The sequence below is a fragment of the Mixophyes fleayi genome, chromosome 4 (assembly GCF_038048845.1).
Source record: "Mixophyes fleayi isolate aMixFle1 chromosome 4, aMixFle1.hap1, whole genome shotgun sequence".
In the NCBI taxonomy this organism is placed as follows: Eukaryota; Metazoa; Chordata; class Amphibia; order Anura; family Limnodynastidae; genus Mixophyes; species Mixophyes fleayi.
Window position 1 is genome coordinate 111,131,531 of NC_134405.1, and position 288,358 is coordinate 111,419,888.

Below are 288,358 nucleotides of genomic sequence, written 5' to 3' on the forward strand. Positions count from 1 at the left end.
TAATTTTAGGGATGTGCACGGGCGACTTTTGAGGTCTCGTGTTTTGTGTTTTGGATCCTGATTTTCTCGATGTTTTGGGTTCGGATTTGTTTCGCAAAACACCTGCCGAAAGGTTTTGGTTCGGATTTAAGGTTTTGGATTCGGATTTTTTTTGAAAAAAGCATAAAAAGTTAAAAAATCAATTTTTTGGGCTTATTTTCACTCCTACGCTATTATTGACCTCAATAACATTCAATAACAAGCATTTCCACTAATTTACCGTGTATTCTGAACACCTCACAATATAGTTCTTAGTCCAAAACGTTGCAACGAGGTATCTTTCTGGACTGCGTAGTGGAGTGGTCCCCACAATATAATAAGAAAACCATCAACTGGTCTTAATCGCACCAAAACATGTACCTGGACTGCGTAGAGGAGTGGGTCACCACGATTTAAATTAAAAACCCTGAACTTGTATGATTCGCACCAATAATGTACCTGGACTGCGTAGAGGAGTGGGTCACCACAATATATATAATAAGAAAACCATCAACTGGTATGAATCGCACCAATAATGTACCTGGACTGCGTAGAGGAGTGGGTCACCACAATATATATAATAAGAAAACCATCAACTTGTATGATTCGCACCAATAATGTACCTGGACTGCGTAGAGGAGTGGGTCACCACAATATAAATTAAAAACCCTGAACTTGTATGATTCGCACCAATAATGTACCTGGACTGCGTAGAGGAGTGGGTCACCACAATATAAATTAAAAACCCTGAACTTGTATGATTCGCACCAATAATGTACCTGGACTGCATAGAGGAGTGGGTCACCACAATATATATAATAAGAAAACCATCAACTTGTATGATTCGCACCAATAATGTACCTGGACTGCGTAGAGGAGTGGGTCCCCACAATATAAATTAAAAACCCTGAACTTGTATGATTCGCACCAATAATGTACCTGGACTGCGTAGAGGAGTGGGCCACCACAATATAAATTAAAAACCCTGAACTTGTATGATTCGCTCCAATAATGTACCTGGACTGCATAGAGGAGTGGGTCACCACAATATATATAATAAGAAAACCATCAACTTGTATGATTCGCACCAATAATGTACCTGGACTGCATAGAGGATTGGGTCACCACAATATATATAATAAGAAAACCATCAACTTGTATGATTCGCACCAATAATGTACCTGGACTGCGTAGAGGAGTGGGTCACCACAATATAAATTAAAAACCCTGAACTTGTATGATTCGCACCAATAATGTACCTGGACTGCATAGAGGAGTGGGTCACCACAATATAAATTAAAAACCCTGAACTTGTATGATTCGCACCAATAATGTACCTGGACTGCGTAGAGGAGTGGGTCACCACAATATATATAATAAGAAAACCATCAACTTGTATGATTCGCACCAATAATGTACCTGGACTGCGTAGAGGAGTGGGTCACCACAATATATATAATAAGAAAACCATCAACTTGTATGATTCGCACCAATAATGTACCTGGACTGCGTAGAGGAGTGGGTCACCACAATATAAATTAAAAACCCTGAACTTGTATGATTCACACCAATAATGTACCTGGACTGTGTAGAGGAGTGGGTCACCACAATATATATATAATAAGAAAACCATCAACTTGTATGATTCGCACCAATAATGTACCTGGACTGCGTAGAGGAGTGGGTCACCACAATATATATAATAAGAAAACCATCAACTTGTATGATTCGCACCAATAATGTACCTGGACTGCGTAGAGGAGTGGGTCACCACAATATAAATTAAAAACCCTGAACTTGTATGATTCGCACCAATAATGTACCTGGACTGCGTAGAGGAGTGGGTCACCACAATATAAATTAAAAACCCTGAACTTGTATGATTCGCACCAATAATGTACCTGGACTGCATAGAGGAGTGGGTCACCACAATATATATAATAAGAAAACCATCAACTTGTATGATTCGCACCAATAATGTACCTGGACTGCGTAGAGGAGTGGGTCCCCACAATATAAATTAAAAACCCTGAACTTGTATGATTCGCACCAATAATGTACCTGGACTGCGTAGAGGAGTGGGCCACCACAATATAAATTAAAAACCCTGAACTTGTATGATTCGCACCAATAATGTACCTGGACTGCATAGAGGAGTGGGTCACCACAATATAAATTAAAAACCCTGAACTTGTATGATTCGCACCAATAATGTACCTGGACTGCGTAGAGGAGTGGGTCACCACAATATATATAATAAGAAAACCATCAACTTGTATGATTCGCACCAATAATGTACCTGGACTGCGTAGAGGAGTGGGTCACCACAATATATATAATAAGAAAACCATCAACTTGTATGATTCGCACCAATAATGTACCTGGACTGCGTAGAGGAGTGGGTCACCACAATATAAATTAAAAACCCTGAACTTGTATGATTCACACCAATAATGTACCTGGACTGCGTAGAGGAGTGGGTCACCACAATATATATATAATAAGAAAACCATCAACTTGTATGATTCGCACCAATAATGTACCTGGACTGCGTAGAGGAGTGGGTCACCACAATATATATAATAAGAAAACCATCAACTTGTATGATTCGCACCAATAATGTACCTGGACTGCGTAGAGGAGTGGGTCACCACAATATAAATTAAAAACCCTGAACTTGTATGATTCGCACCAATAATGTACCTGGACTGCGTAGAGGAGTGGGTCACCACAATATAAAGTAAAAACCCTGAACTTGTATGATTCGCACCAATAATGTACCTGGACTGCGTAGAGGAGTGGGTCACCACAATATAAATTAAAAACCCTGAACTTGTATGATTCGCACCAATAATGTACCTGGACTGCGTAGAGGAGTGGGTCACCACAATATATATAATAAGAAAACCATCAACTTGTATGATTCGCACCAATAATGTACCTGGACTGCGTAGAGGAGTGGGTCACCACAATATATATAATAAGAAAACCATCAACTTGTATGATTCGCACCAATAATGTACCTGGACTGCGTAGAGGAGTGGGTCACCACAATATAAATTAAAAACCCTGAACTTGTATGATTCACACCAATAATGTACCTGGACTGCGTAGAGGAGTGGGTCACCACAATATATATATAGTAAGAAAACCATCAACTTGTATGATTCGCACCAATAATGTACCTGGACTGCGTAGAGGAGTGGGTCACCACAATATATATAATAAGAAAACCATCAACTTGTATGATTCGCACCAATAATGTACCTGGACTGCGTAGAGGAGTGGGTCACCACAATATAAATTAAAAACCCTGAACTTGTATGATTCGCACCAATAATGTACCTGGACTGCGTAGAGGAGTGGGTCACCACAATATAAAGTAAAAACCCTGAACTTGTATGTTTCGCACCAATAATGTACCTGGACTGCGTAGAGGAGTGGGTCACCACAATATAAATTAAAAACCCTGAACTTGTATGATTCGCACCAATAATGTACCTGGACTGCGTAGAGGAGTGGGTCACCACAATATAAATTAAAAACCCTGAACTTGTATGATTCGCACCAATAATGTACCTGGACTGCGTAGAGGAGTGGGTCACCACAATATAAATTAAAAACCCTGAACTTGTATGATTCGCACCAATAATGTACCTGGACTGCGTAGAGGAGTGGGTCACCACAATATTATTAAAAAACCCTACACAGGTCTGAATTCCACCCAAAAAGTTTATGGACTGCGTAGTGTAGTGTTCCCCACAATATTATTTAAAATTTTTGCAGCAACAGTCAACGTTGTTTAATATCTGATACACCTCTATCTGGACTGCGTAGAGGAGTGGGTCACCACAATATATATAATAAGAAAACCATCAACTTGTATGATTCGCACCAATAATGTACCTGGACTGCGTAGAGGAGTGGGTCACCACAATATAAATTAAAAACCCTGAACTTGTATGATTCGCACCAATAATGTACCTGGACTGCGTAGAGGAGTGGGTCACCACAATATAAATTAAAAACCCTGAACTTGTATGATTCGCACCAATAATGTACCTGGACTGCGTAGAGGAGTGGGTCACCACAATATAAATTAAAAACCCTGAACTTGTATGATTCGCACCAATAATGTACCTGGACTGCGTAGAGGAGTGGGTCACCACAATATTATTAAAAAACCCTACACAGGTCTGAATTCCACCCAAAAAGTTTATGGACTGCGTAGTGTAGTGTTCCCCATAATATTATTTAAAATTTTTGCAGCAACAGTCAACGTTGTTTAATATCTGATACACCTCTATCTGGACTGCGTAGAGGAGTGGGTCACCACAATATATATAATAAGAAAACCATCAACTTGTATGATTCGCACCAATAATGTACCTGGACTGCGTAGAGGAGTGGGTCACCACAATATAAATTAAAAACCCTGAACTTGTATGATTCGCACCAATAATGTACCTGGACTGCGTAGAGGAGTGGGTCACCACAATATAAATTAAAAACCCTGAACTTGTATGATTCGCACCAATAATGTACCTGGACTGCGTAGAGGAGTGGGTCACCACAATATAAATTAAAAACCCTGAACTTGTATGATTCGCACCAATAATGTACCTGGACTGCGTAGAGGAGTGGGTCACCACAATATAAATTAAAAACCCTGAACTTGTATGATTCGCACCAATAATGTACCTGGACTGCGTAGAGGAGTGGGTCACCACAATATATATAATAAGAAAACCATCAACTTGTATGATTCGCACCAATAATGTACCTGGACTGCGTAGAGGAGTGGGTCACCACAATATAAATTAAAAACCCTGAACTTGTATGATTCGCACCAATAATGTACCTGGACTGCGTAGAGGAGTGGGTCACCACAATATAAAGTAAAAACCCTGAACTTGTATGATTCGCACCAATAATGTACCTGGACTGCGTAGAGGAGTGGGTCACCACAATATAAATTAAAAACCCTGAACTTGTATGATTCGCACCAATAATGTACCTGGACTGCGTAGAGGAGTGGGTCACCACAATATATATAATAAGAAAACCATCAACTTGTATGATTCGCACCAATAATGTACCTGGACTGCGTAGAGGAGTGGGTCACCACAATATATATAATAAGAAAACCATCAACTTGTATGATTCGCACCAATAATGTACCTGGACTGCGTAGAGGAGTGGGTCACCACAATATAAATTAAAAACCCTGAACTTGTATGATTCGCACCAATAATGTACCTGGACTGCGTAGAGGAGTGGGTCACCACAATATAAATTAAAAACCCTGAACTTGTATGATTCGCACCAATAATGTACCTGGACTGCGTAGAGGAGTGGGTCACCACAATATAAATTAAAAACCCTGAACTTGTATGATTCGCACCAATAATGTACCTGGACTGCGTAGAGGAGTGGGTCACCACAATATTATTAAAAAACCCTACACAGGTCTGAATTCCACCCAAAAAGTTTATGGACTGCGTAGTGTAGTGTTCCCCACAATATTATTTAAAATTTTTGCAGCAACAGTCAACGTTGTTTAATATCTGATACACCTCTATCTAGACTGCGTAGAGGAGTGGGTCACCACAATATATATAATAAGAAAACCATCAACTTGTATGATTCGCACCAATAATGTACCTGGACTGCGTAGAGGAGTGGGTCACCACAATATAAATTAAAAACCCTGAACTTGTATGATTCGCACCAATAATGTACCTGGACTGCGTAGAGGAGTGGGTCACCACAATATAAATTAAAAACCCTGAACTTGTATGATTCGCACCAATAATGTACCTGGACTGCGTAGAGGAGTGGGTCACCACAATATAAATTAAAAACCCTGAACTTGTATGATTCGCACCAATAATGTACCTGGACTGCGTAGAGGAGTGGGTCACCACAATATTATTAAAAAACCCTACACAGGTCTGAATTCCACCCAAAAAGTTTATGGACTGCGTAGTGTAGTGTTCCCCACAATATTATTTAAAATTTTTGCAGCAACAGTCAACGTTGTTTAATATCTGATACACCTCTATCTGGACTGCGTAGAGGAGTGGGTCACCACAATATATATAATAAGAAAACCATCAACTTGTATGATTCGCACCAATAATGTACCTGGACTGCGTAGAGGAGTGGGTCACCACAATATAAATTAAAAACCCTGAACTTGTATGATTCGCACCAATAATGTACCTGGACTGCGTAGAGGAGTGGGTCACCACAATATAAATTAAAAACCCTGAACTTGTATGATTCGCTCCAATAATGTACCTGGACTGCGTAGAGGAGTGGGTCACCACAATATAAATTAAAAACCCTGAACTTGTATGATTCGCACCAATAATGTACCTGGACTGCGTAGAGGAGTGGGTCACCACAATATATATAATAAGAAAACCATCAACTTGTATGATTCGCACCAATAATGTACCTGGACTGCGTAGAGGAGTGGGTCACCACAATATAAATTAAAAACCCTGAACTTGTATGATTCGCACCAATAATGTACCTGGACTGCGTAGAGGAGTGGGTCACCACAATATATATAATAAGAAAACCATCAACTTGTATGATTCGCACCAATAATGTACCTGGACTGCGTAGAGGAGTGGGTCACCACAATATAAATTAAAAACCCTGAACTTGTATGATTCGCACCAATAATGTACCTGGACTGCGTAGAGGAGTGGGTCACCACAATATAAATTAAAAACCCTGAACTTGTATGATTCGCTCCAATAATGTACCTGGACTGCGTAGAGGAGTGGGTCACCACAATATAAATTAAAAACCCTGAACTTGTATGATTCGCACCAATAATGTACCTGGACTGCGTAGAGGAGTGGGTCACCACAATATATATAATAAGAAAACCATCAACTTGTATGATTCGCACCAATAATGTACCTGGACTGCGTAGAGGAGTGGGTCACCACAATATAAATTAAAAACCCTGAACTTGTATGATTCGCACCAATAATGTACCTGGACTGCGTAGAGGAGTGGGTCACCACAATATATATAATAAGAAAACCATCAACTCGTATGATTTGCACCAATAATGTACCTGGACTGCGTAGAGGAGTGGGTCACCACAATATAAATTAAAAACCCTGAACTTGTATGATTCGCACCAATAATGTACCTGGACTGCGTAGAGGAGTGGGTCACCCCAATATATATAATAAGAAAACCATCAATTTGTATGATTCGCACCAATAATGTACCTGGACTGCGTAGAGGAGTGGGTCACCACAATATAAATTAAAAACCCTGAACTTGTATGATTCGCACCAATAATGTACCTGGACTGCATAGAGGAGTGGGTCACCACAATATATATAATAAGAAAACCATCAACTTGTATGATTCGCACCAATAATGTACCTGGACTGCATAGAGGATTGGGTCACCACAATATATATAATAAGAAAACCATCAACTTGTATGATTCGCACCAATAATGTACCTGGACTGCGTAGAGGAGTGGGTCACCACAATATAAATTAAAAACCCTGAACTTGTATGATTCGCACCAATAATGTACCTGGACTGCATAGAGGAGTGGGTCACCACAATATAAATTAAAAACCCTGAACTTGTATGATTCGCACCAATAATGTACCTGGACTGCGTAGAGGAGTGGGTCACCACAATATATATAATAAGAAAACCATCAACTTGTATGATTCGCACCAATAATGTACCTGGACTGCGTAGAGGAGTGGGTCACCACAATATATATAATAAGAAAACCATCAACTTGTATGATTCGCACCAATAATGTACCTGGACTGCGTAGAGGAGTGGGTCACCACAATATAAATTAAAAACCCTGAACTTGTATGATTCGCACCAATAATGTACCTGGACTGCGTAGAGGAGTGGGTCACCACAATATATATATAATAAGAAAACCATCAACTTGTATGATTCGCACCAATAATGTACCTGGACTGCGTAGAGGAGTGGGTCACCACAATATAAATTAAAAACCCTGAACTTGTATGATTCGCACCAATAATGTACCTGGACTGCGTAGAGGAGTGGGTCACCACAATATAAAGTAAAAACCCTGAACTTGTATGATTCGCACCAATAATGTACCTGGACTGCGTAGAGGAGTGGGTCACCACAATATAAATTAAAAACCCTGAACTTGTATGATTCGCACCAATAATGTACCTGGACTGCGTAGAGGAGTGGGTCACCACAATATAAATTAAAAACCCTGAACTTGTATGATTCGCACCAATAATGTACCTGGACTGCGTAGAGGAGTGGGTCACCACAATATAAATTAAAAACCCTGAACTTGTATGATTCGCACCAATAATGTACCTGGACTGCGTAGAGGAGTGGGTCACCACAATATTATTAAAAACCCTGAACTTGTATGATTCGCACCAATAATGTACCTGGACTGCGTAGAGGAGTGGGTCACCACAATATTATTAAAAAACCCTACACAGGTCTGAATTCCACCCAAAAAGTTTATGGACTGCGTAGTGTAGTGTTCCCCACAATATTATTTAAAAATTTTTGCAGCAACAGTCAACGTTGTTTAATATCTGATACACCTCTATCTGGACTGCGTAGAGGAGTGGGTCACCACAATATATATAATAAGAAAACCATCAACTTGTATGATTCGCACCAATAATGTACCTGGACTGCGTAGAGGAGTGGGTCACCACAATATAAATTAAAAACCCTGAACTTGTATGATTCGCACCAATAATGTACCTGGACTGCGTAGAGGAGTGGGTCACCACAATATAAATTAAAAACCCTGAACTTGTATGATTCGCACCAATAATGTACCTGGACTGCGTAGAGGAGTGGGTCACCACAATATAAATTAAAAACCCTGAACTTGTATGATTCGCACCAATAATGTACCTGGACTGCGTAGAGGAGTGGGTCACCACAATATTATTAAAAAACCCTACACAGGTCTGAATTCCACCCAAAAAGTTTATGGACTGCGTAGTGTAGTGTTCCCCATAATATTATTTAAAATTTTTGCAGCAACAGTCAACGTTGTTTAATATCTGATACACCTCTATCTGGACTGCGTAGAGGAGTGGGTCACCACAATATATATAATAAGAAAACCATCAACTTGTATGATTCGCACCAATAATGTACCTGGACTGCGTAGAGGAGTGGGTCACCACAATATAAATTAAAAACCCTGAACTTGTATGATTCGCACCAATAATGTACCTGGACTGCGTAGAGGAGTGGGTCACCACAATATAAATTAAAAACCCTGAACTTGTATGATTCGCACCAATAATGTACCTGGACTGCGTAGAGGAGTGGGTCACCACAATATAAATTAAAAACCCTGAACTTGTATGATTCGCACCAATAATGTACCTGGACTGCGTAGAGGAGTGGGTCACCACAATATAAATTAAAAACCCTGAACTTGTATGATTCGCACCAATAATGTACCTGGACTGCGTAGAGGAGTGGGTCACCACAATATATATAATAAGAAAACCATCAACGTGTATGATTCGCACCAATAATGTACCTGGACTGCGTAGAGGAGTGGGTCACCACAATATAAATTAAAAACCCTGAACTTGTATGATTCGCACCAATAATGTACCTGGACTGCGTAGAGGAGTGGGTCACCACAATATAAAGTAAAAACCCTGAACTTGTATGATTCGCACCAATAATGTACCTGGACTGCGTAGAGGAGTGGGTCACCACAATATAAATTAAAAAACCTGAACTTGTATGATTCGCACCAATAATGTACCTGGACTGCGTAGAGGAGTGGGTCACCACAATATATATAATAAGAAAACCATCAACTTGTATGATTCGCACCAATAATGTACCTGGACTGCGTAGAGGAGTGGGTCACCACAATATATATAATAAGAAAACCATCAACTTGTATGATTCGCACCAATAATGTACCTGGACTGCGTAGAGGAGTGGGTCACCACAATATAAATTAAAAACCCTGAACTTGTATGATTCGCACCAATAATGTACCTGGACTGCGTAGAGGAGTGGGTCACCACAATATAAATTAAAAACCCTGAACTTGTATGATTCGCACCAATAATGTACCTGGACTGCGTAGAGGAGTGGGTCACCACAATATAAATTAAAAACCCTGAACTTGTATGATTCGCACCAATAATGTACCTGGACTGCGTAGAGGAGTGGGTCACCACAATATTATTAAAAAACCCTACACAGGTCTGAATTCCACCCAAAAAATTTATGGACTGCGTAGTGTAGTGTTCCCCACAATATTATTTAAAATTTTTGCAGCAACAGTCAACGTTGTTTAATATCTGATACACCTCTATCTGGACTGCGTAGAGGAGTGGGTCACCACAATATATATAATAAGAAAACCATCAACTTGTATGATTCGCACCAATAATGTACCTGGACTGCGTAGAGGAGTGGGTCACCACAATATAAATTAAAAACCCTGAACTTGTATGATTCGCACCAATAATGTACCTGGACTGCGTAGAGGAGTGGGTCACCACAATATAAATTAAAAACCCTGAACTTGTATGATTCGCACCAATAATGTACCTGGACTGCGTAGAGGAGTGGGTCACCACAATATAAATTAAAAACCCTGAACTTGTATGATTCGCACCAATAATGTACCTGGACTGCGTAGAGGAGTGGGTCACCACAATATTATTAAAAAACCCTACACAGGTCTGAATTCCACCCAAAAAGTTTATGGACTGCGTAGTGTAGTGTTCCCCACAATATTATTTAAAATTTTTGCAGCAACAGTCAACGTTGTTTAATATCTGATACACCTCTATCTGGACTGCATAGTGGAGTTGCCCCGGTACCCAATTTGGTACCGGGGCCACAATACCTCCTCCAAACATGGTACAGACCATTCGTCATTGAGATCCCATCAAGTATGTTAAAGACAGACAGGGTCGAAGTGTTATTGGTTGACTTTGTAAACCAAAAAACTGTCCCTGTTGCACATAGTCGTGCAATGAAGACTGACTTTTTCATTTAAAGGCACCATCTTTCAAGTGTAGTGTTTGTAAGTCATATTATACTTTTGGGAAAATTGGTTTATTTTGTTCCTCTTTATGGTAACTACTAATAGAATTAAAGTATTAAATAGAAGCGGCAGTTCCTCTTTATTGGAATTAGTAATAGAATTAAAGTATTAAATAGAATTAAAGTATTAAATAGAGTGGTATAGAGTGGTAGTGTGGTATAGAGTGGTCCCCACAATATAATAATAAAACCCTCAACTGGTCTGAATTCCACCAAACAAGTATCTGGACTGCGTAGTGGGGTGGCCCCGGTACCCAATTTGATACCGGGGCCACAATAAAATAAATACACCCTCAACTGGTCTGAATTCCACCAAACAAGTATCTGGACTGCATAGAGGACTGACCACTGGCCACCACAATATAATATATATAGAAAACCTTCAACAGGTCAGAATTACACCCAAAAATAGTATCTGGACTGCGTAGAGTAGTGGGCACTGGGCACCACAATAAAAAATATATAGAAAACCTTCAACAGGTCTGAATTAAACCCAAAAATAGTATCTGGACTGCATAGAGGACTGGCCACTGGCCACCACAATATAATATATAGAAAACCTTCAACAGGTCAGAATTACACCCAAAAATAGTATATGGACTGCGTAGAGTAGTGGGCACTGGGCACCACAATAAAATATATAAAAAAAACCTTCAACAGGTCTGCATTACACTGCACATACGACTGCTCCTCCATCCTCTCCATCATATACATGTTGGAGTTTCAGCGTGTGAAAACCTCTTGTTTTTGATAATGTCAGTGCATTTTGAATATTTTTCAATTTGCCCCACACCACTGAATGTACTTTATCTATGATACGCATCTATCTATCTTGACTGCGTAGTGTGGTGGCCCCGGTAAACAAATTTGGTACCAAGGCCACAATATAATTAAAAAACCCTCCACGGGTCAGAATTCCACCAAAAAAGGGTATGGACTGCGTAGTGTGCCCGGAACACAATTTTTTACAGCGCCAACAATATAATTAAAAAATTGGGCATCAACTGTCACCGTTGTTTAATATCTGATACACCTAAATATGGACTGCACAGTGGAGTGGCCCCGGTAGTAAATTTGGTGCCGGGGCCACAATACCTCCTCCAACTTCCAAGTGTAGTGTTTATAAAGACAGACAGCGTCGAAGTGTTATTAGTTGACTTTCTTAACCCTAAAATTGTCCCTGTTGCAAATATTCGTGTAATGACAGTTACTTTTTCATTGAAAGACTCAAGCTTTCAAGTGTAGTGTTTATAAAATATAAACAACAATACAGTAGTTTTAGAGCACGTCAATACCTCTTGTTTTAAATTATGACAGGGCATTTTACTTTTGGTTTAATTTCTTGAATTTGTTTAAATTTGGTTTTACTTTTTGAACATGGCAAATGACTGTTGATTGGTCATATAATGCAAAAAAAAAAGTTCCAAGATGGAATTGTCCTTGGGCCCTCACACCCACCCTTATGTTGTTGAAATAGGACATGCACACTTTAACAAACCAATCATTTCAGCGACAGGGCCTACCAAACAACTTTGGCTGAAATGATTGGTTTGTTTGGGCCCCCACACCAAAAAAGCTATTCATCTCTCCCTGTACAGACTAAACAGGCTCTACTGAGGCAAGATGTCGTCCTCATCCTCAACCTCTGATTCCTCTCCCCCTACAGTGTGTACTTCCTCCTCATCACACATTATCAATTCGTCCCCGCTGGACTCCACAACCACAGGTCCCTCTGTAGTATCTGGAGGGCAGTGCTGTACTTCATTGAGGAATTGATTATTCATTTTTATAAACATCATTTTTTCAACGTTATGAGGAAGCAACCTCCTTCGCCGCTCACTGACCAGGTTCCCCGCTGCACTAAAAACTCTTTCCGAGTACACACTGGAGGGGGGAGAACTCAGGTAAAATAGAGCCAGTTTGTACAGGGGCTTCCAAACTGCCTTTTTTTCCTGCCAGTAACAATATGGACTGTCTGACATGTCTATTTGGATGGTGTCAGCAAAATAATCCTCCACCATTTTTTCAATTGTGACAGCATCCAATGCAGCGACAGTAGACATGTCTGCAATGGTTGGCAGGTCCTTCAGTCCGGACCAGATGTTATCAGCATCCCCGCCAGCGCCTCTTTTGGGAAAACTGAGCTTTTTCCTCGCAGCCATAGATGTGGAAGAAAATGAGGGTGGAGCTGTTGGCATGTCACGGTCCTCTTCAGAGGACAATCTCCTGACCAGCAGGTCTTTGCACCGCTGTAGACTTGTGTCCGCCGGAAACAGAGACACAACATACGCTTTAAACCGAGGATCGAGCACGGTGGCCAGAATGTATTCCTCTGACTTTAAAAGAGTGACCACCCTCTGATCCTGGCAAAGCGTACGAAGGGCTACATCCACAAGAGCTACATGCTTGGTGTAATCGCAATGGCTTACCAGCTCCTCCCTCACTTTCTCCAGCTGCTTCTGCAACAGCCTGATCAGGGGAATGACCTGACTCAAGCTGGCAGTGTCGGAACTGACTTCTCGTGTGGCAAGTTCAAATGGCTGCAGAACCTTGCACAACATGGAAATCAGTCTCCACTGCGCTTGACTGAGGCGCATCCCCACTCCTTTGCCTATGTCGTAGGTGGCTGTGTAGGCCTGAATGGCCTTTTGCTGCTCCTCCATCCTCTGCAGCATATAGAGGGTGGAGTTCCAGCATGTCACAACCAGAGCCGTAACGAGGCCGGTGCCGGGCGCAGTCCCAAGGGGGCGCAATGGCCGCCCGCACCTGCCTCTGTGTGAGGAGTGAAAAAAAAAAAATTAAATAGACCTCAGATTCAGACTGCCGGCCGCCCGGCGCATCCAAAATGGCGGCCGGCACCCGGCTCCACCCCCTTCTGAACTCTGCCCTCTGCCTCAGCGTCTGATGTCATGACGTTGCTAGGCAGCAGAGGAGCAGAGAACCAGAGAGGAGCCAGGCAGCGACGGCTGGACAGGAAGAAAGAGGAAAAAGGTAAGTTTCAAAGCAGGGGAAAGGGGATGTGTGTTGCTATTATGGAGGGAGGGGAGGGGAGGGGATGTGAGCTGCTATTATGGAGGGAGGGGGGGGAGGGGGGGATGTGAGCTGCTATTATGGAGGGAGGGGAGGGGGGGGATGTGAGCTGCTATTATGGAGGGAGGTGGGCATGTGAGTTGATATTATGGAGGGAGGGGGGCATGTAAGCTGCTATTATGGAGGGAGGGGAGGGGAGAGGGGCATGTAAGCTGCTATTATGGAGGGAGGGGGGGTGTGCTGCTATTATGGAGGGGAGGAATGTGTGCTGCATCTTGCTATTATGGAGGGGGGATGCTGCTATGCTTTATGAGGGAAGGGGGGGTATGCTGCCATAATGTGTGAGGGAAGGGGGGGATGTATTAATGTGTGATATGAGGGTAGGGAGGTTAGGTGTCTTAGTACATGGGTGGGAGGTAGGCTATTAATTTAATGGTGACGTTTAGGTGGGGGCTAATTATTTAATGGGTACTATTTTATTTGTGGGGTGCTGGTGGGTCAATTAAATTTATTGTTGGGGCTTTTCAATTTAATGGTAGGGTCTATTAATTTCAGGTGAGGTATTTATCTGTTTTGCAGTCACAAGAATGCTCTCTGTATTGTATGGTGGTCATAGGAATGCTCTCTGTATAGTATGGCAGTCATAGGAATGCTCTCTGTATAGTATGGCGGTCATAGGAATGCTCTCTGTATAGTATGGCGGTCATAGGAATGCTCTCTGTATAGTATGGCGGTCATAGGAATGCTCTCTGTATTGTATGGCGGTCATAGGAATGCTCTGTATAGTATAGCGGTCATAGGAATGCTCTCTGTATTGTATAGCGGTCATAGGAATGCTCTCTGTATTGTATGGCGGTCATAGGAATGCTCTCTGTATAGTATGGCGGTCATAGGAATGCTCTCTGTATTGTATGGCGGTCATAGGAATGCTCTCTGTATAGTATAGCGGTCATAGGAATGCTCTCTGTATTGTATAGCGGTCATAGGAATGCTCTCTGTATTGTATGGCGGTCATAGGAATGCTCTCTGTATAGTATAGCGGTCATAGGAATGCTCTCTGTATAGTATGGCGGTCATAGGAATGCTCTCTGTATAGTATAGCGGTCATAGGAATGCTCTCTGTATAGTATGGCGGTCATAGGAATGCTCTCTGTATAGCATGGCGATCACAGGAATGCTCTCTGTATTGTATGGTGGTCACAGGAATGCTCTCTGTAAGGTATGGCGGACACTAGGAGGCTCTTTATATTGTATGTGTGTATGTCTGTGTGTATATATATATATATTATATATATATATATTCATTTCGTGCGATGCTGATAAGGGGGCACGATGGGATAAAGATGGCTCCATGGCACGGTGTGATAAAGAAGAAACTGTGATGGAGGGCACAGTGGGATGAAGGGGCAGTGTGATACAGATGGTACTGTTACATTTGTTTTAATTTGTTTCAGTGAGTTTTATTTCAATAACCAATTCATTTTTTATACAGCTAGCATGAGATAGCTGCATTTAAAGTACTTTGATCTATGGAGGCTTATTACATAAAGATCCTTACAAAGCCAGACCGAGAAGAATGGGGAGGGAGGTGGTTTCAGTGTGTTCTAGAACTTGTAAAGAGCTAGCTACGCCCCCCACAGTAGGTTGACCACGCCCACTCGACAATTGACACTCCCACTTAGATGGGGGGCGCCGCTTCCCTATCTCGCCCAGGGCACTAAAATGGCTAGTTACGGCACTGGTCACAACCTCTTGTTTGAGGTGATGGCAGGGCAGGTTCATGCTTTTTTGATGTGCCTCTAGTCTGCGGTAGGCACTGGCTGAATGCCGAAAGTGTCCAGCAATTTTGCGCGCCACTACAAGCATCTCCTGCACACCCCTATCACTCTTGAGGTAATGCTGCATCACCAAATTAATGGTGTGGGCAAAACATGGGACGTGCTGGAAATTGCCCATATTTAATGCCCGCACAATGTTACTGGCATTGTCTGACACCACAAATCCCCATGAGAGTCTAAGTGGGGTAAGCCACTGGGAGATAATTTCCCTCAGTTTCTCTAATATGATGTCAGCGTTGTGCCTCTTATTAAAGCCTGTAATACACAATGTTGCCTGCCTTTGCACGAGCAGCCATTTTGTAGATGCTGCTACTGATGCAGCTGTTGCTGTTGCTGCGGAAGGGGATGCATCTACCCAGTGGGCTGTCACAGTCATATAGTCCTTCGTTTGCCCAGAACCACTTGTCCACATGTCCATGGTTAAGTGGACAGTGGGTACAACCGCATTTTTAGAGCACTGAGGACACTTGATCGTACTTCTCTGTACATTTTTGGTATCGCCTGCCTAGTGAAGTGGAATCTCGACGGGATTTGGTACCGGGGACACAATACCTCCATCAACCCTCTAAATCCCACTCCACTGATGGCGGACACCGGGCGCACGTCTAACACCAACATTGCAGTTACAGCCGCAGTTATACGCTTTGCAATAGGGTGACTACTATCGTATTTGGTGGTCATGGCAAACGACTGTTGGACGGTCAATTGTTTTGTGAAAGACTTAGCGGTCTTACGACTTCCCCTCTGGGAAGATGACCGACTAACAGCAGCAACAGCAGCAATGGCAGTAGTAGGCGGTACCCGCTGCAGGATTCCTCGGATGAATCCCGTATTGAGGAGGACTCAGTCTGGCTGCTGACTTGGGCTGCAGGACTGAATCTGATGGAGATTGTGGAGGAAGTTGACGAGGAGGGTGTTGCTGGTGTGTATCCAACTGGACCACGGGATTTAGGTGTCCCTGTACCGATGAGGGTCCTAGCCTCAGTTCCTGAACTAACCACTGAACTATGAAGGTTATTCAGGTGACGTATAAGGGAGGATGTTCCTAGGTGGGCAAGATCCTTACCCCTGCTTATTTGAGCTTTACATAAGCTACATATGGCCATACATTGGTTGTCTGGATTTGGATAAAAATAACTCCAGACCGAAGAGGTGCATTTTTTGGTCTTCTGACCAGGCATGACGATGGGCTTTTTCATCCCATGGACATCAGCTGTTTCCCCCCCTGGTGCCTCATTTACAATAACCACATCACCATCCTCATCATCAAGTTCCTCCACAGCGCCAGCTACATCATCAATAGGCTCCTCCCGAGCCACCTCTTCCCGTACAGTGATGGGAAGGTCAGGCTTGACAACCACCAACACCCTTGGACTCGCCTTGATGATTTGTGATAATTTCTCTTTAGAAGGCAGAGTTGTTTGCTGTTTTGTTGCTGACAGCATAACTCTCTTCAATTTTTTGGAGGGGGGGGGGGAGGAGGAGGAGGGATAAGATCCGTGGGTGAAGCTGAACCACTAGTCATGAACACGGGCCAGGGCCTAAGCCATTCCTTGCCACTCCGTGTCGTAAATGGCATATTGGCAACTTTACGTTTCTCCTCAGATGATTTTAAGTTTCTCTTTTTGCTACTTTTTCTTAACTTGGGCTTTTTGGATTTTACATGCCCGGTACTACGAGATTGGGCATCGGGCTTGGAAGACGACGTTGAAGGCATTTCATCGTCTATGTCATGACTAGTGGCAGCAGCTTCAGCATTAGGAGGAAGTGGGTCTTGATCTTTCCCTACTTTATCCTCCAAATATTTGGTCTCCATTATATGTAGCACAAGATACTGCAGAATGTGTGAACTTGGTAATATTGCAGTACCAATGGACTTATACTGCTGGATTGGTTTTGCAAATTTGGTTATAATTACTTTTTTTAAAAAAAAATTTATTTTAATATTTTTTATATTTTTTTTTTTTAATTTTTAAAAACTTGGGAATAATGGGGAAATAACTATGCCCTTAGAAGCACAGAGCACAGGACACAGCACCACTGGACTGAACAGGACACAGCACAGGACCCAGCAGCACTACGGAACTCAGCAGGACAGAGCACAGGACACAGCACCACTGGACTGATACTGCAGAATGTGTGAACTTTGTAATATTGCAGTACCACTGGACTTTTACTGCTGAATGTGTGAACTTGGTAATATTGCAGTACCAATGGGCTTATACTGCTGGATTGGTTTTGTAAATTTGGTTATAATTATATATATTTTTTTTAATTTTTTTATTTTTTTTTACTTTTTTTTTATTTTTTAAAAACTTGGGAATAATGGGGAAATAACTATGCCCTTAGAAGCACAGAGCACAGGACACAGCACCACTGGACTGAACAGGACACAGCACAGGACCCAGCAGCACTACGGAACTCAGCAGGACAGAGCACAGGACACAGCACCCACTGGACTGATACTGCAGAATGTGTGAACTTTGTAATATTGCAGTACCACTGGACTTTTACTGCTGAATGTGTGAACTTGGTAATATTGCAGTACCAATGGGCTTATACTGCAGGATTGGTTGTGCAAATTTTGTGGTAATTAAAAAAAAATTAAATTAGTTTTTGGTATTTTTTTAAATAACTTTTTTTTATTTTTTTTAAACACAGGGGAATATTGGGGAAATAACTATGCCCTTAGAAGCACAGAGCACAGGACACAGCACCACTGGACTGAACAGGACACAGCACAGGACCCCAGCAGCACCACTGACCTCAGAAGGACAGAGCACAGCACACAGCACCACTGGACTGATACTGCAGAACACAACACAAACACAGCACAGCACAGCACAGCACAGCACAGCACAGCACAGCACGAGATCTACCAGGACAGAGGACCACCTAACACACCCTCCCTCTACCCTGATCAATGCCCGAGTGAAGATGGCGGCGACTAGCGGGGAATTTATAGGATCCGAGTATCGCGAGATCCGACAACGGGATTATGAGTCAGAGCCTCAGTTTCAGATTTGAATTTGGCGCCAATACCCGGATCTGTCTCGGATCCGACTCGGATCGGCAACGTTCGGGTGGGCTCGGATTTCAGAAATCCGAGTGCGCTCATCTCTAGTTAATTTAGGTAATTCACACAAATACATGCTGATAGTCTAGTGAAATATAACCTTATACTTGATGAGTAGCCACATCACTGAAAGAGTCCCTTGGTGGAATGCACAGTGGTCAGTAGAACACAACTTTATAGGAGGATCACATATAATTGATTTGTTTAGTTTCAAACGTAAACTTGTAGGGCAGCTTAAGTGAGGCCTGCGTGTTTACAAGGATTTTGAAACTTTTGCTTAAACAAATGGAGTGTAATTACACTCCCCAAAACTATGTTAAACTATAAAACTATTGTATTTATTCAAAGGCATCTTTAAACGCAAAAAATCTGTCTTTTTCTGATTGAGCTTCAATTTCCAGTTTGACAAGATATTCCAGTTTAGCACTGGCAGATATGTTTAAACAGCTTAGTCATCTTCACAAAAAAGCATATGTATAGTATAATTATATACATAGATTGAACTTTCTTTGATAAATCTACTACTTTATCTTACATCTATCTAACCCTCTACAAAGGAAAAAACCGGAGGTGTTGCCTATAGCAGACAATCAGATTGTAGCTATCATTTAGTATATTATAGCAATTATGGCTACAATCTGATTGGTTGCTATGGACAACACGTCCACTCTTCCTTATCAGAAAGGTTGTTAAATGCACCCCACAGTGTGTTATTGCATTTGTGTGTGTGTGTGTGTATATACGCTGTATAAATTATATATACATACACAAACAGCTATATCTAATTGCAATATAGATTATTCTAGGTGTAAAATTTATAAATTATATTTTATACTATACTTTACAAATTGTTTGGTGACATTACATTATTATATTACTGTTTCTTTGATTGTCACCATTCAAAAGTTACTAGTTACTGTATTTCCATATCATACAACCAAAATAATACTACATTATGATGTCTTCTCTGTTCCACATAATACCCAGTGCCAGAGCTGGATTAAGGCTCTGGGGGGGCCCGGGGCACTTTAGACAGGGGGCCCCTAAAGTGTACTATGGCTATAATTTTAGAAGAATACACATACAATGCTGTGTGCACTACTGTTAGGTGCAGGCAGCTCCCCCTTCATGAGTAGAGCAGTGTGAAGTGGGATATACCTCCCAACTGTCCCTGTAGTCGTGACAAAGTCCTGACTGAGTGGGTTAGTCCCCAAACTCAGGACTGCCCCACCAGAATCAGGACAGTTGGCAGAATGTCCTGCTCTCTCCTAACTGTTCTTCCCGCTTTCAATACTTGTTGCTGCCGCTTGGGTCCTAAGCTCAGTTGTGCTTGTCTGGATCCTGGAATGTTGGTTCCCTGTTTGGAAATAGAATTGGTACATGACATATAGAAATATCAGCAATGAGTGAACACAGTAGGCCTCCCTGCCTCTATGCAGTCCGACATTAAATGAAAACAATTCATGTTTTATTATTAGTGCCCCTTTCCTGTAACCAGCCTGACTGTAAAATAATTTTATTCATCTTTAATAAAAAGACCTATTGCCCCCAAACAACCCCAACATTAAATTAATAGTAATTACATTTATTAAATTAACCAATTTCCTACCATACATTAAATAACTTGCATTCACTTTTAAGAAATAGCAATCCTTTTTCCCAAACTCTGCCACACAATTAATAGAGCCCAAACCACCCCAACATTAATCATCCCACCCTACATTGATAAGTCTGCACTAACCCCACTATTAAATTTAATTGCCCCACCATCACCCCAGAAACAAAATAACACCCATTAATTAGCCACTACCTACCTCACACATTACATTGCCATAAGCCCCCTAGTGCCCTCACACATACTACATTACCACAAGCCCCCTGTGTCCTCACACATTATATTGCCACAAGCCCCCTGCTTCCCTCACACACATTATACTGCCACAAGCCCCCCTGCTGCCCTCACACACATTTATACTGCCACAAGCCCCCTGCTTCCCTCTCACACATTATACTGCCACAAGCCCCCTGCTTCCCTCTCACACATTATACTGCCACAAGCCCCCTGCTGCCCTCACACACATTATACTGCCACAAGCCCCCTGCTGCCCTCACACACATTATACTGCCACAAGCCCCCTGCTGCCCTCACACACATTATACTGCCACAAGCCCCCTGCTTCCCTCACACACACTACATTGCCACAAGCCCCCTGCTTCCCTCACACACACTACATTGCCACAAGCCCCCTGCTGCCCTCACACACACTACATTGCCACAAGCCCCCTGCTGCCCTCACACACACTACATTGCCACAAGCCCCCTGCTGCCCTCACACACAGACTGCCACAAGCCCCCGTGTCAAAACACACACACACACACACACTTACCTTGCCCTCTGCTGTGTATTACTCTGCGCTGCTCAGACAGGAAGTGAAATAAGCACTTCCTGTCTGAGGCCAATCAGCAACAGGCAGCCTCAGGATTGGCTACCTGTTGCTGCCACTGACCACCAATGATGTTTTTATTAACTTTCTTTTTCACCACCCCTCCCCCACTCGCGGCACACACACCACCGCGAGCGGGGTGGTGAAAAAGAAAGTTAATAAAAACATGCAGCAGCTTCTCTCCTCCCAGGCAGTGGGGGGCCCTCAGAGAGAGGGGGGCCCGGGGCACATGCCCCCTGTGCCCCCCCTTTAATCTGGCTATGCCCAGTGCACTGAAGATCATACCGAATAAAAAGCAAAAAATTATCTTAATCAAAGCATCTTAACCACAAAGATCTTACAGAAATATGATCGTCCAAGCTTGAAAATTTTGATTGCCCTGTACTTGAAAAGAATTGTATCATTATGTATTATGAGCAGACTGAATAATCATAAAAAATGATATGGGATACAGGGGTGGAATGAGTAGATTTTTAGTTTTGTTCTGCGCAGAGGGGCTCACAGGCATTTCCACTCCACCAAAGATCTGGCAGAGATAGTGTCTCGTCCTATACTTTTAATGGGGCACATATTGCTGAACTTTTGTTCTCCTCTTTCTGTCTCCCTCCCGTGAGAACCATTTATTTATATAGATGGCTGTTTTAGCTGTCCCTGGGATATACACAATAGGAGCTCCCCTGTGCTCTCTGCAGTGGAAACCATTGTACCCAGAAAGCACCATTGTGCAGTATACCAAGGCAATGTAAATAAACAATTCACCCTAATGATATAAAGAAATAACCGAAGAGCAGATAGTGTGTGTGCGATATATATATTTATATATATATATATATATATATATATATATATTTATTTACACACACAGATCAGTCATAACATTAAAACCACTGAAAAGCAGCAGGTAAGTCAGGAAAAATGGTCAAGCGTAAGGATCTGATTGACTTTGACAATTTACAATTTTACTTTATATTTCGCATTGTTAATACAATTATTGCCATATCTAATAAATTTTAACTAACTACAATAAAATTTGTAATTTTAGTATATCTATACCAACTAAACAAAAAAAAAAAGAATGAGTCTATAAACTGATATATAAGAGAGTGCCAAATTGTGATGGCTAGAGGATTGGTTCAGAACTTCTCCAAAAATGTTAGGTCTTGTGGGGTATTCCTGGTATGCAGTGGTTAGTACCTACCAAATGTAGTCCAAGTAAAGACAACTGATGACAGGGTCATGGGCGCCATAGACTCATTGATGCTCGTTGAAGGCGAAGGCTAGTCTGTCTGCTGCCACAGAAGAGCTACTGTATGTTACGGCTAACGGTTTTATCATAAACCAGTAAAAGCAGATGGAGAGGTCTTCACCTTTAGCAGCCGCCTTTCCCGTAGAGCTCGTAATGCTCACAGGTACTTGGATGCCCCCAGGTCTTATACTCAAAGTAGTACAGGTTTATGAACATACCGTAGCGCAGAGTAGCGGGGTGTAGAATCAAGCGTAGTCAGGAAACAGGCCAAGGTCATAGGTCTGAAGCAGGTAACATGGTCAGAAACAGGCAAGATGTCAGGGCTGGCAGCGATCAAGGGAGGTCCGGGTCACAAAGCAAAGGTCAGGGCAACAAGCAATCAATCAAGGTCCAGGATCCAGGTAGAGGGTCAAAAACACAGAAGTAAATCCAAAGTTCAGCAAACAGCACAGGAGCAGGCAAGCAGACAGGATTCTGAGCGCTATAACCAACAGGGAGGTTAAGCACTCCCTGCCTTAAATAGGTAGCAGGGCCAATCACAAAAGAGGAACACAGGCTTGGCAATCAGGCTCAACAATCTGCTAATTAACCCTGTAGGGGCTGGAGGTATGAGGACACAGCTACCCAACAGGCTCCTCCTATCCCATAATAGAATAAAAACCACCTAATGGAATTTGCTGAATGCAGTTCGAAAATACAAATGTATATATTATGTATTTGCGCGCGCGCCCAGCTGTAGATCACGCCAGAGAGTGGTGCTATCTGCAGGGAGCGTCCCGGCCGTTGTCCTGGCAACGTTCCCCATCTGTCCCGACCGTTGTCCTGGCAACGGTCAGGACAGATGGGGAAATTACGTGCCGGTCGTCATGGTGACAGCCAGGACGCTGCTGGCGCTAAGGCAGAGAGCCGCAGTTGGCGAGTGCACAGCCACGGCTCGTGACACTGTAGCACAAGTTGCTGAAAAAGTTAATGCTGGCTATAATAGAAAGGTGTTAGAACACACAGTGCATCACAGCTGGCTGCGTATGAGGCTACATAGCAGCAGACTGGTTAGAGTGTCCATTTTGATTCCTGTTCACTGCTGAAAGCACGTACAACGGGCATGTGAGCACTACAACTGGACCACGGAGCAGTGGAAGAAGGTGGCCTGGTCTTATGAACCACGGCGATTTTTTTTACATCATGTGGTCGACTGGGTGCGTGTGTGTTGTTTACCAGAGGAAGAGATGGCACCAGATTGCTCTATGGGAAGAAGGCAAGCTGGCAGATGCAGTGAGATGCTCTGGTCAATGTTATGCTAGAAAACCTTGAGTGCTGGCATTCATGGATGTTATGTGGACAACGACCCCAAACATACAGCCAAGAACTATCTTCAGCGTAAAGAAGAACAATGAGTCCTGGAAGTGATTATATGGCCCCCACAGAGCCCAGATCTCAACATCATTGAGTCTGTCTGGGATTACATGAAGAGACATTTGAATTTGAGCAAGCCTATATCCACAGAAGATCTGTGATTGGTTCTCCAAGATGTTTGCAACAACCTTCCTGTCGAGTTCCTTCAAAAACTGTCTGCAAGTGTACTTAGAAGAATTGATGTTGCTTTGAAGGCAAAGGATGGTCACACCAAATATTAATTTGATTCAGATTTCTCTTCTGTATATTCACTTTACATCTTGTTAATGGGCAAAAATAAACTATTAACACTTCTATTGTTGAAATAATTCTTACTTTGCAGCATTTTTTCCACACCTGCCTAAAACTTTTGCAGTATTGTGTGTATATGGGCCAGTCTGACCCTGGCTACATTGTGTAATCTAATCTAACATTGTCAAAAAATGATACAGCTCTCTACTGGAGCCCTGCCTGGTGCCCTGTCTCACCCCGAGATGCCTCCTCACGCTGCCGCTGCCCTCGACTGACTCTCTCAGCCAGTCGAGAAATGACAACACACAGCCAGTCCTCCTCGCACTCTTGCATCCTGCCTGACCCGACTCCCAGCTGCCGCATACCACCGCAGACTGCGGCCTCTGCCTTCGATCTACCCGGCCTCTACCTCCCATCCTCCACTCACCGCTTGGCCCCACTGTGCCGATGGACGCTCATCCTGGTCCTCCTGCCTGACTCCCGGCTACCTTGAGGTGCACTTCTTGGGCGCTCCTGGATCTTGCTGCCTTGTCTGCCGGCCGCCGCCATTTCCACCTACTCTAGGCCGCGGCTTGGGCCTTTCAGCTGCTTCCGGTTCCAGTTGCCTCCTGTAGCCTCCGATCGGCTGTTCCTGCGAGTCTGCGACCTGCTCCACTGCCTCCGTGGCCTGCTCTGGCGCCTTCGGTTCTGTGACCTGCTCCATCACCTACTCCGGATCCGTGACCCTCCATTACCTGCTTTCTTCTGCCTGCCATGGCCTGGTTCTTCCGCCGCCTGGTCCGCTGCCATCTCGTCTCCTGCTGCCTGCTACTTCTTCCTGTGCCAGCTGCCTGTCTACCCGCCTCGCCTCCCGCCGTTTGATCCACGCACATTGGCCTGGTTCACGCTCCCTGGTCTCTGGAATTGCTCTGGTACACAGGCCCCATCTCTGCCTCCAATTGGACCTCTGCATAGCCAGATCCTGATCGCTGCCTGGACTGCTACAGTGACTATCTGCTGTAATCGGCCCTGCACTCCACCACCCCGGTCTCTGGACTCTGATCTCTCCAACCTGGACTCTCCTACCTCACACCTGGTACCGGCTCTCTGAAGTCTTCATTTACTTCTTTTACCTTCTTTCAATTGCATTTACTGGAAGTTAATCTTTTTACCTCTTTTAATTTTATCATTTTGTACCGTATTGTACTGTACTTTATTTTAATTTATTGCACCGTACCTTTATTTGCTCTATTTCACTTCATCTGCACTTATTTTAATTTTACTGCACTGTATATTTTGCATTTCATATTGTCTCCGCCTCTGCCTTTGTTCTTTTATTGTACAATGCCGCCCCGTACCTTTCCTATACCTATCCTTTCCCCCAGCCCCCTTCTCCTGCCCAACCCTCACTGCCCTGCCTCTCACCCTCTCCCTCGCCCTACCACCCCTGATAATCTCATCCGCATCTCCCCTGCTCTCTCCCTCCCTTTCTCATGTGCCCTCTGGAACTCCAGGTCTGTCCGCAACAAACTATCCTCCATCCATGACCTCTTCATTTCCAAATCTCTTGATCTCCTTGCCATCACTGAAACCTTTCTTACTTCTTCTGACACTGCCTCTCCTTCACCCACTCCACCAGGCCGGATGAGCGTCCTGGAGGAGGTGTGGGCCTCCTCCTGTCCCCTAACTGCACTTTTCGGGTAATTCCTACCTTACTTTCCCTCTCCTTCTCCTCCTTCGAAGTTCACTCCATCCGTCTCTTCTCCCCTATCCACCTCCGTGTCTCTGTCATCTACCGTCCCCCAGGCCCCTTGTCCCTCTTCCTTGACAACTTCGCTGCCTGGCTCCCCCATCACCTCGCCTCTGACCTGCCCTCCATCATACTTGGCGACTTCAATATCCCCATTGAAAACCGTTCTGACCCCGCCACCATCAAACTTCTCTCCCTATCCTCCTCTCTAGGGCTCACCCAGTGGACCTCCACCCCCACCCACTGTCTTGGTCACTCCCTCGACCTTGTTTTCTCTAATCTCTGTGATCTCTCCGACTTCTCTAACTCTCCATTCCCACTCTCTGACCACCATCTCCTCTCCTTCACTCTGTCCTCCTCCCCTACTCCCCCTTCGCCTAAAGCCACCCTAACTAGGCGCAACCTCGATGCTATTGACCCGATCTCCTTCTCCTCCTCTCTTGAGTCTCTCCTATCTACCCTCCCCTCCCTGGCCTGTCCTGACCAGGCGTCCTCTCTCTACAACCTCTCCCTCTCCACTGCCCTGGATGCTGTCGCTCCAGCCTCCGCTATCCGCCGTCGCTGCCTCATTCCTCAACCCTGGCACTCCAAACTCACCCGCTTCCTCCAAAGGTGCTCTCGCACTGCTGAACGCCTCTGGAGGAAATCTCGTTCCCTGGCCGACTTCCTTCACTATAAATTCATCCTCTCCTCTTTCTGCTCCGCCCTCTCCCTCGCTAAACAATTATTTTTCAAATCCCTCATTTCTTCCCAGTCCTCCAACCCCCTCCGCCTCTTCGCCACTTTCAACTCCCTCCTCTCTCCCCTCCCCTCCTGTCCCGCTCTCCCTCTCTGCTACTGACTTTGCCACCTTTTTCTCTTCCAAAGTTGAGGCCATCCGACTTAAGACCTCCTCCTCCCCCTCTCCCGCCACCCACACTGCCTCACCTCCCAACAACAACCAACTTTGGAGCTCCTTTCGTCCCACAACTGGGGAAGAAGTTCGCTCCCTCATCCTCTCCTCCCTCTACCTGTCCTCTTGATCCCATCCCCTCCCACCTCCTTCGCTCTCTTTCTCCCACTGTCTGCTCCTACCGCGCTCACCTCTTCAACTTATCTCTCTCCTCCGGTGTAGTCCCCTCCTCCTTTAAACACGCCCTTATCTCTCCCATCCTTAAAAAACCTAATCTTGACCCAACCCCTCTCGCCAATTATCGCCCTATCTCACTCCTCCCCTTTGCCTCCAAACTACTTGAGCGGATTGTCTGCAGCCGCCTCGCCAGTCACCTCTCCGACTTTTCCCTCCTGGACCCCCTCCAATCCGGCTACCGTCCTCTTCACTCCACCGAAACTGCCCTGGCCAAGATTACTAACGACCTCCTATCGGCCAAATCCAAGGGTCACTTCTCCCTTCTTATCCTCCTCGACCTCCTTTGACACTGTGGACCACCCCCTCCTGCTGTAAACTCTTCTCTCTCTTGGCCTCTCCGGATCTGTCCATACCTGGTTCACCTTTTACCTCGTTAACCGCTCCTTCTCTGTATCCACTTCCGGCTCTTCCTCCTCTCCCTGTTGGTGTCCCGCAGGGCTCTGTTCTTGGCCCTCTACTTTTTTCGCTCTACACTTCCTCCCTTGGTGCTCTCATCTCCTCCTTCGCTCTTCAGTATCACCTGTATGCTGACGACATTCAACTCTACATCTCTTCTCCTAAACTTTCTTCCGCTGTCCTCTCTCGCGTGTCTGACTGCCTCACCGCCATCTCCTCCTGGATGTCCGCACGCTTTCTCAAAATCAATATCTCGAAAACGGAACTCATTGTCTTTCCTCCGTCCAGACTCCCTTCCCACCACGACCTCTCTATTGTCATCAACAACACAACCGTCTCCTCTGTCACCCAACTCCGCTGCCTGGGGGTCACCCTTGACTCCTCTCTCTCTTTCGCCCCCCACATTCACTCACTTGCCCAAGCCTGTCGCTTCCAACTACGCAACATTGCCCGCACCCGTCCCTTTCTCTCTCAGGATGCCACCAAGACCATCATACACGCACTCATCATCTCCCGCCTGGATTACTGCAACCTCCTCCTCACCGGCCTCCCCTACTCCCATCTCTCCCCCCTCCGCTCTGTACTAAACGCGGCCGCTCCTCATCTGCCTCCCCTCTCTGCCTTGCCTTACACTGGCTCCCCTTCCCCTACAGAATCCTTTTCAAACTCCTCACCACCACTTACAAGGCTCTCTCCCACTCTACTGCCCCCTATATCTCTAACCTCCTCTCCATTCACACTCCTGCTCGCTCCCTGCGCTCAGCCAATGATCGCCGACTCTCCTCCACTCTTATCACCTCTTCCCACTCCAGAATCCAAGACTTTTCCCGTGCCGCCCCCCTTCACTGGAATGACCTCCCTTGTTCCATCCGCCTCTCTCCTACTCTTTGCTCCTTCAAACGTGCACTGAAAACCCACCTCTTCCTTAAAGCCTATCAACCATCCACTTAACCCCTTCACCTTCACTCGTTCTCCCCTCTGCCTCTTCTGGCTCCCCTTGTGTCTTTCTGTTTTCCCTCCCTTAGGATGTAAGCTCAAATGAGCAGGGCCGTCTTCCCTCCTGTCTCCTCACCTGTTCTTCTGCTCCATGTTTATTGCTGAACTTGCCTGGAGTTTCTGAAGTACTGGTATTTTTGTTTATTGTTTTGTGCTGTTTCACCCTGTATAGTGTACTGTTTGTATGGTGTACGGCGCCGCGGAAACCTTGTGGCGCCTAACAAATAAAGGATAATAATAATAATAATAATAATAATATATATTAAAAATGGCAGGGGAGCATGTAAAATGCCAAATATAGTCATCTGAAGAGGGACACCTCCTCCTGCAAATGGTCTCTTTAATTAACAGAATTTTCCTAGCAGCCGCTATCCATAATTTTAGAATATCTGTCGCCTTCACAAGTTCATTAGAAAAGACCAAATATACCTAAACATGTCAGTTATGTACTTTATTTTATATTTACTGTTTTGCATGCAGGCATGAAGCTAGCCCTGTTCTGTGCAGCCAATACTTTTATTAATAAGAGTGTGTGACCCTTCCATGTACTGGCAGGATCCTGCTCACTATACTTCTGGGAACCTCTCTGTGACATCATGAACCTGCCTGTTTTCAGGATGCTGGCGGCAAATGATCACATTAAATTAGTGTTACAGGAGCCAATACCTGCACCAACAGACATTTATGACTCACATAAGAATGGGCACAGTTTTATAGCTACATTTTCTCAACCACAATTTGTGTATTGATAAATATATTGCAACTAGGCTTTTACTATTATTGTCAGGTGTTTCAAAACGGCATGCTATGTACAGTTTAAAGTTTATTTGTATTTTTTTACGATTATGAAATGATGACTCCTAATGCTATTAATAATGTAAACACATGAAACCTTTTAAGACAAAATAATATAACATACAATGTACCTTTACACTTGGAAATGTGAATGTTTCTTCTTGCTCCACCAAAACAATCTTATGTTGAGGAAACGCTAAACTCTGTATGATCATGTGCTGATATACTAAAGATCATAAAAGTATTACATGCCTGCATATACTATGCCTCCTGAAAATCATTTTCTCATATTTCCAATTATAAAACTACACAAAGTGGAGGAAGCCATTTTGCAGGCTGAACAAATAATCTAAAGAATGCAGCCTCTTCATTCCCTAGCACGCGTTATGAGTCGGTAATGATGGCAATAATTCCTCATAAAATAATTGCCCCACCAGTGATAAGCTACATGTTCAATTTTAAAAATTAACACATTTCTATATCATTTAGTTTTGATTATTTTACTACAAATGGGCTGCTAAACAGACTCCAGGGGGGTATATTTACTAAACTGTGGGTATTGAAAAAGTAGAAATGTTGCCTATAGCAACCAATCAGATTCTAGCTGTCATTTTGTAGAATGTAATAAATAAATGACAGCTAGAATCTGATTGGTCGCTATAGGCAACATCTCCACTTTTTCAAACCCGCAGTTTAGTAAATATACCACCAGCACTAGTTCAGAAATGCTAAGAAATAAATACAAAAGCACAAATCCTTTTATCATTTTATCAATTTTGTGAATAACAACAAACATTTGCAGTATAAAAAAAAAAAAAAATCAAACAAAAATCACCAACTTTTTGAGCTTTCTTTATTTTTTACAATTTGCAGTGATAGCTAATTAGTTACAGTGTTAATGATGCAAACATTTGCTAAGCACAACATTAGACAGTACACGTGTTAGCGTTTGGGCTTTACTGTAAGTACCGAGATGACATTTTATAACATTCTATTTTATTAATTAAGATAAGTCAGTAAAGAATATAATACATTGGGATGCTAATGACAAAGACATAAGTAGGTGAATGAAGCCACATTACATGCACAGTGTGCATTTATCAACATGACTATGTCTAAAACAGATCCATGCAGAGTAAGTAGTGAACTCTGTCTAAGACGTTTATAAAAAGACTGCATTATTTTTTATTACCCGCACAAAATGATAACCAAGTTCCCTCTATTTATTATTTTCCGCTGACTGAGGAAGCTATTATCATACTCCGCGATATACTCTAAGGAATTTCTAGCTGGATATAATGACTTACCGGAGAGGAAAGATGCTTCTCCGGAGTGAAGAGAATGGCAAAATCTATTCCAAATATTAACTATATAAAAAAGCTGAAAGTGCATATGCAAGTTACAAGATATGCTTTCCTATGAACTGTTAATATTTCACTATCATTTTTTAATTCCTGAATAATTACTAAAGGGGCAATTACACATCTGACAAAAATGAGCCATTGCCAAAGGCTTGTTCAGCAGTTTTATATATAATAAAACTGGGCACTTTCTTTTCATTTCTATACAGTCATTGTGTTAATCAGGCAAACCGAGGTTCAAAGGACGTATTTAGGCTAGTTTGAGTCTTATTTCTGATTTATAACATTTCCAACCATTTCTGTGCTGTGAAAAAGGCATGTTTGTGTGTAATTACTGAGCAGAAACGTGGCAAATTCTCCCCTAACTAATGGCCATAGGAGATCAAAATAGCAATACATTACCAAAAATAAACACAGAACAGTCTGTCAAAGTAGCTATCATAGGGTTCCACAAAATATTACCAGCATGTTCAGATGTAAGTAAGGAAAGTGTACATGGCAGTACAAGTGTAAGTATCACTTATCTAAAAATGTTCACCAATGACTCAAATGTAACCTCTCGCTTCAACTAAATGCTGGGGCAACAACTGCCTAAAAAAGCTGCCTTGAGAATCTAGAACAGGGTGTGGACGTCAAGTAGTATGTATCACTCTACTGGACAAACAGCAAGTACATATAAGAACATAGAGAAAGCTGACTAGTAAAGGAATCCAGCCCACAAGACTCTCCAAGTTTTACTTGGGTATGGGGTTGAAGCATATGAAAAAGTATGATAGCCTTTGAAATGCACGCACAGCAAATCTGAGACTTCCACTGCTTTACGAAAAACACAAGTTTGTTATGAATAAGACCTACAACCAAAAAGTAAATGGGGCCTGCCCTCTTCTGTGCGGAGATGTAAGCTGTGGTATCAGCAAAATTATGGTAACAATAGACCATTTTAGATGCTTGATTATGTAACGCAATATTAAGATATAGTGAGCTATGGCTTCTTCCGCAACGCTCTTTCAGCATTCAACGTACTTTTTACAGAACATTAGTTATCTACTTTGCAAATAAATGTTTGTTATAAATCGAGCTGAAATAAAAGAATAAAAATATATGATCCTAACTTTCCGTGTCTGGGCAAATATGTTGGACCTTTTGATAAATGCAATATATTAATTATGTAGAGAGATGGTTAATTTCACAATTGGAAACCTGTGAGTAGGTTCTAACAGTAGGAATCCCAGTCCTAAACTAGAGGACTAGGGTCCTTACCAGTTAGAGAAGAAAAACACCAACACGCTTACAGATCAGATATTTATGTATGTATTTATGACAGTGTTCTGTTCAAGCTAAAGGTGCGACATACAAAGCATAATCTAGTGCAATAGTGTCCTCTACATGCACTTACATCATGTTCGAAACCGTAACACAAGGAAGTCACTTTGTGTACATGCTAGTCTATAGCAGAAGTGATACAACTGCAAAATACGCCATTTGCATTTCTTTTAAGCCAGTTTAATATCCAGAATATATGTCCTTTGTATACATCAGCTTCCACAGTTCAATACTTCAGGGGTTTAAATAAATAAAACACACAACATTGAATATAGCAAAGACACACCGAAAACAAAGTAAACATCATTAAAACCATCAGCTGCAAAAAAAAAATACTGCGCTGAACTGAAAACACTCAAAAATCCAGGAAAGACTATACACAGCCTGTAACATATATTGTGAGATCCTATTTGTTCATTAAGGCTTTTTTTAAATATTTTATTATTTAGTTATTTATTTGAAAACAGCTATTTTATTAGTAATTCATATGTGCTTAAGGTGCCTTTTCCATCTTTCAAGCTAAGGAGTTCCGCCTTCTGGCTGTCTCACTCTAAGAAACAGATCACAATGTACTGTAAACATACTGTATAATAAAGAGATATTATTTTTATTATTTTATTTTGTAGTGCCTAATATGGATACTGTAACTTTAGAGGAACACAAAAACACAGCAGCACATTTAATATGCATAGTAAACTACATCGCTGATAAACATCTACATAACACAGTAAAGCAAAGTTTTTTTCCAATAGTTTTATAGAAACGTTTTTTGCTTTTCTTTTTTTTTTTTTTAAACTAACATAAATAACAACATGGTTTGGATATCGGTACGTGTGTACACAGATATGTACACACCCATTTCAGCAAGTGGACTGTTAATATCTAGTCTACCACAAAAAGCCATCATTTCCGTTCTGCTTTGAGTGTGTCACGGATATTTTCCGTTAACAAATGCATTTCCTGTCTTACGTCCTCGTTTACCTGACCAGCAAGGGAATGGTTATCATTTCTAGGAATATTTGCAGATAACCAAGGATATTTATTTGAGGACCAAGGCTATTTACCAAAACTGTAGGTTGTAAAGACAATTTTAATGAATACCACGAACCACCATCAGTCTCTTATACATGATATACAAATCACACAAAACTTGTGGCTTTTGTATCTAGGGATGCAATGATGAATTCCAAAATGCTTCCAGTGTTACTTGGAGGTCTGGGTGACTGAACATCAGGCAGCGATGCTTTAGTTACACACGTGTGATGAATCCTAGGCCAAGACTGCTAGGGATCTGAATGGTTTCTAGAGCAAGAGATGATGGGTTAAATGGGAAAGTGACAGGGAAGATGTGCTTTGCATCCATTAGCAGCTGAGGGGAGTCTTTACGGTCCCTTAGACGCATCTGAGGAGGAAGAGACAAAAGTTAGAAATAAACATTTTAAGCAGAGGCATCTCCTCATTGGGTCATGTTTATTGGAAACGCAGAGCTTGTATTATGCCCATTTTACGGTCTACATGTTATATCTGTTAAGGAATGTGTACATGTCTTGAACATCGCTTTTTAAAACATCAATTTAATTTTAAAAGTCAGTTTGCATTTAACTTTAATATTAGTGAAACATTGCTCATGAGTGTTCTTGCAAGTATAGCAATATAACTGGGGGTGAATCAGAACATGTTTAGATCATTAGGGTTCCTACTGTACCTGTATATTGCGTATAAATGACACCAGCACCCTCTCTTCAAACTCATTTACCGGAGTATAAAGATTCAAAACCTTCACAATCTGTAAAGAGACAGGAGATATTATTACGCTTTTGACCTTATTTTACATGACAATTTGTACAGCATTAATATCAGATGTGTGCCAAAATCCATTTTATATATTAGATTTTCACTCAATTTTATTATTCATTACAAATTAGTAAAAGTTAATGGTATTTGGGCAAAACTTAGGAGATTTATTCTTGGAGAAAACGAAGGGCATCTGGGACAGAATTCACATCACCCGGCCACAGGGTATGTGGATGTTCAAAGCTCAACCGTGGCACATCAAAAAGACCCGGCCACTGGATGAGATCTTCCTCAAAGGCATACTTACATTATAAATTCATCCTTTCATCTTACAACACTGCCCTTTTGCTTGTCAAGCAAACTTCACTTCTGTAATATCCAACCAGTCTTCTAACCCCTGACCTACACTTTCTTCCCCTTCCTCCCTCACAGCCCATGGATTTCTACAGCCTATTACAAAGTCAGAACAGTCAAGCTATTTGCTTATGCCACACACTTTCTCCTACGCTCCCAAATCCACTATCAGTTCATTCTCTCTGGTAACTGAGGACAAAGTCTCTGCACTTATCTTACTCTACAACTTGTCCCTTTGACCCTATTCCCTTCCAACTTTTCTGCTCCCCACCTACATGCCCACCGTAAATCTGTCGCACTCTGCAGGCACAGTTTGCACCGCTTTTAAACATGCACTTATCTCAGCAATACTAAAGAAACAAATTCTCAACCCAGCCTCTCTCACCAACTACCTACCTATTTCTTTCCTGTACTTTGCCTCCAAACTACTTGAGCAACTTGTGTACAACTACCAAACTCACTTTCCCTCCTCCCACTCCAGTCTTGACTCTCTGCAATCGGGCTTCAGCCCCCAACATTCCACTGTAACTGTGCTCACAAAGGTGATTGATGCTCTACTTACAGTAAAGTCTAAAGGTCATTTCTCCATACTCATTCTCCTGGACCTCTCTGCAGCTTTCATTAGTTTTGATCACCCTCTTCTATACATCTTTCACTGCATTTGCTTTCATTACACAGTTCTTTCCTAGTTCACTTCTGTGAGGAAATGAGTTTGATAACCCTGTGAGCATGTCTCATTTCTCACATAATGTGGATTATAGTACTTTTTATAGCCCATGCTATTTGTTCCCCAGCTCACCAGACTACAACTGCATTGTCCAATAACATGTGGCTAAGGGGACATTGTAGTTCAGTGTACATATGTATATTGTTTATTGTATATTGATAACTTGAAGTAAGGTTGCTATTCATTGTCTTTAAAGTGAAGCCAGGGGGATTATGGGTAGGGATCAGGTTGCCATGTGCCTGAGTAGGAAAACTAATTAGTGTCCATTGTTCTCACCAGGCTAGTCCAGACAGGCCATCTAACAGGGGAGGTTCTCTGAAAGGACAGCTCATCTTCACTCCCCTGTCCAACCCCCCCCAGTCCAGCACTGACCAATGGTTAAGTAGAATAGACGCAGGGGTTTGCCCAGGGAGGGGAAAGACTGTGGAAATTAGACCTGTGATATATAAGGACCAACTCCAGGGGGGAGGGGTGTTCATGCTTGGATTTCATTCAGGAAGGTGCAAGATGGAGTTTTGAATTGTCGTTTTCTAACTCGAGTCTATATATGCAGCTGAGAGGGATCCATGGGTCATGAAGTCTGGACAGCAGGTGACTATATCTCCTTAAGTTAGTGGGGAAAGGGACAGATGATGTGGTAAATCTGCCTGGCATTTATTTACTGTGTGTATATAATATTCTAGTGTTGTTTGTATAACAATAAATATACTGTTGTATTTTTATAACTGCATTTTGCCTGAGTGACCATACGAATCCTAGAAGGTACTGGGTAGCACTGGGCCAGATAAACCCGGTATCTTCACAACTTCCTACCTATTGAACGGCTCATTTAGTGTCTCTACCTCTGGCACATCATCCCCTTCACTCTGACTACCTGTTGGGATCCCAAAAACCTCTGCTTTTCTCACTGAACTTCTCTTAGGGAACCAATTGGCTCATTTGGCCTCCATTACCACCTCTATGCTGACAACAACCACATCTACCTCTCCTCCCTGCTCTCCCCCCTTCTGTATTATCTTGTGTAACCAACTGTCTCTCTGCTATCTCCAATGCTACTTAAAGCTGAACATGTCCAACACAGAGCTCATCTTTCCTCCTCCCAGAGTCACCACCTCAAGTCATATCTCCCTCAACGTAAATAACATCACTATTTCCTCTCTCAAACCCTCTGCTTTGGTGTCACAGTTGATTCTGCCCACTGCTGTATTACTCACATACAGTCCCAAGATGCTACCAAAACTCTTGTCCATTCTCTCATCATCTACTGCCTTAAATACTATAATCTACTCCTAACTGGCATTCCCCTCACCCATCTCCCCTGCAATCCATTGTATTTGTCACAGCAAGAATGATCTACCTCTCTCGCAGCTCCAATCTGCTACACCACTCTGCAAATCCCTTCACTGGTTCCCCATATCCTCCAGAATCCAACTGAAATGACTGAATCTTACTTACAAAACCCTCAACACCCCCAGCCCTTCATACATCTCAAATCTAATATCAAATTACTCCCACTCCTTCCCTCTTAGATCTATCCCTCGCCTCTGGTTACCACAATGTCTGATCAGATTCTCCCAAAGTCTTTAGATTGTTTAAACTCTCTGAAAACTCCCCTTTATTACAGCTTACCTGACTTTCACCAATACTATTCGCACAAATGCTCCCAAATACACCCTCACAACTGACCCACATTTGCGCCTCGTTTCAGCTGTGCCCTCTTCCACTTATAATGTAAGCTCTCTAATGAGCAGGGTCCTTCATATCCTTTGTTTTCATGTCTACCTTGTATGTCCTTGTGTTATGTATGCTCTGTTTTCCCCACTGTTAGACACCGCAGAGGACTTTGGTGCCTTACAAATCAACGACAATAACAACAAAATCTATGTTTATCTTATTTTAAAATTTCTTCCAATAAAAAGAGATCACACAAAAAACTGTGAAGAAAAATAAATATGAAAAACAAAGATGTCGCAACTGGAGCAGCCATTTAAAATGTGCAACTATCGCTGTCATCCTAGAAACCACCAAGGGCACATGTACCATGACTGTCGCCTACAATGTACTCATTTATGAACGCACCATTACCTCAGCAGATACCAACAATAGCTTTATATGATTTCAACTTTACTTTAGTTCTGCGACCATTTCTACAAATCACTTGAACAACCACCCCACAGGGAAATATAAATCACAATTCATCAATCAGTATATGTTTGTGTGTGTTATACTGTATAGAATACTTATACACACATATTTATATATTTAAAGTTAATACTTATTTATGACTAGGAGAGGTAGGAGGCGCCTAAGATGGGGAATGCAATAAAACGGGAGACTGCAATAAGTGTATGTGAGGAAGGTTAAGAAAAGTGATATAGAAGTAAGAGCTGATTGTGAGCAATAAAGACATAAAATGGGCCAGATACGATGTAACTGGGTCTCACAGCCCTATTTGCAAACAGCTGGATCTGTGAGCAATTCAGCTCTACATGTGAAGTGGCAAATTGCCCATATCTGAGCTGGGTTACCATATGCATCTGGTCAGACCGCACTCTACGACACTCCTCCTGGGTCAGCTGATGAACTCACAGTTGCACCAACAAGTGTCTGATTTTCCACCCTGCCGGGGGGAAGAGGTTGAATCACTGCAGAAAGCACTATATTACTTACCTGGGCAGTAGTCAGACTATTGCACATAGAGCAGATAGCCTCTGCATCCTCGTCAGTCTTCTTTTTCACCTGCAGCAACTGAGCAGCCTGAATTAAAGGCTCCAATGTCTCCTTGGCTCCGCTGTTCATCAGATTCTTGTCACGTAACAATTCTTCTAGCTGGCTCACATTGTACCTGTGGTTTTATAGAAAGCAGAACTATGTTGGTCTGATATGTATGTAGGACAAAACCTGCAATCTTTTCTTTATGGCCCAAGTCACCTGGTCTACTTTGTAACTTGGATACAGATATACACTGCAATTTCTCTCAGCTACATATGCTGGCTGTCTTGGGCCTAAAGAATTAAGAATCTGCATATATTATACTATTGATTTATTATATAATTACATTTTTTTCATTCTGTTATAAATAATAAAAAAAAATTGAAATGATTATTACGCTAAACATATTAAAAGTTAAATATCAACCATTATACTATATATATATATATATATAATCTCCAGGTCATACATTCCCTTCACCTTTAGAAAAGTAATCATTTGAGAGAGTATCAGGCATTAATGTCCAATTATCCATAACACAGGAAGATGCTTGTTAACTGAGCCATGGACTTTGACAGGAGGCTATTTAGGTGTAGGGATTTATATACATATATGGCAGAAACATGCTTAGTGTTCTACACTCTACTCATTCTGGCAGCTACCATAGTAACTGAAACTGCTGTAATTAGCAAGATAGCACGGCAGACCACACAGATCCCTGCTGCTGGGGTCATTGGTCAGCGCATCTGCACAAATCAACGTGTTGAAAATTAAATGGATTTCTAGCAAAGAGTATTAAATATTTCATTAAAGTGCAGAACAACCATCGGCTCTACAGCTGTTGCTCTGTAACATATAGAATGTGTGGACATTGAAAGACTGACTTCGAGGAGCTGTGAGTTTTCAACAATCACTAAAAAGCACACGTTGTCTAAGCCTTATGTAGTCCATCATTTATAAGGTTCCAGTCTAAGCACAGTTCCGGTCTTCACCCATGAATTCTGTAATTTAGAATTCTAATTTTCTAAGGCTTTGGTAAAAAATATGAAGCCCGATTTATTTGCCACCTGTATGAATGCTTAGAATGACCTTTTCATAGGTATTAGTTATCAAACTTTACAAAAGCATACTATGCAAATAGTCACCAGCTTTCAATTGTGCTAAAACATAGGATTATACACCGATCAGCCACAACATTAAAACCACCTGCCTAATATTGTGTAGGTCCCCCTTGTGCCGCCAAAACAGCTCTGACCCGTCAACAACAGAGTTCAGCATGTGCATTCTGACTAGTCAGTGGCTACGTAGCACAATACACAGCAAGCTGCGATGCACTGTGTGTTCTGACACCTTTCTATCATAGCCAGCATTACATTTTCAGCAATTTGTGCTACAGTAGCTCTTCTGTGGGATTGGACCAAATGGACTAGCCTTCACTAACCACACACATCAATGAGCCTTGGGTGCCCATGACCCTGTCGTCAGTTCACTGGCTGTTCTTCCTTAGACCACTTTTGGTAGGTACTAACCCCTTCATACCGGGAACACCCCACAAGACCTGCTGTTTTGGAGACGCTCTGACCCAGATTCTAACCATCACAATTTGGCCCTTGTCAAAGTCACTCAGATTCATTTTTCCTGCTTACAACACATCAACTTCAAGAACTGACTGTTCACTTTCTGCCTAATATATCCCACCCCTCGAAAGGTGCCAATGTCAATGGTTTGTTTGGCTCATCTGTGTATATATTTTATAGAGACCATTTGCAACATTATAAGAACAGCTAAATATCTTTTGTTTAAACAGCTTTAAATAAACCATTATGGGACTGAAATAACTGAAAGTCACGCTGCTTTATATAAAATGGCTATTAGTAGCATTATGTAAGTAAACCTTCCAGTAATAAAGATATATGAGATAAAGCTTTGACCATGGGGAGGTCTGTTCTTTTCCTAAGCACATTAAGGCCTAATTTAGAGTCCATTTACACCACACAAACTGTGGCTGGCATAAATATTGTGTACAATTTGTTACGCACACAACTTACGCCCTTACATTGAGTTGACCATATTTAATATTTGTACCCATTTGTGATTGGACAGGCGGGTCAGCGGAATGCACATTTCATTTCAATACAAATGAAAGTTGATGCCCCTTATGGATGTGTACATATCTCTCAGATATGCCTTTTAGGAGCCGTATGTTGGCTGGTCCCATAGACTTGCTGACAGTTTCCCAGTGGCAGATAATGCTGTATTTTTGTAGCATATATATCTCTATAGAGTTAAATTTTCACATATCTTGGGACACCTACAACTCAAAATACAGCTGCAGCACCGTCTGTGCAACAACGTATTTTTACATTCAACTCTAAAATCAGGCCTTAAATGTTGGCCCAGTAAAGCTAACGCTTATGGAAAGAATAGACTGTCAAATGAGACTGCTTCCATTTCAAAACTATGGCGTCCCTACCTATAGGTATGTCTGTAAACACTCTCTCGTTTTCACAAAGGCTGGCAATCCCCTTTATGTAAATGTATAGTTGAATGCACTTTTACATGTCGGTCATCCTCACCGTATCTGCATCCCTTTGCTCCATGAGCACATGTCCTTTCTGAGCAGCAGGTTGTTGAGTGTGACAGCCCCGATAATGTAAAACATCTGCTTCACCACCTGCTTGATAAGTTCTGGATCCGTTCCATGCTGACACATTATGGAATGGAAGGTGTTCAGCTGCCTAAGTATGGAGTCCAAGGTATATGTCCCTTCATCGGCTATGCTGGACGTTCTTTTCCGTAGACCTGTGGGCTTTACCCCCGAGACACCCTGAATGGTCTCATGCTCCAACATCCCCGAAACTGAGGACAGGAAATACAAGATTTACAACACAATAAATGGTCTGCATGAGAAAACTGGGGACCATTCATTATTCATGTGATTTTAACCTTAAACAATGAAAGGAGAACAAACCTACCCTATAAATAAATGTATCTAGAAATACTGCACATATCTTGTGTCCTACATAAGGTTACTATGTGGAACCGCCAGAAAAATACTGATGTGATTACTTTCTGTTCTGATGGTCTTAAAATGTAATTTAACAGTTTGTATTTTACTGCGACCAGAGGAAACATTAAACATACCTTACAGGAGGGCAAAACCTTACACACAAAATAAACATATGATAAAACTACCTTTGCTACTGAACCTTTACGTTCTGCTAAGTCTGTAACAGGATTCCTTCACTCATATTACAGCTTTTTCTAGAGTATCCAGAAACACAAAGAAGAAATAAAAATGTGTCTATCTGGGGCACTCTGTGACTTAATTATTGTTATAAAATCAGAATCGTTTTTGGATTATTTATTGGAATAAAGATTATAATTTTATTACAATAATAAATTCACAGAGTGCCCCAGAAAAAGACACATTTTTTCTTTCTTTCTTTGTGCTTCTGGATGCTTGTAATGTGAGGGTGCACCATCACCACCACCACCATTTATTTATATAGCGCCACTAATTACGCAGCGCTATACAGAGAACTCACTCACATCAGTCCCTGCCCTATTGGAGCTTACAGTCTAAATTCCCTAACATACACACACAGAGAGACTAGGGTCAATTTGTTAGCAGCCAATTAACCTACCAGTATGTTTTTGGAGTGTGGGAGGAAACCGGAGCACCTGGAGGAAACCCAAGCAAACACGGGGAGAACTTACAAACTCCTCACAGATAAGGCCATATTCGGGAATTGAACTCATGACCCCAGCGCTGTAAGGCAGAAGTGCTAACCACTTAGCCAACGTGCTGCCCACCACCACCCGAGACTTATGTAATTACTCAGCATTTATCTAGGAGCTACTATAGAAAGCTATATAATGATAGTATAATGGGGGTAAGTGACAACTTGGTGCGGTGGATTCCTTTATATCGGAGCTTTATCTAGAGTAGCTACAATACTTGATGTTGTACTTGGTCATAGTCCTAGCATCATTTCCATGTGCTGTAGGAAGACTACAGTGTGACAGATTATCGTCTCTCAGCAATTTATCAGATTACTTGTCCATATGACAATGGTTTCAGTCCACTAACCCTGCTATATGCTGCAGAATTTGAGCACTCAGTTCTGGTTTCCTGACAGAGGCTGATAGAGAATCGATGCTAGTGGTTGATTCTGACAGAACGCATGAATAAAGGTTTAATATACTTATTTTCATTTATCGACTGTGAGAAGCAGCCGATACAGATATTACAGTGGTTGGACAATGAACTGCTAAACTTTTGTGTAATTTTAAGGTTTGTACCTCAGGGAGATTGTACATTTGTAAAGGCACGATGAGAACGGAGCAGTGCATGGAATTTGTCGTTTATCCCCCAGATAAGAGAGTAGTTTCCCGGGATAATGATTGAATATTCATGCAAGATGGATGTCATGCCATATGGAAAAATTATACAAGAATCTAAAAAATTCCTAATTCATTGTCCAACCACTGTAGATCCAGGTGAAACAAAAAGAACAGTAGTTTACAGTCAGTTGCACTATGATTGCGAAGACACACTATTGTTCCTATAATGCTTATCTACTCCACAGGATCACAGTGATCCATGTAATATTATTGGCTCAATGGATAATGGATAGATCCCCTTAATACTACAGACTCTCCCTCTTACTCACCAATCATTGGCTGCAGGAAATTCTCCAGCACACGCACCAGCTGCTGATATATCTGGATAGCCAGGTCACTTAACACCTGTCTGTATTCAGCAAGGTCGAAGTTTGAGAGACAGTGCTCGTTCTGCCGGCTTGTGTTGTGCTTCATAAATGCCTGTGATGAGAAACGGTTTTTAGTCATCCAAAGTACTGGCTAATATTTGGGGAGCATTGCTACAGAAAAGTTACTGAAACAACTGTGTGGGGTGTACATACATTGCAGATTACTTGCGGTTATGCAACTTTATCTAAAGTTATTTAAAAAATATATTCAAAGTTAAAATGAAAATCCTTTCAGGGATATAGGTTCACTGTGTTTTTAATAACTGGAATAAAATAAGTTAGTATAGCTGTTGCTTGGCAGCCATTTGTTGGCCTGAAGAGATCTCCATGAACATGCAGCCTACAGTGTAATAGGAACTAGTCATCACTGCAAACAACAGATGATCACAAGTGGGTTGTGAAAGTCCTCATAGGGGTTTGGTTGCCCAAGTAATATAAATTGCCTAATGCATGTGATTATGTGTGTCAGTTAATTCTAGGAAGTGGTGGCTCATACAGTCATGCAAGCGTGACTGTTGTCCAGCACTACAAAAGCCTACATACAAGCGCTAGGGTAATGTTACAATCTTTACAATACTGAACACGTTTCTCAACAAAGCAATACATGTGTGAGTCACATGGCTGATTCTAGTGCCCAATGCTAAAGTAGTGAAAAACATAATACTTCAATATGTAGTTTCTATGTAAACTTTTAATACTCTACTAAAGTAGTGTCTACTGTGTCACTCTGCTCTCTGGTGTCATAGTGGATTTCTGTGGGCTCTAAAGGGAGAGTCAGAACTGAAACATTTTCTGGTTCTACTCTGTGCTGGATGATTGCCATTCATGGAGTCAGCTACTTAGTGTAGCGTAGCACATTATGTCAGATAAACACAGTATTAAAGTGCAAAATAAACGGTTACGTTCTGGTGGACAGTCAGACCATGTACACAGCTGCAGCCATATACACAAGGAGAGAATTAATGAAAACTGTTGTACAGGATAAATGTACTATAATTATAGCAGCCAATCAGATTCCATCATGTCCACAAAACCTTATATCTGATTGGTTGCTCTACTTTTTTCCTGTACACCAGTTTACGTAAATGTCTGAAATGTAAAAGCTCATGCTTTCACGACACATCACTGATTGTGGGTGGTGGAAGTATTTATTTATAACATAAGAAGCATCTAGCAGGTAAGTTATTATTCATTCCAAAGCAAACTTTCATTTGGTGGCAAGAAATGACAATATGACATGTATGAGACTCAGAGAACAGTACCTCTTCTCCACTGTACTGCTTTAGGCAATGAAGGAATCGGCAGGTGTTGGAAAGCCAGAAGGACACAGTTTCAAAATCATCGCCTCTTTTCTGTGATGGGGAAAGAGAACACATAACATGGGCTGACAATACCATAACAGCCATGTATCTTTCTGCATTCTGCAGGGTACTAGATTGAGAACATACTTAGTACTAACCCCAGGTACTCACAAATAGGATCAGACAAACAGACTGCTAGAATACTTATGTCACACAGTTCTATGGGATCTTATCTACAGTTGGTGTATTTAACACTGTGAGGGTTAAACACTAATGAGCTACCACAGACTGAGCTGTTCTGGCATGAGTGTACAGTGTAACCAAGCCCTCTGCTCAGATGCAGAACTTCTAACTCCTCCAGGAGCCTATGAGAAAGCTGGGTCTGGCTCTGAGCCAGCGCACAATACAGTCTCACTATCTCACTTCTTGTTGTCAATGGTATCATGGTGTCAGTCATGCACAGTGCTCTGCACCACTGCTTCCATCCAGACAGCTGCTGAGGACTCCTTCCAAAAATAGAACAAGTACATAGTGCTTGCTTTGATCACTGGTCACATGATCCAGCCTGCCAACATAGTAATCAGTACATGCAGGAAGAAACGTGTGTGTGTGTGTGTGTGTGCGTGCGCGCGTGTGTGTGTGTGTAACAGAATAATCACAAATATTACAGGTTTAATTTATACTGGCTAATATGGCTGTATGAGTCCCACTGTGATCTCAACAAAGTAAAATATTGGTTACTTTCCAGCAAGCATGTGCAGTAACACACAATGGACAAAACATTCCTATCCTTCTTTGTGCCTATATGCAATAAAAATATACACTCTTCTAGAATACTATTATTTTATAACAGCTTCACCTGGCAAAACATGCGACTGCTTCATCGCTCCATTTACCCTAAAATCCTTACTTATGTGACCTCCACTAACCAATAAACATATCTAAGAGTAAATCTGGATTTTAATACTTTCCAGACTAATATAAAGTGATTTCTATTACTATGTGTGAGTGTGAACATGGGCAAACCACAGTAATAGGGCACCATGGGAACGATGTTTGGCCTGGGCGCCTAACTAGCTTCTCTGTCCAATTTGCCCAGCCCCGTTTATTGGAAATCAAGGATACAAATTCAGACAATTGATGATCAGGCCAAATGTCCAGCTCTTAACATGTATGGCAACGTTTACACTGCCCCCTTCTCCTTACTAAATAGAAGACAACAAAAAGTAAACACAGCAAGGAGCACAGCAGTTAAGATGTAGACTATTATCTAAAGCTGAGTACACACTAAAGAAATTTCGACCAACTTTTTATGCCGAGCGATTTTACATGCGATCGATGTTCCGATCGCTCGGTCCATGGACTGCATACACACTAGCCTTGTTTAGGACGAGAAAGGGAAGAGCGCATGTCCCTTTAGCGACTTTTTACAGCCATGTTGTCGTGAGCAATGACTGTAATTTCGTACTCACTGTTGTGGATCGGTCAGAAGTTTATAGACACTATACAGCGGAAACGAGATTGGAACGAAAATATTAAACGGTACGACCAACCAAATGAGGCGAAAATCGTCCATTTGGGCAGACTTTCAACCATCGTGTCACTACACACACTGACCCGACTTTTAAACGAGCGGTCGTATGTCGGCTGTTTGAGACGATTATTGGACGAAAACAGTGTAGTGTGTACCCAGCTTAAGTGATGCAGACACCAATAGAGGAAAATAAAGGTTGAAGTCAATACTGGCAAAGGGAGAGCGGAGGACACATGTAACTAGCTAACTTAAACTAAGTGGCTAAATGTACTCGTAAATTATATGTTAACTAACTTGCCTAAATGCAAGTGCAAAAGCTTTTAGATAAAAATGCCTTTACTATTGGCAAATAAATAGTTTTGCAGGGTTCAGTCCTATTGTGTATTTGCCCACAGATTTCAATAGATATTTTTCCATTTGTATTACAATCATACTACAACTGTACAGGAAATTAGATTTCATATCCCCCTGTTCCTAAATGTACAGCACAGGTATTTCTCTTTGTGCTCGCCAAATATAAAGGTGTATTAAGAAAGATGGGGAAAAAACAATGGAAACCAACAAATATTTGGATCTCCTATGATATATAGGACTTAAATTATCTTTATCTTAGTCAGGCCCAATCACAGTCATTACGTACATCAATTCCATAATCCATTCCAAATGTTTCTATCGAATTGTTAAAAACAAAAATATCGAGACGTGTTGGCGACAATCTATGCGATTGATCGATCCAATCACCTTTGTGAATAATTTTCTTTCTAAAGAGATTGGATCAGATAGAAGAATAGATTTAAGTCTAAAAATCCTACAACTCCTCTATATGATGCTTGCACTGCAAACCATCTCTCAATTGTAAAGTGCTACTACGCATGCTGGCACTATGTAAGCAACATGTAAATAAAAATGATATTATCCAAAGGAAATTAAATGATCATTTTTCATCAAACTGATAAAAGGTAATCGTATTGATAAAAATGTGACTGTAACGAAAGGCATTTGTTTGTTTGGGAATGGAAAAACTGATACATGTGTGGGCGTCTGTATTCCATCCTTGTCACACTCCCATGCTATCTACCTGCAAGTTCAAACTGTCTGTAAAATCACATCAGTCACAATATCAAATCTTTAATAATTTTTTTTTATTAAAAAACAGGATCAGAGATCTGCTGCATTTATTCTTGCTGAACAGTGAACGTACCTTCAAGATCTTTTTGATACCATTAATAGTAGAAGTAAGCAGGGAACGGACTTTCTGGTCATCATTAAGGTAATCAGCATGGCGCACACACATAAACAAAATATATGCTGGCAAACCTGGGATTAGATTCACAGCAACACCTCGGGGCTTTAACTCTGTCAAAGAATTGCAGACGTGATCAGATTCATGCAGGAAAATCTAGTCCATATTAGATATAAACAAAGCATTTTTATATCCGTTTTTGACGTTTCATTATAGTTCCAACATTCACGGCGGTAAAAGATTCAGACTCTCTGTGCGGAGATTGCTCAGATCTGTACATATATTGGCAGCCTTAAGCCTCGCTGACTGGCCAAGTCAATCGTATACATGCTACCTCCACACACTCCTAATAAATATCCTGTATTTAATTTATCCACCATTCCTCAGATCAGAGGCGGGACTAGCGAGCTCTGGGCCCCGATGCAGGGAGGCGAGGAGGAGGGAACTGGGGGCCCCTGACCTTCTGCATCTGCCATGGAGCAGGCCCCATTACCTTCATGGGCCCCGATGCAGGGAGGCGAGGAGGAGGGAACCGGGAGCCCCCGACCCTCTGCATCTGCCATGGACCGGCCACATTACCTTCATGGGCCCCAGTGCACGGCACCTACTGCACCAATGGTAGTTCCGCCACTGGCTCAGATTGTTTTAAGACAACAGAGATATTTATGAATTAATACCTACCCAAAATAAGGTTCTTGATCAGCTTTAGCTCATCCTCCTTCTTATATTCAAGCATTCCTTGAAAGTCTTTCTCTTTACGTGGAATATTCAGGGGGCGAATAGGTTCATCCACTATTTGACCAGGAGACACGTTCTCCATTTGACCAACTGTAGTAAAGAGGAAATAGAAGGGATGGCCCATTTGGAAGAATGCACAGTACCAGTATTCTAGTGAATAATATCAGCTTCCTCTGGCTGTCTACATGATACATTAAGAAACATTAGTAAATCACATATGGCTAGACTATCTCTCTCTCTCTCTAAAAAATTTAAAAAGGTCACTTGATTTTTCACTGAATTTCATTATTTCAACTACTATAAACATAATAAATTTTATTTTTTTTTCAGCATGAGAGGGCAAGTGATAAAGCAACCATTAAGATCTAATATTCCTGTAGATCTAATATCTACAGGAATGCTGGGTTCTGAAGAGGGCATAGCTGGCTTCACCCAATTTAAAATATTCTGCCTCCTGGCCAATATAAAAGCCATGTGTGGCAGTTTCCACTCTGTGGAGTATTATTGTCCAGGAAGTCGGTGGTAGTATGAAAATAAATGAGCCTTTTAAGGATCATAAAGAAATGAAGACATATTTCAGAAGGATTTAAACCACAATACTTCAGTTCTAATGATAAACTAGTAAACAGGATGCTCCAAACAGCTGCAGTGTTTTCATTACCTTCAAGCTCTCCGATTTTCTTAGCAAATACTTTCAGCTGCTTTTTCAGTTTCCTGACAGTTTTATCTTGCTTCTCAAGTTGCTCCATCAGATCCTACAGGTATTAACACTCTTTTAATATTAAAGACACCCTCTATAAACAGTGTGGAGATTGTACATAGTAGAAGCTGTTAGTCGAAAAAGTGATTGAAAAGCAAAGTAACAGCGCCACCAAGTGGCTGCGATTTGTTTGTGCAGTTATACAGAAATTGGTCAAATCTGTCTAAATCTGGGCAAAATTCAGCAAGACTACTACAATAAACTAAAGAATATTTTACAAATCAGAGGAAGTAACAAGTTAATGAAGGCACGGATGGAATTAACTTGTTTTCCAGCAGCAGTGAAGTTATGCTTGACATAGGTGAATTTCTATGATGAAAACAACAAGAAAATATACAAGGAATTTTACATTGGATTAGACTGAGATGAGGTTTCGTAAAATAGATTCATTCATATAAAATTTAAAACTTTACTATGCATCAACACATTTTAAGAGTCAAGGACCTAGATAGGTCGCATACAAGATTTGTTTGGCAAATCCACTCCAAAAATTACAGCTAATATTTTTGGTAAAAATGAAAATAAATATAGCATTTCCTGAAATCCTATTCTGAAGATAGAGTCAGCTTACTGAAGTTTGCCCAGAAAACCAGAAACATTCTGTTATAGTTTAACAATATAAGGGTGCACAGAAAGCAAAGAGGGAATAAGTCTGCTGAGAAGAGGAATGCAAATCTGTCTAAACTGAAAGACGAACGATCAAGTAACGTGGACAACTGCCAACACTGCAAAGCTGGCGGAAGAAGGCCCATAGGTCTATTCACTATTTACGAATACTATAAAATATCAAACCAATGGCCTGTCTTCAACAAAATATAGGTATACAAAATGTCACATGATATGTACTGTAGTAAAGGTTATATATATATATATATATATATATATATATATATATATATATATATATATATATATATATATATATATATTTATTTATTTATTTAAGGTCAATACACTTGTCTACCAAACATTTCATACAAAGCACCATGTAGAGGACAAGGTTCACCAGTTGTGAATGGAACAAAGTTAAATTTTGTCATGAATATAGGAAAGGGTTCTTCACTGTAAGGCTGGTTAAGCCGTGGAATTTCTTACTGCATGAGGCGATGATGACTAATTCACTAATAGAATTAAAAATGGATTGGATGTCTTTCTTAAAGGAACCTGGTAGAGAACATTATGAGTGTTACTGATCCAGGGAATATCTGACAGAAGTCACAGCTGTCACACATAACAAATGGCCTTAATATATGGAATCCAGAATGTGGTGTCATATACAATGTTCTCATCAGTTTTATTTTGAACATAGCATTTGACTGGCTCACTATTACACTATCTTGCCAATAGATGCCGTTAGTAAGAAATTGTACACTTGCAGGTGTGAACAAGAAAACATAACACAATGACACAGAAAGCTGTGGGGGTAACGAATACAGCACAGACTCATGACACAAACAATTTCAGGCAGCCAAGCCAAACCACTGTTAGTTCTCTAGGACATGGCTAAGACAACAGAACAATCAGACACGTGATTTACATACAATGACCCGTCTGTAAAGTGTAATCCGGTACGACTGATACTTCATGGGATCATCTGCATATAATTCCTCAAAATACTGAAAAAACAGGCATAATGGATGTACCCTTTCACTGCAACAGGTCACTTTATAGGGTTAATCATTGAGGTTCAGAGAGCCCAATAACCAGGATAAATACAACAGACATCTCCTAATAAGTAATGAAACGCAATCCTCACAATAACCAGTGCAGAGCCAGATGGGGCATGAAACTATATTATTTATATCTATACAGGTGGAACACCTGTCTCCTAAATACAGTGTAACTGGAGCCCATATATTACTGCTAGGCCATTATATAAATAATAATAAAGGACAGGCTACCAGTAAAAGGATGACAAACAAAATGATATTTAAATGGATATCTATCGCATTATTGACCTATAACTCCAAGCATACTCTGCTATGCTCTTACTGCAAAAAAAAAAAAAGAACAAAAATAATCCTTCCCTTTTACGAGCAACTCAAACATTACATACCACAGCTCATATATATATATATGGAATATAGAGGAAACCGCTACTAATGACAATACACAAATATGATTGAATAAATGATGTCATGTGATCTAGTCAAGCTGGATCATCCATTAGGCAACCTAGGCTCCCACCTGGGCCCAGTGGGTACTGAGGGGCCCAAACTCATTTTTATGTGGTATTTTTTAACAAATAGTGGAAGCAGGATCTTGCCTAGGGCCCCATGGGGTCTTAATCAGGCTCTGTTCTCTAGTAAGACAAAACATGAGGACAGACATACAGTCAGAGTTGGTGTATTACATACCAAGTTCTCATTGGTCAGCCGGGTGATTTCATGCTGTAAGCTGGCTTCAATGCGAGCCTCAGGCGGCAGCTGCAGATTCTGGGCCAGGAGCTGTTGCTGACGATTGTTCTCTTCTTTTAGACCCTGGATCTCCCCTCTGAGAGACTCCACCTCATTTTCGTAGCTCTTTTTCTGAGTTTGCAGCTGAGACTCTAGAACCCTACAAAGCAGCGTGAAAGACTTATTCATCCTCTTCATACCTTGCAACACATATCACCGGCAGCCAAGCACCAACTCCCCTCACCAATGCATGCCATCTGTGAAGTCCATCAGCGCTAGTAGCATCACTTCTACAACTCAACTGTAGTGGCTACCATCTAGGATAGTGAATCCTAACCAGTATTGTGAGGCATTAAAAGGAGCACACTATCAGGCAGTGGGGTGTCACAAAAAGACAGATATGTTCTTCTAAGCTATTGACATTTAATATATCAATTAATAAAATATGAAACCAGTAGGTTCTTAGCAGCTTTATATATGGCTTGGTATACCCCTTTTTATGTACCTAATTCTATTTTGGCCTGGTGCCATGATGCCATTTTGTTTCTCCACTATTAATAGCCAACCATACTTCTTTGTTGGAATTGCATTTATAACCTGTTTGTGTTATTAAAACCCAATAAAAATTTATTTAAAAAATTGTCTTTAATATTAAAGGAGTGTTAAATGAAACTAGAATTTAAAAAATCAACTTAATGATCCTTCGTTTAGAATTCCTGATTATTTGTCTGACTTGGATTTATTTTTTAATTCCATATTTGACCAGATTGAAATACCTATGCTAAGTTAAGGCAGTGTTTACTCATTGCCAAGCTACACACAGGCCACAAGCAATACATTAACTTTTAGTGAACAAAATGAATCAGAATCTATAGAACCACTTTTTTTCCTAAGAAGAACCAATTTAAGATGTTATAACAACATATTCACAGGATGGATCATTTAAATAAATAAGCCAATAACGCAATGAAATATGTACCAATGACCTTCTTTGGGGCCCACAAATAAAGTTTTGGAGAACTGTACCCCTAAGGCCACTTCTTTGGTTACAGATGATAACAATGGGAGAAAACAAACATGTCAATAGTTGTTACTACAATTCTAAAAGGAATTTATTTGTTCAATACCATAGGTAAAAAAGTAGCTATTTAAAACTACATAAAAAAAACTATTCATGAAAACTCCTAAAGGAATCTCATTATTAGAAAAGTACAATAATCCACAATATTTGTATAATTGATGCTTTGATTTATGTAGGGAACGAGACACCTTTCATGAATGAGTAATACCAGAATGTAGTATAAGGTTCAGCCAGATCAATGTATAAATTATTTACAGTTAATTTCAGGGGAATAAATTATCTTTATTAAATCTGATCTAACCTCTATGGATTAAAGAAGCTCTAAGCATGAAAGAAAATACATGGCATGCAGATTAGATGGATCAAAGGGAGTTAAACTTGTCAGTGTAATATATTAGGTGCGTAACTGTATTGTATTCTATGACTTTAGGTGATTTTTGCAGTTAGATGGGATGGTAGAATGACGTGAATTAGAACACAAGTCTAAGGATAAAATCATTACACAAAGAGGAAGCAGGCTGCATGTGCCAGTATAAAGCAAATATATTAATAGCAGTCAAGCTTAGAGTAGTATATCTATTAGACACCATTACCAGCGAGCTTAGAGTGGTATATCTATTAGACACCATTACCAGCGAGCTTACAGTGGTATATCTATTAGACACCATTACCAGCGAGCTTACAGTGGTATATCTATTAGACACCATTACCAGCGAGCTTACAGTGGTATTAGACAGCAGCAATAGCAAGCAAAGCCCTGGAGCAGAGAGACACCTCTATTCACTATCTATCTAGTAAACCTGTGTATAGCTGGTACCAAACAAAAGGAAGATGCAGTCAAATAAGTGAAGAGGCAAAACACAGGTAGGATAAGATAAACATGCTGTAAAGAAGACCCACCACAAGGTTAAGCACTGCAGCAATCAAGGGTGCAACTACCATAGGTTCGGGGGGAGGTGCAGCTGCTATGGGGCCCACAGCTGCGAGGAGCCGCCTTCCCTGCCAGAGCCCCCGTCTATGTGGGTTATTCATCACTGGGACGTACATAGGGGCCCTTTACCAAACTTTTGCTAGGGGCCCACAAATGTCTAGTTACGCCCCTGGTAGCAATACACAGTTGTATACTGTTAAACCTGCACCAGTTGAGATTAAAGGGATTAAATCAGATTTTTTTTTCTTGAAAGCACAGTATAGTAGTATCGCAATAGGTTTTGGGCTATGTGCCTCTTTGATCACAATTTACTTAGATTAGCTGGTAGGAAAGAGATAACATGAACTGCCTGGGATAGACTCAATGGACTCTAGCGAGTCAGAAAACCAAAGTATTGCTTCACGCTACCAATTACAGGGCTTTCAAACGCAGAATTAGCTGACAGCCCGTAAGATCTCTTTTATGTTTACAATGAGCCAATAGGACGCTAACCAATACGTTGGTAGTCTATTTGTGCATGGTTAAAGCTCTTTGGCATTGTTAGTAATATGCAAAATGCAGATCACAAATCCCCATGGTGATAAATTTGGTAACCTGTTGGTCTGTTTTAACCCTTCATACACCAGCCAGAGTTCTCCGTCCTCGTTCAGCGCTTGGTAATCTTGCGGTAGAGTTCTTTTCAGGAACATTACAAAAAAAAAAAAAAAAGAAAAACAACAAAGACAGGTACAACAAAAAATGGATTGATGAAGGTGATGAGAAACAAAAAACGTCAACAAACAAAAATAAAATATGATACATGGAGTATGAGAATGGGCCCTGATACCTGAACCGTACACTTGACGAGAACACAAACCCTGTAGATTAATCAAGATATATTTGGAAGTTCCATTGTAGCCGTTTGTCACAGACAGGGTCTCACTACTTACTGATGTAGGAAGAACAATTATTAGAGCCTTCTGATAAAGTGTTTTGGTATTTAATCTTTACAGCGGATCAGTAACCTACACGTATCATCATACACTGTAGAATGGGTGACATGGCTCAGTACATAGGAGCTACTGTATTTGTGACCCATCTTCTCACAAATCCCACATCCAGTGGCTCGGAGAGAGCGCTCACCAGGGTCAGACCCTTAATATTCTGGCAGCTGGCTGGAGACCACATATGAAACATTGTAGAGAGAACACCTAACATATTAACCAGCCATCACTAGCTCTTATCATGAGGAACATCTCGGTGCAAGTCATTGAATGCCAAAAACTGGCAACAGCATTTTAAAGAACATGATAATAGGACTTAATTTCCAATATAAGATTGCGTACCATATTACTGAACGGTGCTTCAGTACTTTTCTTATGTTGCCTTTTAAAGGATTTATTGAGTTTAAAGAACACAAAAGCAAAGGTGAAAAACAAACAGCCCATTCACACTATTACACACTAACAACTACTGTGTATAGGTATAAAAACCATATAATGTTTAAACAAATAAAAAAAAAAGTTACATTCTGTCTCACTAACCATAAAAAGAGTTGCCAGATCTTAGAGACCCCTACTTAAACATTTCAGGTACTGTTCAAAAAATGAATGAAATGCCCGAAAAAACTAACAAAAGAAAAATGACAATCGCCAAACTCCCTAATGTCATATGTTCACAACGGCTCTACAGCTTGTCAGCAGTTTTTGTATGTCAGACAACTAATTTAAGCTGCTACAAGCACAATAAATAAACCATCCTACCTTTTCAAAACTCAAGTAGAACAAATCATCAGCACATATTAACTCAGTACAACACTAAATATACACTGCATGCAGCAGCCAACTGTGTGAGAGAGGAACGGACTCAAGGATTCGGTGTTTAACAAAAATTTTTAGTTAATGAAACAACTGTTTGAATGATCTGCAGCCAGAAGCCACATTAGGAGGAGCTCAGTAATACGGATGATAATAAAGGTGAGGTGCACAGAATAAAATGCACATGGAAATACTGGGATAAAGTATTATAGCAGGAGAGTACGTAACCTGCGCATCAATGCTACTTCTTCATCTTTTTTTTATTTATTTTTTTGCAGCCTGTCTTCCATGACCTCAGTTGCAGCTAAAGAGACCAGCAAGTATGCTACTTATTATTCAGTAAGAGAAATTAGTATTGAAAGGGGAAAGTTGAATGCAATGTATTACCCTATGCCCTCTCACTTGGGACACCAGGCCTGGACTTACTATTTGCCATCTCTTAGAAGATTAGTGAGCAGGTGTGCAAGTCTGCATTAGTCAGTTACTATGCACCATTTATAATAACATAGTCATAGGAGATTTTATATATATATACACATATCACATACACACACACTCACACATACATATACTTGGGACCCAGCACTTAGCTCCCAGAACCCCTCTGGGCTGGCCGCAGCAAACATAGTTGCAGTGGTGAGCTACCCTCTGTCTCAGATATCATTATGCAAATGCTATTTGCCTTCAGGTGCTTACAGTAATATGTACTGACAAGCATGTCTTTGCTAGGGCTGCTTATTAGGCCATTCCCTGTGGGAGACCCAGGATGTCAGTGTACATAACACTACAGCATCTCAATTTGATGATTTACCACGTATATTGAGAGTATATATACCTTATATAACCTGGATTTGACAATTCAATAAAACATAGAAAAAACGTGTGTTATAAAGGGTGATAATTGTGATTATAAAATGGGCTGACTTTATTTATCCCATGTGCAGAAATTATGTTGCTTTTAGCGCTCCAACCCAGGTGCTGTCATTAGCATTCCTAACAGAATAATAGCATGTATTGTTATAATTCATACAGCTAATGAATACGCACAATGTACCATTAGTTACCCTCTTCTGTGTGAATACAGGTGTTCCTTTACACTGAGAGTACCAGTGTTCTCCCCAGCACCTATTTCCCAGGAGCTCCTCCCAGCTATTTTTACTTGCCATCCGGCTCTTGGAGCCCAACAGAATACTATTATAATAATTTAATCCATTGTTTCTCCTATTAGACCAGGCACTATGTGAGCACTACTGCCAGAAGTGTGTGTTAGACCACTGACCACCAGTCTGACCAGTCCTGGCAGGTGTGGGCAATAACCTCCAACATTTTTCATTATTATTGCAAAATATTACATCTACCCCCACCTGGCTACTACTTAATGCCACCCGGCTGGCAACATTTTCTGGGGAGAACAGGGAGTGTGCTATATCACATAGGTAATACACACTGTCATTACAGCTTTTGTTACTACTTCTAAGTTAAGAGTTACAGAAAAATTAAAGAATCTAAAACTCCTAAAATGTAAGAATGAATAAATAATAAATGGAAATACTAATAGTGTCTGAAATATCCACCAATGATAAGGAATAATCTCCGTTACATTAGAGTACGTAAAAGATATAACACTTTCCCCACTAAGCTGGACGTGATAGACAACCCAACCGGATGCACAAATCCCTTGTAGTCTGGTATATTCAGTGCGTTCACCTACTAGCACACACAGCACTTGTACTGGTATAGAAGGTGCTCTCTACACACTATAGTAATATAAGACATACTTGTTAGTTTCCTTCATGCCTGTATAAGCCTGAGCTATTTCCCTCCGGTCTTTCATCTTTTGCACGTCCTCTGAGATAGCTATGGTGTCCGTCATAGTGTCCTAAAACAAAGGAATGCAAAGCTCGGTTTATAACGTTGACTGATTAGATCTAGTTAAACGACAATTCCACCCAAAACTGAGTTTTTATAGAATAGCATAACGAATACCCCTTCCCAAAAGGTTACTCACCTGGGATCTGGCATTCAGGCTCTGCCCGTGCCCACCGCTGCCCTAGACAACAAGCTGTCTATCTGAAAAAATACCAGGTAAAGAAACTGCGGCAGACACCGCTGGGCATTCCGCACTCTTCCAACCTGGTCTTTTATCAGACAGGCCAGGCCGTGTGTTATCCCTACAAGATGACCATCCCAGTACTTTAGTGGGTTCCCGTATCGTAGGAACCCCACAGATTTCTCTGTTCAGCAGGGTCTGTTCACTGCAGGTACTCTGCCAGGCAGCCGCAGGAAAGCTCTATGTGAGAAGAGCCCTTTCACACGTGCAGAAAACACACATTGTGCAAATATACACACTGTAAAACATTTGCATATGTGATGACAAGTAAACACTGCCACAATAGGTTTTATACTCATCTGCAAATGTAATGTAATGCAAAACATGTTTGTTTTTTAGGATGCATCCTTGTAAAGGTCGAATTTAGGAATATACCAATCCAGCGCATACTTTATGTGTGTTTATAAACCACGGATCTAGTCTTAATCCACGCTTTTATGCACGTGTAAAAGAGCCCTGTAAGCGTAAGGTTAGGGGGTGGGCAATTATAAAGGGAAGGTAACTGAAAGTGGAATCAGTTTCATTCTATGGGTCAGGGCAAAGACATGTAATCTATGGAAAGTCACCATGATCCTCTTTATGCAACATATATCTTAATGTTATTTTTTTAAATCAAGATAAGTCATGAAGTTAAGTCCCTAATTTCATGCTCATTGGGTATATCAACTATACAGACAACAATAAAAGTATTTTAAAAGAAAGTGCATTATTTAAATTTAATAAGCGGTCAGTAACCAAAATCACAGATATGGTTTGGGCCCTGGCCAAAAAAAAAAGGTTTAAGTCTCACCGGTATAAAGAATGACTTCCGCACTATGAAACAGGAAGTGGCGAATGCTCTCATATATGGCCTATCAGAGGGTTCCTAACACTGGTAGCTGCTCTAACATGGGTCTTCCAGAATGTAGAATGTATTATGTTTCATATGTTACTTCTCGAAAAAGCGGCTAATGGTTTATATTTTGTTATTTGACCAGTATACTAGCAACACTACCTAGTGGGGTTTTCATTGATTTTGTCCTACAATAGCTGTATATCAGCAAACTTAAATGTAGGTGCTCTTAAAATAGAAATGAGAATGAGCTTTCTCTTGTTTACATTTCCATACATAGGAATAGGTAAGGAATTGTTTAAACAAGGCTCATACCCTAATGGCAGATGTATAAACAGGACTGTGTCCACTTCACAAATAGCAATTACAGAGTAAATTAGATGGCACTCAGCTAGACAAGAGGCACAAGCAATGAGAGTCTGAAATTCAGGGACTCAGGGCATAATGACGGCAATCTCTGAAAATGGGTCTACAAGTAATAGGTAATGAAATTCATAGCAACCAATCAAATGAAAACTTTAATCATGCAGTTCACAACATGAAAGCAAATATCTGATTGGCTTATATGGGCTACAGTACCTTGTGACATATTGTGATCATTCTTAAGTAAGAATAAAGCTTTAAAACCAAAAAAATAAAAAAACCCTGAGCGTGTGAATTACGTTAGCATTGGCTACACACTGGGCAGGAGTAGTTTGTCAGTCGTAGTGCAGTAGTTTCACGTGACAAATGGATTACAGAAGCACAAAAAGCACTGGGCTCAGCAGCACACAAATGATCAGGGGATGCTCTATGCAGGGATATTGTGTGTTAGCAGCACTAGCAAGGTATGCAGCGAGTAGGAGTCTGATAAATCAATTTAGCCTTGCTATTCAATAATAAAAAAAGTAAATGGTTATTGCATTACATGCAGAAAGCTAAAAGAGCAACAATATCAATTGTTACCTTATCATCCTTCATTATCACAACATTGATGAGCAAACAAAAGTGAAAAATAAAACAACAAAAAAAACATAGTCAGACATGTCTGATCAGTAGATGACACCTTGTACATTACAACCCAAAACCTGCATTTGCTGATCAAGGGGGAGGGGAGGGGGGGGGGGGAAATGGGGCAGTAGAACAGGAGCGACCAGGTTTAGGAAAGCCCCTATACTTTTATTTATCCTACTTCAAATATCAAATATAGTGACTTATGGGGACACATCTATTTATCTGTTGCTGAAGGACAAATTAAGGTGGCCATACACAGTGTGACCAAAAACGTCACATATATTTCAGTAAAGAAGACAAACTACCACGTCTGACTTGGTCACACGGAACTGGTTTGTTTTTATGATTTTCACCCTCTACCAACTAAATTTTCCATCCTGCCCAGTTGCTCTTCAGTTGGTAATGATGGGCATCTGATTGGCAGTCCAGGCTACGATATCAGCCTAATTTGGTCAAAAGTGGCCAAATGGTCTATGTCATCTATACATGGCTAGCTTTATTCCTGTAGCCCAAATTATCTTCTGCTAATTCCACAAGATCCAGGCGCATGTGGCGTGTCTCACCTTGTGTGGAATAGCTTCCATCTGGCTCACCAGCTGCGATCTTAGAATTAGCACTTCCTCTTTCCGCACTTCCAGTTCCTCACTGACCGAAGTCATTTGCTCTAGCAGCACTTTATAAACTGGTCCCCCAGGTCCTGTGGTATTTGGGGAGATCTTCTCTGTGACAGCTCTTCTAAGCTCATTCAACTCATTCTTCAACTTCTTGTTCTCCGACTCCAGTTCTTGACGCTAAGAGAGAGAGAACAGTTTTACATTGCAAGAAAGCCAATTATTTCCACTGTTTGATAAGCTGACTTTCAAATGTAAATTGTGCTGGAATAATAATTCCAGTAAACAGAGGTTGCTGTGATGTTACCTTGAGAGATTCATACTCCAGTTCAGTGCTGCGGACTGGTGACTTCACATCCTCCTTAAATAAAAAAACGGATGACAATTAAACTAAATTAAGTCTGTTTGTCAAACTTATTAATGGATATTAACAGAACAAAACAGAGATCCTAAAAAGTAAGAGATTTATTACACTAAATGTCCTGGAGATCTCAAAATGGTCAAACACTCCATAAAGGCTTCTGTGAGTCCCATCTGATCAGATATCCACAAGTAAGAATGCTAAGAGATAATGATTGGTTAGGGCTCTACGTACCTGGGTTTTGGCTTTATTAATTTGTTCTTCTTTTTTATCCAAGTCATCTTGCAAAATTTGCTTTTCCTGTTCCAATTCTTTCACACGTTTCTGCAGCTTGAGGAATAGAGACATGTCCAGAGGTGCTTTCTTATCAGCTGGCTCCTATGGAATGGGGAGATAGGAAAAGAACACAAAATTCAGATGTCTATTAATAAAAAAATATTAAAAATGATGTTGGTATATGATGAAACACTGTGTTTTACACAACCTGTGGCTCTCCAGATGTGGTGAAACTACAAGTCCCAGCATGCCTTGCAAGCAATTAGCTGGCTATCTACTGGCAAAGCATGCTGGGGCTTGTAGTTTCACAACACCTGGAGCCTCAGGTTGGCCAGGCCTGGCCTATACAATATGCAAAGTATAAACAGAAATAACACAAATAGAAATCAGTCAACTATTTATAAATAAATAACCCTAAATATAAACACTTGTATTTCTCTTGCATGTGGGGGATAGTGCAAACACTGGGTATAGAGGTCCCGCAGGCTATGTGGTATACAGGGGGAGGAGCTTGAACGTTCTCAGCTCCAGTGCAGCCTCTATAATGTTTCCATAGTCCTTAGAGAAAACAATTTAATAATAAACCATGTAGACATTTAGAACCACGTCCCATTACCATTAATAGATGGTAATAAATTAATTAAAAGAAACCAAATACAGTATGCTTGAAAGTAGACCAACTGTTGCTGAATGCCCTGTGATTCTCAAAGGTGACATAATTGCAACTAATGATGCACTGGAAGGTGATGATAATGGTGGGTGTAGGTTATCAGCAGCTGGAGTTTTTACTAAGACCACTAACAATTTCAATCCCAGTACCATCCAATCACAAGTGTTGTGGCACATCTACTAATGCAGATGTCACATGATTCATTGTTTAATAGGACAACAATATTATAAATAAAAACCGAACTATTAAATATCATAGTTTGAAATCCATAGTAAATTACAGATTCTCTGTGTCATTTAAAAATATATCTCATAAATTTCCATTGCATGTTGTCTCTTACGGAGTAGAACTGTTAAACAACTTAATGAAGATCAAATTTTCAAGGGCAGTTTGAGAAAAGATGGATCATTTTTACATGTATTTTAATATACTTTAGACATGGTGCATCAAATTATGGATATACCCCTTTACTGGAAAACCTAAAGTCCCAGATTCTAGGCTAGGAACACACTACTGAAATTTCCAACCAATGTGTTATTTACAACGATTGTACCAACGACTGAAATTCCGATCAGTCGGACGATTCATGCCTACACACTATACACGTTTTAAATGATTTTTGCCAGACTTAGCGTTCGGGCAGCCATTTTTGTCTATCATAACCTTGTTTCAAAAGATTGTGACTCCGTACACACTGAACAGATATATTTCTTTACCGATACAAGTTAGTGACTAGAGCTGTTGAAAGGTCTGTCACAAAGATATGGTATTGTGCGGTGAAACACTTAATGATTGGTTACGGCATTCAACAAAACAAGAACACATAGTTCATCATGTATTTCAACTTATCACATTTTTTTCTCCTCTTCCAGTCTTTTTCCAGCAGCTCTTTCTCTTTCAGTTTACAGGGTTTTTCCAAGTTCGGTTTAACGTCAAAATGTTAATTTTAGTCTCACCTCATTCCGGTACAAAAAGTCTTCTGCTTCTGTGACCTCTGAACTGAAAGTATATTCTGATTCGTTACTGCTGTGGGTGGAGTCTCTTCTCTTATGTCCAGCTTTAGAAAGGCTCTGCAACATCAACAGTTATATCAGAGCAGCATTCCCAAACCTGCTAACTCCCCATTATCCCCAATAACACGTCCACCCACCATAGTGTTCACTTCATCCTTAAGGTCATCGTATCGCTCCTCCAAGCGGCAGTATTCATTGAGCAGATTCTGGTATCTGAACCTCTCATCATTCAGCTCGAGTTCCAGTTCTTTTGTCTCTTCCAATATTTTTTTCTCCATGTCCTCTACCGCACACAAAAAGTACACAATATACACACAACGAACATTATTTACAATATATGGAGAGGCTAGATACATTATTGAATAACATAGATAAACTTTAGTGATTTAATAGCTACGAATCTATTCAGAATAGTTTTGTGGCAGAGACTGCCCATACGTATCCTAGTAATAGTCTACCAGAACCTACCGGTCATCTGTCTGGCCTGATCCTGGATTAGGAGATTCAGCTTTTCCTTCTCGGATTTCAATAACAAGTTCTGTTCTTTGAGTTCAGACACCAACTGCAAATATCAAAAGAAAAAGCAGTTTTATATGAGCAACGCTCTGATCTCCCCCCTCCACCTTGTCTGCAACAGTCCAGTAATGTTGGATTTAGGCAATGCAGTTTCTCTGGAAATACAAAGGCAGAGATTGAATGGACTGCTGGGAACAGATAACTGATACTCCCATGGGTAGAAAAGAGCTAGAAAAAAAACTTACCAAAATCTACATCATGCAAACGGTATTACCTAACCTTCACAATGGGGGGAAATTAGATTTTTGCACCATGCAAATGAAAGTGGCAGAAGACTATAGATCAGACAGGCGCATCCTTTACATTGGCTGTTGCTGAGCTACATTACCCATGATGCTTTTTTTTAGTTAAGTAACAGCCGTAGTGGTCAAAGGCTGCACTATGGCTATGTAAGAAGTCACCCTAAAACATTATAAGTGCATTAAAGTAGACTTGGTAAGGAAAACTGAATTTAGGCAAGGATTTCAAAGAGTAGTCTATATTACAATTAGGTTAATTAAAGTAACTGGGAAATGGTATATAACAACCACATGACCTAATTAAGTACAAAAAAAAAATGGTGGAAAGGAAGAACTTAAGCACATTTCAACGTGACGTCCACACAAAAATAAGACACAAATGTGTCTATAATGATTTCCCTGTGAAATCTATTACATCATGTTTGTTTTTTTTAAGTAATACTTTATAAAATAATATTTTCATATTCGTGATTGCGAGTGTGATCCCTGGAATCTACCTGATCAGTTTCTTTCCTATATTCATTTGCCTTATCCTCAATGGTCTTCTTTTCAGTCTGTGTTTGCAGCAGCTCTTGCCTAAGCCGGGCTAACTCATCCTGTAGGCTGTTTACTTTGTTTATAGCATTTTTCGCTGCCTCCTCAAATTGTCGCAGGCGGTCCACATCGCTTCGTAGCTTGTCTTTCTCTGCATTATAGGTGATCTCTAGGTGAGTCAGCTTCTCCAGCAAGGATTTGTTGTCCTTATTCTGAACACACAGAATAATTAAATGTTGCATATTAATAATTGACCAAAGCGTATTAATCTGACGTACATATGAAGAATAGTCAGTAGCGGTAAAAAGTAAGAGAAATGTAGCACAGAGCCAACAAGAAGGAAATATTACACTGTTACAGTACCTGTTCGTCAACTTTACGCTGCAGCTGCATGATTTTGTTTTCCATGCCAATGTTGAGTTTCTTGAAGTGTTCGACAGAGCGGGCCTCTATTTTCAATTTCTTCAACTCCCGTTTGGCCATCATCCTGCGATAGCAGCACTGCAAGTAGACAATGGCTTCCATGCTCCTCTTGTAAGACACACGAGCTAGCCAGCCACGGACATGCTTCTGAATTATGGTGGCTTTGTGTATCCTGAGCATCTGAGGTGGAGACAAATATTAGTGACTGTGTAAACATAAAATTATAGTATCCATCATTATATCTACAAAAAAGTATACATAACCAATATCTCTAAAAATCCCTTACATACAATGTCTAGTGCTCTCCTATTGTCAATTTCTAACCTACCTTTAAAAGTTTTCCAGTAGTTGTCTCTGTAGATACACTAGATACTCATAGGCAAACCAAAGGCGGGTTTTCTAGTGCCTGGAAACCCCCCTCCAAGTCTGGGGCACTGCATATAGCCACGCCCCCATGCATGCTGGTCATGCCCACTGGCGGCGTGGTGTGGAAACCCCCCTCTACAAATCCTGCGTTTGCCCCTGATACTAACATATTCTCTTATCCCTGAATATCTACCCTCCCCTAAATATTCAATGTTATTAATTTCTGTTTCATTGGACTCATCCCCTGGAATCCACCATGCTACATTCAGCGAGAAAGGGCAGATGAAGGAAATCCAATACCAAACAGAAGTTAGTACATATGTTGCTTACACATATGTTTTAACAGTTTCCCTTACCTCTTGATACCTCTTCCTGGCTGCATAACCACGAAGATAGGTCTGAAGAGCAAGGGTAACTGACTGTATGCGCCGATACTTCTGCCGAACCACGTACATCCTCTGAAACTTCTGTATGATGATTGCTGCTCTGGTTTTACGCAGGAAATTAGCATAGCTGTATGGACAAAACAAAAGTATGATAAATGGACAAAAATCCATTGCTGAGGAAAGAGTGAAATTGTCAAAAAATACGTATTCAATAGAATGCACTTTCCATTTCATCCCAGTGGAACTGGCACTAGAATATCATGGAGAATTCACTCACCATCTGGCCTGGTACCCTCTGACATATCTCTGAATGCATATAGCTGCTCTCCTCATTCGCAAGTACTTCTTCCTCAAAAGCCAACCACGTATGGTCTTCTGGATTCGGATACAGGCCACTCTCAGCTTATCAGCTCTTATTTTCTCCAGATAAGCCACCTGCCCCGCTCGGAAGAAAATCTTTGTCTTGCCAAACTGGTATTTGTCTTGGTCCTAGTTTTGGTGAAAGCAGAAGATGTTATATGATCATGCATCTGTAAGACAACTGAAAGCAAAGTGCAACAGTGCAAATATTGAATTAGTGTTCATTGGTCTCTATGGAAAATAAATTGTTTGTACACACAGATGTTAGAGAGAATGTCTGCTGGTGATTGGGTGAAGAAAAATGATGCCTATTATGTCCATATTATTTATGCAGTATCTCACATGCCTTTGTACAAACCCTTCCACGTATAGCACATACATCCCCCCAAAGTGCAACGCCCCTTCCATTCACCTAGTTTTACTGGATAAATAAAACATACCAGAATGAGCTTCTCCAGTACATTTTTGCAGGTTTGCCTCCAATCACTGAGAACATCTTTTTGTTTCATTAGAACCCGGTATCGGCTGAAAAACTCTTGATACGTCCATCTGTTATAATGGAGGACAAGCCGTGTTACCTCCAATAGACACAAACTAACACGGCACACTGATTGAATAACGTAACCACCTACCGGGATGGGAATCCTGCAGCACTGATCCTTATGGTTTCCAAGACGCCACAAGCCCGAAGCTGCTGCACAGCCCGTTTGGAGTCAAACCTTATCCAAAAGTAGATTAAGAACAATCAGAGTGAAGCAAACCAATACTAACATAAAAAGGGACTTATGATATAGGCTCAAGTTAAATACTACTTCTAAATCTTCACTGGTCAATGTCAATTTTTTTCATTCAATTGGACCTATATCCACTAAGAGAAACTGATAACAGAAGTAGGTCATGTCCACATCACTTAATATCTACAGTCATGTTAGATCTTGTGAGTTGCAATTGGCCTCTATGTGAACCTAGACACTTATTAAGTGTACTGTAAACAGATGAGACACTAGTTTTAACTTTGAACTCTGTTCATGTGAAACCATCTCACAAATTAGAAACCAAAGAGAAGCATATGCATCTTCAACCTGACAGTAATAAACTATATGGATTAGTCAAAGACACCGATCATGTACACAATTTCCATCTGTATAAGGTTTATGTAGGAAAAAAATATAGATACTTCCCTCACAGCAACATTAATCGTTGTGATACTGAAGACTAGGGGGTATATTTACTAAACTGTGGGTTTGAAAAAGTGGAGATGTTGCCTATAGCAACCAATCAGATTCTAGCTGTCATTTTGTAGAATGTACTAAATAAATGATAACTAGAATCTGATTGGTTACTATAGGCGACATCTCCACTTTTTCAAAACCGCAATTTAGTAAATATACCCCAAGACAGTGGTTCCCAAACATTTGCAGTTCGCGGCACCCTTAGAGTCTCCAATTTTTTTCAAGGCACCCCTCCAAAATAATTACTGAGCAGTCCTGTTTTAGAAGTAGTTGGGTCAAAAAATTGTAAGTATTTAGGTCACGACAGAAATACTTATTTAGTTGTATGCAAAAATGCCCCTCTGCATCCATACACTCTGCCCCCTCTGCATCCATACACTCTGCCCCCTCTGCAACCAGGCACTCTGCCCCCTCTGCAACCAGGCACACTGCCCCCTCTGCAACCAGGCACACTGCCCCCTCTGCAACCAGGCACACTGCCCCCTCTGCAACCAGGCACACTGCCCCCTCTGCAACCAGGCACACTGCCCTCTCTCACGTTGCCCCTCTGTCCCCTCCTCTGCCCTCTCTCACGCTGTCACCCTCCTCTGCCCTCTCTCACGCTGTCACCCTCCTCTGCCCTCTCTCACGCTGTCACCCTCCTCTGCCCTCTCTCACGCTGGCACCCTCCTCTGCCCTCTCTCACGCTGGCACCCTCCTCTGCCCTCTGCCCTTCTCCTCTGCTCTCTGTCCCCCTCCTCTGCCATCTGTCCCCCTCCTCTGCCCTCTGCCCTCCTCCTCTGCCCTCTGTCCCCCTCCTCTGCCCTCTGTCCCCCTCCTCTGCCCTCTCTCACGCTGTCACCCTCCTTTGCCCTCTCTCACGCTGTCACCATCCTCTGCCCTCTCTCACGCTGTCACCCTCCTCTGCCCTCTCTCACGCTGTCACCCTCCTCTGCCATCTGCCCTCCTCCTCTGCCCTCTGTCCCCCTCCTCTGCTCTCTGCCCTCCTCCTCTGCTCTCTGTCCTCCTCCTCTGCCCTCTGCCCCCCTCCTCTGCCCTCTGCCCCCCTCCTCTGCCATCTGCCCCCCTCCTCTGCCCCGCGCCAGGCGCCAGCTATAGAAAAAAAGAAAGCAAACAGAAACTTACCAATCCGCGCGGCGCTAGGACCCTGCAGCCTCCTCTCTCGCGCAGCTGTCACTGACGTCGATATTCAGTGACAGCTGCGGGAGAGAGGAGGCTGCAGGGTCCTAGCGCCGCGCGGATTGGTAAGTGTTTCTATTTGCTTTCTTTTCTCTAGGGCTGGCCCGCGGCACCCCAGTGACAGCGCCGCGGCACCCCTGGGAGCCGCGGCGCACACTTTGGGAACCCCGGTCCCAAGAAGTACTTTCATTTTAAAGGAAGTCTATATACAGTCACTAATGTCCTATGTAAGTCCTATATATCAATCAAAAGTACATACAATAGGCCTCCCAGAATTCTGTTAGAAAACAGCATCCGGTTGGTAAGAATGCAAAACATACCCTCTACTTGTACTTTAAAATATAGGTAAATGATTTTTTAGGTTATTTTTATTTATTAAAAATTGTACATGCCGTACTGCAAAGTTTACTAAATGCATTGATTTTTCTCCCAATCTTCCCACTGTACTTTTTGCCATCTATATAGTGCATCACGTATTATTTCTTCTTGTTGCTGTGGGTGACATGGTGGCACAGTGGTTAGCATTGCCGCCTCACACAATAATAATAAATAGCTAAATATCACTGATGCCCATAAGGAAATTTAAATGACCACGCTGGATGTGTACATGTTATTCCTGCACCAGTTTATCAGGAGCCTCACAAATATACTTTGTGTTGCAGTTTAGCTGCTCGGATTGGCTACATACGTAAACGGGTACTTGAAATCATTTGGCTTGATGCAACGCACGTAGTGTGGGGTTGTGGCATTCAGTGTGTCCATCAGGAGATGTAACGAGTTCCTAAACTGAAACAGGACAATGCAGACATAAGAACAACTTATAAACAGGTCAAATAAAGCGAGATCTTCATAAACACACAGCATAATTGACAATTACTGCGATTCAGGAAAACGGATCCCACTGAAGTACAAGCAGATTTACAGAGTTTTAAGTGATTCTTCCAGTTTACCTGATGGCTGACGGTTTTTTTATGCTCTCTGTTTGCAAGGTCAGGTTTTGGCTTCCGTAGACCTGTGCGAGATAGGAGGGTACGTCCAGTGGGGGCGGTTGAGGTGGGGCTTAAGGCGTTCTCCTCTGCTTGGAACAGCTCTGTTAGTAGCTTAAACTAAAAAAATAAAATGTGTATTTACAACTCATGACGAATAAGTAAACAACCTAATTATAGGAAGCAGGGAGCACGTGCTTATATTTGCCAAAAGAAAAAAAAAAAAAAAAAGTTATGGTATCCTTAAAAAAAGAAGTAACTAAATAAAACCAGTTTGTGGCACAATAAAGTTTAGAACACTGTTAGAGGAATAGATAGCCCCAGAAGCATATTAACATGCAGATATAAAACAAAGCACAGACAAACAATTTGCCTGGGTTTAATGGGATTAATATACTGTAAAGTTTCAATGGTTTCTACAATGTCATTCTCTAATGTTGGAATAACTCAGGATTTTAGCGCCTATGCAGAATTTAGTGAGAAAATAGTAACAGAGTGATTAAGAACAAGAAGGTCATTTACTGAACAGACACAAAATAGTTTCACTATATGAGCTATTTGGCACCTAAAATGCACATATCTAAATTATGGGGGCTCACAATGCTACAGAACTAGTAAATCCCATTTTATCACCACCAACATTAAAGGGGTTCCCCATCATGTGTGGGACAAGTAAAAGGATTACCCCACCATAACAGTTGGATCGCAGAACTGAAGAGCTGAAAACATTTACAAAGGAGGGTAAGTAATTCTGTTTATTTTTATTTTTGTAAGAACAGCTCCAAAGATGATATTAGAAAATAAAATAATGAAAGTGTAGATCCCCTTTACTATTACCATGGGATAAAACTTGCAGTACTCATTTCAACCTGTATTTTATATTAACTTGTCAAAGTAAAAGAATAAAGTGATTTGTTCAGGGATAAGATATAGGTGTATGTGTAACTTAAACGCTCTTATGTCTCTAATCCCTGCGCATAAACACACGTTGCAATTGCATTACGAGTAAACTCCATTTGGAAAATTACCTTACTGACCCCCCTTTGGAAAAAAACGTGAAACCCCCCCCCCCCAAAAAAAAAACAAATAACAATAATTTGTGACCGTAAGTACAACAATGAATGGCCTAGAATGTCTCCACTACCACATCTTTGGTATAAGACATGTGCACATTACCTGTACTCCAGCACGTTATGTGAAACAATAGGATAGAATCAACTATTAACCTGTACTAAGCGCTCATAGTACAGTCTGATCTCATGCAAAACCACAGACATTTTCTGCATAAAAGAGGTTCAAAAGACACGTGCAGCGACATCAAACATAAAAGCATTTGCTCTGTAGTTAGTAGGTTACCCCAAAGAGACACCAAATTGAATCCCACGCTGCTCTTTTGTAACAGAGTCTCCTTGTGTCCTAGATACCTCAACTAGAATGTGACCTCAGCTAGAGAGTGAACACAGTGGTGTAACACAAACACTATATGAAAATAAAGAGGTTTCTCACTTGCCAATAACCACTGGCATGCAGTCTGCTGCACCCCCCCCCCCTTCCCCTGGCATAAGTATATGTTAGGCATCACAAAGTTGCAATAGTGTCAACTATTAGTCTGGGATGTTTGATGAACGTTTACCTTCTGATGATTGTGTGTCAAACACATGGAATAAAGGAAAAGGAGAAATACAATATAATCAGTTGTTGGCATGACAACAACACAATTACTGCAATTAAACTGCTAGTGCTCTCAATTGTGATCTAAAATTCAGTCAAAGTTGTCCAAACTGTGATCTATAAGTAGGTTCTGTCCCTCTGATCTATTGATTGACCAGATTGAAATGTTCTCAGAACGGAGGTGAAAACATGGTTAACTAAAATACTCACTAGTGGGGCACATGGAACTATATGAGGCTGAAATACAGTATGAACAACTTTGTAGAACTACAATTTCCATTCTGTCTATTCAATTGTTCTGTTTATGTGTACTTGTGTAACGAGCTCTCACAAAAAGATGATCAGGCGTGTAATATACCTCTCAGTATAAAGGATGGACTACAGTTTGATGTGCTCACAGTGGAGACAGAATTATGGCAAAATAAAATATATGTATCATATCAAATGTAATACATGTAAGTTGATTTAGTAAAAAAAGTTTCTAAAGTCACTGTTTAATTAAAACATCTTAATTTGTAATTCCCAAATGTCTAAAGCAGTTATATAAAATGTGGAATTTTTTGGGGTTCCTCACCTTTCCCACAAGGGGGCGCATATTACCGAGCAAAAGGATAACCTATCACTGGTTATTTGAGAATCTATCCATACACTAACCAGCGACATAGGCTGCATGAACTCACTGTACTCACTGTATACAAACATAAATCACTAGTAAGATGACCAAATAGTTTGTTTTTATTTTTAAGACCCCCATGTTGGAAAGGATATGTAATTTTAAAGCTGGGAGTGGCCAAGGTTAAAACCGAAACTTCCTTCCAATATTGATGAAAATTGTGTTCAATAAATCAGCCTTCCGAATGCTAACTGAATAATTTACACTAAACCGGTTTCCTGTGAAATGTGAATAGAGCACTTTCTCTTGCTCCTATCAAGTTTAGTCAATTATTTTCTGATGGTTTTAGATCCAATTTCTGGGAATAAGACCATAGTCATATATGAAAAATTGTGAGATAAGTCAGTTTTAAACATTTGCTATAAATAAGTCAGTAAAAGAACGATCAAGAGGAAATCAGTTCACACATATAGTCTGAATGTTGTATTACTTGTAACCTCTACATTCCAATGACCTTTGGGGATAATCCATTGTAAAAATAAGTCAAAACACAATTACATTTGTAGACTAATACATCTCACCTAAACAATTGCAATTTAACAACACATGGCAGTACATTTCTACACAACATTACTCTGTGTTCTAAGTGACAAAGTTTTTAATATGATCGACTAACTTACTACATATAGCAATAGATTCTAAAACATAAACATGCTATATAGTCTGAATATATTGGTCTAACTTTACCAACCTTACTCGCTTTCAGGACTTTAATTTGTTCTTCAAACACTGTATCTTTGTTCTTCTCAAGAAATCCTTCACATTGATATTCTACCTGGAAATAAAATCATCATATAAATAATATAATATAGCATTTGGCATCTAATGTGAATTAATAATCATAAGTAGAAGCAAATTATAGCAAGGTTACAACTAAATTCTATGTAGCATATTCATAACTTTAAATAGAATGTTCTCCAGAATAAGTGAGAACCTAGAGGTCCACTCTATTTTTGCTTGTTATATGTGCGAGAGAGACCCTAATATAACCTCTACTCTACGTCTAATCTTTTGCAGACACACACTGGCAGAGTGCATCTATCACAGTATTCATCTTTGAGGAGCCAGATATACGCAGTCTTCAACCTACACACTGATCCTAATGGAGCACTACATAAACATCAAATTATGTTTAATAAAATAATTATGGAATATGGAGCCCAAGTAGATCACACATCAGAAGAATAACCACAAATACTGGAGAGCACATACTACCTGTCACTTAAACTAGGGCGTCTCTCTTAGACTCTTATCGCATCCTCCCATTTTCGATTACAGGAATCTTTTTGGGCTGCACCCACTTTGTGGAATTCCCTCCCTCGCACAGTAAGACTTTCCTCTAGTCTTCAAACGTTGTCTGAAAACCTCCTCTTCAGACAAGCATATAATATTCCTCTACCACCCTCTTAATCTCCCTAGATTACCCTATTACCATCCTCTACACAGCTAACACAAGATAACAACCCTCTGACCAACATTGCTATACACACAGCCCACTCAAAACTTTTACCTTTGCATTCTAGCTGATCCAGTGTGCAATATGATGTAGCACATGCACTTGTGTTTCAAACACCCATTGTCCCATATATTGTAAGCTTGCGAGCAGGGCCCTCTTACCTCTCTGTCTGTATATATTACCCAGTATTGTTTTATTAATGTTTGTTCCCAATTGTAAAGCGCTACGGAATTTGCTGGCGCTATATAAATATATGTTGATGATGATATATTCTGCATGAGGTCATGGAGTAATGTTCACTATTTGACAGCTGCGATAAGTTCTAAGAAGGCATAATCATTTAATCTAAATTATGGGACAGCCACAACCCAGGAAGTACTCTAAATGTAACAGATCACAGAACCCAAAACATATCCTTAGAATATGAATACACAAACGAGCAAGTTGTCACAAGATTATACACGTTTTACAATGGAGCATTAATTGATAAGACAAAAAGTGATATCTAACTCATACTTGCCAACATTTTTTTTTCTTTTTCCGGGAGATGCCGGCTGGGACGTGGGCGTGCAGGGGGCGGGGCTGCGAAATCGCGTCATTTTGGCCCCGCCCCCGTGACGGAATGACGCAAATCGCGGCATTTTACAGTGGGGGCGGGGCTAAACGCCGCGATTCCGGGTGAATCGCGGCGTTTAAACTAAATTTTTCCCCCTTCCTATCAGGGAGATTGCCACACTCGTCCAGGAGACTCTCGCAAAATGCGGGAGTCTCCCGGACAATCCGGGAGAGTTGGCAAGTATGATCTAACTACTTTCTCCTGCAAGAAAAGACTGACATTAAATTCTGTCCACTAGAAGATAAATGGATATTGGTAAAATATATTTGGGCAAGAATACCAGATGCTTATTTTGTTACCTTATCTGCAAAGTGCTTGATAATGAAAGCTACGTTGGACAGACGTGGTTTTTCAAACAATACACAAGTCTTGAGGTGGGTGTTGTATAATTTCTGGGCCCAAGTGTTATCTGAGCCTTTGGGCATCTGCAAAATAAAAAAGATTTTTCTTTTTAGGCAGGATCTGTGTAAGGGAGACATAGGTATACATAATATAATAAAACATTTAGGTGTCTACTTACTATTGTGCAGTGGTAACACCACTATGTATCACTACAGGTCGCAGTGAAACATAATGCAGTACCGCTGCTATTGACTATGCCATTGCTGCTCAGGCCCAACGCTGCCGCCGAACGCAGAAAGTGAAATGCGCAAGCGCGGCTGAAGTCCACACATGCTTCAAATATTATTAACACGGCAGTCCCCATACAGTTCTATGGGGATTGTGGTAACCCATGGAAAGTAGGTTAATGCAGGAGAAATCTCTGATCTTCATAAATGGATGCGATGGCCATTCTCCAAAGAAAACAGCTGCAGCTTTATGGCTGATCGCAGTTTTGTAAACAGACCTCACAGCATTTTAATGGGCAAAAGTATTAGGATCTCCTACCTTACATTCCTCATCCAGCAGGTCCAGAACACCCATTTTGGCCTCTATGAGATTGATACAGGGTTGGTTGTCATAGAAGTCAATCAAGGTCCAGGGGATTTGTTCCTTCATGTACTCCTCTTGTTCCAGCTTAAATACATGCTGCAAACAAGACACAAGGTGTTTCACAGGAATGTGGCACAGCACAATACAAGCCCTGGGGTAGAATTCATAAAGTGTTAGGAAGAGACAGAGACTTAACGCTAAATTCCTCAACTCCACAAAATAACAATGGGACGGGAAAGTGGAAGGGGATGTACCCCATAACGTAGGATGTATATCCATTATTATTTACAAATATTCACTTTGCCATTGTCTCTCACATTGCCATTGTCTCTCATATTGCCATTGTCTTCCTTATCGCTATTGTCTCCCTGGTATTATTCTTACCTGTTATTCTCTATCTTTTTATCTCACTGTTCTGCTACTCCTTGCCCTCCCTGCTCTATTTCTGTTTTGTCTTCCTAGCCCTCCTTGCCTTATCCTTAGCTCCATCATTCTAGGCCTCTCTTACCGACCTCATCCCTTTTGCTCTTGGTCTCCCTACCTCCTCCTTCCACCCTCTTTTCTGCCCTGCTCCTTTCCGTCACCCCCCCCCCTCTCTCTCCATACTATGCCACCCCGCTCTCGCTCCATACCCATACTCTTCCCCCGCCCTACCTCTCCTGCCCCTCACCGCCCTCCCCCGCGCTCTGCCCATCTTGCTAACCTCATCCCCATCTCCCCCCTCTCCTCTCCCCCTTTCTCTTGTGCCCTCTGGAACGCTAGATCAGTTCGCAACAAGCTGACTGCTATCCACGACCTCTTTTTATCCACCTCCCTTAACCTTCTCGCCCTTACTGAAACCTGGCTCTCCGACTCTGACACCGCCTCCCCCGCTGCCCTCTCCTATGGTGGCCTCTCCTTCACCCACTCCGCCGGACCTGGTGCCCGCCCAGGTGGGGGAGTGGGCCTCCTCCTATCCTCCTCCTGCACTTTTCGTGTCATTCCCCCTGAACCCTCCCTCTCCTTCTTTGAAGCCCACTCCATCCGCCTCTTTTTCCCCATCGATCTCCGTGTCACTGTCATCTACCGACCCCCTGGCCCCACCTCCCTCTTCCTTGATAACTTCGCTGCCTGGCTTCCTCACCACCTCTCCTCTGACCTCCCCTCCATCATCCTCGGCGACTTCAATTTCCCCATGGACAATCCCTCTGACCCTGCTTCCTGCAAACTGCTCACCCTTTCTTCCTCCCTTGGCCTTACCCAATGGACCTCCTCCTCTACCCACTCCCTTGGCCACTCCATTGATCTTGTCTTCTCCTACCTATGTATTCTCTCTGACTTCTCCATCTCTCCCTTTCCTCTAAACTGATCACCATCTCCTCTCCTTCTCTCTCTCCTCCTCTCCTGCTACCCCCCCCGCCCAAACCTACTCTATCCATACGCAACATCGATGCCCTTGACCCGGCCACTCTGTGCTCCTCTCTTGATACTCTCCTTTCCTCCCTCTCCTGCCCCAACTAGGCGGTCTCCCTCTACAATCTCACCCTCACCTCTGCTCTGGATGCGGTCGCCCCTGCCCACTCAGTCCACCCCCGCTGCTCCAAACCCCAACCCTGGCACTCCAAACTTACCCGCCTCCTCCAAAAATGCTCCCGTACTGCTGAACGCCACTGGAGAAAATCCCGCTCCCTGGCTGACTTCCTCCACTTCAAATTCATCCTATCATCCTACAGTTCTGCCCTCTCACTCGCTAAACAATCTTTCTTCAAGTCCCTTATCCTCTCCCAATCCTCTAACCCCCGCCGCCTCTTCGCCACCTTCAGCACTCTCCTGGCCCCGCCCCCTCCTCCCTGACTGCCTCCGACTTCGCCTCCTTTTTCTCCTCTAAAATTGAGGCCATCCGACTTGAAATCTCCTCCTCCACTCTCTCGTCCACCCCCCCCCACTGTTCCGTCCTCCCCCCCCTAGCCACCTTCCCCTCCACTCCTTCCGCCCTACCTCGGGTGAGGAAGTCCACTCTCTCATTTCATCCTCCCCCCCCCTCTACCTGTCCCCTGGATCCCATTATTATTATTATTATTAATTTTTATTTAAAGGGCGCCACTAGGTATCCGTAGCGCCGTACAGGGACAAACAAGTACAATACAAGGTGAGACAGCACGATACAGTAAACAAAATGCACAGTAACTCCGAGATCTCAAAGCACAGCTAGAGGGGCGGGGAGAGGGGAAGGTCCCGCATACGGCGGAGCCCAAGAGGGCACGGAGGGCAGGGAAACCCCCAGAGAGGAGAGGAGGGAGCAAGAGGGAACGGGGAGGAGGAGGGCAAGGTAGCTGGAGAGCAGAGTTAAAGTGAAGACAGGAGGAGAGATGACCCTGCTCGAAGGAGCGTACATCCCCTCCCACCTTCTTCGCTCCCTTTCCCCCACTACCTGTTCCCACCTCGCTCACCTCTTTAATCTCTCCCTCTCCTCCGGCATCTTCCCCTCCTCCTTCAAACATGCTCTTGTTTCCCCCATTCTTAAAAAACCTAATCTTGACCCCACTTCTCCCTCTAACTATCGGCCCATATCTCTTCTCCCCTTTGCCTCCAAAATTCTCGAGAGGCTCGTCTGTAGCCGTCTCTCCTCCTACCTCTCTGAACACTCCCTCCTTGATCCTCTACAGTCTGGTTTCCGCCCCCTTCGCTCCACTGAAACTGCCCTGGCTAAAGTAACCAATGATCTCCTCTCGGCTAAAGCCAGGGGCCACTTCTCCCTTCTCATCCTCCTTGACCTCTCTGCAGCCTTCGACACCGTCGACCACCCCCTTCTCCTCCACACCCTCCAGTCCTTTGGCCTCTCCGGCCCAGTCCTGTCCTGATTCACCTCTTACCTTGCTGACCGTTCCTTCTCCGTCACCACCTCTGGGTCTCTCTCCCCCCCGTCCACCCTTCCAGTCGGGGTCCCTCAGGGCTCTGTTCTGGGACCCTTACTCTTCTCTCTATACACCTCTTCCCTAGGTGAACTCATCAGCTCCTTCGGCCTCAACTATCATCTCTACGCTGACGACACTCAACTTTACCTCTCCTCTCCTGATCTCTCTCCCTCCCTCCTCTCTAAGGTGTCCACCTGCCTCTCTGCCATCTCCTCCTGGATGTCCTCTCGATTCCTCAAACTTAACCTCGCCAAAACTGAACTCATAGTCTTCCCTCCCCCTCGCACCTCGCACCCTTCTGACCTCTCTATCATTGTCGACACCACCTCTATCTCCCCTGTCCCCCAACTTCGCTGCCTCGGGGTCATCCTCGACTCCTCTCTCCTTTGGCCCCCACATTCTCTCTCTTGCTAAATTCTGCAGCTTCCAGCTGCGTAACATCGCACGCATCCGGCCCTTCCTTTCCCAAGATGCCACTAAATGTCTTATTCACTCTCTGATCATCTCCCGCATTGACTACTGTAACCTCCTCCTTACTGGCCTCCCCCACTCTCACCTCGCTCCCCTTCGATCTGTACTTAACGCTGCCGCTAGACTCATCTTCCTTTCTCGCCGCTCCTCTTCTGTCTCCCCCCTCTACCAATCCCTTCACTGGCTCCCCTTACCCTACAGAATCCTGTTCAAGCTCCTCACTCTTACATACAAGGCCCTCGCCAACTCCACTGCACCCTACATCTCCTCCCTCCTCTCTATTCATGCTTCATCCCGCCCTCTCCGATCGGCCAATGACCGTCGCCTCTCTTCCCCCCTGATCACCTCCTCCCACGCGCGTATCCAATACTTCTCCCGCGCTGCCCCCCTCCACTGGAACCAGCTCCCCCGCTCCATCAGAACTTCCCCTAATCTGTCCAGCTTCATACGGTGATTAAAAACCCACTTTTTTCTTAAAACTTTCCAGTCTCCCACTTAACTTCCTACCTTTTCTTCTGACTCTTCCCCCTCATTCCCCTTCCCCTATCCTTATTCTCCGTTCCTCCTTCTCTCCCTCTCTCCCCTGTGTCTCTCTGTCAGTCTTCTTCTCCCCTTAGATTGTACGCTCCTTTGAGCAGGGTCTTCTCTCCTCCTGTCTTCACCACTTTTACTCTGCTCGCCAGCTACCTAGCCTTACTCCTTGAGGTCCCTCTTCTCCTGGGGGTCTCCCTCTAATCCGTGCCCTCCCTACTTGGTGCCGTTGTTGGCTGACCTTCCCCCGCCCCTCTAGCTGTGCCTTGAGCTCACTGAGTACTGTGATTATTGTTTACTGTTCTGTGCCATCTCTCCTCGCATTGTTATTTCGTTTGTCTCTGTACGGTGCCGCGGACACCTAGTGGCGCCTTATAAATAAAAATTAATAATAATAAAAATTAATAATAATAATAATAATACAAAATTAAGCTTAATATCGCTCTAAAGGAAATACTTCCTACGGCACCACATCTATACTGCACTTGTGCAACACTACGTCCCTGTAATAGAGACACAATATACAAAAATAACATCTGCACCAGTATAGTTTTGATTTATATTTCTGTTGTGTAATGATGTCCCTCTTATACCATTCAGGAAAAGAAGTCTTAAGTATGGCATTAAACATAGGGGTCCTTTGAGTCTATGGTTTACCCATTGGGTTTTTAGAGATACAGTAGTCTATAATAACTTAACGATGACTGTCCAGAGTAAGGAAGTCACGTGGAAGCATATTCAAGAGCTGTCTATGTGGAAGCGAATACAAAACCATAGATCCTATTTATTGAACCATAAGTACACAAACCAAACAAAAATATAAACTGGACACAACATTTGAGGCTTTTGATTTGTGTTGGTAGAATTCCATCAGCACATACGCCTTCATATACCCTAAAACTGGTGATGAAAATATAAATTGTCAACATATTGTGCAAAATGAAATACAATCAAACTTAGCCATCTGTTCCGCTAGAAAACGAACAAATGTAACTGTGAAAATATTTATACGAATCTCTATAGATAACATAATCAACAGGCGGAAAATCATAAACTAAATACAAACCCAAAACAATCAATTCTTATGGGGGTATTCAATTGTTCCTCCGGCCGCCGGAAAAACGAGCGCGTTAAAACTATTACCGTTTCAATGGTAATATTGCGCGCAAAAAACGTTAACACGGTAGCTTAGTCGCTGAATTTCATCTCGCAGCAAATTCAGCGAGTAATTACCGTATAAACGGTAATAGTTTTAGAGCGCTCGTTTTTCCGGCGGCCGGAGGAACAATTGAATACGCCCCTTAGTGTAATAAATTATAATGTACAGCTCCACTTCATTTTACAGAGCATTTTCAAAGATGTTGTCATTTAAAGTCAAATACCTATTTCTAATTTTTCAAGGGACTAGTAAAAAGTATGTCAAATACGGGAATGTACAATATGAAAGAAAGGTCTAAAACACCCCAAACTTCAAGTAAAATATGGTAAATACACCCAACTGGCCATAGAGTTTTATTGTGTTGAATAGTTTGTTCCAGCCCATAAAAGGTCTACATGTGATGGACTTTACATGAAAAATCACATCTGCACAGGAAAATGTTTAATAAAATGTAAAACAACATTAGAAACTGGAAACGGAAAAGGACTTTTTAACGAGTTGACAGAAGGCAGAGTAGCAACATACAGTGCCAGGCAGTAGCTGCAAAGGCATACAAAATCCTGGAATGCATACAAATGGGGATGAATGCATAGGATGCACACATAGCATAGTATTACCATTGTATAAGTCACTATTTAGACCAAAGTTGAAATATGTGGAGCAGTTTTGGACACTTCACTATAAATATATATAGGAGTATTCAAGAGGGTTCGAAACGAGTAACCTCATTAATAAAAGTGAAAGGAAGGGGTTAAATTAGGAGTGGTTCGAAAAAACTAGGCTTGTTTTCTTTTGAAAAAGAGGTCTCAGAGGTTACCCAATTAATATGTAAAAATATATTCAAGTTCCAAATAAAGATTTGTCAATTTAACTCTTTGCACTAAGGACACCATACGGAGGACAAAGGGACATCTACATGCAAATTAAAGAGGGATGGTTTCACCAGCATAGGAAAGATTTTTTTACTGTAAGGGGGGTTAAACTGTGACATTTTGTATCACTTGAGGTAGTATCAGAAAATTCACCAACAGAAATTAAAACCAGATTGGCATCTTTGGGGTCAGGAATAATCTGCCCTGTCCTGTAAGAGTAAATCAACACACTTAAGAGTTCATGAAAATACGAGTTTGAAAAACCTGCACCTTTATACATCTTTATTATGTATCAAGTCTCATTTTTCCTAATTTGACCAAACAAGCCCATTTTTGCAGACTGCATGTACAGCATTATGGAGCCGTGCTTAGTTTACCTGGATAGTCACTTACTATGGTCCAAAACAAATATTACCTGCACACCCCATGATATTTGACACATAGAAGGAGTAAAACTAAATGAATGTATAACTCAGAAAGAATGACCTATAGGGTAGAGAGAATGGCCAATGAGGATGCCAGTAACTCCTCACCAGGTTGAACTGCTGCTGCAGCTTCTCATTGGCGTAATTGATGCAAAACTGTTCAAAGCTGTTGATTTCAAACGTTTCAAACCTACGAGTACAGAGAGCAAATGTAAGTATATATGTGTTCCACTCCACATCCCTAACATTACTACAAGAAAATATTAACACAATTTAGAAATAACTACTGGAAGAACACACATACATTATTCTAGAATGAATGACAACATAAGATCATTGCAATTATTTAAAAAGTCACTAATATACAACATAAACCTATATGAAAAGGCATCTTTATATACAGAAGTGTTCATACCCTGAAAGAAATCAAGATGGTTAACATTGTATGCACATCTAAATTGTGTAGCTGCATGTGATACAACCTATTGGTCATTGTTATCAGCCATTACAGTATTACACACTCATATAATATATACACTCCATCCCGGGAAAAGGATACACATAGTAATATCCATTAAGTAGTGATTAAAACAACCATTGGGTGCAGCAACTTGTTCATCTGATGTGAATATATAGTATCTTTAAATAAAAATGTTACCTATAACAAGTGATGGACATTAGAAGGAGTTGACTAGACTTGTTTATCCAAATATTCAACTCTGTTTTTCTATGTAGTCTTAAAGAAGGTGGCATTGTGGGTAAATAATAGATTATGATTTATAATTAAATGCTAGCCAAACTACAATCTCCAAGAGAACTTCATCCATTGTTCTCTTGTGACAGACTTCAGAATTTCACAAAGCAATGTGAAAGTCAGTCACATTGTGCAGAGGTCTTCTGCATTTAAGTAAAATATTAAGAAGAAAATATTACATTAGAGAAACGGACAGACATGTTAAGAAAGATTTGGTTTAAAAAACATTTTCAGGTCACGTTACATTAGCTTTAACTTCTCTGGAGGAAACAAAGTTAATCTGTGGATTACAAAACTCATTCAACACTAAAAAAGTATGCAAGATTATAGGCCACGGCTTAGTATAGCCGATTTAATATATAGTAAGGACCAACAGCCGTACACTGAGTTTAGCACCAGCACATAAATACACCAATATGGACACCACTTGAAAAAATTATAATTTTCTGTTATATATAATAGCTAATATATTAGAAAATCCTCAATAAAGTAAAAGGAAGAGATATTGGGGCAGCATAGTGGCTTAGTGGTTAGCACTTCTGCCTCACAGCACTGGGGTCATGAATTCAATTCCCGACCATGTCCTTATCTGTGTGGAGTTTGTATGTTCTCCCCGTGTTTGTGTGAGTTTCCTCCAGGTGCTCTGGTTTCCTCCCACATTCCAAAAACATACCAATAGATTAATTGGCTACTATAAAATTGAACCTAGTCTCTCTGTCTGTGTGTGTGAATATTAGGGAATTTAGATTGTAAGCTCCTATCGGGCAGGGATTGATGTGAATGGGTTCTCTGTGCAGCGCTGCGGAATTAGTAATGCTATATAAATAGCTGATGATGATAATAAACGTAATTATATATTTTTTTTTAATTAAAATACTTTTAGCAAAATGAATATAGATCTGTTGTCATAAAGTAATATAGTTTATGATTAAACACCTAAAACTACCTATTGTAAGACACATTAGCTTACTTTTCAATTATTATTGGGGGTTTTTTGCAGTCATTTGATCTGTCAAAAAACAACAGTAGGTATTTATAAGAACTGTTTGACAAGTTCAGTGATATCATTTACAAGATATAATCATTTAACTCCATAGATAAATATTGATTGGAAATGGCTATTTACCCATAAATATCCAAGACTCCAATAAATGAATTTTGCTTGGCAGATGTATGAAGTGATTTGTTGACATGACACACGATCCAGTTAAAGAGGTATGCGTAGATGTGCTTGGACAGGGCGTCCCTAGCATTGGTGGCCTGTAGCCGTGAAATCGGCTTGATGTAGGTCTCGGCAGCAGTGACCAGTTTCCGATGGCAGAGCCAGTGTGACAACTCTTCGTAGTCCACTCCCATCAGATCACAAAATATAAGAAGTGGCTCATGCTTTGGCTGCATAATAAGCAAACAAACACTATAGAAGTTATATTACAAACAAATAAAATGTCATTCTGTCATCTTGTAAGAAGCAGGTTTAGAATAATATTAATTTTACGCCACAGTCAAACCATAGGTGCTAACACTTCACATTCTGGCTGTAGAAACACTTTGTTAGGAGATCTATGTATTCATTTCTGCAACTTGAATTATAATTACACTAATTTCATTCATAATTCTGCCTATAATAAATAATAAAGCAATGTTTCCTTTAACTGTTTTCAGATATCGCTATCCTGAGATGGTGATAGCAAACAGAGGTTTGCTGCAGTACATGTATCACAGCAGTCCTTGTTTAATAGGCTTTTCAAGGAAATAGCATGGCGAGGTCTATAAAAGGCTACCGCCATGCTAAGTAAGAGACTCCCGTTTTCAAAGGAGCGAGGCCTTTTCAATGTTTAATAAATAGACTGCTGGTCATCATATCTGGGAGTATGACAAAATAACAGAACAGCAGCAATAATTTATGTTATTTTTCAATCTGGATAACACGGCTATGGATAAGAGACCATATAACCTCTATTATATTTGTTAGGTCTAAGCTCTAGTAAATAATTCATATTGCGCAATATAACATGTTGGTGAATGGGGATAAATATATATAATTCTAAATTAGACTTACCGGAATAATACAACTGTCTGAATCCCGAGATTTAAATTGCACATTTCCCAGGTGAAGTATACCAGCTAATATTCTAAAAATTCCCATCTGATACAAATCTCCAATTCCTGAGAACAAAAAGTAAAGTAAAACTCCAAAGTATAGGATTAGAGTTAACTATGGCTAGGGAAACTGAACAGTATTTGTCATGTGCAAGAGTGATCCATGAAAGAGACATGACAAGTCTTACCTAGTAGAGCACAAGCTTTCCTCGTGTTTTTTAGTTCTTTTGCATCATCAACTCCCGCAATCACAGGACTTCCGCCTTGCATGGTGTAGTGGAAACTGTTGGCATTCCCTATTATAAAGAAATTATTACTACGTACAATTCTGATAAACGCAATGTGAATGTGAGGTGTTAAATTAGACTCTAATACTGTACTTCTGAATGATCAGATAATGAAGGCCTCAGTGATGTCTCATTAAAATCTTATCAATATTGGTTCTGTCAAAGATTTTTTATTTTGGATGAAGACAATTTACGAATATGAAAATATTTACATTGTTTTATCTTATTTTAGTAGATCATTAATATTTGATGTGGTATTATGTCAAATGGATCCTTGCGTGTGAGCTGATGAGAGGGACATGAACAGGAATGAAGGAGTTAATTTAAAGAACAGATGCTTCTAATTAGAGTTGATGAACAAAGACTTGCACAAACTTCTCCAAAGTCTCCATTCCATCCAGGGGAGAAAAAAGGATCAAGAGACGCCTATATACCTTCTCAGCCAACTGTAATATGACATTTGTAAATTGTAGTACAATCTACTTTTGCTGGTACTAAAAATAATTGTCTGGTGTCAAAGACCAGAGTTTTCAGAGACTGAAAATGAGAGTGATATTATCACAGCGCAAGCTTTTCTTTTGTAAATAAACAATGATATAATTTTATTCTTAAAGTTTCTTTTGCTGAAGAAATTAAATTATTACTTTAACAGTTCAGCCAACAAAAAGCCTGCCTCCGCCATGTGTATGTGACCAAAGCACTTTAATTGTCTTGGCTTAATTGTTGACTTTTGATTAAACTTTTAGAAAGGTAAAATGCATGGGTTACTGTGTCCATGACTTTGTATTGCAGGTCTATTAAAAAACAAACAAAAAAAGTTTTTATCAGTTAATTTAGGTATATTCGTATTTGACACACTATTAGGATACTATTTAGTAGAACGATATGGGTAGGTCTCTAATGTCACATTATAGACAATTACCTCTGCTAAAATAACAATTGCTATATTATGATTAAGGAACGTCTTGGCCTGGTCAGCAGTGTAATACAGCCTCCAATAACCCGCCCCCAGTTATGAGACCTTGGTTGGATCAGGATTTGTAACGTACCCAGTTTAAGCATACTGAACTCTGGTAGAGAAGCAGAGGCACACAGCTGGTAAAATATGTGATAATTTCTCTCCTCTTCTGCCTGAAAAAACAAACCCAATGTGGCATGGAGAGAAACAGATAACATCCATATTACTGCATTATTCTTGGAGAAGATACTCAGACATCATCTCAGCATGCATTAAATCATATGGAGATAAATATATGCGAGCTAAGCAGTAGAGATACTGAAGAAGCACCTGCATTAAGAACATGCACTTCCAGAAATATCTATTCATTTGGGCTTTGGAAACAATTTTATTTTTCAGCAAAACACAAAGTAGGTTAGAATTGAAGACCAATGCGTAATAACAAATAAAGCAAGCCAGCAGGAAGGTGGTGGATGAAAAGCACCATACAGCAATTCCAATCCAACCTTATGATCTGAGTGCCCCAGTGTATAACATGTGCTCAGATAACCTTAACAGCCTACACAGTGCATTCACTCAGCCCAAGCAGCATGATCACCAAGTGTTAGGCCCAATGCACCAAACTAAGATTAACCCAATGCTTTAATCTTTGCACAAATGCTCTGTTGTTATAGGACACAGTACACATATGTATATAGAAAACTAACTGTGCACCAATAGGTATGTACTAGATAGCCTGGTGCAAGCCTACTAACCAATCAGGTAACCAATCAGGATAGTGAGCACTAAATAGAGGAGAAACACACCACCCTATGTGTTAAGAAAATGGCTACAATAACCTAACAAAAACAAAAACAAATGAAGACGACACAATAGTTCAGCATGGCGGCATTCCCTCCATTTCTTTGGTGACACTGAGAATACCTACTTGAAACACCACCCGCGATTTCTCCAGTAGGTAAGTCCGCATGTGGGCACCAATAATCCGATACCTTTTATCAAACCCAATCTCTATGTATTTTCCAAAGCGACTGCTGTTATCATTCCTAGTGGTCTTTGCATTCCCTATGGACTGTGAAAACACAGAGACGATGACTGAGCTCAATAAAACAAGGAATGTGAAAATGTAACCTGAAAAGATAGATTTCAGAATTTATAGAGTTTATTATTGTTTTTTATTTTCCAGTCCATTATTGTTAAATGTGTAAAATGTTAGTAAACAACAGGTTATGATCAACAGTGTTGAGAAGATTTAGCCTCTTTGAACACAACAAGAAAACATGTTTGAATGAAGCATGACAGTAGATTTTTTATTTTACATGAACGAGCTGAAACCCCACATTTAGTTTTCAGGATTACATTAACCTGGCATCATTCAGGTGATACTTCCCAAGTCCAATTATGCAGAGACAAACTGATTGCACTCTGGAAATTACACTATACACAGTGAAAAAAGAAGGTCAGTTTGCAGGTTTGTCTATAAGTTGTGTGTTACATTTAAGAACATATAATCAAATTTATCAATGCCAATCAATGAAAGTACCAGCAAGCTAGAGATGTACAATAATAACTGACACTTTCAGAATTTAAACATTTTTGTTAACAGTATATGGGCTGTTTGTCACATTGTTAACTAAAAATGAGAAAAAAATATTCTGATGCATGAAGAACACTATTGAGTTCTTAGCTCAGAGCATCTAATCAACTTTAAAGTTAAACTCAAAATGAACTATAGTAATAATCATAATTTCTAAAGTCACTTTTAGCCAATTGTTAACCTTAGTCCAGTGTTGAGAATGTTCTGTATTTAGTTTTTGTTGGTCACCCTTAAAAGGATATCACTTTCCTTAATAAATCAGGCCTGGTGAGTTCACAGATTAGGATGCTGATTATCATGACCACTTAGAAGTAAAACATTACATTAAGAATTGATATAAATCCATTAAAAACATTTTTATACATACAAGAAATTTAGTACAAAATTATGTAAGACATGCATGAAAGTTCACTGCAATGCACAAATACTGCATGAATATCTCCTATATGTCAAACATTTACACTGCTGATCTAGAGCACTAAGCAATCCCTGCTGCCCAATGTAAGGTCAGAAAGGGGTCTTGGTTAGGTTTTTAAAAGAGAAGTTTGTCGACAATTTCAGGGAAATCGATATTGAAACTCCCATATCAGGAACATGTGCTGCTGTCAGGGATGGATTAAGGGTTCATGCTGCCCTAGGCTAATACACTGGTAGCAACCACTCACCTTCCATGCCAGGTTAATACATGGTAGGGACAAACGAACACATAATTGAAATCCGTCCTCCTTCACCCCCACCCCCCACCAATATTTATGTGTCCATGTTTTCGAAACTTATCTCAACTTAACAATCTTTGTCACTCATTTCATTTTCATTAAAATCAGGACTGCAGAGCAGAAGGGATCACAATACATTTATTCTATATACCCAGGCGCGGGCTGGGAGGTATCAGCCCGGGGGGCGCACAGGCGGCCGCATCACATGACACGCGATGCGGCCGTGTCATAATGACGCAGCCGCATCGCGTGTCATGTGATGCCGCCGCCTGTGCGCTGACGCGGCCGCATTGCGTAATATAAAACATTTTTTTCCATCCACGGCGGAGGATGGGGGGAGGCGGCCGGCCCGAACAGCCGCTAGACTGAGCGGCCCGGACCAGCCCGCCACTGTATATACCCTGCTAGTTTCAGAAAATGTAGCAACAGCACTTTAGCTCCACACTGAGAAATAAGCCAGACAAGAGATATTACAGTTTCAAAGGAGCCTCAAACACAATTTATCTCAACTTCTTCTCATGCTCAGTGCTGACTTGGGCATTAATAAGAAAGAATGTATAAGCACCATACCTATCCAGCTAATTGGTTTATGCATTGATCCATTAAACGTGACCCTTCTCACCCAAGAGAAATGACCTTAAAATTCCCTAAATTTACTGAAGGAAAACAAATTACTCTCCTTATAAATCTCAGTTGAATTGCAACAATGCTGTCACTTGCATGTTAAAATATATTTCAAGTATATATATTTACAGTATACAAACAGGCCTATTAATGTGCAATTACATTTCATGTAAATGACAAGCAAATGCAAGCTGTTTGCAGATGTATAATTGCTGGAATATATAGCGGGGGAAGCTTTGAATGCTTAATTCACTGTTAGTCCTACAACAGAGATTATCGGGGAAACACAGCACAGAAAAAGATCAGCTTGCTAAAATAACAAAATATAATAAACATATTTTGAACACTAAGGGGCAGATTCTATTTAGCCACAACTAACGCAGCGTTAAAGATAATACCGTTAATACGGTCATGCCGCGAGCAAAAACCTGGCGTTGAAATTACCGCATTATATTTACCGCATTATATTTAATTACGTGCACTATTACCATAACAGCTGTAATAGCGCGCAGGCCACTTTACTTTTTACATTAACGCGGCCAATTGAATCTGCCCCTAAGAGCCTGGTTCATGTTCAGACGTATATCCATTTGCAAAGTGCATGAAAGAGCTCTGCACGTGCTCATAAACGGCCCTTACGCCAATAAATGTAACAGCATCCAATTCATGTCTGAACGCAAATGACACTGCCTATGACTACAGAGGCAGAACAGGGGAGAGAAGGGGCTTACTGTAGCCAATGTATGGTAAGGGCACTGCAACGCAGATACGGACGATTCGAATCTTCGGTTACTCCTAAGTACACTTGGCTGCATCAGTACCATTTGCACAGACTACAGGTCAGGTGTAAGTGCCGACTGATAGTGATAACTGTGACGACAGTCTGATAAGTATGCGTGCCACCAGCTAGCACAGAACATCTGTATCCAAGTAATACAGACTATAAAAATGAACTGTGTGTACAGTACACATTGCAAATATCTGTGTTAAAAAAGAATATATCTATAAAAGATTCTAAATGTAAGAGTTGCTCTTATATTACGATCTTGTTTAATGTGTTCTGATGTGAACTTTACTGTACACATGCATGTGCGTATACTGAGGTATATGTTCTGTGTGTCTACCTACGTCAAGTACTGTTTAGCTAGAGCGTACTTACACCCAGATTCAAATAAAAATCATCTTGGATTTGAATAGGGTCAGCATTACTTCAATTCCATGCTCTTTTTTAAAACCTAGTTGCGTGCAAGACGCTTTCAGGCTTGAATCCAGCCCTGAGTGCTTTGAATATCCAAAGAAACAAGACATAAATTAATAGGGAACACTCTCCTTTATATAGACATGAGACAATATTACAACTTGCTTTTCTTATCCTGCATATAAAAACGGCTCTGAAATCCTTATTCTCCATCTCACATTTGCACTAGAGAATGTCGTGTTCTCATACTTCTGGTGGTCATGTGATAAGACCGTGTACAAATGCAGTAACCATAAAATACCACTTATCCACTCAGGAGGAGCCTTTAAATATTAAATTATCTATTCCATTCTGGGTAAACATGCAGCGAGCAAACGTTCACATAAACATCAAAAGCAATGATTTGCTGACCTCTTTATTCTACCCGGTTAACTGTGAAGGATGTTTTATCATTTAAACGCAGAGCACAAAGTTTAAAACTAGCAATTAGCTGCTGTCAAATTAGGTGGGTGAAAGTCAAAAACATGAATTAATTATTGATGCTCAGGGTAAAGCATGACACAGCACTGGTAGAAATAGAGAAACCTTAGTCTCACTGTGCTGGTCAATGTACACTATACTAAATTTAAAGACATGCCTTGCTTTAGCTTATCCGGGAAAAAAGTTGAACAGAAACGTTGCAAATATATTTGTGAAATGTTTTTCATGTGACTATATTGTCATTTGCTATGCAGCAGAGTGTAATTTATTGTATTTTAAATTCCCTTCAGTGTCTGACAAGAGGATAACTTACAAGATGCTTATTGTCTATATGAGGAGAACAACCACCCCAAATATTTCAAATATCTTTAGCTTTTTCTGAAACTTTTACATATGTGTGTGTGAATGTTAATATATGTTATAAAGGGCAAATTTAAGAAGCCTGTTCAAGTATTCCCTTCATAGAATCCTCTTTGCCTTTGACTGAAACATGCAAATGATATGTTTGTGAGCACTAATAGGCTGTGCAACAAACTGGTAGCATTTATGTTCTTGATGTTGCTGCTCTTATGTGTTTGTTCCATCGCAAGTTCGGATTGTTTTGCATGTGACCGATGAAAACATCATGTGACACTGTTCATGACGTTTACAGACTTTAACTTATCTTTACCAAATAAGTAGTGTCTACTGTATAGATTCTTCAATGGCCTAGATGTAATCTTCAAAAATTGTCAACTAAAGTTCATGAAAGAGAGAAAGCGGCAGCCACTCACTCTGCCACGTGTCAGCTGAGCAGCTCATTAGTCTGGAAAGGATTAAAAAAAAGAATTGCGATAACTTTAAACTCTCATTGATACAGCACACAAACTAGCTGCTTCCACTGTGTGCGGGTGATAGGTGCACATTTTTGTTAAACATGTAAATTTATAAGGGTCATTCACACCAATGCACTAGAAAAGTATGTAAAAATGCATGCACACTTTAGACGTGTTTTAGTGATGGGTTTTGATGCATTTTACATGAGTTTTTACCAATACAGTCTATAGTACTTGTAGGAACGCGCATATGACATAAGAGAAATAGGATGTGTCTAATGTTAAAATTTTAAATGTGTCATTAAAATTTGAATGCAATGGTGACAATGGCAGCATTGACTCGGATTTGACCTAATTTACTGCATTAAATATGAAAAAAAGTGCAAAAAGCGGATAGATGCGAGTTAACACTAAAACATAAGAAAAAGCAGGTGTCACTTATAACTCTGGATCTTGAGGCTTTTGACCATACACAACAGAATTACAACTGTCAGGAATGTCTTCATTACCTGCCCGTGTTAGGAGACAAATCTGATTTAGTAAAGTCTGTTTTCCGCATTCATTGTACTCGAGATAGATTTTGACAGATCTGCTCTGATTTTCACCATGGGAACTTGGTCATAAGACTCTGTTTTTTAGCTGCACATCATGTCAGGCACTCAGCAGAAGAACGCTTTATACACAAGAATGATTTCAATAATTTCCTCGAGACAGAGCCATTATTATCATCTAGAGTTTTTCAGAACAGAATTGTCTTCATCAATAAATGCAGGATCATGAAAATCTTCCCTCTCCCAGTATAGTATATACAGAGCGCACCCACTCTGTTCTATATCCATTCAAGGCTTTTAAAGTGTTCCCATCGCCTGCACACAGCTCATCAGCCATTTCATGAGCAAAACCAGTGTGACTTCATCAGATTTAGCTAAAGGAATGGGCTACATTCTCTTGAATATTGGTTCAGACCACAAAACGTCTACAACTGTGAGCAGGTACAGGGTACGTGTCGATGGGTAAAGCCATTACAAATGAACTTCAATTATTTACTAAATGTAGGCAAACAATTCTGTAATACTGCGCGCTTTTGCCGTAGTAACGTTAATACTGCGCAGGCCGTGTTATTCCTAGAATAACGCAACCGAATTTAATTGGCCCCAAAGAAACCTGGACTTTGCAGACTTGTTAGTGCCACTAAGCCCTCTTGCAAAGCATAAGCAACTATATGTGATGGGACCAAAATGAAGCCTATGGAATATAGCACATTACAGTGTAGTAAAAGGGCAAGAGAGCTACAGGCCGAACAAGCCGCATACAGACTGGCATCAGGGAGATAAGCTGTATGAAGTGTTTGCACAGCACTCAGACAGTATTGGAATCTCTGGCCAGTTACGTATAACTTTAAAAACAATATATTGGAGTGTCAGAGGGTTGAGGTGAAGGGAGAAATTTGAATTTGACAAGTGCACGCCTTTAAATAAAAGCAGATATACACCATTGAACACAAATTAGCCTAGTAAATTATTGGTCTGTTTTCTTTACAGTTTAGAAATAAAACAAAAAATAAATGATGCAATTAATTATTGTAGTGAACAAAAGCCATCAACGTGCAATTATATATACTGCTTAAACACAATGGAAAATTAGTCTATCTCACTGTAAGACTAACAAACAGACAGGATTGCATATAATATCACGTGTGTATGTTGTTGCCTATACCTGAAAGAAAGAAAATTACATTTTTAAAAAGAATAGAAAGATTCAGTAAATTGAGCTTAACCATAATTGTCTACTCTTCCGAAATGTCCAAGAGACTCCAAGGGGAATATTCAATTAGGTCTAAACATCACGGATACGTGTTCCCACTGACAACACACTACCGCAACATCACAGATTTCAGTGTGCACCCCGTAGGGCAGGCCTGTCCAACCTGCGGCCCTCCAGGTGTTGTGAAACTACAAGCCCCAGCATGCTTTGCCAGCAGACAACCTGTTGATAGCTGGAAGGGCATGCTGGGACTTGTAGTTTCACAACATCTGGAGGGCCGCAGGTGGACAGGCCTGCTGTAGGGTTTCAAGGGAAAATCTGCAATATTGTGGAACCGTATTGTCAACTTATGCGCGTATCCGCAATGTCTAGACTTAATTGAATGTGCCCCCAATATTATTGGAGGGAGGGTTCTCTTGGGTGGGATGTGTTGTGACAAGGCTATCTGTGCCATCATATGGCTTGCCCCGACTAGATGATGATGATGCAAATTGATTTTATCTTTATACCTGGACTCCACATCACCCGGAGTGTACATATAAAAAGTAGGCAAGTAGAGGCTTAATTGAAGCCCATGTCATTATAGAATGAGATGCACCTTGCATTCAGTTACAGATTGCTCACCATTACATGATAATATTTATACATGGGGTCTTTGCTATCACATGTAGATAACTTCTGCTACAGACTCTTCAATCACTTTGCCACACGGATAACTATCAGTGAAATCTAGGATGGAGGAATAAAACTTCCACTAAGTATATATGTAGAGAATAGGACACCTGACCAAAAAGAAGACACAGCCAATCGAATCAGGTACAGCATTTACTGCGTTCTTCATGCCCATCTCAGTTGCTTCCATGCTTTGCACTTTGGAAAGTGGATGTAACATGATTGAGCATTACTCTATGGCTGTATGAATATACTGTGGGTACACCTGTTACTAGAGGTTCACTCTTACCTCCATAATTGGATTAGAGGCCAACACCTTCTCTTCAACGTTGGCTTCACTTGCAGAACCGCTAACTGTAGCAAAGTATCTCATGGCGTATTTAGCGGAGACCGTCTTCCCTGCTCCAGATTCCCCACTCACAATGATGGACTGGTTCCTCTCATCCCTGTAGCACAGAGGAAGAACAGCAGACATAAAAGCTATTACACCTATCAGGGTTACAGGTTAGTGTCACTTTTTGTATTACTTGCCATCAAGTAATGTGCCATGAATTTCCACTAGTTGATTGAAAAACAACCAATGGCCTCTATGTTAGTCTCCACAACAGAGGCTACTGAAACCTCATTAAGCCCTCAAATAGCTTTTAATATAAAATGCCTAAATATCTGAAAGTTGGTGGCACCACTTTCCCGCTGGTTACACATTTTAAGACTAAAGTTCTACTTTTGACGTTTTAGTAGAGACATTAAAACACACTACAAAGCTGTCTGATGATCTATGAACAGTGGTCCTACAACAGCTACATATGCTCTAGTTATATGATGACATACACACTGCGTTTGTGGCACCAACCAGCAATTTTGTTGCCCAGCACTCAAGTGGAGCAGCAGGATTGGCTTGTGTGTGGGCAGCTTAACAGTTACAGTGCATGATGCCATTATGATGGATTACAGAGGGAGATACACATTTACCAAAGGTTTAATATAACACGGTTTCATTGTATTTTCTTTAAGTTCTTGCTAAATATAGTAAATTGATCCTGCAATGTTTTTGTTCTTCAGTCAAGTAATGTCACATAGCTATGGTACATATTTTAGTTACAGAGAAGTTTGGCATCATGTGAGGGCTTGCCGGTTGTGTAAATAGACATAATTTGAGGTCCATCACCCAGCAAAGCAATGCTGTCCGTGTAGAACACATTCTGAATCACTACCAGGACTGATAGAAACAGACAAGGGTTGTATCAGCACAAAGTGCACCTCAAACCAAGCCCGAGGGTGCAGCAACTGGTTAGAGCAGCTATATAATCCCTGCAGAGCAGGCTCAGTTCAGGTCTCGGTATATACAAAATCTGGGGATTGTTTGTAAGAATTTTTCTTCTCTCTTCAGTATTTATGAGGCAGTTACTGAGAGACCAGTTTTAGTGTTTAATGTACATTTACTTAATGGTAAAATAAATCCAATTTGGATCCTGACTTTATAGGAAACAAAAATATCTGAATGAAACACTAAATGGATATTTATTAATGCATAAAGAATCAGTCTGCGGTTGCCTTTAGTACAGCTCTAATCCTTCTTGGAACCCTGGTGTCAACTATTCTTTGCTAATAGGAAGATAAGACTCCAAATATGCATCTACTCCTCATCCTACAATGCAGAACTTCCCATAAAGGCTCGATGCGGTTCATATGTACGATGCCTTGAAATGTAACCAGGAAACGTATGAGGATCTTAATATACTGGAACAGCTTGCTTTAAACCACAAAAACAACTCTGTGTTTCCAACTCATCAGGCCACAAAACTAAAAATTCACAATTCATCTCTGAGACAAAGTAAAGCTGGGTACACACTACAGAATTTGCCACCAACTTTTGTATGCTGATCGATTTTACATGCGATTGATGGTCCGATCGCTCGGTCCATGGACTGCATACACACTAGCCTTGTTTTAGACGCTAAAGGGAAGAGCGGCCGTCCCGTTAGCGACTTTTTACAGCCATGTTGTCGTGAGCAATAATTTTAATTTTGTATAATGGGTCAGAAGTTTATACACACTACACAACGGAAACAAGATTGGAACGAAAATATTTAACAGTACGACCAACCAAATGAGGTGACATTCTTCCATTTGGGCAGACTTTCGACCATTGTGTCACTACACACACTGACCCGACTTTTGAACGAGCGGTCGTATGTTGGCTGGTTGAGCCGATTATTACACAAAAACCCTGTAGTGTGTACCTAGCTTAACTCTCATAACATAGTTACTGGATCATAGCAGATCCACCATCATGACTTCCAGTAAGGAACAGATAGTGTTGGGGGAGGGGGGGGCTCCCTTTTGAGATAGATATATATATATATTTATATTCAGGTTATCTTACTTTCTCCCTCTCAGAGGTGCAGGTTTTGTGCTTCACATAGAGGTTACCATAAATATCAGTTTTGTGACTCCCCAACCCTACATTTCATCTTCAGACTGGATCACAGGTGTTCGCTTTGGAGGCTGCAGTTTCATGGCTTTAAGTAAACCACTTTTTTTAATTGTTCATTTATCTTGACCGTACGCTTCAATTTGCAACAAACATTCCTCTTTCTTTCCTTGCTTGGATTATGTGATTTTACAGACTGTCCAACTCAACCACTTGAACTTCTTAGAAGTAGAGCACAGCTCGGATAACACCAAAAGGATCGTCAACTACATGTTGCAAACCACAAGGCACTCTCAGCTCTGGTAGTGGCTCATAATGCAGAAAAAGGTTTTAACAGGGCATTATACCATAACACAGCTGCCCAGAGATTTTAGTTTTTCTTCCTCCCTATTCCAGATGAGAAATGGTATGAAGCAGGGTTGTACCCCGTCTTCCTATATTTACGCCATACTTACCAACTTTCTGTTGGTGAAATCCGGGAGCCTGCAGAGGAGGTGGGCGTGACGGGGGGGCGGGGCTCCAAGTGACGTCATTTTGGACCTGCCCCCATGACGTGATGACGCAAAATGCGTCATTTGACAGCGGGGGGCGGGGCCAAACGCCGCGATTCACCGGGAATTGCAGCGTTTGGGACTTAATTCTGCCCACTTCACTAAGAAGTGGGCAGAATTATCCAGATGCGGGGGATTGCCACACTCGCCCGGGAGACTCTCGCAAAATGCGGGAGTCTCCCGGATATTTCGGGAGAGTTGGCAAGTCTGATTTACGCTAGTCATGGAACCTGCATCCTCAGAAATTCTGACATCTCAGGCATCACTTTCTTAAAGCGGCAATTTTATTAAAGAGAAAATCCGATGCCAATTTAGAAAATGACTGCACAGCGCTGAGAATCGTTTGTTCACCGGAACCGCCGTTTAGAAAATATACCCCTAGAACTAGATCACAAACAATTTAGGGGTTGGACCCGGCCTAACATCCATTTCCTCCCAGATATAACACCCTTAATATTTTCCTCAACTTTTCAGAACTCGGCTCTTGTTTTTCTCTGTCCCACAATAACTTGTAAATAAGTCATCTCTATCACTCAATGGGTAAATCTGAGCCTGCTGATCAATGCTCCACACTAGAGCTCCTCTGTTGTCATAATCCATCGCTACCTTATACCAATAATGTTAAACCACAACCAACAGCAAGAAGACCACCAGGAAATGGCATGGGAGAGGGATACAGGGGAGACAAAGCCGATTTGAAAAGTAGTAGAGCACAGCTATGTACACTAGGCCCCCAGCTAAACATACACAGCACAGGTCAATGATTTATTCTTTCAATTACATGTTCACATCAGCCAATGACTAAGCTATTTCTGCTAGAGGAGAATAACAGATACAGCATTTAAAGTGGGGCAGACAAGTAGAACTTGGCCGATATTAAAAGACACAGATCTACATTATGGGTTCATGAAACTAACCTGCCCATTTGCTTATATGCTTCTTCTGCCACCGCAAAAATATGAGGATCCATGTCCCCCATATTCTGCCCGCTGTATGCATTGATGATATCGGCTCCATAGATGGGTAACTGTTCATAAGGGTTTATCGCTACAAGGACTATGCCTGAAATAAAGAAAAGTAACAAGTGTTATCAGGACAACAAGTAAATCTGTGCAAGATATCTCTTAAAGTCTGTGTATCATAATCTGAGCAAAGCTAACTGCACAACTCATTCTGCACAGTGTAATGATGTATACTGGATAACATCATATACTTTACTAATCATGGCATAATCATGTTTTTATGAAACTACCAGGATTAGGTGTATGGTGTAAGCAGAGTACTTCATTTTTCTTCAGCTCAATTTCCATGGTCCTTAACATAAAATAATGAACACACACACATCTTAAAACAGAAAATGTGTTAAATCTATTCATACACAAAATCAATAATAAAACCGTAGATGCCGACATCAGATACGTTCTGGTTATACACACTATAATATTGCAGTAGATATGGGGGGGGGGGGGATTGGCAGACACCAATGCATGCGACACTGATCCTACATGTCGGGGATGTTCATAATTAGAAGAGCACAAATATCTGTTAAGATCATATATTGTTAAAAAAAATGTCATGTAAACATATAAAGGAGTATTACAAAAATAAATAAATAAATAAATATTCTATAGCATCAACAGTGTGATTAATCGGTGATCCATGTCAGTGACTTGGTAAGGCTTTCAAAGAAAGATGGCAACATGTATTTATTAGATCTAATGATGGTTATACCCTCCCACTCATTATGGGCAGGACCACCTGTAAACAGAGCACTTGTGCCAATATCTGCGATAGGTGTCAGTGGTATTGGTGGTGGATGTTAAGCCACAGAACGCTTTTAATTTAACCAAGTTTGTTGGTTTATTTTGAACAGTTGTAACAAATCAGAACTGCAGCTACTTACAGATGTTATTGTCAGTCAGCAATCATGTATACACTTATATACGTACAGGACACCTCAGGGGGGTATAGGGAGTGCAGCAGAATGGGGCCCCACCAGCCCTGGGCCTAAACAAATTTATTAGGGGAGGGGGACCTCAGCATTGAATTAAGGAAGGTAGTGGGTGCCATTTCTAGGCAGCAGCTGTTCCTGAGCTGCGAGAGGTGGTGTGGGGAGAGACTTCTGCGCGGAATTAAGGATGCGGCAGCAGGTCCCCTTGTAGGCAGCATGTCTGCCTCCACTACCAACATGTAAAGGCCCCACAGCTGCTACCATTTGCTGAAGCTCCCCCATGTGCTCAGCTCCCGGACAAAGACCCGCGACAAGGCAGAGAGGCTCCCTGCAGCATCACTGATGTCATGTTATTAATAAAGTTATAACGCTGTCAATACAGAGGAGCCGAAAAGAGACAGCAAGAAGATGCAGGGAGGTAAGTAAACTACTGCAGGGGTTAGATGGAACCGGGGATGAGGGGTGACTGTAGATAATGGTGGATGGGGGAGATGGGGCAAATATTAGGTAGAGAATAATTTAAAAATGAGGGTGGGGGTAGAGAAGAAAGGAGGGAGGCCCTGCCTGTTACATTTGTACTGGGCCCCACAATTTCTGGTGGTAGCCCTGTATATGTATATGCAGACAGGTTATAAACGTTATGTGGTAAACTGCATGTCTGTGCAGTTTTATTGTGGGCAGACTCTTTATAAATGGAAGAGCCTCTGGTCACTTTTATATTATGCCCCAGAGTACTTTTATAAATATAACTGTGGAGCTATTTGAAGATGCGCACTCTCTCTTCAAATGTCTCAAAAGAACGGTGGAAAGCCGAAGTTCTGGTCCGAGTATGGGCAGTAGCGAGATGTGGACGTCCTGTGGCTGCCCCACTCCTGTCCTCACTAGACCACCAGGGAATAGCAAAGGAGTCTCATCCTGACACAGAAGACCAAGCTCGCACAAAGTCTCCTTAAACCATAAAGCTTCCTTTGCCGTTCTGTTAATGCCTTGTATTCCGCATCAGTTGTGAATTGGGCAACAGTGGGTTGTGTTCTGCCTGCCCAGCTAACGGCTGGTCCTGCCAGAACAGATGGATATCCCGTGTAGGAACGATGGTCATCCTCATCTGATCCCCAATCAGCATCACAGAAAGTCTATAAAAAGTTGAATATTTAGATTTTGTAAATCCCAACTTTAAAGATCTTGTGCCCTTCAGGTGCGTCAAGATTGTTTTATCTGCAATCCAGTGTTGTCTCCCAGGATGGATGACAAACTGAATCACATGGCTCACATCATGCGTGATGTCAGGATGAGTTCCAACACTAGAATACATCAAGCTTCCAACAGCACTTTGACAGGGGACCTGTTTAATCTCCTCCATCTCCTCACTGCTTGTTGGTGTCATTTCTTTTGTAATTTTCAAGCTTTTGTCTATGGGGATATTCATTGATTTTGCATCACATACACCATATTTTGCCTCAATGGAGGTCTGTTTATCGACTGTAACAATCCCTGTTTTCAATCCTCATACCTAACACTTTATTTGCAGGGCCTAGATCTTTCAATCTGAATTTTTGCTTCAACAGATCTTTTACATTGTTGATGTGTTTCTTCACCTGCTAGCAGTAGATCATCCAAGTATACCGCAATGATGAACATTTTTTCTTCTATAGTTTTACGGTATAGACAGTGATCAGTCTATGACCTAATAAAGTCCATTTCAAGCAGTACAGTATCCAATTTTACATACCAGCATCGACCACTTTGCTCTAGGCCGTATAGGGACTTCTTTAGGAGGTAGACTTTCCTTCTTGGAACACACCATCACTGTAGTGCTCACGTGGTTCCATGTAAATATCTTCAACTAACTGCCCATTTATAAATGTTGAGTCAAAATCAAGTTGGTATAATAACAGATCATGAATTGTAGAAATGGAGATGACTAACCTTAATGTGCCGTATCTTGCAACAGGCGAGAAGATCTCTCTATAAATCAATTCCAGATTTTTGGGGTATATCCTTTAGCAACAAGACGGGCTTTATAGTGGGCAATGATTCCATCCGCATGTAAATTTTTTTGCAAAAGACCCACTTGTGTTTGATAGCATTACGGTGACTCTGCCTGTCAACTACAGTCCGTGCGTGGTTGTCATTCAGAGCTGCCAGCTCCGTATCCATTGCCGATTTCCACTCTTTCCAATTGCTACTTGATTTTGCTTTCTGGATGTTCTGCGGTTCACAGAAAGTTATATTACCAAATTCCTTGCAATATTTCCTAGGGGGAATAGTGCTGTAACTCCTCACAGAACACTTATGACGACAAGGTTGGTTCCCACCTCTGGTACATACAGAACATCTGTGATGTATGTGATGACAGTTTCACCTTTTATACTTATCTGCACTGTGATTGCCCCAACTTTGGTTGCAGAAAGGACTTTGTCTCCTACTCCTTTTATAGATAGGGGTTCACATGAGTTTATTGAAGTGCACTACTCTTGGTTGCAGTTGAAGTGTCTAGTGGCCCCTGAGTTGATATACAAGCAGTCCTTTATGTGACTGTCTGCAATGTTTAATGCTCACTCATGTAGCTTGTCATACTTTTATGCACACTATATGTACCCCTCAGCCTGCACTCTGATGCTGTGTGTCCCATTTTGTGACATATAAAGGATTTGTACTTGTGCTTTATGGACTTTCTACCTTTTGTGAGTAATACAAACCTTTTAGCATTAGTGTCAATGGGAATTCGTTGTTGGAATTGCAGCAGTTTAGCTCTTACAATTCCTGTAGTCAGCTTAGTATCATTTGACTCTAAAGCTACCAGCAGGAAAATGAATTCTGGTGTTACAATCTGCAGCATCACCACTGCAACCTCCCCATCATCCACCTCCCAATGATGCCAATTGTTGAGCTATTGACAACATTTTGTCATATATTAATTCATATTCTCACAGACACTTAATTTTGTCCCATATAATGTACGCTTCAAATTAATTCTTCCCACTTTGTCCTCATATGCTGCTTGCAGGACGGTCCACGTCTCCTGCTGACACCATTCCATTGATGATAGAATATACATACTGCTCTACAGCTAAGCCTATGGTACCCATGGCTCTATCTACATATTCTGCGTTTGGACTCTCTTCTGGGTTTATTGTGACCTTCCATAACTTCTCATGTTTAAGCTGCATTTCCAAAGTGAATTTCCATGTTGCATAATTCTCTGAGCCTGTCAGATTTGCGATCATACTGGCCCCTATACTCTGCATCTTTACTGTGTACTAAAATAAAATAAAAAAAAATTGAAAATCAGCTTCCTTTTACTTTTGTGTATTTCTGCTACTGTTCTTTATGTTTAAGTGTTTTCTCCAACGCAGGGTAACTGGGCCCATAACCTATTGGCAGAACTAACTGTAAACAGAGCACTTGGGCTGATCTCTGTGATAGGTGTCAGCGGTATTGGTGGTGGATGTTAAGCCACAAAACACTTAACCAAGTTTGTTGCTTTATTTTATAACAGATCAGAATTGCAGGTACTTACAGATGTTACTGTCAGTCAGCAATCAGATATACACTTATATGTATATGCAGACAACTTGTAAACTATTTTGTGGTAAGCTGCACATCAGTGTTATTGTGGGCAGACTCTTTATAAATGAAAGAGCCGCCTCTGGTCACTTTATATTATGACCCAGAGTACTTTTATAAATATATCTGTGGAGCTATTTGAAGATGTGTCCGCTCATTTCAACGGAAATGAGAGGACACGACAACGGAAGCCTCAGAAGAACGGCAAGAATGACGAAGTTCCGATCCCCGAAGGCTGCCCCAATTCCTGTCCTCACTAGACCACCAGGGAGTTGCAAAGGAGATGAAGCATAGCGCTTCCTATTAACACTAATATCAAATTACATTTTTCTGCCATACTTAAAACAAATACAATATAACATTTTTCATTCCAGTTTGATAACCATGTTCTTTTTATTGCTTTATTGCGCAATACATCAATGGCTCCCATATATATATATATGAAAGTCACACAATTTAGCTCAGTACACAAAAGCCACCTTCTTGTACCAACTGCTTTGTATTTTAAACTATGAAAATTGTTTCCTTGTTTGCAGAGCTGTCTGTGTGGGAAAGCAGAAATCTAACTAAATCAATAAACTGTTAAAAGGTAAAAAATGTTTTATACAGTAAGCAAATTGGAAAACAATATTACAGTAAAATGAATGGGAGGAGTATAGCTGTGCTAAACAAAATACTAAATAACAATAACCAACAACAAATAAAAATAAACAGATTTTACAATGCATTTTATTTTCTTACTTCACACAATCATAAACCATTACTGGAAGTCACTGCCAGATGAGGGAATGCAGAATGTATGTTATTGACTATAAATAAGTGTCTGACTCTATTTGTTTCCATACAGAATAATGAGGTAATAGAACAGAATGCAGAAACAGAAACAATTACAGTTATCATCTACCCCTTTGACTCCAAGGTAAAATGAGGTTTGTGTGCACTCACCACAGTATGTGTAAATTAGTTTAGAGTCTATGAAGCGGACTTTGAGATTGTGCAGGACGGCTGGTTCATGGAGATAACTCAAGGCAGTGAGGTCATTTTCGCCTACAAGAATATCTGGATTTCTCAGAGGTGGCAGTTCCTTCGTTTTGGTATCTAGACGGTATCCCAAATCCTTGAATACAAATTGTAACACATTACAGAAATTAACTTTTTGTTTCCAGGATTAAAAAACACATCATATTAGGTCTATTAAACTAGTACATTTCCAAAATAATTTTGTAACATTTCACGTTTTTTTCTTTCAGCTGCAGTTTAAACCTGGTTTACAGCATGGACTTTTAATTATCTTAGGCTAGGTACACACTGAAGAATTTTCCAACCAATGTTTTATCTACAGCGATTGTAACTGCGACTGATCGTCCGATCGATCGGGCAATTCATGCGTACACACTAGACACGTTTTAAATGATTTGCAGAAGACTATCTGGGCAGTGACTTTTGACAGCCATATTGTTGTGTTAAAAGATTTTGATTTCGTACACACTGAAACGGCATAGGGGCTCCCTGCAGCAATATGCCAAAGAAATTTAAATAAAGGGCTGAACATGTCCCGCAAAAAAAAAAACGCCCCCAAAAACTTTTAAAAGAAAACAGGTCATCGCCATTCATTCTATAACACATCTTTGCGTAGTGTGGTCGAGAGGGTGGAAAAGCTGAACGAATATTTCACAGAACTAAGGGCGAACATCAATGATGTTAAGAAAAAAATTCAAGAAACTTGAAAAAAAAAACAAATCTGGAATTGTTTCAAGTATATGACAAACTTACGTCACAGAGCAGTAGCCAGGTTAATCGTTAAACATGTCAGCGGATTTTATAAGTGCTGCAATTTTTTTTACTATATCCCTTTCTATGGATATTGTCTACTAAAAAATGTGTTGGATTAAAAAAGTGATTTCTTTGGTGCACTTGCAATAAATATATATATATATATACACACACATATATATATATATATATATATATATATATATATTTATTTCAAATGTATTATCTTGTAGACTGTATTGACAAAGGTGAATAATTAGGCAAGCAGATAAATGCTATACACATCACTTTTCCGTTAGAAGCACCTAATTGCAATTTGACCGACGTGTGGACACCGCACTACGTGTGAGAGGTAAAGACATCAGTCATTTACATACACCCCCCCCCCCTTCCCCCGAAAGGATTTGCAGTATGAGGAACTATCAACAGTTGGTCGTGATTTCATACACACTACATGATCGGAACGAGATTATTAAACAGTACGACCAACTAAATGAAACAACAATTGGCACTTTGGAACGACTGTTGTTCATCGTGTAAGTATACAGGGTCGGACTAGGCCACCGGGGGACTGGGCTATTTTCTGGTAGGCCCCGACCCTGATCGCTACCCTCTTCGTTGGAAGACAGAAGAGAAGAAAGAAGCCAATAGAAAAGGTAAGTGAAGGAATGGAAGCAAGGGGGGAGCACGGCAGAGAGTGTGAAAAGGAGGAGCACAGACAGCATGGCAGAGTGAGCAGGGGGGCCAAAACAGCATGGCAGAGTGTTATGAAGGGGGGCCAGGAGAAGGGGGGACAAAAGCAGCATGGAGGGCGCAGTGTGATCACAAGGAGGCACAGCATGGTGATGAAGGGGCACAGTAATGTGTGTGTGATGGCACAGTGGGCTTGTGGCAATGTAAATGTCTGTGTGGTAGGTGGTGGCTAAATAGTGGGTGCTATTTTGTTTGTAAAATGAAGGTGGGGGAATTTAATTTTATAGTGGGGATTATTAATTTAGATTTAATTTAATTAATTTAAGATGGGGTGATTTGGGGGCTATTAATTGAATGTGGGGCTGAGTTTGAGGAGCATGAGGCCTATTTATTAAATGTGAATATGAATTATTTAATGGCAGCGACGGTTGCCTGAAATAGGTATATTTATTATACATAAATGCGATTAATCTATTGCAGGGGCTGTCTGGAGGGATGGAAATAGGTTTATGAAATGGGAATACTATTACTTTAATGTTGGGGCTGGAGGAAGGACTAATAAGTATTAATTGTGGGTCCTATTCATTTAACGCTGGGGCTGGTTGTAATTTTCTAAATGTACCCATTATTTTTTATAAATAGGGCCCCCAACATTCCAGTTGGCTAAAAAGGGACACCTGTCACTCATGCACAATGGACACATTCATTTTATGGGCTGTTCATCAGAATATAGTCAGTCAGTTCAATAGTAAACTCTGATTTTACTTATAATTAATATTAATGAGGAAGGTGTTCCTACATAATAACCACCCTCACTGTGTATAGGTGACGGAGACAGATGTATACAAGGTTTACTACAGAAAAAAAACACACATTCACCAACATGTAAAATTCACTGCCATGTAAAACAGAGATTTTTAAAAGCTATGGGAAGGGTATAGAGAGAGAGCGAGAGAGAGATACAGAGAGGAGAGAGAGAGAGATACAGAGAGAAGAGAGATACAGAGAGGAGAGAGAGAGAGAGATACAGAGAGAGAGAGATACAGAGAGATACAGAGAGAGAGAGATACAGAGAGAGGAGAGAGAGAGAGATACAGAGAGGAGAGAGAGAGAGATACAGAGAGGAGAGAGAGAGAGAAAGAGAGAGAGAAAGAGAGAGAGAAAGAGAGAGAGAGAGAAGAGAGACAGAGAGAGAGAGAGAGAGAGAGAAGAGAGACAGAGAGAGAGAGAGAGATACAGAGAGAGAGAGAGAGATACAGAGAGAAGAGAGAGAGAGAGAGAGAGAGAGAGAGAGATACAGAGAGAAGAGAGAGACACAGAGACGGAGAGAGAATAAAGACAGGGAGATCTGGGTCCAAAACTGGAAGTGGACATACTGGGAGGCTTGTGAGATAGGTCTTTCATATGCCAAATATGCAAGTCACAGTTTGAATCTATTTCAGCAGAGACAACTCCCACAGACATAAGGCATTAACATATTCTAGACATGATGTACTAAAATCAGTCTACACATGAAAACATTGCTGGAAGGCACACCTGAGACTCCTCAGACATTGCAGCAATAGAACAGAGAATGATTTGCAGACTGTAATATATCACCTCATTATAAGCTATCATTACAAACAACTGCTGAAATGGAGCACACTCCTACCGTGCCTTCCTCAAGACGTAGCTGAAGAATGGTGTCCCCTGGTTTATAATCCTTTTGAATCTCGGCAGATTTCCAGACTTCTTCTGGATCGGGGATCCATACCCTCGCTCGCTGAAACAATAGCAAATAATATAGATTATTTTATTGTGACAAGTCTTCTCTTTAAAGGGGGGGTTACACCTAAAAATCACAAATTTATTGGCTTGTACATGCCCAGCTTTCATTTTGGGCAAACCTTTTCAGCCATGTAATTAATGAGGAGCATGCAAAAGAGAACTTCTTACATTGCGTTTTTTTAGCAAAACACTTAAAAGATACTGCAAATCATGATTCCTGTGCCAGTACACGTCGGTTATATGTAAACTGCAGGAGAGACCAAAAAGCTACATATCTGTGCATGAGCTATCTATTCTCCTTTTGGCCAATGATCCCTGTGCCCGCAGTACTATTCAAGCGCTTTTCTAACATCTTGTTACATTGCCTGAATGAGCCATAAGAACAGGTGGCGCTGTTCATTTTCAACAAGATAACAGAAAGCGCTGCTCTCTCCACTGAACACCGCTGTATCTGGGAGGTAGATTTGCGCTGTATCCATTGGCAACTCTGCCTAATATAAATGCATGGTTGAAGGGCACAGACAAGAAAGTTAAAACAAAAAAGCTTTCTTAAAAAGTAATTGTAAGTTCAATAACCACCTTTGACGCTTTTGTAAAATTCAGAACTTTATATTTTAATCCATATATCATGGTAACATTTTTACTTGTACATTTTATGGAATGATTAATATTAAAATGCAGTAGTCAATGAATGACATCTGTATTAAAACTGTCTATACCATTAAACAGCTTGTAAATGCATCTGGCCTGTTTAATTACGGAAAGCAATCATAGGACAGACAGCACTACAGATCCCCGGAGCATGTGTCATAAGACAGAACAGTCATAGCTTCACGCTACTTTGTTGTAGTCACTGTTGGGAAAGGGATATAAATCTTTTATCAGGACTGTTAGAGATGTTAGTAATGATATACAGTATTAAGTTAAAAAACTGAAGGCTGGTAACTGGCAAGCACAGCATACTTAGAGAAGAGATCCCTAACAAGGAGCCTAGTAATGACCAAGTAACGGGTAAAGCTGTGTCCTACGATGGCTAATATTCTACTAAGCTTTACAGCCAGCTTTGGCCAAATCAGTTTAAACAATCTGTAAAAAAATGGAACTTCATTTTTTATGGGTCCTAGAATTTACAAAATATTTCAGAGTATGGTTTTTATTTCTAACAGCATATAAATATTTCTGTAGACTGTAAGCGCTCACATACAGCACCCTCTCCACCCTTTGTCTCATGTCTGTACCGCCTTCGTCAACCTTGTAGGTACTTGTTCTGTTTTCATGTGCAATTGCATTTTGCATGATTTGTTGCATGACTGTCCAGCTGCAGTGTTGTGTGGCGCCTGAAGCTGGGTACACACTACAGAAATTTTCCACCAACTTTTTATGCCGAGCGATTTTACATGCGATCGATGGTCCGATGGCTCGGTCCATGGACTGCATACACACTAGCCTTGTTTAGGACGATAAAGGGAAGAGCGGACGTCCCTTTAGCGACATTTTACAGCCATGTTGTCGTGAGCAATGACTGTAATTTCGTACTCACTGTTGTGGATCGGTCGGAAGTTTATTCACACTCCACAGCGGAAACGAGATTGGAACGAAAATATTAAACGGTACGACCAACCAAATGAGGCGACATTCGCCCATTTGGTCAGACTTTCGACCATCGTGTCACTGCACACACTGACCCCACTTTTGAACAAGCGGTCGTATGTCGGCTGATTGAGCCGATTATTGGACGAAAACCGTGTAGTGTGTACCCAGCTTTACAAACAGACTATGATAACAACATCAAGTGGGGCCATTCACATACTGCCGGATCAGCCCAAGAGCCCTACATAATGAAACCTTAGTGGACCATCCACCTTATTACAGAACTGGACATGGATTTCCTCTGAGTCCATTAAGTAATTAACACAACAAGATTGTGACAAAGGAAGCATATGGAATTGTGGGTTAGACATGATGATGGGCTAAAATATGTGCCTGATACTCAAACACAAGGTTTCACTTTGCAGGATGAGGTATTTCACAGATAAGGGAACCAACACCAGCTTGGTCTGGAATAATCTGTACAGATACATATATAAAGGTTTGATGCACCATGTGAGCCCCAGTGTCTAAGCTTATTTGCTCAGTACTCAATGTACATATGAAAAGGATGCAGCACAGACAAATTAAATATTTTAAAGTTTCCCAAAGTACAAATAAAAAGCGATGTGTCACTGAGAGCAAGTTTGTGCAAGATCTATACCTCTACATTGGTTCTGAGTACTGGAAGCTTAGGGAAGGAGCTCAGGGAATGCAGACTTATTAAGGGAAGGCATTCAGCTTAAAACAGGGCAGACTGAAGGGATCTTAAGCTGGGTATACACTACAGAACATTACTGCAGATGCGATTGCTGTAATAATTTTACCAACGACTGAAAGCATACTTACCAACCTTTGGTAAGTTCCTTCCGGGAGATCCCAGGCAGGTGGGCGTGGTTGGTGGGCGGAAGGGGCGGGGCGTGGTAATTCGCGTCATTTTGGCTCACCCCGCAACAAAATGGAGCCAAAATGACGCGATTCCCCGCGAATCGCGTCATTTTGAGGAGCAGATCCCATATGCGGGATATTTGCCTGCTCTCCCGGGAGACCTACCCAAATTTCGGGAGTCTCCCGGACATTCCGGGAGAGTTGGCAAGTATGACTGAAAGTCCCGAGGAGCATGCAGATTTATGTGTACACACACCTACACGATATATCTTCAGATCTGTGCTCTTCATATGTCATAACCATCTGCTGACAGACTGTGACTCTGCAGTCATACACACTTCCACATTTGTCAGACATCGTTCCATCGTTGATAGAGATTTTTAGTCAGTTTATAAAATCAAACCATTCAATGTACTTTGATACGATAAAACATGATCTTGGGAGTCACACTAATGCAGTATCAGACCTAACAGCCGTTTAATGTGTGATTTGCACAATAGTTGGTTGAAAAACCTGTAATATGTACCCAGCTTAACTCTCTCCTAGTGTTGTGTTATGCTCTTATCAGCCTGACAGGTCACCAGAGAATACAACAATATTATCAAAACTGCATCAACATAACAGAAATAGGCTAGGCTGGTATTTTTCCCTCAGAAAAGAGGCATCTATAGTCTGTGTAAAGCATCAGATGACTTGTTCTTATGACACAGGAAGTAAAAAAAAAAATATCAGCTCATATTATCAGATCTCCTTGTACCACAAACTCCCTAAAGGCAGCAAAGTTTCGCATGGGTACAGAAACAAACAGAACAGATCTATACAGACACACGGTGCTAAATGTCATCTTACATTACAATCTGCATACCCTCAAGAACACAGAAGACTTTCCCTAACTTACGTTCAACAATTCTGAGACTATTCCAATTACCCCATCTTATATAATGAGAGGGCGAGATAACCAGGACGATTATAGATTACTTTAATAATTCTCTGCATGGTCATAATTGTGTGTAATATATATATAGAGCTACAGACAAGTAAGTAAGCGCTGTGCATTGTGAACCAAATGCTTTCTTCCCCAGTTATGTTTCTGAGTTGAATGTATACATTAAAATGTTAAACAGCAGTTTCCTAATAGATGGGTAATATTTAATGCATCCCATCATACTAGGGCTTTCATATAAACTTCTCTGTGCCGTGAACTAACTGCATTGATCTCCCTTCCGGACGTATGCAGACAACATTCACTGAATCAATGCTGACAACTAATAGGCGACCTTCTGCTTTTCTCCCAGAGGGCCTCCACATTGTTAGCAACAGACAAAATTATAATGAAGGACATCTGTGCCAGGGAGGGGGAGACACTTTACCAATTACATAGACTGTTTCAATTGCAATTGCAGTGCATTTTGTACGTAGTGTTTACATTTCACCCTTTTTGACAAAAGGTCAATACAAGATCTGTGCACTGCTCTATGTGCTGTTATTCTACACATAAAGCGATGTCACTTCATATGCAATAGATGGAGACAGGCTACATTGCTGCTTGTTCAGCCAGCGTAAAATTATAGGGGGATTTACATTTCTTTTCCCTAAGATATGACTCAAAGCCTCTAAATATAATCGAATCCCTGGGGAACAAAAATAAACATCTCTGCCTGATGATATAAACACATTCTTGAAAATCAAATTAGAAAGCTAGGAAAAAAAAGCAATGTAATTAGTAAAATAAAAGAGCCAGGTTGGCATGTAAGAATCAATAAATTAAATGTGGCCAACCCCTGTAAAGTATTCCAATGGAGCAGCACCTCTTGTAGTCAAATGTGGACACCTTTGTAAGGCAATGATGTTTGAGCAGAGCATCTCTCAGACAGGCTATCCATGTTTTATTTAAAACAAAGCTGTACAAATAATGTTTTTTAACTTTACTGACATTTTTAACAATAAACAAGGTTAAGTGGAGGAGTAGATGGGAGGGAATATGTAGTACAGTTGAGTACAAATATTGTTTTACGTGATGTCCCAACACAATAATTGTCTCTGAGGCTTTTACACATACATACATACATACATACATACATATATATATGCAACAAATCTCCCGACAATTGCATTTTTTAAGTGGAAGTATAGCTTTAAATAAAATAAATCATAGTCACAACAAAATTAATTTAATGTTACTGAAATAAAATTGCTTAATTAAAATTGTATTTAGTTCTCTAATCAGAGCTTTTGTATATTTTCTTAATCGCACTTTTGGTCTATTTTCCAAATAATTGGCTAATATATAAAAACTGCTACACGTTACAAAATTGGACCCAATCATAACATTTTCTTATAGTCCACTTCATTTGTGCTTGTAGACCTGACTTTTGTAGCTGCTCCCTTCTCAGTTGTAGTGAACAAATCTTAATGAGTGATTGATTTAAATAACATTTTCCTCAAAGTCAGGGAACCAGCAATGAAGCCCTCCTGAATGTACCGACCACTCCAATAACACCTTTCTGCATTTCTTGTTCACCTCAGTTCAGGGCCGTCTTTCCCATAGGGCACAAAGGGCAGGTGCCCGGGGGCCCTGCAGCAAAGGGGGGCCCGTCGGAGGAAGCCAAAAAAAAAAAACCTGGAAAAAGAAAAGGTAAGTATTTTCTTCTTTTCTTTTTCCAGGTTTTTTTTTTTTGGGCTTCCTCCGACGGGCCCATATATATAATCATTTTTTTTTTTTTTGTATCTATAGGGGCCCTGGTGCACTGCTGTGCCCGGGGGCCCAAGATGGTCTTAAGAGGGCCCTGCCTCAGTTAGCTGTACCACACTCGTGCATTTAATGCATCCCACATGAAAACAATACCACTTTCTGGCGCTTATTACTCACCCCATGGGAACAGCATTAACATCCTGCACTATCCTCTCCTACCAACAGAAGACCACCCCCCTTGTGTATGCGCTGCCTATCCATGGACACAATGGGAATGCAAAAATATGCACTAAAAAGGAAGAAACCACTGCAGCATAGTTAAGGATTGTATATGTTCCCCATTCTTTTTAAAAAATTGTCCACCGACTAACTTCCTTTAAAATATGGCACATTTTTTATATTCACTTTTCTAGAGACTCCTCAATTGTCTCCTGTTTTCCTTACAACAGTAAGTTTATGTATGTATATTTACATAATGGTTGAAGTGGAAATGTAGAAGTGGTGATATGGAATACGTAAGTGAATGGAATTTGATAGATGTAGGAGAAGTGGCATTTAGGCATACCTCCTTGATATAATATTACATTATACACAGTGGAATTTAGACTGTAAGCTCCAATGGGGCAGGGACTGAAGTGAGTGAGTTCTCTGTACAGCACTGTGGAATTAGTGGCGCTATATAAATAGATGATAGATTATATATATATCCATGATCTGGACCACTCACCATTGTATATTGTCGTTATTACTTTAAATTCCCAGTCTACGTCTATATCCTCTCTTTACAGTAAATCCTTGTAACTTGGGTCACCATGGAGACAGGCTTGCCAGCTGACCTAGTACAAGCATCTGACAGATGTTCAACATTTCATAATGGGCAACAAGCTGGAGTGTTAACCCAGACGATCAGATAATTATTGTGGTGTTGCTTTGACAGCTATGTTTGTACAATGGTTCCTACAGAATGGATTTGAAGCAAATTTACAATTGTATAGGGATGTTTTTGGTATTATCCCTTTATAATAGATACAAATTGGCTATTACATATAAAATAGGGACCATACACTGTCATATTGTAGGTGTCAATAAGACAATTTAATTTAATGAGGAGTAATAATCTAAAATATGTATATTTTTCATAATTATTACTTTCCACACACTTAGTGTCTTATCTATTGTTATTTTTAGGATAGAAGAAAGAAACCTGGATTAGATGATGACTTCTAACACCGAAACTGTTAAATATTTGCAAAAAATAAACATTATAATACAGTGGCCTATACATTACAATCTTTGATTTTAGGCAACCCCAAATAACATGAATACCAATAAGTGCAGGCTGTTTGAATACCCTGGCATCAAGGACAATGTGGCAGATGGTCAGTGTATTGTATATGTGTAAGAGGTGAATTATGATAAAGTAATAATATATAGTATGTCTTTAAACTGTGAGAGGAACCTAGAGCACCAAATGGAACCCCACAAATACATGGTGAAATCATGTAATCATAGAATCTAAGTCCCCAGTGCATTGAGACAACAATGCTAACAACTATACTATCACGCCGCCATAATTTTGGCCATCTAGCGGTGACATCTGACCAAGAGTGAATGTATCCCCACAAAATCTGGCAATAATTTATGAATAAAGCATCAATATATTGGAAAAGCAACACCCTTGCAAGTGTATGCCCCTGATAATGTTACAACCTTGTGTGCTGCCTAGATCAACCCTCTATATCAGTCATTCCCAACTCCAGTCCTGACGGACCCCTAACAGTGCATGTTTTCCATATCTCTTTGCTGGAGCACAGGTGTAATCATTAACGACTGATACCTTTTTTAAAGATCCACAGGTGGTATAATTATTTCACTGGTCACCTTGAAAACCTGAACTGTTAGGGCTCCCTGAGGACTGGAGTTTGGGATACACTGCTCCATATAGTTCTACCCTCCCTATAATACCATAAAGGGGAGGTACTGTCTTTTCAGTCCTACAACGACACAATGCTATTGTGACATTGCCTTCTTTCATATCATCTCCATTATCCCACTATATAATTACCCATGAACCTTTTCTGAAGAAATAAGAAACCACAGTAAGAACATAGTATACTGTAGAAGTGTAACACTTTCAATTATCTTTTTGAAAAAAATAAAACAGAAGCTTGGACCATAAAATTAAAAAAATAATAATAATGGTGGGGGGATAAGAGATACAAATGTAATATACTGTATGTCAGACTAGAGTAAGGGCTACTATATATAACTCCATTAGATTTTACCAAGGGTTGTACAAGTGTTTTTAACAATGGTACAAAGCATATTACTGGGTCTGAATATGGAGACCATTGTCTCCAATGACACCTTAACCACTTGCAGTGTTAATCTCGTTCAGAAAGTTGCGACAACCTTGCTGTTTTCTGAATGCTGCCTGCTCCATTCAATTGCATTTACCAGAACTGAGTACATTGGTTAAGTGCAGGCTGTCAAATGCCTTTGTACTAGTGTGGCAAAGCAAAAAAAAAAATGTAAAGCAAACGCTTGTCATGCAGTATTTTATGTGTCTGTACATTACTTTGGACCTTAAGAGGGAGATTAAAGTGCCGACGATGTGGCCCATGGACATCTCGCTGCACACTTTGGGCTCGAGTCATTGAGAGCAAAGCAAAAAAAGGAGTAATTTTGCACCTTGGCAAAACCATGTTGCATTGGAGGGGGAGGTAAATTTAAATGTTGGGACAGATTTATAGTTGGAATAGGACATGTCCTACTTCATCTTTACATTTGTATGCAAAATAAACTAATTTGCACCCCTTGTATTGTAAAATGGTTTGTCCAGGATCATATTTCCCCCTTGTTTTTACCTTGCTCTCCGTAATGACTCAGGCCCATTGTCTGCAATTACCATAGGCATCTCCACTAATTTTCAAAAACAAGTGGAGATTCCAGCAATAACATGGGAGACACCTCACGCTGAATTGAATCTCCACCTATGTGTGAAAACACATTTACTAGGCTTCAGGAACACATTTTTATAGCGTAAAATCTGTGTTTACAACTCCTAAGTTTACTAACATAATCTAAATGCTGTAAGAAGCAAGACAAAGCTTACTATACAGGTAATAACATGTACATGTAATATTACAAAGGGTTAACTTGGCATGGCCAAGTATGTATGGTACATTTATGAATTTAAAAACTGATATTTGTTCAGTCTTGAGTAGAGAAGCTGGAACTATTCGTGTCAGTTTGAAATTTGATCAAAGAACTAAAACTTTTAGGTTGATTAATCTCGAAAATAATTATTACCTCATACTGAATGGTGTGTATTTTAGAACTGCTAAACTCAAATTTGAAAATTGTACTTGAACATAGGGGTTAGGGCATATTCGAGCATAAATTGTTACTTTGTATAGTATTTTAAAATTGAACAGCAAACATTAGTGTGTTTGAAGCTTGAATTCAACGAACATATGGGAAAAACTTTGAAAATAGTACAAAATGTAGACATTTAGGGACGGATTCATCAAGGCAGGAAAACTGAGCCAATGTGCGTAAAGCGCCCGCAAATCAGCTCTGCGGACTCCCACATTCAACAAGAAATGGATCTGAAGATACGTGCGCTGATGAATTTGGGAGTAGGCCTGCTGTGCTCTCCTACACAAGACACTGCAGGATACGTCCAATGCCTATGTGGAATATACAGTTACAAAATAAATACATTTGTTAGGATGATCTTAATGTCTACTGAACATAAAATAAATTTTTACAGTTGCTCCCGACTGCACACACATGTTCTAGCATGTATACAAGGCTGTCATCACTAGTACCCAGGACCTTAGATTAGCATACGCTACAGAAATTTACTGCAGTCGCGATTTCTGTAATAATTTTACCAATGACAAAGTCCCGAGGAGCATGCAGATATATGTGTACAAATCTACACATTTTACCTTCAGATCTGTGCTCTTCATCTCTTATAACTATGTGTTGAATAGATTGTGACTCTGCACACTCTATAGAGATCTGCCTACATGTGTGCATACACACTTCCACATTTGCCTGACATTCCATTGTTGATCTTGAAGCTTAGGAAGTTTATCAAATCAAATACGATGGGCTTTGGAACATTAAAACATGGTTGTAGCAGCATACACACTAATGCAATATCTTACCACACGGCCGTTTATCATGTAATCAGCACGATAATTGGATGAAAAACATGTAGTCTGTACCCAGTTTTAGACTAGCCCTGTAGTTAAGGCAAGAGATACAGCGGAAAAACAAGTAACTTAGAGATGCCCAAAGCTTAATTCAGAAATGGTTGCGTGCGCTGGAGATTGACATGCCCTTACTGTACATTGACTATGGGCGAATACTTCCCCTTCCTGTTTACTCCCAGAATTCATAAACTGTAGAAAGCATCCATCGTGTATGTAGATGCATTGAACATTGTTGCGTTTAGTTGTGTATGACCCGGTTCTGGCCATGAGCAGTGACTTTGCACTTGATACACATGAAATTGGCAATTACGTGCGTTGATGAATCAGGCCCTTAGGCTTGAACCGACTCGAGCTAAAGTTCAAGAATTTATAGTAAATTTTAGAGAACCTGTTCAATGAACCAGTTCAGGAACCACTTTGAAACAATTTAGAAACTATCAGCTAAAGTTTGCAAGTTGCCAAACTGCTTTTAGAACACATTTTAAATCCATATGTCAAAAAAAAAAAAAAAAAAAAAAAAAATCGCAAACTTTCTAAATAAATAACTAAATCCTGCAAATCCAATTACATATCTCAATTTGTATCTCAACAACTATATGGAAACACAGCCAAACTGTAAAATAAAAAATAAGTGTCCAATGATGGCAACAAACTTCAGGCCCTCCTCAAAAGAGGAAGGGCCCCTCTAACCATGCCCCCCCCCCCTCCCCTCAAGACCAAAATGTCCCTTAGGGGGCAAGAGACTTCAGATCCTCCTTCGCTGCAAGTCTCCACTCCCTCCTCTAGGGTAGTACTGCACTTGATGACACCAATTTCCTTTTACAATATTAACTTCACAATTTGAAATAAATTAATATACTATATAATTCTCAACCCACATAAGCACTTCCAGGACACAGATTTTTCAAAGCAAAAGAGAGTACAAAGCATGACAAGTAACAGTGATGCAGAATACTGGGTTGTACCATACAGAAGCAGAGGAAGTGAAGATATGGTAAGGTGGTGCGAGTACTCACGGCACTGGCTTCACATAATGGATGAGCTGAAAATGTAGCTACTCTCACAGTTTGTAACGCACCTTGAACGCTCTGTGGGGCAGAGTCAGTTAGCCACGAGGTGCCGGCTAATATGATACTAAAATCTCCACTCAAATGAGCAGAGATTTCCGTAAAAATTTCGAAGTGATGCGTCGGACACACATCGCGTCCCCTTGTGCCAAACTGAATCTGCCGCTGTAAGTTCAAAGTAGAAGGTTTTGAAACTAGAGTTGCTTTTCAAGGCTTGTTGTAAAAGCACTTAACTGCATTGCAAAACACAAAGTTCACAAAACATAGCATTCAGGAATATTACCCAACAATGGTAGCAATACAGCTATTTTTTACATCAGTGTAAAATGTTTCAATAATTAATTAGGGAATACAGTGGTAATCTTTGTGTTAATTATATCTAAAATATGTGATAACCTTCTGTTGAACATATTGACCTTTAGTAAATCAGAAAAAAGCTGGTCAGAAAAAGTAATGTAAGCAGAAGTGAGTGAATATTTAATCAAGTAAATAAGGAAGACAATATTTGCAAGTAATGACCAAACAGTGAATAGAAAGTCTTTCACCAGAAGAGTCTGTGGAAATGTCATGTCAATGTTTATTCCACATGTATTCATTTTAATGACATAACATCTTACAGTAAGAAAGTATAATCTGAGAAACTCTAAGGGGTATATTTACTAAACGGCGGGTTTGAAAAAGTGGAGATGTTGCCTATAGCAACCAATCAGATTCTAGCTGTCATTTATTTAGTGCATTCTACAAAATGAAAGCTAGAATCTGATTGGTTGCTATAGGCAACATCTCCACTTCTTCAAACCCGCAGTTTAGTAAATCTAGCCCTAAAAGTCCTAGTAACCAACTCAGACAGCTCAGGAAATAAGTGGAGAGTGGTTTGAAAACCACCCTTTAAATAGACTCCTATGGTTTGAATGTGAGTTATATTTGAAGGGGTGAAGATTGAAGTGCTTTGGAGATTAGATTATAATGTAGAAGAAAAGAACTGTGTACATTATGGGTTTTATTCTTTATTACTGCATCTGAAAAGCATTGGAGTAATTCACACGTCAAGTTCACAATCCCCATCTCAGTGAGATGAAGCATAACAGTTATTTTATATTCAAACAGCTATGTCTAATTTCCATTAGCAACAGACGATGTATTCATGAGGGACAAGCAGAAAGGAAAGCAGTGTATGTATGAACTTTAGTTTCCGGCATGTCTTCCCAGCCACTGCTCAGACTGAATTCACACCTTGTATGCAAGACGACAGTCACAGACCTTCTTATTCAAACATTCAACCTTCCAGCACTGCGGTTACCGAACATGAAATTATTGTTAAAACACCTCCCTGCTAACCCACAAAAGTGTGATGCATTTTAATTTCCCTTAATGTAACAAAGAGAGGTGTGTATTTATATGCACACACAATTACCTCGTGCCTAGAAAGTTCTAAACACCAGAAAAAATAAATAAATAAATAAATAAAATATATATATATATATATATATATATATATATAGATCACACACCACTATTCCTCCGTTGGTGACCTCCACATCCTTCTTGGTATCAGCAGCTGCTATCAAGCATGGGGAACAACTGTCTTGGCTGCAGCGAGCATGACACTACAGAGACACAACAGGCTACACACAATTACTCCAAGCTGTCATATTACCACAAGATTACTTGTGCAAAACATAAGCAAAAGCCTCCGGACCAACTATTAGAGCAAGGACTCCAAAACTGGTAGGTTAATTGGCTGCTATCAAATTTGACCCTAGTCTCTCTCGGTGTGTGTGTGTCTGTGTGTTAGTTAGGGAATTTAGACTGTAAGCTCCAATGGGACAGGGACTGATGTGAGTGAGTTCTCTGTATAGCACTGCAGGATTAGTGGCTCTATATAAATAAATAAATGGAGGAGGATGATGATGATGATGGAGGACACAGAGTTATGATCAATGGTGTTATGGTTGTCAACAGCTTATTGATTTAAGATTTCTACAATGACTGGATCATATTTTGTGTCTCTGTCTTCTGCTGTTTCTCCTAATTCTAAACATACTACTTCACTGGTAACTGAGCAGAAATGTCAGTGACTTCTCCATTATTTATTATCGGAGGCGGTTCCTGGATGTTGGGCATGCTGGCGCTTGTAGTTCCATAGGTGCCAATATGCTCTGGCAGCCATGGGTGTGTAGGCGCTTGTAGTCAGTATAGTGAGGGCAGGTCCTTCCTACCCCTTGTCTCTTGTCTGTCTGTCCCTGCTATATTGCATGTTGCATTGTGTTATTTACTATGTTAGCTACATGTATTCTTGTATTTGTTTTATGATAATTTGTACCTTATCACCTTGTATTAATACTATTTGTGTATTATTACTATACGTTTTTGTTCTGTGTTGATCTGTAGCACCTTATAAATAAACAATGATGAATATATCTTCCAGGAAAGTAAAGTCTACAAGAAATAGAATGCAGAATCTTGAAAGTGTCAATATTTGAAAGCAGTGCTATACTTAGCAATGACTCTGCAAAAAAAAAGGTTTCAGGGATGCAGCAGGGACAGTCTCTACCATAGATTACATGAAGGTTCATAGATAGCTACAATGTGCAATGTGTATATAAAAGGGCAAACAATATTCCTGTATACTTCCCAGAGGATTCTGGGAAACTCTCAAACTAGGCTTCCGATGCAGATATGTCACAGAGATCTTGAAATGATAATGACTTTACTGTCCCAACAAAATCAAAGATATAAGACAAAGTTCAAGTGGATCTTCAGAATATAGCAATGAATATCTAGAGCACAGTATCACTAGTGTTCAACTTGCCAATCGGCGTGTAGTACCAGAATAAAAGTTACGCAAAATGGGCAATGACTATTATATACTATAAATTCTTGCTTACATATAGAGAACTGAGTAAAGTTGATTAGACTTGAGGAACATGGGATCAGTCTGGACACAGATGAACTATTGCTAAATTTATAATGAAGTACAGTGCTGACATAGTGGTGGTGCAAACCGCAGGTGGTAAAGTCATTGGGGCAAGTTAAACATTCATTCCTCATAGGAGACATAGAAATTGACGGCAGATAAGGACCACTTGGCCCATCTCACCTGTCCATATTTTAACCTATGGTAACCTCAAACCCTATTTGATCATTTTTGCTTTGTAAGGATAGCCTTATGTCTATCCCAAGCATGTTTAAATTGCTCTACTGTATCTGATGGAAGGCTACTCCACTTATCCAATACCATTTCTGTGAAGTAATTTTTCCTCAAATTTCCTATGAACCTAATTCCCTCCAGTTTCAGTACATGTCCTTGTGTTCTAGTACTTCTGTTCCGTTGAACAATGTTTCCCTCCTGTACCTTGTAAAAACGCTTGATATATTTGAATGTTTCTATCATGTCCCCCCCTTTGCTTTCTTTGCTCCAAACTATACATATTTAAGATATATTAGCCTTTCCGGGTAAGTTTTGTGCTGTAGGCCATGCACCATTTTAGTTGTTCTTTGTAAAGTCTGTAATGTATTTATATCCTCCTGGAAATGTGTCCTTCAGAACTTAACTCAGTATTCTACATGAGGCCGTAAAAAATGACCTATACAATGGCATTATTACTTCATTCTGCTACGGATTCCTCTCCCTATAAAACCAAGCATCTAACTTGCCTTCCTCATTGCTTTGTTGCATTGCTTACCTGCCTTTAAGTCACCTGAAATAGTGACTCCTAGATCCCTTTCCTCCTCAGTAGTATACTGGGGAGGAAAGGGATCTAGGAAAGGGAGGAGGAGGAAATACTATATTTAGCCTTTAGGTTTTTGAGACCCAAGTGCATGATTTTGCATTTCTTAGCATTAAACTGTTGTTGCCACTCTCTTGACCATTCCTCTAGTCTACCTAGACCATCAATCATTTGTTTTACCCCTCCTGGTGTGTCTATCCTGTTGCATATCTTTGTGTCATCTGCAAAAAGGCATACTTTCCCTTCAATATCATTTGCAATGTGTCCAATAAAGATATTAAAAATCACTGCTCCAACTACAGATCCTTGGGGTTCACCACTGGTAACCTTTCCCTCCTGTGAATGTACTTCATTTACTACAACTCTCTGTTTCCTATCTTGCAACCAAGATCTTATACACTCCAACATCTTAGAATCCAACCCCAAGCTTTCAAGTTGATTTAACAGTCTGCGATGTGGGACAGTGTCAAAGGCCTTACTAAAATCTAGATAAGCTATATCTGCAGAGCCACCTTGATCTGTTACTTTAGTTACCCAATCAAAAAAAAAAGTCAATAAGTTTTGTTCTCTTATTCTCCTTATTTTAGTGGACGCAACTTCCTGTTTGAAGCTTTTAATTGCAAAAACACTTCCTGTTTTAACCAAGTAAACAAAGAGTAAAGTGTTAGCCAGTATTGCAAGCATTATACAGTTATAATTTTATGCAGAAAGTGAGAGTCTTATTCGGTATACTGTATAAAATCTGAAATATTACAGACAGTAACATAACAGAAATTGGTCAAATAATCCAGCTCAGAAAGCTGACAATATAAATAGGTTAGGCCCAGCTATCACACTTTTATACATTTGTATAAGAGGTGGGAGCAATATACACGTCTAATGCAGAGGTGTGCAAACAATGGGTGAGGACCCAAGTGGAGTGTCAAGTATGCAATACATTCAATTGGGAATCAACTTTTTTTGGTCCAGAACAAAGCAATGGCAGCACACTCACTTGGTGTTCCACCTTCAAAAAAAAACAACTGAAAACAACTGGTCTAATGCATTGAAAACCATAACAAAAATGGTATTTAAATAGCTATGTAAATTCTACACAATCAGATTGTTTTTATCTCCAAAAATCTTAAATCATTTACATAGCAAAACTGTATTTACATAACATTAAAAACATATAAACGGATCAATAATTCCCATCAAATAAATACAAAAACCACCATTAAATTAATTAAATGTGTTTACTTTTTTTTTTTTTAAAGAAGGTTTGTCTGGTTCGAAAAAAAGAAACAATGTTATGTTTGATCACATAGTTCTTGGAACGCAAAACATTTATCCACGTGTTCTTTTGAGCTTGCACATTCTTTCTGTTACACACCCTGTCTGATTCACATGCCGTCCGACCCATGTGACTGGAACAAATTTTTTATATATTGTTCAGTCAAGTTATGACATCAACATACTCAATAGTTGCCCAAATGACCAAATCGCCCTAACAAAATAAGCCAATTAACTACTATCTTTATTTCAGGCGCATTGTTTTCCAATGGCAACTAGGATATGAAACTTGTATTTTGCGCTGCTTCAGACTGCCACAAGAAGTGGGCACAAGCTGTTAGAAGTGTAAGTAGGTACCAGGTAGAACAAAAATAATATCAATCAAGCAAAGATGGTGAGTTAATTAGCGAGATCAAATTATTCCAAAGCAGTGTTGTTCTTGCAACAGGGTGTATATTAAAAATATAATAATAAACTGTTCTATTGAAAAATAATGGAACATGGTATAGGAAGATAACCACTTTAACTGCACCAAACCAGCCCATTTCCATTTACATCCAGCCAGGGATTATTAGCAAATAACTACAGCCTCAAATCATTTAGAAATAAGTTGGCTGCAAAAAAAATATTTATAAACATCTTTCAGAAACTCCTGACTTATTTTACATAAGTGTGGATATGGTTTATGAGGACACATTAGACTCACATAAAAGGAATTTCATGGATATCAAGTCTCTATGTAACGTCTCTCCGAAAATGATTGAATGTTCTTTATATACTTCTCAGAGTTCATGGGATGAGGCTTATACTTTCTTATTATATAGAATTTCAATAACAAATCGGAATAATATATTCAAATTGTGAAGTTGCCCACCTACAGGCAGAACCAGCTGTTAGGCTAAAGGGCCAAACAAGAGAATCGCTGCCAATGTGGCCACACACAATGGGCAAATCTTATAAATTTGGAAGTCCAGAGAAATGACAAGATCCTACGTGGCTCAGTTAGTGTTGTTAGCAGATTACTGAACGGGAATAGTGGCAACATTAGGCAAACACAGTCTAAGTAATTTGATAGAAAACTGACAATTACTCTGTGCGTGGCCAGAACAAATCTGGCAAAGTATGTTTGCGAGTTAATTGTTGCAAAGAGTATAGGCAATGGACTACTCATCAGTGGAGGAAAGTCATAGTTAGATGAAACATCCTTTACAACTTCCTTGAAAGACAGGAAAGTGCACATGTGGCACCAACCTAAAGAACTCTTCAGCCCAGAGTGCTTGTTAATACTGTAGCACATTTTCCTGGCATGTTTTGGGTGAAGTCAATCCTTTAGGCAAGGTCATTACTTATCATGACTTAATGGCACCAAATGATCATCTTCACCCAGTGTTGCAGTATTTCTTTCCTGAGAAAAGTAGGACATTCCAGAATGAAAATGCCCCCATTTACAAAGCTCTGATGTAACTCAATTATCAAGGCCTTCTCAGTCACCAGATCTGGATCTCCTGGAACAGAACACATCACCACCTTCAGTCAGCTACCAGTTGAGTAATTTTCTTGCAGAATAAGGATACTGCATCCTTCCCATGCACATATCCGAGACATTGGATGAGTCAATGTCATGTTGCATATAGACTGTGCTCTAATGATATATATTGTGACAAAACAAGTTTGATAACACCTTAACCAGCCTGTCTCTCGTTTTTTACAAAATGTGGAGTACAACATCATGTAATTTTTATAGCTCTGTGTTTGTTCCCCAGTTCACCAGGGTACACATTCAGTGTCTAATTCCATATGGATAAGTGGATATTGTAGACATGTCTATATAAGAGACTTCTTCATTCCATGTTACCCATTATAAAAATGTGTTTGTTGTTATTGGAGTGATGCTGTTATTCATTGTTCTTAAAGTGAAGCCAGGTGGGATATGGTTAAGGATTAGGTTGCAGGATACAGGCGAGTGGGCTGTAGCTACACTCATTCTCCCCCTTTCTCTACAGGAAGTCCTGAACAGCTGAAAGTTAGGTCAGGCTGAAAAAGCTTGTGAGGGGTTAATTTCTGGAGGTGCTGACTGCAATCCTATATCGGGAGGTGCGAAAGGCCAAATAGTATCCATTGTCCTCCACAAGACTAGTCCAGACATTTTGTCTAGAATCCAGCACCCACCAATGTTGAAGAGGGAGAGAGACAGGTGTTTTGCCCAGGGAGGGAAAAGCACTGTGGAAATTTGACCTTGAATGTAAGGAACCACTCAAGTGGAGTAGGGGGTGTTCAGTCCGAGGATTGATTCTTGGAAAGTGCAAGGTGGCTGGTGTTGAGTTACCAATCTCTACCAGTGAATTACAGCTCTAGCTGAGATAAATCTATTGGTTTTGGATTCTGCAATTCAGGACAGCCAGGTGACTGTAACCTTAAGCTAGTGGGGCAAGGGACAGATAGTGTGGTAAGCTTGCCTGGCATTTATTTACTGTTTGTATACAAAATTCTAGCGATTGTTTTTGTTAAAATAAATGTATTGTTGTACTTTCTAACTGCATTTGCCTGAACGACTATAGGAGGCTTCCCTGGCACAGTAAGACACCCCCGGGTGGACAGCCTGTGTGAAGTAGGTAGAATTGGGCCAGATAAACGCGGTATCCTCCCATACAGTATATATAGATATCTATCTATCACCCCTTCTGGCCTTGTTAATCACACCTCCTGGTGTTTGAATGTTTGGCCCCAGCACTGGGGCCAAGACGAGAGATGCAAGTAGAACAGAACGCTTTGATGGGCCGATCACAACAGAACTGGTGGGAGAGTGACAGCTGGATACCCGAGACGAAGTGAAGGAGATCCCTGGATTCCACGGCAATCTGGGGACCAGGTCCATGGCCTGCTGCCATGAGGTCCAAAAGTTACAGGAGCATTTACATTCTGTAGTTGATCTTCTGGCCTGCAGTAATTGGAATTACTCAGTTTACCACCACCTGTTCGAAAACCACCACTGTAAAACAGTTGTAATGGTTTACTATAAAAGTTCTCTCAGCCCATGGTCATTTTTAAGTGACTGGGAAGGAAAATACTCAGGTGGAGCACATTTCATCTACAATCAGAGAGTCTGGGTAACAAAGCCAAGGGAATTCTGAATCTTTGATATTAACCACCATAGAACATTGATGTAAAACGCATGCAGCTCACAGAGTACATAACATTGAACATTTTGGAAGTAAAAAAAACAAACAAACAACAAAAAAAATAAAACAAACAAAAACAAAAACTATTTTGGGTTTCAATATTACTTATATGCCGTTGACACTCAAATAACTCCGCTTCTGATCACTGTCTAGAGTTTTCTGATTGGCTTCATGCTTCCTCCTCTTTTGTGTCCTCTCGCTACTTAAAACTGAAATGGTAATTTTTCTTACTTCTAAATCTCTTTGTTTGCATGAAACAACAAATCATGTGGATAAAGTTCCTACCTCTAGGCTCCGTACAGACTTGAGAGTGGTGGGATAAGGCTTTTTCCTGGATAGGATGAATTAACATAATCAAAATGAATATCCTCCCACATGTCCTTTATGTCCATCAGACGCTCCCAATGCATATGCCCAACAAATGGTTCCTTGACTTACAGAGACTATTGAGAGACCTTGTGTGGGGAAGGGTGGAGAGACCTTGCTTCAAACACGATATTCTGTATAGACGTAGACACCTAGGGGGACTCCAACTCCCACACTTCCCTTCATACCATGATGCTGTTATGTTGGGAAGGACCCTGGAGTGGTCAAACCATAACAGCGAGAAACAGTGGATTGAAATTGAGGGATGCAATCTACTCTCTTCGCCCCAGCACACCCCATGGCTAAACAAATTACCTCAAATCAGACACCCCACCATCGGCCCCACTATCTTAAGATGGTCCAGACTTCGGACTCTTACCCATCTATCTTCTCCTATCTCTCCAATGTCCCCCATATTTGAGAATCCACTGTTTCCACTGGTCCTACAGGTTGGTCCATTTAAGACATGGGTTCAGGTGGGAATCACACGTGTTGGCCAGCTGACTAGCCCCTCAGGTGTGCTCTCCTTTGGCGAGATCCAGGCTAAATGGGAGCTGACGAACTCGAAAATATGGAGATATCTCCAAATTAAACACTTCCTGACTTCGGAGATTCCACGCAAGGATACAGCTAGCGAGGTTTTTTTAATCAATGTGTGCTGCTACCAGCTGCCCTTCTCAACTGCTCTCTAATATTTATAAACTCCTTATAGAAAACTTGTTTAGTTCTATGCCCAAATTTACCAGAGCTTGGGAACAAGACCTGGGAGACAGGGTCCAGGAGGCAGATTGGTCAGCTATCTGTGAGACCACCCACGCATGCTCCGCCAGTGTCTCTGTTAAAGAAACACAATTAGCAAAGCTCTATCGGGGAGTCCTGGACTCTTGTTGGAGATGCCAGAATGCTTCAGGTACTCCGTTACACATTTGGTGGGACTGTGCCGCCCTCCAACCTTTCTGGAATCAATTCCTAGAGAAATTCTCCGAAATACTAGGAGATGAGGTCCCTGATGACCCCACTTTTTGGCTCCTTAAAGTCAAATCCCCGATTTCTAGTTTTAAAAAAATCAATCTTGAAACATCTCATTTTGGCAGCAAGAGCTGTGATACCGACCCATTGAAGATCACGTACCCCCCCCCCCCTCAACCATTAGGGACTGGTTCCAGAGACTAGAGTTCTGCTGAGCAATGGACTAGCTGGTACTCTCAACAGCCCACAAGTTTACAGAGTATTATTCTACTTTGTGTCTCTGGCTCGCATTCCAGGACTGGGGAAAGCTAGCATCCTGGAGCAATTCAGCACTCCCACCCTCCCATCCACCTAGGACATGAGTTGATCTTTGTATATACCAGGTAACAACCCGTCCCCATCTTCCAATTCCCTTTCCTCCCTCTACCTGAATCTCCCCCTACGGTATCCAGGTGGCTCCGTACCTCTTTCTCTTTCTACTTGTCTTCTTCTTCCTTCAATACAATGTTTTTGATTGGTTTACCACTATATAATGCATACACTTCTTCCCTCGTCTCCACACCTGTTGTTCTCCTCCGCTTCTACTGCATTAACCTGCCTGGAGTTTCTGAAGCATTGGTATTTTTGTTTACTGTTCTGTACTGTCTCACCCTGTATAGTCTACGGTTTGCTCATTACGGCGCTGCGGAAATCTTGTGGCGCCTAACAAATAAATGATAATAATAATAATAATAATAAAATACACTATGGCAGTTCTAATATGCATGTCTCTGCTTCAATATTATATTGTTGAAACTGCCTCAAATACTCAATAAAAATAAATTACATTAAACATAAATAACAAAACAATTCCAACCTCAACTGAGACCCTCGGGGATGTGTAAAAGTAACATTTGTATTCCAATTCACTCTTCACATCACTTTAACAACCTTCAGCTTGAAAACAATTCTCACATCCATGCATTTCTCATATGATACAACTCAAATATTTGGTGAATGTTCTAATCATTTAAAGTCCTTCTATTGCAACACCTATCATTGAACAGACTGCTTCCACTGCTATAGGTTATGAATTCTGCAGATTTACTCATACACCTTTCCCTTGTCACTCTCTTCACAGACTCCCCATTAAACAAAGATACAGTTCAAATTTCTAGTCTTAACCTACAAGGCTTTCAACAATTTCATACCTCTATAATTTTTTCTATAATCTACAAATACTAAACAAAATGGAACCTCTGCTCTACACAATGCCCTCTTCTTACTCATGTCTCCAGGACTTCTCTAATGCTCCACCAATTCTCTGGAACTCTCTTCATACCTCCAGACACTCACAAGTCTCCAAGCTTTTAAATGCTCCCTCAAAACTCAAACAATCTAAACACATGTGGCACCCTTGCACTTTAAAAAAAAGAAAAAAAATAGCTCACAATATCCTCTAAACATAAGTTAAAATGAAAAACCGTATTCGGTTTCCACAATGCTTTCTTTGTTAATGATACAGAACCTTTTTTTTTTTTTTTTAATACTGTATGTATCACTTTAAATCAGAATATGAAAAGAATACAAAAAGAAATGACAAACTAGACTTAATATTTGAGAGAACAGCCTTTGGTCAAAATAACTGCAATCAGCCATGGATGAGTTTCCTCCACCTCTCTACTGGCAGTTCGGTTCACTGTTCTTATGCAAACTGCTCCGATTCTCCCAGATTTGAAGGTTGCCTTCCCATAACTGCTGTTTTCAGATTTCCACATGTGTTCAATGAGATTTAGATCTGGACTTGTTGTTGGCTACTTCAGAACAATCCATCATCTTGTCCTGAAAAATTCCTGAATGCTTTTTGAAGTGTTTTGAGTTATTGTCCTGCTAGAAGATCCTTCCATGGAGACTCAGTTTTCTGAAACGGAGTTCAATATTGCTCTTCAAAAACAGCCTGGTAATCTGCAGATATCATGATGCCTTGTACACCTTCATGGTACCCAGGGCCAGATGCAGCAACAGCAACCCCAAAACATCCCTGTAGGGAATGTGTTATTTTCTTTGAATACTTCTTTGTGCAGAAAATCTTTATAAATAAATAAATTATGTGATGAGAACTTATCAACTGAACTGGTAAAATATACACCTTTAGTAAATGCCGATTATACCCACTAGAAAAGGGGTCTCTATAGGTAATTGTGCTGAATGGCAAGAAGCACCTTTGGCACATACCAATATGTCTGTGTATATGTATCACATGCCATGTACATGTGGTCCAGTTGTACATAAGAGCACTTCATATTACAGTACAAGCTGCATGTATGAACGCTGTACAGAGATCTCACTCACCACAGTCCCATTGGAGCTTACAGTCTAAATTCCCTCACACACACAGACTAAGGTAAATTTTGATAGCAGCTAATTAACCTACTAGTATGTTTTTGGAGTGTAGGAGGAAACCGGAGCACCCGGAGGAAACCCCACGCAAACACTGGGAGAACATACAAACTCCACACAAAAAAAGGCCATGTTCAGGGATCGAACTCATGACCCCAGTGCTGGGAGGCAGAAATGTTAACCACAAAGCAACTGTGCTGCCCTATGTTTTGTTGTGAGAATAAGAATGAGCTGATCTGTACAATAATAACTAAACTGTAAATTCACTTCTAACCATCTCCATTGCAGTAAAATGGTCACACACTGGATGATTCCTGGCGAGACATGTATGTGACAAAAAATGGACAAGATCTAGTTTTAGAGCTCAGATGTAAATGGCAGGATCACTTCTGGCTTCACTGTGGCCTCCTAGTGACCATACACACAGGCCAATAGCGGCCATCTTCAGACTACATTTACCCAATAATTATCTGACTGATAACAATAGAATTATTTTTTTGATATTTGCCCCTTTTGGGGGTTATTGATGATATTAAGCCTATTGCTCAATATTGCAGAGTGTGTGGATGTGCTTCCTGCTTTATTTCTTATTCCCTTATGTTCTATGCTGGCCACATGCTCACAGATCTTACCATTTTCATCCAAAAAGGCCACATACTGTACAGAAAGACAAAACAATAAGCCCCCTACAAGGAAAAGCTGACTGAAGGGAGGAAAATGGCAACACTTAGTGATGCCGGCAAATTAAGTTATTGAAAGCAATATTGGGGGGGGGGGGGGGGGTGCACTATATATTAATTTGTCTGTATCACCAACTATCCAGTGGTAGGCAATGTAATATTTATCAGGGCCTCACAAGTGGCCACGGGTGGAGAAATATGCAGAAGTCGGGAGTCAGTCTGTTAAACCCAAGAGAAAGCAGGATCTTTTAAGGAGCCTGATAAAATGTGCATCCACTAAACAGAATTTCCTCCCAAAAAGCAGGTGCCAACAGTGATTTTTAAGATGCATTAACTATCTGATTAATGGGATTTCCCAGCCCTTAGTCTCACATACACATGAGGTGAAGCATATGATTGAAGCCCGGTACGAGAGCACCAGCATGAAATGTTCCTGCAGTATAAACAGTAGATTCATTTAGGAGACAGATTCCATCACTGTGAAGATAATTATAGAAGGGAAGTTAGTAAGGAGGCCCACCTGTGACAACTGAGGCCCACCTGTGACAACTGAGGCCCACCTTCGGCAACTGAGGCCCACCTTCGGCAACTGAGGCCCACCTTCGGCAACTGAGGCCCACCTGCGACAACTGAGGCCCACCTGCGACAACTGAGGCCCACCTGGGGCAACTGAGGCCCACCTGGGGCAACTGAGGCCCACCTGGGGCAACTGAGGCCCACCTGCGGCAACTGAGGCCCACCTGCGGCAACTGAGGCCCACCTGCGGCAACTGAGGCCCACCTGCGACAACTGAGGCCCACCTGCGACAACTGAGGCCCTCCTGTGACAACTGAGGCCCACCTGTGACAACTGAGGCCCACCTGTGACAACTGAGGCCCACCTGTGACAACTGATGCCACCATTCTAAACTAGTGAAAAAAGTGAGCGGTTACTTTTTATTGGAAGACTACAATACTGTAAATCTGGTTCCAGTACAGTTCACCAATAGTGCTGGAAAAAAGCAGTCTGAAAGCCAGCATCCTAATCAGGACAATGGGCAAACACATTTACAAGAATTACCTGGTAGTACCTGGTTGAGTTTAACGGATGCACTAAATTATTATTATAATACGACTGGTTGAAAAGAGTATTGCTGCTGCTAGTAGATTCTTGAAATGCGTTTTGTGTGTTGATAGCTGCTCTCAGATATTTGCTTCAAACTGTGATACTTGAGTTCCCACGGCCTCACTAGTTAGGGGCATCTACAAACCACAAGCACCTCAGTGCACATTGGACATTCAGGTTATCCAATGGGAATGAATTTATAGAAAATTTCTTCAGCAATAGTGTGTGTTCTACGTATTGTTCTATGTGGGTGAATGCTAGATTATTTCTTTGTGGAGACCATTAAAATCCCAAGATAATTTCAATAGTTGCAATATTGATACTGGCTCTTTATCTTAGGACCACATAATACATTATCGGTAATGAACAATATTCCTGATTGGATGCTTATAACTATGCGCTTTAGCAGTTTCATATCAAACCATTGGAAGAGGTGAAGTCATTACCTGATACATAATTTATCCACCTTTTTGTGTGGAGCAAGTATAATTGTTTAGGTGACATATGCTAAGGTGTGTTCTTTATATTGTTATAATGTATTCAATCAGCACACAGTTATTTAATGGTTTGTATTTGTAATTTCATTATTACCTCTAGGCTTGTCCTCCCACATGTAAGAGAGTCAAATTTGTTAAGGGAACCAGTACTAGTTAGCTTCATGTTGACAGTGTTGTCTATTATATGAGAAGCATTTGACTAGAATACACAATGCAATTCCTTGTTCATATATCTTTCTCCATTCCTGTGAAAATATTTTCTACCTATATTTCTACAATTATGTTTAATATAAATAATCTTTCATACATAAGTTTGTGAATAATATAACATACCAATTCTCCTTCTGAAGTTATTATATTATTAAAATGCCTGGGCTATGCACACCACATAATTGCTGGAATAAGTTTGCACTAATAACTATACACAGGTACTGGGATCTATTATCCAGAAATCTGAGAACTTCAATGTTTTACAGATAAGAGGTTTCCTGTAATTTGAATCACCATGCCTAAAATAAACTAAATTGCCTTTTAAGTTTACCCCTGACTCCCCAAAATGCACCAGACATTCTTCTCTTATTAAAAATTGTTTAGCAATGCTCCTCACAGTGACTGCATGTGGAAACACTCAGTGATAGTGTCTGCGTGTAGGACATTGTCACAAAGCTACAGCTAAAATTTCCAATTCTCTTTCCAATTTTCAGAATTTCACAGATAACATTACTCGTTTAAATATCCCACACCTGTACCTACACCAAGGTTTTTTTTGTAAGGGATTATCTATTATAATTATATTTGCATTAATTATGGGAGAGATTCATTATGGAAGAGATAAACAATTTTCATCTATCAATTTTCAATCACAGACCATTCTTGCCACCAGCATAAAATAATTAAATGAAAATATCCTAAAATTCTACAAATGACTTCGGATTTTTTACAATCTACAGTAAAGTACAGTTATACCACTTTCATACTGCCGCCCCTGCAATATCCCGGGTTTTTGAAGCCGGGTTTTTGCAGGGTCTCGGAGCGTCCCAGCTCAGAAGAAAGTTGCAAACACACCATTCAGAGATTGTTACAAACAAAACAAGAAATTGTAACCTGAGCCACGTTCAGAACGCGGTAGAACATGCTCTCTTCTACATTACAGACGACAAAAGGTCACATTCTAAAACTGGAGGCCGCAAGATTTAGAAGTAGAAATGTGATGTGGATGAAACGCTGCTCTTGCTATGATCACTTTTACTGAAGAACATAACAACAGTACTGGTGTGGAAAGTCTAAATATAAACAGGGAACTTCTAGTCCAAAGTACTTCCCCTAGACACTATTGAGATGTCATTGATCAGTGCTGCCTGTATCTTCTAGTTTAGAAAGTTGTCCTTGGTTCCTTGGGGTGCATCAAGTAGTACACAATATAAGATGATTTATATGAAATGCAGAACCAATATTAAAAAAAAATAGATGAAAACAAAAAAAAAATAACCAATTTATTAAGATTTTTTAACATGTCCATTTTTGTATCTAAGATGATACCATTTTTGTCTGTTCATGTTTCAGAAACAGACAAAGTGAGTTTATCCATTGGCACCCATGCAGAGCTTTCAGTCTGAAGTTTCAGAGTGCAGGGCTGTGATTAGAACTGAGAAAACTAAACAGTAGTAGCCATCAACAATAAGGCACAAGTAGACATACAAACAGAGACAGGTAAAGCCATAAACACAGACGACTTTTGTAATATGACAAGGTCACAAAATAAACTTTTATCAGAAGCATGGATAGATATTGTGCAGGGGGCCCCAATGAAGGTGGAGACCATCACCAAACGTCTCTATTGACCTGCCCTTTAATACTTCCCTCTGTATTACCTGTATCATGCCAACAGACTGTAAGCATTAGTAGGCAGGTAAGTTAAAGGTCATAGATCGCCAACTGTATACAGCAATGTAGAATATGCTGGCATTAAATATAAAAAAAAAAAAAAAATCACTATAATAATAATGCAGATCTAAAATAACAAAGATTTAATACTTACTTTAACGTATGCAAAATCTAAATTGTTTTCCATCTTCCAATGGTAATTTCCCCAGGTTTCTAGGCTATGGAATCTAGAACGGTCATATTGGTTTATGTAGATATCCTTGAAGATAGAATTAATGAGCGCCAGACATACTCTATCCTTTTTGAGACTGAAGACGCTGGATCATCTGCCTTTCAAAGGCTACACTACATGCTCATGGAAATCACGAATATAGACTTGTGACATGATGCTATTCCTGGGCTGTGAATTCACTCATTGTGCAGATTTCCTGCAATACACACTAGTTTATATTTGATGTCTACAAGGGCTAATTGTGTTTTGCAGAAAGCAATAAAAATGTGTGGTCTTGTGATAATCAAGATACTTGGCCTAGAAAACCATTACTACAAAAGGTCTGTTGACAACATATTTCCTTTAGGTAAAATACATGCAAATCCAAATCAGATAGAAAACATTGTGACAGTCCATCGTGTATTACTCCCTGGACCTCCCAGAACACCAAGCATTGTTACCATTGGCTAACAGAGGAGAAAACAGACAGTAATGCCACTGTAATTCATGAGATCGCAATATGAATAGACCAAGTAATTTCCATGGGACAATCTAATTTAGCAGCGGAGAATGGCATACCAAAATCTTCCTGCAATTATTCTAAAATCATCTCCGATACTGATGACTTGGTCTATTTGGTACAATACCCTTTCTAGTTATGACGATATATCCGCAGACTGAAAGAAAAATAAAAGGTTCCCTGCATCTACAAGACTTAACCACATCTCTCCCTTGGCTGTTTCAACCATCCTGCTGTGCAATTAGGTAAGTGTCAACTATTCAATTCTGAATCACAGGAACTGTGTTCCCTATAAGTAAATGTAATTAACCATATATGGTGGATACAGAACACATTTAATACCAGGTGCAACACAGGCCTACAAGGTTATAGAATCCACAGGTACTGTATTTTGTTTAAGCAAGCAGGAAGAAAGGTAGTAACATGAGGTTTACCTAAAAATACAGTGAAAACGTGACATAAGCTATAGCCTATTGCAAGCAATGACATGAACATTGAATAGTTGTCCTTGCAGAAGGCTAGTCAAAGTCAATATCCAATATCAACATCATCATTTATTTATATAGCGCCACTGATTCCGCAGCGCTGTACAGATAACTCATTCACATCAGTCCCTGCCCCATTGGAGCTTACAGTCTAAATTCCCTAACATACACACAGACAGACACACACACAGACAGAGAGAGAGACTAGGGTCCATTTTGATAGCGGCCAATTAACCTACCAGTATGTTTGTGGAGTGTGGGAGGAAACCGGAGCACCCGGAGGAAACCCACACAAACATGGGGAGAACATACAAACTCCACACACAATATATGGAGCTAGGTTTAAGATGCCAAGACACATTTCTTTTTCCTTTGCACTGCTTTCCCATCAAGCTGAGTTTAAAGGGACAATGAACCTAAAACAGAAGTAGTATTACATAAAATCAGCTACTTAGCACAACATTAAAATAGTAGCATATACAAATGCTGCCACAGATAGAAACAATTAAAAAATATATTTTTTTTCTTTTCTTTACGAGTCTTACAAGATATTGGTCATGGTTACGAAGGTTTAAAAAACACCACCTCTGACAAATGTTATTGATACAGTAAATATTATTGCCATTGTATCTACTAACTGCACTCACTTTACTTAAATTTAAGAAGTAGGATTATTAATTACTCTGTGATTGGCAAGAATCCCCCGCCCCCCCCAGTAACAAGATAGAAACTGGTACATTGAAAACATGTGAACAGTTACGGTCATAAACATGCCTGTTTTTTAAAAAAATTAAATAACATTTTAATGACCTTAGAAATACAACTATCACATGCAAATTGACCGATTTCTTGGTGAATGTACTTGTGGAGCAATACTGTCATACAAGTAATATTAAAATGAATTGTATATTACTTTTGTAAATTGCATTTCAAGCTTCTTTTCTGAGCTAAACATAACACTATTCAATTAGAATCAACTAGAAGAAATCAAAATGTAACTATTTGAAAATAATTGAGATACATTTGAGGAGGCACAAAGTGAATGAAGCAATCACAGTAGGATCACAAGAAATACACAACCTATGAGACTGAAGTAACAATAAGCAAATAAGTCAGAGTAGAAGTGAGAAAATATGGGAATTGTGAATGGTCAGTAATTTCATGTATAAGAGAAGCATAACACAATGAATACAAATCAGACATTTGTTCTGATTGCCTAACTTGAACTATCCATATACAAACTAATTGTTTATTGGTTGCCATGGTTATTTGTACTTGTGCACAATGTAAGTAAATACCACAGTAGCATTTCCACATTAACTAATGGTACCCAACGTTTTATGGTGATTGTTACTAATATGAATGGATGAACCCCCAGCCAGCCTGGGTCATGTAGAGGTCCACCTAGTTGCCTGGTTTGACATTATGGCTCTTCAAATGAACATTTGCTCAATGGGTTTCAAGGTTTAAGTTCTCAAATTTTACACCTTGACTTCACATCGTGATGCAGGCTTCTGGCAGTTAGGCTGAGTACACACTACAGGTTTTTCACCTGATTATTACACAATAAACAACCATTTGGTCCGATATCGCATTAGTGTGTACGCTCCCATGAACACGTTTCATCGCTCCAAATCACATTGTATCTTTTGATTTCATTTTATAAACGAACTAAAAATTTCTATAAATGATGGAACGATGTCGTGCCAATCCTGCAGTGTGTATGCATTCACAGTCAGGATCTCCATAAAGTTTACAGAGTCACGATCTTTTCAGCAGATGCTTATGACAGATGTAGACACAGATCTGCAGGTAAATCTTGCAAAACATGTTTAGTGTGTACACATGAATTGACATGCTGATCAGGACTTTGGTAAAAATCGTTAACGATATCGCATCGGGAGAAATTTTCTGTAGAGTGTACCCAACCTTAGTGATCACAGTACAGTGGCGGATCACTGTAATACACAATCAGAGCGGCCGGGCAACATACTCTGCCTGCCTGTCTCTGCCAACACGAACACACATTGTGCGGCAGCAGGGAGCCCACTACTGATAGAAGTAGAAAGATATCTAGATCCACCCCTGTCACAGTAGAGTTCATTGGAATACGTGGACCACCTACTGTAGACACTGGAAAAATTGGATAACTTTACCACAAGCTAAATGGTTACTGTGACTAGATCACTGATAAATAACTTATTTGTGACTGGATCATGTGAAAATAATTTAAAGTAGAAATGTATTTCAATCAGAGGTGCAAGCACTGATGTATAATTTGAAATGCACATATCGTGCTACATTTGGATGTGTTTTGTATGGAAGTGTCATTGTTTGGGTTTGTAAGACTGCTAGAGGAAATCTCCAATTAGGCATATGTGGGGAGGGAATCCGATAGCATGAAATGATAACTAAGTTTTTTGATGAAGTGTCAAATGCCTGCACTGGCCAAAGGCCCAGCAGGGGGTCGCTACTGTGTGGCCTTTTGTCCAGAGTGTTCAAACCTTTTCTGAACATTGTAAACAGCATGTGATGCAGGAAATCACAGCAAGTTATAGGATATCACAGATAAGTGTAAATATTGTTAGCTTTGAATTGCATGTAAATCCATGTTTGGATAAACAAATTGCATCCCGATTCCAAAAATAACTCAGACCTCAAGGGGGCTGGCTTATCCAGTGAGGCTGCGCTCAAATATGTATAAAAACAGCACTGTTTTGTTTTAAAAGTTGTTCTTATGATTTCATCTGACCTTAGCACTGGTACATTAAATCAGTGTGACTGCAAATAAACATCACTTGCTTCAAAGACCTGCTTGAAAATATCTTTCATGCTGAAAATCCTGTGACCTACAGATTAGACCCAAAATCTAATCCGTTCCCGGCTGTTTCTGAGGCTTGGACCCAGCTTTTCCGGTACCACCGCTCTGCCTGCTACCCTGCAGCTCTGGTCAGTGTGATAGGCCAGGGGGATCCATCCACAGCAACCCCTGATCCATAGTAAGAGGTCAGGAGTACCAGCCCAGGTACACCAGTAATGGGGTACACTCGAAACGTCAGTTACCCAGAAGAAACCTGGTACTGGATGCAGGTAAGGAGTCCAGTGGTGGCAGCATTTGTAAGCCCCTCCTACTGCGGCAAAAGGGCACATCTGTGATAACGAGAGGGAACGGTGGCAAAGTAAGACCAGCCGATTCCCAGCAGCAACAGACAGGGTGGCATAGGCGGGCAAATTTTTCCTGTCACAGTTACGGCCCCCAGGAGTGCCCCAAGTGAGGGATATAGAGCTATTTCTATAGGATATGAGACAGCAGGTGACTGTGGCCAGCTCAGCAGAAAGAGCACTGGTGGGTACCTTATTAGTCTGGCTTGCTATAACATGCCAAATTAATGTAAGGAGGATGGTAGCAGGCTGGAAGCGACTCACTAGGGCCCCAAATAACAGGCTGGGGGGGGGGGTGTTGGCATAGCACGCATTAAGTTGAGAGGTGAGGAGTTCGCCTCTCTCATCGGGAGTTCAGACTGATCAGATAGGCAAAGGTAAGCATGGGTTAAGTTGAAGAGGATGTACTGCTCTTGTCCTGTAGATAGGGTACAGGTGTTTGTGAGCATACTTCCACACTGATGAATGATAGAAGAATGGGTGTGGGGCTTCTCATTGCCGTATTACATTGATGGTTGTTGAATTTTTGCAAATCCCAGGAACTCAAGAGAACCCATAGGCTGGGCTTTAAACACCAGTGTAAAAATAAGTGTATAGTCCATGTGTGTCTGTGTGTTTATGGCCATGGTTAGCAGTCAGAAGCAGCATTAACAAGTGAATTAAGTTACTCACGAAAGTTGGTGCTCTTTAATCCACCCAATGTTTTCCCCATTTATTAATCTTGGCCTCTCTCTAGACACTGTACTACAAATGTAATCAGCAGTCTCCATAAGGCTGTAAGGACCACATGCATGGATCATAAACTATTTTATGTAGATGATAAACATCTGAAATTCTTGTGCTCACCTTGCATATTATACAGGTCTCCCTGTTCTGTTACCCCTATGTAAAATACTGAAGACTCTCTGCACACGCTCCTGACCTACTGGCTAATACATGATAGAGCATTTTCTCCCTCTCACCTTTGGTGAAGCACTATATACCTTTATGAATCATAATATTATGCAGAGAAAGCCTGGGGTCAAAAGAGGCTACACACTGTTTACAAGAGCAGCTTCACTGACAAACAGAAATCTTTGTCCAGCAGCAACAACCTTACTAAGGCTATATATAAAGTGCCAGGCAGTGCAGACTATCATGTGTCCTCTTCATATGTGTGCACATAGCAGTAGAAGAGGAGTCAGACCACTATAGGGACAGCAGTCACGTTTCAGAGAACCTGGCAATCTTGCTACAAATTAATGAATGGGTTTTATTATAAAAATCATGTAATTCTAGACAGAACAAAATTGACAGTTTTTTTAAAAAAAATGTTAATTTTCTTTACTTAATGTACTCCAGCGCCAAACAAATATCATGAATACTGCTTAAATATATAATATTAAAAGTTTCATGAGAAAAACCTTTTTAATGTAAGTGTTTCAACAAATGTATCTGGCTCCATGAAATAAAGATAGTGTTAAACTCTCCATTCCTCCCAATCAACATAGGACTTATTGAAACGGGATACCAGTCATTACTGTCGAGATAGAAAATATATATTAAGTACATTATATATATATATATATATATATATAAATGGTCACACTGAGCACATTTGTTTTAGTTGCCCCCGTTAGAAGAATAGTTTACTCCTTTTTATTTTAAAGATGTCACACTGAGCACCTATTGCTGTAAGGTTGAAGAAAGGCATCATCTATTGAGATCCATTAAACACCTATAACATCCATGACTTGTCACAACCTGGATTGTGCATCCCAAATATGCACTTACTTAGCTGCCCAGTTTAGGGGGCACCATAGGAATGGTTTTATGGTTCTGTATTAGAATTCCCTTTCTGTTGCAATTCTCATTGAGAGGTTGTTGGACAGTATAGGTGCCCTATCATACGTAGTACAGTGGTGTTCGCTGGCTCCTGTAGTGACATCATGCACATCCTTCTGTGTCCACTTCTTGGCACTTCGTACTCCCCAGACCAATCCATTCAGCAGCCTTTGGAAAATCTTGATGTGTCACTGCTTTCAGAATTGCTCCATTTGGCCCTCTCCCCCCTCTCGGTATATAAGAAAGACAGTATACCGAAATTGTCAAATAAGGGAATTCATTTGGCTGAATTTATTACCGGAACTGAAATTTTAGCCAACATAGCAACAAAAGACAAAATCCTGTTGTGGAAAAGTGAACACATTCTACATAAAAAACGAATTGCCGGGCTCCGTTACACATTCCATTGCAGAATACTTTTAAACCCAGTGATGTCATACTGCATGTGGGAGTGGCTTGTTTATAAAGTGTATAGTATGGGCGAACTGAAAAATCACAATAGGAATTTTTTGGGTTTCTTAGTTTTTTTTGGCTAAACACAGCCATGTGTGAAAGTGCAGGCATACAAAACTGTGTTGTAACAGGTACAGTGCTTCAAATGATTCATTTCCACTTGGCTTTTATTAGTCACTAGTTCAAACCTCTGAATATCTTTCCTATTACTTGAATTTCCTTGTACTTCACAGACCACAGATGTCTTGCTGTAATTTCCACTCTCCCTCTGAAGACATACAATCATTTAGAAGCACAGTTCTGGGCTTAAAATCTAAGCGTGTAAAGTATATAGTCTATTTTATTTAATTTACAGGCATAAATTGCTTCTCTATAAAAAGATTCTGTATAGATAGAAAAGGGCTCAATAGTAAGGAGAATCGTGTTATGCATCTTCTACTTCAAGGCCACAGCCATGTTTGTGGACTCTCTAGTCAATAAACAGACGTCTACTCAGAAACTATGAAGTATGGAAATTAATTGTTTCAGGTCATTGGTCTCAAACTACAGAAACATACTGTACATTAAGCAAATTATAATTACTATTAATAATTTACAGTTAAGTATTCAATATAAGATAGTCAGTTCTCTTGAAAACGGTATAAATATATACATTGTATGTATACATTGTATATATATATATATATATATATATATATATATATATATATATATATATATATACACACACACACACACACACACAGTCACACCTATATATATCATTGCTATCGTGTTAATCATATTTCATTTTTTCCTTATTACAGATTAAATACCTTATGACATCAGATTACAGATATAGTGCATTACTCAGAGACTCTCCTGTTCCCAGCATCCTCTGGCGTCAGCATTACACATCACCAGCTTCACTGGTGAGTGACATGTTCTCTTATGATAGAACAGGAGAGGTATACCACAGTCACATGATACTTTGTGTCTCACTGGTATCAATACTGTCTGAAAAAGAGAAAATGACTTGTAGGAAGATAGCTAAACTACCACCCGATGCATGCTTAAAAGGTGCTTGCTATTCCATTTTAATAAAAATAAACCTTCAATTTAGGATTGCTATTTTAATTAACCTACTAAATCAGAGTCTAACTATATCATTAGGAACAGTTCTTTTTCAGTCATTTATGCAAACAATAAATCATTATCTTTGTTGAACCATTAGCACATTCAACATTAACAAACTAAATTCCAAAAACAAAATCCAGAAGTAACAAGGAGCTCAAAACATTACCAGGCAGTCTTATAAGATTGTTTAAACATCTCCACATTGCCCCCAAAAGCCTATGGGGTAGATTTATCAAACCTTCTAAAATGTAAGCCTGTGGTGGTGTCATAGCAGCCAGATTCTAGCTGTCTTTTATCTAGTACATTATAGAAAGTGATAGCTAGAGCCCATTGGGTGCTGTGAGTAATAATTCCACTTTCCCCTTTTAGAAGGTTTGATAAATCTACCTCTATGTTTGATAATTCCAGTGGCCAAGGTAAATCCTATAAGTCTTTACATCCCTTGACATCTATTGTAGAGTTATGAAGAGAACCTTGACAAATGCATCCCTCACAAATTGGGTCCTTCATTCGGGCAGGAGGCCTGGACAAAATGTGGGAAGTGCAGCAACAGTACTTGGAAGTAGCGCCCTATAGCAAGAGCAGGCGAAGTGCCAGCTGTTTTAGACTTGACAAGTGGCTTGCACAGTGTCTTCTCCACTTTAAATGCTTTGAAGGCTGTGGAACTCTTGGGGCTAGATTTACTAAACTGCGGGTTTGAAAAAGTGGAGATGTTGCCTATAGCAACCAATCAGATTCTAGTTATCATTTATTTAGTACATTCTACAAAATGACAGCTCAAATCTGATTGGTTGCTATAGGCAACATCTCCTCTTTTTCAAAGCCGCAGTTTAGTAAATCTAGCAATTGGACCCAAGACTAGGCTAGCCTTCTTACTGCTGACGGTAGTATAGCTTTCAAACAATATATTTAATCCTTCTACTCAAATGGGGGTTCACAACAGAAAAGGTGGCCTGGAACAGAGGCGTATAGTACAAATGCCATCTCTCAGTGGCCTCAACCCACAAACTGAGAAAGGGGCAGAAATTCAGGAACTCCGTCAGTAACTGAGAAATCCCAACAGAGGTTACAGGGCTGACACTCCAGATCACGCACAGTTTTGCAACTGAAGGTAAGGGCAGAATGGAAAAACTAAAATGAAAACCAAATCAAAGGGAACAGAAGAGCAGCAGAGACAACCTATCGATTGCCACCCCAGAAGAAAGCTTTATTTATTTATTAAAGTCAAACTATATATATGAATTTCAGTAACTTTTATTAAGTTTAGTGTAGAATAATAAGATTATACTGTATTAAATGCACGGTGCCTCATTATGCCCAATGGTTAATTGGAGTTAAAAGTTCTGGGCAATGTACTCCGCACGATACTAAAGCATGTGAAAAAAAACAAGAATTAAGAATTTGAGGAGAATATTTAATCTCACCAACATCTGGAACATAAACTTAGCAAAAGACTAAAACTACGGTTTTATGAGGTAGACAGGAAAACATTATTACCAATTCTAAACCTTTATCATGCTAAATTTTCCTAAAATAAAAATGTTTAATCTCAAATCTTCTTCACCATGATTTCTAGCATTGCAAAATAGGTCTATTCTAGGTATTACTAGCAGGAGAAATGTTCAAGGGTGGCCATTTGTAGCAATACCAGACAGCATCAGCACCAGAATGGATGTAATGCCTGGAAAATGGGATGTATCCCAATCATTTTGCCATCACAGGGAGGAGGATGGGGATTTCACAGTGCATCTATATAAATAAAATTAGCAGAAAAGTTGCATTCCATGGCTTAAAAATAGAAAAGGGATGTGTTTTATGAATGCACAAACCTCATTACACTGGGGTTTCACAAAAAAGAAAAAGGAGAGCCCTAAACCAACCTAAACATCTTTTCCTCTTCTCTGTGCTCCATGCAAGACATGTGTAGCTAGGTCAGCATTATGAAAGACTGAGACACTACTATGCTTTGGGTACCTCAATTACCAGGCCACCCAATACACTTGTTGACAATATGACAATTTCACGTTGTCATAAAATATGAAACAAAAATAATATTTATATACGTCTGTTTCTTTCATATGCTCCCAAAGAAATAACACATTCCCTAGGGAATGAGCCAACCACGCCATAATATAATTGGTTATTTAAAGTTGTCAAGAAATATACACAGATATTGGTCCAATACAACATTAGATAATGCAATATCTACATGGAGGAATATATTGTGGATTACCCTCCTATATTGTGATCAGCTCCTTTTACATCAAATCGTTAATTGAATGTAGCAGCAGTATCAAGCTGGGTGTTCTTGTGAAGTGCAAATATGATTGTATTATGCTTCAACCAGCTGCTAGGCAGCATGATGTAATGTATGACTAGATAATTACTCACCTCCCTGTTTGAAGACAGAAATATCAGTTTGCTGACTTAACCCTGGTTGTGTAATGGTTATCTCTGCACAGCAACACAATGTTCTATTTAACATAATGGATTCAACTAAGAGTTAGGAGCATACTCAAAAAAAAAAAAAAAAAAAAAAAAAAAGGTGCAAATTTGCCCCTGGACAAACCATGTTGCAATGCAAGGGGTACAAAAGCATTTATTTATTTTTGTATGTAGAAAAAAATACCTGCTGTTTCTGCATGTAGCACACAAATACAGGACAGATTTATTTTTACATTTGATCTAGGACAAACCCCCTCCAAACTCTTAATGTATCCGCACATTTTAAATTTGCTCCCCCTACAGTGAAACATGGTTTTGCCAAGGTACACATCCTTTTTCTGATTTGCTCCTAGCTCTAAGTGAGGCCCTATGTATATAGTGGGAGGAAAACACAGACAGCATCCCCAACATAAGAACTAATATATCACTATAAGCAGAGCTGAACATGAGGTTCGTGGAACAGGATTACCTGTGGCCATGCATCCAAATCACTCCTGGCTCCCTTGTAGCCCGTTTGTAGTTGGTAGGATCATTACTGGGAATTGCTGGAATTTTCAGCCCATAGATTCTGCAATATCAGGCAAACTGCTGTGTATCGGCCGTGATACGGCAGTATGTATGGGCACCTTAAGCCAGGTACACTCTACTGAATTTTCCACCAACTTTTTATGCCGAGCGATTTTACATGCGATCGATGGTCCGATGGCTCGGTCCATGGACTGCATACACACTAGCCTTGTTTAGGACGAGAAAGGGAAGAGCGGACGTCCCTTTAGCGACTTTTTACAGCCATGTTGTCATGAGCAATGACTGTAATTTCGTACTCACTGTTGTGGATCGGTCAGAAGTTTATACACACTGCACAGCGGAAACGAGATTGGAACGAAAATATTAAACGGTACGACCAACCAAATGAGGCGACAATCGTCCATTTGGGCAGACTTTCAACCATCGTGTCACTGCACACACTGACCCGACTTTTAAACGACCGGTCGTATGTCGGCTGATTGAGCCGATTATTGGACGTAAACCGTGTAGTGTGTACCCAGCTTTAGAAATTATAGCCCCAATCCATGTAAGCTCTTATAACAGAATCTTCGAATATTCCATGAAATTCTGCCAATTTTATACATAACTAATGTATAACAATAGTGCCAAATACATTTGTAAATCCGGCCACACGTACAATATTACAGCCAATATCGGACAACTGGCCCCAAAATTACTACAATGCCAGAAAAGTATTCTATTGAAATAAACAGAACCAATATTGGCATAGCGGAAAATGCATTCAGATGATAACCATTATCGGCTTGTCTGTCACCTTCGTATCACACTAACCTTGACCTGAAAGACGAACATCCCCTTGATCTGAGAGACAAATGACCAGATCTCATCCAATCTGGTCACCACAGTGTGGTGCTAAATTATTTAAAGCTGTTTTAACACCGCCATGACAAGCCTGGGTATGTCGGTGTGAAACGGCTCATCAAAATAAATTCCCCTGGTCTTTCTAAAAAAAAAAAAAAAGGTATCTCATACTATTAAAACACTGTCACCACTAAGATTTAGCTCAAGAGTTTACACTCTTAAGAAGTCTTCAGTTACTTCCTTACTTATCCCACAATACAGTCACAACCTAAATTAATCAGCGATATCTCCCTGTTTAATGTACCATTTATAAGAGGCATACCATATACAGTATAGGATATACCGAGTGCAGGCTTACTGCCATGCAGCCGGTACTATATTATATGGTATATACCGAGAGTGGGCTTGTTTTTTTCTCTGGTTTTGTCCATTTATAAGAGATAAGCCTATCTAGCACATGAATTCTTTAAAAACTCAAAGACAGAACGTTATGAAAATGGAGTTTAATATTATCAAAATGTCGCAATGCTTATTGAATAAAATTATTCTAAATTGACATATAGAAATGCAAAACAGTTTTCTCAATATAAAACAGTAACAAACACAGAAAATTCACACGTACATATTTTTAATGTTATCTGATGACAAGGGGAAGACTAGAAGGTGAACAATTCAATAGCAGACTGACCCACAAAAGATATAAATTTGTAACATAATTTCATTACTTTTAAGTAAGGAATTTGCAAAGAAGTATTTTACTAGCCTGCTCTCGAATATTATTATTATGAATAATAATATTATTATTATTATGATCCAAAATATAAATTAGGAAAGCCAAGTTCAGAAACCTTAATGGGTATCTTTAATGAAATCATAATTTATTACAGTCTGTTTAATAAAGCTGTGAAGGCTCGAATATATGTACATCAACTTTGTAATGGTACCCAGGCTGCAAGTAAAACATATACTGCATCCTTTTAGTACCTGAAATAGCACAGTACAGTCACAGAGTAGAATCAAAATTATTGCTCTGCAACTATAAAATGTGTTCATGTATCATCATGTATTAGGAGTGTTATAGTCAGCACTATGAAAAAAATGGAGATTAAGTTTAATGCACATATTATTTGGCATTGCCAGTGATGACTAAGAGCCCAACCATAGACGAGTATCTGCAAGTAGTGATTTATAACAGTCTGTAAGTAACTCATTATAGAGTTAAAGGTAAACGACCAAAATGGTATAGATCTCATCATACTAGACACTAATATGCCTGGCTAAACTGGACATTGATGCTGTTACTCGGAGCTCAAGCCGTTTGTGGCCAGCGTGAATTTTCACATGGGAGAATTGTATTTGTTCAATGACACAAATATTGACTGCCCCATTAGGTTTGATACAGAGCCATATATAAAATTAAGCTGCACAGTCACTGGACACCAGTGGATGACCCTAGTCGTAGTTTAATAATGTTATATTTGACATATACTTTTGCAGATTCATTCTAGCATTGATGTTCTCCCTGTGTTTGTGTGTTTTCCCCAGTTGCTTTAGATTCCTCCCACAGTCCAAAAATATACTGGCAGGTCAACTGGCTTTCAAGAAAATGGACCCGTGTTTGTGTGGTTGGAAATTTAAACTGTAAGCCACAATGGGCAGGGACGGATGTAAATGATTACATTTTCTATGGAAAGAGCTGCATAATATGTATGTAGTCCTATGAATAAAAGCTACATTATTGTTGGTTTAGGTCCTCACTGACATACAACTACATTGCATTTTTGATGGCGCTGTCATATATTAAAATAATTATGAACAGACCTGTCAGTCACATTTTACAGCTCACATTCTAAAGAATACCCAAGAAAACCTGTTTTTATTGACAATGTTACTGCTGAAAGCTGTGAACAGACTAGATATCCCCAAGTACAAGAAATTCAGTGGAGGTCCCCTGTTCCTTAATGGTTATCAAAAATATATTCCACATCACAGTGTAAAATCTGAAGGTTCTAGAAACACATGAATATATATGATCATGTCTAAAGAAACCAGTGATTGTTGTGTTGGTTACCTTAGCAGGCTGGCTGCGTTGGTCACCTTAGCAGGCTGGCTGCGTTGGTTACCTTAGCAGGCTGGCTGCGTTGGTTAGCATGCGATTTGGTGCACACTAGACTAGTGCTCAGTTCTGTCAGGCGACATGCGACTGTTTTCTGGGGACCAAGAATCTCTTTATCCCCAGCCAAAAAAGGTTTTCAAATCCCTTCTTATGTCCTTTATATTTGTTTGGTCTATATTTTGTACATTATAAAAAATGCAGAAAATTATATGCTATAAACAAGTAATAAAGAAAAGGTATAAGACCGAGCACTGTTTTATTTGTCCCACCCATGAAATTGATGCAATCAATCTAGGACAACTTAAACAAGGGTCTCTGTCTGTCAAGTCATCCCTCACCCCGATTTTGGAAATCGCCCTCTTTCAGCAGTAGCCAAGTGAAAATATGATCTGCAATTGAAAAGCCGCAGGGATAGCCCGATTACATCACATAGCAGAAGAATATGCCCCACCATGATTTGTGGAACTACAGGAAAAGAACCATCTATTCAGCCACAAACATCACTCAAAGAGACCTGACAAGATGACTCACCCAAATCGAACTCACTTACACCTAAAACCCAACTGCAGAGGGTCCATATCCCTTCTCAATCATACAATTCTTGCTCACAGCAACCAGAACTAGACTCCCCACAAACCAGCCTGAGAAACATGGGTCCATCTCAAAAAAGTCTCCATAGTCTCCAAGAACTCGATCAGCGCAGCTATAATAGAAATTCCTAAAAAGTTCACACCAGACGGAACTTGGCCCCTGAACACCTACAAAAAAATGTATCCCACCTCATCCAATCAATGCTGGAGAGAGTCAGCTAATTGTGGAACTCTAAATGTCACAGGACAAACACTAGTCTGTCGCTCACTAACCTGCTTCTTTGCTCCCCCATACCACATTTAGATAAACTCATATTGCCAGTTTGTGTAGCATATCTTGCATGAAATCGCTCTGCGCAGGAAGTGGGCATACACATACTCCTATGCAGACTCGCATGATTCTGGCACTTATTCCTGGCTGCGCCTAGAGAGGTAGGACGGGGGAGAGTACAGGCGTGCACATGTGGGCCAAGTGCACAAAAGATGTGTTTATGCAAATGCGGCCCATGCAGACCTGCAGAAATATACATATGCGCCTATTAGGAGGCATATCTTTTGTACCTGCTTTAGGGCAGCTGCAAAAACTCGTAGATGACAACTTATTGTAAGTCAGGCACATATGATGTTGAAGCATAGGCAGACGCACCTCGAGATGGGCACAACTCTGCACATTGGCAGAAATACGCTTGTTTTCCTTTTCATTTACTCTTGTTTTGCGTCCAAATCTTTATCAGCCACATGCTGTGCAGCAAGATGCCAAACTGTCCACAGGTAGAAAAAAAAAGACCCCCCCCCCACACACACACTGCAAGACCTTGTCAATCGTAATTAAATTCTCTAAAATTAAATATACAACCAACCTCTAAAACAATAAAGTTCACAAAGAGTGGGAATCCTGGTACTATATAATGCATTCTCAGGAGTTGCGAGTCATTGCAGGTAGGTGCGCCCTCAAGGTATCTACCTTTTCGCCCACTCTATGCCCTCTCACCGAACTACACCCCTTTTTTGTTTCCTAACTATAGTACACTTCAATGAGCCCCTCAGAGCATAATCAATAGAGAGACCAAACATTGCTTATGGATTTACTTGTTTATTTCATGAATGTTAATGGATTTTACAATCAATTTGTAAGTAGCACCTGTTTTTCTTTAATACCATTGTTTAACCACAGTCAATGTGTCTAAAATGCTTGCCCTATGATTTATACCCTTTGTTACCATGCTCTGTTTGACAGCAAAAAAATGCAAACAAAGACATGTTGAAAAAAAATACAGAAGAAGGTAAAACAGGGCAATTAAATGGAAAAATATTAAAAAATAGCATTAACCTGACATTAAAAACATACGGAAATTAAAAAGCCAGGAAGCAAAGGTGGGGAAACGTTTCCCAGAAACCTTTCATTGAAAAGATTGAACCCACTGTATCATCCACACAGTAAAATTCACTAATTACCACTTTTTGTTTAGGCGGAATCGTTGTCAGGTAGACAACATCATGCTCCCAACTCTTCCACCCATCGATATGCTAATCTTATCTAGAAGTGATTTCTGGCAACCACACAAAGATGAAGGTTCTAAAATCCTTTGCCTTTATATAACAATACAATAATTAAAATAACAGCTTCATCTAGATGCCATACAAATATTGTTCCTTTTTCAGCTACATGCCACCAGCATCTAATCCCCTAACTAAATATATAATGGTAGCTCGAATACAGAAACTGAAGAGAAAAGACAAAAGTTAAAAAGATAAAAATATCCTTAAAAGACATGTATTGTGAACTCTTAACAAATGGACATTTGTATAAATGTTGATATGGATGATACTACAATTTCATGAAACTAAAATCAAATGACTAGACGTACATAATTTATTCTTAAAATAGAAGACAAAATAACATCAGAGAGCATCTTCTACAAAGTAATGGAAACTTGTTAATTGGTATATATGTCTTGTGTATTGTTGAAGACATCCATTTCTCTTTCAGTACTAGAAAAGAAAACATGATAGATGTCAGGGATACTGTAAATGTACAAATTTCAACATTCTACTCTGTAATTAAACTTGAGCAGCGCTGGATTACCGGGAAGGCAAAACACAGATGCCCACATAGGACCTTAACTCAGACTAGTCAATTATGTGACAGGGCCACCTGATATCATCATCACTAAGATTAGGGCTCCTACTGTAGCTGTTGTCAGGTTGGGCAGCAACATTTAATGAGCACAGTTCCTGCAATGCATTATGTTGTACATCTCACGAACAGGGTCTCATCTACCCTCTGTCTCATATATACACCTCTTGGTCAACTTTGTATGTCCTTGTTTTGTTTCTATGTACAATGTGTTTTGTATGATTTTTTGTTATACTCACCATCTAGTGTGTAGTGTTTTGTGGTGCCCTATAAATAAACAAACATTAATGATATGTATACTGCTTATAGCACAGAAGCTAACAGACAACAAACATGAAGGTTTTGGGTGGATGTATAGAACATGCACCGATGGGGCATTGTGAATAAGCTCCCTTTAAAGAAGACAAGTGTAACGAGTAGTGGGGGATCTGTGCAGTGTGGTCTGCAACAGGCATGTCTTCATGTGACACTTAATGGAATGATCATTAAGGTATAATCATGTGCAAAGGTACTGCTGATATAATGGACCCGAGTCATTAAGGAGAGCAAGGCAAAAAAAAAAAAAAGAGTAACTTTGCTCCTGGACAAACCATGTTACAATGCAAGGGGTGCAAATGAGCTTATTATTTTGCACATCAGTTAAATACTCGCTGTTTTTTCATGTAGCACACAAATACTTATTTTTTTTATTTTATTTTTCCACTGAATTTTAAAGTTGATCTAGGATATGCCCTACCCCATCTATAAATCTGTCTCCACATTTTAAATTTACCTCCCTCTCCAATGCAACATGGTTTTGCCAAGGTTCAAAGTTACTCATTTTGTTTGCTTTACGCTCCTTAAATGACTCAGGCCCAATATGTTTATGTGCAAGGGCACTGAGGAGTTTGGAGTAAGAGGGCTTATTACATCATGTAAGTCAGTGCTTCCTAACCATGTCTGGACATAGTTGTGTGTCAAGTTACCAGGCTGGAGTGTCACAAGAACATAGGTGTGTTCTAATGTGAGAAAACATATCAGAGATGGAATGCGACGTATATTCTTACTGAAATTAATGGTCTTGACATTTAAATGTAACAATACTTTCTCATAATAGAGTGTTCTAAAATTATTTTTAGTGACGTTGCAATGGTAGATCACATGGCAGCTGGGACAATGTATATTATCCCATTATACATGACAGATAGCCAACATAGAGGTCACAAAGACTACATCTGGAAGCCCTCTTCCACAAGTCTAAATGCCTCTACTTTCCGAACCCACTCCAAAGCTGTAGGAATCTTATTGTACTTCCAATATAGTGGAATAAGAAAAATAGCTGTATTAAAAATATGTTTAACAAACTATTAGCAGAAACTGGTAATTCATACCAATTAAACAAATATGTCAAAAGGTCGGAAGTTGGTGATCTGATCACCAAAATGTCAACTGCAGACAGCGTGGTTGCATCGACAGACATGTTCTACAGATATAGAATTGAATATGTTAATTTTGTTGATACCTGAAATACAAAGATGGCCCATTACTAGGCATTGCTGCCAGTGTACAGGGCAAATATACATCAAGCAAGCAATCTGTAATCTGTTTCAACAACTTTTAGATTTAAAGAGCACAGACTGGTTTACCGAAAAACAACATCCCACTGTTTCTGCGCTGTCTTCTTCCCTGGATCTTCATACATTTTTTTGTATAAAAGGCAATTTAATAAAAAAAAAAAATCATATTTGTCAATATGCAGTCACACATTTGAGCATTTGGGATATAACATGTACAGATGGGCTGTGTTGTGAAATAATACAAACACAGTAAGTGACCTAAAAAAGTGTGCACGGGATGTAATAAAATGACATATTTATCTATATTACCGAAATCCGATGTGTGACAATGGTCCAACTCGGTCGCAGACCTTCCAACTTATCATTAACCTGTCAATCTACATAAGTGTGAGACCTTGTCATACAGATTTAAGTCAGGAGCTTGCAGTTCCCATTTAAGTTTGGCCATAGTCAATATGCTATATTGTATGAGATCCAATTTCATAGTAAGCCAAATAAATGTTGTCAAAATTCTACTGCAATGCTTCCTGACTGTTTTTCAGTTATGAATAAGTTTGGAACAAATACAATTTAATTAACATTAATTTTCAGAATATTAATCTCTGCTAACCACAAAATATGAAAGTATCCAATCATTTCAAACTCTTTGTATCATTTGTAATAATGGTATATAGCAATTACACGTTAGGACTTGTGGCATATGAATACCTAAATATTTAATAATCTTTTATGCCAATTAAATCAAAGTTGCCTTGTAATCAACAAGAGGGTTTAAGAGCAAAGAAATACTCATAGCTTCGGTTTTGTTATGTTTACCTTGGTGTAAATAGCTAAACTGGACAAACACTTCTCTATCTGACTTGTTACTAGTAGGTGGACATATGAACAAAACAAAAAAAAAATCATCTGCATATAGTTTCATTTACTATATTTCTTACTGGAATACTCCAAATATTTGGGTGAGGCTATATTCTGGCAAAGTGATTCCATGCAGAGTATAAAAATTAAGGGTGTTCACTTTACCCGAACACCCATAGAGGGGGGAAGGGGGTGTTGTAAATTGTTTGTTTTGATATTTTTTTTGGAGGAATGTGGGACCCATACTGCAGAAAAATCCAATTAACAAATACGTTTTGGTGTCTAGTGATAACACCAGAGAAGTGAGTTTGTGTGTCTAAAGCTGGGTACACACTACACAGTTTTCATCCAATAATCGGCTAAATCAGCCGACATACGACCGCTCGTTCAAAAGTGGGGTCAGTGTGTGTAGTGACACGATGGTCGAAAGTCTGCCCAAATGGACGATTGTCGCCTCATTTGGTTGGTCGTACCGTGTAATATTTTTGTTCCAATCTCGTTTCCGCTGTGCAGTGTGTATAAACTTCCGACCGATCCACAACAGTGAGTACGAAAGTACAGTCATTGCTCACGACAACATGGCTGTAAAAAGTTGCTAAAGGGACGTCGACTCTTCCCTTTATCGTCCTAAACAATGCTAGTGTGTATGCAGTCCATGGACCGGGCGATCGGAACATCGATCGCATGTAAAATCGCTCGGTATAAAAAGTTGGTTGAAATTTCTGTAGTGTGTACCCAGCTTTAGCAAAAAGAATCAAAATTAAGAAGCCTCTTATCTCACCTCTCTGTGCCTGACACAATCCCCAGCATTGCATACACCTATATATCAGTGTTTAATAAACAAATGGGCCATTAGTAAGAAAATATGGTAATGTCGTCCTCTTCTTTAGGAAGAAAAGTGATGTGTAAAGTGATAGCCTACTTATGAAAGGACACCTTAGTAGAGAATGAATTAGTAGTCTCCAAAAAGATGGGACAACTCTTCTTTGAAAAATTTGTAATAGAGGCAGTAAAACCATCTGAGCCTGGATGCTTATTGTTAGGTGTCTGGGGTAACGTCAATTTACATTCCAGCACGAAAAAAATGAGCTTCTTGAGACTGTTTTATAGAACTGACTTTCACAAAAAAACAAACCTCAAAGTGTTTAACCGCCAAATTCATTAATGCTTAAAAGGAGAAGGAAGTCCCAATGTAATAATCACTGTGGCATAATCAGACCACCCAGTACAGCCAGCAGTAGCCAAGTGGTGATGTTGAAGCATATAATAACCTATTTACGAGCAGCCAGGGTGGGAGTAAAAAGTGTAATCTCTAGATGTGGGACACAAGACCCTCCCAAACAACTCTTAGACGTAATTTATGCAGTACACACATTACTGGACAAGAACAGTTTTAGGGGTACAGGATCATTCACAAGAAGTATCTTAAAGTGTTTCAAAAATCCCATAGAAGTGCGCTGCTATCACAAGCGTGCCCTAAACTCCCCTAGCTAACGTAGAACATTTTGTAACGGATGAATGTGACCTGAGTTTGCTAACTAATAAGCCATTGTGAAGACTGGATTTGCAGACATTTAACAAGTTACCTGCCATCAACATAGGTTTAGCACTCTAACCTAACAGATGATGGGGTGACTCTTTCCTATACAGATTGGAAAGAAGAAACTTCTAAAACTTTGATATGTACAAAAATTAAAGAATACTACTATAAACTATATTATAGTCGGCCTCTTGTTCCCTCCAGGATTCAGGACGTTTCGTCATCATCTGATCGTTGTTGGTGAAATTGTTCTCAGGTAATTTTGCCCACATTTGGTGGACTTACCCTAAATTAGCAAACTTTTGGGAGGGGAATTAAAAACGGATCAAAACTGTAACAACCGTCAACGTTCCTCTCACCAGAATTTCCTCTCCTTCAGCTCACTGGTGTTAGCAAATGCTGTGCTAAACTAATTTATCATATCTGCAATGCTGCAAGTTGTTAGTTAGCTACCTTATCCCCAAGATCCCCCCTCACTCACTGCTAGGAGTTAGGTATGTTTGTGAAATGGAGCGCATCATTCCCCTAAAATAAATACCAACATGGCAACCCTGGGTAACTTACTACAACACAGATAACAAATTTTTAATATATTTTCATCACATAGTCTGTTTCACTTTAATAATTCTAACTTCACTTTTTGTGAAAGGTTTGCTGTAGACCTTCCCCCCCCCATTCCTCCTTCACATATTTATATGTATATTTATATAGTTAATGACAATGTATTGTTTGCGATTATCTTTATTATAATATGCTACTATACAAATATTTAATGATTATGTTATTGTTCCTGTAATGTTTCTTTTTATGTCATAGATAACTAATCAAATCTTTACACAATAAAAAACAAAACAATAACTTCTCTATATTTGCACTCTGTGCAATTACTTAGGAACACTGTTGGATATTGATAATGTTTGTCCCTGCACTAAAGTAGATTTCCGGAATGCATGCAATGTCAATCATCTCTCTGCCCAGAAGATACAATGCCTGTGCACAATTCTCAGGCCTTTTACAATATCATCATCAATTATTTATATAGCGCCACTAATTCCGCGGTACAGAGAACACATTCACATCAGTTCCTGCCCCATTGGAGCTTACAGTCTAAATTCCCTAACACACACACACACACACACACAGACTAGGGTCAAATTTGATAGCAGCCAATTAACCTACCAGTATGTTTTTGGAGTGTGGGAGGAAACCGGAGCACCCGGAGGAAACCCACGCAAACACGGGGAGAACATACAAACTCCACACAGATGATGCCATGGTCGGGAATCAAACTCATGACCCCAGTGCTGTGAGGCAGAAGTGCTAGCCACTAGGTTACCATAAAAAGACCGTTCTGTACTCTCATTGGAGAATAGTGCAGATATCAAACAGCACTGAAAGAAATAAGAAAAATAAGTAAAGAAATAAAACATGATCATCAGGGAAGTGGGGAAGGGGACCATCAAGGAATTTGCAAGATATAACAACACTCGCAATAAATTTGCACATTAAAGACTCATCATGTTCAAAGTAAAGACTAATACAACACAAGACAAGTATTAACAGAATTTGTTTCTTAAACTGCTATTAATGTATTCAAACTAAGACCTGCATTATGAAGAAGCATTCTTTATACAGTATGGAGAGAATCAGGAACTAGCTTTGATATAGTGCTAATGCCCGGTGGTACTAAAGCATCGAAAAGTAGAGAGCTTCCTAAATAATACAGTCACAAGGAACATGTATCCTGAAAGCAGGAAAACGAATAGTAAATTGATAAAACTAAGCATGTTATTGTCTTCATATCCATGACTTTGTAAAAGTATGCACACTTACAGTACCCCGAATAGGGGGTATATTTACTAAACTGCAGGTTTGAAAAAGTGGAGATGTTGCCTATAGCAACCAATCAAATTCTAGCTGTCATTCTGTAGAATGTACTAAATAAATGACAGCTAGAATCTGATTGGTTGCTGTAGGCAACATCTCTACTTGTTCAAACCCGCAGTTTAGTAAGTTTAGCCCCTAGAAGTACGATGAGATGCGCTGCATCTTGCAGAGTCGTGTGAGATATGTGCCTATTCTGTTTTGCCACCTGATGCCAAAGCATGAAGCTAGCAGGGTATTCTGGGATTTGTAGTTTCACAGTACCTATAGGGCCACAAGTTGTCCAGGTTGCACTAGAACATTCATGCCTCTTGGAAGATAGTCTACCTAGGGGTGGACAGATCCCCAATAAGGAGTGATCCCTGGATCCCAACAACATGTTGACGCCTTAGTGAAGATGCACAACCTGAATTCCTTCTATTTGACAATTTAGACTTATTTGCAGTAAAGCTATTGCATTTATTAGCTTCTGCTCTGTCTGCCCCCAACCTTTCTCAAGGTTCATACTGGGCCTGTGGATATTAAGGGGTGGATTTGATTTAGAGCGAGGTCCCACAGTAGCGATGGGCAGCTGTGCACACTACCGGTTGTTATGGTAGAGAAATGTCCACTCATTTCTGCTCGCACCTCTAAGCACCGAAACAACACTGTGGTATGTCATTGTGCAAGGCTCCTATGGGACCTCACACTAAATTAAATTCCCCCTTTGAACAAACCCATTAATCTCTTAGGTTTACATCAAGCAGATTATATTGAGAGAAGTAGTAGTGACTGTAGTCTGCAGGACCTGTCATTATTACGCAAAACTATGAGCCAGTGGAGAAACGTCATCATTATAAATATATAGTCAGAGGGTGCAATGAGTCTTATTTATGCGTAAACATAGAAAGAACGGCCTATCTTACTTTTGTCCTTGATCTCTGTGCTGCTTTTGACACTGTTTATCACCCTCTTCTTGTGCACACCTTTCACTCCATTAGCCTTCATGACAGTTCTTTCCTTGAACAGCTTCCTACCTACTGAACAGCTCCTTTAGTGTCCTCTACATCGGACACATCCTCCCCTCCACTTCCACTATCTTGGAGTCCCATAACCAGTGGCTCTCCCAAACCGGTCAACTGTATATTGCCAGAATACAGTCTTATTACCCAAGATGCTATCAAAACTCCTGTCCTGACTACAGCAACCTCGTCTTTTCTGTCATTCACTTAACCAATCTATATCGCTGCTCCACATCTGCCACATCAATTTCCAAATCCTTACAATGGCTCTCCATGTCCTCCAGAATCCAATACTAATTACTCATCCTCATCTATTCCAATACTAATTACTCATTCTCACCTATAAAACCACCACCCTTTCATACATATCCAAATACTCTCCCTCTCACCTGTGCCTTGTCTCTGGTAACCACCTCTCGCTCCCGCCTACTTCTCCGATGCTACTACCCAGTTATGGAATACCCTACCATCAGACTCTCCAACTTCCTTTAAATCTTTAAGCATTCTCTGAAAGCCCATCAGAGCTTACCCTACTCCCACCTATACCACCCACACTAGTGCATCATTACAACTATCCCAATCCACACACGCTCCTCTTTCAGCTGTGCCCTTAATAAACCACAAACTTCAGAATCCATATATTTTATCGCCCCTTTCTTGCACACACTTGCTGAATGACTTCTTTTACTATAAACTTGTGTATGCAGCAAATCACGTCTCTAGGTTTATCTCCTGAATTACCCCATGCTATTAAGGCCCCATGAACTCAAATGTAATGCTCTGAGGAAGTCTGTTCCCATAATCTCTTGAAATATAGCAGATAACACAGACTGTAGATCAGAAGGAGATTTTTCCTCAGGCAATTCCTTAGCTCACAGATTAGTTTTCCTCTGTCTGTTCTCAATATTATCCAGTTAAGACTGAAGTTTACAAATTGTATGTAGACTACTTGGTCATTATGTGATCTACTGTGCTAACAGGGAAACCTCTCATTCAATAACCCAAGTACATAGCAGCAATCTCTGTAGCAACAGATTATGTGGAAGTTTGAGCCAGATTGTCAAGATCAGTATGATTGGCAGAAATCAGAGATGGGTCATAATTTCTGAACTACAACTTGTTCCTTCTGCATTACTGTCATCCTATCTGTCTGTATTAGCATTGGAGTCTTGCTGAGGTTCCGCATCTGGCGGTAGCAACATTCTAGATTTTTGTGCTCTGTGCGTAAACACTGCCCAGGGGTACTCTTGTGTTTGCCCATTTTACGGTCTGGCGTCAGGGTGCAAGCTGTAAGTGTAGCCTACAGCCAGAGCTTGTGTTTCATGAGGGCATTCATAAAATTATGGAAACAAATCTATGAAACAAGTGCAAAAAAGAAGGTGTCCAAACAGGTGGATATTATATTACATCAGTGCTCAACTTTACAAATAAATGTATGGCCTTCTACCAAACAAAAAAATAGAAATTGAAAATGCATATCTGGAGATCCTGGGTAGTTTCAGCTTGTGATAAGAAATATGACAAATGTCTTAGAGATGTATGGTACTTGTGTGTATGTGCCCTATCATAATCATTTATTTGGTAATGGTAAAAGTATTGAGTGGGCTGTGTGTGTACCAATGTTGGTCAGAGGGTTGTGGTCTTGTGTTAGCTGTGTAGAGGATGGCAATAGGGGAGATTAAGATGGTGGTTGAGGAATATCATAAGCTTGTCTGAAGAGGTGGGTTTTCAGAGAACGCTTGACGGTTTGGAGACTAGAGGAAAGTCTTACTGTGCAAGGGAGGGAATTCCACACAAAGTGGGTATCCTGGCTTATAATCCAGTTTCTGATGGAAAATGGGCCAAAATCGAATAGACCAGCTCCTATGCACGATATTATTTAACGCAACATTAACTTTAACAGAATTAAATTATGCTTGTGTCCTACACCTACCCTGCCTAAATCAAAGCTTTTAAACTCTCACCTGAGACTTCCACATTTTAAGAGGTGCTTTTTAGTGTATACCTCTGCTGGCCACTTTGTGTAATGCTATAACCGTATCAAAGCAGGTGAGGGATCCAACCTAACCTTACTTATGTGCACGCCCACAAAGCCGTAGTTACAATTGCGGCCATATGTAGACTGAGCCGCATCTTACTTTGTGGTCAGGTGCAGAAGTAATAAAGCATATTATATGCAGAAAACGGTATCTGCATCCACCTGTAAAGGAGCCCTAGAGGTACAATCAGGAGATGGCCATTTTAAGTCTACAACAGTGTGCAACAGCCCTCCTGCTCTTTGTCGCTGTTTTGCACAAGTCCTCAATACAAATTATTATTTGGGACTTCTGTCCCTCATATAAGATGTGGAGCACCCAGGGGCGGTACTAACGGAAAAAAGGGAGTTTGTGGGGAGGTGGAATAAAAGTACAAAACTCTCTTAATGGCGGATAAAGCGGTTTTTGGAAACTTACCATATACATTTATTGCAAGATGATTTTCATAGAGGGTAAACTTGTGTTTTAGCTTTAGAGGCCTTCAACATTTAACAATATCTCAACAGCTGATTGAGGATGCTAAGAATTCTATTTCAGCAACAGCTGGTGTGCCACTAGAAGCATGACAATAGCTGTATAACAACACATCCTACACAGTTTATGTGCTGCCTTTTGTATTGACAAACTAATGAGTCTAATTCAAGTTTACTGCAAGCAGTATCAATGTAAACACAATTCCCAGGGTCAAAGTTATGTACCACACAAATAAATGAAGTTTGTTCAAGGGGCAAATAACAAACATTTCTGTAAAGCCAGTTAAACTACATTTTACTTCTAGGCATTGTAAAGTGTTTAAATATTTCCTGTTATTGAAGGTATTTCCCTCTATTTATAGTATTGAGAGCATTACTTTCAATACTTTCCAATAGCAACAACAGAAACAATAACGAGTACAGGAATCCGCATGGGTATACAGAGGATTGGAGGCGGGGTATTTATTTTTTACTGCTTTTGGAAATTACCAAGGCTTTCTATGGTCTTCTTGCAAGAATTCTATAGAATGCACCAATAATTTAAGTATGAACAATCCTTAAAGTGTGCGTGTTCCCGACACACTGTGGGGGCAGCCATTTTGTGAGCTTCCTCAATATTCAAAAATCATTCAAAACTAAGACATCACTGAGCTGTGAGGTACTTCATGCCTGAAAAATGTCACTAGTTGTTACTAAATTAAAAGATTGCATTTGTCATGAATATTAGGTGACAGGTACACTTAGTACATGATTTGTTTTGCGTAAAATGTGCATAAATTCATGATGTGCCTCAGTTTATCTATATATGAAATTCTGGCTTTAATGGAGCCAGTGTAGGAGGGTGTATCAGCAAACTTAGAATCGCAACGAACATTGGCACCTGCCGATTTGCTAAACTGTGCTATATATGCTGAGAATACATAAAGATCCAAGCTCATGAAAATGGTCTGTTGTAAACATTTCCTTTCATTATTCACAAAAAGTTTAAGGCAAATTAAAAAAAAATATATAAAGAGAAAAAAAGTCACCACTCCAAACCAGAAAACGTAAGACAGTTTACCTCATGTTACAACAGATCAAAAATAACTACAAGAAAAATTATTCAAACATTACTGTAGCTGGTAGCAATTAACCCACATCTATGCATTTAAAATAAGCATGCAGCAAAACAGTGCCACATCTTCTCACTCAAGTAAACTGAGCAGCAAATTGAGACGCCGTTAGTGTTCAGATTAAAAGGTGGAAGAACATATGCATAATCCCAGAATGCAGTTGTTGCTCCTTAGTGCATAGTGAATGGAAGATTTCAGGTACATATTCTGATGACCAGCGTATGCTACAATAACATAACTACAAACTAAATCATACAGCTATTGGCAACAATCAGTTGTGACACTTGCACTTCAGTGACACTCACGCAACATAGACTGGACATATCACCCTTTGTTTAAAGAAAGAAGTACATCTGTGTGTATGTTAGGGAAGTTAGACTGTAAACTCCAATGGGGCAGGGACTGATGTGAATGAGTTCTCTGTACAACGCTGCGGAATCAGTGGCACTATAAAAATAAATGATGATGATGATTATCCATTCACATTCGTCATTTGGAAGTATTTATAGAAAAGCATACATAAACTGTCTTGCGACACCCCAGCCCTCCATGGCTCTCCCTGGGTAAGGGGCAAGACGGTGAGGATTCAGTCAGTGGGTCAGAAGAAACTTGTCCTCATGGGTTTCATAAATAATTACCTCAATGGTTATTTGAGAATTTTCATAAACTAGTGTCAGGCTGTCAACCTTGAATGACCCCCTTGAAAAATCAGTTACTTGCTTGGCCTAGTTGAAGCTTTCTCTTTAGAAACAGAGCTTATAAATGAAGCCGCCTCCACACTTTTAGCACCTTTTGGACACTTTGCACAGACTGATCCAATCAGTCCAGCTCAGGCAAAAAAAATGGTATTGAACCTAGATCCTTTGTGAGGAGCTAAGCAACATTTTAAGGCCTTGGCTCACATAACAACATGCCTAGGGCCTGTTTGCTAGAGGAAAATGCATCTGCCTTGGCCTCTGCACTAAGACAACAAATCCTGAATTTCACAATCATTAAAAAGGCCATACATTTCAGTGTATGGATCTTGTTTTAAATCATACATAATAAAAATAGGTTAATGCCATCCATGCAACTGCTTAGCGTGCATCCATCATATATCTTAGCCCAACACAAAAGCTCCAGTGAGCTACATAAGCAATTGTCAAGGACAAACTGGTTAAATGGTTATCCAATGTCAAATTAGCCATCATAAAAAAAAAACTACACCCAGAATATATATGCAATAACTCCCTGTTTCCTTTATGCTCATAAATGTAAACATATTCAGTCATATAGACTGAGAAGCAATATTTATTGCAAATAAAACCAAATATCAACAACAACAGATTAAGCTAAACCCTCATCCAGATATGCAGAAATGTACATTGCATCAATGCAATATAGATCACCGATGCTGTGTGGCCTGGGTAGGGAGCGGATAGCCCTGGATGCGAGAAATCAGGCAGCTGATTCACAATAGAAAGGAAAGGATTTCATTCATTGCAATCCAGCCAGCAGAGACCCAGCCCTAATAACATATTCGGTGGTCACACGATCCATGCGCACTCAGCCCTTGTAAAATCAGCCGGCAGCCGAAGGACAGGTGCTGTCAGCCTGCAGGGGACGTGGGGGTCGCTTACCTTTGTGTAAAGCTCTGATGCTGCCATGCTGATGATCCCTTTCACTGCTGATCTACATAAATCGCCCCCCGGTTACCGCCTCTGATCCCGCGCTCTGACAGTACAGTCCGCAGCGTTCCCGTCGTGCAGCCCGTTATCCAGGCGCAATCCCAGCACCCAGCGATGATTTCAGCGCAAGGTAGCAAGGATCGCCATGTTACCTGGCCAGATTTCTATTTTGGTGTCCGTCTCTGTGCATTGTGGGTATCAGTGTGGCTGGAGGGGAAGCTGTGATTCTTGCCTTCACTTCTTTGGAGGATTGTTTGGCTGACTCTGCCTCCCATCGGCAGTAACTAGAGCATCTCCTGTCACAGCATCAAGCCGTGCTGCAACCAGTCACATGTGAACCAGTAGGGGGCGACAGAGAGCACATTAAAGATCATGGTACAGTGCAAAGGGAAGACTTCTAACCCCTTCTTTGCTGGACTGCACTAGTACTAGCATTAACTAAGAAAGACGCATTTGGTGGTAGTTTTAAGTTATTTGATATTTTTATTTCCTGTTTGCAGAGAAGTATATACTGGGCAAAATACATTTTAAATAATTATATTATTATAATGACATCATCGGGTACAAATTCAATTTTGCTCCCCATTTTGCTATCCGTACATCCAAGGCCTGCTAAATCCAACTGCATAGTTGCCAAATTTTAAAATAACTTCCAGGGACACTTTGTTGTGCAATAAGGGAAAGAAATCTGGCACACTTGGCACATATAGACTCTGATGCACTACAATCATTATGCAATCTTTGTATTTAACAGATTCAGCTTTAATGTCTATTAAAACCTGTAAATTCCAGAGGACAGGAATCCATAATGAGTATTGCTTCTTTTAGGCAGAATAATAGGAACTGTACTATTCGTTTGGTCAGTATTGGGAAAAATAGGGGCATTTCAAAGGGGAAAATCTTTAAAACCTTGGACCTTCCTTGGAAATTTGGCACAGTTCACAACTATGCATTTGTGTAAAATAATTTTAAACAATTTACCTCTAATTGAACCCATGATTACAGGTGTCGATTTAAATAATCCACCATTATTAAATACAGTAAAAAAAACTAGTTGTGTTCCAAGTGGCATCACTACACCTCTGCTGCCCTAGTTCCTGGCCTATGTTTCTAGTCCTCAGATCTGGCCTATTTTATCCAGGGGATATTTGTCTGCTCCTGAATTTAGCACTGACTGAATTAACCTGGTCTCAACTAATTGATGAAAAAGGCCTGTTTTACAGAAATGTAGTAATTAAGCCCAGGTTAATTAAGTTAGAAACTTAGCACTAAGTTCCAGACAGTGCAGTGCTAGAAATGTTGCAAGACAAGGTCATGTGTAGCAATATGGCATATGTTCCAAGATTTTCTTGTGTGGCAAGATCTGAAAAAAAGGCAAAAGTTATAGGGTTTTCCCCATGCAAAAGGCATGTACTATTGCTTTCCATAATTTAACCTTTGCGCATCTTAGGTGCACAGATCAGTAAATGGAAAATTAATAAATGAAGACAAAAGTACGTACTGTATAAGAGAGGGATCAATTTTAAACAAATTGTAATGTTAGAAAACAGACAGTGCTATTAGGTATGACCAAAAAACGTTTTAAAAAATATATGGCTCTTGGCTATTCCCAACACTTCCTACCATTTCAAAGCAAAATACATAAGTCAATCATTTAATCCAATGTTGACCAAATGTTATGTGCTGTGCAGATATAGCACAAAATGTGAAATACAGCATATTGCTAGGTATGCCATATAATGATGACCTGTGCATTTTTAGTGCACTACTTTAGTGCAGTAAAAACACACAATTGACCCATAATAACATAAAAACGTATAAATTGCCTGGACTTGATCAGATGTACTGAAAAAAGCAACTGAATAGATGAAAAATACAACAAGCTGCTCTGTGAAAATGGACATCGCAATTGGTGGGGAAGAGTCCTCACTGTTGGAGAGTGGCAGCCATTGGTTTGTAGTACATCTCGTGTGTGCTATAAAGTGGTGCCAATTTTCAATCAAAGACCATAGCCTGCCTTTCTGGGAGTCCTGAACAGCCTCATTCTTTTAAAGGTGCACACATGGCCATTCACCTAGCATTGCCCATCCATCTGAGCACTTTTGCTGTTCAGCTATCATTGTACAGAGCCAAACGAAAAAAATCATAGACAGCACTTGAAAAGAGATGACTAATCTTTATTAGTCATACCCTGGTTATATACAAATGGAATAAGGGCAGGGCCACAGGGATCTCATGCCCGGGTACCCCCTCTCTCAGGGGGGGGTCCAGAACCTACCACCAGAGCCGTAACTTATAATTCTAGCGCCTTGGGTAAGAAAGACATATGCCGCTCCCCTAATCCTCAATTTTAACCAAATGAACCTAAAATATTCCTAAATTGTGCCCCCCTTCAGCGTTGCACCCTGGGCGGTCGCCCCTGTCGCACAGCCCTAGTTATGGCCCTGCCTACCCCTATTCGCCAGAGAAATTTATTAGCCTTATGCATTTTCAAATGCATGAGGCTAATATGACTGAGCAGACTCCACGGAGCAAAGTCTGAGGTTTCTGAGGAGACGTCAGTTAGCCCCACTGTACTATGTACAGAGAGAAAGTGTATTCACTTCCTATCTAAGCAGCAATGAGAGATCAGATTATCAGCAGAACTGCTGTCACATCTGCAGTTTAAGTAAGACAGCAATGAGAGAGGCATGGAGTGGACAGCAATGAGAGAAGCATAGAGGGGGCAGCAATGAGAGAAGCATAGAGGGGACAGCAATGAGAGAGGCATAGAGGGGACAGCAATGAGAGAGGCATGGGGGGGCAGCAATGAGAGAGGCATGGGGGGCAGCAATGAGAGAGGCATGGAGTAAACAGCAATGAGAGAGGAATAGAGTGGACCGCAATGAGAGAGGCATGGAGGGGGCAGCAATGAGAGAAGCATAGAGGGGGCAGCAATGAGAGAAGCATAGAGGGGGCAGCAATGAGAGAGGCATGGGGTGGGCAGCAATGAGAGAGGCATAGAGTGAACAGCAATGAGAGAGGAATAGAGTGGACAGCAATGAGAGAGGCATGGAGTGGGCAGCAATGAGAGAGGCATGGAGTGGACAGCAATGAGAGAGTCATGGAGTGGGCAGCAATGAGAGAAGCATAGAGGGGGCAGCAATGAGAGAAGCATAGAGGGGGCAGCAATGAGAGAGGCATGGGGGGCAGCAATGAGAGAGGCATGGGGGGCAGCAATGAGAGAGGCATGGAGTGAACAGCAATGAGAGAGGAATAGAGTGGACAGCAATGAGAGAGGCATGGAGGGGGCAGCAATGAGAGAGGCATGGAGTGGGCAGCAATGAGAGAAGCATAGAGGGGGCAGCAATGAGAGAAGCATAGAGGGGGCAGCAATGAGAGAAGCATAGAGGGGACAGCAATGAGAGAGGCATAGAGGGGGCAGCAATGAGAGAGGCATGGGGTGGGCAGCAATGAGAGAGGCATAGAATGAACAGCAATGAGAGAGGAATAGAGTGGACAGCAATGAGAGAGGCATGGAGTGGGCAGCAATGAGAGAGGCATGTAGTGGGCAGCAATGAGAGAAGCATAGAGGGGGCAGCAATGAGAAAGGCATGGAGTGGACAGCAATGAGAGAGGCATGGAGTGGACAGCAATGAGAGAGGCATGGAGTGGGCAGCAATGAGAGAGGCATGGAGTGGGCAGCAATGAGAGAGGCATGGAGTGGGCAGCAATGAGAGAGGCATAGAGTGGGCAGTAATGAGAAAGGCATGGGGGTAAATGTATCAATATGCGGGTTCTTCAACACCCGCGTGTTCAGCCTCTTCCGCGATTAAATTTCAAGCGGCGCTGCATTGTAAAGGGAAGTTAACCCTTTACAATGCAGTGCCGCTTGAAATTTAATCGCGGAAGAGGCTGAACACGCGGGTGTTGAAGAACCCGCATATTGATACATTTACCCCATGGTGTGGACAGTAGTGAGAAAGGCATGGTGTGGGCAGCAATGAGAGAGGCATGGAGTGGGCAGCAATGAGAGAGGCATGGAGTGGACAGCAATGAGAGAGGCATGGAGTGGGCAGCAATGAGAGAGGCATGGAGTGGGCAGCAATGAGAGAGGCATAGCGGGGGCAGCACTAAGAGAGGCATGGAGTGGGCAGTAATGAGAAAGGCATGGTGTGGGCAGCAATGAGAGAGGCATGGAATGGACAGCAATGAGAGAGGCATGGAGTGGGCAGCAATGAAAGAGGCATGGAATGGGCAGCAATGAAAGAGGCATGGAATGGGCAGCAATTAGAGAAGCATGGAGCAGACAGCAATGAGAGAGGCATGGAGTGGGCAGCAATGAGAGAGGCATAGCGGGGGCAGCACTAAGAGAGGCATGGAGTGGGCAGTAATGAGAAAGGCATGGTGTGGGCAGCAATGAGAGAGGCATGGAATGGACAGCAATGAGAGAGGCATGGAATGGACAACAATGAGAGAGGCATGGAGTGGGCAGCAATGAGAGAGGCATGGAGTGGGCAGCAATGAGAGAGGCATAGCGGGGGCAGCACTAAGAGAGGCATGGAGTGGGCAGTAATGAGAAAGGCATGGTGTGGGCAGCAATGAGAGAGGCATGGAATGGACAGCAATGAGAGAGGCATGGAATGGACAACAATGAGAGAGGCATGGAGTGGGCAGCAATGAGAGAGGCATAGAGGAGGCAGCAATGAGAGAGGCATGGAATGGACAGCAATGAGAGAGGCATGGAATGGACAGCAATGAGAGAGGGATGGAGTGGGCAGCAATGAGAGAGGCATGGAGTGGGCAGCAATGAGTGAGGCATAGAGTGAACAGCAATGAGAGAGGAATAGAGTGGACAGCAATGAGAGAGGCATGGAGTGGGCAGCAATGAGAGAGGCATGGAATGGACAGCAATGAGAGAGGCATGGAGTGGGCAGCAATGAGAGAGGCATGGAATGGACAGCAATGAGAGAGGCATGGTGTGGACAGCAATGAGAAAGGCATGGAGTGGGCAGCAATGAGAGAGGCATGGAATGGACAGCAATGAGAGAGGCATGGAATGGACAGCAATGAGAGAGGCATGGAGTGGGCAGCAATGAGAGAGGCATGGAATGGACAGCAATGAGAGAGGCATGGAATGGACAGCAATGAGAGAGGCATGGAGTGGGCAGCAATGAAAGAGGCATGGAATGGGCAGCAATGAGAGAGGCATGGAATGGACAGCAATGAGAGAGGCATGGAGTGGGCAGTAATGAGAAAGGCATGGTGTGGGCAGCAATGAAAGAGGCATGGAATGGGCAGCAATGAAAGAGGCATGGAATGGGCAGCAATGAGAGAAGCATGGAGTGGGCAGCAATGAGAGAGGCATGGAGTAGACAGCAATGAGAGAGGCATAGCGGGGGCAGCACTAAGAGAGACATGGAGTGGGCAGCAATGAGAGAGGCATGGAGTGGGCAGCAATGAGAGAGGCATGGAATGGACAACAATGAGAGAGGCATGGAGTGGGCAGCAATGAGAGAGGCATAGAGGAGGCAGCAATGAGAGAGGCATGGAGTGGTCAGCAATGAGAGAGGCATGGAATGGACAGCAATGAGAGAGGCATGGAGTGGGCAGCAATGAGAGAGGCATGGAATGGACAGCAATGAGAGAGGCATGGAATGGACAGCAATGAGAGAGGGATGGAGTGGGCAGCAATGAGAGAGGCATGGAGTGGACAGCAATGAGAGAGGCATGGAATGGACAGCAATGAGAGAGGCATGGAGTGGGCAGCAATGAGAGAGGAATAGAGTGAACAGCAATGAGAGAGGAATAGAGTGGACAGCAATGAGAGAGGCATGGAGTGGGCAGCATTGAGAGAGGCATGGAATGGACAGCAATGAGAGAGGCATGGAATGGACAGCAATGAGAGAGGCATGGAGTGGGCAGCAATGAGAGAGGCATGGAATGGACAGCAATGAGAGAGGCATGGAATGGGCAGTAATGAGAAAGGCATGGTGTGGGCAGCAATGAGAGAGGCATGGAGTGGACAGCAATGAGGGAGGCATGGAGTGGGCAGCAATGAGAGAGGCATAGAGGAGGCAGCAATGAGAGAGGCATGGAATGGACAGCAATGATAGAGGCATGGAATGGACAGCAATGAGAGAGGGATGGAGTGGGCAGCAATGAGAGAGGCATGGAGTGGGCAGCAATGAGTGAGGCATAGAGTGAACAGCAATGAGAGAGGAATAGAGTGGACAGCAATGAGAGAGGCATGGAGTGGGCAGCAATGAGAGAGGCATGGAATGGACAGCAATGAGAGAGGCATGGAGTGGGCAGCAATGAGAGAGGCATGGAATGGACAGCAATGAGAGAGGCATGGTGTGGACAGCAATGAGAAAGGCATGGAGTGGGCAGCAATGAGAGAGGCATGGAATGGACAGCAATGAGAGAGGCATGGAATGGACAGCAATGAGAGAGGCATGGAGTGGGCAGCAATGAGAGAGGCATGGAATGGACAGCAATGAGAGAGGCATGGAGTGGGCAGCAATGAAAGAGGCATGGAATGGGCAGCAATGAGAGAGGCATGGAATGGACAGCAATGAGAGAGGCATGGAGTGGGCAGTAATGAGAAAGGCATGGTGTGGGCAGCAATGAAAGAGGCATGGAATGGGCAGCAATGAGAGAAGCTTGGAGTGGGCAGCAATGAGAGAGGCATGGAGTAGACAGCAATGAGAGAGGCATAGCGGGGGCAGCACTAAGAGAGACATGGAGTGGGCAGCAATGAGAGAGGCATGGAGTGGGCAGCAATGAGAGAGGCATGGAATGGACAGCAATGAGAGAGGCATGGAATGGACAGCAATGAGAGAGGGATGGAGTGCGCAGCAATGAGAGAGGCATGGAGTGGACAGCAATGAGAGAGGCATGGAATGGACAGCAATGAGAGAGGCATGGAGTGGGCAGCAATGAGAGAGGAATAGAGTGAACAGCAATGAGAGAGGAATAGAGTGGACAGCAATGAGAGAGGCATGGAGTGGGCAGCATTGAGAGAGGCATGGAATGGACAGCAATGAGAGAGGCATGGAGTGGGCAGCAATGAGAGAGGCATGGAGTGGACAGCAATGAGAGAGGCATGGAATGGACAGCAATGAGAGAGGCATGGAGTGGGCAGCAATGAGAGAGGAATAGAGTGAACAGCAATGAGAGAGGAATAGAGTGGACAGCAATGAGAGAGGCATGGAGTGGGCAGCATTGAGAGAGGCATGGAATGGACAGCAATGAGAGAGGCATGGAATGGACAGCAATGAGAGAGGCATGGAATGGGCAGTAATGAGAAAGGCATGGAGTGGACAGCAATGAGAGAGGCATGGAGTGGGCAGCAATGAGAGAGGCATGGAGTGGGCAGCAATGAGAGAGGCATAGAGTGGGCAGTAATGAGAAAGGCATGGGGGTAAATGTATCAATATGCGGGTTCTTCAACACCCGCGTGTTCAGCCTCTTCCGCGATTAAATTTCAAGCGGCGCTGCATTGTAAAGGGAAGTTAACCCTTTACAATGCAGTGCCGCTTGAAATTTAATCGCGGAAGAGGCTGAACACGCGGGTGTTGAAGAACCCGCATATTGATACATTTACCCCATGGTGTGGACAGTAGTGAGAAAGGCATGGTGTGGGCAGCAATGAGAGAGGCATGGAGTGGGCAGCAATGAGAGAGGCATGGAGTGGACAGCAATGAGAGAGGCATGGAGTGGGCAGCAATGAGAGAGGCATGGAGTGGGCAGCAATGAGAGAGGCATAGCGGGGGCAGCACTAAGAGAGGCATGGAGTGGGCAGTAATGAGAAAGGCATGGTGTGGGCAGCAATGAGAGAGGCATGGAATGGACAGCAATGAGAGAGGCATGGAATGGACAGCAATGAGAGAGGCATGGAGTGGGCAGCAATGAAAGAGGCATGGAATGGGCAGCAATGAAAGAGGCATGGAATGGGCAGCAATGAGAGAAGCATGGAGTAGACAGCAATGAGAGAAGCATGGAGTAGACAGCAATGAGAGAGGCATGGAATGGGCAGCAATGAGAGAGGCATGGAATGGACAACAATGAGAGAGGCATGGAGTGGTCAGTAATGAGAGAGCCAAGGAGTGGGCAGCAATGAGAGAGGCATAGAGGAGGCAGCAATGAGAGAGGCATGGAATGGACAGCAATGAGAGAGGCATGGAATGGACAGCAATGAGAGAGGGATGGAGTGGGCAGCAATGAGAGAGGCATGGAGTGGGCAGCAATGAGAGAGGCATGGAGTGGGCAGCAATGAGTGAGGCATAGAGTGAACAGCAATGAGAGAGGAATAGAGTGGACAGCAATGAGAGAGGCATGGAGTGGGCAGCAATGAGAGAGGCATGGAATGGACAGCAATGAGAGAGGCATGGAGTGGGCAGCAATGAGAGAGGCATGGAATGGACAGCAATGAGAGAGGCATGGTGTGGACAGCAATGAGAAAGGCATGGAGTGGGCAGCAATGAGAGAGGCATGGAATGGACAGCAATGAGAGAGGCATGGAATGGACAGCAATGAGAGAGGCATGGAGTGGGCAGCAATGAGAGAGGCATGGAGTGGACAGCAATGAAAGAGGCATGGAATGGGCAGCAATGAGAGAGGCATGGAGTGGACAGCAATGAGAGAGGCATGGAGTGGGCAGTAATGAGAAAGGCATGGTGTGGGCAGCAATGAAAGAGGCATGGAATGGGCAGCAATGAAAGAGGCATGGAATGGGCAGCAATGAGAGAAGCATGGAGTGGGCAGCAATGAGAGAGGCATGGAGTAGACAGCAATGAGAGAGGCATAGCGGGGGCAGCACTAAGAGAGACATGAAGTGGGCAGCAATGAGAGAGGCATGGAGTGGGCAGCAATGAGAGAGGCATGGAATGGACAACAATGAGAGAGGCATGGAGTGGGCAGCAATGAGAGAGGCATAGAGGAGGCAGCAATGAGAGAGGCATGGAGTGGTCAGCAATGAGAGAGGCATGGAATGGACAGCAATGAGAGAGGCATGGAGTGGGCAGCAATGAGAGAGGCATGGAATGGACAGCAATGAGAGAGGCATGGAATGGACAGCAATGAGAGAGGGATGGAGTGGGCAGCAATGAGAGAGGCATGGAGTGGACAGCAATGAGAGAGGCATGGAATGGACAGCAATGAGAGAGGCATGGAGTGGGCAGCAATGAGAGAGGAATAGAGTGAACAGCAATGAGAGAGGAATAGAGTGGACAGCAATGAGAGAGGCATGGAGTGGGCAGCATTGAGAGAGGCATGGAATGGACAGCAATGAGAGAGGCATGGAATGGACAGCAATGAGAGAGGCATGGAGTGGGCAGCAATGAGAGAGGCATGGAATGGACAGCAATGAGAGAGGCATGGAATGGGCAGTAATGAGAAAGGCATGGTGTGGGCAGCAATGAGAGAGGCATGGAGTGGACAGCAATGAGGGAGGCATGGAGTGGGCAGCAATGAGAGAGGCATGGAGTGGGCAGCAATGAGAGAGGCATGGAGTGGGCAGCAATGAGAGAGGCATAGAGGAGGCAGCAATGAGAGAGGCATGGAATGGACAGCAATGATAGAGGCATGGAATGGACAGCAATGAGAGAGGGATGGAGTGGGCAGCAATGAGAGAGGCATGGAGTGGGCAGCAATGAGTGAGGCATAGAGTGAACAGCAATGAGAGAGGAATAGAGTGGACAGCAATGAGAGAGGCATGGAGTGGGCAGCAATGAGAGAGGCATGGAATGGACAGCAATGAGAGAGGCATGGAGTGGGCAGCAATGAGAGAGGCATGGAATGGACAGCAATGAGAGAGGCATGGTGTGGACAGCAATAAGAAAGGCATGGAGTGGGCAGCAATGAGAGAGGCATGGAATGGACAGCAATGAGAGAGGCATGGAATGGACAGCAATGAGAGAGGCATGGAGTGGGCAGCAATGAGAGAGGCATGGAATGGACAGCAATGAGAGAGGCATGGAATGGACAGCAATGAGAGAGGCATGGAGTGGGCAGCAATGAAAGAGGCATGGAGTGGGCAGCAATGAAAGAGGCATGGAATGGGCAGCAATGAGAGAGGCATGGAATGGACAGCAATGAGAGAGGCATGGTGTGGACAGCAATGAGAAAGGCATGGAGTGGGCAGCAATGAGAGAGGCATGGAATGGACAGCAATGAGAGAGGCATGGAGTGGGCAGCAATGAGAGAGGCATGGAATGGACAGCAATGAGAGAGGCATGGAATGGACAGCAATGAGAGAGGCATGGAGTGGGCAGCAATGAAAGAGGCATGGAATGGGCAGCAATGAGAGAGGCATGGAATGGACAGCAATGAGAGAGGCATGGAGTGGGCAGTAATGAGAAAGGCATGGTGTGGGCAGCAATGAAAGAGGCATGGAATGGGCAGCAATGAAAGAGGCATGGAATGGGCAGCAATGAGAGAAGCATGGAGTGGGCAGCAATGAGAGAGGCATGGAGTAGACAGCAATGAGAGAGGCATAGCGGGGGCAGCACTAAGAGAGACATGGAGTGGGCAGCAATGAGAGAGGCATGGAGTGGGCAGCAATGAGAGAGGCATGGAATGGACAACAATGAGAGAGGCATGGAGTGGGCAGCAATGAGAGAGGCATAGAGGAGGCAGCAATGAGAGAGGCATGGAGTGGTCAGCAATGAGAGAGGCATGGAATGGACAGCAATGAGAGAGGCATGGAGTGGGCAGCAATGAGAGAGGCATGGAATGGACAGCAATGAGAGAGGCATGGAATGGACAGCAATGAGAGAGGGATGGAGTGGGCAGCAATGAGAGAGGCATGGAGTGGACAGCAATGAGAGAGGCATGGAATGGACAGCAATGAGAGAGGCATGGAGTGGGCAGCAATGAGAGAGTAATAGAGTGAACAGCAATGAGAGAGGAATAGAGTGGACAGCAATGAGAGAGGCATGGAGTGGGCAGCATTGAGAGAGGCATGGAATGGACAGCAATGAGAGAGGCATGGAATGGACAGCAATGAGAGAGGCATGGAGTGGGCAGCAATGAGAGAGGCATGGAATGGACAGCAATGAGAGAGGCATGGAATGGGCAGTAATGAGAAAGGCATGGTGTGGGCAGCAATGAGAGAGGCATGGAGTGGACAGCAATGAGGGAGGCATGGAGTGGGCAGCAATGAGAGAGGCATGGAGTGGGCAGCAATGAGAGAGGCATGGAGTGGGCAGCAATGATTTCCATTTGCCACACCTTTTCTCCCTTCCACCTCTAGCCTCATTAACTGACTTCCTCTCTCCCCCTCATTCTCTTCGTGTCCTTTGTCTCCCCAGTCACCTGCAACCTGTTCCTCTGCCTTCCTGGCATCCTCCCTTAGCCCTCTCTCTGTCTCCCTCTCTCCTCTCTGCACCCCCCCCCTTTCCGCGCCTCTCTCTCCCCCCACTATGCCGCCCTGTCCAAACGCCATTCCCATTCTCTCCCGCTGCCCCTCCTCACCATCTTGCCCCCGCTCTCCCCAGCGCTCTGCCAACCTTGCCAAACTCATCCCTATCTCTCCTCTTTTCTCCTTCCCCTTCTCCTGTGCCCTCTGGAATGCTCGATCTGTCTGCAACAAACTCACCGCTATCCACGACCTCTTCTTGTCTAACTCTTTTAACCTTCTTGCCATTACGGAAACCTGGCTCTCTGACTCTGACACCGCCTCCCCCGCCGCCCTCTCCTATGGTGGCCTCTCCTTCACCCACTCCACCAGACCTGGCGCCCATCCAGGCGGTGGCGTGGGCTCCTCCTCTCCTCCGCCTGTACTTTCCGTGTCATCCCCCCTGAACCCTCCCTTACCTTCTCCTCTTTTGAATCCCACTCTATCCGTCTCTTGTACCCCATCCACCTCAGAGTCACTGTCATCTACCGCCCCCCTGGTCCCACCTCCCTCTTCATCGACAACTTCGCCGCCTGGCTTCCTCACCACCTCTCCTCTGACCTCCCCTCCATCATCCTTGGCGACTTTAACTTCCCTATCGACAACCCCTCTGACCCTGCGTCCATTAAGCTGATCACCCTCTCATCCTCTCTTGGCCTCACACAATGGACCTCATCCTCTACCCACTGCCTTGGTAACTCCCTCAGCCTATTCTTCTCCTAACTCTGTTATCTCTCTGACTTCTCCATCTCTCCCTTTCCTCTATCCGACCACCACCTTCTCTCTTTCTCCCCTCCCGCTCCCCACCCCACGCCCATTCCTGCTCAGTCCAGGCGCAACCTTGACGCCCTCGATCCTGCTACCCTGTCTGCTACTCTCGATACTCTCCTTTCCCCCCTTTCCTCCCAGGCCTGCCCCAACCTGGCGGTCTCCCTCTACAACCACACCCTCACCTCCGCTCTTGATGCCATCGCCCCGGCCCACTCTGTCAACCCCCGTTGCTCCAAACCCCAACCCTGGCACTCCAAATTCACCCGCTTCCTCCAAAAATGCTCCCGCACGGCTGAACGACACTGGAGAAAATCCCGCTCCCTGGCTGATTTTCTCCATTTTAAGTTCATCCTCTCTTCCTATAGCTCCGCCCTCTCTCTAGCCAAACAATCTTTCTTTAAATCCCTCATCTCCTCCCAGTCCTCCAACCCCCGCCGCCTCTTCGCCACCTTCAACACTCTCCTGTCCCCCCCGCCCCTCCTCTCCCCTCCTCCCTCACCGCCACCGACTTTGCCTCCTTCTTCTCCTCAAAAATTGAGGCCATCCGACTCGAAATCACCTCCTCCCCTCTTCCGCCCCCCCACGCTTCCTCCCTCCCCCTCCCGCCACCGCCCCCTCTTCTTCTTCCGCCCCACTACGGGCGAAGAAGTACACTCTCTTATTTCATCCTCCCCTCCGTCATCCTGTCCCCTGGACCCCATCCCCTCCCACCTCCTTCGCTCCCTTTCCCCCGCCACCTGCTCCCACCTCGCCCACCTCTTTAATCTCTCCCTCTCCGCCGGCATCTTCCCCTCCTCCTTCCAACACGCCCTTGTATCCCCCATTCTTAAGAAACCTAACCTTGACCCCACCTCTTTCTCCAACTATCGCCCCATCTCTCTTCTCCCCTTTGCCTCCAAACTACTTGAGAGGCTCATCTGCAGCCGCCTCTCCACCTACCTCTCTGACCACTCCCTCCTTGACCCTCTCCAATCTGGCTTCCGCCCCCTCCACTCCACTGAAACTGCCCTGGCCACAGTCACTAATGATCTCCTCTCTGCGAAAGCCAGGGCCACTTCTCCCTTCTCATTCTCTTGGATCTCTCAGCGGCCTTCGACACCATTGACCACCCGATCCTGCTCCTCACCCTTCAATCCTTTGGCCTCTCCGGCCCGGTCCTGTCATGGTTCACCTCCTACCTTGCTGACCGTTCCTTCTCTGTCTCCACCTCTGGATCTCTCTCCCCCCCCTCTTCCCTTCCAGTAGGGGTCCCCCAAGGCTCTGTTCTCGGACCCCTACTCTTCTCTCTTTACACCTCTTCCCTGGGGAAACTCATCATCTCTTTTGGTCTCCAGTACCACCTTTATGCCGATGACACCCAACTCTACCTTTCCTCTCCTGATCTCTCTTCCTCCCTCCTCTCCAGGGTGTCTGCCTGCCTCTCTGCCATCTCCTCTTGGATGTCCTCTAGATTCCTCAAACTTAATCTCGCTAAAACCGAACTTATTGTTTTTCCTCCCGCTCATTCCTCCACCCCTTCCGACCTTTCTATCTCTGTTCTCAACTCCTCTATTCCCCCTGTTCCTCAACTTCGCTGCCTCGGTGTCATCCTTGACTCCTCTCTCTCCTTTGCTCCTCACATTCTCTCTCTCGCCAAATCCTGCCGCTTCCAGCTGCGGAATATCGCACGCATTCGGCCCTTCCTCTCCCAAGATGCCACTAAGGCTCTTGTCCACGCTCTTATCATCTCCCGCTTGGACTACTGCAACCTCCTCCTTACCGGCCTCCCCCGCACTCATCTCGCTCCCCTTCGCTCTGTACTCAATGCAGCCGCTCGGCTCATTTTCCTTTCTCGCTGCACCTCTTCTGTCTCCCCCCCTATACCAATCCCTTCACTGGCTCCCCTTCCCCTACAGAATAGTGTTAAAACTCATCACACTTACTTTCCAGGCCCTCTCCAACTCCACTGCTCCTTACATCTCCAACCTCATTTCCATCCATGCTCCATCCCGCCCTCTGCGTTCGGCTAATGACAGTCGCCTCTCCTCCCCCCTGGTTACCTCCTCCCATGCTCGCATCCAAGACTTCTCCCGCGCTGCCCCCCTCCACTGGAACCAGCTCCCCGGCTCCATCAGAACATCCCCCAACTTGTCCAGCTTCAAACGGGCCTTAAAAACCCACCTCTTCCTCATAGCCTTTCAGTCCCCCACCTAACCGATCTCCTTCCAGCCTCCCACCTACCGCCCTCCCTATCCTGTCCTCCTCCTGCCTCCCTCCTCGTCATTCTCCTCTCCCCCCTCTCCCTCTCTGCGTTATCCCTCTTTCCTCCTCCTACCCTTGTGTCTCTGTCCGTCCTACCCTCCCCTTAGATTGTACGCTCCTTCGAGCAGGGCCTCCTCTCCTCCTGTTCTCCACCACCTTAACTCTGCTCTCCAGCTCCTTGTCTCCTCCGTGAGGTCCTCCTGCCCTTCTGCCCCTCTAGCTTCACCGCTGGGGGCTCTCACCTTTCATCTAGCTGTACATTGAGCTTCTAAATTACTGTGCTTTTTGTTAACTGTACCGTGCTGTCTCACCCTGTATCGTGTTTCTGTATGTCCCTGTACGGCGCTACGGATACATAGTGGCGCCTTATAAATAAAAATTAATAATAATTAATAATAATAATGAAAGAGGCATGGAGTGGGCAGCAATGAGAGAGGCATGGAGTGGGCAGCAATGAGAGAGGCATGGAATGGGCAGCAATGAGAGAGGCATGGAGTGGGCAGCAATGAGAGAAGCATAGAGGGGGCAGCAATGAGAGAGGCATGGAGTGGTCAGCAATGAAAGAGGCATGGAATGGACAGCAATGAGAGAGGCATGGAATGGACAGCAATGAGAGAGGCATGGAGTGAACAGCAATGAGAGATGCATAGTGGGGGCAGCACTAAGAGAGGCATGGAGTGGGCAGTAATGAGAGAGGCATGGTGTGGCCAGCAATGAGAGAGGCATGGTGTGGCCAGCAATGAGAGAGGCATGGAGTGGACAGCAATGAGAGAGGCATGGAATGGACAGCAATGAGAGAGGCATGGAGTGGACAGCAATGAGAGAGGCATGGAATGGACAGCAATGAGAGAGGCATGGAGTGGGCAGCAATGAGAGAGGCATGAATTGGACAGCAATGAGAGAAGCATGGAGTGGGCAGTAATGAGAAAGGCATATAGGGGGCAGCAATGAGAGAGGCATGGAATGGACAGCAATGAGAGAGGCATGGAGTGGACAGCAATGAAAGAGGCATGGAATGGACAGCAATGAGAGAGGCATGGAGTGGGCAGCATTGAGAGAGGCATGGAGTGGACAGCAATGAGAGAGGCATGGAATGGACAGCAATGAGAGAGGCATGGAGTGGGCAGCATTGAGAGAGGCATGAAGTGGTCAGTAATGAGAGAGCCAAGGAGTGGGCAGCAATGACAGAGGCATGGAGTGGGCAGCAATGAGAGAGGCATGGAATGGACAGCAATGAGAGAGGCATGGAGTGGGCAGCATTGAGAGAGGCATGAAGTGGTCAGTAATGAGAGAGCCAAGGAGTGGGCAGCAATGACAGAGGCATGGAGTGGGCAGCAATGAGAGAGGCATGGAATGGACAGCAATGAGAGAGGCATGGAATGGACAGCAATGAGAGAGGCATGGAATGGATAGCAATGAGAGAGGCATGGAATGGACAGCAATGAGAGAGGCATGGAATGGACAGCAATGAGAGAGGCATGGAGTGGGCAGCATTGAGAGAGGCATGGAGTGGGCAGCATTGAGAGAGGCATGAAGTGGTCAGTAATGAGAGAGGCATGGAGTGGTCAGCAATAAGAAAGGCATGAAAATTGCAGCAATGAGGGAGATATGAGGGGGCAGCAATGAGACATATGGAGGGAGTAATGAGAGAGATACGAGAGGGGCAATGAGAGAGATATGAGGGGAGCAACGAGAGTGATACAATTGGGTAAATAAAAGAGAGATGTGGTGGGCAATGTTGACACGTGTGTATGAGCCCCAAAGGGCGTTGTTCCAGGCAAAGAGGGGGAGGGGGGCACTGGAGACTACTATTAAACCATGCTTGTAATGATTCATAGCAAGGAAGATTTGTTGGCATAATTTCTATATTCCTTGCTCTAACAATGCAATCTGTAGACACAAGTCTCCAAACAAGGTCAAAAGTGAGCCAGTTTATACAAATCTTATGTGTCCATCTTTAGCTATTTAGAATGTTTGAAGGCATTTATACCTAATGGGAAGCCCAGGAATGGACAGTATTATGTGTAATCTATGAACAACAAGGAGACAACTCTTTTGGGCAAGCCAGCCTCATGAGTACACGGCTCAAATCGGGTACTCCTGTATTATTGTGCGTAAATGTTAGGGAATTTAGACTGTAAGCTCCAATGGGGCAGAGACTGATGTGAGTGAGTTCTCTGTACAGCGCTGCGGAATTAGTGGCGCTATATTAATAGCTGATGATGATGATTCAGAAGTGCTGATTATTCTCTTAGTGACCACTATCTCTGCCAAGAATGAGACTTTCTGGGTACAACTGATGCAGGATCAGCAGATAGGAAGTGCAGAGTAGCTTCACTAAATATGTATAGGTGTATGTCCTTGTTATGTATCACTTCAAGAGGTAAGGCTGCCTCTCAGGGAATTCATTCTTTGAAGCTAAATAAGATGACTAATATACTGGAGGGAAAAGAAAATAAGGTAACCGTTTATTGCAAGGTAACTGTGGTTATGGTTAGTGTAATACTTGGTATTTCTCTCAAGACTATACTCCCATTCAGTTTAAAGTTTATCTGCTTATGTATATACATGACTAGGCATATGGGAGGTATGTAGCTATGGCCTCCACCTGTAGATGTAGATGTTAAGCTTAAATGATACCACATGGAAGACAGAGCCTGATAAGAGAAAGATGCTCGTTGACTACAATAAAAAACATATAAGCACTAAAGATGATGTGATTGGGCAAGATAAGATGGTTTTTCCATCCCAAAACAGGGTTAGACTAGCCCACCAGTGTTAACCTTATATATTCATTGTAGAGTGGCTGCAAGCTAGTGATGGCTGCATAGTTAGTGTGTATAGTTCTAAGTGTGTTAGTTACAAGTGTAAAAAATCTAAATAGCATAATTCGGAGTTATACCAGAGTTAAACAGGAGGACACAGGAGAAGAACATTCTGCCTATTATCACAGCTACACAAGCACAATAGTCAGTATTCAGCTGAAAAACCATATTCTACTCCTGATGTATTCAACTCTCCCTGGCTACAAGCTACATGCAACATGAGGACTGTTTTGGACTTATTTTCTTCTCATCTCATGAAAGTTTGTTTTATCTGTCAGTTTGTTTTCACTGCATAATCTACTCTGTTTATTCAGCCTGCTAGACTACTTGCTCAGCCACTCCCTACCCATGCTACAGTTATTTCAGTCCCCTACCTCAGCATTCTACTTTCAATTCTAATATAAGCTTTGTCTGCCATCACAAGTAGGAAGAAATGATACTGTCTTTCAACCACTCTCCTCTCTCATGACTCTGCAAAAACTCAGCTACTTAATCACCTGCTCTTTATTACTCTCTATTCAACACTTCCACCCACTCCCCCACATGGCTCCCCACATCATTCCTCTACACCAGGCCTGTCCAACCTGCGGCCCTCCAGATGTTGTGAAACTACAAGTACCAGCATGCCCTTCCAGCTATCAACAGGTTGTCTACTGGCAAAGCATACTGGGGTTTGTAGTTTCACAACACCTGGAGGGCCGCAGGTTGGACAGGCCTGCTCTATACTATCCAGACATCCAGGAATACACTACATTTGCTGCTGCCTAGCTCTGCACTACTTATCTGATTACACAGGACATTGCAATTAGGTAATTCCTTTAATTCCCTCATTTTTGCTATTTTACTCATAAATCTAATGCTTGCCAAAATATTTTACTTTCTCTCTTTTCATGGCATTATCTTTAGGACTATATCATCCCTCACCCATCCTCCAACACACACCTCTGTCCACATTGCCCCTTTATTACTTCACTCACCTCTAGTGAACACTCATGAACTCTTTTCCGATTTAAATTCAATAACTTTAACAGCCGCACCCTGCCGCCAGAAACTAAAATACACACATCTTAGAATCATCTTTCCTACCTTTCTTCCTCCCTGCTTCTATTAGCTGGTGATATATCACCTAATCCAGGTCCCCCTTAATTCTCCCACACGCATATATCTGAACCCTACAGAAATACAGCAAACGCATCACCTGTCTCCCGTCTCTTCCAAAGTCCTTTAAATGTGCCTTTTGGAATGCACGCTCTGTTTGTAACAAACTTACCTCCGTACACAATCTCTTCCTCTCAAACAACCTCAACCTTCTAGCAATAACAGAAACATGGCTCACGCAATCAGACACTGCCTCACCTGCAGCCCTTTCACATGGTGGTCTCCATTTCACCCACACCCCCAGACCAGGAGGTAGACAAGGAGGGGGGGGGGGGTTGGAATACTTCTCTCCCCACAGTGCACGTTCACAGTTCTACCAAATGTCCCATCACTCACGTTCACATCTTTTGAAGTACATGCTGTTAGGATTTTTAGCCCGTTCTCTATGCGTGTTGCTGTTATCTATCACCCCCTGGTCCACACCAAGAATTTCTTGAACATGTCTCTGCGTGGCTCCCCCACTTCTTGTCCTTTGACATCACCACCATCATCATGGGCAGGGCCGGTTTAAGACACTGTAGGCCCCTGGGCTAGGGGTACTGTGAGGCCCCCATTTTTCAAGCGACTTATGCCTAATCCGATATTATTGGGGGCTCCCCAGTAATATCGGATTGGGCATAAGTAGTTTGAGCAGTGTTCCTTTTAATATACCAAATCAGTATTCTCAAAATGCCAAAAATAAGTAAAATACAAAATTTTATTTTTTCTTACAAGTTTACTTATAAACAAATAAAAATCAAAAATTTGTTTTGCGTATGAAGTAATATGGAAGCTTCCACGCATCATAATAAACAAAATATGCAGATAAATATGGATATTTACTAGCAAACAAGGGGACATAAATGTTGCCAACACCAGGATTATTCTTCCCAAAGCAGTCCTGTCAATCATACAGCTTGAGGGCATGATATAGCATCAATTTCCAAATCCAGGCCAGAAGAACTGGAAAATGGCAGAGAACAGACAAAGGCAGACAGACACGACCCCCTGGATTTGGTTTCAGTAAGTACAGAAAGAGAACATCAACCTATTACAGACCAAACTAAATATCATTTCATTTGGAGTAATAGCCTTAATTATGGAGTTAACCATGCAGACTTCACCACATTAGATGATTAAATCATACCTAGCTATCATGCAGACAGAAAAATCTAACATTGAAATAAATAGTACAACAGCCAGCCTCAGTAAACTTACAAATTATTCTGTAGAATAAGAAAGTGTCTATTTGCAGCCAGTGTCGGTATCCAAACTGGCTTTCATCAAAAGCCCCCTAAAGATATGGAAGTACAAAACTAATGCAGAATACAGACACTTGCCACTGACCCTCTGCACATAAAATATTCTATAGTCCTTCACCAATAGCAACAAGCATATATTAACAAAGATATTTCGCAATAGCATGAGTCCATTATAATAGCGACATGATGTAATATCTAACATGTTAACAGATCATTGCAAAGAGGCTTCAATATTATGGCACAGTTCACAATTCACAACATAGCCAGCACATAGGGGATGCGTGTAAATGCAAGGGAATCACTATATACATGGTGATGTCATAATCCATTAACACATATTAAACTATATATTTTTTTCTCTTATCTTTTAGCCCAGTCATGATAAGCTCCCAACAGTACCAGCCATCACCCTGCTGCAATGCTCTCCCACCCCTCCCCCACAGTCATGATAAGCTCCCAACAGTTCCAGCCACGCCTACAATGATCTCCCCCAGTGCCACTGTGTCAGCCCAGCCCTCCTGCAATTATCTCCCCCAACAGTGCACACTGTGCCAGCCAGTCCACAACCCCCCCACCCTGCAATTATCTCCCCCAACAATGCACACTATACGTGCCAGCCAGCCCCCAAACCCGCCTGCAATTATCTCCCCCTAAAGAGCACACTGTGCCAGCCAGCCCCAAACCCCCCCCCTTCAATTATCTCACCCAAAAGAGCACACTGTACCAGCCAGCCCCCAACCCCCCCTGCAATTATCTCCCCCAACAGTACAAGGTTTGTGCGTGTCAGCCAGCCCCCAACCCCCCACCCTACAATGAGCTCCCCCAACAATGCACTATCCATGCCAGCCAGCCCCCCCTTGTAATTCTCTCCCCCAACAATGCACTATCCGTGCCAGCCAGCCCCCCCTTGTAATTCTCTCCCCCAACAATGCACTATCCGTGCCAGCCAGCCCCTCCTTGTAATTCTCTCCCCCAACAATGCACTATCCGTGCCAGCCAGCCCCTCCTTGTAATTCTCTCCCCCAACAATGCACTATCCGTGCCAGCCAGCCCCCCCCCTTTGTAATTCGCTCCCCCAAAAATACAATTACAGCCCCCAAGAGCGAGCGCTTACCTCTGTCTTCAACACCTCTTATTCAGAATAAGTTATTCTTCAGTCACCTCACTCCCTGCTGCCTCTGCCTGAAGTGTCCGTTCCGCAGCGCCCAGCTATCTCCTTACTAAGGAGATCTCGTGAGAGTGAGACAGTCTCACTCTCACGAGATCTCCTTAGTAAGGAGATTAATGAGCGCCGCGGGCGGACCATTGCCTGCTGCAGCTGTCATTTGAGGTGAGTGATGTCACTTTCATTTAATTCAGTAGGAGTCGCCGACCGCGGTACAGGCTGTAGCATGGCCAGTGGCTCGCGCTCACACAGCTGAACTTTAGGGGGAAAAAAAGGACTTAGTACTTTCAAGAAAGGGCCCCACGGATGCCCGAGGCCCCTGGGCTATAGCCCAGTTAGACCTCGGGTTAATCCGGCCCTGATCATCGGTGATTTCAACATCCATATTTCTAATCCACATTCCAATGCTGCTTCCAAACTACTCTCTCTAACCTCCACACTTGACCTCTCCCAGTGGATTGAATCCGCTATTCATCAGGATGGCCACTGTCTTGATTTGTTTTCTCTAGACTATGCTCAGTTTCTGATTTCCTTAACACTCCTTTCCCCCTCTCGGATCATCACCTTATTAGCTACTCGCTCACCCCCAGTTCTTAACCCTCCCTAGTGTCAAACTCTTCCAAGCCTCCTCACAACCACAGGAATATCAACTCTATTGATCTTAAACAGTTTTCCACCTCTCTCCAACACCTTCTCTCCCCAATTTCTACATTCTGCTCCCCTGATCGGGCAGTACCCTATTTTCACCAAACCCTAGCAACTGCCCTGGATCAAGTGGCTCCAGCGACTCTACAAAACTTTCTTGTAAAGCAGAACGTCACTGGCGTAAATCTTGTACCTCTAATGATTTCATCACATATACTGATATCTACCACTCCTATAGAAATGCTCTGGACACTGCTAAACAAATATACTTCCAATCTCTCATCAATGATCAGACTTCTAACCCCAAACGCCTTTTTATCACATTTAAATCTCTTCTGAATCCTCCCGTCCCAAATAATCCAACTACCATCAGTACCCAGGATCTTGCTTCCTATTTCAAGGACAAAATAGATAAGATCAGACTTGAAATGGTATCATCTCCCTCGACAAGCAATCAGCTCAATTCCTTTGTAGCACTCTCTGACACTCTCTCTTCATTTGATCCCACAAATGAAGAGGAAGTTTCTACTCTCTTCTCATCTTCCAACTCTACCTCCTGTCCTCTTGGTCCCATTCCCTCACAAATTGGTAGATCCCTGTCTCCTGTGCTCAATCCCCCTCTAACTAAAATCTGTAATCTATCTCTTTCTACTGGTATTTTTCCATCACTATTCAAGCATGCAGTGATTACTCCCATTTTAAAAAAACAGAATTCTCACCTTAACTCTCTCGCAAATTACCGCCCCATCTCTCAGCAGGGGCGGACCTAGACTTTATGTTTAGGGGGCGATTTTGCATAACTACGCCCCTCCTTTAGTCTGACTGGCTGGCCCACGTTTAGCCCCGCCTTCTGCTCGCAATTGGCCCTGCCCCCTCCCATTTTGATCGGCGGCTGTGACCTTTTTTAAAGGTAGACTTTCTGCTGCTGGGGGGGGGCGAATGCCACGATCACCCTTCCTCGATCCGCCACTGTCTCTCAGCTCCCATGCCCCTCCAAGTTTCTCGAGAGAATTGCCTACAGTCGCCTCACACACTTTCTTATAGCAAACAACCTATTAGATCCTCTTCAGTCAGGCTTTCACTCTCAACACTCCACAGAGACTGCGCTAGCCAAGGTTGTCAATGATTTGATCACAGCAAAAAGTAATAACCATTACTCTCTTCTAATTCTCCTGGATCTCTCTGCTGCATTTGACACTGTTGACCACTCTCTCCTCATACAAACGCTACAATCCCTAGGTCTAGAAGGCACTGTCCTATCCTGGTTCTCATCCTACCTATCTAATCGCTCTTTCAGTGTGAATTTTTCTGGATCCACCTCTGCTCTGCTTCCTTTATCAGTTGGAGTACCACAAGGCTCAGTCCTAGGTCCTCTGCTATTCTCTATCTACACCACTTCTCTTGGAAAACTAATAAGCTCCTTTGGATTTCAGTATCATCTCTATGCGGATGATACAGAAATTTATCTATCCTCTCCTGATCTTTCACCATCTGTGTTGTCTCGTGTTACTGACTGTCTTTCTGCCATTTCATCTTGGATGTCTTCTCACCAACTCAAACTCAATCTTTCAAAAACTGAATTAATAATATTCCCACCCAAAAACAGAAGCTTCCTGCCTGACATTTCTATTTCTGTTGATAACATGACCATAAATCCCACCCTGCAAGCTCGTTGCCTAGGTGTAATCCTTGACTCACAACTGTAGTTTATCCCCACATCAACTCTATATCTAAATCATGTTACATATACCTAAAGAACATTTCCAGAATACGCACATATCTCACACAAGACACCGCAAAAAACTTAATTCATGCACTCATCATCTCTCACATCGACTATTGCAATTCCCTCCTTACTGGTCTTCCCAAAGTCAGACTTGAACCCCTACAATCTATTTTGCACGCAGCAGCTATATTGATTTTACTTGCAAACCGTTCTTCCTCTGCTGAGCCACTGTCAGTCTCTACATTGGTTGTCTGTATTTCAAAGAATCCAATATAAAATTCTTCTAACATACAAGGCCGTCAACAAAATTGCACCGACATACACTTCCTCGACTGTCTCAAAATATCTCCCAACTCGACACCTCCGTTCTGCACAAGATCTAGACCAGGCCTGGCATAACAGTGGCTCTCTAGATGTAATGAAACTACAAGCCCCAGCATGCTTTGCCAGTGGATAGCCAGACGATAATTGGCAAGGTATGCTGGGACTGTAGTTTCACAACATGTGGAGAGTCACAGGTTGGCCAAGCCTGCCCTAGACACTCAGAAAGCTTTTGACTGGAATTTTACGTCCCAAGCTTTATTAGCATTTGGTATATCTAGAAGCATTCTTACTGGTTTTAAAGCCCTATATTACCACCCCACAGCAAGTTTCATGATCAATGGTTCTCCTTCTGACCCTATGTCCATCTCTAATGGTACCCGACATGGCTTCCCCCTTTCTCCTCTTATCTTTGCCATTGTCATAAAACCCTTTGCTGCAGCGATCCGAGCCTGCCCTGATATTAGAAGTTTAAAGACGGGGATCTTGCAAACTATCTCTCTTTGCTGCTGATATCCTCTTGACCCTCCAACAGCTGAGAACATCACTGCTCCGCCTCTGCCTCTTCCAAATTCTTCATCACTACGGTGGTCACTCATGCTACAAAATTAACAATGGCAAATCAGAAGCTCTGTTGCTTAATATCCCTAGCAGGAACGGTCAAGCCCTCACCTCTTGACTCAACATTCGTAGGCAAAAGAAGAAAACTAAATATCTTGGTGTTTTTATTACTCTGTGGTCGCACCATATAGACATCCTGTCCATCCTCCTCTTCCGTTCTACCTCTCTGGGGGAAGCCTGACTTCCCTCCGGGGCTCTCCACCACTTTCTCTAATGCCTGGATTGCTTCTGGTATTCGGTTTGCTGGTGATCTTTTACAACAAGGCACCTTTCTCTCTTGTCATGATCTGTGGTCTGAGTATTACCAACTTAGACACTTTGTTGGCTCTCTATGGAGGGGTGTCCACATCCTGCTGGCATGGATGTGCTCAGCCGGGTACATTTTTTTATATCTGGTGGTCATGCCCAAAAATATCCTTCTTTTGGGACCAAGTTAGGGCCCTCATCTTCTATCATATTCCGTGTCCCGTCCAGAAAGACCCATGGTCCTTCCTCTTCTGCTACCCCTTTCTGGATGCTAATAAGCACTATGCAAAGTTAGCTTCCCATATCCTTGCAGTAGTATGCTGCTTAATTCCCAAGACTTGGAAACAGACTGACCCCCCTCATATGTCTGCCTTGTGGTCCTACATTTGGTTTATTGCCAGAATGGAAAAGATCACCCATCATTTGCACAATACAGATGACAAGTTCCACCAAGTCTGGGATCCCAGGCAGTACCTGTAATCTCCATACTCACCTGTGTTCCCCAGCGTTTTTGCAGTTTTTCCTGTCTTTTTACAGCGACACCTTAGATGTCTGTTCTTTAAAGTTGTGCCCACCTCTGAGATCATTTTCTCTGTCTTTCTTCGATTTGTATTTTTCCTCTCTGGCGACGACCAGTTCCAATGCCTGAATAATTAATGCAATATTCTTGTAGATTTTTTTTGTATTTCTCAGCTCTGCAGTTCTTTGTTGTATACTAATTAAGCCTATTTTTTCAATATTTTATTTATTGTGTTTTTGTTACAATATTTCAAAATCAAAGTAAAAAAAAAAAGTGGGAATTTTAATGAATGAACAGTTAGAACTGTGGCCAAATGACAAGTCTAATTGTACCTTCTTATCTGCTTCCAGGTCTAGAAGTGTAGTGAAGTGGAGACCACTGTGTGAAACGGCTGTGGTTGAGGAAGTGTCTGATGGTGTGAGCCTTGTTATTGCCAGAGGTTTGTGAATGTTTATGATGGAGGTCATGAATAAAGGGTAATTTGTTAAAGAGCATTCATTCCATAGGGAACATTTAAATGAGTTTAAAGTGATGGGTTGACAGGTGATACATTTGAGGTTTGCTGGATTTCCATAGTGTACAGAATCAGAATGACATGTATGGAAGATGTAGGGGGGGAGGGGGGGCTGGATTTTGTGACATATCACCAGCTGCTAGAAGCAGAAGGATTAAAAGGTAGCAAGGATGATTGTATGATTTAACATGTCTTATTTTGTGTCAACAAGTTGAGAATATTACAGTTAAGGAACAAAAACCCATGAGTTTATGAGTTTTAATTAGAGGGAAGTGGAATAGTGTGGGGGGCAATATGATGCAGGGGGGTGAAGGATGTTGTAATACTAAGAATAATGCCATGGGTGGAGAGAAAGAAAATTAGTGTGGTCCAAACCATATGAGATTTGTGTCTTAGAAGAACATGCTAGCATTATAGTGGAGGTCACCATGAATATTGATAAAAGCATTAATCTACATTTAGTAGAACTATATGTGGAAGTTTTTTTTAGAATCGATTTTCTTTCTTGAGTTCTATTGCTTTGTCAAACTTTTCAGGCTCACATCTCTTCCGATGGAATGGTCTCCATTTATTTCCAAGATGTAGGATTACTAGGCAGGGGTGCCCACAATACACTGTATTATTTGCATTTATTAACGACCATTAACTATTTTAATTAGAAACATCACTACAATTAAGGTTTGGAAACAATACACTTGTATGCTTAGCTGATGCAGACACATCTCTTCTAGATTTGCTCAAGGCCAGACAGCAGTTTGGTTACTTGTCTAGATTCATGGTCAATTGGAATATTTGTATTATTTCCATAGGACGAGATTAATATTATCCCAGGGTCTATACTATAGGTTGCTAACAACTTTAAATATCTAGGAATTCATATTTCACAAAGGTATGACCAGATTCCTGCCTTTAAATATAATTCATTTTATGAAGGTAAGATGATCAGTTAGTTGTCCGCAATCATTTGTGGGTTGTGCATATATTATTACAATTGTTATTTTGTCTAAATTTTCATATTTTATTATGTATTAAGCTGCCTCAGTGAAGCTTCTGAAACATTTTCATGATTCAGACAGTATTCTTTCCTATATGGATTTTTCTTCCTTTAGACTGGCTAGAGATAGACTAAGGCTGGGTACACATTACATGTTTTTCAGCCAAATATCAGGCCAATCACGTGATAAACGACTGTTCAGCCCGATATCATATTAGCGTGTACTGTCCAACGATGAACAATTATCATTTCAAAGCACATCATATCATTTGCAATGTATGCACTCATGACCAGCAGTGTCCATAGATCTCTATGGAGTGTACAGAGTCCTGACATTTTTAACCAATGGTTAGGACAGATGAAGCACAAATCTGAAGGTAAATCTTGTAAAACATGTTTAGTGCGTACTCATGAATTGGCATGCTGATTGGGATTGGTGTTTTTTTTTTCCCCCAGTCATTGGTAAAATGGTTAACTATATCGCATCTTGAGAAATTTTCTGTAGTGCTAAGAGCTACTGGGAAGAGCGTCTGGTTGCGTTACCAGATTTATATCTTTATTATCTAGCCGTGCCTTGCATGACACATACAGGCTAACACAGACAGTTCAAATGCTCTGTTAGCAGTATAATATGGGCTTCAGCATTCCTAATACAATGTTTACCCGATACTTACCATTAAGACATCCCTTTCAGTCACAAACTGGCCTATCTGCTGTCACTCTTAAATGAGACATAGTTGAGTAGGTGCCTCATTGAACACAACTCAAGGAACCAGTTTAAATTTTTTTATGGCACATATTAAATACAAGTTAACCCGTACATGATACTCATGCATTCTAGTCAAATCAAGCTACTTAAGGTCTTAAAAAGGCTCGTCATGCATTTGGACCTAGCCCAGGCCTCCTCAGGGGAAGAGCGTTAGTTCCCGACGCAAGCGGCCTTTTTAATGTGTGTTCATGAGGTAAAATTACCTCACGAAAATGAGTTTGACCCCTCAACTCGTAAATTTAGCCTTTACTACCCCTCCCACGGGGGGAAGGGGGGATGATGGAAGTTAACTGACTTGACTATTCAAATTTTTTTGTCAAATAATGTCAGTATACCAAATTTCAGGTCAATTGGATGAGCCCTTTCTGAGAAGTTTTTTCCACACACACACTAACGCACGCCTCTAGACATGTGTGTTCATGAGGTAAAATTACCTCACGAAAATGAGTTTGAGCCCTACTAAATTTCAGCCCTTTTTGAAATTTTTTTCCCACACACACTAAGAATTTAGTAGGTCAGTGTATAACTCTGCCCAGCAGGTGGCGCTGCAACTTGGTTTTTTTTTCCCACACACAGACGCCACTAAGCATTTATATATTAGATGTGTCTTTGACCTTTCTAGAAGACTTTGGATAGGTAGGAGACTGATCTGGCTGCTGAAATGAGCACATGAAGTGTAATATAATGTGCAAGATACCACCTAATCCAAATTGAATAGCTTCATAGCCATATTAAACTGCATCTAGAGTTGAGCCCTGGACTCGATAACTAACAATAAATGTGAAAGATGTCAGAAAGAGTTGGGTCATACTATGTTGCAGTCTGTGAATCGCCTCAAATAAATTGCTTCACCTCCTCAACTGTCCTACACTAGCTGGATCAATCATTCCTCCGCTCTCTCTCAGTACTTACCACACATAGTCCACATTCATTTACACCTCTCCACCATGCACCTACTAAATTTACCCCTTTATTATTTTGACATCACTGCTTCCCTCCTTCTTTGTCTGAACCCATAAAATGTTCTTCTCACCCACCAAGCAAAAATAAACCTCACACCCATAAATCAACTTCCCATGCCCTGTTTATCATACTACTCCTCATGGCTGCTGGAAACATCTCACCTAAGTCTGGACCCTGTGCAATCCCCAGTATAAGGTCAAACATCATTACACTCAAACCTCCTATCCACCTTGTTCCTTCAACCTTATCCACATCTGTAATAAACTTGCATCCGTCCATCATCTATTAATTTAAAAATTACTCAACCTGCTTAGCATTGCAAACACCTGGCTTACTTCTTTTAAAACAGTCACCTGAAGCTCTCTCCTACAGGGGACTCTGTCACACTGCCAGACCTGAAGATAGACATGGTGGCAGAGTAGGCATCCTTCTTTCTCCATACTGCACTTTCTGAGTCATACTGCTGGAACCTCCATTTGTTCCTTTTGAAGTCTACACCATAAATAATCTACTCTGTCCATTTCACCATCATATTACTGTAACCCGAGGACCAGTCTCCCAATTCTTTCACATATTTAATGTTTTAACCTACCTACTCTCATGCATTATGATTTCCATTGACACCACCACTATGCTTACTTCTTCCTGTGTTCTCTCTCATTGGACTTCATCTTCCAACCACTGTGATGGACACTGCTTTAACCTAATCTTCTCCCGCTTTTGCTCCATCACTTGTTTTGCCTACCCCCTCTGCACCCAAATCCATACGCACAGAGTAACAACTTTGTATGATCCACTTCTCATTTTCTCTAAAACTACTACCCGTCCTGATCTAGCAGCCTCTTTCTAAAACAGCTAGCTGCAGTTCCAGACAAGACAGCTGCAGCCACCTCATCCAGTCTCTGACAATCCAAACCTCAACCATGACACAACAAACAGACCCGTTACCTGCAAAAGTGCTCCCGTACTGCTGAGCACTAGTGCAGAAAATCATGCTGCAAAGCAGAATTTCTTCACTAGAAGTTCAAGTTTTCATCTTATAACACTGCCATTCTTTGCCAAGCAAACCTATTTCACTTTTCTAATAGCCAACCAAATTTCTAACCCTAAAAGCATTTTTGTCACCTTCAACTCTTCCCTGCTCATCTCCCTCTTTCTTCCCCACAACCAATGACTTTGTCACCTACGTTGAAGACAAAATCAACCATTCCACAGGATATTCCCTCATGCCCCACCAACCTTCTCCTGCACTTTTCTTACTTGAAAATACATACATGCAGAACTCTGTTCTCCTCCTCTTCCTTTAAAACCTATACCATCAGCCTATTCTTCCCTCTCCACCTTCATGTTCTAATGTTCTTCTGCCAGAGTCCTAGCTTCCTGGCTCCTATATTTACAAGCTACTGACATACCAATTCTTAAACTAGTCATTTCAACATCCCCAATCACATTTACAACCTCCACTATTTCTAAATATGTTTTCCAATGTACAACGTCTCCACCCACTGTGAGGGACAGTCTTCTCAAGCTCCCTCTAACTTCTCAATTTTGCCTTCCCTTTCTAAGATCACATGCCCTTGACCTCTAGCCTGCATCCAAATCCACATGCACACAAAGAAACCCAAGTGGTCTTGAACCTTCAACATCACTAGACCTAGTTTTCTCTTATGACTTTCCCATCATGCCCTAAACTAGCAGCTTCTTCTCTCAAAAAATATAATAAAATCACTCTCCCCTCAGTCCTACACAAGGCAGTTCCAGCCACCACAAACATTCCAACCCATGGCACATAAAGCTATCATGCTACCTGCAGAAGTACTCTAGCACTTTTGAGTGTCACTGAAGGAAATCTTGCTACAATATAGGTTTCTTTCAATATAGATTCATGCTTTCATCTTACAACACTGGCCCTTCCCAAGCAAACTTACTTCACTTCTTAGATCTACCCAATTCTCTAACCTTGCTTCTTTGACAATTTCAACAACCTTTTCCCTCTTCATCAGACAAGATTTCTCCTCATGACTTGGACACCTACCTACTCCTGCACTCATACTCAATAGATTTTACCCATTACAGAGGACGAGATCCCTGACTACTCATCCTCTCCAATCCACAACCTACCCCTAATTATTTTCATTCTCTCACCTCTTACTACTAACTAGCCTATTTCCATCATCAAACCAAGCAGTCATTTCACCAATCCCTCCCAAAAAAACAAAAAATTCTCTTCACTCTGTCTGCCAGCTAAGCTACTTGACCAGACTTAGCCACCTAAACTTCTTTCTGTAACACAATCCCTACTTGACCCTTTGCAGCCTGGTCTCTGCTCCCAGCATTTAACAGAGAATGCCCTTAAAAAGTGGACTAAAGATTTACTCAAGGATTGCGTTTCATTCTCCTGGACCTTTCTGCCGCTTTAAACCCCACGGATCACCCTTTTCCGCTGCACACTTCATTCCATTGACCTGTGATACAAGTAATTCCTGGCTTGCTTACTACCTATCCAACTTCTTGTTCAGTGTCTCCCTTTTCTCATACTCCTTTCCACTGACCCACTGTCTGTTGGGGTCCCACAAATATCTGTTATTTGCCATCTTCCCTCCATAACTAATGCACTGATTTGACCTCCAGTCTCATCTCTACACAGGTAACACCCAACACCATCTCGCCCCTCTCTCATGTGACAGTGTCTCCACATGGATGATCCAACGCTACCTAAAGCTCAACACCACAATTTACCCAATCTTTTGTTCTCTCCTTCAATACTCACAAGCAATCCAATGGTGTATCCCCCATGAAATAGTGCCAAGTACTACAACCTCCTATTTGCCATTTTCCTCATCCATCTGTCCCCACTTAAAACCATTCTAAATGCTGCTGTAAGACTAATCATCTTGTGCCATTCCACATCTGCTGCTCCATATTGAAAATCCATACACTGGCTCCCAGTGGAAATTCAGAAACGGTGCTATGTAACATGTAAGTAAATGGAATTTGATAGTTTAACAATGAAGGCAGAAGAAGTGGCGGTATGGCATACCACTGTATACCAGCCCACTTCAAATCACTGCTAGCACCCCATAATCCAATCCAACATACCATGTTCTACAATGCCATCACCACCACTTCCCACATCTCAATATACTCTCCATTCCACCTCCCCTTCTCTCTCATAATCAGCTCACTCCCATCTTTAAAGACTTCTTCTTACCCACCACACATCAGAGACGTTTCCATTCTCCAGAAAATAGGTGTTTTCAGACAGCTTGACGTCTACTCAATCACAACTCACTCCACTTCACCTGCGGGTCACAGATAGCCTACTGCCCCAAACTCCAACCTAAGTCACGCTTGCTTAGAAGCAGGGCCCTCTCCAAACTTATTTCACAACCTCTCATCTTGTTGCTATCTTGCATGCCTCTTTTTTCCTTGAATATTGGTTCAAAATGACTGCTTCTATTCCAGACGGTCCAATCTAAAAAGTTAAAGTATATATATCCTTTAACTTATTTGCTTTGTGTATAGTTACATTTTGAATAAAAAGCAAAAGTATTGCATTAAGTAAGCAACTGCTCTAAATAATGCACAAGCAGCAGGATCACCACATCTGATTTTCAGATGAGCAGCAGTAGACAGAGGTTCAAGTCCTGAACACTGGAGAACTGGGCAGTGTTTGGTGTGGACGTGCAGGCTTTATCTTGGTACCTGTTTGGGACACCACATGAAGAAATTTTTACTAGTCCAGAAGCTACTGCTAACTTTCTTTTTTTTTTTTTTAAATAAGTGTTTATTAGCGGTCAAAATAGAATTAACAATGCAAAAGGATACATGTTATATCAAACAGAGTATAATCAGTGCATTGTATAGTGAAGCAGAAGTCTTCATGTTTCAGAGATAAAATAGCACAGATTCTATGAAATAAAGACCGGCATTTTTATATATTTAAAAGAGAAGAGAGAAAAGAAAAGGAGAAGGAAGAAAAAGAGGAAGATGAGAGGTGGAGGGGGAGAGGGAGAGGAGCGTGGGAAATCCCTCTTGAGCCAGAGGCAATGAGATGGGAGGGGAAAGGGTTACGTAAGGGTAGGGGGTATGATTAGGTAAAGGGGGAGCGGTATTGGAAGTGAGACATCCAGGGGTCCCAGACCTTGTTAAAAAATTTGCCCGTGTTTCGTATAATGCTAGTCATGTATTCCATCTTATACGTATGCCAAATCCTAGTAGTTACAGCGGAGAATGAAGGGGGGGCAGCCTGCCTCCAATCTATGGCGATTTGACATGTGGCCGCTGAAATAATGTGACAAGCAAGTTTATTTTGGTGTCTTGTGGCCGTGGGGAACCCGAGGGGTAGAATGAAAAATTTAGGGTCGAAGGGTAAGGGGGTTTGAATTAACATTTCTATCAAAGCTTTAATTTTGCGCCAGAAGGGAATCAGTTTCGGGCAGTCCCACCATATATGTAAGAAAGAGCCCGCGCCAGAGCATAGACGCCAACATCTGTCAGAGGAATCAGTCAGTATCTTTTATAGTCGAGTAGGAACATAGTACCATCGATAAAGGAGTTTGTAAACATGTTCCTTTATTCGGACGCAGATTGAGCTGGAGGCAGCATTGTCCCGAATTTCTGACCACTTCTCGTCATCAAGAGGAGAGCCCAGGTCATGTTCCCATGACATCTCATGAGGGTCTCGAGGAGGAGTAGAGGGAGCAATTAGTTCAGAGTAGATATTAGAAATAAGACTTGACGTCGATGCCTGGCGCAGACATAGTGTTTCAATTGTTGTGAGATGTCGAGAAATAAGACGTAGTTTTGAGGAGTGAAAATTGCGAATTTGCAGGAATTGATAAAAATATCCGTGTAAGCCAATTTTAGTTTGAATGTCCGTAAATTGGGGAAATGTTATATCGCGGGTTATGTCATTTAGGAAACGTATCCCTCGGGAATGCCACGGAAGGAATGCTGAATGATATAGGCCAGGAGGGAAATCAGGGTTATTAAAAAGGGGGATAATTGGTGATGGATGCGGAGAGAGACCATAGAGCCTGATGGATGAGTCCCATATAGCTAGAGAGTGAGAGATTACGGGATGAGACAAAGCTTTTTTTGGGGCGATGAGCCCTTGGAATCCACAGAAGGGAGGCAGGAGTAAGCATCCCCAGACTCTCCGCCTCTAGTGTCACCCAGACCCTAGCAAAAATAGGACCGTTCCATAGGACACACTGAGCCATTTGAGCAGATAGGTTGTATTTTTTAAAATTAGGTATACCTAGACCACCACCCCGCGAGGATCTCTGTAGGACCCCGAGTCGTAATCGCGGGCGTCTACCTGCCCAAATAAATTTAGAAGACTCAAATTGGAGGAATTTAAATACATAGGGGGGAATTCGAATAGGTAGGGTTTGAAAAAGGTATAACAGTCTGGGAAGAATATTCATTTTAACAGAATTTATACGACCTATCCAGGAGATAAATTGGAGGGACCAGGTGTTGAAATCTTTCTTAATTTGGGAGAGAGTATGGGGGAAATTAGCTTGGAATAGATGGGAGGGATTTTTGGTAAGGAAGATCCTCAAGTATTTTATTTTATGGCGATGCCAAGTGAAGGGGAATGCTTGATCTAGGATTGCTTTATCTGTTTTAGAGATATAGAAATCCAAAGTTTCAGTTTTGGCAGGGTTAATTTTGTAGCCCGAGAAGTGCCCATAAGTGTCTCCCCCCTCTCCTTTCGGAATTAGAGAGGTAATGGGGCTAGATATGCTAATAAGGACATCATCTGCATACAAAGCAATTTTGCTTTCTGTAGAACCGACCTTTATACCGGAAATGGATTGGTTGCAACGAATTCTGGCTGCTAATGGTTCGATTATAAGGTCGAAGATCAATGGGGAGAGGGGGCAACCCTGGCGAGTGCCATTAGAATTTGTAAATGGTTTGGAGGTTAGGCCATTGACCGAAACCATAGCAGAGGGGTTTCTATAGAGAGCCAAAATGCCAGTTAGAAACCTACCACAAAAGTCCATGGATTCGAGAACCCCCCTCATAAATGTCCAAGAGATACGGTCAAACGCCTTTTCCGCATCCAAGGCCATCATGAGGGAGGGCAATTTTCCATTATGTAGAGTGAATCAAATTGATGGATCTTCTAGTGTTGTCGGGGGCCTGCCTCCCTGGGATGAAGCCCGTTTGGTCCGGGTGAACCAGTTTGGGGAGCAGGGGGTTAAGCCTGGTAGCCAAAATTTTAGCGTAGAGCTTGAGATCTACGTTGAGGAGGGAAATGGGTCTATAGCCCGCACAGTAGAGAGGGTCTTTCCCAGGTTTAGGAATTACTGCAATATTGGCAAGCGTGGTAGCAGAGTCAAAAGAGGCCCCCTCCAGAATTTGGGTGTAGAAGGATATTGGATAAAGAACAAGGTCAGCGGAAAACTTTTTATAGTACTGTGCTGAAAAGCCATCAGGACGGGGAGCAGAGGCGGGTTTAAGGGATTTTATAGCTAATTTTACTTCATCTGCAGTGATGTCCCCATTTAAGCAAGTGAGCTGGGATTGAGAGAGGTGTGGAAAAGGGGGGGGGATTAGCTAGGTACGACTCCAGAGAATCCGATAGGAGATCCCCCCCGGGATGGGGAGCCAGGAAGGTTATAAAGGGAAGCGTAGAAGTCTCCAAATTCCTTAACAATTTCTAGGGGGTCATATGTTACTGAATTAGTGGAATTCTTGTGGAGTTTGTCAATAGCTCCTCGGACACGCCTTTGGCGGAGCTTCCGCGCGAACAATGAATCCGCCTTGTCTGCCTTATCATAGAAGCGTTGCTGAAGTTTCTGTAATATGGATGCTGCCCGCCGAGACAAAAGTGAATTAAGCTGGCCCTTTAAAGAGCTAATTTGTGTTAATAGAGATGGATGAGGGAACAGCTTATGCCGAGTCAGAAGAGAGGCGATACGTTGCTCTAATGAGGAGATTTCTAGGGCGGCTTTACCTGCGAGGCAACACTTATGAGTCGCCCGCGAATGGTAGCTTTGTGAGCTTCCCATATTACGCCAGGCGCCAATTCCTGAGTGGTGTTCTCTTGAAAGTAATCAGATATAGCTGATTTAATGTCCATAAAGAAGGAAGTATTTAAAAGCAGGGAGTCGTCTAGGCGCCATCTAAAGGGGCGTGAATAGTGGTGGAGGAGGTCGAGAAGAATGTATACCCCCGCATGGTCAGACCATGAGAATGGGACAATGCCCGCTTGAGTTGTTAGGGGTATTAGAGATTTTTTACAGTTAGCTGAGGCAAAAAAAGTCTGGTAGAATTGCTTACCCTGGAGTTGAGTGTGTGAACCTGTAAGGTGAGTCTCCTGGAGGAAGACTATGTCCGCTTTTTCCCTTCTGCAGGCTCCAAGGACTATTGTGCGTTTGCGGGGGGAGTCGAGGCCGTTGACGTTAATGGAAAGACGTTTCAGGGTCATAGAGGCCGGAGTGGTTTGTTCGTCGCTAAATGACTCATATGGAAGCTGTAACAGTAAAGGGGGTAGGACCAGGGAGCTTTAAATGTGAGGGGAGGGGAAAGGGGAAAAGGGAGGAGAGAAGAGAAAGCCACTAGGAGAGAAAGGAGAAAAAAGGAGAGAAGAAGAAGAAGAAAAAGAAAAAAGAGTAGCCCAATTGGGCAGAAACCCTTTAACGGAGGGATCCAGACATATTGTTAATAAACATAGTATAGCTGAACAAAAGTCGTATAGGGAGCGTGGGGGGTGGAAAGGATACATCCAGTCAGGTTTGCCACCTGCGTCGATGGCTCTGTCTAATAAACTGGATACGGCTATTAGAAAGGGATTAACATTCACAAGTTATTCAGATGCATAGATAAATTGTGCAGTAGGGGAGGGGACAAGAAGGGAGGGGGAAGGGAGGAAAGGGAAATAGGAAAATAGAGGAGGGGAGGGTAGAATGAGCAAAGACATATTATACATTAGTACAGTTCAATAATACAAAACTAAATAACTATAATTTAAGGCAAGTAGAGAATACCCTAAAATATAAGAACGTAGTAACAACAATTGTAATATGTAAACGAGAACGGAAGATACCAAGCTGAAGACTATGAGATGTATGGGGTAGAGACATCTAACTAAAGTTATAGGTGGAGGTTATATTTCAGCCAGTGTCCGAATTGAGGTGCCAAAAGAAAATACAATATAAAGTGTAAAAGACGTCTATATTGGGCAAATTGCAGTTGGAAGAATAAGTTCTGCAAGGCGAAACCTACTGGAATAGGCACCTCCGGACTAATGGGTATGGAAAACAATAAAATAAGATATACTAGAACATCTAAACATTTCAGGTTGGAGAGTCATCCCGAGCTCGACGTCGAGGAACCTTAGACCACTCAGGAGCTGGAGGTGGAGATCGGTCTTGCCTTAGGGTAGCGCTGGATAGTGATCTGGAGTCGGGAAGAATGTTCAGCTTGGCTAGTACTTCCTGGCCTTGGTCTAGGGTTTTAACGTGATGAGTGGTGTTTGCCGCAAAGATTTGGAGTTGAAAGGGAAATCCCCAGCGGTAGCGGATATTGTGCTGGCGCAGGATCTTGGTGATAGGCTGAAGAGCTCTTCTTTTTTGAATAGTGGAAGGAGCAAGGTCTTGGTAGAGTTGTATGTCCATATCACGAAAGGAAATTGAGGTGGAATTCCTTGTGTGAGTTAGAATACGCTCTTTGATGTAATAGTAGTGAAAGCGCACAATTATATCACATGGGGGTTGGTCAGAAGCTGGTCTGGCTCTGAGGGTGCGGTGCGCACGGTCCATCATGCAGTCAGAATCTGATAGACCTGGAAGTAGATGTAAAAAGGAGGTCTTTGAGAAACGGTTGAATTTCAGATGGTGAAATCTCTTCGATCACATTACGGACTCGAATATTATTACGCCTGGAGCGGTTTTCAGAGTCCTCTTGTTTTTCTTTTAAGGACTCAACTTCTTCATTTAGACGGGATAATTCTCTGTCAAATGTCGCTTGGGAGCGATAGAGGTCGTCAGTTTTTGTTTCTAGAGTGTCAGTACGCGTACCCAAGGAGGAGAGTTCCAGTTTGAGTTCACTGCCTTTGAGAGTTCCTGCTTGAAGGCTTCTTTGACTCCCTCCAACAAATTTGTCATAACTGCCTGGATCTGAGGATCTAGATCAGATGGTGAGGCGAGAAGTGAGGTTTCTGAGGCGTCAGTAGAGGCTTGCGAAGCTTTATTTTTAGTCCCGAAGAAGTTAGACATGGCAGAGTTGCCTGAGGGTTTTCTGTTCTTCTGCGACATGCTGGTTTTGTTGAGGATATAGTACGGTAAATAGGGCAGGAGGGTGATGAGGTTGGGGGGAGAAGAAGGGTGCTGCACAGTAGAGTTTAGAAAATCATAGAGCACATCAGGCCCAGGCAGGACATTGAAGATTACTGCATAATGGACGGTAAGTATACAGGCAGGTGGAGAAGGTAGCACAGCATAGGTAGGTTATCGTCACAACACAGGTGGTGGCTTGTTAAATCTAATCTCGTAAGAGAATAATCTCCAATCTGTTATATTGAATGACCACAACAGTGCAGTGTAGTACTGGAGGTAAGCACTAGGTGGAGCTGTGACCTCAGAAACCAAAATGAGCTTGAGTAGGAGACAGTAGTTTTCAGTGCTGCCACTAGGAAAGCAATTACAGAGACTGTGTGGAACAGGGATTAACCCTTTGGAGACCAAGGTTAGCCACTCCCCCGTTCTGAATATGAGTGGAAACAGTCTCAATGAGGCTTTAACAGCCACTATATACTATGTGCTTCACAGGCCTTCTGGAATGACTCAGTATGGTTTAATGAATAGACTAACTGCCTCACTGAGCAATAGAGATATCTGCCGGGGAGCTTGTTATTATCAGAGGGATGTTTTCTCCTACCTCCGCTATGTAGTGAAGCGTGACTCCACCCCTCTCCACTGCACGACACGTCCCAGCAGGCGCCACGAGAGTCCACTCGCCGGAAGAGAAGGGCGCGATGGCATCCAAGGACTTCCGGTCCCGCAGCACCAAGCTTCCCCAAACCTCAGGGATGGCAAGGACACCTGGGAAGACGGACCCAATCATCTGGGCAATATAGGCAAGTGGTGTGGCACCCGTCTCACAGTCCTCCGATCGGAGCTGTCAGGTTTTTAAAGCAGCAGCGCTACTCAAACAGCCGGGGCCGTGAGGAGGGCTCCAAATTGCCAGATAAGCCCGCCGTAACTCTCAAGGGGAGAGAAGAGCGCTACAGGACAGATTTTTTGGGGTGTGGATCGCCAGTAATTGGTGTTTTTATTCTTTCGGCACGGAGCTCCAGGCAAATGCGACAGTCTTGGGTGTCTTCCCGGCCACGCCCCCCACTGCTAACTTTCTTTACACAGACACAAACAAAAAAATACTAGTGATTTTCCAGTTTTAACCTTTGAAATATTGCATTTTATTATTTAGGTATTCATAATACTGTTTCACTTAACCCCTTGTTCCAATATCTTCTTAGCCATACAATGAAAGGGATAACAGTAGGTTTTAGTTATCAAAATACCAGGAACATATCTGTATTCAAACTTTTTTTTTTTTTACCATAATTTGCCCACCTTGTAACAACTATTCTAATGTCCTCATATTGATATTCCGATTTACACCTGTGGAGTAAGCAACACTGAACCAACAACTTATGAGCATTGCCGCCTCACAGAACTGAGGCCATGGGTTCCACTTCAACCAGGACACTGTGTGGAGTTTATAGGATATCTCCATATTCAGATAGGTTTCCTCCCAATTCCCCAAAAAATAAAAAATGTACTGATCGGTTAAATGGCTTTGGACAATGTTGACTTTTGTGTGTGGGTTAGAGAAGTTAAATTGTGAACACCACCGAGGTATGGACTGGTATGTATGACAAAGCATTCTCTGCAAAATAAATACTGCAAAAAAATGTTGGTGATATATAGTTTTCCATTTAAGCTATTAATATTTGACCTGGATTATTCTATTAATTACAGAAATGATAAACTAGTCAATTGAATATGAAAAATAGACTTATTACATCAGTAGCAGTTGTGACCACAGTATCCTAATGTTATGTTGTATCACATCGATAGATTAGAATGTTGCCTAAAGTTCAGAACAGGTTATGGGGAATTAGCCAAGAGCAGTATATTTTATTTTCTAAATTAGTCTTTTGGGGACTAACATTAGCAAGCCACACCAAAACAATCAGAAAACTACTATTTTACCTCTGTATATTTTAAATCTATTTCTATACTTTTAGTAGTAAAATGAGATGTGTCAAAAAAAAAGCTGTTCTGCACTTCCCAGGTCTCGCCAAGTGCCTACCTAACATAACCAATGTTTGCAACTACCTATTGCTCAAAGTTTATATAAAAATTGGGAGGGAGGGGGGACAGGGGGACGGGGGGAGTCTGAAATCTCTAATATTTGCTCAAAGTCTGTATAGAGAGACAAAATCTATGTACAACATTTATTCTCCAGCACTAAGTAAAGTATGTTTGACTGCCTTAAAATGTCCCTTAGTATTCATGGCAGGTATAGAACTCTACTACACATCCCTGTTTTATACATAAAATACATAGTATTTCTAAAAAAATTTTACATGTTCAATTATAGTGGCTAGTGAAGTATAGAAAAGAAAGATTCTAGAAATGGCATTGCCATTTTTGGGTGACTTCATTCATTATACATTGTTGCCAAACACGAATGGTCTTTGAAACAAACCCCCTCCACCAAACATACACTGTAAGGCTGGGTACACACTACAGAAGATTTATCACAATGCAATATCGTTAACGATCTTACCAACGATTAAAAGTCCTGATCAGCATGCCAATTCATGTGTACACACTATACGCTTTTTACACGATTTACCTTCAGATCTGTGCTCTTCATTGGTTATAACCATTGGCTGAAAAGATAGTGACCCTGTAACTGTAAACTCTATGGAGATCTGCCTACACTGCTGTTTATGAGTGCATACACACTGCAGAATTGGGACAACATTGTTCCACCGTGTACAGATATTATTAGTCAGTTTATAAAGTGAAATGATGCAATGTGCTTTGGAACGATAATAGTTGATCATGGGAGCACACACACCAATGCAATATCAGGCCAAACTGTCATTTATTGTGTAATTGGCCCAATAATCGGGTGAAAAACCCGATGTGTACCCAGCCTAAGATAACAACCCCATACTTTAGAATTGCAAAAATAAAAAAAAAAAAGGAGGAGCCTGTTGTGACCTGCTTAGCACCTGCAGTATGGTGTCACTGGCTTAGCATATACAGTGACATCAGCTAGTCTTTTCCTCTAGTTTAGTAACCTCTGGACATGTGAAAAGACAAAGAAATAAGCACGGTTCATATTCCGGCTCCAGTCGCTTAATCCCACCTCCTACATTCATAACCTTAAAATATAAATCAAAACCGATTTGGAAGACATATTAGTACAGATACTGTAAACAACCTGTGTGGTCCACAGAAACCTAAAATACCTAAACTAAGCATTATGCATCATACGTCCACTCCTCGTCTGAAAGACCACTGGGTTATGAGAAGTTTAATGTAGACACAACAGTAACTGTTTAATAGCAACGATTAATGTGCAAGCTGAAATGTGTATGAACAGAATAGCAATTACATTATGCCCTAAAAATTAGTAAAATTTTTAGCAAATAAAAAGGAACTAGAAGTTGCAGTTGCAATCTTTATTAACAATAGTCATAAATGTTCAGTATATCCAGCATTATTGGAGGTCTTATGCAACATTAAACTACTTTTAAATGTTGATACCAGTTATCGACTGCAGGACACCAATAAGCACAGTAATATTATACACCTCAAAGGTTTAGCAGAGTAACAAACCATAGATTTTTGTTTTATAAATTACTGTTTGTTTTTCTTAAATATTATCTGTGTCCCAAATCTGAATCCACATGGAGCATTATATATGCCAGTCACAACCCTGTAAAACTGTTTACATGAGGCAATTTGTACATCATTGGGACACATACGCCTAGTGTGGGATTGGCAATATTGGGTACTCCAACTGTTACTAAACATCTCTAAAGAAACCTGATCATCGGGGAAGATGTAGTCTAGCAATATCACGCCTCACTGGCCTAGCGAGTGCTGTAGTCTTCCAAAATACCCCTTTCTGCCGCAGATGGATGCGTGCAGATCACAACAGTGGCATGCAGGTCCACAGTGAATGGAGTCATGGACAGACGCATGCAATTCTTGTTATGCTGGCATGCAAATCAACAATCTGTGGTGTCTCTGTGTGAGCCAGATGCGGGGAGAGAATATCTGCTTCACTATCTTTAAAGGTGAACCTACAGCAGCATGGACAGGCATTAGTGCAGTTCCGACTTGCTTAACAAGAATTTCATGGAAGGTTTTTATCTTTACCAAAATAAAAAATCCCTTCACACATAAATTCACGTTGAAGACATGAATTTAGGATGATTTATGAACCTGGGGTGGAAAAATGCTGCTGGGAATTGAAAGGAGCTAAAATGTGCTACAGATTTACATATAGATCTTGTAAACTGTAAAAATTAGTACACGTTTGCAAAAAGGTTGTGCAAAACTATTGTATTTACAAAATGGCACAAAAGTGAATTCAACAGTCTATGCACATGCGCACTTCATCCAAGTCTTCAACAGAAGGTTCTATGCTACTGACCAGGAAAAATACCAGTTTCAACTGGGGGTCACTTTCGTTGTGTACTAGGTTCATGAAAGGTTACAGCAGTGTGAGCAAATATTGCCCAAGTCAAATCCTATCGTTAAAGCTGAGAAACATTTAAGGCTATTCAAGTTAAAAGGGCAGAGTTGAGAAAAACCTTTTAGAACCCAGTTTGATTTGACAGTTTTGCTTTACTTCTGCTCAAAACATAATCTGTGGTCTTAACCTTCAAATGAAACATCAAAAGAACAAAAATCTTAAATACAAAACTTACTACAGTATGAAGAAAAATCAGGTGAAGAAAGAAAAGCAGACATTAAAATGGTAAAACCCACCGAAGTGTCCATTGTTTTAAACCTGTCCTACCAAAAGGAAATAGGCATTATGTACATTTGTCTTTTTTTGTTTTTCAAGTAAATTACTTTACATTGCTATACCAAAACAGGTCTGTTTATCAGTGCATTGGTTTTAACAACTAATCTGATACTACAGAATTTCATTCTACACTCAAGACAGCAGCTTGGCACTACCATTACCTGCTAAGCTGTCAGACTGACTATTAGTGTACAGGGAGGAGGAGCAGAGAAGAACAGAAGGTTAAAAAGGAAGAGATGGGAATGAGGTGGATTTCATGCAGACAGGCCGGCTCATCAGCCAGCCAGCTTGCTGGCCACGAGGGAGGGTTTCCTCTGGGGAAGGTCCTGCGGAGTGGGAATATGATCTCCTGTGACCTCTGTCTTGTCTGGAGCAGCAGTTGGAAGTTGCTTGTTCTTTATCTTTGCTTTTGCCATGTTGTAATCCCCAGAGTCAAAATATTTTTGCTACAAAGAGAGAAGTAAAGGTGTTACTTGGTGTTTTTTTTTTTTTGTTTTTTTTATTGAACAATTTCATAATTGTGAATTTAAACATTAGATATTTTTAATGCCAATGGCCAACATCATCTACAAAACTAACTCGGATTCATTATCTACCTGGTAACCCAACAAGATACCTGCTCTGGCAACCAGAGCATGCATCCTTCAGTCTCTCTCTCACTGGAAATGTAACAGGTGCTCTAGTGTATAAGCTGGGAATCACAGCACTTACACACAGCATTATAAACACACCATGCTTTTACTGTCCAGATAAGTGCTTTGTAAATTACAGGGCTTCTTTATTGCTATGTTTAATATTTGACGCAATTATAAGTTCATGATTATTACAGATAGTGCCATCTTACCTGCCAACATGCATCACTATATCCCTAAGAATGTTTCTATAACTCACAAACAGATTTGGGTCTCAAAAACCCAGATATAGTGTTAATGGCACTATAATGGAAGCTACTGAGGAAAGGAATCTAGGAGTCACTATTTCAGGTGACTTAAAGACAGGAAATCAATGAGAAAGACAAGTCAGATGCTTGGTTGCAAAAGGAGAGGAATCAGTAGCAGAAAGTAATAATGCCACTGTATAGGTCATTGCCATGGCATCATCTAAAATACTGTGTTCAGTTTTGGAGGCCATATATCCAAAAGAATATAAATCAATTAAAGACTGTACAAAGAACAACTAAAATGGTGCATGGCCTACAGCACAAAACTTACCCGGAAAGACGAATCTCTTAATATGTGTAGTTTGGAGCAAAGAGAATGCACGATAGTATATCAAGGGTTTTAACAAGGTGCAGGAGGGAAAATTTCTTCAAAAGGAACACAAGTATTAGAACACGAAGACATGTACTGAAACTGGAGGGAATTAGAGTTCAGAGGAAATTTGAGGAACAATTACTTCACAGAAAGGGTAGTAGATAAGTGGAATAGCCTTCCATCAGAGGTGGTATAAGATAATACAGTAGAACAATTTAAACATGCTTGGTATAGACATAAAATATATCCTTACAAAGAACTAGGGCTCAAATAGGGTTTGATGTTACCATAGGTTAAAATATGGGCAGACTAGATGGGCCAAGAGATTATTATATGTTGTCAAATACTATGTTTCTAGAGACATTTCTCCAGGCCTGGTATAATATTTAGGATACATTTAAAAAACAAAGCCACCAACTTCTTTTTCCCAGCAGTGTAAATTGACTATTTTTCCGCTTCCAGGACTTTGCCCATGCTGCCCCCCAGCTGTGGAACGATCTACCATGCCCCATCAGGTTAAAGACTACTCTCAAAAGCTTGACGCATGCCCTTACGACGCATTTCTTTATTCTAGTCTATACACCCTCCCTTGTCCCAGCTTTCATGCCCAGTTGATACCACCCTATTTGTGTCTCCCCCTTTCCTTTAGGATGTAAGCTCTTGCAAGCAGGACCCTCTTTCCTTGTGTTCTCCTTCTAATAGTCCATCACCCTCTGTACCTCTTGGTCTGCTTCCCTAGCCATGTTTTCTTAAACGTATTTTATTATTCATTTAGTATGTCTGGGCTTTGTATTTTGTTCTTCACGTATCACGTTATGTGTTATGGATCACTGCTTTCTGTATGTCATGTAGTGCGCTGCAGATTCTTTGTGGCGTCTTATAAATAAAATAAAAGAGTACTCAACTTTTTAAGAGAAATAAAATGTTTAACAAAAGGATGTTAAGTAGCCCTTATGAGAACATTTGATGTCACCAAGTATAACATCAAGTAACAATTTTTGGGCAAGAATGCATGGCTCTGTTTTTCTTCTGGTAGACAGAATAGAAAGTTTGCATACTAGGGTTTAGTCTTTAAGAGAAAACACTAAGCACATGCACAAAGGCTTACTCACATAATGCAAGTCATACATGCATGTGAAAAATAAGTTCCATTCTATTTTGATGTCTCCACATTAGTATACAAGTTCATGTACACATTGAGCACATAGGTAGCACAGTAGCAGTGGTAACCACTGCAATTCCAACCAGGGCTCCATCTAAGCACAGTTGCATGTTCAAATTTATGTTGGTTTCTTCCCACAGTCCAAAGATAAATTGTTATGTTCTGCCAAAATTGACTTGTGTTCGCAAAAGGACTGATGTGACTGAATTAGGAAAAAACGTACTCTGTAAAGTGCTGAGCAACAAAAAAGGTTGATGACCCTTGATGCATACATGTATCATTTTCTGGAAGAAAAAAGGCTCATAGTATGGGCAGATTAAAACATCTTAGCCATACATCTATTCCTGAAGGAAGAGTGATTTTATACTGCCAAGATTAGAGTACAGGAAACAAAGTATAAAAAAACAAAAATAACCCAAAAAATACTGTTTATATATCAGCGTTCTAATTTACTATGCTACTCCCCAGCTATTAAAGTTTTTATAGAATTGCCCATGAGGAAGATAAAGGGTTAAGCAGGCCCGATGTGGAAACCAGACAGACAATACAACCCAGATGGAGTGCAATAAAGTGTAATGCACGGTAGATTCAATAGTGTTAGAAACAAAAATATATACACATGCAATTTCTTACTCCTTTTTGAAGTCGTTTTCTCAAGAAGTCCGACCCTCCTGGTTTAGGACCCAGGTGAGGATACCGTGCTTTCAACTTGGCCTCTTCTGCTTTTTCTGGGCTTATCACCTTATCATCCATTTCCTAGAAAAGAGAATCAGTTAGCAATACTACAGGGTAAAAGTGCCATCACATGTAATTACTATGTTTCTCCAGCATTTTCTTCTGAGCTCCAGGTCACTATTAGCTGCAGTTGTATGGGTGCTTATGTTCTGCTGCCTATTACTACTACTTAACATGTACTAAGCACCAATGTGTATATTGTGCCATGCCTCTGCATTAGCAAACCAAAATATAAATAAAAATTTAAATTTTCACACGATAAATAGATATAATAATAAAAAAAAAAAAGTCTGTCAAGTCCCCGGAGTCAGGGTTCTAATCATTTTAATGCTAAGAGCCAACAAGTTTACATATAGCTCTACATGGATACAGCCCATTACGTAATCTTAACCACCCCCAAATATAAATATGCCATCTTCACAGTTCGTCCATTGACTTTAATAGAGCAAATATGCCAATGCCTAAATATACCACCTAGGATGATCTTGGAAGTACCACCTGTTCAAGAATACCCCTGTCAAAGTCGAATAATTTGATGAAGTCTCTCTAAATGAATAAATACTGATTGTAATAGTTTTCCATGCGATTGCGATTAGTACACCATGTTATATTAGGGTTAATTACGCATTCGCACAGGCAAACAGAGAAAATACACTTACTGCTACATTTGTAATTAGTTCACATTTAATAAAGTTCAAACTCAGTCTTATTATTAAGAATTAGAGATTTATACAGATAAATTTACATTAAAAGGTATTTATGGTTCAGGTCCTAAGAAATGTATGGTGTTTGGTCTTCTATTAATCCACATTTTACCAGCAGGAATCCAGTATCACCAGAGAAGCGATTGCTAGTTATGATTTGTATAAGATTCATTTTCATAAATACTCTGTTTATGGGTTAGTTTGAACCAGATTTTTAGCGGTTGCCTGGAGCAGGACACAAACAGTTGGAGCGAGTTGCCCCCACCTTTGGAGAAGAATCCTTTGAACTGACCTATGGCCTGCATTGTACTAAAAAAATTCAAACCCTGAACCAATGAAGATCTTTCTTAGTGTTATCCTTGTGACATCACTGTTTTTGTAAAATCAAACTGTATATAAAACAGGCACTGGACCTAGTAACTGGATCCGGTAACAGTCATTCAATCCTGAATTATGTGGTCAAAAAGGCAGTTTGCACGCGTAATGTTTTGGTAATACTTTCTTATACTTTATTGTATTTTTTATACTTTGATATATTTTGCTTTTAAAATTTCTTGTGCGTTGGATCCACATCAATCACATCGGAAAATCTTTATTGGTGATGACCAAAATGGACATAACACACCTACAGATTATTATAGTTCTGATGGAAAGAAAAAAGAGCTAGAGAGGAAAACAGCACTTTGTGTATAGCCCATTTATACTACAGTGTGTGCTCTGCTCAAACAATCTGCACACTTATAATCACTTTATTACTATTTAACAATTATTGATACATTTAAATTTAAATAAAATTATGCCACGTCCCATCCCTTCTCCACTGTATACAAGGATCTAGACACTTTACCCAGAGTTAGTGATTTCACGAGTATGCAAATATAAAATAAGCAGACCTTGTTCAGTAACACATTTACATTGCATTCACCCACCCCCAACCTACTCAAATATGAAATATAGCTTCTCTACAATGTATAGTATGGCTTAAACTATTAAAAAGTACCGTATATCCTCGAGTATAAGCCGACCCGAATATAATTTTATAAATTTTACCACAAAAAAGTGGGAAAACTTATTGACTCGAGTATAAGCCTAGGGTGGGAAATGCAGCAGCTACTGGTAAATTTCCAAAATAAAAATATGGGGGGGGGGGAAGATAAAATTTTTACAGCACTGGCTAACCAGTCAGTAAGTTCTAGCACGTCAGTGTTACTACAAACTACTGTACATCTCCCTGATCTGCAGCTACATTACATTTTCTCTTTTGGACTGAAGACTATTCTGGTGTGTACAGAGCAAAGGAAAGATTAGAAAGCTATAACTGTTTAAGATTCAGTTTTGCACTTTATATAAAGTAATATTATACATTTTGCACATTCCAGCCTCCCTACAGCCACTGCAAGCGCAAAGATTGTTGCAAAAAAAAATAAAAAAAATTTCAAGAAATGAAAATATTCAGCAATCAATAGAGCCCAGACATCAGAAGGAATAGCAGTGACAATGAAAATGTCCATATTTAAATATAAATGGACTTCTGTGGTTGAAACCTATGCAGATATGATGAAGTGTTTAGCAGACATGGTCCATTTATTGAAGTGTCCTGTTTGAAAGCCAGACAAGAGATTTTCAACGTGCAAGAATAGATTTACTTGTGTGCGTTTGCCAAGCACTACCTATCATGGCAGACTAAATGGATGTTGGAGAACATTGCTACTTATGTCATATCTGCCAGAAACATGCCAATGAAAATCCCTCCTTGATGTGTACATGGCTGGAACACGCGTCTACTAATCGTACTGGGTCCTGAATGTCACCCTATAGTGCTCACTCAAAGGCTCACTCAGTCTAGTCGGACAAATCCATAACAGTTATTAATCTTCAGTACAATATATTAGGAATGTTCAGCCTTTTACTTACTTACCTGGTCTCCGGTCCCTCAGCTCTTTACTTCCGCAGTGGAACGCATGTGCGTTCCAATGACAGGAAGTTCGGCATTTGGAACGCAAGTTTGCGTTCCAAATGCAGGACTTCCTGTCAGTGGAACGCACATCACTGCGGAAGTAAAGAGCTGAGGGACCGGAGATCAGGTAAGTTCACTCGTGTATAAGCCGAGGGGGGACTTTTTCAGCATAAAAAATGTGCTGAAAAAGTTGGCTTATACACGAGTATATATGGTAAATTCATTGAACTAGGTCTTTTCAGTTATTAAAGTTAGTGATTAGAATTAGTAGATATATTTTCACCTATGTAATTACTACCTTTGGAATACATGGTTTCTAAAAGACAAAGAGGTAAATATTTAATAGAGGAGAGAAAAAGGGGGGGGGGGGGGTGGGGGAGGGGGAATAATAAAAAAAAAAAAATGGTGGTGAAATCATATGCACTTCCAGTCTGAATAAAGCATGCAATTTATTTGTATTATAGACAACTACCATCTTAATGCATGTTCTGCTGAGACCAGTGGTCACAGTAGGGGTGTATATGCCATACCGCCGCCACTTCACTTACTGCCTTCATTGTAAAACTATCAAATTCCATTCACTTACATCCCCATTACATTTTCCATACTGCCACTGGCTGAAACACTAGTAGGCATTTACAGAAGATTACATTTCACAGTACATTCCAGTCTGCGCACACTGCTACACCTAGTTAACTATTTTCCTGTATTACAACAAAAAAGTATATCCAATGTATTTCATTATACCAGATAGAGAGTTAGGTCAGTGAGGCAAGGTACTAAAAACATGTTTTCGTAACATTAGTGTATTTATACTACTACACAGCTGGCCAATGTAAAATTACAGGGGAGGCAAAACTCCTTCCCCTCGGTTATAAATGAAACACTATAAATACAGTTGGCAGTGAACTTCCAGATAGTGATTCTAATAATATATACATGACTTTGAATAAAACTAGAATATTTGACTGCAGCTATGTTACAGAGCCTCCATGTTGGAGGATGGTGCTTAAACGGTCACCTACCAAGACAGAAGTACACTAATCTCATTTTTATACTTAACTATAATGCGCTTCTACAAAAAGCAGTTTTGTCTACAACTGTTCTCCACCATGTTTCAAACAGACAATCAGGTTTGAACAGAGTACAGCAATTTGCTTTTTGAGATACCAATGACATCTGCAAGACACAGTAGTGGCAGGGGCTGTTCTCAGAGAACACAGCATGGCTGAACCAACAAAGATGGGAGGAGAGGTAAGAGCTATATGAGCTCTACAGAGCCTTTATGCATCTCTTAACTTGTGTATCATGGGGGAGGTTGGAGGGATAGAAACAATCCTACTTGCCCCTCCATATGATTTATTTAATGAAGTTATAAACAAATATTTCAGATAAACATTGTACACAAGGGCTTTCTGTACATTGCAATGGTGCCCGTTAACAGTTATTTGGTATATTTGTATCACCATCATTCTTGATGTCTTTTCAGATATCGCCTTCTCTTATAGGTATAGTACGGTCTAGTAGGGCACAGGGTAAAACAATGTAGACAGGCTTTCTGAGGACCACTCATGGCTGCCTGTTGTGTATAAACAGTCTCCCACAAACTTATTTACCAATAGAAAGACTAACAGACAGATGTTCATATTTCACTTACTGTGTGTAATATTAAAACACACTAATTAACATTACCCCCCCCCCCCCCCCCCCAAAAAAAAAAGCACACATACCTATTAGAACAAATGTGATTGTCGGCTAACAGTATCTTGCATTTAACTGCAGAGCAGACCAAATATTTCAAGCTCTTACAAGATATGATATGGAAACTTTATATGTATAATTCGTGACCATTAGTGGTATCATTTGTGTAAAGCAATTTTAGGATTCATAACCCTTTAAAATGTTGCTTGACCAGTGCAGATATCAAAATCAGTGTCGGATAAATTCTGAAGTGTGTATCATTTTGTACCTGTAATGATCAGTACCACAGACTGATGTGTAACAGTCCTTCTAAAATCACTCCTAAGAGCAACACCATTATTCTTACAAGACCCTGTAATACACTTACTACCTTCTATAACCCTTAATAGCCAGCGGTCTAATTCATTCCCTGACTATTTTGCATTGAACCCAGCACCCTAAGACAACGCTGTGCCTGAACCCTGCAGTCCTGATGCCAAGTCAGTGGTCAGAAGGAACCAGCCACAAGTCATCAGCAGAGAGGTGCTCAAGCAGCCACATACAACAACCAGGTGTCGGCAAAGGAGCCTGGTGGTGGCAGCAACTACCTCTCCTATAACAGGCGACACTAACCGCAACGACTACAGTTGGTGACTTTTTTGGGACCTGAGTAACACCAGTAGGAGTGATTAGTAGCAGCAGGTTACAGACAGTAAAAGGGGAAAGCAATAACAACCACAAGTAAACAGTTGAGACAAAAGACAGTGTGGAAGAGTAACCCCAGTCACAAGTGCAAAGGAAGAAATGGACACCATCACCTAAAAATATGAGAAAAAGATAATTCATGAATGTCCAGGTTTCCCCAGTTTAATGACTTTAAATCTTGACACTTCATAGTACGAACGTGACCGAATTAGTTATTTTTTACTCGCTGCACCTGAACATATTAGATAGCAGACCCTACAAGTGGACCATCAGTATAAAGCAAGTCTGAAGACAGATTAACAATATCTGTGTAAATGGCATTTGTTTTTATGCTGACATTTCAGAAACCTCTGCATAAACCATAAGCGTTTAATTTACTGTATGTTTATTGAAATCCCCTCCCCTCTGCTCTGTATGCTATTCATTTAGCAAGAGATATGTTCAAACCGTAGACTCTGATGGCTGGCATGGACTGTAACAGTTAGCTGCTGTACCACACACAAACTAGATCCGATAAGATTGCACAGTCACTACCATGCTGTATTAAGCTTTAAGGCGGATTCACACATTTATGTTTGTAACAATTTAAAAACAGAATAAACTGGGGACAGTCACATGAAACCGGTTTTGAGCACATTTTTTGCTGAATTGTAAGATAGATGATTAATAATAAAAACAAAAAAATAGAAAAATCACCTAACATACAAACAGAAAGGAAAATCAGGGTAGTGAAAAATGCTTGTGTAGTGAACAGGGAAGAATTACATTTATAAGGATTAACAAATAACATAACTGTGGTGAACAAAGCCTAATCATAATGGACTGCATTTTAAATATTGTATATCAAATGAATCCATTTATAATTTGAGCTTCTCCATAAACGAGGGTGGAATGCCAACTACTGCACAGCAAAGCCTGCTCTCACAGGGTTAATAACCCAACTTATACCGCTTTCATACTGCCGCCCCGGCAATATCCCAGGTTTTTCAAGCCGGGTTTTTGCCGGGGCTCGGAGCGTCCCAGCTCAGAAACACCATTCATACTGCACCTCGGACCCGGGAATTTCCCGGGTTGACCCCATTCGTACTGCACAAGTCTGTGCCCTGGCAATTTGTGGGAGTCATCACCAGAGCAGTTTTCATTGGCGGAAAAATGGTGATGTCATTGAAAGGTGACTGGTTTTTTGACGCATAAAGATGATGCAAAAGTGGGTGGCGATTGTTTACCACATTACTTTTCATCATGGCCGTCATTCTCCAACAAACTCCGATTCTGCTTCAGCTTGATCTGCACTCCACCATTTCTCCTAAACTCCTTCTCGAATCTTCCACGGGCTCCCACCGATGACATCATCCTCCAGAGACAGGCAGACAGCCAATCAGCTTGTTTTCTGTGCAACCCGGGTTGAAAAACCCGGGTTGCACCAATCATAGTGCAGGCAACCCGGGTCCGACCCGGGAATTACCCCTCGATAAATCCCGGGTTGAAGACCCGGGTTTTTTGACTTGTACCATTCATACTGCACCAAGACCCGGGTCGTTTGAGCTCGCCCAGGCAAAAACCCGGGATTTTGGTGCAGTATGAATGGGGTATTAAAGTGTAAAATATGAAGCCAGAAGTACTGGCCTGTGTTTATTCAGTGGCGCTGTATGTTAAGTTGAAAATTTAATAAGTTCTATCCTTGTTGCCCTAAACAAATTCTCTGCCTGCTTGAAGAGGTTGAGTGTTTGGCTGTGTTAACCCTTTCAAATACCAGTGGAAAGTGTTTACTATTTTCCCACCAGTCTAAAATTTTCCAGTCAACTCCTGGTCAACATTCAATGTGACACAGGACAATGCAGGGCAGATATGGGATAATGCAGGACCCTAGGACAGAATTAACGCAATATTATCTGTCCTGCTCCCTGCAGGCCCCAGAAAGGGGACTTCCAGGCCTCGCATCACTAATGTACATACACTGCATTAAGATAGAGAATTCTATAGTAATATATGTGTGTTGAAGAAGCAATTAAAGTGAAATATGTTGTTGCTGGAGTTTCTTGATGGATTACCTTTGTCACCATGCATACGTGAAGACCTATGCCTCCTTTCTAAAACATTGTTTTGGCTTTGTTTCCACTCTGCACTGATTTTATTTATTGTCTACATTTAGTACCCTAATTCTCCTAATGTTAATTGTCACAAGTATGGCCCTCTCTACCACATATCTCCTCATTCTCTTTGTAATGTTTCCTTTGTCCTAGTTATGTCGTCTTATGTAGTTGCTTTCTCTATAGTCTATTTTATTGATTTTTACAGATTCCATTGTTTCAAGTCCCTTATTTACCTGTATTTTTCTCTGTATATTTTTGCTGCTTGTGCGACTCTTCAGATTCTGTGGCACCATATGAATAAATTAAGATGGTGATAATGATTTTACTTTTGGTAAGCATATTATGTGCCATGGTTGATAAATCAAGAATTCATTATGCTGCCTATTTTAATACAGCTGATAAGAGTCTCTAATGGAGAGGGGGCGGAAAAAAAAGCAAGAAAAGGACTTATACTTGCAGTAGCATCATCACCAGCCATGTTAGAATCCAGTAATCTGTACAGATTATTTCTGCTAAACAGGAGAATAATAAAAAGGTCTATCCCTCAGCCTAATATACTACAGAATATTGCATGACAACTATTCTCCAGCCTAAGAAGTTTCTGTTTTTGAAGGGCCCATATACCAAGGCATTATGCTCTGACCTAACATTGTTAAAGCCCAGTATATACATATTAACAGTCCTTGAAATAAGACGATGGGCTTCCACACAAACTTTCATTAGACGTCAATAGCAACATTGCATGTAGCGAATACCAGCATTAACACTTTATATAATATTATAGAGGTTAATTGGAGCACTCACTACACTATGTTGTCGGGAAGCTTTAAGAACACACTTTTAAAATCCTGTTAAAAGCGAGGTCAAAGTACAAGGTTTTTTTTACGCTTTTATTAGGGCACACACGCTACAGTTGAAATACACCTAAGATTACAACTGCAGCAAACAAACTAGTATGCTGAAATCTGTAACTATAAAAGCTATTGTAGGTACATTATTTGGGTCTGTTAATCAGGCATGTTTTCAAAATTTTCAATTAAGACCTATGCAATTCAGGGACCAACACAATAATGACACATGCTGCAAGTTCAGTTAAGAAAAGCACTGTATTGAAATATGCTAGAACGCTTACAAATTCCAGAAATAAAGTATTACACTGCATATAATTTTATTAAAGCTGCACTACCACCTAGTATATACATACTAGGGGATTGGCAAATCCCCTAGCATGAGCCCTGGGGCTGCTCTAGGCAGCAGTTTTTCCTGAGGCTCTGTGTTATGCAATATATGACCACAATTGAAGCCACGCTCTCTTTCCCCCCTCTGCAGTGTTACACAGCCCCGCTATATGGCCAGGGCTGTGCATAGAACCAAAGGAGCCCTAGGAAAAATAGCTGCATGGAGCAATCCCCAGGGCTCCTGTTATGGGAATCAAGTTAGTAAATTAATGTAAAATGACAAAACAGGGCATTCAGGGCACTTTGCAGAGACTGTTATTTTCCTCCAAGACCATAGTATATAGCAGAACAAGTTCCAGAATCAATCAATATAGGAGTAGGAGAACAGCAGGATGGATATGAGCTATTGAGGCAGAATGATGTCATTATATCAATTAGTCTATTGAACAAGTAAAATTAGGCAACAGTTAAATCTAGGAGATTGTTTGCTGTACAGTTATAGCTTGGTAATAGCAAGAATTTGCAATTTCATGTGACAATTCAGCTACACTGTTTTATTGTCCCATTCATTGGCTAGTGTTTACCCATTAGATAAATACAGCAAGCTCCCGCTTGCTAATAAAACCAAGTAAAGATATAGAAGATTAAAAGTATAAATATTTTAAGCACTTTGATAAGTTTGAAAAATTAAATGCAACTGAAAACTGAACCAGTTTATCAATAATTGGGTCTATACCCCAACATGAAAGCAAGTCTGTCAATGTGAGGATAAACCAGTTTCACTCCAGCAAAATGGAGTGAATGACACTGCATCCAGGCTATAAAATATTCAGGGGGGGGAACCCAGTCTCTGATTAAAGTATGGCACGTCAAATTCTATGTCTATCCTGGAACTCTAAAATCTAACATCAAACAAGAGATTTGGTTACAGATAATTTTGGCACTCTCCTAAACCAACTGCATGCTTGCTTAATGATCCTTGTGGTTGGTGGCCAACATCCAATTTATGAAAGGACATTAAATGAGCCTACTTCATCACTGACATTACCATGTATAGATTAGGTTACCATGCCCAGTAATAATATATTTTCATACAAACAATTAACCAGGATAAACACTGGAATCTGCAAACCACAATGTGGTCCAATTTATAAATAGAATTATAGAAATAATGGGCAATATGGTTACACTAGTAAGGCAGATGTACCCATTTAAATGAACATTTGACATCTAAAATGTGCACAATTTAAATGTTTAAACTCGATCTCTAGAGTATAGTTAATAACTTTTGCATGGAACAAGTACATAATAAGTCAACTTTTTATTGTTTTATACCTGGAGTGACAGGTGTTTTGTTTCTTTCACTTCTCAGGTATTGTTCACACATCTAGTGGGGTAATGGGTGAAATACATGACAACTAACTTTTACATGCATGTATTTCACTGTACGCTTAGCACACGCTAAACACATGATAAACCTTATAAAATTGTAGATGTGGAGTTATAGAGCACAATGGTGGGAGCAAACCCGTTATTTAGAATCCATTCTTTTTCTTAAATGAACTTTTCAGCGAGTAACAGCAGATAAGTGTGAACAATTAACTATGCTGAGAACTACCAATCATCTACAGTGGAAATAGAAGTCTACACATCCTTATTAAAATTGAAAGCGTTTGTTATGTTAAAGCACAAAATAAATCATGTTGATGACAACTTACAAAATACCTTGGTTGCAGAAGTGTCCACATCCTTCTATAATGGGGTTGTAACTGTATTCAAGGTTAATCACATTCAAAATCATGCTCAAAAGGTAATTAGCATACACCTGCCAGCAATGAAAGTTATTGTGATTAATCACAAATAAATATCAGCTGTTCCTGTAGTTTATTTGGCTGCATACTACTGGGATAGCAATGATCCACAAGGAGCTTTCAAAATATCTATGGGATCTCATTGTTGAAAGGCACCAATCAGGAGAGTGTTATAAAAGAATTTCAAAGGCATTACATGTAACATGGACCACTTATGACTATCATCAATAAGTTCTGAGAACGTGGCACAAAAGGGACATTGACAAAATCAACATCTCTCTCCAAAGTTGATAATAGAACAAGGAGAAAACCCATCAGGGAGGCTATCAAAGTCACATAGCAACATTAAAGCATTTTCAGAAATTTCTGGTAGGAAATGACCACTCCCTGCATGTGACAATCTCCCATATTTTGCACATCTGGGTTATGGGGTAAGGTGGCAATACAGAAGCCATTTCTCACAACAAAGAAAATCCAAAACCGTCGAAATTATGCAAAAAAAAAAAATTACATTCTATTAGCCCAAATATTGTAGAAAATGTCTTACGCTCTAATGAGACAAAGCTTGAATATTTTAGCTTTAAAAGATATGTTTGATACAAAGACAACAAAACTCGTCACCCAAAGACAACCATATCTACTGAGAAGCATGGTGGTGGCAGCATCATGCTTTGAGGCTGCTTCTCTTTAGCTGGGACATGGACTCTTGGCAGGATATAGGGCATAATGGATAGCTTCAAATATCAAGATATTGTAGACCTCTGTCAGAATGCCGAAGAGTAATTTCACATTACAACATAATGATCCAAAGCACACATTCAAGTCAACCAAGGGAAGGCTTCATAAAAGGAAGTTCAACGCTCTGGAATAGGGATCCACTCTTAATTTGATGGACCATCAACTTTTTTTTTGCAGGGAGCAGTGGGGTAGAATTACACTGGGGTCATGAGTTCAATTCCCGAGAAGGGCCTTATCTTTGTGGAGTTTGTATGTTCTCCCCGTGCTTGCCTGGGTTTCCTCCGGGTGCTCCAGTTTCCTCCCACACTCAAAAAACATACTAGTAGGTTAATTAGCTTCTATCAAAATTGACCCTAGCCTGTGTTTCTGTGTGTGTGTGTGTGTTAAGGAATTTAGACTGTAAGCTCCATTGGGGCAGGGACTGATGTGAATGAGTTCTCTGTACAGCGCTGCGGAATTAGTGGTGCTATATAAATTAATGATGATGAATGGTGTGGCCACTGAGATGCAAAAACAACAGAGTGTGAACGGGTTTCATAAAACACACAATGGATGATAAGATGTTTCCACTTAAAAAGAAGAAACCAAAACAATGAAGATAATTTAAGCTGCTGGTTTTCATAATTCAAATTTTGTTCGTTTACTAACATAACTATATCTGTATTATTGGCTAAAGGGAATACATTTAAAAAAATCAACATAAGAGTCTAGCAAATAGTTGCTATATATCTTTTGCCTTAGTATTCAAGTGGCTGAAAATCACCAAGAACAAGCAGACATATTAGATATAGGCTACCACTATATTATGAATGAATTACAAAATATAATTAGACCACCATAAAAGTTCATCTAAAACTTAACTTAGCACAGGAAAACCTGTTAATTGCCAATTCAGCTAAAATATGTCCACTCTAAACATTCAATCAAGACAATAGAACACAAATAAAGAGGGTGAGGCTGCAATATTAAATTTGCTGCAGGGAGAACATGTAACCTCTGAAACGCTGCAGATTAGGTGGGGCTACTGTGCAACAACTGGGATTATCCAGCCTGTTCCAGCAGCCAGGAAGTCAACTAGAGACCACTGGGAGTCAGTGTCTCTCTCAGCAGCATCACATGCACAAATGAGGACCACACCAGGAGGAGGATCTTTCCACTAGCAACTGTTGAAATCCCAAAACGTCAAGGTTATACCTCACCATTACAGCTATATTTCTTAAACTACATGTAACGCAAAGTTACTTTTTTTAATCGACTTCACTAACACCCGGTGCATCAACATCACAGTTAGCAAATGCTTTGGGCATGCACATGTCACACAGCCATGTGCCGTCTAGTTTGAAGAGCATAAATAATTATAATAGTAATAATAATAAATGTTGCCGATTTCGTGCAGTTTACAAGAGACACGTTTATGGTTGTATATGAAATAGATGGCTTTTATATAACACCCAGATACAGCATTAAGAGACCGAAACAAACCTTATTATATGAGAGACCGTACACCATGAAGGCAGTAAGTGTGGGGGCTGGGGTCTCCGGGGATGTGGGGGCCACCACATTATGACTCATCCCTCCACGCACCCATGAACATGGCACCAGAGAGCCAGCTTGTCTATCTCATGCCACCCGCCACCGTCGTCCCTGTAATAGTACCTTTTGCTCGTCAGTGGAATTATCCTCCGGTGCTTTGGTCTCCAGGTTATCAGCGGACATGTCGGAGGGGATACGGCGGCCTGAGAGCACCGTCTGCCCCTAATCTTCCTCCTCCAAACTCCTCCTGCACAAAGATGGCCGCTGCGCCCAATGCGTTACTGTCACGTGTTACAGACGTAAGTACGAAGAGGGAATCCTCTTCTAGCGTGCCTCATCAGGCGCTGCGTGACGCCACCCGCCGCAGGGCATCATGGGGGTTGTGGTTCAATGCGCTCCGAGCAAAATGAGCGTAGCTTAGTTGGTCCTGTTAGTATGGGACTGAGCTGAGAAATAAATACGACAGCGAAATATACATTTCTTAACGTTCAAATGTAAAAGGTGTTTAATTGGGGAAGGGGGTGCAGAAAGTTAAGATAAACATATACAAAATTAAGTTGTTAAATGAGTGTAGTAAACAAAATCTACCACCAGAAATTGAAATTATTATACGAGGCTGAAGTTAGCTTCTTATTCGGCCAGCTTCTTATTCGTTTAGTATTCAGGCTCCAGCTTCTTATTCAGAAAAGCTTATTTTTAAAGGATTAAATCAATTTGGTTCACTGATTTCACATCAAATTAACAATATAGGGGGAACCTTATACAAAATGCATTAGTATTTCACTTGACCCAACAAGGTTATGGGCATGAAATCAGGGGGCTAAGTGGGCAAAGTCACCATATTTTATCATTTTGAATAAGTAGCTGCAGTTTTTCAAGGGTTAAATGCCGTTGGGCCAGCAATTTGACAGTGGGAATCAACACAGGGTGGTCAGTTACATATAAAATATTTGCTGTTTGCCTGGCCCAACGCTGTTTTGGGCATGCAATCAGGTGGCAAAGTGGGCACAGATAGCATTTTGAGCATTTTGAATAAGTAGCTGCAGTTTTTCAAGGGTTAAATGCCGTTGGGCCAGCAATTTGACAGTGGGAATCAACACAGGGTGATCAGTTACATATAAAACATCTGTTGTTTGCCTGGCCCAACGCTGTTTTGGGCATGCAATCAGGTGGCAAAGTGGGCACAGATAGTATTTCGAATAAGTAGCTGCAGTTTTTCAAGGGTTAATTGCCGTTGGGCCAGCAATTTGACAGTGGGAATCAACACAGGGTGGTCAGTTACATATAAAACATCTGTTGTTTGCCTGGCCCAACGCTGTTTTGCGCATGCAATCAGGTGGCAAAGTGGGCACAGATAGCATTTTGAATAAGTAGCTGCAGTTTTTCAAGGGTTAAATGCCGTTGGGCCAGCAATTTGACAGTGGGAATCAACACAGGGTGATCAGTTACATATAAAACATCTGTTGTTTGCCTGGCCCAACGCTGTTTTGGGCATGCAATCAGGTGGCAAAGTGGGCACAGATAGCATTTCGAATAAGTAGCTGCAGTTTTTCAAGGGTTAAATGCCGTTGGGCCAGCAATTTGACAGTGGGAATCAACACAGGGTGGTCAGTTACATATAAAACATCTGTTGTTTGCCTGGCCCAACGCTGTTTTGGGCATGCAATCAGGTGGCAAAGTGGGCACAGATAGCATTTTGAATAAGTAGCTGCAGTTTTTCAAGGGTTAAATGCCGTTGGGCCAGCAATTTGACAGTGGGAATCAACACAGGGTGGTCAGTTACATATAAAATATTTGCTGTTTGCCTGGCCCAACGCTGTTTTGGGCATGCAATCAGGTGGCAAAGTGGGCACAGATAGCATTTTGAGCATTTTGAATAAGTAGCTGCAGTTTTTCAAGGGTTAAATGCCGTTGGCCCAGAAATTTGACAGTGGGAATCAAAACAGGGTGGTCAGTTACATATAAAACATTTGTTGCTTGCCTGGCCCAACGCTGTTTTGGGCATGCAATCAGGTGGCAAAGTGGGCACAGATAGCATTTTGAATAAGTAGCTGCAGTTTTTTAAGGGTTAAATGCCGTTGGGCCAGCAATTTGACAGTGGGAATCAACACAGGGTGGTCAGTTACATATAAAACATCTGTTGTTGGCCTGGCCCAACGCTGTTTTGGGCATGCAATCAGGTGGCAAAGTGGGCACAGATAGCATTTTGAATAAGTAGCTGCAGTTTTTCAAGGGTTAAATGCCGTTGGGCCAGCAATTTGACAGTGGGAATCAACACAGGGTGGTCAGTTACATATAAAATATTTGCTGTTTGCCTGGCCCAACGCTGTTTTGGGCATGCAATCAGGTGGCAAAGTGGGCACAGATAGCATTTTGAGCATTTTGAATAAGTAGCTGCAGTTTTTCAAGGGTTAAATGCCGTTGGCCCAGAAATTTGACAGTGGGAATCAACACAGGGTGGTCAGTTACATATAAAACATCTGTTGCTTGCCTGGCCCAACGCTGTTTTGGGCATGCAATCAGGTGGCAAAGTGGGCACAGATAGCATTTTGAGCATTTTGAATAAGTAGCTGCAGTTTTTTAAGGGTTAAATGCCGTTGGGCCAGCAATTTGACAGTGGGAATCAACACAGGGTGGTCAGTTACATATAAAACATCTGTTGTTTGCCTGGCCCAACGCTGTTTTGGGCATGCAATCAGGTGGCAAAGTGGGCACAGATAGCATTTTGAATAAGTAGCTGCAGTTTTTCAAGGGTTAAATGCCGTTGGCCCAGAAATTTGACAGTGGGAATCAACACAGGGTGGTCAGTTACATATAAAACATCTGTTGTTTGCCTGGCCCAACGCTGTTTTGGGCATGCAATTAGGTGGCAAATTGGGCACAGATAGCATTTTGAGCATTTTGAATAAGTAGCTGCAGTTTTTTAAGGGTTAAATGCCGTTGGGCCAGCAATTTGACAGTGGGAATCAACACAGGGTGGTCAGTTACATATAAAACATCTGTTGTTGGCCTGGCCCAACGCTGTTTTGGGCATGCAATCAGGTGGCAAAGTGGGCACAGATAGCATTTTGAATAAGTAGCTGCAGTTTTTCAAGGGTTAAATGCCGTTGGCCCAGAAATTTGACAGTGGGAATCAACACAGGGTGGTCAGTTACATATAAAACATCTGTTGTTTGCCTGGCCCAACGCTGTTTTGGGCATGCAATTAGGTGGCAAATTGGGCACAGATAGCATTTTGAGCATTTTGAATAAGTAGCTGCAGTTTTTCAAGGGTTAAATGCCATTGGGCCAGCAATTTGACAGTGGGAATCAACACAGGGTGGTCAGTTACATATAAAATATCTGCTGTTTGCCTGGCCCAACGCTGTTTTGGGCATGCAATCAGGTGGCAAAGTGGGCACAGATAGCATTTTGAGCATTTTGAATAAGTAGCTGCAGTTTTTCAAGGGTTGATGTTTTTATTAAAAAATTGCAACAAAAATAAATCCAGTATCACTTTGTCCAAGATAAAATAGACTATGTACATTATCCAAAGGGTAAAAAGGACCACTATGAACAAAAACTTCACACACCCAATTCTACTACAATCCCATCACAAAACAACTAATACACCACTTCACAAAAATAAAAAAGACAAAAAACACAAAACAAATCAAAAACTTCCACGAGAGAAACATGCTAACCCTTGCACAATACTTTTCATTACCACAACCCCGCCACCAATCTATAATACCACCCACACATCCTTTACTGTCAGGTAATGAAAGCAAACTTTAAATGTATGTAAACCTTACTAAAAAAAAAGGGTTTCCACAAAATCTAATAGTGATAAAACAGGATAGATAGTCAAGAATGGAGAGACTGCAGGTGTTATCTACCGCTTAGGGAGGTCTCAGCCCCCGCCAAAGTCTACCCCAGCTCGCAGCATCCATCCGGCCCCTCTCCATTTCCCTTATTTTCCAAACCTCGTGCAGAATACTATCCACCACCTCACTACAGGGAAGGATTTTGCCCCTAATGGACACTAAACACCGTGCGCTCCATGTGTAAAACCTAACAACTACGCTAACTAAAAAACGAGTGCTTAAATCAAAATCCCCACACCTTTTGAGCACTCCATACACTCACTCAGGGTAACTAAGCCCCGAAAGACACGGAAGGCCTAAGGCGTGGGACACTCCCTTGTAAACCTCTATATTAAAAGGACACTGAAGCAAGCAGTGGTCCATTGTCTCCACCTCCCCACGACATTCCTCCCGTGGACAACCACGATCATCGACACCCCTATGCTTCAGGTTCCCCTTAACAAAGAGCCTCCCGTGAAATGCAAGCCAAGTGAGATCTCTAAACTTCGGAGGAATCCGCTTGGAATTCACCAAAGACAGACCCTTCAAGCTCATATCACCTGGGCAATCCTTTAGTAACAGAGGCACATCAAAGTGAGTACGCAAAATCCTCCTCTCCAACACCCTTCTAGAGGAGTTTTTTGCCTCACCCACCTCAATCTGCCATTTCCTTGTCACCATTAAACCCTGAACCACATAGGCCGGGAGGTATCCATGCTTAACTCGAAGACTCTTTACGGGACCCCCATCCAACCATGCGTTGAGAAAGGGGTGCACCCAAACACGAAAGCCAGCTACCCACCGAGGGGGAGACTCCAAAAAGAGACTCCCGAGATGAAGCTTCAAAAAGGCAGTACTAAAGAACAGCACTGGGTTTACCATTCCCAGGCCACCTTCATCCTTCGGTTTGTAGGTCACATTCCTCTTGATGAGGTTCAACTTGTTCCCCCATAACAACTGAAAGAACAAGGAACTGACCTTGACCCTTAATGATTCTGGCAACAGACATATGTAACTGACGTATAAAAAAACTGGGATCAAGTAAGTCTTGATCAAATCAATCCGTTCTCTGTAGGGCAGCTTCCACTTCTTCCAGTTATCCACCTTAGAGGCGGCATCTGCCAGTTTCAATTCCCAATTTCGCTGGGCATAATCACCCGAACCAAATAGAATGCCTAAGATTTTAACCTCTTGACTGGCCTGAGGGAGCGCATCCGGAAATACAAACTGCTGTCCTTCCTCCCCTAACCAGAGAACTTCACTCTTTTCTTGGTTTATCTCTGAGCCCGAAGCCTCAGAATATTCGCAGATTAGATTTTCAATGCCACGCGCCTCGGCCATGTCTGACAAGACTACTGTGACATCGTCAGCGTAGGCCGCTACCTTCAAGGGAACATCCACAGCCAGCTGCACTCCCCTCACTACACTGTTCTCAATCCTCCTGATAAAAGGATCAATCGCAAATACATAGAGGAGAGGGCTCAAGGGACAACCTTGTCTGACTCCAGAAGACACCGCAAAAGTAGGACCCACCCAACCATTTACAAGAGGGAAGCTCTCGGCCTGCCTATAAATGGTACGTAGCCAATCAACCAACCCCACTGGCAGACCGTACCGCTCAAGAAGTGCCCACAGATATTCATGATTGACACGATCAAACGCCTTAGATTGATCCAGCGCCAGAAGGTACTTACCCCACTTCTCAGCCCTGCACCGCTCCACGGCCTCCCGGACGCCAAGGACAGCATTAAAGATGCTTCGACCCTTCACCGTACAGTGCTGAGAAGTGGAAAGCAACAGGCCTGATACTTCCATAATCCTGTTAAAAATGACCTTTGCCAGAATCTTTCTATCAGAATTGAGAAGAGCGATGGGGCGCCAATTCTCAATCCTGGATGGGTCTTTCCCCTTGGATAGCAAAATAAGGGCGGACTGCCTCATGGAGGGAGGGAGTAACCCTCTACCCAAGCTCTCATTAAAAACCACCACTAGGTGTGGGGCCAGGAGGTCCACAAAGGCTTTATAAAACTCGGAAGTTAAACCATCCGGACCTGGGGATTTCTTATTTGATAAACTATTAATCGCCCTCCTGACCTCGTCCACTGTTATCTCAGAATCCAAGGGATCAAGAGAAGCCTGATGGTCACCAAGCCCAGGCACACCCCTCAGAAACTGTTCCATCTTCTCTCTGATAAGTACCTTCCCAGACAAAAGGCCAGAGTAGAAGGAGTGCACGACTGACAAGATACCCTCTTGGTCTTTCCGGAGGACCCCTCTGTCATCGCGCAGTTCCCTCACCTCCTTCGCATCAACCGAACTCTTACAGTTAAGGTAGGGATCCGGAAAGTGGTACTTACCGTAGTCCCTTTCCAAAACCAAAGAGGCATAACGGTCATACTGGCACTCTCTTATCTGGGATTTTACCCGGGAGATTTCCCCACTATCTCCACCCTCAGAAATCAGGAAATCGAGTTTCCGTCTCAAGGCATGGCAGACGTTCTTTTTTATACAATTCCTCTGAACTACCAGTTCCCTAAAGAACCTCCGAGTTCTTCCTTTGAATTCCTCCCACCACTCTGGCCTAGCCCAACCTGTGTCCAAAAGTGTTTCAAGGAAGTCCCTAAATGATTGTCTAATCTCCTTATCATCCAGAATGCTGGGGTTCAGACGCCACAGGCCTCTGTCTTTCTGAGGGGTGTCTGAAGTGTTCAAAGACACTCAGAGACAAACATGATCCGAGAACTCTACCGCCATCTACTTTGGAGTTGATGTGACAGAGCTCCCTTTAACAAAAAAACCTATCTATTCTTGACCTACTTCTACCTCTAAAAAAGGTGAACCCCGTGAGGTCTGGAGAGTGACGAATATGCACATCTACCAGCCCAGCCTGACTAACCATATTAACTAAAAAACATGTATCATAGCCCAGCGATTTCCACGAGCCTTCCCTATCCTCTGGCCTAACAATGGTGTTAAAATCACCCCCGAAGACAATCTGCCGGCCCGTAAAAAGGTAAGGTTTAATTTCCCAGAAAAGGCATTTCCTGCCCCGTTGGGTCTGTGGACCTTAAATATTTATCAACCTCAGGACCTGCCCCCTTACGGAAACATCCATAACCATACATCTGCCCATGCTTATTTCTATAATCCGCTGAATGGTTACCATGCCAGAAAAAAGGACTGCCACTCCATCGTACGGCTGGGCCGCAAGAGACCAATAGGAGGGACCTCGCCTCCACTCCCGATTGCATTTGTGGAGATCCGCGAGGCGACCAACCCTAGTCTATTGCAAAAACAAAAAATCAACCTCAAGCGTGTTGAAAAAATCAAAGGCCAAATAACGAGCTCGATCGGAACGCACAGATGCCACATTAATGGTGGCCAACTGTATGGGTTGGGGAGCCATCATTAAGGATTATAGGCATGGGCATTACCTTCATTACCTCTCAGCATTATATTACCTAACACCTATAAGGCCTTTGACCCTATCCCCGGATCCTGTATACCATCTCTTCTGGCCAGAGACTCTTCTGACCGAAACACACCGTCAATCCCAGGAATTGTCCCCCCCCGGGTCCTCCCTTTCTGGATATATTTCCTCCCCCTCCCCCCCTGGTTCCATCCCTCCCGCCTATCCTGCTCCCTATCCCCCCGATTCCCTCCACTTGAACTACGAACTACCTCAAACATGGTGTCAGTATCCTCAGAAACCTTAGTAGGCTCCCCACCTACTTGAATTACAGATTTGTGAAAAATTTTACACCCACAATATTGATCTCCCCACAATTCTCATCCCCTGCTACACCACCTGTTCCAAGCTCAGCACCCACCCTTTTTTGAACAAAGGATTCAGCCTGCCTAACCTTTACCCTAGTTCTCTGCACTTTGGGCCTCAGGACCATCTCTGCACCAGCAGTACACAAAATTTCCCTATGGCATTTAACACTTGCAAATCTGCAGTTACTTATTCAAAATGCAAAAATGCTATCTGTGCCCACTTTGCCACCTGATTGCATGCCCAAAACAGCGTTGGGCCAGGCAAGCAACAGATGTTTTATATGTAACTGACCACCCTGTGTTGATTCCCACTGTCAAATTGCTGGCCCAACGGCATTTAACCCTTGAAAAACTGCAGCTACTTATTCAAAATGATAAAATATTGTGACTTTGCCCCCTTATTTCATGCCCATATCCTTGTTGGGTCAGGCAAAATTCTAATGCATTTTGTATAAGGGACCCCCTTTAATGTTAATTTGATGTGAAATCAGTGATCCAAATTGATTTAATTCTTTAAAAATAAGCTTTTCTGAATAAGAAGCTGGAGCATGAATACTAAACTAATAAGAAGCTAACTTCAGCCTCGTAATTATTATGCTAGTGGAGCAAAAAAAAAATCATATTTGCAGTTAAGATGATATGTGTGATGTGTCAAAAAGATTAATTTGTTGCAGTATAATTGCAGAGCCGTAACTTAGAATTCTAGCGCCTGGGGCGAGAAAGACAAATGCCGCACCCCCCTAGCCCTCAATTTTAGCCAAATTTACCTAAAATATTTCTAAATTGCACCCCCCTTCAGCGTTGCGCCCTGGGCGGTGGCCCCTGTCGCACAGCCCTAGTTACGGCCATGCATAAATGTGAATGCTTAGCATGCATGCCATACAACCTAACTGTACCCATTCTGGGGGACTATCTCACTATACTGACAGAGAGGGATGTTCGTTCTGATTGCTGGCAATGTTCGCAGATATATCCTGCTCACTGATGCTCTGCACAACAGGTGGGAATGTTGGAAATTATTCTAATCACTGCTACTCTGCAATGAAAGGGTTTGGAGGAGGGAACCAGGCACCCTAGCGCTTTAAAAGTGCTAGACATGTCTTGGGCATGGCCAAGCCTCTGTACCAATGCCGCCTACCCAAATGTTTGGAGATTTGCAAATTAGTTTATTACTTTGCACATAAGTTAAATACTGGCTATTTTTTCATGTAGGACACAAATACTTTATAGCTTTATAGTTACACTGCAATTTAAAGTTGATCTAGGACATGCCCTACCCCAAATATAAGTCTGTCTTCACATTTTAAATTCACCTCTCCCAATGTAACATAGTTTTGCCAAGGTGCAAAGTTACTCATTTTTTATGCTTTAATTTCCATAATGAATCAGACCCATTGTTTTAAGATGTGTGGCCAGTTGGCTGTGCAGCGTGCCAGTCCATCAGGGGCAGGGCAAGTCCCATAAAGGGCTCTCTTGGGCTGGGTCACCTGCAATTTTTTTGTCCTTTAAAATAGGCTGCTGAGTTGAGTCTTTCTCCACAGGCTGAACTTTGCCAGCCCTCCCATGCAGTCCGTGTAGGGGGTGTGGCCATCTGCAGGGAGTGTGCTTAATTATCACTACTCCACCCTCTATCCCCCTCTCGGAAAACTGTGTGCTTAAGTTTTTTTGTGTGCGGGGCTCCCCCTTAATACTGCCCAACTTTACAGAACAGCATGAAGGCATACATCCCAACCGACTCCATTTAGGTGGGCACTCCTGATTTGAGGGCTCTGTCCCGAATTCCCAATCGGTTGGAAATTAGGGAGGTATTGTCTGTTCATGCAAAGCAGCGGTCAACGGTTGAGGTGCGCAGTGGCATACACAGCAATAAGGGGGTTGGAGGGGCGGAGAGAACAGTGCAGTCTAGCACTTCAAAAGCATTAGGCATGCCCCCAGTTCATAACATGATCTTGCCCCCCTCACGACACTGCCACGCCCCCTGTCCAGAGACCAACTAACCAAATGTTGGGAGGTATGTGAAGGGAGACATACTTCCAAACTGGCTTTGCAGTTTCAATAAAGAAAATAAAAAAGGGAAAGCATACTATGCTTTATTTCCATGTTTATCTGCCATTAATGGCAGGTATTCTCCAGCAGCAGGCAGGTAAATCGTACAGCACAGAAGGAACAGGGAAACAACATCAATTTTGTTAGGTACCTTCATCCTTCTTCTAAGATAGGACAGTAAGGAAACTGTTCTGTTACTATTAGTCCTGTATCTCCCCTCCCACCAGCTACTACTCACCACAAAACCTACTTTAAAATAAGTCATATTCCACTATACACCAGTTATATTAAATGTATATGACTTTTGTTTAAAATGGTCTACCTTCACTTATTTGGTTATATTCTTTGTGACACTGAGTGGTTTGCCACAGGCCTCTAAGAGAGGAGTTAGGTGTTCAACTGACAGTCTGCAGGTGAAGGCTGCAGACAGGGTTACACATATGTATAGCAGGGCACCTAGATTAAAGTTATTCAGGTGTAAGATGTGTGACACAGTAAGGGTGTGTGGCCTTAGTGTGATGTAACTTAAATAGTGGAGGTGCTTTGGATATTTTTTTCCTTTACAGCTGACTGGGTGTGTCTACAGTGAGATGGATGAAACAGAACACCTGAAGAGACCTCCTTCTCTAAGGACCAGGTGGTCACCTGTCAGTAAAGCTAGAGGGTGGGGGGAGGACGACTGTAAAGTATTTAAACCTGTATCGTGCACTTGTGCAGGGTGACTGATGCCAGACAGTGGCTGGTGCATAGACAGAAGAACTAGGTCTAGTCAGAGTTAGGTTGCCAGGTGTCACCCTGATAGAACCTGTGCTCTTTATCTGTGATTGTGACTTGAATAATAAAAGCACTGTTTTTATATAATAAGAAGTTGCCCTTATGTGCATCACTAGAGGGGTGCCCGTGTTACATCTTGTATTGTAATATTATCTAAATATACATGTGATTGGCTGTATTTTTTTCCCCGATACATTCTGTTTGCTTCAGTTCCTCTATGGCAGTAGACTAAAGAGATAAAGGACAGGAAAACAATATACATATACTATTGTTAGGAACCCCTCCAGCCGGCACAACACAACCCGGAATCTACTCTGCCAATCAGATGTTCACTGGAGCCCCTGATGGTGGGGACAGACTGGGCCGCAGACTGACAGAGGGTCGTGAAGTGTGTACCGGCTGGGGAGAACCCAGGCAAGCGGAGTGAGGTCCACGCAGAGGTCAAGGGCCGGCAGCAGACAACAGTATCGGTAAACAAGCTGAGGTCAGGGGTCACAGGCAGATAGCAGAAACGGTAAACAGGCCGGAGATCAGGGTCACAGGAAACACAAGCAAAGTCCAATTCAAAGCCAAGGGTCATACACGGGAAATCAGTAGCAGTATCAGGATACAGGAACAGGAACAAGCAGGTCAGCAGACTGGAGCACAGAAGCTATAACCGGCAGTGATGCTGCAGACCTCACTGCCTTAAATACATGGTTAGACCAATCAGAGCCTAGCTCTGTAACCACACACAGGGCCCTGTTAATTCATTAAATCAACCGCTAAATAGCCTCCAGGCTATTAGATAACCTTGCGCATGCGCTCGGCTGTCCCCTGTTGCCGGGACGCAGCGCTATACTACACCGGTCGGCGTTGACAGGGAAGTGACGTCCCGGTCGTCATGGTGACGGCCGGGACACTGGGGCAGACAGGAAGCGAGCCGCGGCGGCTGTGAGTACCGCCGCGGCTCGTGACAACTATAGGTTATATCTGCCTCTTCCTCCACCAACCCTTGTGTTTTATGACAAGGCTACACATAGAAAAAAAATACTGGTATAATACACTTCAATAGGGAATGAAGTCCATGTATCTCCATGAAGATGAAAAACGATTGTTCATTCAAGTTTCCCCAGCCACACACTAAAGACTTCTAAAGCTGAAAATTTTAAGAAGGTGTCAATAGTTTACTGGAACATACAGTGACTAGACGCAGCTTCCCCAGCAACATGCAGATCCAGACAATAATATCTTGGAAATGTGTGCAGAGTCCTCCAGGTGGATGTCTTCCAGATGGCTTCTAAAGTATACTTGCCAACTCTCCCAGAATGTGTGGGAGACTCCCGGATTCCAGGTAGGTCTCCCAGACGAGCAGGCAATTCTCCCGCATCCTGCCCACTTCATAGGACCCCAACTAAAAGTAGGTAAGTATGTTCTAAAGTAATTTCCTCAGACTCTACCCAAGAGGTCGCACAGTTCCTAATATTCTGCGGAGTCGAGTCTAGACCTCTCAGGCTTAAATTTGCCAGCCCTCCCCTGTTGATAACAGCTCTAGATAAAAACTAAAATAAAGTCAGGTTTTCATGTGTCAGAGGCTGCTTTATATAACCTAAGGTGCCTCCTGGTAGGGTTTGGGAGACTTTGGCGGTAAGACATGCTGGCTTCAGACAGGTGAGCAGAGATAGCGTCCCGCTGCTAGGCAACAGGACGTGGTTGCTGAGAAGGTGCAGGCGATCATCTCCTGCACCAAGTGTCAGTGCGGAGACGGCGCCTGACACTCACATACTGACATACCTGTGGATCAAAGCTAGAATCCGACGACTACTTGGAATTGATTATTGGAATGCAGAGAAAGTCTCTTGGTCAGTAATATTTCTATCAGTTACAGCACCAGATAGTAAATTTTGATGTTCATTTGCCATCTTTATCATTAGAAAGTGCCAAATAAGAAGCATTGTTGTTGTCATTGAGCAATCTAAGGGGTATATTTACTAAAGCTTCCAAAAGGGAAGTGAAGGTGTTGCTCAAAGAAACAAATTTAATTGTAGATATAATTTTCTAGAATGTACGAGACCAATTTTTCCCAAACCTAGTCCTCAGGACCCCTAGCAGTGCAAGTTTTCCAAGTCATTAGTGATATAATTAGTACTACTAATGAATCTTTTAAAATGTCAGTAATGATTAGTCCTATGCTTCTGCAAGAAGATATGGAAAACCTGTATGTGGGAAACCCTGTGCTACATAAATGATAGCTAGAATCTGATTCCTTTCTATGGGAAACATCACCACATTTCCTTTTTATAAGCTTTAGTAAATCTATCCTTTAGTCTTCTATTAATAGTAACCAAGAATATTCTTGTTCTGTCACCTTAAATAGTTCATCAGTTGATTAACATGTATACATTGGAGATCAAAATCTTATGATGAAGTAAGTGGTTGAGGATAGGAGGGGAATTTAGGACTGTGTCTGGTTGAAGGCTCTATGGGGCATAGTCAATTCTCGGCGGAAACGCCGAAAATCTCGCGGTCCGCGCACGATTACCATTATTACGGTAATCGTGCGTGGAAAAAACGTTAATACGGTAATTTACTCGCTGGATTTGAGCTCGCAGCTCCCTGAGCCGCAAGCTGAAATCCAGCTATCTATTACCGTTTTAACGGTAATAGTTTTTCCACGGCTTGGAAAAAAAAGAATTGAATATGCCCCTATGATTTTTAATTTATCTGTCAGTTTATCATTGTTGTCATTGCAGCTCCACTTATGTGTTAATGAGTAAGCTGCTTGTGTGTTTTTACTGTAAAGTGTGAAACTCCAACACTTATCACATACTTACCAAATGCTCCAATTTAGCCTGGACCTTCCAGAATCTAATGAATTGTCCTGCCAACCGCATATAGCGCCGTTCTCTTATGTTTGTTTTCTATTTCATTTGGCTACTTCAGGAAAGAAGAAATAAGATGCCCTATGGAGTAACAAGTTCTTTGGGGATATTTTTATTTTACTTAAAGGACTTTTAATATCATTACGTTTTACCTAGTAAAGAAACATAATAATGCCATGATTAGACACTGCACATATCTTTACATCAAGGCTTAGGGCTTAAGAGGCATATCTGGTCATGCGGCCAATTCTGACTAGGCCACATATGTGCTAGACTTACGATATCTGACCAAATCGTCAGATGTCGGCTGATTTGTCCAATTATTGGACAAAATCCTGTAGTGTGTACCCAGCTTTACTCTGATGGTGATTCAGAGCCTAAAGGCAAGATGTGTAGACCAGAGAAATTTCTTTCTGATACTGAACTTTTTTCTGCAAGCTGTGAAAATCAGCTTTGCCACACTGCATGTGCAGAAAAATGCATCCAGATCTTAAGTAACCTGCAATTTGGGCCCCTGTCTGGGAGGCAGTCAAGCACAAGTAGAGTACAGTAGTTCTTTCCAACAAGGACACTGATAAACCCATTTAACAAAAAGGGCTTCCCAACTTAATTATACATAACCCTTACTTCCATCATTAGTTGGACATTATCTTGAATACGTAAGAGTGATGAAACATCTGGAAGGTGAGCACAGCTAATAAGATGTTTGAATATTTTCAGATTTATTATGGTTACAGGGCTGGAAAATGTTACAAAGTCATTATTAAAGACATTGTCCTACATGAATCCAGAGTGAGGCAATTTAACACCTTTGTTACTATTCTAAGTAGTAAAGCAAAGCTCCCCGCAACAACCGGAGGAAGTCAAAGAGCACTTCCCATTTAACTAGTAGATAGCTCTAATTTCAACACCTGCATCAGAACCAGAATTGGTGTAAGGATCTTACCTGCACTGGGGCCTCTTGTGTGCAAGCCTGTTATCTCAAATAATTGTTGACATTGCATTTGTAGGCTGTGTGCCCTGCATTATTCTACGTTGGGCTATGGCAACATAGTTGTGTGAATTCATACAAATGCAATGTACTACCCCATGTATACACTTAGGGCCTCATTTAGAGTCGGACGCAACGTTCATTTCAGGCGCATCCTGCACATTTCCACTGATGGGGTATGCGCAGTAAGCAACATTTCCCTGCAGTTCCGTCTGCTTTTCAGCTTGCGTCTTAGTACGAGGGAAAGGGTGGAACACAGAGTTATGTAGGTGTGACCATTAATAATTTAGATACTATGGGCGTCTACCCGCAAAAATTAACCTAGTCGGATCAAGATGCAGGCGGAACACATGACAAAACAAGAATGAAAAAGTGTATCAAGAATTAGGTAGCGCAAGTAGTTAGCTAGCTGCGAGAACTGGTCGCAGCTTGGTAGGGTATTATGAGTGGGACGCAACTGAGGTTGCATGCCATTCGTAATACTCTACCAAGCTGCGGTACACTCCCACTCCTGCTCTGTCATGCAAGTCTTAGACGCACATTGCGTCCGACTCTTAATGAGGCCCTTAGAGAGCAGTGCAAGCTATATAGAATGCAAAATTGTAGTTCCAACTGCAACTCGCTATGCTTGTTTCTTATACACCACAGGTGCGAGGAATGCCAAGAGGCACCAGATTAGCATAATATGATCATCCGTTGTAGTATCCATAGGCTGTGTATAGTGTATTTTATGTTGGGTGTTGAGTTCATTTGTGTGCATTGAATTTTTATTCTGACATTTATGTTAATGTTAAGGTGTCTGACATGTTTACCCGAAGATATTTTTTTTGCTTGCATTGTTTCCTTGGTTATATTTTTGTTCAGCTTTTCTTTTATAGCAAACTCATTTTCAGCTGAATCAGAACTAAGATATCCGGTGATTTTACTATGGAAGATACCCGAGTAACTACTTTACTACTGCACGCTACCAGGAACTAGTTTAGAACCCCATTTTTATGTGCAAATTAGTATTGCCTTATGTTTGTATTCAGCAGAATCTTTATAAAGGATTCTGTATTTTGCCATATCACAGATTTAGGCATTTCTCCCAGGCTAGGCAATTATTTTAGCAGGAATTTACACAAAACACTTTATTACCAGGAAACCAAGATCAATGGCATTATAAATTGTGTGGTTAACATGTGGCAGTGTATAGCAAGATGCAATTAAAAAAATAAAAATAAAATGTGCTGCAAATGAAGTAGGAAACAGCATGTTCTGTGGACTAAACAATAGTATTACTTTTAAAACCTCATCTGAAAGAGAAGAGAAGTCATCTGGCTTTCAGGTGCATCAACCGTCCAGCAATCGTTGCAAAGTGTAGAGTTTATCAAGCCTGACTAACATGACTAGCTACAACAAGTTAATAAATCTTATTTTAGAAGAAGCCAATGAGTTTTGCTTACTGTTTGGAGAGGCGATTGGAACCGCCCAATATAAAACGCCACACTGCTCCATACCATGCCCTACCCAAATTATTTATATCAGAGTTGTCACAGACCCAAGATTTCAATGTATTTTCATGCAAATATCCCTGGTTTTCAATATTGCCTAATTGCAAAGAACAGATTTTGTGATTCTCTATAATAAATGCAATTCTTATTATCTATTCTTAGCTGTAAAGCTTTATAAACCTGTGTTCTCCCCAACACCTATTTCCCGGGTGTTCCACACGGCTGTTTTTACTTCCCACCTGGCTCTTGAAGCCTTACAGAGTCCTATTATAATATAATAAATCATTGTTTCTCCTATAAGAACAGACAGTATGTGTGCACTACAGCCTGAAGTGTGTATTTGTTAGACCACTGACCACCAGTCCTGGCAGGTGTGGGCAATAACCTCAAAAATGTTTTAATATTATTGCAACTGTCCCCACCGGACTACTTCCGGACTACTTCTTAAAGCCACCCCGCTGGCAAAACATTCCGGCATTTTAAATTGTGTTTGCCACTGCCTTTTGTTCCTGCTCCACTTCATTGTTCTCTGCAGTCCTTCCTTTGTTCTCTGCTTTGTCAGCCCATATCTAACTAGACCACTCTGGCCCCCGTTGCTGCCTTCACCTCTGCGCTAATTGCCCTTACCCTCTTCTTGCCCCTTCTCTCATTCCCAGTCCCCCCTGTCTCTCACCATGCCGCCCCGCTCCCTTTCCTATACCCATCCTCTCCCCTAGCCCCTTTCTCTCACCCAACTCTCACTGCCCCACCCCTCACTCCATCAACCCTGATAATCTCATCCGCATCTCCCCTCTTCCCTCCCTCCCTTTCTCTTGTGCCATCTGGAACTCTAGGTCCATCTGCAACAAACTTTCCTCCATCCATGACCTCTTCATCTCCAACTCTCTTAATCTTCTTGCCATCACTGAAACCTGGCTTACTTCTTCTGATACCGTTTCACCCGCCGCTCTCTCCTACGGGGGCCTCTCCTTCACCCACTCCACCAGACCAGACGAGCGTCCAGGAGGCGGAGTGGGCCTCCTCCTATCCCCTAACTGCACTTTTCGTGTCATTTCCACTTTACCTTTCCTCTCCTTCTCCTCCTTTGAAGTACACTCCATCCGTCTCTTCTCCCCCATCCACCTGCGTGTCTCCGTCATCTATCGTCCCCCAGGCCCCTCCTCCCTTTTCCTTGACAACTTCGCTGCCTGGCTCCCCCACTACTTTTCCTCTGACCTTCCCTCCATCATACTTGGCGACTTTAATATCCCTATTGACAACTGTTCTGACCCCGCCACCATTAAACTTCTCGCCATTTCCTCCTCCCTAGGCCTTACTCAGTGGACCTCTTCCGCCACCCACTGTCTTGGTCACTCCCTTGACCTTGTCTTCTCTCATCTCTGTGATCTCTCTGACTTCTCCAACTCTCCCTTCCCACTATCTGACCACCACCTCCTCTCTTTCACTCTGTCCTCCTCCCCTGCTCCTGCCTCGCCCAAAGCCACCCTCACTAGACGTAACCTGGATGCTATTGACCACACCTCCTTCTCCTCCGCTCTCGAAACTCTCCTTTCACCCCTTCCTTCCCTGGCCTGTCCCGACCAGGCCTCCTCTCTCTACAATCACTCCCTCACCACTGCCCTGGACGCTGTTGCCCCGGCCTCTTCTATCCGCCGACGCCGCATTATTCCCCAACTCTGGCACTCAAAACTCACCCGCTTCCTCCAAGGATGCTCTCGCATTGCTGAACGCCTCTGGAGGAAATCTCGCTCCCTGGCTGACTTCCTCCATTTTAAATTCATATTCGCTTCTTTCTCCTCTCCCTTGCTAAACAATCCTTCTTTAAGTCCCTCATTTCTTCTCAGTCCTCCAATCCCCGCCACCTCTTTGCCACCTTCAGCTCCCTCCTCTCCCCCCCTCCGTCCCGCCTTCCCTCTCCGCTTCTGACTTCGCCACTTTCTTCTCTTCCAAAATTGAGGCCATCAGACTGAACATCTCCTCCTCCCCTTCTCCTGCCACCCTCATCGCTTCACCTCCCCCAATAAACCAACTCTGGTGCTCCTTCAGCCCTACAACCGGTGAAGAAGTTCGCTCCCTTATTCTTTCCTCTTCACCCTCTCGATCCCATCCCCTCCCACCTCCTTCGCTCTCTCTCTCTCCAACGGCCTGCTCTTACCTTGCACACCTTTTCAACCTATCACTCTCCTCTGGTGTAGTACCCTCCTCTTTTAAACACGCTCTTATCTCTCCTATCCTCAAAAAAACCAATCTTGACCCCACCTCTCTTGATAATTATCGCCCTCTCTCTCTTCTCCCCTATACCTCCAAATTACTTGAGCGGATTGTCTGCAGCCACCTAACCAGGCACCTCGCGGACAATTCCCTCCTTGACCCTCTCCAATCTGGCTACCGCCCCCTCCATTCTACCGAAACTGCCCTGGCCAAGGTTACTAATGATCTCCTATCAGCCAAATCCAAGGGTCACTTCTCTGTACTCATCCTGCTTGACCTCTCTGCAGCCTTTGACACCGTGGACCACCCCCTCTTGCTGCAAACTCTTCTCTCTCTCGGCCTCTCTGGTTCTGTCCATGCCTGGTTTGCCTCATACCTCGCTAATCGCTCCTTCTCTGTATCCACGTCTGGTTCTTCTTCCTCCCCCTACCCTCTCCCCGTAGGAGTCCCGCAGGGCTCTGTTCTTGGCCCTCTACTCTTTTCGCTCTACACTTACTCCCTTGGTGCTCTCATCTCCTCCTTCGGTCTTCAGTATCACCTTTATGCTGACGACATTCAACTCTATATCTCCTCTCCTGATCTTTCCTCCACCCTCCTTGCTCGGGTATCCGACTGCCTCTCCATCTCCTCCTGGATGTCCGAGCGCTTTCTCAAAATCAACATCTCTAAAACTGAACTCATTGTCTTTCCTCCGCCCAGACTCCCATCCCACCATGACCTCTCTATTGTCGTCAACAACAACACCATCTCCTCATTCACCCGTCTTCGCTGCCTGGGTGTCACCCTCGACTCCTCTCTCTCTTTTGCCCCCCCCATTCATTCCCTTGCCCAAGCCTGTCGCTTCCAACTACGCAACATCACCCGCATCCGTCCTTTTCTTTCTCAGGATGCCACCAAAACTGTCATCCACGCACTCATCATCTCCCGCATCGATTATTGTAACCTCCTCCTCACTGGCCTCCCCCACTCCAGTCTGTCCCCCCTCCGCTCTATACTCAATGCGGCCGCAAGACTCATCTTCCTCTCACGCCGCTCCTCCTCTGCCTCCCCTCTCTGCCTTGCCTTACACTGGCTCCCCTTCCCCTACAGAATCCTTTTCAAACTCCTCACCACCACTTACAAGGCTCTCTCCAACTCTACTGCCCCTTATATCTCTAACCTCCTCTCCATTCACACTCCTGCCCGCTCCCTGCGCTCGGCCAACGACCGCCGCCTCTCCTCCACTCTTATCACCTCTTCCCACTCCAGAATCCAAGACTTTTCCCGTGCAGCCCCCCTTCTTTGGAATGACCTCCCTCGTTCCATCCGTCTCTCTCCTACTCTGTGCTCCTTCAAACGTGCACTCAAAGATCACCTCTTGCTTAAAGCCTACCATCTACTTAACCCCTATCTCCTCCCTTTAGCTCGTCCTCCCTTCTCTCCTCTTGCCTCAACTGGCTCCTCTTGTGCTTGGTCTGTTTACCCTCCCTTAGGATGTAAGCTCGTATGAGCAGGGCCCCCTCCCCTCCTGTCTCCATACCTGTTCTTCCGCTCCGTCTTTACTGCATATGACTAGCCGGAGTTTCTGAAGTATTGGTACTTTTTGTTCATTGTTCTGTATGGTTTCATCCTGTATAGTCTACTGTTAATACTGTGTGCGGCGCTGCGGATACCTTGTGGCGCCTAACAAATAAATGATAATAATAACACCACTAAAAACTTTTACGGAGCATTTAAAATGTACATATTACATCCAAGTTCAGTAAACATGCAACAATGGTAATAGTACACAAAGTTACACCCAGACAAAATTATGTTTTGAGCTCAGATGCACCTGCTTAACAGTAATGTCCCTGAAAGTGATTTAAGAATATAGACAACTGTTGAATATTATAATTTTATATATATATTTTCATTAATGCCCTTAGTTTGTGTAATTTTTTTATATAATAAAACACAAGATTGGTACTGCTAACTACTGTACATTTTCTGGGCTACAAATAGTACCGGTGAATGTTCCCTTTAGCGTCATGCTACATTATGCAAAATACAGTCATGTGTTTTATAAAATATGTATTACTACTTTACATGGTGAAAAAAAAAATCTGTTCTTGCATACTATTATAGGTGTTAGGGGGACTGGAAAGTTTTTTTTTGTTTCCCCCCCCCACCCCGGGTCTGTGAGGTGACACTTATCCATTAAAGGTGAAAACTTTAACTCTTCTTTGCAATTTAATTGTTAGAAACATTAGGCAGTTACCTGGATAAACTCCTCATGTTGCGTTAAATACACATGATCAGACCAATTTTTACATTTGCTCAAGAATTGTTTTTTTCATAGGGTAGAACTATTTAAAAGGTGTTCAAGTAAATTTTGGTTTGTTCCTCATCAGAACAATACATAATGGGCTTATTTACTATAGTAGTAGAATACATGTGCTGTAAACTACAACACAGATATTAGTTTTCATTGAGTTTGATTACCCTGAAAGCCAGTGTTTGATTGGTTGCCATGAGCTACAGCATATTATTTTTTACCAGTGGTGGCTAAACCGCAGCTCTCAAGCTGATCTTTGAACTTTAAAATGTGGCCACGTTAGGAGCAGGACCTCATTATGGTGCTCTGGGCGGCAGCAGGGGCATATTGGGAACCCCAGACATCTGATTCCCTGGTCAAATGACCTCCTATGCACAATGTAGGGAGGTCACACACAAACCAATCAGCGAAGGAGGAAAGAGTGCAGTTCTCTCTCTCCTTCGTCTGTGCGGGTGGTGTGGCAGGTAAGCAAGGGGCATGTTGTGAAATTTGATGGCATGTGGGGAGGTCCGATGGCATATAAGGAGCATGTGGGGTGATCTTGTGGGATGGGCTTGTTGTGAGATTTGATGGCATGTGTTCTGATGGGCATGCAAGGGGCATTTGGTTAGGTTTGATGGCATGTGGGGAGATCTGATGAATATGGAAAGGGCATGTGAAGAGGCCTAAGGGGCATGGTGGCCATTTATGATTTTTTTTATCCCAACAGTTCCCTCCACAGCAATTGTGGATACAGAAGCAGCGCAAGATACTGTAAAGAGACTAAGTACCCTTTGAACCCTCCTCCGCTGGACACAGCGAGGTAAAGCTGGGTACACACTACACTGTTTTCATCCAATAATCGGCTCAAACAGCCAACATACGACCGCTCGTTCAAAAGTCGGGTCAGTGTGTGCAGTGACACGATAGTCGAAAGTCTGCCCAAATGGACGATTGTTGCCTCATTTGGTTGGTCGTACAGTTTAATATTTTCGGTCGAATCTCGTTTCCGCTGTGTAGTGTGTATAAACTTCCGACCGATCCACAACAGGGAGTACGAAATTACAGTCATTGCTCACGACAACATGGCTGTAAAAAGTCGCTAAAGGGACGTCCGCTCTTCCCTTTATCGTCCTAAACAAGGCTAGTGTGTATGCAGTCCATGGACCGAGCGATCGGAACATCGATCGCATGTAAAATCGCTCGGCATAAAAAGTTGGCCGAAATTTCTGTAGTGTGTACCCAGCTTAAGACCTGTGCTGATCTGGTGATTATTGTGAACATTTTAGCAATGTTGGATATTTTCTTTTTTGCTTATTGTAAATTGTTATATTTACAATGTATGTGTACAGTATGTATGCATGTGTGTATAATTGTGTATATATATATATATATATATATACACACACACACACACACACACTATATATATATATATATATAGAAAAATGGTAAAGTTGGCTCTTTGCGGTATCTATAGATGTCTTTTGGCTCTGAGTCTCTGTGTTTGGCCACCATTGCTTTATACGGTGTAATTAAACAACTCCTTCCTATTGTATTGTTGCCATGATATTAGTAAACTGAATGTATGAACTTTTATCTCACACATACTAAATCCACCATTTATTATGCTGCTCTGTATGCATGTGTGTATGAGAATGTGCTGTGAGGTGCTAGCTGTAGCAGACTGAGGTGGAAGCAGGCATTGTCTCAACTCTGTACTTGCTGCATAATAAGCACAACTGCCTGTGCATCACCGACCTGATGAGGATTACAAATTAGACCTCAAGGAGGAGAGGAAGTAAAAAAAAAAAAAAAAAAAAAAAAAAAAAAAAAAAAAAAAAAAAAAGCAAAAAGTGAAATACAAATAAAAAAGCACCTGGACAGAAGAACCACAAGTGACCCTTACAAAGTTCACAACATTTATCATTAAATGGTGTAAAATGTAGAAAAATCATTCACACAGAATTAAAGATTTGTATATATTTTAGATTTCAATATTACTGTCAAAAATACATTGTATGATTTTACATAGGCTTTGTGCTACAGTAGAACACAGACAAACGATCACTATAGTAAATGAAACATTAAATATTAAATAAACAAAATAAAATGTGTAAACACTAAACTAAACAGGAAGAATTGCTAATGCAGCACACACCTAATCAAGTGGTATTACATAGAGAAAAAAAAAATGGATTAGGACTTTCTATTAATTTCCAGTCTACATCAAATACACAGAACGCTTTGAAGAAAACCTTTGGAGCTGGTCCTTTTTTTGCCACGTTCATTCAGACTAAAGTCTCAGATGTCTCTTTGCAATATGTAATCAAGCTTTTTTTATTTTTCTAAGAGATTTTCCTCTGCCGTGGCTTTCTCAGCATCTGACTGAAAACTGAGGGTTTGTTGGAGTTTCTATGTAGGATTTCAATTCATACGCTGCCCCACTGTCAACTTCCATAGACTTACGAGAGAATAGGAGTCTTACATCTCCGTGGAGGTAGATCTTTCCTGACTTGGAACTCTGGAACCTAAATGGAAAGTGGATAGTTAGACGAATCCTGCACCTAATTATTATATATTCTCAATTACAAAATTATTTGAATTAAACATTAGGGGGAAATCAGGAACAACTTTGGTTTAAAAGCAAAAAGCCAAAGAGAGATGATGGACCAAAAAGACAGATCTGTATTGAAGTGCACAGGTAATCTACTACAAGTGGCTGAACCACTATTTAAGAAGATTCAGTCCATCACTTTACCAGGATATGCCTCAGTGAAGTCAAAGGCTTTTAGAGAATAAGTAGAAAAAGCATTTCCATGAATACTCACTCAAATTAATGACTATGGAACTTGTAGATGTCAGGTGCCCTTCACAAAAACAAAAGCTCAAAACATCCAGAGTTGCCGATATGAGCAGTACAGTCAGAAAAGTATTATGAGTAATAGGAAAACACATCATTTAGACAACTATGTTCACACAATGCCAATACAGTGACAGTTGCAAGAATTAAATGACCAGCAATATTTTTCCATCCTCGGAATCATAAAATATTTACACTTCTTCCTCTACGCTAGTGTGCAGGACATACATGAGTGTGCACTTACATGCTTTCCTGTCTACATTGTGACACATCTTTGCTTTGGTCCCCATATCAGAGTCCTTGCACAATGGAGGGAAAGGGGACAGGGATAGATACTTTAACCATTTTAAATAAAAATGACCATTTACCCCAACTGTAAATTAGAAGCCACAGTTAGATTTTCAACTAAATAGAAGATATGAAAGAGCACGAGTGGCACCCCTAAGTGATGAGTGAATGAAGGTCCATCAAACATCCTTCTTTCAATGTCTTTCAGACTAGAATCTGTGTAACAGATAGTGCTAGCAGCCGTGCACGAGTCAGCTTGAGTTCTGAGAGGGAGGCTCTAGGACTCAGCCAGGCACGTAGCAGAGTGCCAGAGGTCTGAGGGTGAGGTTTTGGAACCCAGTGACGTCAAGAAGAGTTGAAGATACTGTTATGAAAGGTGGAGTCATGCCAGGTGCTGTCAGCTTGACTTGTTACTAAACATCTGGATATACCTACTGTTTCATGGGATGAAGAGGACAGAGATAGACCTGTGTGTTGACTTAGCAACTCCAGAGATGAGTGTCTGCATACCTACACCACCCCATATGTGGACAGGGGGCTATACCTATAATCTACTATTGGAGGATTACTACAGTGCACAAGTGAATAGGTAATGAGGGAGCTACATCACAAATGTGGTATTAATACTTGGAAAACAGCAGTTAATGATATGGTAAGGTTATCAACCTCTGACATCATTAAAACAATTTCAAAAGTACACATTTTCTCTGGTCAGAAGTGAACTTACACACATTTTAACAGCATGTAAACGTTTGTTTCAGCTGATATTAGAGATACGAACTTGGTATGGATGAGGCATGTTCTAAAATGGCCACCATGGTGAAAGTGACAAAGGCAAAATACTTCACATTTTTCATACATTAAATTTAAATAAGGAGGATTAATGTACTTTCAGTTTAATTCGCTGTCTCCTGGATGGCGGGCTATATTCACACCTAAGTGGGAATACAAACAAAATAACCCAACTATTCCTCTTCCCTATAACCCTGTGGGATGGCCAGGTGGTCACCTTGCAGACCTGGCCTGATGATGCCCCAGGACGCACCGCTGAGGAGAGAATATGCACTAGGATAGAGTGTACTGTGATGCTAGAGAGCCCCTTCCCATAACAAATCCACTGGATTGTTGTCCTAATCCAATGGGAGAGTAAAGAGCCCCCAGCAGCCATTCCTGTGGCCATCAAAGAGAACAAAGTCTGTCTATTTTACCGAATTAGGAAAGCCATTGCACCAAGTCCTATTTCCTGGTGCTGTAAGGGAGCTTGAGAATAAGAAACAAAAAACCTCAGGGTGAAGAGACCACTTGTCAGGGACAACTCATGAAACTCATCTTCTAGTTATACATCACCAGCATGTAGACTGCAGAGGGCCAGAGCAAAAAGGTCTCCACCTATTGCAATAGGCAAGAGCTTTCCTTCATGGCCTCGTGCCTCAAATAAAAAACAAGACCCCCACTAATTATATAACAAGTTAAAGTTGGATACTGCTCCTTTCATCAAGAACATTCCAAAATACACCTACAAAACTGCAGATACTTAGGGAGAGGGAGGCTCTAGGACTCAGCCACAGCCGGATTTCCCTAACATACTTCCTCATTCTTTTAGTCAATTCCTGACACCATCAATATATTTCCATAACTTGTATACCATTAAATATCAAATATTAAAGGAAAGCTATATCAAAGGAGAATTACCTCAGGTGAATGAGGTAGCGCAATGTTCGCTCTTCTGTCTTCAGGATGTTCTCAGGGACCGCCCCCTTCCTATCTCGCTTTACAGGAACAGAAAACGTCCTCTGCCGCAGGAATGTCTGGTGATTGGCTGGCATCTTTTGCAAGTCATATTTCACCACAAACATCTTCACCACAGTTTTGTTAGGATTGAATAAGGTCTGAAATGCAAGGGGTATGGTGCTAAATATGGGTTTCAATGTGGAGATTGATGTCTGGACATTTGAAAAACCACCATAAAATGCTCAGTGTAAAAAGTAAATAAATCTTTGTTATAAGAGTAACTACGAGAGTGCAGGGCATCAAGGGTTCATATATAGCAATTCTAAGTAGATAGTGTAACAAAAAAATAAAAAAAGGACTGAAGGAACTAAACCAACACACCATGTAGTACGTGCTCAAAGCAGAGACCGTCCATAACCAGGCTTAGACCTGCAACTTGGGCCAAGTTAAACTGAAGTACTAGTGTTTTGATGAGAATCATAGAACGTTGTGTGCGCTATACCTTAATGTAAACAATGACTCCTTGAAATATTAAGGGTCATATGTGCAGCCCAGTAAAAATTATTTTTAAAGAATAATGTAGTTATCGACTATTGAACTAGTCTCCAGTTGTATTACGGATGCTCTCTACAAACTCATTATAAAAAGGCAGTTATATCACTTGTTTAGAGTCAGATCTCCTCTGCTACGAAGACAACCAAGCAGTGTAGAAGATAATTGGCAGAGATCCTGGATGTGTGTGTCTTGGGACCCTGCTAAATAGAGTGAAAGGGGGAGAGCACTATTATTTGTAGGAGTTGACTATTTTGCTGAAGGGATTTAAATTGGAAAAACCCTATATGTAAAATAGAACCGGAATGTGACAAGACTAGGAGGAATGTGAGCCATGAAATAATAGGACACTGTGGGGATCATTTTATTCAATAAATTAGTACAAATGAGGAAACCAGTTTTGATTTAACCTATTTAGGTGCCAACATGGAAATTTCAGTATTACATTTATGTTATGCTCTTAGATTTTCTTGAACTGACATAGTAATTCAAAAAACCACTTTTAAGCGTGAAGAATTATACATACCACTTGTATGGTTCCAGAAGGAGGTATGCGATAACCTCTTTTGCCAAGAGACTCCAGTGTAATGTTACCCTGAGGCAGAAGAAAACATGTTAATAAAAACAGACATTAACAACTATGTTCAGAATAATGGCCACTATTTCATGTTCTTTACAGAATGCCAATTTACAATAAAATAGGTCCTTTTATGTGATACTGCAGAAGTTCTCATGGATCACTGGGGCTTCCAGTTCACTGGTCAGTCAATATTGGCTGTCCAGCAAACATCAAGGTTTATGAGGGCGCCTCCAGCGCTTCTTTGGGCTGATGGAGAACGTACTGTTTAGGTTGTGTTTTATCCATCAGGTCTCATAAGGTGAGTGGCTGCTATGGGATCCCCTCCAATGTTATATAAGAAACCGATCATTAGCTGAAGATTTCCCAAATTATTCATTTAATGGATTTAAAACAAAAACACAATAAAATATAAAAATCTCCACTTCTGCCCTGTATGCATTTAGAGAAGTACTTTACTTTATTAATCAGACACGGCTGTCTCCTGTATACAAATAAACTATCTCCCATAGAAATAGAACATCTACTTTACCGCACACAACACAAATAATGAAATACATTTTGAGGCTAGGGTACTTTTATCATATAGATAGTCCTATAATTAATCATGTGCGTAGCTGTGCCTTACCATGTAGGGGGAGGGAGCATTGTCCTCTGACACACTGAAGAAAGACACGGCGACAGGTAAAGTCATGTGTGTTGGGCAGAAGATTCCACTTGCCCCAACGTCTGCTGTAAACCCTCCAACTGTGCCCAGAGTTTCAAAGCGATAATTTAAGACAGATTCCTGAAAAATGGAGAAGAATATAAACTTAGAGAATGAAAAGAGAGAGATAAAGGAGATTTTACTTAAGCAAATGGGGGGAGGGGGGATTCTGGGGGCACAACCTTTGCCTATTATGTTATACTCTATCTTAAGCCCCTCCTCCTTACACATATGTGATACGTCTTACACAACCTAGTAAGGTTGCTTCATGTGTAGCAAGCAGCTTGCCTGAAGGTGAACCTTATTCAGAAATACACCAACTAGAAGCCACTCTACTGTGCACTGCTTAATAGGTCTGTGCTACATAAGGAATAGCACATACGTGTGGAATAGACAGACCAGAATGTAAATGTATAGAGAACAGGCTAAAGGACGTGTTTGCAATTGACTTAAAATGTAGTGTAGCAGTCCATACAAAACTCATCCTTACACAGCAGAAGACAAATACCTCAAAATTTCCCAGCAGGCTCAGACAAGGAGCAGGTGGAGCACTGCAGCTGAGTTGTCTGTCTGTGTGTTCAAAACCATCTTCCGTTTTCTCACAGTGACTTTGTCTGTTAGGGATACAATGGGTGATCTTCATTAGATTCAAACCCCAACAAGTAAGCCAATAACAGGCTACATAGAGCACTACAGTCATGGCCATAAGTTTTGAGAATGACACAAATACTTTTCACAAAGTCTGATGCCTCAGTTTTTATGATGGCAATTTGCATATACTCCAGAATGTCATGAAGAGTAACCAGATGAATTGCAAAGTCCCTCTTTACCATGACAATGAACTTTATCCCAAAAATAACATTTCCACTACATTTTAGCCCTGGCACAAAAGGACCAGCTGACATCAGGTCAGTGATTCTCTCGTTAACACAGGTGCTGACAAGGACAAGGCTGGAGATCACTCTGTCATGCTGATCAAGTTAGAACAACAGACTGGAAGCTTTAAAAGGAGGGTGGTGCTTGAAATCATTATTCTTCCTCTGTTAACCATGGTTACCTGCAAGGAAACACGTGCAGTCGTCTTTGCTTTGCACGAAAAAGGCTTCACAGGGGGAGGATATTGTTGTTCGTAAGATTGCACCTAAATCAACCATTTATTGGATCATCAAAAACTTCACAGGAGAGAGGTTCAATAGTTGTGAAGAAAGCTTCAGGGCCTCCAAAAACGTTCAGTAAGCGCCAGGACAGTCTCCTAGAGTTGATTCAGCTGCGGTATTGGGCAACCACCGTTACAGAGCTTGCTCAGGAATGCCAGCAGGCAGGTGTGAGTGCATCTGCACGCACAGTGAGGTGAAGACTTTTGGAGGATGGCCTGGTGTCAAGAAGACCAGCAAAGAAGCCACTTCTCTCCAGGAAAATCATCAGGAACAGACTGATATTCTGCAAAAGGTACAGGGATTGGACTGCTGAGGACTGGGGTAAAGTGCTTTTCTCTGATGAATACCCCTTCAGACTGTTTGGGGCATCTGGAAAAACGCTTGTCCGGAGAAGGAAAGGTGAGTGCTACCATCAGTCATTCCAACAGTAAAGCATCCTGAGACCATTCATGTGTGGGGTTGCTTCTCAGCCAAGGGAGTGGGCTCACTCACAATTTTGCCCAAGAACACAGCCATGAATAAAGAATGGTACCAAAGCAGCCTCCTAGAGCAACTTCTCCCAACCATCCAAGAATAGTTTGGTGACATACAATGCCTTTTCCAGCATGGAGCACCTTGCCATAAGGCAAAAGCAATAACTAAGTGGCTCAGGGATCAAGACATCGATATTTTGGGTCCATGGCCTGGAAACTCCCTAGACTTTAATCCCATTGAGAACTTGGTCAATCCTTAAGAGGCGGGTGGACAAACAAAAACACACAAATTCTGACAAACTCCAAGCATTGATTAGACAAGAATGGGCGGCCATCAGGCAGTAGGTGGCCCAGAAGTTGACTAACAGCATGCCAGGGTGAATTGCAGAGGTCTTCAAAAAGGGTAAACGCTGCAAATAGTGACTCTGCATAAACTTAATGTAATTGTCAATAAAAGCTTTTGACACTTACGAAATGCTTGTAATTTTATTTCAGTATACCATAGCAACATCTGACAAACAGGTATAAAAACACCGAAGCAGCAAACTGTGTGAAAACCAATAGTTGTGTCATTTTCAAAACTTCTGGCCATGACTGTAAATCTCTGAACGATCATGATTAGCCATCTGAAAGAAAAGCCATTACTTATTTTGTTCCAAACTGAACAGTCACATAGTTTGAAAGCATTTAAGACATTTGGTATTTGTACAGTTATCCCATGTTTTAAGACGATCAGCTCTAGACATGTGCTGTGACCATCCTAGATATGACTTGTTCCATACATGAATATTGTTCCCTCAGAGCATGCTAAGGTGTCAGTAATACCCAGAAACGTTCAGCTTTGCTAAAGCAGACCTGTCTCCAGGTGCGAGAAATCAATTATTTGTGCACTGAGTAAGAACAAAAACATGGGGTTTACACAAAAGAGCATAAAAAAATAAAAAAAAAATCTCTATAAAAAAGGTAAATGGGGTTCCTATGGAACAAGTCATATATAGGAAGACAAAAAAGATAAAATAAATGCATACCTCTTTGTAGCTAAACTTCTAAATTGCACTAAGGAGGTGTCCAGATCAAAATACCCCGACTGTGTTTTTCTTTGTGGAACCTATGTTGAAAAAAAAATACAATTATTTGATCTGATAAATCTAGAATGTCAGCCAGCATTACCGGTAACAGAAAACCTGTCATCTCCAGCAGGGCTTTCCCATAAATAAATGTATGCAGTCACACTGAACAAGTAAGCCTACGCCAATTTCAATTGTATTGCTAATTCAAACGCACTCTAGCAAGTTTTCTGCAATGTCATCACCGTCTCATCTACTGAACATTAACCATTTAAAAAAAATTGAATTTAAGATCATTTTCACCTTGTCAGATTTTCCACAAACATTCCACCCCCAGACTAACAGCGGGGGTTCCTTCCGCATTACACAAAGTCTACTCTTATTTTGTGACATGTGCACTATTATGTGCTTAAAGTTTACCTCGACATCTGAAAGCTCCAAATAAAAACGGCCGATAGCAGCCAAGAAGTCACATTGCTTTACAGAGACATTACAAAACCAGTTAACCCACTTGCACGGGGACTCACAGAACATACTGTTGTGGAGAGGCCAGTAACATGAAACACTGGTACAATCTATAAGCAGAATGTAGGGACAGCCAAGAACATTGTTGTCATGTGCCACATTATGATGGATATTCCACAAGCACATTATAATATAAAAAAAATAATATATATAAAATGGTTCAATTTAAAAAATAAATAAATGAGTAATACATCTCATTTATTTTTTAAAGGAACAAGAATTCTTAATAGTTAATGTGACCAAACAGCATATTGTAGCTGGTCAGGAGAACAGGGATTTCTGCATTTGTTTGGTTACCAAGGCAACTGTCCCCAAGGTGTTCACTACACCAGAAAATATATTATACAGAACAGGAGAGTTCCATAATGCAGCATATTGTGGTATATATAGTAGAATTAAAGAGATTATTCTCTGTTCCAGATGTTACATAACATTACACCTGCTTTATAAATAAGTGTGTGCAATTAACGGTGGAACAATAAGCACCAATAAAACAGATATGTTCCCTTCTAAAACGGACAAACATCCAGTAGTAAAGAAAAGTAAAAATACATAAAATTACTTACAGGACTTGAGAGTAAAGGTAAACCCGTACAGGGGTGGAAGGCCTTTGTAGAGATCCCATCCAGAGAATGAAAACCCTTTTTCCTCCAGTTATTAGAAGGTCGCAGTGGCACCAACTTCTGGGGACACACCAAAGAGAAACCTTAGATGCATATGTCATGCAGCTCTTCTTAGCCAAAAATACTAAAGTATGGGTCATTATATACTGATCAGGACCCTTTTTGTTCCAGCTGCTCTAGCTCGTTCTACACCAGATTTATACTCCATATACTCTATAGCTTTCTTATGTTGTCAAATGCTTATGCTCCCTCTAGTGTTCAAACTGTGTGTTACAACCAAAATAAAGAAAAAAACCCACATAATGTGATCTGCCATTTAGAGAGCAGTACACTCTACAAGACAAATGTATGAGACAGCCATTTCAACCCACAAAGCAATTCTTTGACCATCAGTCCCCCTCCACAAACTAGCAGAACTGTGGAAGGTTTGATGCCAGGGGCTTCCACATTTTGGGAGTACTCAGCCTGACAACAATGCACCGAATTGTCTCCCCATGTTGTCAAGGTGACCCACAGCAGCTTTGGGGGTGAAGAGTGCTCCTGGACTGCAGGTGTACCTGGCATGGGACCCTTACAGGCTGCTTGTTAGCTGGAATTACTGGGTTAATAGGTGGAAATATCTTTAAAGCTTTAAGTGTTACTTTTAATCAGTTCAGGAAATAATTTTGAGTGGTTAAATTATATTAAGAAAATTGTAGCAAAACCTACATATAACCAATGAGAACAGTGCACAATTCCAGCACCAACGTGTGATAAGGCGTTCCGCATCTTAACCAATCTCACAGTTACAAACCCCTTGTGTGTATGCTGAAACTGTCTTCCATTCACAATTAAAAATCCCTTCTCATCTGATATGAAATTTTAATTCGGTAAATCTTTGTACCGATTTGGATATAGATATATATATATATATATATATATATATATATTAAATTAGTTTGTTTATTTTGGAGAAAGGTATTTACAGGCAACTCCAGTTTCTAACCCTCCTTTTAGAATGGTAACATTTCAATATATTGTAGTTGAGGCATTTGCCCATCTATGTTCCTCTTACTGTATGGTGCCCAAAATTGTACTCCATATTCAAGAGGTGTTCTAGTGACTGCACTGTTAGGATTTTATCCACCTTTGCAGCCACTGCCTGGCATTGTGCTGCTACTTCACTTTCTGTCAACAAGTATTCCTAAGTCTCTTTTCATCTCTATTCCCCCTCCTCAAATATATCCAACATAATGTATAAGAAAGCATAGTTATTACCATGGCCTAGATACGTAACCCTACATTTATCTACACCAAGATATGTCAGCTACATTCTTGTAGAGTTTGCAATTTTGTCTAATAATTTCTGTGGCAAGTTACTATCCCACTATAGGTTACTAAGCCTACATAGCTTATTGGCAACAGCAAATATGGACACCTTACTTTCTAGGTCATGTACAAGGTCATTAATAATAATATTGGCAAAGTCAGGACCCAATACTGCTCCATTTGGTACAGCACTAATAAGTTTAGCCCAGTCTGGAGATGTTGGTAACAAGACACAACTTGTGTTGTGATCCTTGCAGTGAGACAAACATTAAAAAGTTTTCCACTTTTGTACTATTATTTAGATAATGTCTTTTACCTGGCACAAACCCTGTTTCTGCAGAGTAGTGAAGCCCTACCAGCATGTCCAATACAGTGGCATTCAGGTAGTCTAACCAAACAAACGTTGGGTGCCAACGTGGTCTAACACCACCTGCCTCCACACTCTCTCTCTATATCGATATCTATAATCTATAAAGATAGAACAGCCATTTTGGACATCTGCTGAGATGAGGGCATTTTATATAGCAGGCACTTCTTTATCCACCCAAATGTTAAGTCTACTTCTGTGTATATACTTACTGCTTGATCTGTATTCTTCAGCCGCTTACATCTCATACAGCTCCCATTGCCGTTCTCCTGCTCTTGTGTACCACAGTCACACTTTGCTGGATCCTCATTCTCATCATGAGCCAATTTCTGCTTGTCCTGGGTCTCTCTGCATTTCTGACTCTCTCTGTCTTTCTTGGCATAGTTTCCAGTATTATGAATTTGTGTGTTATGATCAGACCCTTGTGCCTTCCTTGCATTATTCTCTGTACATTTAGACTCTGTCTGGCAAACATAACAGGTTTTTAAAGCCACTACATTTCGTGAACTATTTCTGTGGTTATCGAGATGAACACAGTCACTGTTTTTGTTTTCAGCGGAGTTTGGTTGTTTGTTGTTGGAGATGTGGATATTTGTGGCGCTGTGGTTTGAGACATGATGCAGAGTTGCTTTACTGATGGTTTTTTCAGTCTGTCCACTGTGTTTCAGGTCTCCTTTTTCAGGCGGTGTGAACACATTTTCTTTACTGGATAGTGAGAGTGCAGGTGGGGTGTGTTTACTAACAGAATGTTGAAATGTGCTTGAAATGGGTTCATTGGTTTGAACTAGAATGAGTCTCCTTCTTGCTTGTAGTTTTGGTGTGGATCTATCTTCAGCAGTATGTTGGGAGGAAGTGATGGGTGTATCAGAGTCGGTTTTTAATTTTCTGTCCTTGTTGTCTGGGGTTAGATTGAAATCTGAACTGGGAGGACACACAACAGGTGTTTCTCGGTCTATCTTGTTGGAGTTCTCATCTTCACATGGGTTTCTAAATATTTTGGAGCTTAAGGGGCTGGAGTCATGCATTTTGAAGGAACGATTCGTTATGTGTGAGGAGGACTGATCACATTGTAACAAATGCTGTGCAATTCTTGCTATGACTTCCTGACGTTCTTGAATTAGAGAGCCTATCAGGGGATTGGCTTCGGGTGGCTGGCTTGGGTGCGAGTTGTTGGGCACATCAACCAAAGATAATGATGTAAAGTTTCTAATGGGCGATCCTTGTGGTGCGGCCTTTGGATCACGCATCATACTGAAACACTGAATCTTAGATGGTGACGTTCCAATGTCTAAGCCATTACTACCCCCAGAAATTAACTTCATGCTTCTACCAGGAAGGGAGAGATTCATGCTTAGGCTTGTTCTAGCTTGTAGTAATCCTCCAGGCTCAGTCCATGTCTGCTTGCTACATGTATGCTGAGAACTGTGCGCACTGTTCTCCCGTGACTCCCGAGGTGGAGGACCACTCTGCTCATGTGAGGAGAACCTCTTTTCATAGAAGCCAAGATTGCTGTGGATGCTACAATTCAACACTGGATAACTGGATTGTCTAGGCAAAGACTGGACACTGACTTTCAAGGCCACATTGTGAGATACATTAGGAACAGGAAACACATGTTCAGTTGGTGAATGAGTAAAACTCCACTGTAGCTCTCCATCAGCTGCACTCACTCTGTAAACATACACAAAAAGAACAAATAAGAACCTGGGCGCTAACTCCCGCTCACTGACACATAATGGTTCCACCTACACAATCCATTCAATATATGTGCCGACTCTTCTACATGGGATAGAATGCATATTTTTGATTATTGGGATTCTGTAAAAAAGGTGTTTACGTCCGGCATATAAAAACTAATGTAGCAGTTTCACAATTTGAAATGTTAAAAAGGAAAATCACAATAATGAAAAACGGCAAAGTTCATCTAATTTTGTAACAGGTATTTGAGTGAAGCCTGTGTGTGAGATCTAAAGTTGAAATGTGCACGTCAAAGATAAGGGAACCCTGCTACTTCAGCTGTTACAAAATGCAAAGGAGAAAACCACTATTTCCTGCCAAACATGTGTTCGCATAAAGTTGATAAAATCTTTATCAACCAAGTGAGAAACTGAAAGGTGTTGTAAGAATATCAGCACAGGGGGATGTCAGAGTTCGTCAATAATCCAATCTATTCCCAATGCTTACTGCACAAAAGGACAGTGAGCTGAAACCAGAAAGTTTTATATAGAAAGGTGCGCCAGTTTTCATAAATTCCAAGAAGCAGAAGAAAAACAAAAAAACCCCACAAAAACAACAACACAAAAACAAAACAAAAAAACAAACAAGAAGATCAAATAACACATATAATTTAGCACTTTAAATCACCAATGCCAAACTTGATTAAATTAGATTTTAATATTAAATCAACCAATTACTGCAGGTTTCCACTCTGTTCCCCATCTTCAAGTAGACAAAGTATTGTTGTTGAATGGAACTGCAGCTTACCGGTAGAGAATGTTGCGTGGCACAACCCCATGGGAAACACTCAACCAGGCGCTTAACTGAGAAAAGAAAACATAGGAACGGATAGCCAGCAGTAGGGTCTTCTCTTCAATGAACCGATCTCCACTCCTAGACATACAAAGAACCCCATTAGGAAATATGGTTTGCAAGAACCACGGAACATCACTTAAATAATTGCATTTGCAGTGTTCTCCCCAGCACCTATTTCCTGGGTGCTCCACCCAGCTGTTTTTACTTGCCACCCGGCTCTTAGAACCCAACAGAGTCTTTCATAATATAAGAAACCATTGTTTCTTATATTATAACAGACACTATGTGAGCATTACAGCCAGCTGTGTGTTAGACCACCAGTCTGACCAGTACTAGCAGGTGTGGGCAATAACCTCCAACATTTTTCATTATTGCAAAATATTACAGCTGCTCCCACCCGGCTTGCAAAATTTTCTGGGGAGAACACTGCATTTGGTATATAACATGCAATCTTACAAAAACAGCCAGCAAAAAACACAAAACAAAAAAACAAAAACCATGTATGCATAAACTTCATTCCATCTTGCACACTAGTTGCCAACAGTATTAAATGTCTATTTGTTGGGTCTGTAGATGTTGGTCTAGCACTACCCACATTAATGCAGCAGATCACCAAGATTAAATACTTTGTATTACAAATTTGCATCAGAATTTTTTTTACAAAATAAAAAAAAAAAAAACAAAAAACAAAATTATTTGCTGGGCTGAACATACTGTAACTTTCTTAGCTTCTTCACCTCTAGATCTTGGACATGCTGATGTGCATGTGGCCTCTGTAGCACACTGTTCGCTAGAAGACACTGCACTTTGGAGATGTAAATGCCGTGATTCACCTCTAATGGCTCCCTGCTGATGCACTGTAACTTGGGGATGTCCCCGACAACCCAATTCCAATAATGAGTACAAAGACTACGAGGCCTTGCTAAGCTCAAGGTCTAATGGGACCACTTCAGCTGCTAAACCAGAATCCAGTCCTGCCTACTGGTGTGAAAATGTAAATGCATCAAGGTAGCCACTTCTAGAAATACCTGACAATGCTGAGGATACGCTACTGAATAAAGGAGCTTAGACAGAACGAGCAGATATTCTAGTAGTTCAAACAGAAATCTCTCCTTGGCATTGTTTTGGGTAACAAAGAAAAAAAGGTAACCAAAGTTCTTTCCTTGTTAAGAAAAAAAAAGTAACCTTTTTGCACTGGGCACATGGCATTTGTAAACCTATATTTTCAGCTCTCTGCAGTTAAAGAATTACATTTCCATTGTTTTATTTCTATAATCTTTGGAAATGCCAACAATATACAGAAAAAAAGGAGCCAATGCCCAGTCACTTACAAACCTACAAGAAACATGTAAACAGTTTATGTTAGCAAAGACTGTTCAGGAAGAGGAAACGTACTGTCTGGGAACCGGCTCCAAGGTCCACCTCTCCAGCAAGAGGGCATCTTGTTTCATCGCAGGATCATTTAAATCATTCCCCTCTGTGCCTGAACCTTCATCACTATAGCAACAGTCTGGTAGCAGCATCACCTCAACCATGATGGGAATATTATTTCTCCACAGAAGATTGACCTCAGACCTAGTTTTTCTAGCTTGACGACACTGAAAAATAAAGAGTGAAATGTAGTATTTGATGTAGAAAATTAAATTAAAGTGAGGCTATTAATACACATTTTGATAAAACAGTGGAAGTCAATCAACCATGCCGTACTCTAAGAACAGTGAATTTACTTTATTAAAACCAGGGCTTAATGATATCTGTCCCATATATAGTGTGATAGATATATATATATATATATATATATATATATTAGATAATGCAGATCTTATAGTTATATATATTAGAAGTTACTGCTGAAAATAGAAGGCTACAGACAAAGTGCTTTTATTAAGGACAGTGCATGTTGTGGTGACTTGTGGTCTATGAGATAATAAAGAACCTTAAAAATTACATTAAGGAATAAACAAATCACTAAATAAATAAGTGGTTTCAGATAGAGGATAACTACAAATATCTTTGTAATAAAAGGGACATTGGTAGATATACAAAATCTAATAGGACTTGACCAAGTAAAACAGGACATGCTCACCTGTGCCAATTTATCACTGCATTCATGCTTACTGGGCTCAGGCTGACAAGACTGCGCTGGAGGACAGTGGAGACCCTCTGTCCTGCCTTTCACTGAATGCTCAGGTGTACGACCTTCTGTGATCAGTAGAGCCAGGTACCCCAGGAAATCCTCCGCCTCATACTCAAAGAATTCATCCAATGAGTCTACAAAGAATCAGATTTTATACACATAGTTAAATCAGACAGGAAATCTGCAACAGTAACAAAGCAGGACTTTTCCATTCATTATTAACTATTTTATACAAAGCTTTTGTACTGCCAGAAAAGTCTGCAATATATTCCTGGCATGAGCTATAAGTCTGAATGTTCAAAACATATGGTTTTATAGTTCAGTGTGAATCAAGATTTCACCATGATCTAGCAGGCATGTGGGAGAGCCTCTGCCCAGACAGGAAGGACCTTTTGTAATAAGCACCAGGTCCTGTGGCATAGACTTTATACAGAAAATAATAAAGGTTTTAGGAATAATTACTATTAAAGCTGATCAATTGAAAATTAGGTTTTCCCAAAACCCCATCATAAATACCTGATATTTTCACATATATATTTAGATAGTCAATAGTAACTCCTCTATATAAAGAGCAGCTTGTATTACTTGCTTTGTCGTCTTTTAAAATCTATAGAAGAGCAGAAACATTGAGGAGCCTGTTAGTGTATGAGAGTAAAGCTAGCCACATACAGCATTATTTGTTGGGCAGATTGGTGGATTTAGTAATCCAAAATCCCCAAGTGTGAGGCTCCATCGCCCACCAAAGATGGCAGAGAGAAAACGTAATCCTTTCTGAGTTTCAAAACATTTCTAGCTCAAAATGTACCTTGACTACTAACATGGTGCATGATCTGCCATCGCTCATAGAACCCTATGTGATGTGGCCATTGGTCCTTACTACCAAACTGTTGTATCCATCCAAATTGACACCATATCTGGGTGCTCAGCAAAAAGGCCAAACAGAGATCGTAATATGTGTGGCTACCTTATTAGAGGACATCGCCAGTAGATATAACATAATGGAAACCAGCCTAACACTAATCCCTGGGGACCCCATCAGATAATATACAGATATAGGGTAGTATTTGGAAACGAGACATTAAAAAAAGCTGCTATATAAGTAGGGAAGGAACAGAAAGGACACATTTGGTCATAAAATTTAATTATTTTTACAGTGTGTAGCCTCATCTGGACAGATCAAAATGTGATCACACCGATTCTTAAATTATCTGTCAAGATAGTAAATCCTGGTGAGCGATGGAATTAGTAGCGCTATATAAATAGCGGATGATGATGGCCACTATTGTGTGCAAAGTTCATCACTACAGCGAGAAGTAGAATGTATGGCAGAGCGGCCGGATGCGGTGTGGGAATAGCCATATATGGCCAGTTAGGGCACATATGTACAGTAACGTTGTCATCAGATCCAGAAAAGCTACGAGTGATGAGTTTCATGGAGGGATAGCAAATGAGGTTCAAGTGAACTCCATAAAATGACAAATGTTACGTTACTAGAAATATAATACAAATAAATACATCTCAAACCTGTTCCTACAAGCTATATCTAATCCATGGTGCGCACACCCCAACAAAAAAACAAATACGCTTGATGATCTGGCAAAAAAATATTTTTTCAATGCTGGTAAATGTCTGTACTGGAAACACTGGTGTTAAAATAGTTTGTTTCTTTATGAAATAGAGGAATTCATAAGCAAACTACAGAGATGTCTTTGTGCTAGCTCAGACTGGAGCTTGTACAGTAACAAAGGCAACAGCACAATAGTCAGTAGATGCAGCAGCAGCTGGCACGGTGCCTCACATATTACACAGATACGTATTCCTACAGCTGGAGAGTGGAACATTTCTTAGTTTAAGGCTATTTAGGACAACTGTTCAGTAAATCTTTCATTCATCCTTTTCGAGGACATGGACTAAAACTCCAAAGAATTAGAGCAACAAATTTAATTTGGAATGAACAATAGCACAATTAGAAAATAACATAAAATAAAAGCAAAAAATACACAAACAACCCCACCCCCCCCCCCCCCCCCCCCTCACACTAGTAAAAAGTGTTGGGGATTATATTATAAACCTGGACATTTCATAAAATTACCACAATCTTTACAAAGAACCTTATTTTTGTACTAAATTTACATAAATAGGATGTGCCATTCTGTCTGCTACACCATGGAACTGCAATAAAACAATGGCTACATTGACCTTTACGATATAAACATGGTAACACCCTGATAAACGTGCAATGGAGACCTCAGAAAGTGTCTACGATATAATTTCATGTGCAATAATACAGGTGATAAATCTGTTGCAGACAGACCACTTACAGAGAGCTTCTCTGAAATCTAATCTTTTCCATAGTGGGTATGTGTGAAGCAGCTTAAGTGGCATTTGGACCTAAGAGGAAGATAATCTGCAAATGGAGACAAAGGTGGAGGAGGATGTTAAGCGAATCCCTTAACCGCTCACTAACTGGTGGACAGAGGTGCTTGCAATATAGAGGCTTATAAAAGGGGAGTATCTAAATTGTTGCATTTTTGTTGCACTTTTTTTTTTTTTTTAAAACAGTTTTACTAAATACTACTTTTAACCCAACTGCTGTCTTTGGAAACCCTTTCCAGTTTTCTTTTACAACAACACAAAATAAGCTAAGACAGCAGTTGTAAAGAAACAACTAATAATACCAGTTGATATAGGTAACAAATCACTGTACAGGCTGATTGCACTGACTGATATCATGCCAACATGATCCTGCATTTGCTGGGAGCATTGCCAGTGGTGTAGGGCTGCAGTCTGTGAGTAACTATTAAACCAATCGTGAGCTGGCACTTGCTCAACTCTGGGACCAGCTGGTGGTGACTTGTCCATGTGAATTTCAGAAGAAAGTAAATTCCCAACAGGAAGCACAAGCTCTTAATAGTATATACGCAGGACATAAGACAAAACATCCAGTGGAGATGTTGCCTATAGTAACCAGATTCTAGCTGTCATTATGTATAATTCACTAAATGATAACTAGAATCTGATTGGTTACTATAGGCAACATCTCCACTCTTTTTCAAACTGGCAGTTTAGTAAATACACCCCTAAATATCCTTCTGCCCTACTTCATAAAATATACAGCTAGTGTTAGAACAGGTAACTGCAGCAACCAAATCCATTACCAAGAAGAAACAGCCTATCTTCACTTACACATGCAGTGGCGTACGCAGTGGGGGGGTTTCTGAGTCTCCAGAAACCCCCCCCCCCCCCCTGCGCTAACTTAGTGCCCACCAAATCAGCACTGTCCTATACAGCAGCCGCGGGGCTGTCAAAGAAGCTTCTTTGACAGCCCCGCGGCTGCTGTATAGGACAGCGCTGCCTAAACGGAGCTGCTGCGCGCTCTCTCTTGTGGGTTTTTTGGGTCGGGGGGGGGGGGGGGGGGAAGGGAAGTAACGCTACTGAAGAACACTTACTAGTATCTTCGCCGTTTTGAGCCATCCTATAAAGAAAGTTTTGAGAACACTGAGCACTGTGGATGGGGCTAGAGAACCACAGATGTAAAGGAGTCTCTGGTGATATTCATTAGCAAGTGTGAAGAGCAAGCAGAGAAACAAGAACATGTCCATTTCTAAAGCTGGGTACACACTACACAGTTTTCAACCAATAATCGGCTAAATCAGCCGACATACGACCGCTCGTTCAAAAGTCGGGTCAGTGTGTGTAGTGACACGATGGTCGAAAGTCTGCCCAAATGGACGATTGTCGCCTCATTTGGTTGGTCGTACCGTTTAATATTTTCGTTCCAATCTCGTTTCCGCTGTGTAGTGTGTATAAACTTCTAACCGATCCACAACAGTGAGTATGAAAATACAGTCATTGCTCACGACAACATAGCTGTAAAAAGTCGCTAAAGGGACGTCCGCTCTTCCCTTTATCGTCCTAAACAAGGCTAGTGTGTATGCAGTCCATGGACCGAGCGATCGGAACATCGATCACATGTAAAATCGCTCGGCATAAAAAGTTGGTCGAAATTTCTGTAGTGTGTACCCAGCTTAAGGTTGGTGCCCTAAGCAAATAAAGCAAGGGCTCCCAGTTATTATCCACCCATTCCAAAACTACTGCAAATTCAAATTATGATCCCGTTTTTGTTTTTTATTTATTTGGGGTTTTTTTTTTTTTTTTTTAAAGGACTTTAGAGAAGAAAAACAAACAAAAAAACCCACAAGGGGTATATTTACTAAAACTACAGGTTTGAAAAAGTAGAGATGTTGCCTACAGCAATAATCAGATTCTAGCTGTCATTTATTTAGTACATTCTACAAAATGACAGCTAGAGTCTGATTGGTTGCTATAGGCAACATCTCCACTTTTTAAAATCTGCAGTTTAGTAAATATACCCCCAAGTGTCTATAATGTTTCCTTTCTCCAAGTTATGCATTTTTGCGCAATCAGGGCAGGAGTGTACCATTATCTTTAAGTAATTAAACATAAATTGTATTGTTTTTACACACACTAAATCACCCACATCCTATCATTGGGACACCAGTCTATTTGTAAGCAAACATTTTTAGAGTCTAGCTCATAGGACAAATGTTTTGATAAAGAATATACGTATGTCGACACCGAATAAACCAATATTATTTCAAGAAAGTTGGCTGCTTGTGGCACCAACATAATACATGTTTTTATTAACCTGCAAATATGACACTCTGCAGCATCATAAGGAAAAATATTACGTATATAGCAGTTTAGAGCTTGTCTAGCCAATGAAACATTTATATGTATCAGATTTCCCTTTACACCTCATCCACAATATGTGTGTTCTTGTGCAGCCTCAAAATGCTGTAGGGTTCTTATAGGACTACATAGAGTTCTACCAAAACCATATGAATAGTGATATTGCAAGACAGAAGAGTTTTCGTGGGAAATGCTCTAGAAACATCTGATTGTTGGGTTTGATAAAATGAGAGAAGCATTTAGGAATGTTTTATATCATTTAGTGACAGGACCAAATATGCATATAATCACACAATGCTAACCTACAGCCATATAAACACATGCATGTGCTTGTTTAACCCATCTGTTACTTTAGGGGCCTGCTGAACATTTGCCTCTGGGTTAACTCTTACAATGCGTACAAGCTGAAGATATCTACACAGGGCTTTTCACATGCAGCTAGGACAGATTTAGTCTGAAAACAGATGGTTCTTTACACAATGTTACTTGTCATAGTGCTCTACTCATCACTATTTTGGAAGCGTGCATGCGATGTACGCAGGGCAATATACCACAGTCAGATGTTAAAACAGCTCTTGATGTACCCATATAACTGCCTCAAGTATTAGTGCAAATATCCTTACTGTTCTGTCATATAAGTTAGGACAAAGAACCCTGCTAATGACACTATATACCGGAATTTATACATACTAAACAGTATTTTCATAAATGGATCTCATACAAGATACCAAAGACATACAATATAACCTTACTTACACAAATTAACCTGATGGCAAAATGTTACTCAGATGCAAACTGTTGCTGAAGGGGAAGATAATGATAATACAAGATGCACTCAGAAGGGAAATTAGTTAAAAACAGGGCAAACAGGTATTAACCTCAAAAGGTTGCACTAATTCTCCAGTGGAGATTAGAATGCAGTCAGGGCTTGAAGTCTAATAATTGTGGATACTAGAGATGGATTGGCAGTGAAGTAATTAATCCACTCATCCAATCATTTTATTCCCTAAGGTATTTACCAAGTAAAACACACTGTTAGCCACAAAGAGGATCTGGAAATTAACAAGGAAGAGGAATCACATAAGACTTTCTTAATATCTCCCTTGAAAATTGGCTAGTCATTTAATGTGAAAACGCAGTATTGCCATAGGCCATGAAACCGTTACCTTCTCAGTGTGAGGTTTGCCAATTTCCAAATACAATAAAGAATCCTGGAAATGAGGAGTCAATGGTCACCATAGACTTGTGCATAGCTGGGACCTTTACATCACATTTCCCAGGTAAATCTAAGATACCTAGGATGCAATATACCAGAAATAGGATATATGACCTTTGGACATGATCATAACATAACTATAAAGCATTGATTCGCCTTTAATGGCTATTAATTAACTTCTGTAGCAACTGTATCCAGCAGAAAAGGATTATACTTTGCCAGATGGACAGTCCTTTACAAGCTGGATGTATGAACTTTGCTCCATGTAAATTGTGTGTTTTGACAGCAGAATCCTGCTACATTAGTGTGACCGGAGCCTGACATAACTATCCAACTCATTCTGTGGCTCCCTGCTTTTGCCTCTATCCCCATTATTACACAGCCTGGTGCTCATCCACAAGAGCTCGCTCACTGCGTCCCAAAGAGTACAACATGAGAAATCCGCTGGGGATACAAATATAGTACAGCATAGAGATCTGCTGCCCTCCATTGTCTCATTGCAATGTGGACAGTAAAGTATCAGCACATCACTACACTGTGGCATTTCCCTGGAGTTGCTTTTTGTTTCATTTAAGACACAAGAAGCATGTGTAGGCCAGTCCTTACACAATCAGACAGCTCACTGCCTTCCACTCTGATGATCAGCTCATGTTGTTCTATTCGCACCCCTGGAAACACATGAACAGGTAGGAGATGAAGAATAAATAGGTTCAGCACTTTTTATATTCAAAAATTACCTTAAAAAGGACCACTAAATCCCCTAAATTTACATTTTCAGATATGAACAATGGAGGTAGAGTACACACTGTTCAATATTTTCCCATTATTCCTCTGCAACTCTGTTATAAACATGAAGTATTTACTTCCTACTTCTTTAAAGACGACTTAAACTTGAACAACCTTTGGACAGGGTCCTGATGGTATGAGTTACTATGACATCACTAGTCCTGTTCTTGTGTATATCAACACAGAGCATTTCCGTGCAGCAAGTCTGCAAAGTGGTCACTCAGACTGCCTGCCCAGTTAGAGAAGCAGCTCCCTCTAACAGTGGAACCTACTTCAGAGGAGAAAAAGAGCATAGTGGACATATTTAGGCAAGAATAAACATTCTGCTTATTTTATGTATTATAACCAACTATGTTATTATCATCATCATCATCCAGATATCAACACTGGTTATCAGGAACAGCTGGTAGTTTATGTTTGCACCATCTATGGCTACAAAACTTGGTGGTGTAGTTAAGGGATTGGGCAAAGATGTGAAGCACCAGAAGAGAGTACTTTTTTTTTTTTTTTTTTAAGCAGAAATGGGAAAACAAAGATATAAGTATTCTCATTAGAATGATGAACAACATTTTTAGACAAGGTGTCCTTATATTGCCACCCTTTTATTTCTCCCAAAAATATTTTTCTAACAACTAGGTTATAGAAACACTTATTTAGGGTCATCTACCATATGGATGCATACAATTATTAGAACTCCTCTATACTCAAGATTGCAGATAAAGTACAATTCAGATGTAAGCTTCATTGCGTTTGTCACCAGAGGGCACTGCCACTGTTACAGGAAGAGAAAGGAGGAGATCCGTGAACTTGCTGTATTGTTGCGTTTTGCTCCGGTAGTCATGCTGTTCCTGCAGAGATTACAGAGATGCTTCTTACACTGCTTGTTCACAAGCCTTAGGAAGTAGACAGAACAAGTATTTAGACTGTGAAAGAAAATAGAGACACTCGCAGTGTAGTAAAAGTAGATGGGGTGCAGGGGTGATCTGTAAAAATAACCGAACCGCATCCAGCTCCAGATTCCACCTTTTTCTACAGCAGGACAGAAACTGGCCTATGTGTGGAAATACAACAAATTCAAAAAGGCAAAGGTGTCGTCAGGTGTATTTCAGAAGGTGAAACAGCAACAGGACTTCACAGAGCTTCATACTGATGGTGACGGTGTACGACCATTCAAACATCATTTATACCATGTTTAGAAATACCCACAGCAAATCAAGAAACAGATCAACATGTGAAAGCAAACAAGCTGGTTTCAATTCCAGAAAACAGTTTTCAGAAGTTCATGAAGATGTTTATAATGAAGACTCCTAAGCAGCAGAAACTGCAGATCCTACTTATTATTTACATAAAAGCTCCATTTTACAATATTGATTGTGGGTTTTGAGCAAATTCTAGATTACATTATTAGCAACAGTAAGAAAATAATGTATATATTTGTTTCATTTCCATAAAGGACCAGACACTTCACTTAGCAAACAGGGCTGTTTATGACTACCTTAGGGACAGAATGTGGCTTATCCACAGGTGGCATGTTATGATTACTGAAACCATGGCTAATGGGTCATTCAATAGAGAAGACAAACGTAATTTCCAATCATTTGGTTAATCTGATCTGCATATAGAATTTGTTAACTAGAAATTACCTAAATGTATTAACTTCAGATGAGGAGGCTATTGAAGGAAACAATACATTTGAGCAGGAAGTCAGGAGTGCATGCGAATACTGATTCACCCACAGAACAATCCCTGGGGCATAGGATGGGGAACATGCTGCCACTAGAGCACAGGATACTACAGTCCTCCGGATCTTTAAACGGTCACACATTTAGGCCCCATGAGAACTTTATACTCTGTAACCAGAGAGCAGCTCCTGATTACCTTTCAGTTGTTTATTTGTTGTATGTACTGGTGAACTCATTGTTATGCAGTACACATACCTAGTTACTTATCTGTTGTATTCTAGCTACCATGCTGTTTTAGGATATTGGAGGGGAGGGGGGGGGTTGGGGTGTTTTTTTCTGCTTTGGACAAACCCAGTTTTTTTTACCCGATTTTAACAAAATAAAAAGTTTATACACAAACATCACAGCACTGTGGTCATGCACCCTCTTACCAATATGTCCGATAAAACAAAAAAGTGTGGCGTATTAATATCTGAGGCTATTCATCCAATTTCACCTTCAGTAACATCTCTAATCCTGCTAAGTAACCAACACAGAACAGTGTTTACACTCCAGTTCCATCTAGTTTGCTTAATCACATACAAAGTATGACCACTTCCTCATGTCCTAACATTACATCTAATAGCATGTGAATATTGCAGCTTAGTGATCAGAGTCTATGCAGCAACATTAAAAATAAAATCTACATAAAGAGTTAACGTGTGTTTATTTTCTTTTTACAATATAATAGGGCTATAAAGGGTAGATAACAAGTAGACTCCCATACAGCAAACATCTAACACAAAACAGAAGTGTTGCAGCTGGTGGACTACAGATCAGTCCACATAAAATTCTAAGGACCTCTATTTTAATATTCTGGATATCTCAGAGGAGATGGGGGCGATTTCCTTTTTTTAAAAAAATAAATAAGTTTACTAATAAGGATTGTCCAACAAAGCATACTCGTCATATGGAACAAGAATGTGTGCTATTTAGAACACATTTAAAATGTGTGCTGAGCTACTTTTTGCATATATTTACTTTTGGACAGTTTGTTCTTTGAGAAAGTCAATACTTTCTCAAATGAACTTCTACTTCTGTTTCTCTACTGAATGAGATCTGGCAGCCTATGTACTTTATAGTACTAGCAAATCATTGGCAGACAAAAAAAAGCCCCCCACTAACATTTGTCATAGTTCACCTCTACCTATCTTTAGCTACTGCTTTTGCATAAGAAGTGGTGTTCTGGTGGAAACCCGCTGTGAAATAGTCTAAGGCACCATTTGGCTCTGTTGGCTGTGGGTTTTTTTCCTCTCACTTTATTTAGTTACGATTCACCTGTCTGCTGGAAAGGAAACAGGAATCCTACATAAATAACACAAGTTTCCAGTACTGCACAATAGTACTTGTCCTAAGAGAAGAATTGCAGCTGTATTGTTAATGGAAATTACAGAAAGAGTCATCACTAAAACCGGCAAAATAACACGCCCTGCTGTAAGGCCATAAGGTGGCAGACTACATATATTAGATGGTCAGAAACTGTTGGCAGCAGTGATCTTTTGGTGGGATTGATGACTGCAACAGTAATAATATCCATGGGAGTCAATAGACTATTTTTTCAGTTTTAATTGTTTTACTCTGTACATAGATGTGCAGGGAAAAAAAAAAAAAAAAAACATTTAAAAAATTCTGTAGAAGTCTTCTTGGGAAATACAAGTTACTCTTTGGGGCCAATTCAATTAGCCTTAAAGGTTCCAGTAGTAACCACGGGGTTACATTATAGTGTATTGTAGGTAATGATCTTTCATCACAACTCATAGGGGTAAATGTATCAAAGTCCGTTTTTTTCATCTCGCGGGAGATCAGCGTCTCTGCAGCTAAAATTTAAAGGGGCGATGTCTTGTAAAGGCAAACTTGAAACATTTACCCCATAGTGTGCCAGCAAAAGTTAGCAAAGTGTTCATTACCATAATTGCCGGCAATGTGCACAGAAACATAGCTGTGAGGTTACAACAGGACCCAATGGCTAATTGAATTGGCCTATGTATCAAAGAATTTGTCCAAAAGTTGTTGCTTGGTAAAGCCAAGCAAATTGTATAGGACTGTAGCAACTAGGGGCACTGTTCAGTTGGAGACTACAAATGATCTACTTCCTTTCTGCCAAGCAAGCAGTAACTGGTATATCCAAATCACATTAAATGAATACTATTTCCAAAACAAACCAAAATATAACTGGTCGCATAAGACCCAGCTTTAAATATTCCTTTCCTTTTATATAAAAGTATAACGGAGGTCATTTACTACATACATGCCTACTCTCCCGGAATTTCCGGGAGCCCTGCTGGACACGTAGGCAAATCTCCTGTATCCTAAAAAATGCCGAAAATCAGGGCATTGAACATTGAATATCATGGTGGGGCATAACCGTGTCATTAAGCCCCTCCTCCTCGCTTTTCAATACTGTGCTTTTCGTCATTTTATAGTGGGGTGGAGCTATGGTGACGCAAAGCCGTCACCATGGCTCCCGTCACATGACCTGTCCTCTAGGATCTCCCGGAGGACAGTAAATCATACTTGTCAATTTTGTGACTAAGAGCACCAAGCGTTTTACAGGACATCTTTGTTGTGGCCTTCCCAGCACACATCAAGGCACATGTCTTCCCTCAACAACCTAATAGTGTGTTCCAACCTCTTACCATGTTAATACCACCCCTTTTTTAAAACAATAAGATTATCTGCTTTCCTAGTACAATGCTGCTTACTTTAGTCTCATTTATGACTTGAATTAATCAGAGTGAGGGGACATTAGGGTTTACTGTATTATATGTGGCAATTGTCTGGGTGAAGCCATTTATCACAATGCTCAGAATCTGCCTGGAAACGTGCTCATCTGCTAAAGTGCAACTGGAGGTACAAAACAGGTCCCAGTGAAAGTATAGCCTGAGACCCAAATTCCAAGTCCCTTTTGCGGCCTCCATGTGGCAAGGAACGTCCCCAAAGAGTGCGCCCTCTTCACCTGTATCTCCCTATGCAAGAAGGAAGCTTGTTTATGCACTGCTTAATAATATAAAGTGCATTGGTGTATCTAATCTCTAATTTACCAAGTATGCCTTCACGCCAACCAGCTTTCCTTCTGTCTGTACCAATCTTCATCCACCTCACAAACTCTGCCATCTTGCTCGGTCTTATGAGAACCCAGAGGTGCTTTTGCACTGCAGAAACAACATTTTGCACTTCATAAGCGATATATATCTATGTGAATGAAAAGGGGCATCTACATGTTCTCAGCCTGCTTAAAACAGTCCATGCAGTAAGAGGGCTGTAACGATGCCACACTGCCATCGGGAGACCCTGGCAAACTACAGTTTACATTTTTCTACACTAACCTTTTGAACTTACCTTCCAAGACCAAAACTTTTAGTTTTGTGCATTTTTAAGAGTGAACAGAAGAGAGAAATATAAAAAAAAAAAAAAAAAAAAAAAAAAAGACTGAACAGTATTTTCAAGCAATAATCTTAATATTTAGAAACATGCAGAAAACAGAACTACTGTGTAATTTACCATATAAAATTCTATATAAGTGTGTGTGTAAAGTAAGTGCTATGTATTTCACCTTTAAAGATCAATGCACAGGTCAATGACAAGCGACTGGAAATTCTACTTGTAGCATCACTTTAGTCTGTAAGCTCCTGGTGCAGACATTCAACACATAGGGCTAGATTTACTAAGCTGCGGGTTGGAAAAAGTGGGGATGTTGCCTATAGCAACCAATCAGATTCTAGCTGTCATTTTGTAGAAGGTATTAAATAAATGAATGCTAGAATCTGATTGGTTGCTATAGGCAACATCCCCACTTTTTCAAACTCGCAGCTTAGTAAATCTAGCCCATAGCGTTTCAATGTGGTCATGTTACAATCATTAGTCTGTTCAGTGCTGTGGAATACATTGGTGCTACATAAAAAAAATAATAAACGTCAAGTGATGTACACTTCCTATACAGTACACAGAAAATGTGCTTTATTGCAGATTTAGTTGTCCAACTACTAGACATATCTGGCAGCCTAAAGCATTTTGCTGCCCCTGGATCTCAATGGCCTTTATGGAAGATGAATTAATAGGATCAAGCCATAAATGTGGTGTACTAGGTCAGTGATGGTAAACTGCACGATATTACATTGTTTGCTTACTGTACACCAACAGAAATATGAAATAGAATTGTATTAAATCCAAAGAATGGGGTGAATCAGAATTGTAACAGAAACCAGTCAGTCATTTTCAAAGCACACACGAAAGTCACAAGATACATTGATTTCCAAACTCCTATAAAGAGCTAGAACACATATTTAACCCTCTAGTACATAAAGAGTTAAGAAAGTCAATCAGACAAAGAAGAGATCACCTCTCTTTCCTAGTGTCTATTTATTACACACCTTTGTTATGCAGCCCTTAGTTTCCATAGTACACAACACTGTGGAAGAACAAGTGTCCTGCTGTAACTGGCTATTGAAGCATTATCTGAAAGATCCAGATGCAGCTTGGGGAACATTTTCAGCAAGTGCTGCTCTAAGGCATTTGCCTTTCACAAAGGAGGTAAAGAAAAGAATGTGCATAGCAACAGAATCTGCAATATGATTGGCCAGGACTTATCCTTAAACCCTCCTTGGCTATAAAGAGTCTTCTATGGTTTCCGGCTGCTTAGGCAGTCAGTGTGGTGTTTGTATTTCTCCTCCTGTGAACTCTGGATTTTGTTTCCCTTTAAGATTCGAAGGAACGAATAAGAGTTTCTGCTGTTATAGCACAGAAGCAGATAAAAAAAAATATATATATATATATATATATATATATATATATATATTTAAGCAAACAGTAAAAGGTAATTTATAAAGTGAAAGACCACAGTGCATAAGACTTTCTTAAATAATATATTTACATGCATTGCTTGGTAACTGTAAATCCCTTCAATATTCATTACAAATAATTATTTTATAGCAGTTAGTGTCACTCTACATAACATTAAAGCTGCAGCAACCAGTATGTACATGCTCTTAGCCTACGGGCCATTATGATCATCATCCCAGAAGTCTTCCATTACTGTTACACATTTACAGAAATAGGTGTTATTTTATAACACTGGTCGCCTAATTGAAAAAGGTCAGGCTTCGGCCAATAGTCATTTTCCAACCCGACATACCAACATGTCCAAAAATGAACCCATGATTTTTGGAAAGATATTCACGCTGGTCAGGTCAAGCATATAATTTCCTTCCCTTATGTTAGCATTACAAAAGCCTTGTAAAGGCCATTGTCCATTGTTTGGTCAAGCCATAAGATGGATTTAGATCCAGCATTATGTTTTGCCTTTTGCTAGGATTTCTAATTTAATATATCTAACCAGAGTACACGATTATTTGTTCATCTTTAGAATTGTGATTCAGGTTTAATTTCCTTTCTTATTTGTTTCAGTTATTGAACGATTCATACGCAGCATTAATCTGGTTGCAGCTTACATTACCGATCTATGTAAATGCAAACACAACTTAATGACATTCAAGTGGCAAGTCAAATGTGTAGGGTAAAATGGAAGTTATTTTCTTATTGTATGAAGTATAAGTGGGAAGGGCCAAAATCACAAGTTGGTTGGTGTAACAAAATGAAAAGCAAACCAATACCCTCAATATTCTATTATTACTAACAAAATATACTAACATATGATGCTGTAAACACCAGTTTAACATTCTTGGGGAATTTATGGAAAACCCAATTTCCAAATAACTCCCGATAATGGAGCTTGCACTGAGTAATATGCATAAATATGTTAATATGTTGCAGCATTAAAAGGGTAAACCCACCCTTACTTGATAGTGCTTTAAACAAATCTGCTGACAACATACAGCAAATGGGGTGGGGAACTGTATAGAGCCACACCCATTACTGAAGCCAACAGCTGTGTCTGTCGATAGAGCTATAGTACAGTACTATAGACAGCTTTGCAGTACGCTCATTTCCCCTACAGCGAGCAAGATTAAGAGCAGTCAGGTAATAGGAGGGGCCCCAATCTGCTATATGTGGGAGCAGAGTTTATTAAAGATCAATCAAATAAAAGGAGGAGGTATCCTTTAGCTGGGCCGCTTCATCAGTTATCCAAAACATCTGAATGAACCCAATAAATGAATAAAGGAAAGGTGCTTTTCTAAATTTATAGTGTCAGATGTCTTTAAAGGTTTTACTGACATTTTTAGCATAGTGCGGGGAAGCAAAAGGCTTATAAATATGCCTTTTGCAAAACATTATTCAGAATTAGCAACTGTATCCTAAAAGTAGAAGTTTTTTGTTTGTTTTTTTTTAGAAAACTTGGTTTGGGCTAATGCTGGTTCTCAAATCTTCCAGTTCAGCAGCGTCAGATTTATGATCTGGTTCATGTTAAAGCAAAGTAAGAGTTTGGGATTAAGACTGAAATCCTAACACTGAGGTTAATATGCTAAGACTCATTGTAAGTGCTAACTCTTTAAAACAAGGGGTCTCTTGTCTTAGAAGGCCAGGAGGCGAGAGGCCTCACCAATCCAAACGGCAATGGTGGCCCCCCATCTCCTGGTGGGCCGAGGGCCTATGCCCCTTCTGCCGCTTTCTTAAAAATGGCCCTGATGCAAATGCTGACCTTGTCAATTACACACAATGTGCTTAAATGTTGCTATCTTTCTGTACAGATCCTGCTAAGCACAAAATCAAATTGTAACATCGGTCAAAATCAGTGACCTACTGGCTGCTGCTGTACATTTCAGCTATTGACGTCACAAAGAAACAAATTATCTATTGGCACAGACAGAACTTTGGTAATCTAGAAGCAGGACAGTGAACAAATTTACATGAAGCTGTTACACACTTTGCTTGCAAAGTCAAGTCAGGAACCTTTTATATAGAAGTTTAAAAAGCATTTCAAGCAATGTGTCCTTAGTTAGAGGAACGCTGCATCTACTAACGTTCACCACCTAATCCTGTATACACTTATTATTGAAAATCCTTGAAGATCAAAACAGGAGGCCTGTGTTATTTTCAGCAGATGCATGTTAAATATGCAGGGTGATAGAAAACAAACAAAAACAAGTTTAGAATTACCTCCAAGTAGGGGGAGGAAGTATTTTGTGCAGCTAGTGTGTCCTGGATGTGGCATTAATCACACAAGCAATCAGCAAACTAAAGAGCTACAAATAAAGAATAATAAAAAAAAAATGAAAGTATTTAGCTTAACTGGACATCCCTTTAAAAAGATCTCTATTTAAAAAGTGAAATTTCAATAAAGAACCCCATCCTCCAGCTAGTAAAACCACGATATTCTTATGCCTAGGGTCCCTGCAGCTCATCCATTTGTCTGTGATGCAATGTCAAATAGATCCTCGATTATTGATGCAGTGAAAACCCTGGCAAAGCATCATGAAACTACAGATATTAGCTATGAACCGTTTCTCCAAACCATGGGGGTCCCATGAATCTCACAGTTTTGCTACATCAGGAAGGGTGGTTTCTTGCAGATATAAAAAAAATTGTGGTTGAGTTCTTCTGTAAGCTGCCCACACACATTGCAATCTGAACGTTTGGCACAGATGCCAACTAACCAGGTCACTGAGCAAATTGTACAAATCTTTTTCTGGAGCTTTGCTGATCAAATCAGATTTTGCCCAAATTGGATAGGTTATTGTGTGCGGGTGATTTTAATCTTAAGGGTCATTCAGACTTACACTCTTTAATGCTAATTTTATGTGGTGCAGATAGCTTTATCCATAATGGAAATAGAGTTGCCTGCAGAAATTTAAAGGTAAAATAGTCGGTCAATGCATCCAAGATTTCCCAGTTATCAAAATGCCTGCCTGAAACAAACACCACCCACTAAAAACAGTAAAATTATAAATATCTATTAGAATGAGTATGTAATATAATTGTACTGGTTTTAGAACAATTTATATTAAATTGAATACTGATATAAGTAATATGCCTCATTCAAAAGGTACTGCTGTACATATGACTCACTATAGAACAAGGACTAGATGTTTAGATTAGAGGCTGTGGCAAGAACCCTCTTATCTTCTTTTTGTAAGTATGTTTCTATTATATGTTTAATTTCTCTCCATTTTTGGTTTTGTACAGAACTGTGGAAAGTTATTACATAAAAGGAAAAAAAAAATTCTAATGTCTGTTGCTATTGTGCTTTATAAAAAAACACAAGACCTCTGATTAGAGGAAGTATGGTGGCCTCAAAGTTAAATAATGAGTATTAAAGTGTTTGTGTTATTTCAGAGATTAGCTTTAAAAAGCAAAAAAAAAGTAAATGATTCTATCCCTATGCATCCAATAGTCATTAAAAGAGATCTGCATCTATTTTGGAACTAGCAGGTGACCTGCAATGTGAATGAGTGACCGCTGGAATTGTTGCGGTTGAAGGTAAGTTTTCCTCTAATATCAACTTTTAAAGCAGTGGTGCGCAACATGCAGCCAGAAAGGCCAACTCTCAGCCAGAGAGACAGGTATATGCAGAGAGGTTCTATACAAAATTACTACTCGTATCTGCATTGTACCGGGTCCCACTGTGGCTGCAAGATCTGTCAGGAATCAGAATTACAGAGCTTTACTCTGACTCAGTGCCAGACTGTGTTATTATGAAGCCTATTCTCACAAGTGAAACATTAAGTCCTGCTGCCTGAGGGGCAGGTAAGTAATATGCAGGGGAATGTGTTGCTACAGAGGAAGGGGGGAGACAAATGTGTGTTATTACAGAGGTGAGGAAGGCAAAATGTGTTACAGGGGAGGGGCATGACTCACTACTGATATAACCACACCCACCATGTAGGATGGCCACTCCCCCTCTAGTGACACAATGCTGCTTTGTGGCAGTGCAGATACACATCTCTGTCCCCATGGGGACTTTCTAACAATGTCGAGTGGAGTGGTCTCACTGCAAATTGGCTCTGCCAAGTATGTTACATGTTTAAGCAAATTAAGTTACATTTCATTGCAGCCCCTTCAAAAGGAATACTATGTTCCAATGTGCCCCTAGGACAGGGGTAGGCAACCTGCGGCTCTCCAGGTGTTGTGAAACTACAAGTCCCAGCATGCTTTGCCAGTAGATAACCAGCAAATAGGTGGCAAGGCATGCTGGCATTTGTAGTTTCACAAACACCTGGAGAGCCTACCCCTGCCCTAGGATAACAAACAAAACAAGACACGAAAAAAACAAAAACAAAACAAAAGGTGTACACCCCTGCTCTACAGAGATAAAGATTTAAGAGACAGCTTTTCAGAAGGTTTCATATGAAATCTTGGAATAAATTACAAACACATTTTCGCTTTCAAAAAGCTCCACTCCGACTCCTGGTCATATCAATAGGGAGCAAACTTAGGTTTGTATTACTACCAAGAAGAGGTAGGCCAGACTGAAATAACAAAACACTCTCCGACCACTGCCTGAAATAGGCCATAATTATTAGGTCAAGAAGTTTACATGTTCTGGTCATATTACCATGAATATTTATAGACCTACACTATTTATAAGCTACTCTAAATAAGTCTAGAGGAAACGCTAGGCGGTTTCACCACCATACCAGAAAAAAAGCTGCATTCAAAGTCAGACATACAATATACAACTTACCTTGTTTTTGTTAGGCATCACAGCCTACTAAAAATAAACTACATGTACAACAATGTTAACCACAACTAAACACTAATCCATTTAAATATCAGATACGCAATAAATTATATGGTGACATGCAACAGATATTCAATGGCTTATAATGCAATAAATGTAATGGAATGAAAATAAATAAAAGTAAATTGTTCCTTAAAGATCTGGTTGTGAATGGTGAAAATGTGGGACATGAAACATTTGCACAGGTAAATCTGCTAAACAACTAGAACAAGACTTAAAAACAAACAATTTAATTTCTCACACTGGTGAAGGAAAAAAAAAAACACACACCACAGGACCTATTGTGCAAGCCTTATTGTTGTTTCAGTGACTCTGCTGACAAATAGAGACTTAACCAAACTCTGTGGAGGTCATTTGTTTTTATGGCTATATAAAGACCATTTTATTTTCTATTGTCACACAAGACACTCCAATGTAGATCTAAGCAGCTGGGTTATTTATGGATCATGAGATTGTGTTGATACACAACTTTTAACTCCTGTAATGTGATCTACAGTCGACACTCAAGACAAACTTGCTTTTGTACAGATCAGCTGCTCCTCAGAATACTACACAACCTGCCAGCTCAGCTATTCATTTGCTTAACTCTTAGTTGCATGCAGTCTCAATCTGAAGTAACCAGACACCCTATGAAGAAAAGCTTTACTGTTCTGTAGAACCTGGAGCTCATCTGACACAGCAGCCACAGGGAGAATTAACAAAACTAATCATTACAGTGTGTCCCCAAAATTAAAGTCGGACTAATCCACAACAATCTAGCTGTAAATTTGGACAGCTTTGTTCTCATACACAAGAAAAATAGACAAATACAACTCACTTAGCAGTATAAGGCTTCTAGCAACAATGTACTTAAGGCCTCACCAAAAGAATTCAAAACAGTCTTTAATTCTAAATTTATATAAGCAAATAAAAATATTTAATTCAAAATGTCTTTGAACAAACAAACAAAGAAAAACAACAAACAAAAAAATGGAGTCACATTTCAAATCCTAGTGTTGATTAACGCATGACCTAAATACATTTGGTTTAAGTACAGAGAGCAGACAAATAACTACAAGGCACATAATTTACAAGACAAAGACAATTAAGATGGCTACATAGTGCTTTGTTAAACAATACTGCATTGAAATGGTAAAATAAATATTTCAGGCAAGACAGCTTTAAACATTTGTAAAGCCCCCCCTCCCGGAAATTATTAAGAACCCAGCAAGTCTAATGTAACAGATATGCTACTAGAACTGTACATTGCAATGTAAATAATATGCAACAATTAACATGCTCTATGATTGAAATTTCTACATATTTGGGATTCAAATGTTATAATTCCAAATACATTTGACCTCACAGCAGGAGTTTAATCCTGTTCAAGGAAAGGAAGATAATCTCTTTTCACCCCTGAGCACCTGAAAACACATATCTACCTTTTTCTAATAAATCAGCAGACATTATTGCAGGTGTCTAGGGAACCAGTGTCAATGAAAATAAAGACACAAAAGAAACACGATTCACCCAATCATGTTATGGTTGGTTAGAATGACTGTAGATACATGGAAGCAGTATCAGAAATACCAGATCTGATTTCCAGACGGCAGAACAGACATCTCACCAATACAACAAAAAAAAAAAAAAAAAAGAGAAAGACTACCTAGACAATACGTACAGGATGATGTATGCCCATCACCCACTCGCGGATACCATGGAGCTACGTCTCCATAGGGCAGGTTTATACGTTTACTATTAATATTTTGCTGCCCAGCTGAATGACAACATATTAAGAAACAAACACAGAAACTGATTCACGTGAACGATTTGAATCCCAACTACTACATACCAGACACAGGCTGACGAGACATGGGGGTGGGGGGCTTCTGTGCTGTAGCTATGGGGGGCTTCTGTGCTGTAAATATAGGTGGGGGGTTTCTGTGCTGTAGCTATGGGGGGGCTTCTGTGCTGTACATATAGGTGGGGGGCTTCTGTGCTGTAGCTATAGGGGGCTTCTGTGCTGTAAATATAGGTGGGGGGCTTCTGTGCTGTAGCTATGGGGGGCTTCTGTGCTGTAAATATAGATGGGGGGCTTCTGTGCTGTAGCTATGGGGGGCTTCTGTGCTGTAAATATAGATGGGGGGCTTCTGTGCTGTAGCTATGGGGGGCTTCTGTGCTGTAAATATAGGTGGGGGGCTTCTGTGCTGTAGCTATGGGGGGGGGTTCTGTGCTGCAAATATAGGTGGGGGGCTTCTGTGCTGTACATATAGGTGGGGAGATCCTGTGTTGCTGGTATGGGGGGGGGGGGGGTACTTCTAGACATCACCTTTATATTATTAGATTTATATTATTTCCACAAATCCTGTTACCTCTGTCAGGCTTCATCCTGTCGTCGGTCTCACAGGAAGATCTCATGAGCGGCTGTGTCCTCACTGGGAGACGACTGTGTTATGAATACCCCCACACACCGAGCAAGGGAAAACAAGTGTCCTGCCTGCACATCGGCCCCCAGCTAGCAGCTCTCCACATACAGACACCTGGCTGCCCGGGGTAATGGAACAATCCCCGCACAATCTGCCCTCTCCTGGCAGGCTATTTATAAACTGCGGGCAGCTCTCACCATCATCACACACAGGAGACAAGGAGGGAAGCCCGCGGGCTGTGTGATGAGCGGGTGAGTCACCCAGATAGGGTCACACAGCCACGTCTGGTCAGTGCCATGCACACAGCTGATTGCTGCCTCCTCCCCTCCCCCCGCCAGGTCACAGCTGACACATTGTCACTCCAGTTAATCAATATGCGATCAGCAAGGTCGCAGCCGCCGCGGAGATCAATAGGGTGGCTGGAGGCTGGATGTGCCCTCCGATCTAGTGACCCGCTGTCTCCCGTCTGATTAACACCTAACTGACTGACCGTGCGTCCCCCACCAGCGCTAATCCCACTGCCATCCTCCCTCTCCTCGTCATACCCCCTCCCGCTACATGTAACCGAGGCTCTGCCACACGCCTTCCCAGGGCTCGATCCGTTGCACCATCTCCCCTCCTCGGTACCGTGGGGTCCCCTTCTGTCCTCCTCTCCCCCTGGCCTCACTGCGCACGACGACCGCCCGAACCATCAGAGCCCCGCTGGGACATGAGAAGTTGGGGAGTATTCGGGAGGCTGCACTCATCAACGTGGTAAGGCGTTAATGGCTAAAGGTCTGTCCCGGCCCCAGTACGGAGCGCTGCACGGCTACCTCACTGCTGTCACCCGGGTGACCCCCACCTCCCTCTTCACTGTCACAACACTGTCTATACTGCGGCCCGACGGGTCACGTGTCCCAACAACAGCCAATCCCCCGTCGTCACTTCCTCTGGCACTTGAGACGCAGCCGAGATCCTGTTGCCGTAGTAACGGGGCCGTGAGAACCTTCAGGTGTCGGTGCCGAGCTGCTCTCCTGCAAGGGTTAATATGGTAGATGCGGGTGATGAGGGTCACTCTGGCCCTACTCCTGTATTAGCTGAAGACGTTACTGCTGGATGCAACGCAATGAAAGGGAGTCTGTGTATAACAGCAAGGGGGTAGGGGCTGTCTGGCAAATGTAACCCTCGGAAGACTATTAGGTTATTTAAACTGAGATTCAGGTAGCCCAGTGACCCGCCTAAGCTGGCCCACAATGGGCTACCTTAGGGGGAGGGGTGCATATACTCTTTTCATAAGGAACCTGGCTCTGGGCACTGGGTGTAAACAGCCTCATTAAGGGAACTGCAGCCATCCCATGACTTTAAGTAGCTGTAGAGTGCTTAATTCATATGCAAATATACTGTATTCATTTGTATTCAAATGTGTTTTTTCCTGAGATCCTGTAGTGCCTGATTACTCATAATGAGTGAGATAAAAGCCTTGGGGGTAAATTTATCAAGCTGCAGGTTTGAAAAAGTGGAGATGTTGCCTATAACTACCCATATCAGATTCTAGATGTCATTTTGTAGACTGTACTAAATAAATAACTAGAATATAATTGGCTGCTATAGGCGACATCTCCACTTTTTCAAACCTGCAGCTTGATAAATTTACCTTGAATTTTATCTTGGTGTATGGGGCACACTGTACTGCTTCTTTTTGAAGGAGTTGCAGATTTTGGACAATTTATTATTTGTAAATAGTTGCTAACTATCTCTCATTTACAGGCATGTTCCCTGGAAATCCTTACCTTGAGGGTACAGATTCCTTTGCCCAGTATTAACCTCTTTGCATACTTGCCAACGTTTGAAAAATAGTTTCAGGAAGACTGTGCAGGTAATGTTTCGTTGTTGCGCCAATGGGATGTGTCTAGTTCCATCCATGATGGTATCTAGTGTTTCCCAGGGGTGTATCCAGTACATCCATGTGCAACCTATAGTATTGTGCGCAGCATGCTGCTAGAAGGAGTTTGTGTATGGATGGCACACCACCAGAGGCTGTATAGTGTAGCAGGTCTGAAGGGAAGATAATCAGGTTACATTAAATTGGAGGCGTCTTGTCATCATGTGGGCACATGTGCATGCGCAAGGTAACAGTTATGGGAGGCACACTGGGGATCTGAAAGGTTAGTCTTCCATCCAAGGAGGTCTCCCAATGTTGTCGGTGTCTCCAAAAACAAATCATCGTTTCAGTGAAACAGAATGAGTCATATAAAATTTCATTTAAAATACCTATTCAAACGTCTTTTAATTCAACCAAGTGTTGTAATATCACAGGGTACTGTATGTTCTCCAAGGTTTGTATAGAGCTTCAGAATGTGCTGTGACCATAGATGCAGGATGATTGTAATAATGTAGATTCATGGTGAATAGCCCTATTTTGTCACAATTACTACATTATCCCCAAGCAAAGAGTAGTTATGAGTGTATGGTGTTTAAAAGCAATGAATGTGTTACCTATTATCTATATAGGAACTGTATATTGTCTGCCTTTCTGTTGATATAATTGAGTCCCCCCCATTGCGAGTCAAATTACTTACATAACTTACTATCCAACAGACTCTCATCCCTCTAGGTCACTACCTGCAATGTTTTAGTGTGTTCATCTTCTTGGAAGGGGTGGTACCCTCCTCTGCTTGGTCAGAGTGTGAGCTTCTAGTGTTGAATGCCGCGTACATGTCCTGCATTGGAGTGAGAGCAGATCATCCCCGGACTGGAAACTGATTCCGGAATAGACATGCTGGCTACAGGACTCCAGCTCTTCCCTGTGCTTGGAGGGAAAAAGTGTGAGGAGTACTGTATACACATGCGCACGCAAGTATGATAGACACAGCGGTTGCAGGACTGGGAGAGTAGGCAACTATGGGGTAAATGTATGAACATGCGGGTTCTTCAACACCCGCGTGTTTGGTGATTAAATTTCAAGCGGCGCTGCATTGTAAAGGGAAACTTCCCTTTACAATGCAGCGCCGCTTGAAATTTAATCGCTGAACACGCGGGTGTTGAAGAAGCCGCATGTTCATACATTTACCCCTATGTCTCTTCACTACTGAGGCTTTTCTCACCCCTGTGCTGAGCCTATTTTGGAAGTATTTGTGCTAGTCACATTCCACCTTAAATGTCAGTAATTTGTTTATGCAGGACCCACAGACATTATACATTGTTTGTTTTAGAAATATAATTAGTTTGCTCATACTTCCTGAAAATCTACCCAAAATGGCCAAAAAAGTGTGTTTTCTTAAATTATACTTGCAAGAACGTGAACTACAGAAAATGTGTGTACTTTTTCCCCTAAATACTACCAAGACTTTCTTTGGCGCAAATTCACCTTCCCCAAACAACAAAAAGCAGGATTCTAAGCATTGAATTTCATAATAAAATATGCACTTGAAAATGATGCTTTTTATTTGTGAATACAAGTCATACCATTTTGAAAACTAGACAACAAATAAGGATACTAATTTTATTGAAGCCAGGGTGGAGGAGATCTGGGCAGTAAAACTCTCCCCATCCCTGGACTTCTTAATGCGGTATGTAGAGTACAGTGTTATTGTATGGTGATCATTTGAAAGAGGGGACGCCTCTCTTTGAAACAAGGGTGTCCCTGAATCTGTAGATGGCAGAATGGGGGAGATCAGGCACCCTTCTCTCATCCCCTGGTCCTTCAGATTTTATTGCAATTGTAGGGCTGAGTGCCGTGTGCTGTTCCCCTGGCACCCACCAACAAGAAATACCGCTCTGGTGGTACAGGTACAGTGAGTATTATTGTTTCATCTTTGAATCCCATGAGTGCAGTTGTCCTTCGGACTATTGGGGTTTATGTGAAGTATGAGACCCACTCATCCTTAGCACTAAAGGGGCTAGCGACTGAAACTCAGTTTAAGCTGTCCATGGAATTATTTTCAAATGCTGACAAACAAGTGTTACAATATACTAGGCACATGTGGATCTTCCTTTGTTATACAACTGCAAGAACCTGCATTGAAGCAACCAACATCTGCTTCATACCATAAAGTAATGGAACTATTTTCGAGAAAAACTCCTCTCATATCAATTATTTTAATAATAAGTCACACTCTCAGCAACTAGCAGAACCAGGACTCTCACTTCTCAACACATCTGTAAGTGGTAGCCATCCTATGAGTTGTTTCGCATGTGGGTGTCAGCAACAGACAAATCATGGCAGGTGTTGCAGACTGATTTATTATTGGACACAGCAGGGTTCCCACACAGAGGACTAGTGGTTTTGCTTGTTGGAGGCAGGGAGTTCACTGTTAAATATTTGGTATGGATGGGTAGCGGGGATCAGATCGCACTGATTGGCCACTGGTGCGGTCATGTGATCGGGTATTTTGGGTCTCTATTTAAAACCTGCACTGACACTTGCTCGGTGTCAGTGCAACTAGTTTGCATGCATCTCTGACTCCCCTGTCGTTCCTGGTTTCATTCCTTTGGATCTCCAGTGTATCTTATTGCCAGAACCGTGATCCAGTATTGCCTGTTTGACCAAGTCCGTGGATTCTCCTAGTGTATCTTATTGTCAGAACCGTGTACCAGTATTGCCTGTTTGACCAAGTCCGTGGATTCTCCTAGTGTACCTTATTGCCAGAACCGTGTATCAGTATTGCTAGTTTGACTAAGTCCGTGGATTCTCCTAGTGTACCTTATTGCCAGAACCGTGTACCAGTATTACCTGTCGGACTTACTCTGTTTTATCTCCTAGTGTACCTTTCTGCTTGATATCTGTGTACCAGTTCCCTGCTCGTCTGACTACTCTCAGCCTGATATCTGTGTACCAGTTCCCGACTTGTCTGACTACTCTCGGCCTGATATACGTGTACCAGTTCCCGGCTTGTCTGACTACTCTCGGCCTGATATCCTTGTACCAGTTCCCGGTTCGTCTGACTACCCTCGGCTTGATATCCGTGTACCAGTTCCTGGCTTGTCTGACTACTCTCGGCCTGATATCCGTGTACCAGTTCCCGGTTCGTTTGACTACCCTCGGCTTGATATCCGTATACATGTTCCTGGCTTGTCTGACTACTCTCGGCCTGATATCCATGTACCAGTTCCCGGTTCGTCTGACTACCCTCGGCTTGATATCCGTGTACCAGTTCCTGGCTTGTCTGACTACTCTCTGTTAGGAACCCCAACAGCCAGCAACACAAAACCCGGAGTCTACTCAGAAGTCTGGTTTTCACTGGAGCCCCTAGTGGTGGGGACAGACTTGGCCACAGACAGCTGAGGGTCGTGAGTTGTGCACCGACTGGGGAGAACCCAGCGATAGCGTAAAGGAGTAAATAGCAGAGTGAAATCCAGGCAAGGGTCGAGGCCGGCAGCAGACAGAATATCCAGTAAACAGAACCGAGATCAGATGTCACAGGCAAATCAGCAGCGTCAGGGTACAAGCAATAAATCAAGGGGCACAGGCAGGCAAACGTAGTCAAATATTCAGGCAGGGGTCGGCAACGGTAACAGGATCCAGGATAAACAGGAACAGAGAGAGGGAGCAGGTCTACAGCACTGTAACAGACACTAACCGGCAGGGAGGGCTTGTCCCTTCCTGCATTATAAACAGATGGCACCCAATCAGACGCGGCGCTGGAGGCAAAGCATCCCGACCGTTGCCTAGGCCGGGACCAGGAGGAAATGACGTCCCGGTCGTCATGACGACAGCCGGGACGCCGAGCTAACCCCGGAAGTGAGTCACGGCGGCTCGTAACACTCTCGGCCTGATATCCGTGTACCAGTTCCCATTTCGTCTGACTACCCTCGGCTTGATATCCGTATACCAGTTCCCGGTTCGTCTGACTACCCTCGGCTTGATATCCGTATACCAGTTCCTGGCTTGTCTGACTACTCTCCTTCATTCCTTCATTTGAGACCCCCGCCCCCTCCTGTGGTTCAGACCTTGTGTTACATCCTGAGGCATCCCAGAGGGCCGCGACCTGCAGACTCCCAGCAGCGAAGCCCATCCCGCCTTGTGGCGGTTCTTGGTGAACACCAGGTAATTCGTTAGACTCCATGCCTCTGGTCTGCCAGCGCTAATCGGGATTGATAAAGGCAGTCTGAAGTTGTAACAGGCGACAGGTTACAAAGTTGACCGTCATAATGTCGACATTATGCTTTAGTTTAAAAGAATCAAAGCTGCAATAAAGTAACAAAAATAAAATGAAACTCAATGTAAAAAAAAACAAATGTGTGTCTGCTGCAATTTACTACAAAGATAATAAAACGGAGCTCAATGTAAAAAAATAAATGAGTGCCCCCCCCCAACAATCAAAACAAAACAGTTTTACCAACCCTAGTGCTGCCAGCCTGGATTAGTACTAGCAAAATCAGGGTTCCAAAAAGCGTTTTGATTCCCTAGGGAGATCAGGTCCACAAGAAAAAATGCACTCACCCCCAAGTTTAACCAGATCTTTCTAATAGCACTAGGTCTCTTCCTACAGAAATCCATTTTCTCCCTGGTGCACTACAGGTCCCAGCATGCAAAAATTGGCATTAACTGTTTGGGGATGCTGGTGCTTGTACTATGGCCCCCCACCCACAAGTACTAGCATACCCATGGCTGCCAGGGAACCACAAATGCCAGCATATCCTGGCACACAGGGCCCAGACCTGTAGTGCATCAAGAAAAAATATATTGTGTCAGAAACTAAGAAACTCATTGATGTACTGTATGTAAGTCACAGGTGTTTGACCTTTGTGTTTTGATCTTCAGGGTAAATTGTTGGTATTAGAATAATAGCTTTGCATAATCTTTGGGCTCAAGTAACAGTCAGATCAAGGGTTCCCTGGAGTGAATGGAGATAGTGGGAGGGCCTCCATTCATTAGGCCCATTTTGGGTCATGAACTGCCAGCCAGACAGCAGGCTAATTAATAGTTGCCAACAATTATCCCCTAAGGGATCCCCCCGGCGCTAATAGTCAATAAAGAGTGGATTCCAAAATGAAAAATGGAAATAAGTAGATGACCCTGCAGCTAGAACACGGTTCACCAAACCGTTAAATCAAAAGAATGCACATTGTAAGTCAAGCGCTGGGGCACCCACAATACAGATATTGCTCTATTCCTATCATAGGATACAATTTTCGATGAAGCCAAATTAAAATATTAAATTTGAAATTTTATTCATACACCATCTAATATAACAAATATATGAAAAATCTGAAATATCCTCAATTTGGAATACAAAGCATCACATAAGTTGGTAAGTTCCACTCAATATATGAAACAGAATATATTCCTTATCTCATGAGATCGTTGCAGAGAGGAACAATTACCTACACCTTCTATATATTCATAACAGGTGAGGCCAATCTTTATATAGATGAAGATATTCTTGCATATGGATCCAATATGATACAGATACCCAAATAATAATTAAAAATTAAAAAGTATACATTTCCAATATCCAGAAACCGAATACATGCATGATTCAAAAATTAAGGGAAGGGGAGGGATTACAAATAGATATTGGATAATAGTAATACACCTGAACAAATAGAATGGAAAAAGTGCATAGAAAAACTTGCTGGTATTGTTGTCCACCGTATGGTTAACGATACATCCAAACACATATATGTAGAGTATAGTTCCACCTATGCATAGGTAACTGTTGTCATCTATAACTCCTTTGTATCATGTATCCGCTTGTTGAACTTAGAGTCCATGTGTATAGCAGTAAAACATAACCACGTGTGGCTGTCTTGTAGTGACTTATGCACTCCGGAAAATATAAAATAATAGGGCTTACCCGACTTGATCCGTGACTTAAAGTATGACCGAAATTCAAATACAATATACTGTCCCCTCCTGGATGATTTCCATAAATGGAGCGAGACGGAGTTTGCCCAGGTTGGATCTGTGATCCGAAGAGTGCATATGACGCAAGCACGTTTTTCCGTCGCCTCGTATCTGGGGATACACCCCTTGGTTGCCCAGGAACCAAAGTTTCGTTGGAAATAAACCAATTAGTTGCAGCGGAAGCTGTAGTAGGTATTAAAACATTCTCCTTTACCTCTCACTTCTTCACACAGCGCTGTGTTTGACAAGAATATGGAGAGGAACCCTGCTGACGCGTTTCGTCCTATATCCTAGGACTTTTTCAATTAAAAAGCCTAATTAATAGTTGCACCTGCAAGAAGTATTTTAAAAATGTGTCCGTTTGCTTAGTCAATCTCATTACCTGGGTAAAGAGGCCAAATCCTCCATTGAGAGAGAAAACTTTGTTTGTAAATGGACTAAGCTTGCAAAACTGAAGTTTGTTTGTGAGCTGAACATTAGATCCTTCCACACTTTTGAGAGGGATTATGAAATGTATTAGTTAGAGTCAGACAGGCCAGGATTTATTTTGTTGTTTTATTTTGGCTTTCCTGTTTAACAAAACTAGGCAAGGCTAGTTGTACCATAACATTGGACTGCTGTGACCTTTTATGGTTGCTATGTGGAAAAGTGACCCCTCTATACCAGGAGATATTGTCTGTACCCTGATTTATATATATATATATTTATATATATACAAAAAAACAGAAGCGCCAACCATAGTGTAATTAAATAAATTAGGATTCAAATTCTGTATAAATAGCCGCGTACCGAAGAATAATAAAAATAGAGCTTATCTGGTGGCAGAAATATCAGGATCCCAGATTTTCCTCAGTAGTAATTCATTAACAGATGATCAATCTCATATCATGCTGAAACTCAAGGAAACAAGGAATATCGATGTGTAGTGCATTTATAGCAATCAGGTACTTCTCAAAAAATGACTATAAAAAGATATTTATTTAAAATGATTCCAACGAAAAAGCAAGTTAATGTCCGTATATTTAAACAATGCGTAAATAGCTTATATGAAAACAATGTTTCTCAAGCAGATGACCCCGGGAAGAAGCTCACTGACCAGGAAAGCAATATCCACATCAGGCTGAGTGTACTACAGATTCCAGATGATCCCTTCACGCGTTTCGTCAGATGACTTTATCAAAAGGATAATAACTAATTGTGAGAATCCTGGGTTTAAATAGTCAAAACAATCAATTTCGAACAGGCAATTGTATATACAGACTCACAGCAAAAACCGCCGCATCGGAAACTCATATCCTTCTTACCGGTCTGTTTACTTCCGCCCATAGTCTATGACATAACTTCCACCCTAGTAGGGTAGAATTGAGATATATATATATATATATATATATATATATATATAGTGGGAACTTTTCGCCCAAGCCTACTCTAGGGGGATCTTAAATGTTATTAAGTTACTTCTTTTTCATCTGAAGTTCCAATAGTCGGTTGCGTACTTAGGCGCCTCTCACAAATCTGGAAGTAGGTTTAAGCAAATTTAATCCACTACCCTTCAAAGGAAAAACAGATTTCAGATGGTCATCAGAGGCAGGAACATAAACACGCATGACAAAGTTTGGTTGTCCACAAAAAAATGTTGGCATTTTAAAAATCCTGCATTTCTTTCCAATATATGTTTCTCGCTCACCACTTCTTTCTACCCCTCTTCTTCTCTGGAGTTGCACCTTCCTCTTGCTCTTGCTCACCCTCTGTTCTCTTTCATCCCTCTCTTTTCCCTCTACCCCTTTCCCTTCTCTCTGACCTCCTTTCCCCAATTGTTTCTTTCTCTCTCTTCTCTACTCCTTCTGTGGCAAGTAACGTTTAGGCAGAGCGTACTTACACCCTGATTCAAATCGAAACGCATCTTAAGATCTGTTTTGGATTTCAATACGGTCGCATCTATGCTCGTTTTCCGTGCTATTTTTTAAACGTGCGTGCAAGTTGCATTCCAATTTAAATCAGGCCCAATAGCTCACTAAAAGTCATGTGTTACAAATAATGATAGATTTTCTGAATATTTACAATATTTTGCTCTATATCTTTGATGTTGTCTTGTGTGAAAGTACAACATTTTTATTGTATTAATGCACACACCCCTTTTACTGTCTAAAATGTAGAACCTTTCTATTTTGTACTTAAACTTTAAATAGCTCTAACTACTGTTAACTTTTCTAGGGCTGAGATTCATTAACTGTTTTATCTAAAATGATAGTCACATCATCTATTCCCTTCATGGCTAGGCTAACTCCATAAGCAGAAATAACATCCCAATTACTGCTTTTGTTTTTCCTATTATTCTCCTTATCCTGTTATCAATCTGTATAACCAGCCCTTGTGGCAAAGCAGAAGAATATCACATTGTCTACATCAGTGGTTGAAGTGGAAACTTAGAAGTGTCGGTATGGAAAATGTAAATAGAATTTTATAGGTTTACAATGAAGGCAGTAGGAGAAGTGGCTTTATGGCTTACCACGGTATCCACTGGTCTACATACATATAACTACAGTGCATACACAATAGCTAAATTTTTTACTTGAACCATTGTTTAGAAATCACTGATCACTGCCATTTTGCACTGACGTGACATTTCCTTCTTCCTTGCGAGACATACATGCCCTACATGAGAAGTTAACAGTCAGGTGAGTAGTGTTGTTGCTGAGTGTATTACTGCAATTAGCTAACACCTTCTCAGCTATCATAGGAAACCCTTCCTCTGTATGCATATATGTGCATAACTAGCAATAAACCAAGTATCTTTTTTTGTATTGAAGCCCGAGGTGTGTGCTCCAAAGCAGTGCAGTGATTGTGCTGGGAGCTTGGAGCTTTGGACTCATTCCTAACCATCACCCAGGAGCCAAAAGGCCCCAGAGAGGGCCAAGGGTCTTCAGGCCCCCTTCGCAGAAGCTATGAAGGACCCCTTGACATCCTCACACTCTGGAGCAAGAACAATTACACTGATTCATTGTTTGCATACAAGGAACATTCTAAACCAGGGGTGGCCAACAAATATCTATAGATACCGCAAAGAGCAAAGTTTACCTTTTATATGATTGTGTATAAACATATACACAGTATAAACACACACATACATATACATCCAAATGTGTGCTGCAATTGTTGACTTAGTTGGACTTTTGACAATCCTTGCTTTTAACAATCTTTTTAAAATCTGACTTGTATTAATTTGAGGCAAAATAATTCCATCATGTGTTTGTCAGTTACAACAGATCAAGGATTCAATTTCACATGTCTCACTGTTAAAAAATAACGACTCACAAAGATAAGTTGACTCAAACATTGATAGAGCGTAGCTCATTTGACATTGGGGTATTTCTCCATCAGTACAGTTCAGTTAGGAATGATTTAAGTCTGTCATGCTTAGAAAGCTCAATCATTTTAATCTGGGAAATTGATTAATCTGTTCCTAAAGAGGCTTTCAAACAGTCCGCATCAGTACTGAAATGGTCAACAGGAATGTAATCTGAGGTCTTTTCAGTTGTACATCATGAAGCCATCTTGAAATACTTGAATCAGTGTTGCATACCATGTTGTTCTACTTTTCAAGAAGGGAAAATATGTTATTTCCCCCTTCAAAGATGCTTGAATTTATTGAAAAATGCAAATATACTCAGCACCAGGTAAGGCAGCATCATTAAATTTCCTTTCAGCATGTCCACCATAATTACCAGATCTAAAACACAATGTTGGTCTTAGAGCTCGGGTATTCTTTTGATTCACTTCCATGAAAATCTTCACAGAATCGAAAAGTTCCAAAAAAGAAATTGCACTTTACCTTTTAAATGCCACCTTACAGTACAGTGAAGTGGGAAATCACCAGGAAGACTTTTGATCAAGGTTTGATTGATTCTTCAATTGTCGGTGGTTGAGAACATGCATGCAAATATAATTTACTATTTCCAGTACAGGTTTATTTATGTGGTCCAAATGTAGACTTTTAGACACCAGTTACCAGATGCAGTGAAACGTCCAGAAGTCAGGGAACCTTTCATTAGCTCTGCACAGCCCCGCGAGTCCATTCACAGTTCTGACCATAAATGGCTCCACGCATGTTGCTATTGCTGAACGTTTGGGTAAAATAAAAAATTCTTTCACATTGATGCCCCAGATTCTGGCATTTCCTGGTACTACTTCTAGGAGTGCTTCAAGGATTACACAGTCCTTACAAATATTGCCAACTAAGGTTTGTCCTGTGCATTACTTGTTCGGTGCAATACTGAGGCACTTTACATTTCTGTAGATCAGAATATAACTGATTCAATTGAATCATTAATTTCGGATTTTCTGTTCTCAGTTGTCCGGTGCCCTATTCCTAGCAGCTAAATCATGTAAATTCTTTACATGCTCTTTTATCTATGCAAACCACTTTTCTAGCAACTGTTACCAAGAAAAACTCGCTTTTAATGTGTACCATACTATTCAGGTTACCACAGTCCCTATTTCTTCTGAACACACATGTTTAGAAAACAATTTTTCAATTCAGCTTGAAGCTGATCCCTTACTGAAGATGTCATTTATTCCATGTCATGACTCTGTGACTAATACAAAGCATTGTACCATAGTAACTAAATAAACATAGGAGCTTTTGTCACGTCAAAGAACAAAATTCAAAAGATCCATGACACACATTGGTCTTAAAATATCAGTCCCAATGATGTCAAATCAATTTCAGATATTATGTGCTCAATTGTGTTGTTACTGAAGAACATGCAGCAATGACCTTTTTCTTCTTTCAACTTCTTGTTTATCTAACCAATACTTAGGGCATTGTTTTTTCATGTGCCGTTCCCAGGTACAATAGAAGCAGATGGAATGTTGGTCGTTTCCCCTGGGACCTGCTGAATAATACCTGCTCTGAGCCATTGATTGGCCATACTCCTGGGGTATGCTCTGTTCTCTTCCTCTGGTTCCCTGCAACCCAGTATTACCAGCTTTAAAATACAAACTAATTAATTTGGCATTTTCTGTTTCTTGCTGTAACAGATGTCTAGCCTTAATAATTTGCTCTACAGCTTGTTCCAAATCATACTATGATTATGAGTATGATAAAGTGGGTTTATCCAATTGTTTTATTTTTTCTAGTAGTGCTGTCATTGCACCACTTGTTATTTATGAGATATTCATGTTATTATAAAATGGTTGTAATTTATTTATCACTGCAAAATGGTTTCCTTTTTTGTATAGTATTCCAAATCATCTGCAACTTGAGTTACAATTAATTTAATCAAATTGTATTATCAAGATCTTTTCCACAAACTGTTTATTCATAAAAATGTTAACCTCTCTAGTCAGGCCACTTTCCATTCTTCTAAGAGGGTATATTCAATTGTCCGCGGGATTGCCGAAAATCCCGCAGTCCGCGCAGGATTACCGTTATTACGGTAATCCTGCGCGGAAAAACCGTTAATACGGTAATTTACTCGCTGGATTTCGCTGCGAGCTGAAATCCAGCGAGAGATTACCGTATTAACGGTAATAGTTTTTCCGCGCTCGAACCCGCGGACAATTGAATACCCCCCTTAGGAATCAAACACCATGCAATAACTTTCACAAACATAACAGTAGTTATAAACTTTATAGATTTTTTCACTTTAATTCTCTTGTGCCCCAGACAACTTTCGTATGCCCAGGCTGGGCAATTTGAGCATCAAATGTAGTTATTCTTTTACAAACTGCTGCTGTTCTAACAAAATATTGCAAACATTCTTATAAATATTTTCAAATTCTGATGAAAACCAATCAACACAATCAAATCAGTTAGCTTGGCAGTTAGTTTCCCATAAATCAACTGGACTTGTCTGAGTCCTTATTCACCCCTTGCTTTATCTTTTCCTTAGTATAACAATTACCTTATGTAAAAGTTAATACTCCCTTAAGATGAAGGATATGTGTGCGCGTACTCAGAATTTCCTCCCAAATGTGGCTGCACCCAGTCCAGTTCCAGTTCACCAAACTTGGTGATTTCCTCCTATTTAAAGTGTAGACTGGCTATTGGGTTTCCTTTTAATTATTAAAAAAATTTTTGGAGAATGCTCGTGGGAGCTGTGTCTGTCTTTTTTTATGTGGGTGATTTGAAATATGAATTGAGTTTCCTTACACTGCCTTCTTCTTGGTCCCTATAAGAAGTTGTGATAGGGCAATTTTCCAGTTCCTTAAAGAGATACTTTCTCACACCCTTATC

The 288,358-nt window shown here is 41.3% G+C and overlaps 3 protein-coding genes across 11 annotated transcripts; all 3 read right to left on the bottom strand.

Annotated features, from left to right (window-relative positions):
* Window positions 1-30,293: 30,293 nt before the first annotated feature.
* Window positions 30,294-159,209, bottom strand: MYO5A (myosin VA). 9 transcript variants are annotated; one of them, XM_075208012.1, is made up of 41 exons: window positions 158,863-159,209; window positions 103,717-103,827; window positions 100,545-100,716; window positions 94,999-95,143; window positions 91,386-91,542; window positions 84,159-84,302; window positions 83,322-83,403; window positions 82,174-82,281; window positions 81,945-82,051; window positions 81,012-81,277; window positions 79,240-79,321; window positions 72,735-72,875; window positions 72,146-72,271; window positions 70,457-70,549; window positions 67,395-67,544; window positions 67,133-67,230; window positions 64,666-64,752; window positions 64,474-64,582; window positions 63,951-64,162; window positions 63,644-63,800; window positions 62,862-63,101; window positions 62,462-62,710; window positions 61,618-61,711; window positions 61,287-61,432; window positions 61,093-61,206; window positions 59,425-59,568; window positions 59,137-59,190; window positions 58,782-59,009; window positions 56,062-56,162; window positions 53,082-53,162; window positions 50,437-50,635; window positions 49,621-49,695; window positions 47,981-48,074; window positions 47,263-47,409; window positions 46,540-46,694; window positions 43,766-43,855; window positions 42,405-42,555; window positions 40,305-40,587; window positions 37,687-37,861; window positions 33,847-33,927; window positions 30,294-33,543 (listed from the first exon to the last, which is right to left on the bottom strand). In XM_075208012.1, exons 1-41 carry the CDS (start codon window positions 158,887-158,889, stop codon window positions 33,391-33,393), a joined length of 5,628 nt encoding a protein of 1,875 aa, XP_075064113.1. In that variant the 5' UTR covers window positions 158,890-159,209; the 3' UTR covers window positions 30,294-33,390. The 9 variants fall into 9 exon arrangements, with proteins under 9 accessions (XP_075064113.1, XP_075064111.1, XP_075064112.1 ...); XM_075208010.1 differs by lacking the exon at window positions 158,863-159,209 and adding an exon at window positions 130,508-130,709; XM_075208011.1 differs by lacking the exon at window positions 158,863-159,209 and adding an exon at window positions 130,508-130,708 and having other exon boundaries at window positions 67,395-67,550; window positions 70,466-70,549.
* A 40,507-nt stretch (window positions 159,210-199,716) lies between these two features.
* On the bottom strand, window positions 199,717-216,917 carry ARPP19 (cAMP regulated phosphoprotein 19). Its single transcript, XM_075208019.1, has 3 exons — window positions 216,762-216,917; window positions 204,138-204,260; window positions 199,717-201,535 (listed from the first exon to the last, which is right to left on the bottom strand). Exons 1-3 carry the CDS (start codon window positions 216,819-216,821, stop codon window positions 201,365-201,367), a joined length of 354 nt encoding a protein of 117 aa, XP_075064120.1. The 5' UTR covers window positions 216,822-216,917; the 3' UTR covers window positions 199,717-201,364.
* A 21,962-nt stretch (window positions 216,918-238,879) lies between these two features.
* On the bottom strand, window positions 238,880-275,175 carry ATOSA (atos homolog A). Its single transcript, XM_075208020.1, has 12 exons — window positions 274,239-275,175; window positions 253,767-253,951; window positions 253,076-253,278; window positions 251,633-251,758; window positions 249,361-250,819; window positions 247,417-247,533; window positions 246,287-246,366; window positions 244,137-244,242; window positions 243,551-243,709; window positions 242,872-242,940; window positions 241,755-241,951; window positions 238,880-239,442 (listed from the first exon to the last, which is right to left on the bottom strand). The coding sequence occupies exons 1-12, from the start codon at window positions 274,282-274,284 to the stop codon at window positions 239,289-239,291; spliced, it is 2,901 nt and encodes a 966-aa protein (XP_075064121.1). The 5' UTR covers window positions 274,285-275,175; the 3' UTR covers window positions 238,880-239,288.
* Window positions 275,176-288,358: the final 13,183 nt, after the last annotated feature.

Bases quoted from the DNA above. Each gene is read 5' to 3' on its own strand.
- MYO5A (XM_075208010.1), bottom strand. From the start codon at position 130,540: ATGGAAAACAATTTAGATTTTGCATACGTTAAA. The intron at 84,303-91,385 runs GTAAGAGTGAAC...GTGTTTTCACAG, and splicing joins CCTCTAATCCAATTATGGAG to TCCATAGGGAATGCAAAGAC. The intron at 53,163-56,061 runs GTATGTCTTATA...GTTCCTGAAAAG, and splicing joins GGCATGAAGGAAACTAACAA to AACTCTACCGCAAGATTACC.
- ARPP19 (XM_075208019.1), bottom strand. From the start codon at position 216,821: ATGTCCGCTGATAACCTGGAGACCAAAGCACCGGAGGATAATTCCACT. The intron at 204,261-216,761 runs GTACTATTACAG...TCTCTTTTCTAG, and splicing joins ATTCCACTGACGAGCAAAAG to GAAATGGATGATAAGGTGAT. The intron at 201,536-204,137 runs GTAAGAAATTGC...CTCTCTTTGTAG, and splicing joins GAAAACGACTTCAAAAAGGA to CAAAAATATTTTGACTCTGG.
- ATOSA (XM_075208020.1), bottom strand. From the start codon at position 274,284: ATGAGATCTTCCTGTGAGACCGACGACAGGATGAAGCCTGACAGAG. The intron at 251,759-253,075 runs GTACGTTTCCTC...TTGTATGTCTAG, and splicing joins TTGGAGCCGGTTCCCAGACA to GAGTGGAGATCGGTTCATTG. The intron at 246,367-247,416 runs GTAAGTAATTTT...TTTTCAACATAG, and splicing joins TACCTTTACTCTCAAGTCCT to GTTCCACAAAGAAAAACACA.